Source organism: Engystomops pustulosus, chromosome 2 (assembly GCF_040894005.1).
Source record: "Engystomops pustulosus chromosome 2, aEngPut4.maternal, whole genome shotgun sequence".
NCBI classification, from domain to species: Eukaryota; Metazoa; Chordata; class Amphibia; order Anura; family Leptodactylidae; genus Engystomops; species Engystomops pustulosus.
The window spans coordinates 82781760-83070117 of record NC_092412.1 but is presented as its reverse complement, the minus strand read 5'-3'; the positions used below and the strand labels follow the sequence as shown (position 1 = coordinate 83070117).

Here is a 288358-nt window from a genome sequence, read left to right as displayed (position 1 = left end):
ATTAAAGCAAAAAATGTTTAAACTCCAATTGTCACTGGGGCCAAATTATTTTTTTTGTCTGGATCTACAATTATAAAATATACAGTTTCGACTTACATACAAATTCAACTTAAGAACAAACCTCCGGACCCTATCTTGTACGTAACCCGGGGACTGCCTGTATGTTATTTTGAATAAAGCCTACTTTACTTAATCTTGCTTTTACCATATCTGATAAATGTAAATTGTTCTTTAAACTGAGTGAGGTCCATGTAACATGTAACTCATTTATGTTATTTGTCATATGCAAATATCATGTAGGTTTATTTAGCCATTTCCCTCTTTGTCGCACCACGCAGAAATCATAAACCTGAGCAAAATTGTTAAGTATGCAGTTTAAAAGCACTAATACAATAGGTAATGAATCTTTGACATTTATTGTACATGGTAATTCTATACCACTACAAATGGCAAGTTGCAATGTGACCAAACAAAATTAGACCCATAAATCAGATTAGCCTTTTGCTTTTTTTCTCCCAACAAACCAACCAGTTCAATAAATCACTCGATGTGACCCACGCATTATTCTTAGTGCAATTGTTATGTCTGCATCAGCACAACGCTACACTGTAAAATGTGATTTGATGTATGCAAAGTGAATCAATGGGAGGAAAATGAAAAATGTGTCGCTGTATAAGACAGGGGAGGGTTCGGATCCCTTATATATGTGCTGAGAGGAGACCGGTGCCAGTCATTAGTTTATTAAGGAGAGAATGCATGGCTGTACATCTTATACCATTGTGTGCTGTCCCTTTAAGAGATGTCACCAAAGCAAAAGAACATAATTATAGAAATATATTATTTTTAAATACCAGGACTAGAACGTGTTCTTCATGAGAAGAAGACAAATAGCTTGAGGAGAACAAATGACGAAACATGAATATGTTTGCATAACATATACAATGATAGGTGACAAGGCAGATGTGTAGTTATTTCACAGCTTTTCATTCATATTCATAAAATGACAGTTACTATATATACTCGAGTTTTAGCCGACCTGAGTATAATTCCAGGTACTTAATTTTACCACAAGAAACATATTGGGGCACATTTACTAAGCTCCGTGCACCAGTTTTCAGTTGGACTCTACATGGTCTTTCTAGTGCAAACTGATTGTTGCGCGGCTGCGCTATTCTTCATGCGATACAAATTTCTGCACTGAAGGGGGCGTTCTGGTGCTCATTCTGACCGTCCGCCAGATTTAACATGCAAAGTCTGACAGAATTGTACGGCCCATGTTAAAGTGGTGCACTCTGTCGGAGCAGTGCAGGGGCACCTGATTCATAAAGAATGGGCACCAGAAATCAAGAATCTCTAGCCCTCTACGTAGGAAAACAGCATATAGTGCAGTTTGTAATGTTCTTGTAAATGTGCCCCATTGACTCAAGTACAAGTCTAGTTGGGAAATGCAGAAGCTACATTTTAGTAAAATGTCCAGTAGCTTCCCCTCATCAATGAAATGCCCAGCATCCAGCAATCTCCCCTCATTAATGAAATGTCCAGTAGCAGCCACCACTTATTAATGAAATGTCCAGTAGCAGACTCACCTCATTACTAAAATGTCGACAGCAGCCTCCCCTCTTTAAATGAGTATACGAAGATGAAGACTTCTTATATATACTCAGGATAACAAAATAACACATTCTCTAATTCACTGTTATAAACAAAAAATGCAGCATTTCACGGATATAATTCCAACCTCTCTCTATCAGTCCTGGTGTACACAATTTCAGTTCCCCCTAGACACGACCCTGTAACTTCTGACTTTAGGGTTGGGCCGCCATCTTGAATTTTTGTGTGACAGCCATGCTGCTGAGATTTCTGTCTCTATCTGCTCTTAGCCTGTAGCCCCGCCCCCTGCAGTGCCTGCACAGAACTCACAGACACACACTCACTTCCTGTCACTAAACATAACATCACAAGGAAAGAGAAGATGTAAAATACAAGCTGATAAATTATCCGGGGGAAAGGGGAGGCAGGCACATATCTGTGTGAACAGAGATGTAGCAGAGCTGACAGTGTAAAAGTCTGTCAACCTCTGTGTAATAGGCATCTCATGGATCTCATCATCTCTCTAGCTATGTGTCAGTATGTTAGTACAAAATCATAAGCCAGATGAAAGTGTATATACACCTTGTACCCTGATAATTTAACCATATTGCCACCACAGAACTACAGGGATTATAATGTGTCTGCTTAGAGAGTCCCCACTTACACCCTGGGATTTTGCACTGACCAGCCTAGGGAGTGATGGGAACTAAAACAGCAATAACACTGAGTAATGTCACGGTTACACCCGCCATCCTCGGTACGGATTGAGGGTGTACCCGTGCCTGCTGCCGCGGTCCCCGCTTCCCCAGCTCTCACTTACCTCTCCTGGCTCCGGCCTGCACTCTTGCTCCCAGCTTGTAGGCCGCATGCTTCTTCCATGCAGTCGCATGCTCCTGCCACTAGAGGGGGCGCGCACGGACTTCTCCCAGCCTTAAAGGGCCAGCATCCTCCTTATTGGCTCTGGCATTCCTAGCTCGGCTATATAGCCTGGCCACTCCCAGCATCCCCTGCCGGATCTTTATGTCCTGTTACTGAAGAGAAAGCCCTCTATGTTCCCGAGCATTTCCAGACGCCTCTGTGGATTCTGTGATTCCCGTGTTCCGTGGTGTTTCCGTGTGCTTGGTTTCCTGTGTTCCCTTGTTACGTGGTATCCTATTGTGGTCCTGTTATCCTGTGGCGGTCCTGCATTCCTGTGGCGGTCCTGCATTCCTGTGGCGGTCCTGCATTCCTGTGGTGGTCCTGCATTCCTGTGGCGGTCCTGCAATCCTGTGGCGGTCCTGCAATGCTGTGGTGGTCCTGCCTGCCTTCCCGTGGTCCTGCCTGCCTGCCTTCCCGTGGTCCTGCCTGCCTGCCTTCCCGTGGTCCTGCCTGCCTTCCCGTGGTCCTCATGTCCCTACCTTGGCTGCCACCACGGGCCTAGTCGCACCCGCGGAGCGACCTGGTGACTCCCGCCGCAGCAAGACCATCCCGCTTTGCGGCGGGCTCTGGTGAAGACCAGGAGTTCACTTAGACTCCGCTCCCGGGTGCAGCTAAGGTTGTTATCTCCCGCGGTGGTCCAGGGAGTCCACTTACTTAGTCCCAAGGGACTAATCCCCATAGACTGTGACAAGTAAAATTGTAAAGTAAGTCGTTAAAATGATCTTTATTGTGTAAACATCGCTAGGGGATTGAAATTTTAGTATTTTCTTTTGTGGAAAAAAACCCACCTCCTAGAGGGTGCACAGGCAGGGTCCATGGAGGGGCCTTTGTCAGTACTATAGGGAAGCTGTTGGGGGAACAGGAAGTGGAAGCATGGGTGGTGAGAACAGAGATTTGGGGTTTTTTTTACGAGCTGATGTAATCGGTAATCAGAGTGTGCGTGCTGGCTGGCAGGCTCTGTGCCCTGCTTACTTGAATATAAGCCGAGTGAGGTTTTTTGAACACAAACATTGTGCTCAAAAAATTGGCTTGTGCTTCAGTATATACGGTAATTTTTGAAAATCTGTGTTCAATGGCATTAACATTAACCAGTGATTTAACTTTTTAAACTAAATTCCACTAAAATGTGTGATTTTTATGCCATTCATTCCACTTTTGAAAACTTGATGAGGATATGGTTATGGGTAGCTTGTCTGGTGATGTGTACAACAGATTTATCAAAAGCTAATTCCAGTGAGTAGAAGGATTACGAACAAAAGCACCAATTTTACTAGACATTGGGGCACATTTACTTACCGTCTGGAGGAATTCACAGAAAGCGCATTGTATGACGATAATGCACTGTTCCACGATTCACTAAGATTGTGGTCTGACGAAGTTCACCTTCTTCCTGGTGCATGTAAGTGCTTGGTCTTGCGACACAATTCAAAAGTTAAATCCTGCGCTCAGTCCGAATCCATTGAATCGTCAGTCTGCCAGCCCCCCCCATTTCTGTCGCATGAAAACCAGCACAACTGCGGCACAATCCGATCGCACGTGACACAATCCTCTGTTAAATACCTGTCACAGCCGTGCAAAACCCGTAAACGACGGAAAGTTGGGCGAAAGTGCGTCCATGGACCCTTACTAAATAAGCCCCATTGTGCAACATTTGATAAATTTGGTGCAAATTTGCCACAACAGACTTCAGCAAAACGGAAATTCTCCTAATAATAAATCTTCCTCTGTGAGGCCAACAGTACACTATACCTGACTGCTTATAAGGAACATGGGGGTAGAACATCACAAAAAGACCATGTCATGTACAATTTCATATAAATGCTGAACAAATGAGACAGTGGACGCTAAAATCTGCCAATGAGGTGTCAAGAGGGATAAAAAGGGTTCACTGTGATCATTTGTTTTTCACTCTGGTTCTAGGTGCAGTACAGCACCGCTCAGCTGTGCTTCTACACTTACAGTGCACATCAGCTAAAATCTCTGGCTGTGACCTGTAATAGACTGTAGGAGGCACATGCACATCCAACAGAGGACAGCAGTGATGGGTGGTATACCATGTTTGTTATTTTTACACCCCCTAGGAAACATATTAAAAGAAAAAGATCTTACCAGCCAACCGCCATTTTTGTCACAGAATGTGACACAAGATGAAAAATGGCAAAAGAATCATATTAATGTGTTAGAATTAAAGGGAAAACATACGGGTCCGGAAATTACAGTGAATCTATGTGTGGGATCAGAAATAAGAGGGTTCGAAACCACATTTAGAGGGATGTGGGTTTACATTGAAGACCAAGAATAAGAAGAGGAACCATGCTGGGTACTAGAAATGAGAGCAGTAACTACTGTAGTCGTACAGATTATTCAGATGTGTTACAGTGTTTATATATCTTATTTCGTTTTTTTTTTACAATACTTAAATATTTTAATTTTGCAACTATAATATTATAACTATATCTAATATTACAACTATTATTTAGGTTATATAATTGTGTATAACTATCCTGAATGTTAAAATACAACTATTACAGATTATACACAATTCAAGTTTTGTATGCTTTTGGTATAGTTTTAGTTATTAGAAGGATTCCCTTGATAACAGAGTATCTCAGTGCTAAATTGTGCAGAAGGGTGATGTGGATGTACATTTACCCTGCAGTGCCACCACAGCGGGGAATTATACTAAGTTGTCCAAAAATCATCCAAATATACATACAAGCAACAAAGAGCAATGTTGCGTGATCTGTTTTATAAAGGGTGAAAACTGGGGACAAGTCAGATTTTTGGGACTGAATAATGAATTTACTATTCACAGCTAATGATCACTAACGTAAGTAGACACTTCAAAAGCAATGATGGAATATAGGGATTTAGGAAGAAATAATCCTTCTAAAGTGTATCAGATTGTGTGGGTGAGCTTGTGCAGGTCAACACAGGCAGCTTGAGATTTTAACATTTTTGGATGTCGAACATATAGAATTATATATAGTATTATAAATGCATCAAACTGATTAACTAGTGTAGACATTTTAACTAGTGTAGACATTTTATGAGAGTTTGAACATCTTATTGGAGGAGGCATTATTGGAAAAGGGGTAGAGGTAGCTTAAGATAAAAAAATATGCACCAAAATAGTGTCACGATTTATGTCTTGAAGCTAACTAATGTATGGTATCAAGGTCTAACTGTGCATCAGATTTATTGTACAGCATCGGTCACATGGTAAATCTGGCACCTTTTCTCTAAATCATTGTTAGTCTCCTCCAAGTCCCTCATGCACTTGTATGACTGAAAGTATGTACCCTATATACATGAATATAAGCTGAGGTACCTAATTATACCACAAAAAAACTGAGAAAACATAGTGGAGCACATTTACTTACCTGTCTGATTAAGTTCCCCGAAAGTGCATTGTCCGCCGAGAATGCACTCTGCTCCAATTCTCTAAGGTCCTGCACCCGATATCCTGCATGTGTTGCTTCCCCACTCAGGTCCGCCAGAGTTCACCATCTTCTTCCTGGTCTTCCATTGTCTTGTGACACAATTTGAAAGTTAAATCCCGCGCTCGGTCCTAATTAGTCGGATCTTCCAACGAAACGCCCCCAATTTCTGTCACCTGAAAGCCAGCGCATCTGTGCCAAAATCCGATCATGTGCGACACAATCCCATGTGCGGACCCTTAGTAAATAAGCCCCATTAACTTGAGTATAAGCCTAGGGTGGGAAATTCAGCTGCTATTCTCTAATAATATGTTCAGCAATCTCCCCTCATCAATAAAATTTCAAATAGTTTCCCTTCATCAATAAAATGTCCAATAGTCTCCACTCATCAATAAAATGCCCAGTAGTCTCCCCTCATCATTGAAATTTCCACAGCACCCCCTCCAATTGATAAGTAGTTTCAAGTTTCAAGTAGTTTCAAGTAGTTTCCCTTCATCAATAAAATGTCCAGTAATCTCCCCTCATCAATAAAATTTCAAATAGTTTCCCTTCATCAATAAAATGTCCAATAGTCTCCACTCATCAATAAAATGCCCAGTAGTCTCCCCTCATCATTGAAATTTCCACAGCACCCCCTCCAATTGATAAAATGTCAAGCAGAGTGCCCCCAAGATATAATGTCCAGCAGAGTCCCCCCATAGATATCATGTCCAGCAGACTATGACGTGAGCAGACGTCGTCATCATAGTTTCTGCGCATTTTGCATAGATGTGTATCTGCTGGCCCAGCCAGGAACCCGAAGAGGTGCTGCAGGGAGAAGAGGACGGTCAGTAGTAACTTTATTTTTTATGTACTCGAGTATAAGCCGAGTGGGTCTTTTTCAGCAAAAAAAAATTGCTGAAAAGTATCCTTTACATTACACCATGCATAGGTTCCGGCATACATATTTCTACACATAAAACTAGAGAAGTTACATTTGTCATTTTTATTGTGTCATTTGATATCATGTCCTCACTAAATGAGATCTCACAGTCTATGCACTTTATATTCAGTGGACACAAATGTTGAAAAACACAAATTTCCGAAAGGTTGGATTTATCAATACACAATGCTGACTCTTCAGCCTATAGAAGATGGATATTTCCTTGTCCGTTTTCTTTAAATGTTCTCACATTTCCAATAGAAGTCGAACCCCTTTGAAACTAATGTGCAACCAATACCTGTTGATGGGTGATGGCATAATGCTAGGAGGTAAGGTCACATCCATTTGAGGAGCAATAAAGTGTCTTTTACTCATATGGAGAGACCAGTATCATAAATAATAGATTATAGACTTTGGGACAGTTTTGCACTGCGGCCCCCAGATGTAAATTATACCTCTGAAAAAGGTTATTTCATTGTAGATAATCACATATTCTTTATATGCTGAAGGACAGAGGGGCTATAGAATAATTTTGAATGGTGGGCTCGAGGATAAGTACGCCCATGTGCTATTTAATGCGAACCTGTCAACAGGAATGCCATTTTTATGCTATGCTGATTTTTAAAAAATTTTTAAAATTTGTCAGAATTCAGAATCATCCCAATACTTTATAAAATTTTATTTCACACTACCTTGCTCCTTGTAAGTTCTGAGTGGGGAGGGGATTCAAGGGGCAGGTGCAGCCTGTGTTTCTCAGTGTCTCAGTCTCCTCTCTTCTACACTCATCCAGCTCCCTCCCCTCTCCCCACTTCCTGTCATGTGCATTGGGGGGGATGGTGTGTAGTAAAGGAAGAATGTCCGAGATACAGGCAAACAGGCTGTTGCAATTTTCTAAAGAAGAAAAGCCACATGACAAGATACTGCCAAAATTTACTTGTTGAATATGGTTGTTCTATACTACAGCTTGTATAGTATTAATGTACACAAATAGTATGCTTATATATCAGGGAAAATACATGATTCAACATGATCATTGAGACACAATATAAACCAATCCATAATCTATTAAGGTTATTGAGTCACTTGGGTGTACTGAAAAAAACACATGGAACCCTTTAATATCGGCAGGATGGAATAATTGTATTTGTGTCACTGATCATATACTACATAGACGTCCATTTATTCTGCAGGCAAATGGCAGGTATATGCAGGAATAATGATGTTACATGGCACAAGTAGTTATAGGCAGATAATTGGTCATGATGAAAAATTACCTAAAGTGAAGCACTCTCTATAGGAAAGTGAATAAAATAAATTGGAAGGACTTAGCTGTATTAATATGGCTTAATCATTACTAAAACTGTAACTGCTTGTATCTAGGGAAAGTCATTTATAAATTGTCAGTGTCAAATGAATCAAAACATTTCTCTGACATGCAATTTTACACATAAATAAAAATCAATTGTGAGCAGAAAAGTCAAGATATGACTTATGAATTCTCCCATGAACAGTCAGGATTTGGAAAACTCCAATATATTTAGACTCACATTTGCTTTCTTATTGATTGACAGAATAAAAAAAATCTAAATTGATTTAATCATCCTAATATAGTTAACATAGCATGAAGATGTATTGATGAGAAAGATAATAATTCATAGTATTCACAAGCCGAGATCAGCAGCCATTTAAAGTATGGAGAATAACTAGCTCCTTGTTCTATATAGCTAAGGCTTAAAGGGGTATTCCCATGGAGACAAGATTTTTAATTATACTCAGGGTAACAATATAACAGATTCTCTCATTTACTGTTATTAACAAAAATGCAGCATTTTACAGATATGATTCCAACCTCTCTCTATCAGTACTGGTGTACACAATTTTGGATCCTGGGATCAGAGCGTAAATCTTCTGATTATGGTTGGGCATGAATAGCTTCTCCTGTCTGTGCACTGCAGTGTGCTGTCTGCCCCTCCCCCATCCATTACAAGAGCATACTTACAGACACTCAGACACTTCCTGTGCTAAGACGTACTAAGGTCTAACCTATAGACCTAAGGTCTTTATAGCAGGGGATTAGCATAGCTGACTGTGTGTGTCATAGCTGAGATGTAGCAGAGCTAGTGTATGTCATTTTGTTCCATATCCATCTAATGGATCTCATCATCTCTGATCTGTCTCATTGCTCTTTCAGATACTAGTGAATATTCAGAAGCTAAATAAAAGTGTAGATAAACCCTGTACTCTGATATTCTAAGTACATTGTCAGCACATAGCATCTCATAGCGTTAGATAAATCAAGCAGAGTCTTAGAGAGTCCCTGTCCACACTCTGGAATTTTACACTGACCAGTGTAATATTACACTTAAAGTGATAGGAGCTAAAACGGCAATAAAACTGAATAAAATTGTAAAGGAGTTAAAAATAAGCATTATTGTGCAAATATCAGTAAGGGATTAAAAGTTGAGAACTTTCTTTAATGGGCAAACCCCTTTAATGGGTTTGATGCAGAGATTTTATTTTTGTCATAAACATCACTGAATTTCCTGGCAATTCATGGCAATAAGAGGCAAATAAGGAAAAAAAACAGCGGAGAGTACATAACATGTGATGACGTGCAGTAGCCAATCAGCAGCTAGCCTTCTCCTGTGATGTCACAGTCTCTATAAACAGTCCTGCCAGGCTGTCATGGATCATTTTCAAGTCAATACCCCCTGTTCATAGCTGCTGCTGTTGTCTTTTCTTTGTGTGCAATTATGTTTCTGGGCTGTGTGTTATATATAGAAAAATGTAGCACTTTGGGGTCCATAGCACATACACTTTCCTAGTGCTTTAAAATAGCATTTTTAACGCCCTTTGTGACAAATTACATCAGTTTTTTTTTTAAAACTTCACTGAATCGATAGAATTGACTTTTTGAGAAATTCATGCAACTCTAATGCTAATGTTAAGAGTTCCATGTGATTGCTGCATTCACTTCATTTGAAGACCTTCAGAAAATACCTTTAACGATAATGTCCAAAATTTAATTCTCTAATAGTTTCGAATATGAAGCTGTTTTAGTTGTGTTTTTTTACAGGAACAGCTGAGGTTTTCATTGCTACTATTTGCTTGATTGATTTTTTTACTTCATTTTATTAAAAGTTAGGCAAAAGAACTGTTTTTTCTGTCATGGAATTTACTATATGGGTTCATAATTTTTACATGTTTATAGACAAGGCATTTTGGGACATGGACATGGTTAAGATGTTTTTGTTTAGGTATACAGGCAGGTTACGTACAAGATAGGATCTGTAGGTTTGTTCTTAAGTTGAGTTTGTATGTAAGTCGGAACTGTATATTTTATAATTGTAACGCCAGTCAAAATACTTTTGGTCTCTGTGACAATTGGATTTTAAAAATGTTGGGTTGTCATAAGAACTAGGATTAACAATAAAGCTTCATTGCAGACACATTTAATAACTGTTAGAGCTGTTTATTGTAGTCTAAGGCCAAAGTTAAGTAAATTACCAAAATCCAGAGGTCTGTTTGTAACTAGGGGTCATCTTTAAGTCGGGTGTTCTTAAGTAGGGGAAAGCCTGTATGTGTTTTCTAGAGAAGGGGGGAGGGGGTTACCAAGTTTACTTTATTTAAAAGGGTTATCCTGGTTCTGAAATGATTTGATATATGCCATTATTACATACCTTTTTAAGGGACTCGTGTTCAGCCATTAATGTCAGTATATCACATTGACAGTATGCACTCACACTTCAGGCTGAAACTGCTGCAGTAGCCAGCATGTGTCTGTCAACACCGCATCACCGGTAAGCCTCTGTATACTTAATTACTTTAATATTTTTTTAATTTATTGCTGATCAATATACTGTTATACAATTGAGTTGCAGTATATTTTTAAAGATACTGGTTCACTATAATATCTATTATTATTCTCAGTAAGAATAAGGTTGGTGATGGATGTGGTCCCTCACTCTTGGGGAATCACATATCATACACTCTTTAAAGGAAACCTACCACCACGGATCTACCTATTAAGGTAGATCTGGTGGCAGGTTTCTCTAATGCATAGTAGTATAGCCCTTTTTAGCGCTAATTCTTTCTTGGCTCAGAACTTTTTCTAAATTTTAATTCCCCCCCATATGCAAATTTCCTAAAGAGGCTACTGGGCAATGGAGTAGCCTTTTGCGTTCTGCCTACCAATACATCCTCAGCGCGCATCCTCAGAACCCAGCTTTGCAGACGAGTGTGCGTATATTCTTCTTTTTCTTCTTGTTAGCACTATTTTCCGTTACCATACATGGTACATTTACTGCCTCAATTCCTAGCTCGTTCCATGACGCACTTAGGTCTTCCGGGATCCTGATGATCACCTGTCTGCCATTCTTTGTCACAGAGATGCCAAAGGGATAGAGCCAGAGAAAGAGACAGTTATCTTTTGCTCCGCATTCTGAAACCCCTCCTTCTCTTTTGCTCCTTTTAATCTGTCTGCTGCATCTGTATATTTAAGAAGACCACAAATGACATCCCTCGGGGGGGTCTGGGGAGATTTCCTCTGGTAGTCCTCTATGGGTGGAAGATCAAGAAAATAGTAGTCACAGAAAAAATATGCAGATGTTATTTTCTTGATCTTCCACCCATAGTAATGTTTCATTTAGCTGTGAACCGGTGCTCTCTATATTGTGGCATACCGCATCCTCAAACTCAATCATCTTCCTTAGGGTTCCAGCTCTGACTCTGAAGCCAATATAGCGTCTTAATGTCTGCCAGTTGTTTTACTATTGGATTCAGCGCTTGATTTAGGGTTTTCTTAAGAAAAGAGTTACCTGCTACACTTATCAGTTCATGCGGAGTGGGCGCCGTTTTGTGTGGACTGCTTGGCTGGGTGGAGAGTTTATCCAGGTCCTGCTGTTGAGACCCAGATCAGAAGGTAGCTCTCTGTTCCTTAGGGACACGGTCACTGTATTTCACCATTTCTGCTTTGGTTAGGTGGCTTTGGTGACTGTTTCAGAAGAAGTGCCGGGAGCAAGTGTATCAAGCGGCCATCTCTCATTTTGGCTTGGCTCTGCAACCCCAAATTGACATTTTTTAAAATCATCCATTACACAAAAATTATATTAAACACAATCAAAAGCTTTATGAACCCCAAGTGTGTGGACAAATAAACTACAGGTCTTTATGCAAAAAGCTCATATTAACCCTCATATAGCGGCATTGAAAAAAAAATTATGGCTCCTAGAGGGTGACAATTAGAGATGAGCGAGCACTAAAATGCTCGGGTACTCGTTATTCGAGACGAACTTTTCCCGATGCTCGAGTGCTCGTTTCGAGTAACGAGCCCCATTGAAGTCAATGGGAGACTCGAGCATTTTTCAAGGGGACCAAGGCTCTGCACAGGGAAGCTTGGCCAAACACCTGGGAACCTCAGAAAAGGATGGAAACACCATGGAAATGGACAGGAAACAGCAGCATGCATGGATGCCTCTGAGGCTGCTTAATCGCACCATTATGCCAAAATTATGGGCAACAGCATGGCCATGACAGAGTGACCGAATGAGGCTAGATACTGACACTATAGGGGACGGCATGCAGAGGCAGCGGCAGCAGCGGCAGGCTAGAGAGTGGCATGGCGACATACCCTAAATGGACTCAGGCTTCAAACCAATGGGTGGCAGAGAGGAACCAAAGGAGGTGAGCAAGAAGCGCTCAAATAATATCGGTACATGATAAAAGTTTGCCAGTATATTTTGTGGATTACACAGCAGGGTGGCGACAAAGTTAACATGGAAGCCATGAAAACAATCCAAAATTCTGCCTGACACAGCTCGTTTGATAAGGGGACCATGTATGGAGGCAGTGAACTAGTAGTAGATTAAAGGTGCTGCAGTTAAAACTATGTTAGTTGGATCTTGGCATGGAGCTGGCGCTCCGCTGCCAGGCGAGCTTTCGCCAATCCAAGCCCCTGTCTCTAGGCTACTCCCCAAACAGCACTTCTAAGAACCTTTTGTATAAGATCAAGTGTAGTAGCGTTCTTATAAGTTTGGGATATGGCGGGTGAGGGGAATGTAAACATCTGAGCAAGAAGCGCTGAAATAATATCCGTAAATGAAAAAAGTTTTCCAGTATATTTTGTGGCTTACACAGCACGGTGGCGACAAAGTTAACTAGTTTGATGCGGAATGCCCTGTAATAGCTCTTGGGCGGTGTGCCTTTTATCACCTAGGCTCAGCAGTTTGAGCACCGCCTGCTGTCGCTTAGCGACGGCACTGCTGCTGTGCCTAGAGCTACCGACTGATGGCGCCATGCCCACGGATGGTAATTCGGAGGAGGAGGAGGAGGTGGAGGAGGGGTGGGAGGAGGAGGAGGCATAGTAGGCCTGAAACACCTGGACCGAGGTAGGCCCCGCAATCCTCTGCGTCGGCAGTATATGACCAGCGCCAGGGTCAGACTCGGTCCCAGCCTGCACCAAGTTAAGTGTAGTAGCGTTCTTATAAGTTTGGAATATGGCGGGTGAGGGGAATGTAAACAGATGCGCAAGAAGCGCTGAAATAATATCCGTAAATGGTAAAAGTTTGCCAGTATATTTTGAGGATTACACAGCAGGGTGGCGACAAAGTTAACAAGTTTGTTGTGGAAGCCATGAAAACAACCCAAAATTCTGCCTGACACAGCACGTTTGATAAGGCGGCCATGTATGGAGGCAGTGAACTAGTAGTAGATTAAAGGTGCTGCAGTTAAAACTATGTTAGTTGGTTCTTGGCATGGAGCTGGCGCTCCGCTGCCAGGCGAGCTTTCGCCAATCCAAGCCCCTGTCTCTAGGCTACTCCCCAAACAGCACTTCTAAGAACCTTTTGTATAAGATCAAGTGTAGTAGCGTTCTTATAAGTTTAGGATATGGCGGGTGAGGGGAATGTAAACAGATGCGCAAGAAGCGCTGAAATAATATCTGTAAATGGTAAGAGTTTGCCAGTATATTTTGAGGATTACACAGCAGGGTGGCGACAAAGTTAACAAGTTTGTTGTGGAAGCCATGAAAACAACCCAAAATTCTGCCTGACACAGCACGTTTGATAAGGCGGCCATGTATGGAGGCAGTGAACTAGTAGTAGATTAAAGGTGCTGCAGTTAAAACTATGTTAGTTGGTTCTTGGCATGGAGCTGGCGCTCCGCTGCCAGGCGAGCTTTCGCCAATCCAAGCCCCTGTCTCTAGGCTACTCCCCAAACAGCACTTCTAAGAACCTTTTGTATAAGATCAAGTGTAGTAGCGTTCTTATAAGTTTAGGATATGGCGGGTGAGGGGAATGTAAACAGATGCGCAAGAAGCGCTGAAATAATATCCGTAAATGGTAAAAGTTTGCCAGTGTATTTTGTGGATAACACAGCAACTTTGATGTGGAATACATGAAAACAACCCAAATTTCGGCCTGACACACCTCGTTTGATAAAGGGACGATGTATGGAGGCAGCTATATGGACGACTTTTGGAGGTAGCAATGGAGACAACGTGTGGAGGCTGCTATGGAGACAATTCAATTTGGATAGTGCCTGTATGTGGCAATCCAAAAAAGTTTTCAAACCAGAGGAGCAGGTAGGTGGCCCTCCAGAAAAATGGAATAGATTGAGTGCCTGTATGTGGCAGTCCAAAAAAGTTTTCAAACCAGAGGAGCAGGTAGGTGGCCCTCCATAAAAATGGAATAGATTGAGTGCCTGTATGTGGCAGTCCAAAAAAGTTTTCAAACCAGAGGAGCAGGTAGGTGGCCCTCCATAAAAATGGAATAGATTGAGTGCCTGTATGTGGCAGTCCAAAAAAGTTTTCAAACCAGAGGAGCAGGTAGGTGGCCCTCCATAAAAATGGAATAGATTGAGTGCCTGTATGTGGCAGTCCAAAAAAGTTTTCAAACCAGAGGAGCAGGTAGGTGGCCCTCCATAAAAATGGAATAGATTGAGTGCCTGTATGTGGCAGTCCAAAAAAGTTTTCAAACCAGAGGAGCAGGTAGGTGGCCCTCCAGAAAAATTGAATAGATTGAGTGCCTGTATGTGGCACTCCCAAAAATTGTTTAAAACAGAGGACCGGGTCGGTGGCCCTCCATAAAAATTAAATGCATAAAGTACTATAGCTAGAGCCAGTGGGCCCTGTAAAAAAATAGCCAGTTTCCTCTGCTTTACTGTACAAAGAGGAGGAGAAGGAGGAAAATGAGGAGGAGGAGGAGTGGATAAATTATTCAGGTTGAGCTTCCTTCACCTGGTGGAGATTGGAAATTAGGAGAAATCCAGGCTTTATTCATCTTGATAAGCGTCAGCCTGTCAGCGCTGTCAGTCGACAGGCGTGTACGCTTATCGGTGATGATGCCACCAGCTGCACTGAAAACCCGCTCGGACAAGACGCTAGCGGCAGGGCAGGCAAGAACCTCCAAGGCGTACAGCGCCAGTTCGTGCCACATGTCCAGCTTTGAAACCCAGTAGTTGTAGGGAGCTGTGTGATCATTTAGGACGATGGTATGGTCAGCTACGTACTCCCTCACCATCTTTCTGTAAAGATCAGCCCTACTCTGCCGAGACTGGGGACAGGTGACAGTGTCTTGCTGGGGTGACATAAAGCTGGCAAAAGCCTTGTAAAGCGTACCCTTGCCAGTGCTGGACAAGCTGCCTGCTCGCCTACTCTCCCTCGCTACTTGTCCCGCAGAACTACGCACTCTGCCGCTAGCGCTGTCAGAAGGTAAATACTGTTTCAGCTTGTGCACCAGGGCCTGCTGGTATTCATGCATTCTCACACTCCTTTCCTCTCCAGGGATGAGAGTGGAAAGATTTTGCTTGTACCGTGTGTCCAGGAGAGTGAACACCCAGTAATCGGTGCTGGAATAAATTCTTTGAACGCGAGGGTCACGGGATAGGCAGCCTAGCATGAAATCTGCCATATGTGCCAGAGTACCAACGCGTAAGAATTCACTCCCCTCACTGGCCTAACTGTCCATTTCCTCCTCCTCCAACTCCTCCAACTCCTCTTCTTCTGCCCATACACGCTCAACAGTGAAGGACTCAACAATGGTCCCCTCTTGTGTCTTGCCAACATTCTCCTCCTCTTCCTCCTCATCCTCCTCCACCTCCTCCGATATGCGCTGAGAAACAGACCTAAGGGTGCTTTGGCTATCAACAAGGGAATCTTCTTCCCCCGTCTCTTGTGAGGAGCGCAAAGCTTCCAACTTCATGCTGACCAGAGAGTTTTTCAACAGGCCAAGCAGCGGGATGGTGAGGCTGATGATGGCGGCATCGCCACTGACCATCTGTGTTGACTCCTCAAAGTTACTCAGCACCTGATAGATATCAGACATCCACGTCCACTCCTCATTGTAGACTTGAGGAAGCTGACTGACCTGACTACCAGTTCTGGTGGAAGTTGACATCTGGCAGTCTACAATCGCTCGGCGCTGCTGGTAAACTCTGGATAACATGGTCAGTGTTGAATTCCACCTCGTGGGCACGTCGCACAACAGTCGGTGAGCGGGCAGTCGGAGGCGGCGCTGCGCTGCCCTGAGAGTGGCAGCATCTGTGCTGGACTTCCTGAAATGCGCACAGATGCGGCGCACCTTCGTGAGCAAATCAGACAGATTGGGGTATGTCTTGAGGAAACGCTGAACTATGAGATTTAACACATGGGCCAGGCATGGCACATGTGTCAGTCTGCCGAGTTGCAGAGCCGCCACCAGGTTACGGCCGTTGTCACACACAACCATGCCTGGCTTCAGGTTCAGCGGTGCCAGCCACAGATCAGTCTGCGCCGTGATGCCCTGTAATAGTTCTTGGGCGGTGTGCCTTTTATCGCCTAGGCTCAGCAGTTTCAGCACCGCCTGCTGTCGCTTAGCGACGGCACTGCTGCTGTGCCTAGAGCTACCGACTGATGGCGCCATGCCCACGGATGGTCGTTCGGAGGAGGAGGTGGAGGAGGGGTGGGACTAGGAGGAGGCATAGTAGGCCTGAAACACCTGGACCAAGTTAACCCAATGTGCCGTCAGCGATATATAGTGGCCCTGCCCGGCAGCACTCGTCCACGTGTCCGTGGTCAGGTGGACCTTGTCAGAAACGGCGTTGGTCAGGGCACGGATTATGTTGTCTGACACGTGCTGGTGCAGGGCTGGGACGGCACATCAAGAAAAGTTGTGGCGGCTGGGGACCGAATACCGAGGGGCGGCCGCCGCCATGAGGCTGCGAAAGGCCTCGGTCTCTACTAGCCTATAGGGCAGCATCTCCAGGCTTAGCAATCTGGAGATGTGCACATTAAGGGCTTGGGCGTGCGGGTGGGTTGCACTATATTTGCGTTTCCGCTCCAGCGTCTGGGGTATGGAGAGCTGAACGCTGGTGGATGCTGTGGAGGATCGTGGAGGCGACGATGGGGTTTTTGTGGCAGGGTCCTGGGCAGGGGGCTGACTATCAGCTGACACAGGGGAAGGAGCAGTGGTGTGCACGGCCGGAGGTGAACGCGCTTGTTGCCACTGAGTGGGGTGTTTAGCATTCATATGCCTGCGCATACTGGTGGTAGTTAAGCTAGTAGTGGTGGAACCCCTGCTGATCCTGGTTTGGCAAATGTGGCACACCACAGTCCGTCGGTCATCCGGTGTTTCCTTAAAGAACCTCCAGACTTCTGAAAATCTAGCCCTCGCCGCAGGAGCCCTCGCCACGGGAGCTTCACTAGTTGACACATTTGGCGCTGATGCACCAGGTCTGGCCCTGCCTCTCCGTCTGGCCCCACCACTGCCTCTTCCAACCTGTTCTGGTCGAGGACTCTCCTCCGTCTCAGAAGCACTGTGTTCACCCGGCCTCTCAACCCAGCTTGGGTCTGTCACCTCATCATCCTCCGATCCCTCAGTCTGCTCCCCCCTCGGACTTCCTGCCCTGACAACAACTTCCCCACTGTCTGACAACCGTGTCTCCTCATCGTCGGACACCTCTTTACACACTTCTTCCACTACGTCAACAAGGTCATCATCACCCACAGACTGCAACTGGTGGAAAACCTGGGCATCGGAAAATTGCTCATCAGCAACCGGACAAGTGGTTTGTGACTGTGGGAAGGGTCCAGAAAACAGTTCCTCAGAGTATGTCGGTTCAAATGGCAAATTTTGCTTGGAGGGGGCAGACTGGGGGGGAGGAGGCTAAGGTGCAGGAGCTGGAGGAGTGCCGATTTCGGTGACATGGGTGGACTGCGTGGAAGACTGACTGGTGGACAAATTGCTCGAAGCATTGTCGGCAATCCACGACATCACCTGTTCGCACTGTTCTGGCCTCAACAGTGCTCTACCACGAGTCCCAGTAACTTCAGACATGAACCTAGGGAGTGTAGCTCTGCGGCGTTCCCCTGCTCCCTCATCAGCAGGTGGTGTCTCACCCCGCCCAGGACCACGGCCTCTGACCCCTGCAGTAGTTGGACGCCCACGTCCCCGCCCTCGTCCTCTACCCCTAGCCCTCGGGTTAAACATTTTGAAAATGAGAGTTATAACTTTAATTTTATTTTTTACCTTTTTTTTGTGTTTTTTTTTTGTGTGTGTTTTTTAGTTTTTAAAACCAAACGATGCTATCCTATTGCTATGGCTATTTTCTAGCCAAGTATGAAAGCACACTGCTATGCCAGATGAGATGACGCTGAGTTATGAAAAAAATAAACGTAAAATAAAAAAGGAAATGGCAGACTGTGCCTAATTGAAATCCAACCCCGGGCCCTAATAAATTTTCCCACTTCGGTCTTTGCGATGGATATGTGCGTCACTAAGCGCAAAACACAGTGGTCGCAAGTCTCACTCCAAATTGCTCACAATTTGCTAGTAGATGCACTGCAACAACTACAGCCACCAGCAGATCAACCAGAAATCAAATATATATAACGCTACGGTAGGCGTAAGTAAGCCGTTTGGATTCTCCTATGGCTATTTTCTAGCCAAGTATTAAAGCACACTACTATGCCAGATGAGATGACGCTGAGTTATGAAAAAAATAAACGTAAAATAAAAAAGGAAATGGCAGACTGTGCCTAATTGAAATCCAACCCCGGGCCCTAATAAATTTTCCCACTTCGGTCTTTGCGATGGATATGTGCGTCACTAAGCACAAAACACAGTGGTCGCAAGTCTCACTCCAAATTGCTCACAATTTGCTAGTAGATGCACTGCAACAACTACAGCCACCAGCAGATCAACCAGAAATCAAATATATATAACGCTACTGTAGGCGTAAGTAAGCCGTTTGGATTCTCCTATGGCTATTTTCTAGCCAAGTATTAAAGCACACTACTATGCCAGATGAGATGACGCTGAGTTATGAAAAAAATAAACGTAAAATAAAAAAGGAAATGGCAGACTGTGCCTAATTGAAATCCAACCCCGGGCCCTAATAAATTTTCCCACTTCGGTCTTTGCGATGGATATGTGCGTCACTAAGCGCAAAACATAGTGGTCGCAAGTCTCACTCCAAATTGCTCACAATTTGCTAGTAGATGCACTGCAACAACTACAGCCACCAGCAGATCAACCAGAAATCAAATATATATAACGCTACTGTAGGCGTAAGTAAGCCGTTTGGATTCTCCTATGGCTATTTTCTAGCCAAGTATTAAAGCACACTACTATGCCAGATGAGATGACGCTGAGTTATGAAAAAAATAAACGTAAAATAAAAAAGGAAATGGCAGACTGTGCCTAATTGAAATCCAACCCCGGGCCCTAATAAATTTTCCCACTTCGGTCTTTGCGATGGATATGTGCGTCACTAAGCGCAAAACACAGTGGTCGCAAGTCTTACTCCAAATTGCTCACAATTTGCTAGTAGATGCACTGCAACAACTACAGCCACCAGCAGATCAACCAGAAATCAAATATATATAACGCTACTGTAGGCGTAAGTAAGCCGTTTGGATTCTCCTATGGCTATTTTCTAGCCAAGTATTAAAGCACACTACTATGCCAGATGAGATGACGCTGAGTTATGAAAAAAATAAACGTAAAATAAAAAAGGAAATGGCAGACTGTGCCTAATTGAAATCCAACCCCGGGCCCTAATATATTTTCCCACTTCGGTCTTTGCGATGGATATGTGCGTCACTAAGCGCAAAACACAGTGGTCGCAAGTCTCACTCCAAATTGCTCACAATTTGCTAGTAGATGCACTGCAACAACTACAGCCACCAGCAGATCAACCAGAAATCAAATATATATAACGCTACTGTAGGCGTAAGTAAGCCGTTTGGATTCTCCTATGGCTATTTTCTAGCCAAGTATTAAAGCACACTACTATGCCAGATGAGATGACGCTGAGTTATGAAAAAAATAAACGTAAAATAAAAAAGGAAATGGCAGACTGTGCCTAATTGAAATCCAACCCCGGGCCCTAATAAATTTTCCCACTTCGGTCTTTGCGATGGATATGTGCGTCACTAAGCGCAAAACACAGTGGTCGCAAGTCTCACTCCAAATTGCTCACAATTTGCTAGTAGATGCACTGCAACAACTACAGCCACCAGCAGATCAACCAGAAATCAAATATATATAACGCTACTGTAGGCGTAAGTAAGCCGTTTGGATTCTCCTATGGCTATTCTCTAGCCAAGTATTAAAGCACACTACTATGCAAGATGAGATGACACTGAGTTATTAAAAAAATAAACGTAAAATAAAAAGAAACTGGCAGACTGTGCCTAATTGAAATCAAACCCCTAATAAATTTTCCCACTTTGGTGTTTGAGGTGGATATGTGTGTCACTAAGAGCTAAACACAACGGTAGCAAGTCCCCCTGCTAATTCCTCACAATATGGTACTAGCTGCACTACTAGTGCCAGCAAGCCCAGCCACAAGCAAATAAAAAAAAAAAGGATAACGTTATTGTAGCCCTAAGAAGGGCTGTTGTAGAATCACTCCTGCCTAACAGTAAGCTAATAGAACACCCTAACGCTTTCCCTGACCAGCAGCAGCTCTCTCCCTAGCGGCATCCAGACAGAGAATGATCCGAGCAGCGCGGGCAGTGGCTAGTCTATCCCAGGGTCACCTGATCTGGCCAGCCAACCACTGCTATCGACGTGTAAGGGTACCACGTCATGCTGGGTGGAGTGCAGAGTCTCCTGGCTTGTGATTGGCTCTGTTTCTGGCCGCCAAAAAGCAAAACGGCGGGAGCTGCCATTTTCTCGAGCGGGCGAAATACTCGTCCGAGCAACGAGCAGTTACGAGTACGCTAATGCTCGATCGAGCATCAAGCTCGGACGAGTATGTTCGCTCATCTCTAGTGACAATGCATAATGCCCCACCCCCAAACAGGATTCATCATGGAAATGAAGGTGCTTACAAAAATGTTTAAATATGGTATAATTGCATGAGAATTGTTTTATGTTATTTAGGGTCCACAAAAATATGTTTAAAAAAAATTTATTAGAAAAAACATGTCAGATCGTTCTTTTTAAATTATACTGTACAGAAACCGTAAATAAAAGTTTATCAGTACGACACTTGAAATCCAAAATTGAGCTGATAAAATCGACAAGATATTGACAAGAAAAAAACCAGAGAAATAACCTAGTCATTAGCATGTAAAACAGGTGCAGAGATAAGGCATTAATAACTAATAAAGCTTACGTTGTTACTAACAATTTTCTGCTACACAAAGTTCTTTTCGAGTGTTTTCGAGAATTTTTCCACATCAGTATTTGGAAGCCAAAGTAAGAATTGGATCATTAAAACTGAAATCTTTCAATAATACTTTGGTTTTGGCTTACAAAATCTGAGAAAAAAAACACTGTCTAGCCTATATACCTCTGAAAAGTGACAGTTACCATATACAAGTCTAATTTACTTATGCCCTCGAAAAATGGCTGCAGGAGTGGGAATCAGGTGACCCCAGACCCATGGAGACCGCTTAATGCTTGATACAGTAAGTGGAGTGAAGGACGTGTGCCTCTTTAAAGAGGCACACGTCCACACAGGTGAAGGAGGAGGTCTTACATTATGTGGAGTACAGGTGGTCCCCTACTTAAGGACACCTGACTTACAGACAACCCATAGTTAAAGACGGACCCCTCTGCCCACTGTGACCTCTAATGAAGCTCTCTGGATGCTTTTATTTAGTCCCAGACTGCAACGATCAGCTATAAGGTGTCGTCATGAAGTTTTATTGATAATCCTTGGTCCAACTACAGCAAATAAATTTGAGCCTCCTATTGTCTGGATCTACAATTATAAAATATACAATTTCGAGTTACATACAAATTAGACTTAAGAACAAACCTATATGTAACCCGGGGACTGCCTGTATATAATTGGCTCCCTGATGTCATAGGATACTGTGCGCATGTGCAACGCCAAGGGAAATAAGGACATATTGCAACAAAGTGCAAAAGATAATTCATGCGGATATAACATAGAGATACATTTGTAATATAAGGGAATGTTTTCACTAGGGATTACATTTGGTTAACATTAATTGCAATTTTGATGTAAACATGCACCTAATTTGATCACATGATTATTGATGTTGTCTGTATATATGGAATGATCGATTTATCACATTGTTGAGAAAGGATCCTGAATAGGATCTGAAACGTTGCACTTGGCTTATATAAAGAACATATGTGTCTTGTATTTTGGAATATATTTCACCGGAAAAATATCAACCACAAGGAATTGATAATACAAATAATAAGGGGCTAAATAGAGGACCACTCAACTAATATTTAACCAAAAAAAGCACTGAATAAGTAGAGTAACCAATACTTCATATGGTACACATAATTAATCTTTATTCATCACATCAGTCATACAAAATGACCAGAAAAAAATATTTAAAAACACCCCATTAAAAGAGATACACATAAAAAACCAACAGACCGTGGGATAATATCTGGACTGGGAGTTATCATATATCAAATCTGTAACAAGGTCCTGGTAACACATCATAAATATCCCAGCCGCAATTACACATTTTAGGGGAACACAGAAGGTTAAACACAAATAGTCTAGTCCAATACTCTAAATCACCCCAAATTATTTTGAACCAGCTATGACGCAACCATAATACCAACCAGAGGCCATACTCAACAAGTCCAGTACCACACTGTCCAAACACAGGTCATAGGTCAGGGGTTGCCGAACAATGTGCCACAGAACCATTTAAAAACCATATACAGATGAAGATAATAACCAGAAAGAGCATTTTTGTTGCGGCGCATGTCAGGAAGCGTCCACAACAATCTCAGAATCCGGCCACCATCGTCACAGATCCAGCACTGCCTTCCAAACAATGGAGGAGCCGCTAAACAAGCCCGCCAGAAGTGAGGTAGGGCTCGACTTCCTGTCATGCGCACAAACACCCCAAACATCATGGTTGCCATCTTGGAAGTGAACAAAATTGCCCTATCCTCATAAATCGCCTTTTTAACATATCTTTTATACCAATTATTTTTAACAAGGTAAATCAGGGTGACTCTTTTGTTGATAAAAGACGCTTATAGTTGAAACCATATCATTTCATGTGAAAGTTCATATTATTATATCACCATTTAAGGAATAGATGCTGCAAACAGTAAATAAATGATATACAAGAAAGTGTAAGAATGTGAAAAAAGTGCTTTGAGCCTAAAGTGCATTGTGCAAAGAAAAAAAAATAATTTACAAAAAAAAACTTTTGGAATATATTGCCTGGAGTGTCAAGACTGATTTGGGGCATGCAACCAACAAAAAAGGGTGCTATTGCTATGGTGCTGGTGGACTTAACATTTTTTGTTTGTTTTTTTTTACTTATGGAACTATAGGATCCCTATTTGCATAAACATGAAGCAGCAATGATCTATTAATTTCCTTGGAAAAATAACCTGATGAAATATAGCAGGAAGGAATATATGGACCGATAATGTGATTTGTGTTAATAACTTGTCTATTCTGTTTATTTCATATCATGCAATAAGGAGCTAATTCAGTGCTCAAGTTAATCTATGTTCCTCACATTTCATCAAGTTTTAGGGTATTTTCCTCAATTAGCCGTGCAGTGATTCTTCTTGCTAGCTAAGCACTTCTGGACAAACAGGGGATGGCAGAGTTCTACAATTAGATCAAAAGATCAATCGTAATGTACCATTTCCTCCTCACCCTGCTGCTGTAATAAAGTGGCTACAGTTCTCCAGGGGACAACTCCAAATCCTACTACTGATATTTCTAAATTAGCTGACTCTGTGACCTTGCTGGTAATTGCATTAGTTTATCAATGTTCAACACAATTTATTACTCTCCAATATGTACTAAAGTGTTTATCTCCCTGCTCTAACAATATTAAAACATTGAAACGCAACTCTATCTGTCCTGCTGTAAGCAGCCATGAAGCGGGACAGCGATTTGAGGGAAACCGAACAAATGAAAGGGATATTGCTGTTATTGGTACTTCTGTAATGTGCACAGATCGACTCATAAATGCCAGTTATAACTAACTAGGTTTTTTTTCAGGAATAAAAGTCTTGAATAATATTGATTATTTCGGAAAATATTTTCTGCCCAGAAGACTTAGCAGGAAGTTATATTTTGCGGTTATTAAATTACAAGTCACAATGAAACATTACATTAAATAACTTTTAGGACAAAGTACTCAGATGATATCTCCAATAGCAAATTAACTACTTATATGACATGATGATTAGTGAGGTCTCCTCCCTATATGAAATGTAAAAATGATTTGATTCGATCTGTCCAGATGTGCAGTCCAATGTATATTATGTCAGATGAATAAAGATTTACATATACAGGGGGATTTATCTTACACTGGTGCTGATACGCTGATGCTGTTAACCCCACCCCCTAATGCACCGACCGTTAGTTACGAAATACATTAGGGGAGATTTATCTTTCTTTTTTTATTCTTTTTCTTAGTTTGAAAAAGTCTCAGATTTTTGAGCAGTTGTGCATTTGCACATTTTCCTACGACTTTTCCATATTTGCACCACAACTCGTGTTGCAAAGTTTTTGGATGGATTTGCTTTATTTATCTAATGAATACAGCTGTTAGTTGTATTTGTCATCAGTGACTTTTAAAGGTTGCAAAAGCTCATCTGGTCCAAGGTGGCGTACTTGGCAGGAAGAAGCAAGGGAACCAATTTTTTTTTAAAGTTGCATCCTTCACACTAGGCAGTAATGTTAGAATAGGCACACCCAATTAAACACATGGAAAATCCAACTAAGACAAATTAGACTAAGAAACAAGACAAAAAAGAAACTAGACTGATAGGGAAACTAGAAAGAGAAAAGATGAATTTCCCACATTGTTTTTTAAGGCAAGTGATTTTTTTCTATTTAGACTCAGAGTCCCCACCCATCATCTTATTCCTGTTGCTGGAAGCAACACAGAGAATGACTCTTGAAAAACTGCTAAAGTGAGGTGAGCTGCAGTAACAGGTCAGCCACTACACAGAAGGTCATTTACACACATTTCAATTACATTTCGAAACACAATTGAAAGACTCCATCCATTTTAAAACACAATCAAAGTGTATTTATAATAAATAAAATATAATATAATAAATCCGGATACGGGGCTCAGTTTGTTTGCTTTAGTTTGTGATTTTTATGTTCAAAATAATTTTTGTTAATCCATTCTACGATGTTATAGTTAAGAGCAGTTATTTACTAATGCCGGATACTACAGTTAGTTCATACTAAACTTGCACCACATCTTTGTTAACTCCTTCCTGACGTGGATGCTGAGTGCATAACTACTCTTACTACCAATACAGATACAATAGCTGCGTGGTCCGGAACTCCCATCTGGGTCAGTTCATTCAAGTGTCTGTAAATTGTATTTAACTTCCTTATTCGCGGTAATGTATGGTGGATCAGACATAATTTGTATAAGGCACATATTTTGTATCCCCTGCATTGTGTCTGTTGTTTCTGGTGACTTCAGGATGACATAGGTTTTCCATACATACAGATTATAGCTTCATTATTGATAAGGCCAGAGGTCATGTGATGGCTCGATACAGACTTAACACATCTTCTCTTGAAGAGGCCTGTTTGTAGTGGATATACAGTAAAATGTTATAGGCAATACCTTTATATGAGATAAAGACTTTAGTGCCCTGCCTCAGGAATCCTCAATGTGGTGACAGAAGCTATCCCAGGAGAACATTGCCTAATGAACATGTGAACAGCCATTGTCAGACTAGTAAAATATTAGTAATGATTACAGCATTCGCAGAAATGATGTCAGGTGTGTTTTCTCATTCTCTAGAGATAGTTTTAAATACATTTAATTGATAAAAGGCTTTTCCAGATTGTGGAAATCAAACACTTCAGTGAGGAAAAGCAGTGATGACATTATAATGCCACAAATATGTCTAACTGTGTTTTACAGAGGGAGGTATAGAGAAAACAATGTCATTACTTTGTGTAGGGTGACATATTTGTATGCATGGCAGAGCTCACATATTTTGTACCGTGAAGCGTAAGCTGACAAGTTTCTCACATTAAAAGATTCATTGGAAAGGGAAAAGAGGAGTAAATTAAAGATTCTCTGAAAGAGAGCTGATGGCAGTTCTTCATGAAAATGTATACCAGATAAAATGAGATTTGAGTCAGTTCCAAAGCAATTTGTGAGAATATTGTTAGATATGTACAACAAAGATAGAAAGATCTTGTACTTATCTTTGTCTTCTAAACCATTAGGAAACATTACTAAAAGGGGCAAGTACATCTTCTAAGGCATAACAATATCCCATGAATAAATTCTAGCTGAAATATATAACCGCCTGGAATTACTACAACTGATCTTCCTTATACACTGCTGATTAATTATTTTATGACAATGACACCTGTCACATTTGGCACCAAGACAACCTGTAGTTCTTGAAAATTTATTGTAGGGAAATTGACCTAAATGCTACGGGTGCTCCTGCGATCCCTGTCTCGGATTGTGAGTGCACCCTTGTCTCTCTGTGTGCCCCCAGGGCCCTGCGTTTCTTACCTCCCCTGGCTCCAGCAACAGTCTCCGATAATTGCCACTGGCCTGATAAAAATGATGCCCCTTCCTGTGACCCTTGCCGGATCTTCAAGCCTTCCCCTGAAGAGAAAGCTCCTCCTGCGTTTGTGTGTGCCAGTCCGTTCCTGTGTATCCTGCGTTTGTGTGTGCCAGTCCGTTCCTGTGTTTCCTGCGTTCCTGTGTGCCAGTCCGTTCCTGTGTATCCTGCATTCCTGTGTATCCTGCGTTCCTGTGTGCCAGTCCGTTCCTGTGTATCCTGCATTCCTGTGTGTCAGTCTGTTCCTGTAATTCCTGCATTCCTGTGTGCCAGTCTGTTGCTTGTCTGTTGATTCCTGACGTGAGTCCTTGTGTGTCTGCCTGTGCTATTCTCCTGCCGTCACCCCGGGTACAGACTGTCTCCTGCATTACTCCCTTGGCAGTCACCGCGGGCTAGTGGCACTCATTGGATGGCCTGGTGGTATCCTGCCGCAGCAAGTCCATCCCACTTTGCGGCGGGTTCTGGTGAAGACCGGGTGCCAATTAGACTCTGGTCCCAGGTGTCGGCTAGTGCCATCTCCCATGCTTGTCCAGAGGGTCCACAGACTCCAAGGCCCAAGGTGGTGGAGTCATCCAGCATTGAGGTCAAGTTCTCCCTCCTCAGAAGGCCCTCCTCTGCTGTGATTAATGTCTTTATCCAGACATCAGGAGAGCAGGTAAGTGATGTGCATGAATACAATGTCAATTACAGTTTTATGGGTATTCATAGGTGAGGCGGATTTCACTTTGACTTTTTGCAACTAATTTACATCTCACTTCAAAGTAGATTTTCTGGGTGAGGCCACACTGGGCCATGAAAGAAACATGATCTGGAAGGTGTCAATCCATTTGACAACATACCCAAAACAGTTTATTAAGTTCATTATTGATGACAGTTTCCCTTTAAGTCTAGATGAATCTGACAAGGACCAAATTGCAATGACCATATAGCAGGATAAAGGCCTCTTTAGAATGGCATGTCTTGTGGGGTATTCCTAATATGCAGCTACCATAGATAATCCAATTAAGACCAACTATTGAACCAGTAACATAATCATGGACACCTAAGACTCACTTATACACACGTCAAAGTTAGTCCATATTTTTTACTATTCCCAAACTAATACCATTCATTCTGTAGTGGCAACATTGGTTAAATAGGATAGAGCTGCAGTATGAAGCAATATCATACACAACAACTGATAAACAGTTGTCCATATTTACTGAAGTTCTCAAACTCTTCAAACAGTTTGTTGATGGGATACCTGGAGTTGAACCCCCACCAAACTGCAATTGCTAGCCTCTGCTAATCACAAGCCATTAATATAATTGTCTCACATGAAAGTGAAAAACACAATTGGTGAATCAATCTACATAGGTTTGTTTGTAGTCTGCCTAACTGTTGTAGATGCAAAATAAAGGGAAATATTTGATCATATAAATTGCTTATATTTTTATATTTTGATGCCTTGGTGAAAAAATATTCATTTGTTGTAAAAGTGAACCTAGTCTTACTCAGGTGACATTGTGAAATACTGTATGCAGAGTGGTGAATTTGGCACTTCACTCCTCTTCAGATTGGCTGCAACTCTCCAATACTGACCACTCCATATCTAAAGCCTGGACATTAGGACTTATGATCCAGAGGTGATAATAGTACATTTCTGAAATTAAACGGTTTTGATAGTGAAGATAATTTTTTATTACTTGGATAAAATTGTATTATGTACCATAATATTGACAAGTTTATGTTTACTTTGGAATTGTTTCAAAATGAAATGTATCTTTAAAAGGCAAATAAAATCTCCCTTTGAGTAGATCAACATTCTTTGAGATAAAGCTATTAAGAGGATGTACTGAAGATCACTGAAACTCCATTTATATCAAAGAACCTTGTAGCACACATCAAAAGATCATAATGCCAAAACCACTAACTGGAAGAAACACTGAATATTACCCAGCAAAATGGTTATTAAACTTTCCGCTGGATTCTCCCAGTTTCTTTTCTTGCTGAGTTATGAGATTTCAGACCTTGATAGATGATACTAAATTTAATGTTCGATTTAGTTTTTCTCTTTATGAATATTTTTTAAATATCTTGGGAGCAATAGCGTGGCAGCAATATATTAAATAAAAAGTGCAAACACCGGCTTTCTAAGGCAATATAATATACAGAAAAAAGATGCCATAATGATTGTTGATGCTGTGAAATGTAGAAGCCAATGAAGGATTGAGCATTTCCTGACATTTTATGTTTCTAAGCAGCCTTTATTTGCTTTCTTAGTTATATATCCCTTTCATCTTTCAGTGCATACTTGTCTTGAAATAGACTGCATGTATTTTAACTAGTTTTCTCTAACTTACTATACATATAGTTAGAAGTCTTGTTCAGATTATTCTTATAAAAGGGTTGTCTGATTGGATAAACTGTTTAGAAATTAGTTTAGAAAAAGAATTAGAATTACTAATATTTCATGACTATGACTGTGCCTTCCCTCGTCTTTTGTTGGCCTCAACTTCCAGGACCTTTTTTATACTTAGCCAATCTCTCATGATAGAGAAGTGGGGGGAAGGCTCTAGACTTACCCACAATCCCTGTCACCTACCTAACAAACTATATCGGTTTGGGACTTCTGGTTGACAATCCCTACACTCACTGAGTGCACAGAAAAGGGAAAGAGAAAGGTCAAATAACATAGCAGAGGTCAGATACACAGTATAGCAAAAACAATATTATCAGAAATAGGACAAATGTGTCAGGAGACTAGTAAAACCAACATGGTGTAATGGCACTGGGCAGGTTTAGAAAGGAGTTTCTGGATACCGCTCCCAACAGCTGACTGGATTGGCCATCCATCACTCAAGTCATAAGGGATATATAAAAGTTATAAAATGAGTTATAAAATAAGTGAGTTATAAAATGACAGCACCCAGCTTCACCAAGCAAAAAACTCTACAAGACAGTTGCCAATCAAGGCTTCCAGCCTTAGGTGTGTCTAAAACTCAGAACACTGTAGCAAGCATTGTGGAATTCTGACACAATCACTAGGCACAGAATCCAAGAGGCACCAGAACATAAAGACCAGTAGAGTGTGGGCAGCATTGGCAGAGTGGGGGTTTTATCAAATATTTTTACATGCCAGTCAATTTTTTTAAATACATCAATTTCTTCATGCTGAGTTTGAAACCCACAGCTTACAAAAATTCTGCCTGGAATTGCTGAGAACATCATGATTAATGGTCAAATGAATTGTGGTGCACCAGAGATTAAAATCTCTATACAAAATTTCTCATTTTCTATATAAAATGTACCATGCTTTTATCTATTTCCCTATCATGTTTTTTTCTGCTGCATTTACTGTATAATTCCTGCTAATAAGGGGGAAACCTTAGTTTACACATTACATACTATTACTTAGTTAATAGTTTTGTATCGTTGTCAGTTGCAGCATTGCCCTCATATTTTTGCCATGATATTGGGGGTAAAATTCTGGGCATTTATTTATACTTACTGAGCCTTATTTATTGGACTGAACTCAACATGTACGTTTAGTCCAGTGATACAAGGTTCGCTCGTGGGCAACCAGCCTTAGGCCATACATTCACTCTCCATAGACGGCAATGGGCGCAGTGAGTACCGCTCCGTTCACGGGGAAAAGATAGGACATATGCCGTGCATCTTTATCGAGAAGGGAGGAGTCACCCCCACCTTCTCTCCAGCGTGCTGGACGTATGCACGCCCAGCTTCTTTAGAATGAGCCCCTTACCCTATAACAAATGTAAAATTAATCATAAACATGTTAGGAATCCCTGAACATGAAAATGCCTGATCTATTAAAATATTATAGTTATTGTTTCATATGGTGAACACCATAATGAAAAAATATGTCCAAAGTCACCCATTTTGCCACCCAAAAATATTATCCAAGGTTGCACATTCCCCCCAATAATATCAATAAAAACAAATCTTGTACCACAAAAAGGACTTTTGGTACATCTGACATGGCCTATTTTTTACCAAGCCTTGTCTGTCTAGGCCCGGCATCAGCAGCTTGCATAACATATAGCTAACATGGTGACACAGGAAAATCCCACTCCGCAGCCTGCCGTGACCCAATGCACGCCAACTTGGTGTGAAGGTGACGTTATGAGGGAAATAGCCTGTGCGCCAGGAATTGCGACTTCATCATGGCTTTATCAATTGAACGCTGTTCTATGTTTGACCTATCTATAGTATCTGAATGTCTATCCATCCATCTATTTAGCCATTTTGTTTATTTATTACATATAATGGATTGCATTTCTTCTTTTCTTCATCTAAGTAATAATATATTAGCCCCCTACATTACTTTGTAGCTTATGCAATTACATTTATGAGATAACAATGAATAATTATGAGGCCACTACTGTATGTTTATTGTACTAATGATTTCCTGTGACACAGATCTGTATTAGCTAAAAGAGATTCATTAGTTTGATTTTTTATCCCGGCAGCTTTTTATTATGTCTTTGTGCCTTGCTACACTTCCTTCTTTTAGATAAAAACATGCATATCAGCTTTGCAGTTTGATTGCCTTATGGGCATAAAGCTTTGCATATTTACTGCCCATGAATCATACCAGTATGTGAAATCGAGTGAAGATTCAATTTTTCCTGCTAGATGCACCTCTACCCGTTTAATTAAAATATGTATTATTAATAAAACTATATTTAAGTCATATTTTTCATAGATAGGACTGAAACATTAAGTGCAAATTGTTTCATACATTCATAGTAATTTGCTCTTAACATTTTGAGCCTTAATCATGGTAAAACTGTGCCAAAAAAGCTGGAAGCCTGGTGTGGATTATGAGAGTAGGGCAGGTGTGGAGCCCTCACACCATAAAGGTGGAGTAAAAACCTTCAGCACAAAACTATATGGACAAAAAAGACACTTTTCATTGCAGAAAGGATAAAGCTCCATTGTATACATTTTACCTACATCCTGCCTTATGCAGAATACGCGCTCTTTTTTAAAAAAATTATTATTGTACACTTTGCAGCCCATCTTGACAAAAAGAGAACAGAAATGAAGATAATATTGCTAATTTATTATACAAGAAAAACTGAAACATAACATGGTCATAAGTATTCAGACCCTTTGCTGAGGGTGCATTCACACGTTCAGTTTTTCAGATGAAGTTTCTGATGCCAAAGCACCTTTTGGCATCACCTTTTAATTATTTGTCTCAACCCATTATGATCCACACCTGCTTTTGGCTTCAAATACTGCATCTGAAAAACTGAATGGGGGACATTTACTATGGTGTTTCCGCCAGTTTTGTGGCGCTCTCACCACATGTTCTGCTCTCAGACCTATTTATTAGCTGTCGGGGACAGAAAAAATGACTTTTTCCGTCTGCTCCGACTCTTCTCCGAAAAGGGGCGTGGCTTTGGCGGAGTGGAAACTCAGACAGAATTAATATGTGTCACAGCCATTTTTGGGCGCTGTAAACTGGCGGAAAGTAGACCAAAAGAAAACTGGTCTAGCAGGGACTGTTGGACACATTTCTGGTGCTTGGGACAGATTTTGGTCCCAGGGACAGAAAATGGGCTCGGGGACAGAAAATGGGCTCGGGGACAGAAATGTCTCTGCACAGCTCTGCAATATTAAATGTGTATCTTCTTTCCGAGAGCAGGTCGGTAACAAAGCCAATGCAGACAGCGACACTCTAAGTAAATGTCCCCCAATGTGTGACTGCACCCTCAGTAAAACTTCTTGTTAATTGAACTGACAGGACTTGATTAGGAAAGGCACACACCTGTCTATATAAGACGTCACAGTTCACAGTTCATGTCAGAGCACACGAGAATCATACAATCTAAGGCACTGCTTTGAGACAGAATTCTGGTAAGACACAGATCTGGCAAGGTTACAAAACAACTTTTGCAGCACTCAAAGTTCCAAAGAGCAAAGTACTTTTACTTCTTAAAACATATCACTTTATTAGTAGCAGTTTTTACTGGCTATCTCTTCTATTTTTATTTTGTACATTATTATGGGGGATGCCATCTTGCCTGTGCCCATCCTGGGGGGAGTAGATAAGATGTGATATCATGTATGTCAGTAGTGGATATACAGTGGGTAAGTAAAATATTCACACCCCTTTAAATTTTTCACTCTTTATTTCATTGTGGCCAGTTGGTAAGATCAAAAAAGTTCCTTTTTTCTGCTCATTAATGTACACTCTGCAGCAAATCTTTACATAAAAAACTGAAATAGATATTTTTGAAAGCAGATAATTTAGCTACTTCATTAAACAAGAAACTGAAATATCACATGGTCCAATCTGAGGTCCAGAGCACTCTGGAAGAGGTTTCTATCCAGGATGTCTCTGTACTTAGCTGCATGATACTGCCACCACCATGTGTCACTGTTGGTGTTGAATATGGCAGGGGATGAGCAGTACTTGGTTTTCTCCACACATACCGCTTAGAATTAACACCAAAAAGTTCAATCTTTGTGTTATCAAGCCACTGAATCTTATTTCTCATAGTCTGAGACTCCTTTTGCAAACTATATGCAGCTTTCATATGTCTTGAACTAAGGAGAGGCTGCTGTCGGCACACTGCCATAAAGCCCCGACTTGTGGATGGCTGCAGTGATAGTTAACATCCTGTTTTTTACAATTTTTTTTTCAGTTTCTAGTTTTGTACAGTCTATTAAACTACAATAAAACCCAATAAAAAGCTGTTATCTCCTTGAACATACCAGTCTTAAGAATAAAGATACTAAAAGTTGTAAATGTTGTTTTTTTAGCACATTTGGAATTTTTTTCAGCTTTCCAGTGCACAGCAAGGAACATTAAATCTGACACTAGAAAGAACAACAGCTCTGCACACAGAAAAAAAAAAGGTTTATAATTTTTAAATTTCTGAAAAAAACCACTGAAACCAAAATTGAAAAAAGGGACTTTGGCAGCAGGGGATTAATACTTGAATTTATTTCATACTAACATATTACGACACCAGTAACTTTTTCATACTTCATACTTTCATACAGAACTATGTAAGTTGAGGTAAGTGAACTATGTAAGGTAATATTTTGCTGCATAAGGTGACAATTTCATTGATACCATATTGGGATCTGTACAATTTTTGATCATTTTTTATTGATATGTTATGGAGGACAAAATGCAGAAAAAGTGTTAATTTGGACATTGGAACTTTTTTGTGTTTGACATTCAGTGCAGTGAGAGATTGGGCATTTTGGGATATGGGATATACCTAATGTGGTTATTATTTTTAAATTTATATATTATTCTTACTTTTTTCATCTTGTTTTCTTAGACCGAATATAGTGTTTTATCCTCCATACAATATACTGCAATATATGCTGAAAAATATACATTGAATATTTTGCTCATCTATCACAGCCTGCCTTTGTTGTGCCAATTGAAAGGCCTAGAAGCTTCAAAGAGAGCTCATATAACGAATGTCCATGCCCCGCTTCAGTTTAGGTGCTGTGGTCAGATGTCCACTGTGGTGTCAAGCTGACAGCCGTGATCGCTATCAGTACTGACCACAGTATTTAAAGGCAGGTGTATAATACAACAGACACCTGTACAATATGGAATAAGCTGGGGGCGTGTGCTTTGCTAATCTTTTCTCATACTGTCCAATCAGTTGCAGGCAGTGTGTGACATTTCTATGCTCATCTAGTTGCTGTGTTCATACAATGGGGCACATTTACTTACCCGGTCCAGTCGCGATCCAGCGGCGCGTTCTCTGCACTGGATTCGGGTCCGGCCGGGATTTAATAAGGTAGTTCCTCCGCCGTCCACCAGGTGGCGCTGCTGCACTGAAAAGCATTTTAACGCGCCGGAATTCACCGAGGCCGTCTGAGTGAAGGTAAGCGGGTCCCGAGCGACACATTTTCGGTTCTTAAATGCGGCGGTTTTTCCGAATACGTCGGGTTTTCTTTCGGCCACGCCCCCCGATTTCCGTCGCGCGCATGCCGGCGCCGATGCGCCACAATCCGATCGCGTGCGCCAAAATCCCGGGGCAATTCAGGTACAATCGGCGCAAATCGGAAATATTCGGGTAACACGTCGGGAAAACGCGAATCGGGCCCTTAGTAAATGACCCCCAATGTGTTAACATTCTGCTAATATTCAGTAAACATGGCATTTACACCTTGTTTCCAAAAAGGCTATGTTACAAATTGTGATGTAAAAGAATGCAATTGCAATGGAAGCACAAACACAATGAAAACGTGAATGCAGTGTAAAGGCAAACGCATTGTAAACACACAAGACAATGTTAACGCAATGTGAGAGCAAGCATGACCCAAATGCAATGTATATGTAAATGCAAATGTGGCGCAAATGCAATATGAATGCAAATATAATGTAACCACCATAAAAATGTAAAGGCAACGCAAAAACATTGCATGTAAATGCCAATGCAAATGCCGCAAAAAACCATACAAATGGCACAAAAACGTAAACGCCACAAAAATGTGAACGCAGTGAAAACTCTGCAAAAACAGGAACACAGCGCTTATGCCACAAAAAGCAAATGCCACAAAAGTAGAGATGAGCGAACACACTCGTCTGAGCTTGATGCTCGTTCGAGCATTAGCGTACTCGAAACTGCTTGTTGCTCGGACGAGTATTTTGCCAGCTCGAGAAAATGGCATCTCCCGCCGTTGTGATTTTTGGTGGCCAGAAACAGAGCCAATCACAAGCCAGGAGACTCTGCACTCCCCCCAGCATGACGTGGTACCCTTACACGTTGATAGCAGTGGTTGGCTGGCCTGATCAGGTGACCCTGAAATAGACTAGCCCCTGCCCGCGCTGCTCGGATCATTCTCTGTCTGGATGCCGCTAGGGAGAGAGCTGCTGCTGGTCAGGGAAAGCGTTAGGGTGTTATATTAGAATAGTGTTAGGCAGGAGTGATTCTACAAGAACCCAACAGCCCTTCTTAGGGCTACAATAACATTATATTTTACTTTATTTTGGTTTGCTTGTGGCTGGGCTTGCTGGCACTAGTAGTGCAGCTAGTACCATATTGTGAGGAATTTGCAGGGAGACTTTCGACTGTTGTGTTTAGCTCTTAGTGACACACATATCCACCTCAAACACCGAAGTGGGACAATTTATTAGGGGTTTGATTAGAATTAGGCACAGTCTGCTGATTTATTTATTTTTTACGTTTATTTCTTTTTATAACTCAAAGTAATCTGGCAAAGCAGTGTGCTTTCACTGTAGGCTAGAAAATAGCCATAGGAGAACCCCAACGGCTTACTTAGGCCTACAATAGCATTATATTTTCCTTTTTTTTGGTTTGCTTGTGGCTGGGCTTGCTGCCATTAGTAGTGCAGCTAGTACCATATTGTGAGGAATTTGCAGGGAGACTTGTGACTGTTGTGTTTAGCTCTTAGTGACACACATATCCACCTCAAACACCGAAGTGGAACAATTTATTAGGGGTTTGATTTGAATTAGGCACAGTCTGCTGATTTATTTTTTTTTATGTTTATTTACTTTTATAACTCAAAGTCATCAGGCACAGCACAAAATCCAGTTGTGTGCTGTCAGTGTAGGTTAGAAACTAGCCATAGCAATAGGATAATATAGCATCGTTTTGATTAAAAAAAACACACAAAAAAACAAAAAAAATTTACAGTTTACACTTTAATTTGGAAAATGTTTAACCCGAGGGCTAGGGGTAGAGGACGAGGGCGTGGACGTGGGCATCCAACTACTGCAGGGTTCAGAGGCCGGGGTCCTGGGCGGGGTGAGACACCACCTGCTGATGAGGGAGCAGGGGAACGCCGCAGAGCTACACTCCCTAGGTTCATCATGTCTCAAGTTACTGGGACTCGTGGTAGAGTACTGTTGAGGCCAGAACAGTGCGAAGAGGTGATGTCGTGGATTGCGGACAATGCTTCTAGCCATTTGTCCACCAGTCAGTATTCCACGCAGTCCACCCATGTCACCGAAATCAGCACTCCTCCACCTCAGCCTCCTTCCCCCCAGTCTGCCCTCCCCCCCAGGAAAATTTGGCATTTGAACCGGCATGCTCTGAGGAACTGTTTTCTGGACCCTTCCCACAGTCACAAACCACTTGTCCGGTTGCTTCTGAGCTATTTTCCGATGCCCAGGTTTTCCACAGTCGCAGTCTATGGGTGATGATGACATTATTGACGTAGTGGAAGAAGTTTGTAAAGAGGTGTCGGACGATGAGAAGACACGATTGTCAGACAGTGGTGAAGTTGTTGTCAGGGCAGGAAGTCCGAGGGGGGAGCAGACTGAGGGATCGGAGGATGATGAGGTGACAGACCCAAGCTGGGTTGATAGGCCGGGTGAACACAGTGCTTCTGAGACGGAGGCAAGTCCTATACCAGAACAGGTTGGAAGAGGCAGTGGTTGGGCCAGACAAAGGCAGGGCCAGAGCTGGTGCATCAGCGCCAAATGTTTCACGTATGCAAGCTCCCGTGGCGAGGGCTAGATTTTCAGAAGTCTGGAGGTTCTTTAAAGAAACACCGGATGACTGACGGACTGTGGTGTGCAACTTGTGCCAAACCAGGATCAGCAGGGGTTCCACCACTACTAGCTTAACTACCACCAGTATGCGCAGGCATATGAATGCTAAACACCCCACTCAATGGCACCAAGCCCGTTCACCTCCGGCCGGGCACACCACTGCTCCTTCCCCTGTGTCTTCTGCTAGTCACCCCCTTGCCCAGGACCACGGCCCAAACACCTCCGGTGCGAAAAACCCCATCTTCGCCTCCACAATCCTCCACAGCATCCACCAGCGTTCAGCTCTCCATACCCCAGATGCTGGAGCGCAAACGGAAGTATAGCACAACCCACCCAAACGCCCAAGCCCTCAACGTCCACATCTCCAAACTGCTTAGCCTGGAGATGCTACTCTATAGGCTGGTAGAGACCGAGGCCTTTCGAAACCTCATGGCGGTGGCCGCCCCTCGGTATTCGGTCCCCAGCCGCCACTACTTTTCCCGATGTGCCGTCCCAGCCCTGCACAAGCACGTGTCAGACAACATCATCTGTGCCCTTACCAACGCCGTTTCTGACAAGGTCTACCTGACCACGGACACGTGGACGAGTGCTGCCGGGCAGGGCCACTATATATTGCTGACGGCACATTGGGTTAACTTGGTGGAGGCTGGGACCGAGTCTGACCCTGGGGCTGGTCATATACTGCCGACGCCGAGGATTGCGGGGCCTACCTCGGTCCAGGTCTCAAAGGCCTACTATGCCTCCTCCCACCCCTCCTCCACCTCCTCATCTGAATTACCATCCGTGGGCATGGCGCCATCAGTCGGTAGCTCTAGGCACAGCAGCAGTGCCATTGCTAAGCAACAGCAGGCGATAAAAGGCACACCGCCTAAGAGCTATTACAGGGCATCACGGCGCAGACTGATCTGTGGCTGGCACCGCTGAACCTGAAGCCAGGCATGGTTGTGTGTGACAACGGCCGTAACCTGGTGGCGGCTCTGCAACTCGGCAGACTGACACATGTGCAATGCCTGGCCCATGTGTTAAATCTCATAGTTCAGCGTTTCCTCAAGACATACACCAATCTGTCTGATTTGCTCACGAAGGTGCGCCGCATCTGTGCGCATTTCAGGAAGTCCAGCACAGATGCTGCCACTCTCAGGGCAGCAAAGCTCCGCCTCCAACTGCCCGCTCACCGACTGTTGTGCGAGTGCCCACGAGGTGGAATTCAACATTAACCATGTTATCCAGAGTTTACTAGCAGCGCAGAGCGATTGTAGACTGCCAGATGTCAACTTCCACCAGAGCTGGTAGTCAGGTCAGTCAGCTTCCTCAAGTCTACAATGAGGAGTGGACGTGGATGTCTGATATCTGTCAGGTGCTGAGTAACTTTGAGGAGTCAACACAGATGGTCAGTGGCGATGCCGCCATCATCAGCCTCACCATCCCGCTGCTTGGCCTGTTGAAAAACTTTCTGGTCAGCATGAAGTCGGAAGCTTTGCGCTCGTCACAAGAGACGGGGGAAGAAGATTCCCTTGTTGATAGCCAAAGCACCCTCAGGTCTGTTTCTCAGCGCATATTGGAGGAGGTGGAGGAGGATGAGGAGGAGAATGTTGGCGAGACAGAAGAGGGGACCATTGTTCAGTCCTTCACTGTTCAGCGTGTATGGGCAGAAGAAGAGGAGTTGGAGGAGGAGGAAATGGACAGTCAGGCCAGTGAGGGGAGTGAATTCTTGCGCGTTGGGACTCTGGCGCATAAGGCAGATTTCATGCTAGGCTACCTATCCCGTGACCCTCGCGTTCAAAGAATTTATTCCAGCACCGATTACTGGGTATTCACTCTCCTGGACCCACGGTACAAGCAAAATCTTTCCACTCTCATCCCTGGAGAGGAAAGGAGTGTGAGAATGCATGTATACCAGCAGGCCCTGGTGCACAATCTGAAGCAGTATTTCCCTTCTGACAGCGCTAGCCGCAGAGGGCGTACTTGTGCGGGACAAGTAGCGAGGGAGAGTAGGCGAGCAGGCAGCTTGTCCTGCACTGGCAGGGGTACGCTTTACAAGGCCTTTGCCAGTTTTATGTCACCCCAGCAAGACACTGTCACCTGTCCGCAGTCTCGGCAGAGTAGGGCTGATCTTTACAGAAAGATGGTGAGGGAGTACGTAGCTGACCATACCATCGTCCTAAATGATCACACAGCTCCCTACAACTACTGGGTTTCAAAGCTGGACATGTGGCACGAACTGGCGCTGTACGCCTTGGAGGTTCTTGCCTGCCCTGCCGCTAGCGTGTTGTCCGAGCGGGTTTTCAGTGCAGCTGGTGGCATCATCACCGATAAGCGTACACGCCTGTCGACTGACAGCGCTTACAGGCTGACGCTCATCAAGATGAATAAAGCCTGGATTTCTCGATTTTCCATTCTCCACCAGGTGAAAGAAGCTCAACCTGAATAATGTATGCACTCCTTCTCCTCATTATACTCATTCTCCTCCTCTTTCTACACTAAAGCAGGGCCAACTGGCTCTAGCTATAGTATTCTATGTATTTAATTTTTCTGGAGGACCACCTACCTGCTCCTCTTGTTTGAAAACTTTTTTGGACTGCCACATACAGGCACTATCCAAATTAAATTGTCTCCATAGCAGCCTCCACACATCGACTTTTTAGCTGCCTCCACACGTTGTCTCCATTGCTATCTCCACACGTCATCGCTATAGCTGCCTCCATACATGGTTCCCTTATCAAACGAGCTGTGTCAGGCAGAATTTTGGGTTGTTTTCAAGGCTTCCACATCAAACTTGTTAACTTTGTCGCCACCCTGCTGTGTAATCCACAAAATATACTGGCAAACTTTTATCATTTACCGGTAATATTTCAACGCTTCTTGCGCATCTGTTTACATTCCTCTCACCCGCCATAACCCAAATTTATAAGAACACTACTACACTTGATCTTATACAAAAGGTTCTTAGAAGTGCTGTTTGGGGAGTAGCCGAGAGACAGGGGCTTGGATTGGCGAAAGCTCGTCTGGCAGCGGAGCGCCAGCTCCATCCCAAGATCCAACTAACATAGTTTTAACTGCAGCACCTTTAATCTACTACTAGTTCACTGCCTCCATACATGGTCCCCTTATCAAACGAGCTGTGTCAGGCAGAATTTTCAGGTGTTTCACCAGATACATAGTGGAACTCGGCCCATCTGTCGCCGCCATGCTGGAGACCTGAAGTTGCAATCATAGCAGCGCAATATGGATGCCCCATACTGTCGCTCTTAATCATGGAAGTCGTCTCCATGGCTGCCTCCACATGTTGTCCCCTTATCAAAAGAGCTGTGTCAGGCTCAATTTTCGGGTGTTTCACCAGATACGTTATGGAACTCGGTCACTATGTCGCCACCATGCTGTGTTATCGACTAAATATACCGTCAACCTTTTGTTCACATAGGAAATCATTTCAGCGCTTCTTGCTCACCTCCTTTGGTTCATCTCTGCCACCCATTGGTTTGAAGCCTGAGTCCATTTAGGGTATGTCGCCATGACACTCTCTAGCCTGCCGCTGCTGCCGCTGCCTCTGCATGCAATAGTGTCAGGGTCAATTATTGCATGTTTTAGATGCTATCTAGCCTCATTCGGTCACTCTGTCATGGCCATGCTGTTGCCCATAATTTTGGCATAATGGTGCGTTTAAGCAGCCTCAGAGGCATCCATGCATGCTGCCCCTGCTGTTTCCTGTCCATTTCCGTGGTTTTTCCATCCTTTTCTGAGGTTCCCGGGTGTTTGGCCAAGCTTCCCTGTGCAGAGCCTTGGTCCCCTTGAAAAATGCTCGAGTCTCCCATTGACTGCAATGGGGCTCGTTATTCGAGACGAGCACTCGAGCATCGGGAAAAGTTCGTCTCGAAAAACGAGCACCCGAGCATTTTAGTGCTCTCTCATCTCTACACAAAAGTGAAAATGAGACACAAACTCAATAAAAGCGCAAACAACACTAAAGTGTAAACACAGAGCAAATTTAAAAAAAGCCTAAACACCATAAAAGCGTAAACGCTGTTTAAACACTACAAAGAAGCAAACACCCTAAAAAAAAGATAATGCTTTTGTGGCGTTTGCATTTCCGTGGCATTTGCACCTTTACACTTTTGTGGTGCTTGTGCTATGTTTACCGGTACACAAGATGAAACGCCACAAAAAAGCGCTATGTCAATATACATGTATCACATACACCATGTAAATGTCATATTTGCGTAAATGTAATGTAAACACGTTTAGATTACTTTTACATCTTGTTATCATATTGTATTTACATTGCGTTTGCAGTAACATCACATTTGCTTTCACAAGGTGTTTACGTAACAAGTACATTACCTAAACATCATAATTTTTTACATTATGTTTATGTTAACGTGGTTTAAACACTGTGGCAACAGAATTAGTGGAAACAAACATTACTTACTTTAAATTATATCATTCATTAAAATTGTTGACATCTTACCGGAGTATTTCTTTACTTCTCCAATTTTGACAGGAAGCTTTTGTGTTGGGAGACAGTCACCACTTAGCTGTCTTACACTAATTTACACCTGTAAATATTTCAGGCCTTTTCTATAGTATATAATGTATGTTAGGGAAAGATTGTACTTCTGGTGTGAAAGGCAGCAATATAATGAGGTGAGCCACCAGCTTACTACTACTTACAACAATTTTATTAATCGCCTCTTCCAAAAAAAACATAGTGGGGCTCATTTACTAAGAATCATGGATCGCACTTTCGTCGGACTGTTTGCCTTTTTCGGGGATTGCACGGCTTGGACAAGTATTTAACAAGTGTCTGCGTTCGGACTGTGTCGCACGCTATAGGCTTTTGGCACAGCTGCGCTGGCTTCCATGTGCCATAATTTAGGGGGCGTGTCGTTGGACGATCCGATTAATTCGGACTGAGCGCAGGATTTAACTTTCAAATTGTCTCGCAAACCCAAGCACTTATATGCACCACCATCGGAAGCGATACATGCAGGATATTGGGCGCACGATCTTAGTGAATCGCGGCACAGTGCATTATCGTCGGTCAGTGCACTTTTGGTTAACTCCAGCAGACTGGTAAGTAAATGTGCCCCAATATTCCCAAACTAGTACCAATAGTTCCAAAACGACAGTTCACTTTTCAAAAATTACCCTCAAATAATGAATTGATGAAAACATTTAGAAGTTATAAATCTCAGAATATAGTGACAAAAGTAACATAGTAAATGTCATTAACACTAGAAAAAACACAGTAAATAATAACAGTTTTGTGTTATTTCATGCCATCCCACAGACAATTTCATACTGTTTGCCAGTACATCATATGCAACATTAAATGCCAGTAAAACATGTATCTTGTCCCATAAAAAACAAGCTCTTATGGAGCTACATTGACAGAAAGATAACATAAAGTAGGGAGAAAAAAATGAAATGATATGTGTCCCTAGGTGACTATATAGATGAGAAGAGGGAGTACTAGTAGGAGAAGCAGATACTTGTTGGAGAGAGCAGTAAGAAAGTACATGTCTTGCATATTCTTCATGGATTGGTTTGCATGCACTTTTAGCTGACTCCATAAGCAGGGCACTGCATTTTGCTTCTAGCCCTTTTAAATAACAATTGAGCCCACAGAGTGTATCAATAATATGTAATTTATTTGTTTCTGCTGTTGAGAAAAGCAGGAATTGATTTTATTGGTGTAATTTGTTCAAAATGATTTTTTTGAATGTTAGATTTATTACTGGGGGATTTCATTGTCAGATAATTGAAGTAAATTGTATTTTTAACAAGGAAAATGAAAGACCTCCAGAAAACAGATGTTATTTAACACTGTGTCAATCATTTAGGGAAACAAATCATGAGACGCTGGAAATACTATAGGCACTGTTATTATATAATGTCATTTAAATACAAATTTCTTCATCTCTCATTCATGAAGTGCCAATGGCATTGTACTTTTTTAACCACTTTATTGTAGTTGATTCAGGGAATTCCATATAAATGAGCAAATAACTAATACATATAATTTATTTGTTCTGGTGTATTGTAAGAGTATTTGGCACTCTTTCCATTAGTGCAATGTCTCCTAGATTCATCTACAAACACACAAACTAGATTAAAAACATACTTCCACTATTCAGCTATTCTAAAAATACTCTCCCAGTTCGGAGGGGATGAACTGTCTGAGAGTCTCTTTGGGATGAGTCTGTGGACCCTCTGGACCACCGTGGGAGGTGACGGAGCTAGCTGAAACCCGGGAATGGAGTCTAAGTGGCACCTGGTCTTCACCAGAGCCCGCCGCAAAGCGGGATGGTTTTGCAGTGGCGGGGTGCCACCAGCCCGTTCCACTGGTGCGACTGGACCCATGGTGGCAGCCAAGGTAGTATGGTAGGAAATGCAGGAAACTGTCAAAACCTGAGATGACAGCAGGAAACACAGACGAACACTGGTAAGGCTGGCACACAGAGGAACACTGGTAACGCTGGCACGAACTGAAGATTCTGCTGGACAGGAATCCTGGAAGGCACAGCAGTGCAGGAACCCTAGAAGGCACAGCAGGTCACAGGAATGGCAGGGACATGGAGGAACTCTGGTAACATAGGAACACGAAGGTACACTGGAAACACAGGGAACGCAGGAGGGCTTTCACTTAGCAGGAAATGATGCTGAAGATCCGGCGGGGAGTGAAGGGAGGTGCTGGATATAAAGCAATGAGCTTAGAGAAGAAATTGTTGTTACCTATCAAACTGGAAAGGGTTCTAAAGTCTATTCCAGACAAAGTGAAGTCCATTTTTCTACAGGGAGAAAGTTATTCAAAACATTCAATACATTTGACAATATCCCTAGAACATCTTAACAAATGTACCATCCCAAGGAATTTATACAGAATTAAGTGGTACGGTTTGTTTGTAAGTCCTGCCAGAAGACGTCTTCTTTTTATACAAGAATTTGTACAGTGGAAGGGTGTTTATTAGTGCATATTTTAAAGCTATAGGCCCTGGAAAATTGCAGTTATTGAGATCATGAATTTTAGAGTAGTATGTGAGGCCATATATCCAACTGCTGATAAAGTCATACAGATTACTTAAAGTTATGGCTTGTAAAGGTGGTCTAGAAGCTATTGATTTATGGAATGTTCCACACACATGTGTGCATTCCTAGAACCATATTTTCTGATAAAACATAGCATATAAAGATAGTGTACTTCTCTCATTGTCATGTGTGGATTTCAGTATTACATATATGGCTATAACAAACAACAATTATGATAAAACTTATTTAATAATCTGCTCCAATATCTACTGTTCTCTGCTTTTGCTATGCTAAGTAGAAAGAAGCCCTATTAGTGGTTTAAAGCCTCTTTGTCACTTTGCCCAGCTATCAGCATAGGTTAAGAGATTTAAAGGAAACCTGTCAGGATATCACATTTTACCTAATGACAGATTTCCTTAGCCATTTTAATACTAATTCCCAATCTGCTTTTATAATTAACAGTGAAAGTAGTTATATACTTTAGAACCGTATACCTGGCTCCCTGCCAGCAAACTGGATCCTGTCAGGGGGCGTCTAAGTCCCTGTGTCATCATCATTATCTCCTTACAGTTCTCCCAGCTCTCCATCCTTCCCCTCTCTACTCTTCCTCACTCCTACACCCTACTCCCAACTCTGGCCACTCCCTTCCCCTGGACATATGCAGACATATGCTAACCCCATGTAAGCATATCTTTGTCATTTCATATCAGCAGGAAGAAGGCAGAGGGAGAAGGGAGAGCTATGAGAAGATAATCATGATGCCATAGAGACTTATTGCCATTTGCTGGCAAAAGGCCAGGTACAGGCAGTTACGTACAAGATAGGTTCTGTAGGTTTGTTCTTAAGTTGAATTTGTATGTAAGTCGGAACTGTATATTTTACAATTGTAGCCCCATCCAAAATTTTTTTGGTCTCTGTGACAATTGGATTTTAAAAATGTTGGATTGTCACAAGAACCAGGATTAACAATAAAGCTTCATTGCAGATACATTTCATAACTGTTTCAGCTTTTATTGTAGCCTAAGGCAAAAATACATTAAATTACCAACATCCAGACGTCCGTTTGTAACTTGGGGTTGTATGTAAGTAGGGTGTTCTTAAGTAGGGGACCGCTTGTATACTTTTTAAAGTAAGTGGAAGCAGTAATGCTAATTATAAAAGATGATTTTGAAATAGTGTTAAAAAGGCTACAGGAACCTGTGAAATATACTTTAAATCTAGAAAATATAAGTTATACTAGTCCTTTCCCCTGTAAAATCACCCTGCTTAGCCCCTTTTACTGTACAACATGCTTTCAGCATATTAGATGTTCAGCATGTAAGATGCTGGGGGAGGTAACACAAGAAACGATTCTTTAGTTGCAGAGGTCCAGTAGGTTATATAGCACAGGATCACTAATGCAATGTAAATAAAAGACTATTGAGCAGGATTGATACAGTCGCACTGGAGCAGGAGGTCATTAAAGTGAACCTTGAGCTGCACCTATTTTATATATGTTATAACAATATTTTATTATAATCCTGATCATATTTGTGTATATATATATATATATATATATATATATATATATATATATATCATCCTGCTTTATAACATGCTGTTTTCAGGTCAGACTACATATTAAGAGTGACATGTTCCCTTTAAGGCTGAACCTGCAACATATAAATTATTTCTGTGGATTTTATCCTTTTTAATGCAAAGTAATAGTTGAAAGCTGCAGGTGATTTCTGTAGGTAAAATGAAGCTATAAACTCAGTTACCCAAATATTATATAAACAGTATGTCCTAGAAATGATCTAAAATGTTTAATTTGCTTAATTGTCCTTTATTATCGCATTATCACTAATGACCTCCAGTAGTATTATCTGATGATCTCTCAATATGATGTATTAGAACTACATACCACAAAGTGCAAAGTGTGTAAGGGTATTAGAAAGCCTAAAAAATCGCAATTTTCCAGTACAAATTAGATGGGAAAACCCTTAAGCTTGAATTCTTAGGTTCTGCATGATCATATATGAGATTACATTAAATTAGCATCAATTTAACAATCTGAGGCAGCAGAGGCTGGCAGCCTAGCATAATCAGTAGTAAGCCATAGATCACTCAATGCCAAAAACTTGAGTTTTCAAGTAATGTCATAATGAACCCTTGTGCGGGTGATACATGTGGCGACATACTGGCATTGCACTTTTAACAAACACCATCTGTGATGTCTGGAATGAAAAGACTCTCTCTGGCCAGGTTTGACTGTGACCTATTTTGATGTGGCCGGTTTTATCCACATATACTGGAATCTTCTGTGCTGTGAAGTTAATATTAGACTACTGAATTATTGCAAATAAATGATTAATAATACAAACAAATATCATATAATACAATATAAATTATAGGCTGTCTTTACAAGTGCAACAACTGGTAAGTGTGCATTATATATGTGCAGATTATAGAAGAGCTGCTAATATCATTCAAAACTATGTACTTGTTGGAGATATGAGAGGCAAACGAGTTAAGGGTGGAGTTACAGTTGGCGTGGAAAGTATTCAGACCCCTTTTTTTCACAATTTTTCACTCTTTGTTGCATTGCAGCCAATTGGTAAGATCAAAAAAGTTCTTGTTTTTGCTCATTAAAGTACACTCTGCAGCCCATCTTGACAGCAAAAGAAAAAAGAAATGTGGATATTTTTGCTATTTTTCAGAAAAACTGAAATATCATATGGTCATAAGTAATCAGACCTTTTGCTGTGACACTCATATATAACTCAAATGCTGGCCATTTTCATCTGATCCCACATTGGAGTCCAACTGTGTTTAATTAAATTGATTGGACTTGATTATGAAAGGCACACACCTGTCTATGTAAGATCTCACAGCTCACAACACATGTCAGAGCACATGAGAATCATGATGTCTAAGGAACTGCTCAAGGAGCTCAGAGACAGAATTATGGCAAGGTACAGATCTGGTCAAGGTCACAAAAGAATTTCTGTAGCAACCAAGGTTCTTAAGACCACAGTGACCTCTGTACTCCTTAAATGGAAGATGTTTGGGACAGCCACAACTTTTCCTCGACATGCCGGTCCAGCCAAACTAAGTTATAATGAGCTTCAGTAGGGAGATGGGACAAAGTTCCAGAAAGTCATCGATCCCTGCAGCCCTTCACTAGTCATGGGTTTATGGCAGTGTGTGCCAATGCAAGCCTCTCCTCAGTGCAAGACATATGAAAGCTGCATACAGTTTGCGAAAAGGAAGGACTCCAAGACTATGAGAAATAGGTTTCTCTGGTCTGATGAGCTGAAGATTGAACTTTTTGATGTTAATTCTAAGTGGTATGTGTGGAGAAAACCAGGCACTGCTCATCATTTGCCAAATACAATTCCAACATTGAAACATGGTGGCGGTAGCATCATGCTGTTATTGAGCTGCCGGGACAAGACAACTGTCATGACCAATCGAAGTTTTCCTAAAATTGTAAACAAATTCCGATTCCTGATTCACCCATCTATAATGGTTGCTTCTAAAATGTCTTGAAACTATAATATTGATAAGGGGTAGGCACGATTTTTTTAATCTGCTGAGAACAGTTCCCCAGTTCCCATTTACAGGCGGTCCCCTACTTAAGAAATCCTGACTTGCATACGACCCCTAGTTTCAAACGGACCTCTGGATTTTGGTAATTTACTGTACTTTAGTCCTAGGCTAAAATAATCAGCTTTAACAGTTATCAAAGGTGTCTGTAATTAAGATTTATTGTTAATCCTGGTTCTTATGACAATCCAACATTTTTAATATCCAATTGTCACAGAGACCAAAAAATTTTTGATGGGGTTACAATAATAAAGTATACGGTTCCGACTTACATACAAACTCAACTTAAGAACAAACCTACAGAACCTATCTTGTATGTAACCCGGGGACTGCCTGTACTGTTTATTATGAGAAAGCACTTTATATAAAGAGTTTGTTAAGGGGCCCAAGAGAAAATATAATTTTATATATATGATATATAATTTTATTTAAATATATTAGCTTGTACAGTATAAGTTAGGGGAGCAGAACCTTTATCCCTCAAAGCCTTAAATTGCAGATCCTTAACTGATGGAAGTGCTCATTAGTACAGGATAAGTAGTTTCACAATTCCTGCTCTGGGGCTTGATGCCGGTAGTATGCAACAGTTTCAGGAGCCAGAGCAGAACATGGAGCATAAAAGAAGATCCTCTGCTGTTTTTTTGTCTTCTCTGGGTTCTCACTCATTATTATTCGTCTGCTCTGGGGTATCCAGTGTTATTAGTGTCTGCTATGGGGTCACCATTATTATACTCTGGGGTCTCCAATATTACTGTCTTCTCTATGAGCATCATTATTATAGTATGCTCTGGTGTCTCCATTGTTGTTGTCTTCTCTAAGGTCACCATTATTATTATCTCCTATGGATCTCCATATTATTCTTTTGTCTGCTCTGGAGTCTCCATTATCATTATTTTTTTTGTTTTGGAGGTCTCCATAATATTTTTTGTGAGTTCTGCAGCCTCCATTATTACTATTATTTGTCTACTCTTCATAATTATTATTTTTATCAGCTCATCTCTATTATTATTATTATTATTATTATCATTATCTGTTCTGCACCTGTGTGACCAGATTTCTGTGCATTGCTAGTAAACATAGAAGTTTCCTATAGAATGGCCACAATTAGAGATCTAGAAAACTGTAAGGAATTGCTACAGAAAGTATATTGGAAAATTGTATAACTTTTTATCATAAAAAACAGTAACATTAATTTTCTTAAATGGGAACACCCCTTTAATTGTCTGTTATGGCAATGCAACCCTCAGACTGATAAACGCTATATACCCCACTATGAGTCACATAGTTAATTATGGGGCCAGTAGATATAATTTGGAGAGCACTGATAAGTGGGGCAATGTATATCATGTTGGTCTCTATATATAATATAATTAATTTAGTTAATTTTGTATATGTACATTTTGTACAATTTGGGGTGGGATGCCCAATACAAAATAATTTATTTGGAAGGAGGGTTGTGTATATTGGGGTTGTCATATATATATATATATATATATATATATATATATATATATATGATGCAAGTGACAAATTAATTTCTAACACTTACTTTAATTAATGCAGAGGTGGTGTATATTTGATGAATAGAAGGGCACTGTCTATATTCCAATTAACTCATGTGCACTATACACATTCTCGTTAATTAAGTGGTGAATGTGTATATTAGAATTAATTCAGTGGGTCCGCAAATGTAGATTTATGAATTTAGATTCATTTAGGGAATTTAAATATTCCTGTATAATGGGGTACTGTATAGCATCATAATAAAACTTGGCACAACTTAGGCAAGTAGTAAAAGTATTTTAATAATTTATATGTGTGGTGCAAGGTATTTTAGACATTTTATTAGAGCAAAATTGTCAGATTTGTGTTAGAAACTGATGAATAATTATGTTCTATTATTTTTTTTAAAAAAAGAATGGAAAATACACTTAAAACTCAGCTTCTTCTTAAAGGGATATTCCAAAAAAACTTATAAAATAATCTGCTGCAAGATATTTAATATATTTTTGAAATATTAGAGTAGAGAAAAGAAAGTGTTAAACAGCCTTGATTATCTGCTGACTCCTTCCCATCTCCTTGCCATTATTATTGATTCAAGGAATCTATCAACATGTTGTTATGAATGGGTAAGAAGGGCTGACCTTTCCCTGGAAGGTACAAATAAGTAGTACTTCAGGGGCTAGAACTGCATGACAAGATAATTCTCCCCATTTAATATTGAACTGATGTTGATGGTATCATTCTTCTCATGTCTGAAGCTGAAAAGTACAGAGGGCCTTCTCCCCTTCTTATTTCACTCCGCTCCGTGTCTATGATGGATCTTCCGGCTGACTAATCGCTGTCACATTAACTTCCACTATTTCATTCTTTAGCGCTGTCAAGATAATGGTCATAATCAAAGTGGCTCATTGTAGGTAAAGGAAATTATAACAGCAAAGTAATATCATAAAACAGTGTTTAAATATGTGTAATTTCATTTGTCAGTGGTGCCCCAACACTTCATTACACATATAACCATCTCTCATCAGTAGAATTAGTGCATTATTCATTACTGTTAATTATTTTCACATAATGGCTGCCCTGATATATTTAACCTCCACATTATATCTCAGATAATAGGCCTGTAAAATTGAATTGTGTGTGGAGTACAGTTCTGCAGCTCATTTACTGAGCATCAAAGAACAAAGAATAAAAAAAGATTTCTAAATTGTACATTTGGGCCAGCTGGCGCCAAACATTTATTCCTGCCTGATTTGCATACGGCGTAGTATGAAGTAATGAGGGGCTGGTATCATGTATGCTTCCTGCTTACATTAGAAACCAATTAGAATCCAGTAATAAGTGCAGGCTGCTCCGCTACTCTATGTAATTGACCGAAATAAAAAGGAGAAAATTGCTCAACGCATTGATGTCTAATATGGGTTAATACCCAAAATGTCATTTGCAAAGATTATCAAGAAAATACTGTAGAGTCTGGAGCTCCAGCCAAATAAATTCTGTGGATCTTGGCTCCACTTATGGCGTATCCAGAATGTATATAGAATATAAACATAGGTCATCAGTCAGTGCTTTCAGTGTTGACATGCTTGCTGTAATGTCTACAAAAATGGCGGCATGTAGGACATTTATCATACAGCACTTTATCAACCTTAAGGGGGGGAGATGTAGCCTTTTACTTGTGTCTTGTGGAAATAGTTCAGATAGTAAATATAATATTATAAATTCTATTACATCATAAATATACTAAATAATATAAGAACTATAACAATTAAATCTGTTTGTAAACACAATACACATTTTCAGAACTACATTTGGATTGTACTTGGACTACTCTTAGTGATATAGTATATAAGCACTCTATTCTAAACAATAATCAACATTATTTACACTGAATTAAAATTGTAGAGATATTCATATCTGAGCTAAGCAAATACTCAATAATGCATCATACTGAAATTTTCTAATATTTATAGATTTCAGATATATTTCAGACTATAAGGCGCACCGGAGTATAAGGCGCACCATCAATAATTGCCTGCTAAAATGTTTAGGTTCATATATAAAGCACACTGGATTATAAGGCGCACCTGATTATAAGAATGAATGACCAGCAGGTGGCAGACCTGTGCAGAGTTCAAGGCAGCTGTTGTCTGTAAGTATGGTTCATATATAAGGCGCACTGGACTATAACGCGCATCTTTGATTTCTGAGAAAAGCTAAAGATTTTTTTGTGCGCCTTATAGCCCAAAAAATACGGTAATATGGATAATAATTTCATGTTATATATGTAGTATAATGTGAACATCAGAATAACTGTTGTATAATTACTAAGTTTCTCAAAGTACCAAGGCTAAATGCAGGTAAAATCTAAGAAAAATACAAATTGCATAGATTTAATGTACAAAAAATGTATTAATTGGTGACATTTTACACCACGCAATGTACAAAACATTAAATAGATGTGTGTTGAAGCAAACCTGTGAAAATGAGAATGTGGATATACAGTACAATGTGGAACATACACTCACCGGACACTTTATTAGGTACACCTGTCCAACTGCTCGTTAACACTTAATTTCTAATCAGCCAATCACATGGCGGCAACTCAGTGCATTTAGGCATGTAGACATGGTCAAGACAATCTCCTGCAGTTCAAACCGAGCATCAGTATGGGGAAGAAAGGTGATTTGAGTGCCTTTGAACGTGGCATGGTTGTTGGTGCCAGAAGGGCTGGTCTGAGTATTTCAGAAACTGCTTATTCAACTGGGATTTTCACACACAACCATCTCTAGGGTTTACAGAGAATGGTCCGAAAAAGAAAAAACATCCAGTGAGCGGCAGTTCTGTGGGCGGAAATGCCTTCTTGATGCCAGAGGTCAGAGGAGAATGGGCAGACTGGTTCGAGCTGATAGAAAGGCAACAGTGACTCAAATCGCCACCCGTTACAACCGAGGTAGGCAGAAGAGCATCTCTGAACGCACAGTACGTCGAACTTTGAGGCAGATGGGCTACAGCAGCAGAAGACCCCACCGGGTGCCACTCCTTTCAGCTAAAAACAGAAAACTGAGGCTACAATTTGCACAAGCTCATCGAAATTGGACAGTAAAAGATTGGAAAAACGTTGCCTGGTCTGATGAGTCTCGATTTCTGCTGCGACATTCGGATGGTAGGGTCAGAATATGGCGTCAACAACATGAAAGCATGGGTCCATCCTGCCTTGTATCAACGGTTCAGGCTGGTGGTGGTGGTGTCATGGTGTGGGGAATATTTTCTTGGCACTCTTTGGGCCCCTTTGTACCAATTGAGCATCATTGCAACGCCACAGCCTACCTGAGTATTGTTGCTGACCATGTCCATCCCTTTATGACCACAATGTACCCAACATCTGATGGCTACTTTCAGCAGGATAATGCGCCATGTTATAAAGCTGGAATCATCTCAGACTGGTTTCTTGAACATGACAATGAGTTCACTTTACTCAAATGGCCTCCACAGTCACCAGATCTCAATCCAATAGAGAATCTTTGGGATGTGGTGGAACGGGAGATTCGCATCATGGATGTGCAGCCGACAAATCTGCGGCAACTGTGTGATGCCATCATGTCAATATGGACCAAAATCTCTGAGGAATGCTTCCAGCACCTTGTTGCATCTATGCCACGAAGAATTGAGGCAGTTCTGAAGGCAAAAGGGGGTCCAACCCGTTACTAGCATGGTGTACCTAATAAAGTGGCCAGTGAGTGTATATATTTGCCGATTTGCAAGTTTTCCAACCAAATAAGGTCAAATTGCCCCCCTTTCCCTATAAGTGATAAAAAAATAAATAAAATGTTAAATCATAAACATGTTAGATATGGCATCCCAAAATGCCCAAATATCAAAATATAATAATGGTTATTCCCAGTGGTGAAACCTATACTGGAAAATAGTGACCAAATGTCAGAATTGCCACTTTTGAGAAATTTTACATCACATAAAATTTTGAATAAGAGGTGATCAAAAGGTTAAACAGTCCCCAAAATGGTAGAAATGAAAATGTCATCTCCTTGCACCAAAAAAATGACACCTCAAACAGCTCCATACAACAAAATATAAAGAAGTTATTAGCGTTATTAGTTATTGTTATTGGACAAAAATTTGTATTTTGGTATCGCTGTGATTGTACCGAACCAAAGAGTACAATTGAGTTGTCATTTGGAGAGCATAGTTAAAGTTGTAAAAACAGAGCCCACAAGAAAATGACGGAAATTTCACCACATTTGAAATTTTTTCCAGCTTTCCAGTACACAATGTAATATTTAATACAGTCACTAGGAAACACAATGGGGCTTACTTATGAAGGGTCGTGGATCGCACTTTTGGTTTCGAGTTTTGCGCAGTATTGATGGGTATTTAACAGGGGTTTGCGCTGGGATTGTGGCGCAGCTGCGCTGGCTTCCATGCGACAGAAATCGGGGGGCGTGCCGTGGGACAATCCGACTGATTCGGACTGAGCATGGGATTTAAGATTCAAATTATGTCGCAAGACAATGCACTTACATGCACCAGGAAAATGATGGTGGACTCCGGCAGACCTGAGTGGGAAAGCGACACATGCAGGATATCTAGTGCACGATCTTAGTAAATCGCGGCACATTTGATTATTGTCGGACAATGAACTTTCTGTGAACTCCTCCGGACGGGTAAGTAAATGTGCCCCAATATGTGGCGTAAAAAACAAGGTCTTATACAGCAAAAAATGGAAACACAAAAATGAAAAGGGGCAGCGGCGTTAAGAGGTTATTTATATATATGGCCTCACCAATTTCCACCCTCACCCACCCTAATTTATTACATGACAGCAGCTTCTCAGTAATTTTATAATAAAGAGTAACTATAAAGTTTATTAACTTTTTTCTATAGCTGTAATAGCCAAAAAACTAAAATTATTGCAATAAACATTAATTATTGCAGGCATTTGTCTGTATCGATATACTGATCCGTATCAATTTATTCTGTTTGTCTTTTTGGGTATCAGGTATTATATTTTACCTGTGTCCTATTTTTCTATATGTACAAATTAATCACAGACTACACATAGAGGGAGAATTAATTAAAGAATTCTGTCCATAAAACTTTATTGTTTATATATAATGTTTAGATTCTGTACTTATTTGTCATATTTAGAATTGTATTACTATACTTATCCTTTGCATGAGCTTTTTTATGGACTACTTACCTTGCCTAGCTCAGGAATTTCATTCTTTGTTGCATGCATTGTGATTGCGTCCCTTCATCGGGTGTTTCCATGCACGGATGAGAAGCCACAAGCTGACTCGGGGAGATGTATGACTTCTTTTATACATTTTCTTATATGTACCTGCTAATCATATCTTTCTGCTTTCCTCAGCCCCTCCTCCATCAGCACTGCATTTTGGCTGTCAAAACAGAAGGCAATAGGAGACAACAGGACGGAGTAGAGGGAGAGCTGTGTGTGAAGGGGTTGACTTTGCACTGTACTTGTTCACGATTCTCTGCCCTGTAGCAACAGGAAGCAGCTCCTTCACTTGGCAAAAGCTAAGCTACAAGTCCTATCTACAGTCTGCCCTCATGTTTCCATACAGTCCACCTCCTCAATTTAAAGGGTACCTTTATAAAGCTACACTCAGGCCAGTAAAGAGAAGGGTGGAGGATAAGCAAAGCAGTTTGATACGGATGAAATCTATTTCATTCCCACTTTGTGATGTGTCTTTCCAGTCCTCTTTGATGTCAGCTGCTGCTTTTCCATTACTTTATGTATTCCATATTCCCCTTTTCTGGCTGACATATCCATCTGAGCGGTAAGTGGACACAGTAGTTATGTCTGTATTTTTAAAATAATCTCTTTCTGTGTAAAAGTGCATAGACTACTGGGGCGTGGAGTCATTTAGCCAATCAGCATCTTTCCTAATAAGATCTATCAATGGTTAAGCTAATACAGATTTATTAAAATAAATGTTAAATAATAGTTTTAAAAACACAGTAATCATTGTAGGGCTTTCAGATTAGTGGGATGTTTAAAGTTCTCATTGGCCATGACCTTGATGGGATCCACACAAAAAGACTTAGGAATGATGATGTAACCTAGGAAGGATTCCGGATGTGTGGATTCACTGGACCACTGCAGGAGGTGGTACTAGCCAACACCTGGGACTGGAATCTAAGTGGCACCTGGTCTTCACCAGAGCCCGGGTTGGTCTTGCTGCGGCAGGGTACCAGCGGGTCGGTCCACATGTGCGACTAGCCCACGGTGGCAGCCGAGGTTATGGTACCTTAGCAGGTTGAGGTACCTAAGGTACCTTAGTCTCGTGGTCAGGTTCAGGCACAGGCAGGGCCGCATCTGCGGAGCCCTGTGACAGGCGGCAAAACAGCTGTGGGTGATTTGGGAGGTCGCCCGGATCACCCACTAGCACTACGGACCTGCCACGATTCATATTCTCACTGTAGCGCTGTTCTATGGGTCTGGAGGATGCAGGCAGCGTGACATCATCAAATGCCGCCTGGTTCCTCCAGAGCCATAGAGCAGTGCTGCCTGGCAGGAGCAGACTGTCCCGATGTTCTGTTTGGGAAGGCTTCTCCTTGTTGGCTGAAGGGTCCGGCGGGATGGCTGTGCGGAGGCTTCTCTGACCAGTGGAGCAGCAGTCAGCTGGAGTGTGATCACTATGCTGCTGCTCCACCACAGCCTCGGACAGCCAGGAAGGATCCTCCACTTAGTTGAGCTCTGCTCCTGCTGCAGAAGCTCAGATAAGCAAGCCCCGCCCACTAGCTCGGAGCTTCTGAAGATCAACAGCAGCTATGTGTGCTGCTGTCTGCTGTGCACGTTGCTGTGGTAATCTACAGGTATGCTACATGTATATGCTGTATGTATGCTGGTACCTGCTGTGTGTATATGTTGTGTGTTTGCTGTTGCCTGCTGTGTGTATATGCTGTGTATATGCTGCGTGTATGCTGCATGTATATGCTGCGTGTATGCTGCATGTATATGCTGTGTGTATGCTGCATGTATATGCTGCGTGTATGCTGCATGTATATGCTGTATGTGATGCTGTGTGTATGCTGCATGTTTATGCTATGTATGAAACTGAGTGAATGCTTCTGCCTATTGTGGTTGATGCTGTGTGTGATGCTGCATGTATATGCTGTGTATGATGTGTGTATGCTGCTGCCTGATGTATATGATGATGTGTATGCTGCTGCCTGCTGTATATGATGATGTGTATGCTGCTGCCTACTGTGTGTGATGCTGTGTGTATGCTATGTATGTATGATGCCGCTCTGCCAGTGATAGTTGCTTGTCTTCTAGAGCTACAGGCTCCCCTCCCCCTCCTGCGCTGCTCTCCTAAGGTTGCTGTGTTTTCGGCAGTGAACGGAAGGGATGAGAGAGAAGCAGAGATGGCGCAGGAAGAAGAATATGGCTGTCCGGCCCCACTAATGCCTCTCCTGACCCCTTCTCCACACTCCAGGTGCTCAGCTCTGAGGTTTTCCCACAAACTGCCCACCCATGGGTTTTGGCCTTTCTTCAGCTTCTCTCACCTCACACCTCCATAGCTGCTATTTTCCCTCCTCCTCCTGCTTACTAATTTTAGTCAGTATTTGACCCCTCTCAGTTTTGCCCCCTCCATCTACCACCCGCTGATGTACCAGCAAGATCCTCTGAAGAAGAATGGAGAGTCATGATTCATTATAGGAGTAGTGGTGTATTTCATATATATGGCTGATGTATGTATAGATGAGAAATGTGTATTAATGTGGAATGTTAATGTAGTAAGTGGTATGTATTTGTACAGTATGTATGTATATGTAGTAAGTTGTGTGTGTATATATATTGCAAGACACCGGGTTCTGGTTACCGATCACATGCGTTTCCATAAAAAACGTATACATGATCTGGTCAAGACCCGCCCCTGTACACTACCGCTGCGTTTGTAAACACAGCGCTGAGTTGCGTATGTAAATTCAGTGGGCTGAATATAGAAGGAGATCAGGGCTAGGATTTTTTTTTTTTTGGAGGGAGGGGCAGCATTTCAGTTTTCGCCTCGGGCAGCAAAAAAGGTAGAATCGTCCCTGGGCACAGGGTCAAGTCAAGTCCTATCCGGGGTCAGCAACGGGAGGTCCAGGCAGATGGGATCGGTAACACAGGCACACGGGACACAGGAACGCAGGAAGCAGGAACACAGGAGCAGGAATTCTCTAAGGTTTGGCACACAAAGATCTAGCAGGGAACATAGGGAGGGGCAGGAATTTATTAGGGCAGGCAGCTGGCCAGCGGCAATTAGCAGCCCTTTAAATTTTACAGAGGTGGCGTGTGTGCTCACGGAAGCATGGACATTATCGGGCACACGAAGGTATACGGGTGCACCTGTGACCCGGGATATGGGTCGCAGGGGCACCCATGACAACTAGACAGTTTAGCAAATAAATGATTCAAATGGAGCCTAGATAATACATTTCTGACATGTTTTATATGTGTGGTTCAATCAGAAGAAAAGATAGGATATCATGCAAATAAATAACATATAATACCCAGCAAATCCCATAGAATATTATTAATAATATCATTAATTTTAAACAGTTGGAAGACAGCTGAAGCATTGCACGAGCCAAAAGTCATTGCAAGATATTCAAAATGTCCATTAGGAGTATTGAGGGACAGTCTTCCATTCATCTCCCTCCTTGATAGAAATCAGATTGTAGGCCCTGCGGAGATCAATCTTGAAAAAACAACAGGTACCCACTATCTGAATAAACAAGTTGGGGATCAATGGGAGAGGATATCAGTTTTTTAAAATGTTATCCAGCTCACAATAGTCAATACACAGTACAAGGCCACAATCTTTTTTAACTACGAAAAAGACCTACCCCCATGGGAGAATTAGAAGGGCGAATTTGCCCCTTTTGCAAACTGCCACAAATGTCTCATAGCCTCATACTCAGGAAGAGACAGATTAAAAATGCTACCCTTGGGATACTTAGAACCTGGCAAGTTATCAATTCCATAGTGATAATGTCAATATGGGGGTAAGGTGTCAGCAGAAGCTTTGTTGACCACGTGAACCACATTAGCAAAATCAGAAATAAAGTTACACTCACATAAAATCACATTCACACTCAGTCTAACATCAGAAACAAGTAAAGAGGTGCACCAAGAAAAACATTTGACCCCACTTTACCAGTTCATCAGAGGTCCAATCAAAGGCTGGATCATGCAGGGCTAGCCAGGAAAGCCCTAGGTTGATGTCAACAGACAAATTATTGAAAACATAAAATTCCAGCAACTCAGATGTAATACATCCAACCTGCAGGGTAATAAGACAAGCCTTGAAGCAAATCTTGCCATATTTTAAAGCGGAAGTGTCAGCTCCTGTTCCCAGGAAGAGGGCATCTAGTTTGACTAAATCTACATTTCGAGCCAAAACTAATTTCAGATTGACAAAATTATATGCAGCCCCTGACTCATAATAGGCCTTGCTAGAAATGGATCTGTCAGTGACTGAAATGGATTCTGGCAATAAAACTTTCAAGACTGGTTCAGGACATACCTGTGCACCCAAGCAACCCTCCCAAAGGTCTCTTAGGTGCTTGTAGTTCTCTGGCGCTGGTCTTGTAAGACAAGACTTAATAAGATGACTGGACTGTTCATAGTAGAAGCATAACGAGTTCTTAATGTGATACTCATTGTTCTAACGAGCTGACATAATCACAATTTGCCTGGCTGACGTCATGGTGCATGCGATGGACGGCACGCCAATACAAAGCCAATGCCGGACATCGATGGATAGAAGAGGACCTCCCAGGAGCGCCGGGAGGTGAGTACAAATTTTGTTTTTTTCTTACAGGCTATATACTTGGGGAAGGGGCTACAGGCTATATACTCGGGGGACAGAGGCTGCTGGCTATATACTGGGGGCAGGAGATGCTGGCTATATACCCAGGGGTAGGGGCTACAAGGTATATTTCCTGGGGGACATGAACTGCTGGCTATGATCTTGGGAGGGCAAGGGGCTTCTGGCTATATTCTGGGGTATGAGCTGGCAGGCTATATACTGGGAGCATGAACCGGCAGGCTATATACTCAAGTCAATACATTTTTTCAGGTTGTTTGTGTTAAAATTAGGGGTCTCAGCTTATACTCAGGTCTCCTCATAGTCAAGTATATATGGTATTAGGGTGTGTAGAATATAAATAACTGTATAATGGGGGTGCTGCATATATTAAAAAGTGTTTGCTTTATGCCACATTTTCATTCATAAGTGGGATTCATTATGTATTTTAGTTAGTTATGGGTACGTAGTGAATACATTATGAAGTAGTATATATTTATTCATGGGATATGATATAATGAACATCTATGAATATAAGGTTTAGTGTATACTATATTTTATAATAATTTGAGAGGTCTCAGGGTGGCCAGTTATGGCGTAAGGAGTATGTATTATTTAGGATCACAGTGTTGTTATCCAGGTGACATTATATTGTAAGTGTGTTATTTTTAGTTCCACAGTGAGGATTAAAAGTAGCTGAAAACATCTTGGGGAAATTTCTGCAGGTTGGAACCAATGGAGCAGATTACCATCTGTTTGTTTCTACTTTCTGTCCTGTGATTACTGACTAACCCTTTGGTATGTGAGACAACCCTCATCATGTGTAGTGTGGGTCGCAGAGCGTCAGTCAGTCTTCCTTGTAAATATTACCAGTCGGCACTGTGTTCATAGCCAGTATTTTTTGGTTAGGATTTGAGTCCTTTTTAGGGTTAAACTCATTGGACTTGATTAGAGATGAGCGAACACTAAAATGCTCGGGTACTCGTTATTCGAGACGAACTTTTCCCGATGCTCGAGTGCTCGTCTCGAATAACGAACCCCATTGAAGTCAATGGGAGACTCGAGCATTTTTCAAGGGGACCAAGGCTCTGCACAGGGAAGCTTGGCCAAACACCTGGGAACCTCAGAAAAGGATGGAAACACCACGGAAATGGACAGGAAACAGCAGGGGCAGCATGCATGGATGCCTCTGAGGCTGCATAATCGCACCATTATGCCAAAATTATGGGCAACAGCATGGCCATGACAGAGTGACAGAATGAAGCTAGATAGCATCTAAAACATCCAATAATTGACCCTGACACTATAGGGGACGGCATGCAGAGGCAGCGGCAGCAGGCTAGAGAGTGGCATGGCGACATACCCTAAATGGACTCAGGCTTCAAACCAATGGGTGGCAGAGAGGAACCAAAGGAGGTGAGCAAGAAGCGCTCAAATAATATCGGTACATGATAAAAGTTTGCCAGTATATTTTGTAGATTACACAGCAGGGTGGCGACAAAGTTAACATGGAAGCCATGAAAACAACCCAAAATTCTGCCTGACACAGCTCGTTTGATAAGGGGACCATGTATGGAGGCAGTGAACTAGTAGTAGATTAAAGGTGCTGCAGTTAAAACTATGTTAGTTGGATCTTGGCATGGAGCTGGCGCTCCGCTGCCAGGCGAGCTTTCGCCAATCCAAGCCCCTGTCTCTAGGCTACTCCCCAAACAGCACTTCTAAGAACCTTTTGTATAAGATCAAGTGTAGTAGCGTTCTTATAAGTTTAGGATATGCCGGGTGAGGGGAATGTAAACAGATGCGCAAGAAGCGCTGAAATAATATCCCTAAATGGTAAAAGTTTGCAAGTATATTTTGGGGATTACACAGCAGGGTGGCGACAAAGTTAACAACTTTGATGTGGAATGCCCTGTAATAGCTCTTGGGCGGTGTGCCTTTTATCGCCTAGGCTCAGCAGTTTCAGCACCGCCTGCTGTCGCTTAGCGACGGCACTGCTGCTGTGCCTAGAGCTACCGACTGATGGCGCCATGCCCACGGATGGTAATTCGGAGGAGGAGGAGGTGGAGGAGGGGTGGGAGGAGGTATAGTAGGCCTTTGAGACCTGGACCGAGGTAGGCCCCGCAATTCTCTGCGTCGGCAGTATATGACCAGCCCCAGGGTCAGACTCGGTCCCAGCCTGCACCAAGTTAAGTGTAGTAGCGTTCTTATAAGTTTGGGATATGGCGGGTGAGGGGAATGTAAACAGATGCGCAAGAAGCGCATGATGCGCATGGAGCTGGCGTTCCGCTGCCAGGCGAGCTTTCGCCAATCCAAGCCCCTGTCTCTAGGCTACTCCCCAAACAGCACTTCTAAGAACCTTTTGTATAAGATCAAGTGTAGTAGCGTTCTTATAAGTTTAGGATATGCCGGGTGAGGGGAATGTAAACAGATGCGCAAGAAGCGCTGAAATAATATCCCTAAATGGTAAAAGTTTGCCAGTATATTTTGGGGATTACACAGCAGGGTGGTGACAAAGTTAACAACTTTGATGTGGAATCCATGAAAACAACCCAAATTTCTGCCTGACACACCTCGTTTGATAAAGGGACGATGTATGGAGGCAGCTATATGGACGACTTTTGGAGGTAGCAATGGAGACAACGTGTGGAGGCTGCTATGGAGACAATTTAATTTGGATAGTGCCTGTATGTGGCAGTCCCAAAAATTGTTCAAACCAGAGGAGCAGGTAGGTGGCCCTCCAGTAAAATGGGATAGATTGAGTGCCTGTATGTGGCAGTCCCAAAAATGTTTCAAACCAGAGGAGCAGGTAGGTGGCCCTCCAGTAAAATGGAATAGATTGAGTGCCTGTATGTGGCAGTCCCAAAAATTGTTCAAACCAGAGGAGCAGGTAGGTGGCCCTGCAGTAAAATGGAATAGATTGAGTGCCTGTATGTGGCAGTCCCAAAAATTGTTCAAACCAGAGGAGCAGGTAGGTGGCCCTGCAGTAAAATGGAATAGATTGAGTGCCTGTATGTGGCAGTCCCAAAAATTGTTCAAACCAGAGGAGCAGGTAGGTGGCCCTGCAGTAAAATGGAATAGATTGAGTGCCTGTATGTGGCAGTCCCAAAAATTGTTCAAACCAGAGGAGCAGGTAGGTGGCCCTGCAGTAAAATGGAATAGATTGAGTGCCTGTATGTGGCAGTCCCAAAAATGTTTCAAACCAGAGGAGCAGGTAGGTGGCCCTCCAGTAAAATGGAATAGATTGAGTGCCTGTATGTGGCAGTCCCAAAAATTGTTCAAACCAGAGGAGCAGGTAGGTGGCCCTGCAGTAAAATGGAATAGATTGAGTGCCTGTATGTGGCAGTCCCAAAAATGTTTCAAACCAGAGGAGCAGGTAGGTGGCCCTCCAGTAAAATGGAATAGATTGAGTGCCTGTATGTGGCAGTCCCAAAAATTGTTCAAACCAGAGGAGCAGGTAGGTGGCCCTGCAGTAAAATGGAATAGATTGAGTGCCTGTATGTGGCAGTCCCAAAAATGTTTCAAACCAGAGGAGCAGGTAGGTGGCCCTCCAGTAAAATGGAATAGATTGAGTGCCTGTATGTGGCAGTCCCAAAAATTGTTCAAACCAGAGGAGCAGGTAGGTGGCCCTGAAGTAAAATGGAATAGATTGAGTGCCTGTATGTGGCAGTCCCAAAAATGTTTCAAACCAGAGGAGCAGGTAGGTGGCCCTCCAGTAAAATGGAATAGATTGAGTGCCTGTATGTGGCAGTCCCAAAAATTGTTCAAACCAGAGGAGCAGGTAGGTGGCCCTGCAGTAAAATGGAATAGATTGAGTGCCTGTATGTGGCAGTCCCAAAAATTTTTTAAAACAGAGGACCGGGTAGGTGGCCCTCCAGAAAAATGGAATAGATTGAGTGCCTGTATGTGGCACTCACAAAAATTGTTTCAAACAGAGGACCGGGTAGGTGGCCCTCCAGAAAAATTAAATGCATGAAGTACTATAGCAAGAGCCAGTGGGCCCTGTCAAAAAATAGCCATTTTCCTCTGCTTTACTGTACAAAGAGGAGGAGAAGGAGGAAAATGAGGAGGAGGAGGAGGAGTGGATCAATTATTCAGGTTGAGCTTCCTTCACCTGGTGGAGATTGGAAATTCTGAGAAATCCAGCCTTTATTCATTTTAATAAGCGTCAGCCTGTCAGCGCTGTCAGTCGACAGGCGTGTACGCTTATCGGTGATGATGCCACCAGCTGCACTGAAAACCCGCTCGGACAAGACGCTAGCGGCAGGGCAGGCAAGAACCTCCAAGGCGTACAGCGCCAGTTCGTGCCACATGTCCAGCTTTGAAACCCAGTAGTTGTAGGGAGCTGTGTGATCATTTAGGACGATGGTATGGTCAGCTACGTACTCCCTCACCATCTTTCTGTAAAGATCAGCCCTACTCTGCCGAGACTGGGGACAGGTGACAGTGTCTTGCTGGGGTGACATAAAGCTGGCAAAAGCCTTGTAAAGCGTACCCTTGCCAGTGCTGGACAAGCTGCCTGCTCGCCTACTCTCCCTCGCTACTTGTCCCGCAGAACTACGCACTCTGCCGCTAGCGCTGTCAGAAGGGAAATACTGTTTCAGCTTGTGCACCAGGGCCTGCTGGTATTCATGCATTCTCACACTCCTTTCCTCTCCAGGGATGAGAGTGGGAAGATTTTGCTTGTACCGTGGGTCCAGGAGAGTGAACACCCAGTAATCGGTGCTGGAATAAATTCTTTGAACGCGAGGGTCACGGGATAGGCAGCCTAGCATGAAATCTGCCATATGCGCCAGAGTACCAACGCGTAAGAATTCACTCCCCTCACTGGCCTGACTGTCCATTTCCTCCTCCTCCAACTCCTCCAACTCCTCTTCTTCTGCCCATACACGCTGAACAGTGAAGGACTCAACAATGGTCCCCTCTTGTGTCTCGCCAACATTCTCCTCCTCTTCCTCCTCATCCTCCTCCACCTCCACCTCCTCCGATATGCGCTGAGAAACAGACCTCAGGGTGCTTTGGCTATCAACAAGGGAATATTCTTCCCCCGTCTCTTGTGACGAGCGCAAAGCTTCCGACTTCATGCTGACCAGAGAGTTTTTCAACAGGCCAAGCAGCGGGATGGTGAGGCTGATGATGGCGGCATCGCCACTGACCATCTGTGTTGACTCCTCAAAGTTACTCAGCACCTGACAGATATCAGACATCCACGTCCACTCCTCATTGTAGACTTGAGGAAGCTGACTGACCTGACTACCAGTTCTGGTGGAAGTTGACATCTGGCAGTCTACAATCGCTCTGCGCTGCTGGTAAACTCTGGATAACATGGTCAGTGTTGAATTCCACCTCGTGGGCACGTCGCACAACAGTCGGTGAGCGGGCAGTTGGAGGCGGCGCTGCGCTGCCCTGAGAGTGGCAGCATCTGGGCTGGACTTCCTGAAATGCGCACAGATGCGGCGCACCTTCGTGAGCAAATCAGACAGATTGGGGTATGTCTTGAGGAAACGCTGCACTATCAGATTTAACACATGGGCCAGGCATGGCACATGTGTCAGTCTGCCGAGTTGCAGAGCCGCCACCAGGTTACGGCCGTTGTCACACACAACCATTCCCGGCTTGAGGTTCAGCGGTGCCAGCCACAGATCAGTCTGCGCCGTGATGCCCTGTAATAGCTCTTGGGCGGTGTGCCTTTTGTCGCCTAGGCTCAGCAGTTTGAGCACCGCCTGCTGTCGCTTAGCGACGGCACTGCTGCTGTGCCTAGAGCTACCGACTGATGGCGCCGTGCCCACGGATGGTAGTTCGGAGGAGGAGGTGGAGGAGGGGTGGGAGGAGGAGGAGGCATAGTAGGCCTGAAACACCTGGACCGAGGTAGGCCCCGCAATCCTCGGCGTCGGCAGTATATGAGCAGCCCCAGGGTCAGACTCGGTCCCAGCCTCCACCAAGTTAACCCAATGTGCCGTCAGCGATATATAGTGGCCCTGCCCGGCAGCACTCGTCCACGTGTCCGTGGTCAGGTGGACCTTGTCAGAAACGGCGTTGGTCAGGGCACGGATGATGTTGTCTGACACGTGCTGGTGCAGGGCTGGGACGGCACATCGGGAAAAGTAGTGGCGGCTGGGGACCGAATACCGAGGGGCGGCCGCCGCCATGAGGTTGCGAAAGGCCTCGGTCTCTACTAGCCTATAGGGCAGCATCTCCAGGCTAAGCAATCTGGAGATGTGCACATTAAGGGCTTGGGCGTGCGGGTGGGTTGCACTATATTTGCGTTTCCGCTCCAGCGTCTGGGGTATGGAGAGCTGAACGCTGGTGGATGCTGTGGAGGATCGTGGAGGCGACGATGGGGTTTTTGTGCCAGGGTCCTGGGCAGGGGGCTGACTAGCAGCTGACACAGGGGAAGGAGCAGTGGTGTGCACGGCCGGAGGTGAACGGGCTTGTTGCCACTGAGTGGGGTGCTTAGCATTCATATGCCTGCGCATACTGGTGGTAGTTAAGCTAGTAGTGGTGGAACCCCTGCTGAGCCTGGTTTGGCAAATGTTGCACACCACAGTCCGTCGGTCATCCGGTGTTTCCTTAAAGAACCTCCACACTTCTGAAGATCTAGCCCTCGCCGCAAGAGCCCTCACCACGGGAGCTTCACTAGTTGACAGTGGCGCTGATGCACCAGCTCTGGCCCTGCCTCTCCGTCTGGCCCCACCACTGCCTCTTCCAACCTGTTCAGGTCGAGGACTCTCCTCCGTCTCAGAAGCACTGTGTTCACCCGGCCTCTCAACCCAGCTTGGGTCTGTCACCTCATCATCCTCCGATCCCTCAGTCTGCTCCCCCCTCGGACTTCCTGCCCTGACAACAACTTCCCCACTGTCTGACAACAGTGTCTCCTCATCGTCGGACACCTCTTTACACACTTCCACTACGTCAAGAAGGTCATCATCACCCACAGACTGTGACTGGTGGAAAACCTGGGCATCGGAAAATTGCTCAGCAGCAACCGGACAAGTGGTTTGTGACTGTGGGAAGGGTCCAGAAAACAGTTCCTCAGAGTATGCCGGTTCAAATGCCAAATTTTCCTGGGAGGGGGCAGACTGGGGGGGAGGAGGCTGAGGTGCAGGAGCTGGAGGAGTGGCGATTTCGGTGACATGGGTGGACTGCGTGGAAGACTGACTGGTGGTGGACAAATTGCTCGAAGCATTGTCAGCAATCCACGACATCACCTGTTCGCACTGTTCTGGCCTCAACAGTGCTCTACCACGAGTCCCAGTAACTTCAGACATGAACCTAGGGAGTGTAGCTCTGCGGCGTTCCCCTGCTCCCTCATCAGCAGGTGGTGTCTCACCCCGCCCAGGACCACGGCCTCTGACCCCTGCAGTAGTTGGACGCCCACGTCCCCGCCCTCGTCCTCTACCCCTAGCCCTCGGGTTAAACATTTTTAAAATGAGAGTTATAACTTTATTTTTTTTTTTACTTTTTTTTGTTTTTTTTTGTGTTTTTTTATTTTTTTTTTGTGTTTTTTGTTTTTTTTTGAGTTTTTAAAACCAAACAATGCTATCCTATTGCTATGGCTATTTTCTAGCCAAGTATCAAAGGAAGCACAGTACTATGCCAGATGAGATGACACTGAGTTATTGCCTAATAGAAATCCAACCCCTACTGAATTTTGCCACTTCGGCCTTTGCTATGGATATGTGCGCCACTAAGCGCAGAACACAGCGGTCGCAAGTCCCACTACAAATTGCTCAGAATTGGCAAGTACATGCACTGCAGAAACTACAGCCACCAGCAGATCAACCAGAAATCAAATATATAGAACGCTACTGTAGGCTTCAAGATCAAGAAGCTGTTTGTATTCTCCTATGGCTATTTTCTAGCCAAGTATCAAAGGAAGCACAGTACTATGCCGGATGAGATGACACTGAGTTATTGCCTAATAGAAATCCAACCCCTACTGAATTTTGCCACTTCAGCCTTTGCTATGGATATGTGCGCCACTAAGCGCAGAACACAGCGGTCGCAAGTCTCACTACAAATTGCTCAGAATTGGCAAGTACATGCACTGCAGAAACTACAGCCACCAGCAGATCAACCAGAAATCAAATATATAGAACGCTACTGTAGGCTTCAAGAAGCTGTTTGTATTCTCCTATGGCTATTTTCTAGCCAAGTATCAAAGGAAGCACAGTACTATGCCAGATGAGATGACACTGAGTTATTGCCTAATAGAAATCCAACCCCTACTGAATTTTGCCACTTCAGCCTTTGCTATGGATATGTGCGCCACTAAGCGCAGAACACAGCGGTCGCAAGTCTCACTACAAATTGCTCAGAATTGGCAAGTACATGCACTGCAGAAACTACAGCCACCAGCAGATCAACCAGAAATCAAATATATAGAACGCTACTGTAGGCTTCAAGAAGCTGTTTGTATTCTCCTATGGCTATTTTCTAGCCAAGTATCAAAGGAAGCACAGTACTATGCCAGATGAGATGACACTGAGTTATTGCCTAATAGAAATCCAACCCCTACTGAATTTTGCCACTTCAGCCTTTGCTATGGATATGTGCGCCACTAAGCGCAGAACACAGCGGTCGCAAGTCTCACTACAAATTGCTCAGAATTGGCAAGTACATGCACTGCAGAAACTACAGCCACCAGCAGATCAACCAGAAATCAAATATATAGAACGCTACTGTAGGCTTCAAGAAGCTGTTTGTATTCTCCTATGGCTATTTTCTAGCCAAGTATCAAAGGAAGCACAGTACTATGCCAGATGAGATGACACTGAGTTATTGCCTAATAGAAATCCAACCCCTACTGAATTTTGCCACTTCAGCCTTTGCTATGGATATGTGCGCCACTAAGCGCAGAACACAGCGGTCGCAAGTCTCACTACAAATTGCTCAGAATTGGCAAGTACATGCACTGCAGAAACTACAGCCACCAGCAGATCAACCAGAAATCAAATATATAGAACGCTACTGTAGGCTTCAAGAAGCTGTTTGTATTCTCCTATGGCTATTTTCTAGCCAAGTATCAAAGGAAGCACAGTACTATGCCAGATGAGATGACACTGAGTTATTGCCTAATAGAAATCCAACCCCTACTGAATTTTGCCACTTCAGCCTTTGCTATGGATATGTGCGCCACTAAGCGCAGAACACAGCGGTCGCAAGTCTCACTACAAATTGCTCAGAATTGGCAAGTACATGCACTGCAGAAACTACAGCCACCAGCAGATCAACCAGAAATCAAATATATAGAACGCTACTGTAGGCTTCAAGAAGCTGTTTGTATTCTCCTATGGCTATTTTCTAGCCAAGTATCAAAGGAAGCACAGTACTATGCCAGATGAGATGACACTGAGTTATTGCCTAATAGAAATCCAACCCCTACTGAATTTTGCCACTTCAGCCTTTGCTATGGATATGTGCGCCACTAAGCGCAGAACACAGCGGTCGCAAGTCTCACTACAAATTGCTCAGAATTGGCAAGTACATGCACTGCAGAAACTACAGCCACCAGCAGATCAACCAGAAATCAAATATATAGAACGCTACTGTAGGCTTCAAGAAGCTGTTTGTATTCTCCTATGGCTATTTTCTAGCCAAGTATCAAAGGAAGCACAGTACTATGCCAGATGAGATGACACTGAGTTATTGCCTAATAGAAATCCAACCCCTACTGAATTTTGCCACTTCAGCCTTTGCTATGGATATGTGCGCCACTAAGCGCAGAACACAGCGGTCGCAAGTCTCACTACAAATTGCTCAGAATTGGCAAGTACATGCACTGCAGAAACTACAGCCACCAGCAGATCAACCAGAAATCAAATATATAGAACGCTACTGTAGGCTTCAAGAAGCTGTTTGTATTCTCCTATGGCTATTTTCTAGCCAAGTATCAAAGGAAGCACAGTACTATGCCAGATGAGATGACACTGAGTTATTGCCTAATAGAAATCCAACCCCTACTGAATTTTCCCACTTCGGTCTTTGCTATGGATATGTGTGCCACTAAGAGCTAAACACAACGGTAGCAAGTCCCCCTGCTAATTCCTCACAAAATGGTAAAAGATGCAAATTAAAATAAAAAAAGTAGAACGTTATTGTAGCCCTAAGAAGGGCTGTTGGGTTCTTTGAGAATCACTCCTGCCTAACAGTAAGCTAATAGAACACCCTAACGCTTTCCCTGAGCAGCAGCAGCTCTCTCCCTAGCGGCATCCAGAGACAGAATGATCCGAGCAGCGCGGCCAGCGGCTAGTGTATCCCAGGGTCACCTGATCTGGCCAGCCAACCACTGCTATCGACGTGTAAGGGTACCACGTCATGCTGGGTGGAGTGCAGAGTCTCCTGGCTTGTGATTGGCTCTGTTTCTGGCCGCCAAAAAGCAAAACGGCGGGAGCTGCCATTTTCTCGAGCGGGCGAAGTATTCGTCCGAGTAACGAGCAGTTTCGAGTACCCTAATGCTCGACCGAGCATCAAGCTCGGACGAGCATGTTCGCTCATCTCTAGACTTGATGTAAAAGGTGTGTTAGAGATAGACGGCTGCATCTATTTATTCAAGACTGGTAGGGGTCCTGCAATCTCCATACAGCCCATGGTCCATGTTAGCCTTAATTTTCCACTGTCTTTAGTTAATAAGTTGAGATTTTTATTCAGTATCAGTTTGAGAGCATTTCTGTTTCCTGAAAACTCTGGAGAAGCAATATTATTTCCAAAAATTTGTGGGAAGGGACCACTTGCAGCCAGGGGCCTACTTCACCCATAATCCAGACCTCTTTACTGTAGTGATGCTGAATCTATGCTTTGTTTTTCTAAAAAGTATCCCCATGTGAACTCTATCAGTACCATTTGTAGACAAAGTAACTGGAATAAAGGCAAACAGTTGTCTATCATTTATTGAGCACCTTTGTCCCAGATGATGCATTTATTATTATTGTATTTACTCCTGAACCTTTTAGAGTGTCAATTGTTAGCAGTTCAGACGGACCATTAAGCTTTAATCTAAGCCCCACTACTGTACACAAATCTATTCCACAATCTTTCTGACATTGCAATAAGAAATATCACCATTTTCCTGGCAATTGGCTTTCGAGAAAGAAAGAAATTAGATGTTTTATTGACCAATACTGTAAGTAGAACAGAGAATTCCAGCAAGATGCACTCTGGATTTGACAGAAACAAATGAAATTGTGTCATATGGACTATTTGTATAATGATGCAGTATTACATCCAGGTACACTCGGAAACTGCTGATAAATTAACATTTAGTTAAAATATAACCCCTGGTAGTGAGGAAATCTCCAGTCTGCCCATCTACCTTGTTCACATTAGCATAAGCTTGTACCTGTGAATTCAAGCCTGCTCTTGTACCGAAGGTATGTTAAAATGCATTGGGAAATTGCCATGGGAGGCTTTAATGTGTAATTTATTTATACACATTACATTCCTTTTCATGTAAAATTAAAGTCTTTAACTTGTTTTTGGCCTAGTTACTTCCTCAGCGGCCTCTTTGGACTCTTAACTGGTTTGTTACAAGAGCAGGAGAGTGTAACATGAAGATGCGTAACTAGAGGCGAATACTTTTGGCTTCAGTTTCTTGGTTGGACGGCTTGCCGATTTTAATACTTTGCGATTTCTTCAGTTTTGAAAAGCCTACAAAATATAGAAAATTGTGCTGTTCAGTAATTCTGTATTCTTACAATTTGACTTTACATCTTTGTGTTTCCAGACTAAATATACTCTCACTTAAGGAGTTTCCACTACACGCATTACGTTTATGTACGTGTATTGATCAAGTGTAAGAGGTGTTTGTGAATTGATTATGTTAAACTCTTTCCAGTTGCTGTTTTGACATACAATTTTGCAGACATTTCTTATGACTTTCCGGGAAATAACAAATGAAGACGATTTTTGCCAGTATATACTGAACTGATAATGCCTTGCATTATACATGTGTGATGTTCTGACCTATACTGTGGTTATATGCTGGTCTACATCTATCATTTCAGATTTTTTAGATATTTCATACATATCTAATATGTTTATACAATATGCCAATACTGTCTGATCCAATAGGTACCAGCTCTATGAGAGTAATATTATTACATGATCTTATTAAAAAAACTGTACCCAATAAACTTTTTAAAATACCATATTTTTCAGGCTATGAGAAGCACTCTTTAGAAAGAAAAAAATCTAAAATAAAAAAATCTTAAAAGTGCCTGCGTTTTATAGTCTGAAGGTCAGCCGGATCCAGCACTGCAAGACATTCCTGAGTGCTGTCCATGAGAATGGGTAAAGCTCTGAGGAAGCATTTCACCACATCTCTGCACTGATCTCAAACTGCTGTCCCAACATGTAAGAAAGTAGGACACATACATATATGAGAGATGCAAATTTTGCATATAGTGAATAAGTAGTGTGCTTTATAGATCAAAGTACCACATATAGGCTAATACTCATCACTATTGGGAGCCAGGAGCAGTTTGTTAATAAAGTGACCACAAATGCATCTTCCAGTTAAACATTAGCTGTATGGACTATGGGGCAGTTGAACACACAATTGGCATTGAAATCGTACATACCCATGTACCAACAGAGTACAGGAAAGGTGCTCTAGCATGATCGCGTTCACTAGATACAGGCCAGTGTAATCTGCCAGTCAGCTGGAATCCACGCAGCATTCTGATGGCACCCCATCACGTGTCTCAACGCCGGTCACAGTGTAAGTGCAGATGCCATGTTTGTTAAGAAAAAAATTTGTACAAATACATGGGGGATACCCTAAGTAATATTGGTGTATTCAACACACACAAATTGTCTCTAGAGTGACCATACTGTCCCCCTCCTTCATAGGATGATACCAATATATAATAAGTCCGGTCACCTCAGAACTGGCAATAGTCCAGCAACAAACTATCAACATATAATTGACCATTGTGTTATGCCATAAGAGGTCCACTATGGTAGTAAACACCGGCCTAGATCCCCCACCTGTCGCACCTACCACATAAAAAGGAAAAGGGACTTCACAATAGTCTGTGAAGGAATAATCCATTTACAAAAGAAGGCAACCCAGAAAGGGAAGTGTTTTGTCCATTTCCAATACCTAAAAAAGACAGAATAAAATCAAAGAGGTTAATGTGATTTTAAATCATTGTAACATAAAAGTAAAACAAATAAGATTGTTATAGAAGGTAACTACAGGTGGATAGTTCATGACAGAATGCTCAAATCAAAATTGGTATTAAGACTGAAGGCAGAGGGTAGAGAGTTGACGCTATATATTGTTTATGTGTGTGGATGTTTAGGGTGGAGGGGTAAACTTGGGGGTTGCGGGAGCATGTTTTTGTGTCAACCATCATTTTAAATGGTTTGAAATACAATTTTTTTTCCCCATTTTTATTTTGATGTCCAAATTTTGTGTGTGTATTATTGTAATATATCGGCAATGTATCAGAGAAAAAAACATCTTTCGCCACGTACTAGCTCCTTTCATGACTCAAACCTTCCTGGTAAAAAGACATTCAAAAGTGCTGCTTATGGAGGTGCCAGATTACATAGAAGCTCTATGTGAAGGAAAGGGGGCAGGAGTTAGTCACAGTAGCTTGGTATCCACATTTTGGAGAGGACTCGAAATTGCAGACAGAACCTACCAAGTAAAGGCTTTTTCACATTGCTGTTGATGCTCAGCTTCAGTTGCTCGTCCGTTGTATTTTGTCTCCATTGTGTTTTTTTCTTCAGTTTTTTCTCCGTGTCCGCAAAAAGTAAATTAAAAGTACAACATTGCTTTGAAAGCAATACACCTGGTTTTTCAGCTTCATCAGTGAAAAAAAACAGATGTTTCATCCATTTTTTTTTTGCAGACCCATAGACTTTTATTGCCTTCCATGATCCACATCCATGAAAAAATAGGACATGTGTCATAATTGAAAATACAAGCCAATGTGAAAACACTCTTAGAAATAAATGGATATGTGAGGCATCCGTGGAAATCACTGAACCACAGATGTGAAAGAGCCCTAAGGCTGTTAGAAAATGCATAATGTTGTATAAAGCCCCAGCTACTAGGGCATGGACTAGCCACCTGCCATCGGATATAGATTAATAGGTAGATTTCATAGTATCATAGAATATAAGGCTGTAAAAAGATGCAAGTACATCTAGTCCAACCTTTAAGAATTAAAGGGGTATTCACACAAAGACAAGTTTCTTGTATGTACTCAGGATAACAAAATAACACATTCTCTAATTCACTGTTATTAACAAAAATGCAGCATTTCACAGATATAATTCCATCCTGTCTCTATCAGTCCTGCTGTACAAAATTTCAGTTTCCCCTAGACATGACCTTGTAACTTCTCTTGGGGTTGGGCAGCCATCTTGGATGAGATTGTGGAGCTGAGTTTCTGTCTGTCTATGCTGTGTGCCTGTATTCATGTCCCCTCCCCGGAGCTCAGAGACACTCACTGATTCACATCCTGTCAGCACATGGTGAGCAGAGAGAGAGGCTGCAAAAAACAAGCTACAAGGAGATAAGTGATCTTGGGTTAGGGGAATGCTGGCACATCGCTGTGAGATGTAGCAAAGCCCAGAGTGTAACAGTGTAATGGTTTGTCAGCCTCTGTGTAATCATCTCATGCATCTCTGATCTGTCTCATCTCTCTGTCAGTGTGTTAGTACAATGTCAGAAGCCAGATGAAAGTGTATATACACCTTGTACCCTGATAATCTAACCACATTGTCACCCCACAGAACTAGATGAATAATACAGTAATGTGTTGCTTAGAGAGGCCCCACCCACACCCTGTCAAGTAAGGGGTTAAAATGATCACATCACAAGGGGTTTGCTGAGATGTGAGAATTTTCTTTCGTGGGAAAACCCATTTAAACAAATGTTTTTTTTCCCATAACCCGTGATACTTTTGCTCTCCAAAAAAGCATTTAGGCCTCACTTGAACATATTCATAGAGTCCACCATAACAACCTCATGCGGCAGAGAGTTAAAAAAAAAAAAAAACAATATACCCCTCGGCATATACATGTATAAAAAAAAGAAACTTACATACTCACCTTCCAATGCTTTCCAATGCTCCCTGCATGGCTCCTCTACTTTCTCCTATTCACCCATAACAGAGCGGTATCCATGCACACTGCCCACTGTGCACACTATAATGTCAACAGTGGCGACACTGCCATGCCATTATGTGCGCCGTGGGAAGAGCGCATGGACCCATCTCACCCTGCCCTGTTACAAGTGAAGAGGAGAAGGAAGAGGAGCTTCTTGGAGCATTGGAAAGCATCAGAAGGTGAGAATGTAGGTTTATTATTTTATACACCAAGGTGCTGCACGGTATTTCATTACTAGGGGGGCTGTATTGGGTATTTCATTACTACAGGGGCTGCATCTGGCATTTTAATTACTAAGGGGACTGATGCAGGGAATTTCATTACTAGGGGAGGCTGAATGCTGGGGGGCTGAATGGGGTATTTTATTGTTGGGGGAGGCTGCATTGTGTATTTATGCAGCCACCCAGGGGGAGGCTGAATGGGGTGTTTCATTAGTCAGGGAAGGCCGTCTCAGCATTTCATTAGTCAGTGAAGGTTGCTGGACATTACATTACTGGGGTAGGCTGCTGGGCATTACATTACTAGGGGAGGCTGCTGGGTATTACATCACTGGGGGAGGCTGCTGGGCAATACATTTCCCACCCTAAGCTTATATATGAGTCAACAAGTTTCCTAGTTATTTTTGGTAAAATTAGGGGCCTTGGCTTATACTTGGGTCGGCTCATATTCGAGTATATATGGTAAGTTGCCCCATTGTTTGTACGTGAGATTAGAAAATATTGGAAGAAAAGTGGGTCAACTAAGTTACGGTTCGCTATAATACTAAACATTGGCTCCAAGCCAGCACTGCTCATTGCCATCAAATATTCCACCTTGCAATAATTTTGTAACTTTTGTTCTACGCTCTGCTTACACCAAAAATTATCATAAAAATTTCAAAAATGTCCTCTGTAGAATATGTCCATAAAATATTAAATATTCAATTTTCTTCTATCATGGCTTGAAAAATTCATAATTACATGATGATCCACATAATAAGTCATTCTGAAAAGTCATATATGGCACTCCCCCTGTGACTGAGTTAATAATTTACTGCTGTGTGGGATTTCACTGCACTGTTAGTCTTGGGAACATTTATTAAGCAAATGTTCATTTGCAAAGATCAGAATGTGAATGAAGAGGTAAGAATTTAATGAGAAGTGACAGACAGGTGGACAGATTCCATATTGAACTTTAATACAGCAACAGAGAGATACAGCCTGATATTTCATTGCTATTACAGCTATATAAAATAAAATATAGAAGGCTTATGGCAGCACGTGAAAGGTCTAAAAGAAAGACAAATCATCACAAATCAGGGGGAAGGACACACAATGTCCTTAACCTTACAATACGTTTTTTTCCATATTTGATTCAAATAAAACAAACAATCTTATATTATTGTTGGCTTGCAAGAATCTTCTTCTATTCCATTTTTATTTTTATTTGTATTATGATGAATATAGAGAAGTATATAGCAAGAGGGAGAGCACATATCAGGCCTTTTTTGTACCTCCCCCAGCCTTATCTTGAATAGGTTAATTTACTCTCTGGAAGGGAAAGCTTCAAATTCCTAGAGCAGATGCATCAAAGATCTTCATAGAATTCCCTCAAAGAAAGACAAAGGAAACATGGCCAATAACTTCATATACCAGTTATAGAATTATGGGTCACCCCAGTCAGATGCCGGGTACATTTCTAGGATTGAGGCAGCAGGGAGAAAGCATACCTGGATATCAATTTATTCTGGATGAATTTGATGAGGAGATACACAGAACTCTCAATGGGAGCATTGTAAGAGGTCATGTTTGGACACTGGAGGTCCAGATGGGTCTGATGGTGCCAGAATCATAGTCCTATAGTCTCCTATTGAGAAGTTAGAACTTTGTCAATTTCACATATATTCCCTTATGTGTATTGTATTGTCTAGTTACCCTAAATACAATTTAATATATAAATTTGACCTGCGTTGTTCTTTTATCAAGATCGACATATCCCCATATCCATGTCTTGTTAATATATATACACTGTCTGCGTTGGCTTCTAACCCAATATAATCCCGTTACAGACTGGGCTTATATCTAATGAGAGTTGGGTAGAAACTACTGTGCTTCACAGGGCTCTGTTTCCCTGATGTGAGTGAAAAGGGACTGTCAGCCGTTAAGGGCTGTGGGTGAGTGTTGTGCCATATGAGAGGTTGTGTGGGAAACCCTATCTCCCTTCCTTTGCCTCCTGGAACCCATACCCACACTTGCGTTACAGATCACGTAAGAGTCTGATCAGGGTGCAATAAGGGTTTGGTCAGTGAAAAACTGACATTTTTCATCAGATTTCAATCAGTTTTCAGTCAGAATTTTCACGCACATTTTTTTTGTGTTTTCATTGCATGTGAAAAAGACTCAGGGCTGAGCTCTATCTTTTCTATGGCAATTGATCAGTGAAAAAAGCATTGCTCTTGCATTGCACTTGCATGTGTCTCAGAGAGCATTGCTTTTTTGATGCATCTCCAGACTAGACTTGTATGATGCATTTTTCACACGTGTGACTTACAAAAGTAGAGCATGCTGAGAGCGTAAAATAAAACGTGCGCGTGTGTAAAAAAAATGCTGAAAAAAATATTTGATTACAATGGGTCAGAGTGCAATGCAAGTTCTATGCATCAGAAGCACATGCAGAACACGCACGTGAAAACCGCCAGTGTCAAAGTGCCTTTATAAAAAACAGTAGCTAATTTGTACAGTTCCGGAATGTCACATGTATGTTTTGACATTCTTGATTAGAAAAGGTTTGCCATTTTCAAAAAACAGCTACGTCTGGTATTACAACACCATTCACAAAAGCCATTCTGTTTGTTAGTTTTTTTTTATTAATAACTTATCTACTTGCTTTTATATTTAAAAAAAACACCTGTTTTAAAGTTTATTTTGTAATATTTTAAAATATTGAGGAAAAACAATTTCGGAATCCAGCACTCTGTACCATACACGGAGACGGTCCAATGTCAAATAAATCTTCCTTTATTGAAGTTAAAAGTCATGCGGACACACGTAGCTGTTACATAGATCAACGCGTTTCAGCAGGAGCTGCCTTATTCATGATCTGATATGTACAATAGAACATGATACTTTTAAAACACCCGCTCCATGACCTCACGAGTCAGGTGATCAAAATGGGAGGGGTGACACACACGGAACTAATGAGGAATGTGTCAATCATTTAATCATGTGATCCGCGGTGTCAGCCCTTTTCACCTTGAGCCGTGGGAATGAAGAAATTTGGTAATAAAAACATTATAACATCACAAAAATAGAAAGGGACTCAGGTCAAGGCATGACAAGCAATATATCTATACTATTAGAATCCAAGAAAAATAAATATTGCATACACAGAAGCAGAACAAAACGAACAGTTAAGTCACCATGGTAACCAATGAAAAAATGCACAGTGTGTGGTAGAGTGACATAGGTTCCTGTTCACACCAATGAGTAATGAAGAACATACAGTATGCAACATATATAATAGTGGCGTAAATCGTATCAAATAGCCAGAAGAGGAGGATAAGTGCAAGCTGCTGTCACAATTTCAAATATGTACATATGCAAAAAAGATAATAAAAAATGTGAATTAATTTGAAAAAAGAAAAAGAAAAAAGAGAAATAAGTAGGTTAGTATGATATCGGATCTTTTGTTAAGACCCTCTGGTTGCCGGCTGGCTAAAGTAAACATCCAAAAAGTTTTGCGATTAAGCAGCTTGTGTTTCATATCTCCCCCTCTAATGGGCTGGTAAACTCTCTCGATGCCAGTCCAAGAAAAAACATCAGTATGTTTATTGTGGCAGTCTCTAAAGTGCTTAGAAATGGAGGAAATATTCACAGAGTTGTTACTTATATCGGATAAATGTCTATGTATTCTAATTTTCAATGGACCCGCTGTGTGTCCTACATATTGCTTATTACACTTTAAACAGGAGGCTACATAAATAACATTAGAAGTGTTACAATTAATGTAAGATTTTATATTGTAGCACATACCTGTACTCATGGATGTGACAGTATTCCCTGTTTTAATATAGTCACAGACTTTACATTGTTTGTGTCCGCATCTGTAGTTATCTTTATATATTAACCAAGTTGGTTTTTTACTCTCTTCGCTAAGAAAAAGGCTCGGGTAAAGACTATTGCCCAAGGTAGGAGCTCGTTTAGCAATGTATTTTATACCGGGGGATATAATTTGTCGTAAAATTGGATCCTGAACAAGCATGGGAATAAATTTTTTAATAATGTCAGTTATTTGGGAATACTGGTTACTGTATGATGTGACGAATGGCACCATCTGTCTGCCCATGTTATTAATGTTTTTCTGTTTACTCATGTCTAATAATGTTTTCTGTGTGATATTGTTGATTTTCTTAGCTGCTGTGGCTATGTCATTATTGTATCGTCGAGATTTTAAACGTTGACTTAAATTTTGATTTTCTTTCAAGAAATCCTCATCTTACATACAATTGCGGCGGAGTCTTGTCATTTCCCCATAGGGGATATTTCTAATCACGTGTTTAGGGTGGCATGAGGTAGCTAGAAGAGTAGTGTTCCCAGAAATTTTCTTTCTATATGGTTTCACTGTAACCTTATTCCCCATGCCTTTTAAAAACTAATATTTTAAAATATTAGTCTTAATAGTTTTATTAATTTGTCTTTTTGTTACTAAAGGGCTTATCTCTTATTAACCACATATAGTAGGTTAAAAATGTGGTTTTAAACCAAAGATAACTGGAGTAAGATCTTATGCACACAAGTGATTAATATAGATGGTGAGTTGCCTATTCTTGATACTTGTGTCTTTCAACATTGAGGAGGGAAAAAAAGAATAGGACCTGCCCTATCTTTTGCAGTGTGGGCAGTCGGCCCCCTCACAGCACAGTGCATGCATCGGTCATAGGTATGAGCCTATAGAAAGGGCCATGTGTTAGCCAGAAAAAAATGGCTAGCCTGCTTACACAGGGCCTAAATGTGATAAAATGCCAAATAAGTAATGACTTCTTCTCTACTTAGTCTCCCGTCTAACATGTCATCTGATTTCTTCTACACATCATGGAAACAGTCAATATGACTGGTCAGAGCTCAGAGGCCAATAAACAAGTACCTTTTTGTAGAGCCACAGTCTGATGTGCTATATTATAGATCAAAAGGATTTGTCAGGATTCTTTATAAATGTGTTTTTAAACCGAACCAAGATGATTGGGATTATTTCTTGTGCTCACAAGTAATTTATAGAGATTGTGAGATGCCTATTTTTGGCCAGTGTTTCCAACATTGAAGAGGTTTTTCCAATAAATGACACTGAATATCTGTTCCCAGGGGTTTAACCATTGGGAACCCTAGTGATCTGACCAAAAGACACTTACAGTGTACAGTGGGCATGGAGTCTTGCATACAATTGATCATTATCCAGAAGTCATAAAAATTTGAATAGATTGATGGTCAGACATAGGCACTAAGATGATTGGGGTAATTTCTTGCGCTCACAAGTGATTTATATAGATTGTGAGAGGTGAGTAGCTGTGGAACTGTATGAGAAGGAGAGGGCACTGTTACATAGGCATAAAGAGCAGATGGGGGTCCGTTGAGTTAATATATAGCTTTAGAGCTGATGCTATACAAAGTGTGTGTGTTTGGGAATGGGAGGGGTAAACTGGAGATGGGGAGCTGAGGGTATGTAGGGGGTTCAGTAATTATAATTGGTTGAGAGCTAATTGTGTGTGGAGCGAGGTTTCATGTAGCAGTGCTGTGTGCGCAGGTGTACTAAAACTATCTGTGTGCATGTTACTGAGCCATTTACGCGGGAAATATTGCAGACATATTTGTGTGACGACCAGGGAATTTTAATTGGTGTGAAAAAAAGTGTTAATTTTTTTTAGTCCGACAAATACGGTATATGGCAGTGGTGGCGAACCTATGGCACGGGTGCCAGAGGTGGCCCTCAGAGCCCTTTCTGTGGGCACCCGGGCCATCGCCCCAGCACACCAGACAGGACTTGAAGAATCTTCCTGCAGTTCCAAGCAACTTAGAAGATGCTGCTTTCATTCATATTTTGATACTTGCTTCACTACTTGGGACTGTAGGAAGAGGGAGAAGGAGTAGACAGGGCTGAATTATCTTTGGAGGACCTCCTGCTTGCCCCTACATGTCTACAGAGGGACATTGGAAAGAAGCTAAAATGATGCAAATTTTCCATCTTTCTACTGTGTTGCTGTCCTCAGAAGGCCAATATGATTGTTGAAGAACAGTGAGCAGTATGTTACTTCTTTAGTTTTTGGCACCTCGCCATAAATAAGGGGGGCTTTGGGTGTCTTTTTGGGCACTCGGCTGCTAAAAGGTTTGCCATCACTGGTATATGGGTTATAGATAAAATAGATTAATGGGTATTTTGGCAGTACTTCTCTTATGACATCAGTGTTCAAACAGTCAAGAGAAGAGAAAATAATAAAATTCTATTTTAATGTTAGGATTATTTCTTGAGGGAGAACAAAGGGGTCTATTTATCAAAATCCTTATGTTGTATGGCATGAAAAACTGCCATAATTGTAGCTTTTATTCAGTGTTCAGACTGCGAAATGTTAAATTTTGTTTGCAGACCAAACTACTGTATAACTGCTATTTCTTTGCGGATGTTTAGATTAATTTTAGCTGAACAGATTGAGTTAAATATGAGACATATTAAAATCAGTCTCCTTTTATTAAAACATTCTACTGATTTGCAGATGGGAAGTGAATAAATTGCAAAGTTGGGCAAATGGCAGCGAGCCCTGCATTGAATTGCTTAAGCATTATTTGGTTAAAGGGTAAATACACCTTGTACATAGTAATGAAAATTATATAGGTATGAATGAAGATTAACACTGCAGGCTATCTCCCGAATATTAATAAAATTCAATATATTTTCTAAAAGGTATCATTTATATTTGTGGAAATGAAAGCCATTCTAATAAAAATCCCTCTGTCCTTCATTCTGTTCATATAATTTTGCTATAAATCATCCTGTAAGATTTTTTTTTCTAAATATTCATTCCAAGGAGATCCTATTTAAATAACCCCTTTTAGCAACACATTTCAGAATTAAAATTTCACCTAAAGCAATATTTCTTCCAATAAGCTTGCTTCTATAGAATATTCTTGTGACTAAAACAATATTTTGTTGAAATATATTATGCAAAATGGTTCAAGTAAGGTGAAATCTGAACTATATTAACAAGTCAGGCTAAGCCCTGTGAATTTTAACTAATTTTCTATCTATATCAATTACCTGTTTTCTGTGTTTCGATGAAAAATATTAGATGCGAAAAATATATGTATTGGTTAAATATCATAATATGCCAAAAATATTAATTCAAAATTTAAATATTTTTGTAAGGCATAAAAGCATAAGGTGTTAGCTAACAACATATAGAATGTAAAAAAAATCTACAACAAATAAAGTAAAATATCCCTTAAATCAGATCAGTTCTACATTTTCATCAATTTAAATATATTTGTAAGGATTTACGGTAATTAGTGTATATGCTCAAGTATACTACAATTTTGCTGCTGAAAAAGCCCCACTTGGCTTATACACGAGTATATGAAAAAAATCCCTGATATATATTTACCGTCCAGCGCTCCTTGCAGGTCCTCTTCTCCTTGCGGCTTTCTGCTCATACACAGGAACACGAGAAACCCATGGAATCAAGCCGTATCTAGGTCCGATCCCATGGACTTTACACAGTGCAGTAGATGGGAGTCCATGATTATATAGATATTGTCACGGGTGCTCCTGCAACCCTTGTCTCGGGTAACGGGCTCATCCGAGATTCTCTGTGTGCCCCAGAGCCCCGCTGCTGTATCTTACCTCTCCCTGTTGCTGACTTCCGTCTGGTGGCCTTGCACGGGTGTTCCCATCTCCTAGGGCACGCTCTGGCTTCAGAAGATTTAAAGGGCCAGCATACTGCTGATTGGTGCTGGCTCTTTTCAGGAAATGGATAAAGGCTGGCGTCACCCAGAAATTCCTGCCATATCTTCATGCTCATGCCGTTGAGAAAGCTTTTGTCCCTGCCCTGCCTTAGTGTTTGGATTTCCAGCTGTAACCCCGTTTCTGCATTTGACTCTTATCCTGTTCCACCTGCCCTGACCTTCTGCTCTGCCTGTGACCCTGAACCTCTGCCTCCTGTCTTGACCTCCACTTGTGTCACTGTGGTCCAGTGACCCACTACCCCTGGAGCCTGACAGATGTATATTAAGCACAGACATCCTGTCTGCCAAACAGCGCGCTAGAACTGTATAAACTATTACAGTACTGGCACAGCTGTTTGGCAGACGGGACGTCCATGCAATAAACAGTATATTTCTTTATAGTGGAGGAACTCCCATCCACTGCACTATGTTCCACGGTTTCACATGTTTGTGCGCATTGTGGGTAGAGTAGGGTCTATGACCTCTGCCCGTGCACACACTGATAGCCCCATAGTGTGTACGTGGGCAGAGTGCACCCATCCCTGCCCACTCTGTCACACATGAAGACAAGAGGAAAGAGGAGCACCAAAGGGTAAGTATAAAAGTCTATTTTTTTTTATTTAGGATACCTATAAATGACATGTGCAGATATTAGGGATGCAAAGGGTCCCATCGTCCTTCATATCATCCTTGCATAGTATGCAATAATGAGCAGAAAAAGGACTTGATCTACCTTTTGTGTCTTGTGTCACGGCTATATGTATGAGCTGTCACGTGTACTCCCGTGACCCATATCGCTGGTCGCAGGCTCACCTGTGCCCCTTGCCGCCTGCTGGTGCTGCACCACTCATCATTAATTGGCGCTGGCCATTTTCCCAGAACGCTATTTAAACCTGCCTCTACCATCACAACCTGCCGGATCTTCATGCCTTGCAACTTAGAGAAAGCTGTGTCTGATGCCTTGCGCTGTTACTGAGATTTCCCGTTGTGACCCTGGTTCCATTCCAGACTACCCTCCACTGCCGCCTGCCCTGACCTATTGCTATGTCCCCAACTCTGATCCTATGCTGCCCGTCCTGACCTCCTGCCTGTAACCAACTACGAGATTGTCTGCCCTTCCTGTACCTTGACCTTGGCTGGCACCGCGGACAAACCGTACCTGTGAAATGACCTGGTGGTATCATGCCGCAGCAAGTCCAACCCGCTTTGTGGCTGGCTCTGGTGAAAACCAGGTACCACTTAGACTCTGGTCCAATGTGTCAGCTTGTGTCATTGTCTGCGGTGGTTCAGAGGATCCAGTACCTCTGAGCCTGACAGTAAGATCCGGCCATGGATCCTGCTGAGGTTCCGCTTCCCATTCAGTCCGATCTTGCCTCCATCGTGGTCCAGCAGTCTCGTCAGATTGCAACGTAACGTGAACAGATGGGACAAGTCCCTCCCATGCTGCAACAATTGCTAGCCATTCAGCATCAGGTTCCTGAGACTGCTCCTGCATTGTCTCCTGCTACCCCGGCTTGTCTTCCTGCCACTGAACCTAGGCCATGACAGCCCGATAAATATGATGGAGACCCCAAGCTGTGTATGGGCTTCATTACCCAGTGTTCAGTGCACATTGAACTCATGCCAACTCAGTTTGTCACAGAACGGTCCAAGGTGGTATTTATCATCAGTCTCCTCTCCAGAAAGGCCCTGGCCTGGGCTACCTCTCTTTAGGATAGAAACGATCTGGTCATCGCTACTCAAACGGCATTTCTGGTGGAATTCCAGTCCGTGTTCGAAGAAACTGCACGAGCCTCTTCTACTGAGACTGCGTTGCTGAACCTGCTTTACTCTGTGGGAGAGTATGCAGTTTAGTTCCAGACTCTGGCCCCCGAACTTGCCTGGAACGTTGCAGCCCTGATTGCCACCTTTAAAAAAGGAATTTCTACTCAGGTCAAAGACGCTTTGGTCGCTCGTGACCTGCTGTCTACTGTGAGTGGTCTCATCACATTGGCCACTTGGATTGATGTACGGTTTAAGGAGCGTGCCCAGGAACTACGCTTTGAGCACCCTCAAGCCTGTGTTAGACGTTTTCCTCGCTTGGAACCTGCCTATCAAAAGCCACTCCAGCCTGGGCCTGTATCATCTGCTGAGGAACCTATGCAGGTGGACAGAACCTGACTCTCCCTCCCAGAGCACTTCATTGGGACTTGCCCTGTCCGTCCCCAACGTCTGGGAAACGCCCGCACCTAGGGTTCTTGGGAGAAGCATCCCTAGGTGTGAGCAAAGCTTCTCCATGCCCGACTATTCCTGTACTCCTCAGAGTTGGTACCTGCACCCAGATCCAGGTCTCAGCTTTTTTGGACTCCGGTGCTGCAGGGAACTTTGTGAATACCACTCTGGTCTCCCGGCACCACATCCCTGTGGTCCTTCTCAAAAAGCCTTTGGTCATCTACTCGGGCAGAGGACAAATCCTCTCAGATCCGATCCGATTTCCATGCAAGTGCTCTGCATAGGGAGAGACTGTCTTTCTTTGTGCTGCCACGCTCTACCTCATCCCTACTGTTGGACCTTCCATGGCTGCAGTTCCATGCACCTGTCCTCAACTGGATGACGGAGTAAATTCTTCGTTGGGGTTCAGAGCGCCCGCTCTATGCTGGTGCCTCTACCTGTAGCCGTCTTGGCCTCCTTTGTGTCTCCCAAGCCCTTGGAAGGCCTACCAATGTGTTCTCGCTGACATGTTCTCCAAGAAGCAGGCAGAGCCTGCCCTATTGATATGTTGTCGGCTGGTGCAGGCTTCTGTTTTGAGACCAAGAAGGATGTGTTGCCCTTTGTCCTTGCATTGATTATCGCGGACTTAACAGGATCACGGTTAAGAACCGCTACCCTTTGCCGTTGATCACAGAGCTCTTTGACTGCCTGCGCGGTCCCAAGATTTTCTCCAAGCTGGACTTATGTGGGGCCTACAACCTCATCTCGATCCACGAGGGTGACAAATGGAAGACAGCATTTAACACCCAAGATGGACATTTTGAGTATCTTGTGATGCTATTTGGAATTTGTATTGCTCCAGCTGTCTTCCAGGAATTTGTCAATGACATCTTCCAAGATTTGCTGTACATTTGTGTCGTGGTCTACCTAGACGACATTTTGGTCTTCTCCCCAGATCTTGAGACCCACCAGTCTCACATACAGCAAGTTCTTTGGCTTGTGTCATCGTCTGCGGTGGTTCAGAGGATCCACCAGCTCTAAGCCTGTCATAAGCCCCTAGAAGAGAATGAGGATGTTTAGTAGCTTTAGAAAATATGGCGAGCACAAGTCCTAATTTCCTTGTTGTGTGAAAGTAGCAAGAAGAGGCTTCTTTGTCATGCAAAGCTAAATTTAAGATCCTTTTGCCCCTTAAATGTCTCTTTGGAAAAAAATGAGGACAACAGGAAACAAGGCTGGCTAGGCCAGGCATGAGCCAGCCAAATTTACTATAACATTTGCTTAAACTGGTGTAAGTTATAGCCAGGGGCGTCGCTAGGTCAAAAGATCCGGGGCTCGTGCCAGTGGCCAGTGCCCTGAAACTCCTCGGGTCAGCAGATCATCTGCCCCGCTTCCCGGGAGATTCCTTCCCTCTCGTTCTCATCACGATCTGTGTCCTCAGATCGTGATGAGAACGAGTGCAGGCGCTGCTTTCCCCTGCATGGACCTAGCCTCCGGGAGTTCCAGAGGCTGAAAGACCTGTGATGATGTCATGATCACATGACCTGCAGGGGAAAGCAGCGCACAGAAAGAGAGAGAGCTGCATCTGTGAGGTGAGAAACATGATAGGGACTAGGGAAGGGGGAGAACATTGTGGGGCACATTACTTACTGTGGGGCTGTGTGAGGCACATTATTTCCTGGGGGGCTGTGTGAGGCACATTATTTCCTGGGGGGCTGTGTGAGGCACATTACTTACTGGGGGGCTGTGTGAGGCACATTATTTCCTGGGGGGCTGTGTGAGGCACATTACTTACTGGGGGGCTGTGTGAGGCACATTATTTCCTGGGGAGCTGTGTGAGGCACATTATTTCCTGGGGGGCTATGTGAGCACATTTCTTACTGTGGGGCTGTGTGAGGCACATTATTTACTGGGGGGACTGTGTGAGGCACATTATTTCCTGGGGGGCTGTGTGAGCACATTACTTACTGGGGGGACTGTGTGGGCACATTATTTCCTTGGGGGCTGTGTGAGGCACATTACTTACTGGGGGGACTGTGTGAGGCACATTACTTACTGGGGGGCTGTGTGTGAGGCACATTACTTACTGGGGGACTGTGTGAGGCACATTACTTACTGGGGGGCTGTGTGGGGCACATTATTTCCTGGGGGGCTGTGTGAGGCACATTACTTACTGGGGGGCTGTGTGAGGCACATTATTCCCTGGGGGGCTGTGTGAGGCACATTACTTACTGGGGGGCTGTGTGAGGCACATTACTTAGTGGGGGGCTGTGTGAGGCACATTATTTCCTGGGGGGCTGTGTGAGGCACATTACTTACTGGGGGGCTGTGTGAGGCACATTACTTAGTGGGGGGCTGTGTGAGGCACATTACTTACTGGGGGGCTGTGTGAGGCACATTATTTACTGGGGGGACTGTGTGAGGCATATTATTTCCTGCGGGGCTGTGTGAGCACATTACTTACTGGGGGGACTGTGTGAGGCACATTACTTACTGTGGGACTGTGTTAGGCACATTACTTACTGTGGGGCTGTGTGAGGCACATTATTTACTGGGGGGACTGTGTGAGGCACATTATTTCCTGGGGGGCTGTGTGAGCACATTACTTACTGGGGGGACTGTGTGAGGCACATTACTTACTGGGGGGCTGTGTGGGGCACATTAATTACTGTGGGGCTGTGTGAGGCACATTATTTCCTGGGGGGCTGTGTGAGGCACATTACTTACTGGGGGGCTGTGTGAGGCACATTATTTCCTGGGGGGCTGTGTGAGGCACATTACTTACTGGGGGGCTGTGTGAGGCACATTACTTAGTGGGGGGCTGTGTGAGGCACATTATTTCCTGGGGGGCTGTGTGAGGCACATTACTTACTGGGGGTCTGTGTGAGGCACATTACTTAGTGGGGGGCTGTGTGAGGCACATTACTTACTGGGGGGCTGTGTGAGGCACATTATTTACTGGGGGGACTGTGTGAGGCATATTATTTCCTGGGGGGCTGTGTGAGCACATTACTTACTGGGGGGACTGTGTGAGGCACATTACTTACTGTGGGACTGTGTTAGGCACATTACTTACTGTGGGGCTGTGTGAGGCACATTATTTACTGGGGGGACTGTGTGAGGCACATTATTTCCTGGGGGGCTGTGTGAGCACATTACTTACTGGGGGGACTGTGTGAGGCACATTACTTACTGGGGGGCTGTGTGGGGCACATTAATTACTGTGGGGCTGTGTGAGGCACATTATTTCCTGGGGGGCTGTGTGAGGCACATTACTTACTGGGGGGCTGTGTGAGGCACATTATTTCCTGGGGGGCTGTGTGAGGCACATTACTTACTGGGGGGCTGTGTGAGGCACATTACTTAGTGGGGGGCTGTGTGAGGCACATTATTTCCTGGGGGGCTGTGTGAGGCACATTACTTACTGGGGGGCTGTGTGAGGCACATTACTTAGTGGGGGGCTGTGTGAGGCACATTACTTACTGGGGGGCTGTGTGAGGCACATTATTTACTGGGGGGACTGTGTGAGGCATATTATTTCCTGGGGGGCTGTGTGAGCACATTACTTACTGGGGGGACTGTGTGAGGCACATTACTTACTGTGGGACTGTGTTAGGCACATTACTTACTGTGGGGCTGTGTGAGGCACATTATTTACTGGGGGGACTGTGTGAGGCACATTATTTCCTGGGGGGCTGTGTGAGGCACATTACTTACTGGGGGGACTGTGTGAGGCACATTACTTACTGGGGGGCTGTGTGGGGCACATTACTTACTGTGGGGCTGTGTGAGGCACATTATTTCCTGGGGGGCTGTGTGAGGCACATTACTTACTGGGGGGACTGTGTGAGGCACATTACTTACTGGGGGGCTGTGTGTGAGGCACATTACTTACTGGGGGACTGTGTGAGGCACATTACTTACTGGGGGGCTGTGTGGGGCACACTAATTACTGTGGGGCTGTGTGAGGCACATTATTTCCTGGGGGGCTGTGTGAGGCACATGACTTACTGGGGGGCTGTGTGAGGCACATTATTTCCTGGGGGGCTGTGTGAGGCACATTACTTACTGGGGGGCTGTGTGAGGCACATTACTTAGTGGGGGGCTGTGTGAGGCACATTATTTCCTGGGGGGCTGTGTGAGGCACATTACTTAGTGGGGGGCTGTGTGAGGCACATTACTTACTGGGGGGCTGTGTGAGGCACATTACTTACTGGGGGGCTGTGTGGGGCACATTATTTACTGGGGGGACTGTGTGAGGCATATTATTTCCTGGGGGGCTGTGTGAGCACATTACTTACTGGGGGGACTGTGTGAGGCACATTACTTACTGTGGGACTGTGTTAGGCACATTACTTACTGTGGGGCTGTGTGAGGCACATTATTTACTGGGGGGACTGTGTGAGGCACATTATTTCCTGGGGGGCTGTGTGAGCACATTACTTACTGGGGGGCTGTGTGAGGCACATTATTTACTGGGGGGCTGTGTGAGGCATATTATTTACTGGGGGGCTGTGTGAGGCACATTATTTCCTGGGGGCTGTGTGAGGCACATTATTTACTGGGGGGCTGTGTGAGGCACATTATTTACTGGGGGGCTGTGTGAGGCACATTACTTACTGTGGGGCTGTGTGAGGCACATTTTTTCCTGGGGGGACTGTGTGAGGCACATTATTTCCTGGGTGGCTGTGTGAGGCACATTATTTCCTGGGGGGACTGTGTGAGGCACATTATTTCCTGGGGGGCTGTGTGAGGCACATTACTTACTGGGGGGCTGTGTGAGGCACATTATTTACTGGGGGGCTGTGTGAGGCACATTATTTCCTGGGGGGCTGTGTGAGGCACATTATTTCCTGGGGGGCTGTGTGAGGCACATTACTTACCGGGGGGCTGTGTGAGGCACATTACTTACCGGGGTGCTGTGTGAGACACATTATTTACTGGGGGGCTGTGTGGGGCACATTATTTACTGGGGGGCTGTGTGAGGCACATTATTTCCTGGGGGGCTGTGTGAGGCACATTATTTACTGGGGGGACTGTGTGGGGCACATTACTTAGTGGGGGGCTGTGTGTGAGGCACATTACTTAGTGGGGGGCTGTGTGTGAGGCACATTACTTACTGGGGGGCTGTGTGAGGCACATTACTTACTGGGGGGCTGTGTGATCACATTACTTTCTGGGGGCCTGTGTGTGAGCACATTACTTACTGGGGGGCTGTGTGAGGCACATTACTTAGTGGGGGGCTGTGTGAGGCACATTACTTAGTGGGGGGCTGTGTGAGGCACATTACTTAGTGGGGGTCTGTGTAAGGCACATTACTTACTGGAGGGCTGTGTGAGGCACATTACTTACTGTGGGGCTGTTTGAGGCACATTACTTACTGGGGGGCTGTGTGAGGCACATTATTTACTGGGGGGGCTGTGTGTGGGGCACATTACTTACTGGGGGCTGTGTGAGGCACATTACTTACTGGGGGGCTGTGTGTGGGGCACATTACTTACTGGGGGGCTGTGTGAGGCACATTATTTACTGGGGGGCTGTGTGAGGCACATTATTTACTGGGGGGACTGTGTGGGGCACATTACTTACTGGGGGGCTGTGTGAGGCACATTACTTACTGGGGGGCTGTGTGAGGCACATTACTTACTGGGGGGCTGTGTGAGGCACATTATTTACTGGGGGGCTGTGTGAGGCACATTATTTACTGGGGGGACTGTGTGAGGCACATTACTTACTGGGGGGCTGTGTGAGGCACATTACTTACTGGGGGGCTGTGTGAGGCACATTACTTACTGGGGGGCTGTGTGAGGCACATTACTTAGTGGGGGGCTGTGTGAGGCACATTACTTAGTGGGGGGCTGTGTGAGGCACATTACTTAGTGGGGGGCTGTGTGAGGCACATTATTTCCTGGGGGGCTGTGTGAGGCACATTACTTAGTGGGGGGCTGTGTGAGGCACATTACTTAGTGGGGGGCTGTGTGAGGCACATTATTTCCTGGGGGGCTGTGTGAGGCACATTACTTACTGGGGGGCTGTGTGAGGCACATTACTTAGTGGGGGGCTGTGTGAGGCACATTACTTACTGGGGGGCTGTGTGAGGCACATTATTTACTGGGGGGACTGTGTGAGGCATATTATTTCCTGGGGGGCTGTGTGAGCACATTACTTACTGGGGAGACTGTGTGAGGCACATTACTTACTGGGGGGGCTGTGTGTGAGGCACATTACTTACTGTGGGACTGTGTTAGGCACATTACTTACTGTGGGGCTGTGTGAGGCACATTATTTACTGGGGGGACTGTGTGAGGCACATTATTTCCTGGGGGGCTGTGTGAGCACATTACTTACTGGGGGGACTGTGTGAGGCACATTACTTACTGGGGGGCTGTGTGGGGCACATTACTTACTGTGGGGCTGTGTGAGGCACATTATTTCCTGGGGGGCTGTGTGAGGCACATTACTTACTGGGGGGACTGTGTGAGGCACATTACTTACTGGGGGGGCTGTGTGTGAGGCACATTACTTACTGGGGGACTGTGTGAGGCACATTACTTACTGGGGGGCTGTGTGAGGCACATTACTTAGTGGGGGGCTGTGTGAGGCACATTATTTCCTGGGGGGCTGTGTGAGGCACATTACTTACTGGGGGGCTGTGTGAGGCACATTACTTACTGGGGGGCTGTGTGAGGCACGTTACTTACTAGGGGGCTGTGTGAGGCACATTATTTACTGGGGGGACTGTGTGAGGCACATTATTTCCTGGGGGGCTGTGTGAGCACATTACTTACTGGGGGGACTGTGTGAGGCACATTACTTACTGGGGGGCTATGTGGGGCACATTACTTACTGTGGGGCTGTGTGAGGCACATTATTTCCTGGGGGGCTGTGTGAGGCACATTATTTCCTGGGGGGCTGTGTGAGGCACATTATTTCCTGGGTGGCTGTGTGAGGCACATTATTTCCTGGGGGGCTGTGTGAGGCACATTACTTACTGGGGGGCTGTGTGAGGCACATTACTTACTGGGGGGCTGTGTGAGGCACATTACTTACTGGGGGGCTGTGTGAGGCATATTATCTCCTCGGGGGCTGTGTGAGCACATTACTTACTGGGGGGACTGTGTGAGGCACATTACTTACTGTGGGGCTGTGTGAGGCACATTATTTGCTGGGGGGACTGTGTGAGGCACATTACTTCCTGGGGGTCTGTGTGAGCACATTACTTACTGGGGGGCTGTGTGGGGCACATTAATTACTGTGGGGCTGTGTGAGGCACATTAATTACTGTGGGGCTGTGTGAGGCACATTACTTACTGGGGGGCTGTGTGAGGCACATTATTTCCTGGGGGGCTGTGTGAGGCACATTACTTACTGGGGGGCTGTGTGAGGCACATTACTTAGTGGGGGGCTGTGTGAGGCACATTACTTCCTGGGGGGCTGTGTGAGGCACATTACTTACTGGGGGGCTGTGTGAGGCACATTACTTACTGGGGGGCTGTGTGAGGCACATTACTTACTGGGGGGCTGTGTGAGGCACATTATTTACTGGGGGGACTGTGTGAGGCATATTATTTCCTGGGGGGCTGTGTGAGCACATTACTTACTGGGGGGACTGTGTGAGGCACATTACTTACTGGGGGGCTGTGTGGGGCACATTACTTACTGTGGGGCTGTGTGAGGCACATTATTTACTGGGGGGACTGTGTGAGGCACATTATTTCCTGGGGGGCTGTGTGTGCACATTACTTACTGGGGGGACTGTGTGAGGCACATTACTTACTGGGGGGCTGTGTGGGGCACATTACTTACTGTGGGGCTGTGTGAGGCACATTATTTCCTGGGGGGCTGTGTGAGGCACATTACTTACTGGGGGGACTGTGTGAGGCACATTACTTACTGGGGGGCTGTGTGTGAGGCACATTACTTACTGGGGGACTGTGTGAGGCACATTACTTACTGGGGGGCTGTGTGGGGCACATTAATTACTGTGGGGCTGTGTGAGGCACATTATTTCCTGGGGGGCTGTGTGAGGCACATTACTTACTGGGGGGCTGTGTGAGGCACATTATTTCCTGGGGGGCTGTGTGAGGCACATTACTTACTGGGGGGCTGTGTGAGGCACATTACTTAGTGGGGGGCTGTGTGAGGCACATTATTTCCTGGGGGGCTGTGTGAGGCACATTACTTAGTGGGGGGCTGTGTGAGGCACATTACTTAGTGGGGGGCTGTGTGAGGCACATTACTTACTGGGGGGCTGTGTGAGGCACATTATTTACTGGGGGGACTGTGTGAGGCATATTATTTCCTGGGGGGCTGTGTGAGCACATTACTTACTGGGGGGACTGTGTGAGGCACATTACTTACTGTGGGACTGTGTTAGGCACATTACTTACTGTGGGGCTGTGTGAGGCACATTATTTACTGGGGGGACTGTGTGAGGCACATTATTTCCTGGGGGGCTGTGTGAGCACATTACTTACTGGGGGGACTGTGTGAGGCACATTACTTACTGGGGGGCTGTGTGGGGCACATTACTTACTGTGGGGCTGTGTGAGGCACATTATTTCCTGGGGGGCTGTGTGAGGCACATTATTTCCTGGGTGGCTGTGTGAGGCACATTATTTCCTGGGGGGCTGTGTGAGGCACATTACTTACTGGGGGGCTGTGTGAGGCACATTACTTACTGGGGGGCTGTGTGAGGCACATTATTTCCTGGGGGGCTGTGTGAGGCACATTACTTACTGGGGGGCTGTGTGAGGCACATTATTTACTGGGGGGACTGTGTGAGGCATATTATCTCCTCGGGGGCTGTGTGAGCACATTACTTACTGGGGGGACTGTGTGAGGCACATTACTTACTGTGGGGCTGTGTGAGGCACATTATTTGCTGGGGGGACTGTGTGAGGCACATTATTTCCTGGGGGTCTGTGTGAGCACATTACTTACTGGGGGGACTGTGTGAGGCATATTATTTACTGGGGGGACTGTGTGAGGCACATTATTTATTGGGGGGCTGTGTGAGGCACATTACTTACTGGGGGGCTGTGTGAGGCACATTATTTACTGGGGGGCTGTGTGAGGCACATTATTTACTGGGGGGCTGTGTGAGGCACATTATTTCCTGGGGGCTGTGTGAGGCACATTATTTCCTGGGGGTCTGTGTGAGCACATTACTTACTGGGGGGACTGTGTGAGGCATATTATTTACTGGGGGGACTGTGTGAGGCACATTATTTATTGGGGGGCTGTGTGAGGCACATTACTTACTGGGGGGCTGTGTGAGGCACATTATTTACTGGGGGGCTGTGTGAGGCACATTATTTACTGGGGGGCTGTGTGAGGCACATTATTTCCTGGGGGTCTGTGTGAGCACATTACTTACTGGGGGGACTATGTGAGGCATATTATTTACTGGGGGGACTGTGTGAGGCACATTACTTACTGTGGGGCTGTGTGAGGCACATTTTTTCCTGGGGGGACTGTGTGAGGCACATTATTTCCTGGGGGGCTGTGTGAGGCACATTATTTCCTGGGTGGCTGTGTGAGGCACATTATTTCCTGGGGGGACTGTGTGAGGCACATTATTTCCTGGGGGGCTGTGTGAGGCACATTACTTACTGGGGGGCTGTGTGAGGCACATTATTTACTGGGGGGCTGTGTGAGGCACATTATTTCCTGGGGGGCTGTGTGAGGCACATTATTTCCTGGGGGGCTGTGTGAGGCACATTACTTACTGGGGGGCTGTGTGTGAGGCACATTACTTACCGGGGTGCTGTGTGAGACACATTATTTACTGGGGGGCTGTGTGGGGCACATTATTTACTGGGGGGCTGTGTGAGGCACATTATTTCCTGGGGGGCTGTGTGAGGCACATTACTTACTGGGGGGCTGTGTGATCACATTACTTTCTGGGGGCCTGTGTGTGAGCACATTACTTACTGCGGGGCTGTGTGAGGCACATTACTTAGTGGGGGGCTGTGTGTGAGGCACATTACTTACTGGGGGGCTGTTTGAGGCACATTACTTACTGGGGGGCTGTGTGAGGCACATTACTTACTAGGGGGCTGTGTGAGGCACATTACTTACTGGGGGGGCTGTGTGTGGGGCACATTACTTATTGGGGGGCTGTGTGAGGCACATTACTTACTGGAGGGCTGTGTGAGGCACATTACTTACTGGGGGGACATTTATTGGAGCGTGGACATTTATAGGACAGGCCTTGGTTTGATCACATATATTTTCCAGTAATACACATGTGATGGGTAACACGCACCTGGTTTTGTTTAAATGCAAGACAAAGTGTGAGCGCGGCCTTTCAGTATTTGGGGAGATAGTTAGGGGCGGCAGCAGGATAACACTGCCCGGGAACAAAGATGTAGGGACAATGAGGAACATAAGATGTGGTGATGGGGATTTCTCCTTTGTTCTCTGTAGCTGTATATACCAGAAGTAACCTTGTTATTGGCACAACCACATGTGAGGGGGTTATGTACAGAAGGGGGCATTACTGAAAGTGCAATACACATGCATTGGGGCCCGTGCCCCGAATCTTTTACCACCCTAGCAACGCCCCTGGTTATAGCAGATCTTCAGCTTGTGTCATCGTCTGCGGTGGTTCAGAGGATCCACCAGCTCTAAGCCTGACATAAGCCCCTAGAAGAGAATGAGGATGTTTAGTAGCTTTAGAAAATATGGCGAGCACAAGTCCTAATTTCCTTGTTGTGTGAAAGTAGCAAGAAGAGGCTTCTTTGTCATGCAAAGCTAAATTTTAGATCCTTTTGCCCCTTAAATGTCTCTTTGGAAAAAAATGGGGACAACAGGAAACAAGGCTGGCTAGGCCACAGATGAGCCAGCCAAATTTACTATAACATTTGCTTAAACTGGTGCAAGTTATAGCTGAAATGTAAACCAGTTCAGACCTGTAGATTTCACATTCCAGATTTTGGTTTAAAACAGGCGCACAATGCGCCAAACTGTGAAATGTACAAGTTGCACAATTTGTTACCAAACAAGTTTGCCTTTTGTCCAAAACCAATAGTAATCCATTACAACTTACATTTACCACCAATATGCAGTATTGTAAACCAAGAACACTGACATACTGATGCGTGCCCCCTCTGGCAGGATCTGCTCTTCTGCTCCTCTTCTCCTCTCCTCAGACTCTTTTGCATAATTTTTAAAGCTTTTAATTTTTTAAAATAAGAGCATAAGAAGCCTAAAAAAAAGCAGAAACTACTAAAGGGGACACACACCAGAATGTCAGTGCGCTTGGTTTACAATCCTTCATCATGGTGGTAGATGTCCTTATAAGTAGCCTACATTTTGTGTTTAGTTCAAAAAAACAGGATGGCTTTTGTTTTTTTCCCTCTCCAGTGATAATAAAATGTTATTGGCGACCTCTTTAAAAGAAGATAACAGTCAATCAGAGTAATAAAGCCAGGGAGTCAGGATGGCTATTGCCACCATTAGGCATATATTCAGCCTTTTTGCATAACGGCACGTCTATAACTAAAATGTTCAGTGTTTGCTTTGCTAAATTAAATTCTCCTTGCTCCACAATGACCAAAGCAAATAATATATGACCTACAAACTGGTTATTTGCATTCTCTAAAGAATTGCATGTTTTTCTTCCTTGGGGTCATATATCTCTGAACCTCTCTTCTCATAAGAACCTTCTGTTGCTCATTAGCATGCTGATCACCATTAACGCAGCTATAATGTAGCAATTTTCTTGCTGTATACTGAGAGGAAATGTTCATCTGAATTTTGTCGAGGGAAAAAATTAAGTGCATAAATCTACAACATAAACTGGCTACCATCCAACTTCGGATGAGTCGTTTCTTATTGACGACGTCATAATCTCTCCTTCCTCTAATAGGAACAGTATGGAAGCATCTTAGTTTTATGTAAAAACAGGTTTACAGAAGCTAAAACCGCGAACATGTCTTTGAGCAGCCCCTAGCCCATTACAAACACCGCCCTGTACATTATATATTTCCTCTTTACACACCCTTAATCTGCTCAAGTGCTACATAAGTAAATTACATTTAGAAGCTTTAAATTGTGCAATGGCAAATGAGAGGTGGCATTTATTGGCCAATGTAATATAGAGGCCAGTCATTTCCACAGATGTTTGTAGATGTAATTACATGGAAATAAATGCCACCGTTTATTTGGTTTGGAGAATGTTTATAATAAGAATAGGCTACATTTTAATGATATGAAATTATTACTTCCATTAATGTTCTCCTGCAACATAAGTAAATGTGCTCCAAATTCGCAAAATAGTGGGTTATGTTCCATCATCAACATGTTTTGTTGTATGTAGTATAGAAATACAATCTCTCACCAGGGTCAGTTACCTTTAGATTATAAATAGAGATGAGCGAACACTAAAATGCTCGGGTACTCGTTATTCGAGACGAACTTTTCCCGATGCTCGAGTGCTCGTCTCGAATAACGAACCCCATTGAAGTCAATGGGAGACTCGAGCATTTTTCAAGGGGACCAAGGCTCTGCACAGGGAAGCTTGGCCAAACACCTGGGAACCTCAGAAAAGGATGGAAACACCACGGAAATGGACAGGAAACAGCAGGGGCAGCATGCATGGATGCCTCTGAGGCTGCATAATCGCACCATTATGCCAAAATTATGGGCAACAGCATGGCCATGACAGAGTGACAGAATGAAGCTAGATAGCATCTAAAACATCCAATAATTGACCCTGACACTATAGGGGACGGCATGCAGAGGCAGCGGCAGCAGGCTAGAGAGTGTCATGGCGACATACCCTAAATGGACTCAGGCTTCAAACCAATGGGTGGCAGAGAGGAACCAAAGGAGGTGAGCAAGAAGCGCTCAAATAATATCGGTACATGATAAAAGTTTGCCAGTATATTTTGTGGATTACACAGCAGGGTGGCGACAAAGTTAACATGGAAGCCATGAAAACAACCCAAAATTCTGCCTGACACAGCTCGTTTGATAAGGGGACGATGTATGGAGGCAGTGAACTAGTAGTAGATTAAAGGTGCTGCAGTTAAAACTATGTTAGTTGGATCTTGGCATGGAGCTGGCGCTCCGCTGCCAGGCGAGCTTTCGCCAATCCAAGCCCCTGTCTCTAGGCTACTCCCCAAACAGCACTTCTAAGAACCTTTTGTATAAGATCAAGTGTAGTAGCGTTCTTATAAGTTTAGGATATGCCGGGTGAGGGGAATGTAAACAGATGCGCAAGAAGCGCTGAAATAATATCCCTAAATGGTAAAAGTTTGCAAGTATATTTTGGGGATTACACAGCAGGGTGGCGACAAAGTTAACAACTTTGATGTGGAATGCCCTGTAATAGCTCTTGGGCGGTGTGCCTTTTATCGCCTAGGCTCAGCAGTTTCAGCACCGCCTGCTGTCGCTTAGCGACGGCACTGCTGCTGTGCCTAGAGCTACCGACTGATGGCGCCATGCCCACGGATGGTAATTCGGAGGAGGAGGTGGTGGAGGAGGGGTGGGAGGAGGTATAGTAGGCCTTTGAGACCTGGACCGAGGTAGGCCCCGCAATTCTCTGCGTCGGCAGTATATGACCAGCCCCAGGGTCAGACTCGGTCCCAGCCTGCACCAAGTTAAGTGTAGTAGCGTTCTTATAAGTTTGGGATATGGCGGGTGAGGGGAATGTAAACAGATGCGCAAGAAGCGCATGATGCGCATGGAGCTGGCGTTCCGCTGCCAGGCGAGCTTTCGCCAATCCAAGCCCCTGTCTCTAGGCTACTCCCCAAACAGCACTTCTAAGAACCTTTTGTATAAGATCAAGTGTAGTAGCGTTCTTATAAGTTTAGGATATGCCGGGTGAGGGGAATGTAAACAGATGCGCAAGAAGCGCTGAAATAATATCCCTAAATGGTAAAAGTTTGCAAGTATATTTTGGGGATTACACAGCAGGGTGGCGACAAAGTTAACAACTTTGATGTGGAATGCCCTGTAATAGCTCTTGGGCGGTGTGCCTTTTATCGCCTAGGCTCAGCAGTTTCAGCACCGCCTGCTGTCGCTTAGCGACGGCACTGCTGCTGTGCCTAGAGCTACCGACTGATGGCGCCATGCCCACGGATGGTAATTCGGAGGAGGAGGAGGTGGAGGAGGGGTGGGAGGAGGTATAGTAGGCCTTTGAGACCTGGACCGAGGTAGGCCCCGCAATTCTCTGCGTCGGCAGTATATGACCAGCCCCAGGGTCAGACTCGGTCCCAGCCTGCACCAAGTTAAGTGTAGTAGCGTTCTCATAAGTTTGGGATATGGCGGGTGAGGGGAATGTAAACAGATGCGCAAGAAGCGCATGATGCGCATGGAGCTGGCGTTCCGCTGCCAGGCGAGCTTTCGCCAATCCAAGCCCCTGTCTCTAGGCTACTCCCCAAACAGCACTTCTAAGAACCTTTTGTATAAGATCAAGTGTAGTAGCGTTCTTATAAGTTTAGGATATGCCGGGTGAGGGGAATGTAAACAGATGCGCAAGAAGCGCTGAAATAATATCCCTAAATGGTAAAAGTTTGCCAGTATATTTTGTGGATAACACAGCAGGGTGGCGACAAAGTTAACAACTTTGATGTGGAATCCATGAAAACAACCCAAATTTCTGCCTGACACACCTCGTTTGATAAAGGGACGATGTATGGAGGCAGCTATATGGACGACTTTTGGAGGTAGCAATGGAGACAACGTGTGGAGGCTGCTATGGAGACAATTTAATTTGGATAGTGCCTGTATGTGGCAGTCCCAAACATTTTTCAAACCAGAGGAGCAGGTAGGTGGCCCTCCAGTAAAATGGGATAGATTGAGTGCCTGTATGTGGCAGTCCCAAAAATGTTTCAAACCAGAGGAGCAGGTAGGTGGCCCTCCAGTAAAATGGAATAGATTGAGTGCCTGTATGTGGCAGTCCCAAAAATTGTTCAAACCAGAGGAGCAGGTAGGTGGCCCTGCAGTAAAATGGAATAGATTGAGTGCCTGTATGTGGCAGTCCCAAAAATTGTTCAAACCAGAGGAGCAGGTAGGTGGCCCTGCAGTAAAATGGAATAGATTGAGTGCCTGTATGTGGCAGTCCCAAAAATGTTTCAAACCAGAGGAGCAGGTAGGTGGCCCTCCAGTAAAATGGAATAGATTGAGTGCCTGTATGTGGCAGTCCCAAAAATTGTTCAAACCAGAGGAGCAGGTAGGTGGCCCTCCAGTAAAATGGAATAGATTGAGTGCCTGTATGTGGCAGTCCCAAAAATTGTTCAAACCAGAGGAGCAGGTAGGTGGCCCTGCAGTAAAATGGAATAGATTGAGTGCCTGTATGTGGCAGTCCCAAAAATTGTTCAAACCAGAGGAGCAGGTAGGTGGCCCTGCAGTAAAATGGAATAGATTGAGTGCCTGTATGTGGCAGTCCCAAAAATGTTTCAAACCAGAGGAGCAGGTAGGTGGCCCTGCAGTAAAATGGAATAGATTGAGTGCCTGTATGTGGCAGTCCCAAAAATTGTTCAAACCAGAGGAGCAGGTAGGTGGCCCTGCAGTAAAATGGAATAGATTGAGTGCCTGTATGTGGCAGTCCCAAAAATGTTTCAAACCAGAGGAGCAGGTAGGTGGCCCTCCAGTAAAATGGAATAGATTGAGTGCCTGTATGTGGCAGTCCCAAAAATTGTTCAAACCAGAGGAGCAGGTAGGTGGCCCTGCAGTAAAATGGAATAGATTGAGTGCCTGTATGTGGCACTCACAAAAATTGTTTCAAACAGAGGACCGGGTAGGTGGCCCTCCAGAAAAATTAAATGCATGAAGTACTATAGCAAGAGCCAGTGGGCCCTGTCAAAAAATAGCCAGTTTCCTCTGCTTTACTGTACAAAGAGGAGGAGAAGGAGGAAAATGAGGAGGAGGAGGAGGAGTGGATCAATTATTCAGGTTGAGCTTCCTTCACCTGGTGGAGATTGGAAATTCTGAGAAATCCAGCCTTTATTCATTTTAATAAGCGTCAGCCTGTCAGCGCTGTCAGTCGACAGGCGTGTACGCTTATCGGTGATGATGCCACCAGCTGCACTGAAAACCCGCTCGGACAAGATGCTAGCGGCAGGGCAGGCAAGAACCTCCAAGGCGTACAGCGCCAGTTCGTGCCACATGTCCAGCTTTGAAACCCAGTAGTTGTAGGGAGCTGTGTGATCATTTAGGACGATGGTATGGTCAGCTACGTACTCCCTCACCATCTTTCTGTAAAGATCAGCCCTACTCTGCCGAGACTGGGGACAGGTGACAGTGTCTTGCTGGGGTGACATAAAGCTGGCAAAAGCCTTGTAAAGCGTACCCTTGCCAGTGCTGGACAAGCTGCCTGCTCGCCTACTCTCCCTCGCTACTTGTCCCGCAGAACTACGCACTCTGCCGCTAGCGCTGTCAGAAGGGAAATACTGTTTCAGCTTGTGCACCAGGGCCTGCTGGTATTCATGCATTCTCACACTCCTTTCCTCTCCAGGGATGAGAGTGGGAAGATTTTGCTTGTACCGTGGGTCCAGGAGAGTGAACACCCAGTAATCGGTGCTGGAATAAATTCTTTGAACGCGAGGGTCACGGGATAGGCAGCCTAGCATGAAATCTGCCATATGCGCCAGAGTACCAACGCGTAAGAATTCACTCCCCTCACTGGCCTGACTGTCCATTTCCTCCTCCTCCAACTCCTCCAACTCCTCTTCTTCTGCCCATACACGCTGAACAGTGAAGGACTCAACAATGGTCCCCTCTTGTGTCTCGCCAACATTCTCCTCCTCTTCCTCCTCATCCTCCTCCACCTCCACCTCCTCCGATATGCGCTGAGAAACAGACCTCAGGGTGCTTTGGCTATCAACAAGGGAATATTCTTCCCCCGTCTCTTGTGACGAGCGCAAAGCTTCCGACTTCATGCTGACCAGAGAGTTTTTCAACAGGCCAAGCAGCGGGATGGTGAGGCTGATGATGGCGGCATCGCCACTGACCATCTGTGTTGACTCCTCAAAGTTACTCAGCACCTGACAGATATCAGACATCCACGTCCACTCCTCATTGTAGACTTGAGGAAGCTGACTGACCTGACTACCAGTTCTGGTGGAAGTTGACATCTGGCAGTCTACAATCGCTCTGCGCTGCTGGTAAACTCTGGATAACATGGTCAGTGTTGAATTCCACCTCGTGGGCACGTCGCACAACAGTCGGTGAGCGGGCAGTTGGAGGCGGCGCTGCGCTGCCCTGAGAGTGGCAGCATCTGGGCTGGACTTCCTGAAATGCGCACAGATGCGGCGCACCTTCGTGAGCAAATCAGACAGATTGGGGTATGTCTTGAGGAAACGCTGCACTATCAGATTTAACACATGGGCCAGGCATGGCACATGTGTCAGTCTGCCGAGTTGCAGAGCCGCCACCAGGTTACGGCCGTTGTCACACACAACCATTCCCGGCTTGAGGTTCAGCGGTGCCAGCCACAGATCAGTCTGCGCCGTGATGCCCTGTAATAGCTCTTGGGCGGTGTGCCTTTTGTCGCCTAGGCTCAGCAGTTTGAGCACCGCCTGCTGTCGCTTAGCGACGGCACTGCTGCTGTGCCTAGAGCTACCGACTGATGGCGCCGTGCCCACGGATGGTAGTTCGGAGGAGGAGGTGGAGGAGGGGTGGGAGGAGGAGGAGGCATAGTAGGCCTGAAACACCTGGACCGAGGTAGGCCCCGCAATCCTCGGCGTCGGCAGTATATGAGCAGCCCCAGGGTCAGACTCGGTCCCAGCCTCCACCAAGTTAACCCAATGTGCCGTCAGCGATATATAGTGGCCCTGCCCGGCAGCACTCGTCCACGTGTCCGTGGTCAGGTGGACCTTGTCAGAAACGGCGTTGGTCAGGGCACGGATGATGTTGTCTGACACGTGCTGGTGCAGGGCTGGGACGGCACATCGGGAAAAGTAGTGGCGGCTGGGGACCGAATACCGAGGGGCGGCCGCCGCCATGAGGTTGCGAAAGGCCTCGGTCTCTACTAGCCTATAGGGCAGCATCTCCAGGCTAAGCAATCTGGAGATGTGCACATTAAGGGCTTGGGCGTGCGGGTGGGTTGCACTATATTTGCGTTTCCGCTCCAGCGTCTGGGGTATGGAGAGCTGAACGCTGGTGGATGCTGTGGAGGATCGTGGAGGCGACGATGGGGTTTTTGTGGCAGGGTCCTGGGCAGGGGGCTGACTAGCAGCTGACACAGGGGAAGGAGCAGTGGTGTGCACGGCCGGAGGTGAACGGGCTTGTTGCCACTGAGTGGGGTGCTTAGCATTCATATGCCTGCGCATACTGGTGGTAGTTAAGCTAGTAGTGGTGGAACCCCTGCTGAGCCTGGTTTGGCAAATGTTGCACACCACAGTCCGTCGGTCATCCGGTGTTTCCTTAAAGAACCTCCACACTTCTGAAGATCTAGCCCTCGCCGCAAGAGCCCTCACCACGGGAGCTTCACTAGTTGACAGTGGCGCTGATGCACCAGCTCTGGCCCTGCCTCTCCGTCTGGCCCCACCACTGCCTCTTCCAACCTGTTCAGGTCGAGGACTCTCCTCCGTCTCAGAAGCACTGTGTTCACCCGGCCTCTCAACCCAGCTTGGGTCTGTCACCTCATCATCCTCCGATCCCTCAGTCTGCTCCCCCCTCGGACTTCCTGCCCTGACAACAACTTCCCCACTGTCTGACAACCGTGTCTCCTCATCGTCGGACACCTCTTTACACACTTCCACTACGTCAAGAAGGTCATCATCACCCACAGACTGTGACTGGTGGAAAACCTGGGCATCGGAAAATTGCTCAGCAGCAACCGGACAAGTGGTTTGTGACTGTGGGAAGGGTCCAGAAAACAGTTCCTCAGAGTATGCCGGTTCAAATGCCAAATTTTCCTGGGAGGGGGCAGACTGGGGGGGAGGAGGCTGAGGTGCAGGAGCTGGAGGAGTGGCGATTTCGGTGACATGGGTGGACTGCGTGGAAGACTGACTGGTGGTGGACAAATTGCTCGAAGCATTGTCAGCAATCCACGACATCACCTGTTCGCACTGTTCTGGCCTCAACAGTGCTCTACCACGAGTCCCAGTAACTTCAGACATGAACCTAGGGAGTGTAGCTCTGCGGCGTTCCCCTGCTCCCTCATCAGCAGGTGGTGTCTCACCCCGCCCAGGACCACGGCCTCTGACCCCTGCAGTAGTTGGACGCCCACGTCCCCGCCCTCGTCCTCTACCCCTAGCCCTCGGGTTAAACATTTTTAAAATGAGAGTTATAACTTTATTTTTTTTTTTACTTTTTTTTGTTTTTTTTTGTGTTTTTTTTTTTTTTTTTGTGTTTTTTGTTTTTTTTTGAGTTTTTAAAACCAAACAATGCTATCCTATTGCTATGGCTATTTTCTAGCCAAGTATCAAAGGAAGCACAGTACTATGCCAGATGAGATGACACTGAGTTATTGCCTAATAGAAATCCAACCCCTACTGAATTTTGCCACTTCGGCCTTTGCTATGGATATGTGCGCCACTAAGCGCAGAACACAGCGGTCGCAAGTCCCACTACAAATTGCTCAGAATTGGCAAGTACATGCACTGCAGAAACTACAGCCACCAGCAGATCAACCAGAAATCAAATATATAGAACGCTACTGTAGGCTTCAAGATCAAGAAGCTGTTTGTATTCTCCTATGGCTATTTTCTAGCCAAGTATCAAAGGAAGCACAGTACTATGCCGGATGAGATGACACTGAGTTATTGCCTAATAGAAATCCAACCCCTACTGAATTTTGCCACTTCGGCCTTTGCTATGGATATGTGCGCCACTAAGCGCAGAACACAGCGGTCGCAAGTCCCACTACAAATTGCTCAGAATTGGCAAGTACATGCACTGCAGAAACTACAGCCACCAGCAGATCAACCAGAAATCAAATATATAGAACGCTACTGTAGGCTTCAAGAAGCTGTTTGTATTCTCCTATGGCTATTTTCTAGCCAAGTATCAAAGGAAGCACAGTACTATGCCAGATGAGATGACACTGAGTTATTGCCTAATAGAAATCCAACCCCTACTTAATTTTGCCACTTCAGCCTTTGCTATGGATATGTGCGCCACTAAGCGCAGAACACAGCGGTCGCAAGTCTCACTACAAATTGCTCAGAATTGGCAAGTACATGCACTGCAGAAACTACAGCCACCAGCAGATCAACCAGAAATCAAATATATAGAACGCTACTGTAGGCTTCAAGAAGCTGTTTGTATTCTCCTATGGCTATTTTCTAGCCAAGTATCAAAGGAAGCACACTACTATGCCAGATGAGATGACACTGAGTTATTGCCTAATAGAAATCCAACCCCTACTGAATTTTCCCACTTCGGTCTTTGCTATGGATATGTGTGCCACTAAGAGCTAAACACAACGGTAGCAAGTCCCCCTGCTAATTCCTCACAAAATGGTAAAAGATGCAAATTAAAATAAAAAAAGTAGAACGTTATTGTAGCCCTAAGAAGGGCTGTTGGGTTCTTTGAGAATCACTCCTGCCTAACAGTAAGCTAATAGAACACCCTAACGCTTTCCCTGAGCAGCAGCAGCTCTCTCCCTAGCGGCATCCAGAGACAGAATGATCCGAGCAGCGCGGCCAGCGGCTAGTCTATCCCAGGGTCACCTGATCTGGCCAGCCAACCACTGCTATCGACGTGTAAGGGTACCACGTCATGCTGGGTGGAGTGCAGAGTCTCCTGGCTTGTGATTGGCTCTGTTTCTGGCCGCCAAAAAGCAAAACGGCGGGAGCTGCCATTTTCTCGAGCGGGCGAAGTATTCGTCCGAGTAACGAGCAGTTTCGAGTACCCTAATGCTCGACCGAGCATCAAGCTCGGACGAGCATGTTCGCTCATCTCTAATTATAAACTTAAAACCTATGAAAACTTTGGTGGTCAACCTATGAAAAATTGTGGTCAAAACTCACTAAACAGCCCTCTGGAGCAGGGGGTCTACAGGGGGTCCACAATGTTAAAGGGGAATTTCCATTCTAGAAAAATGGATCTTTGGAGAGCAGCAGGATTTCAGGTGGCCCCCTCCATAGATCCACTCAGAGGTCGCTTCTGTTCTCCATGTGATCATTGGAGAACCCTGCCACAAAATGCTTCTTGATCTACAATAAGAAACGCTTTTTAAAGGGAACATGTCACCGTGAAAATTCAGTGTCACTAGTAGGTGCCATGTTTTAGATAAAAATGAGGTGAGCAGCTCCCTGAAAATTTTGATTTGAAAGGGGAAGTGAAGCTGTTTTTGATTCAATTCTGTCTTCTAGTATTATGTTAATTTGACATTCTACAAGAGTTTTTTTAACCCTTTATTTGTTGACAGAAAGATTTTTTTTGGTGCACCAGGAAAGGATCTCCTTTCTTCTGACATTAAGGACAGCTCTCACACTGTTTCTCAGAAGCCTTGTACTTTACCACAGGCACAAAGTACTGGTATTTGGATGTACAATACAATAGGATACGATTGATTCCCTGGGGTGAAATTCTTTTGCACATAGCATCCTGGCAATTGTCACACACAGTTAGAGATAGGCTTAACGTTACAGTTACATGCATACACTATGAGAGGCACATTCTTACATTTTGAAATACAGCAAAATCCGGGTTAACATTACATTTACATAAGGGAAACCATTGCATTAAATAAACACACAGCAGTCAGACATGCATTGGGGTAACTACAGTAGGGGTGCCAGTGTGGCGCTAACAGTGATTGTGGAAACTGTGGTGTACTGCAGTTGGTTTGACAGAAAGACACTAACCGTAGCTCCAAGTACTGGCACTTAACCCCTTACTGACATGTGACGTAATACTACGTCACATGCCGGGTGCATGGAGAGGCCTCACGGGCTGAGCCTTCTCCATAGGTGGTAAGTCTTTGCTGCATACTGCAGCAAAGGCTTACCGGTAACACCCGCGATCGGTGCCAGCATCGATCTCAGGTGTTTTCCCACTGATCGCCGCCGACGTCATCGGGGAGCGGCGATCCATCGCCATGACAGCCTCGGGTCTTCTGAAGACCTTAGGCTGCTTCAGGTTAACCTATTCATTACAATGTGCTACCAGCACATTGTAATGAATGAGGAGTAGAATCCCCATACTGTCGTATGTCAGTATATGGTAGGATCGTACGGACAACCTAGGGTTAAAATACCCTAGGGAGTCTGAAAAATAGTAAAAATAAAAAAAAAGTTTAAAAAAAATTATAATAAAAAACCCTAAAAACTCGAATCACCCACCCTTTCCCTAGAACTGATAAACAGTAAAAATCATGAGATCCGAAAATGCCCGATCTATCAAAATATAATAACGTTTTTGCACTGCGTTTGACCCCGTAACGGAAAATTGCGCCCCAAAGTCAAACATTTTTTTGCTATTTTTAAAAAAATTTAAAATTATAAAAAAAAGTGATCAAAAGATCGTACAGTCCTAAAAAACATCATCAAAAACCACTAAAAAACGACAACTCTCAAAGCTCCATACACCAAAGTCTGACAAAGTTATTAGTGCCAGAAGATGGCAAAATCTAAAACATTTTTTTTGTACAGGAGGTTTTAATTTTTGTAAATGTATGAAAACATTATAAAACCTATAAAATCTGTAAAATCTAAGCCCACAAGAATACGGCACAAATGCATTTTTTTTACCAATTTCATTGCATTTGGAATTTTTTTCCCACTTCCCAGTACACAGCATGGAATATTAAATACCTCTATTTTGAAGTGTAATTTGTTATGCAGAAAATAAGCCATAACACAGCCCTGTACATGGAAAAATAAAAAAGTTATAGATTTTTGAAGGTGGGGAGTGAAAAATGAAAACGCTAAATGAAAAAGGGCTGCAGCGGGAAAGGGTTACGCTACAACTGGAGCCTTTGTACAGCTTTCCTCCTGACATGAGGTAAGGCACTGGTTATTATCACTTACATTTCAGGTGTTTTGATGAAGTCGTAATTGGTGTTCTTAGCTATATGTAATTCTATAGAGATATATGGAAATTTATTTCAATTCCATAAACCAGCATTGAATACCTGTAATAAAGAAGATACTATGAGGTTTTTTGGCGTGTGGCTCACCAGACTTGCTGCCTCAGATACCAAATGCCCTAAATCCAGATCTCATCTAAGAAATATTATATAAATTGTCAGAGAGTAGCTTCCTGTCTAAAAGAAGAAATGATTAAGGAGCACCTTAAACCACCCCAAACATCCTAAACTGAACATACCAGCATGTAGGCACTTGCATCCTGATTCAGGGTTATCACGACTGGGTTCTGTGTGCTGCACACCCGGCAGTTTTAAATCAAACTTGTTTTTATTGATTTTGTAACATGAACAATTACAAACATTCACATATAGTTACAGTCGTTATATGTACTTTATAAGGAAGCACGTGTACAATCAGCCAAGCATGGCCTGCATTTTCCATCAATCCTGACATACAATAAACCTAAGGACCTTTATCCAAAGCATGGATCTTTTAAATGAACCAGATGCTAAAGACTGATGTTGGCAGTGATATGAAGGCTGCTTTATGCATTGCCAGTGTAACGCTGTTATACTATTACTAATAGAACAAATACTTATAGTTTTCCTATATACTGTAGGATATGTTTCCTTTCTTTATAAAGGACTTTCTTTACATTGGATCTGGGAAAGGAATGGACGACACTTGGGTAGATTTGACTTTTTTATGTGCATATAGTTTTTGCTAATCTTTATACACGTCACTCCTACGGGGATAATGGCGCGAGAAGGGTACCACCCCTTTCAGCATAAATATGTATTAACTCAATTCTTGTGCAAATAGATCACAATTTCTTTGTTGGAACATCAGAAAGCAGTCGACATAAATTTAACGTTTTGGTCTGGCGACCTTCCTCAGGAACAGATTGCTGGAGGGTAAAAAGAGGAAAACAGTAGAGACTGGCCTATGGCCACGGTGTTTAGCGTCATATGGAACCGCAGTATGATGACCGCCATAGAAAACAAAAGCTTGCAGTATATTAATAGATTTTGTATAAAATATTATTTACTACTTAATTAAAAAGAATCTGTCCATTTTTTTTTGTTAAAATCAAGATTTTGCGATTAAATCTTGCATTTCTTTTATGATCTCATTTAGCTTCACTGTAAATGAGTGCCAGGCTTTGATCCGTCATATTCAGCTTAGCTTTGTGTTAATAAGAGGAGACATACTGGTCAGTAGAGGGAACTCTGCTGTTTTATATTTCAAGAAGGCTGAACAGAGACAGAAACAGTGTACATTATGTAAGAAGAATTACCACACATTGCTTAATATATTCATTATATCATCTTATTCGAATGGAAACAACCACTCAAAGACCATTGGTTTTGATTAAAACAAAAAAAACTTCATATAAAAGTGAGCAAATAATGAACATGTTCTTTCCTTGGAAATAACAGGACATCAATAAAATAGGAAGACTTTGTTCTGTTGGTAAAAAGTATTCATGTTATTTAGCTGTTCTTATTAAATATAATGACAATGCTGTAGAGAGATTATAAGTATTCGCCTTCAAAAAGGCTGACAATCTAATGAGAATCAGAATGGACAAGTTACTAACCACCACCAAGAAGTATATGTATGGATGCTACTGGGAGTACACAACGGAACAGTACATGAACCCTAATGTGTTTGCACTGCTGGTTCTTGTAATTCTATAGGGGTCTGCAGCTTATGTAAACCTAATATAACTCTACTACTACTTTCACAACCAGGTGGAACCAGAATTAATATCTCATGGACTCGTGTGGCAAGGGCAGTAGTTCTAGTCTTGGACAGAGGCCTCTTGGGTGGTGAAGATGCACCTCATATATTTTTATGTATAAGTCAATCTGAGTATAACCTGAGGCACCTAAGTTTAACACAAAAACTGGGAAACCTATTGACTCGGGTATAAGCCTAGGGTGGGAAATGCATTGGGCACAACCTCCATCCAATATATAGCTATTCAGCCCCTTGCCCCCTAGTATACAGCCAGCTCATGCCCTCTAGCATATAGCTAGCCAGCCCATCCATCCAGTATATAGCTAGCCCATGCCTCCAGTATACAGCCAGTCTTTCCATGCCACCAGTATATACACAGCCAGCCCATGCCCCCAGTATACAGGCAGTCAACGCCCCCAGTATATAGACTGCCCATGCCCCCTAGTATATAGTCAGTCATTCCATACCCCTAGTATATAGCCAGTCAGCACATGTCCCCCAGTATATTGCCAGCCCATGCCCCCAGTATACAGCCAGCCTTTCCATGCCCCCAGTATATAGCCAGCCAGTCAATGCCCCAGTATATAGCCAGCCCATGCCCCCAGAATATAGCCAGCTCATGTCATCTACTATATAACCAGCCTGCTCATGACCCCAGTATATAGCCAGCCAGCAAATGGCCCCCAGTATATAGCCAGCCAGCCCATGCCCGCAGTATATAGCAAATAGCCCAATCCCCCAGTATATAGTCAGCCTTCCAATGCCCCCTAGTATATAGCCAGCAGCCCCCGCCCCAAGTAGACAGCCAACCGCATTCCCCAAGTATGCCCAGCCTATTAAAAAAAACTGTGTACTCACCTTTCTGACACCTCCTGCAAATCCTATTCTTTCTTCTGTTGCTCTGTCTCCCTGCACGCAGGGAGACTGAGCACTGGGAGAAAGAAGAGAACCTGCTGGGGGAGTTGGAAAGGTGACTCGGTAAAGTGACTCGATTATAAGCCGAGTTGGGCTTTTTCAGCACATTTTTTGTACTGTTATACTAATATTGAGTTTATACTAGAGTATATACGGTATATTAGGCTGTGTTCACATGTGGTGTTTACGTCACGTTCTGTAAAACGATACAACAGCTGAGGAGATTTGCCTTACATTTCTGTTAATATCTGAATGCAAAGTTAATGTAACGCATTAACAGAGTGTAATATTGCGTTAACGATACACAAGTGTTAACATAATGTTAAAACATGCATTAATTGCACATTAACATTGTGTTTTGTACACACAAGTGTTAACAGCAATGTACAGGCTGTCCCCGGGTTACGTACAAGATAGGGTCCGTAGGGTCTATAGGTCGAAACTGTATATTTTATAATTGTAGTTCCAGACTATTTTTTTTTTGCCCCAGTGACAATTGGAGTTTCAAAATTTGCTGTAATTGGACCAAGGATTATCAATAAAGCTTCATTACAGACACTTTTAAGCAGATTATTGCAATCTGGGACTATAGTAATAGCATTCAGAGAGCTTCACTAAAGGTCACAGTGGGCAGAGGGGTCCATCTGTAACTATGGGTCGTCTGTGAGTCGGGTGTCGGGGTAAGTAGGAGTAATTGGGCAAATTTCCTCAGCTGTTTCAAAACCCAATGTAAATGCCACGTGTTATCGTAACCTTAGGGTTTTATAAGCTGCAGACTTCTATAGAACTTCAAGTACCAGCAGTGGATATATATATATATATATATATATATATATATGACAAATATAAATGTATTTAACAGCTTTGTGTGTTACCGATAGAAAGCATACATACGCTCCTAGATGCAGGTGGTACCCCTGTTTTGGTTTTAACAACACTGCTCAAAAAAAATAAAAGGAACACTTAAAGAACACAATATAACACTTTCACATTGTCATGTTTGTTCAGCATCCATTGCATTTTGACCACTGTGTCTTCAATTTGCTTCCGTTTTGTCTTTGCGTCCGCAAAAAAACATCACGCCAAAACATCACACCTGATCATCATTAAAAAAACGGATGTTTCATCAGTTGTTTTTGTGGACCCATAGACTTCTATTGCCTTCTGTGATCTGCATCCGTGAGACAAATAGGACATGTTTTATAATTTTTTCCGCAGACAACGGATCAGTGAAAATATCCAGCCAATGGCTTTGTAAAGCATCCATGGAAATCACTGAACCACAGACGTGAAAAACAAAGCCAATGTAAAAGAGCCCTAAATTAAAGGGGTATTCCAGGAATCAGCATAATTCATATACAAGTGGGCACTCAAAATATAAGCTAATGTGTAATTAGTTGTTATTTAAAATTTTGCTCCCCTTAGCAGAAAATGCTGGTGACATAGACTGTAATTGAAGAATTAAAATGCTACCGGCCCTTTAATCAGTCCGTTAATTTCCTCCGCGCGGTCCGTCGCAGAAAAGAAGATGGCCGCTGGTCACATGTCCACATCACATGTCCTGTACCTGCCTGGGCAGGGTCATGTGATCACCACTACGTTTGGCTGTAGTCAGTTGGTTGCAGTGCATCCAGTATGGTCAGTGTTGTGGTGATGGCAGTTACATATCATTACTATGGTAACAGAGCAAGAAAACCTGTTACATCATCACTGGGAGCAGAGCATAAGAGGGGGGAGGAGTTACTGAGAACTAAAGGATCATGGAACTTGTAGTTTCCAGTGGCGGCCATCTTAGTGATAACTCCACCTACTTTAGAGAGGCCATAAATTTTTTAAATCATAAAATCATATTATTTTAGCTCCGTTTTGTGACTAATGACATTGAGTATTGTTGTATTCATTTATTTATATCATTAAGGGTTTTTGTGTCAGACGTTCATATTCCCGGAATACCCCTTTAAACTTCTGTGAAATAAAACTGTCCACTTAGGAAGCAACACTGATTGACAATCAATTTCACAGGCAATTAGCAAGACACACTCGATAAAGGAGAGGTTTTGCAGGTAGGGAAACAGGAGGTGCACTGCCAGAGCCCTGCTGGCCAACCAATCGGTTAGAAACCGACTCCATGAGGGTGGTATGAAGGCCCAACGTACACAGATGGGAATTTGCTCACAGCCCAACACTGTGTAGGACGCTTGGCATTTGCCAGAGAACACCAGGATTGGCAAACTCCACTAACGCCCTGTGCTGTTCACAGATGAAAGCAGGTTCACACTGAGCACATGTGTCTGGAGATGCCGTGGAGAGTGATCTGCTACCTGCAACATCCTTCACCATGACCCACAGCCAGATGTGAATTGATGAGCAGATCTGAGACATTATGGGGCAGATTTATCAAGTGTCTGAAAGTCAGAATATTTCTAGTTGCCCATGGCAACCAATCACAGCTCCCCTTTAAAATATACATGAGCACTGGTAAAATGAAAGCTGAGCTGTGATTGGTTGCCATGGGCAACTAGAAATATTCTGACTCTCAGACACTTGATAAATCTGCCCCTATGTCTCAGTCCACCCACGTACGTTAGGTTGCACCACAACTGTGCAGGAGTCGGCGGAGACTTTAGCCCAGGTCTGGGAGGAGATCCCTCAGGAGACCATCCATAACTTCATCAGGAGCCATTGTAGGGAGGTCATACAGGCACGTGGAGGCCACACACAATACTGATCTTCATTTTGTTTTGTTTTCGGGCATTACATGAAAGATGGATCAACCTGTAGTGTGTTTTTTTTTACTTTAATTTTGTGTGTGACTACAAATCCAGACCTCCATTGGTTAATAAATTTGATTTCCATTGATGATTTTATTTGTGATTTTGTTGTCAGCACATTCAACTTTGTACAGAATAAGGTATTCAATAATAATATTTTATTCAATCAGATCTAGGATGTGTTATTTGAGTGTTCCATTTAATTCATTTGCATAGTTTACTATTATATCAGTCACAATCAATTGATTTGAGATCGAATGTATCTGTGTCTTGGGTGCTCCTGCGACCTATATCTGGGGGTCCCTCACTGCGGCAGTTGCAGGGTTACTCACCCATCCACGCTCCAGCATCGGCTTCTGTGGTCCGGCGCTCGCGTCCCCTCTCCCTAGTGAGTGTGTGTCGGTTTTGTGAAATTTAAAGGGCCAGTGCATCACTAATTGGCGCTGGTCGATCGCTGCCCTCATATATAGCCTGCCTCTTCCTTTGTCTCCTGCCATATCTTTGTGCCCTGTTACCTGAGAGTAAGCTCTATATTGAGACTATTGTGATCTACCTCTTGTGACTTCTGCTCTGTTTCCTGACTTGAGTGAGTGGCATAAAACTGCAAATGGTGGCGCTTCTAAGCCCAAAAGACCACAAATATTCCATATTGCATTGTTTTCATTTGAGAAATGTGGAATACAGGGTTCAATTTCTCCCCTATTCTGTATTGTAGCATATGATAGTATATAGTATACACATTTATCCAGTAAGTGCTGGTTTGATTCGGTGTCAGGATTTCCTTGGTGTATACTTTTTGTACATAAGATACATAATATTGCGTTATTTTGACATATCAAGCTTAACACTATAACTAACATATGGGTCCAGTTCATAAAATATCTTTCTTCTGATCTGCTGAAGATGTTCATATAGAGGTAGTTTCTTACATTTGGTGGTAAAGTTCTACAGTATTGAAATTCTGGAGAAGCATTGACTCTTTCCATTGGAATGTATAATGGGGGTGCCTATACTTCTCTTCCCCATCTATCCCCCAGGCTCTGTTAAACATAGACTTAGACCTATTCACCTCCTCATATTGGAACCAAAATTCTGCATATGACTAGGTTGTGAATTACCAGAAACTGGGGGACAGAAATTCTTTTGCCAAAATAATTAATTGTCTGCACCTCTGCCACAGGCACAAAATGCAAATTGCCCTTACAAAAAATCTTAGTCAAGAAGTTCCATGCTCTCTGGACTTTATGAAAGACATTGGGGGTCATTTACTAAGGGCCCGATTCGCGTTTTCCCGACGTGTTACCCGAATAATTCCGATTTGCGCCGATTGTACCTGAATTGCCCCGGGATTGTGGCGCACGCGATCGGATTGTGGCGCATCGGCGCCGGGATGCGCGCGCCGGAAATCGGGGGCGTGGCCGAACGAAAACCCGACGTGTCGCTTTGGGAGCGCTTACCTTCACCTGGTCCGAGGTGGTGGATTCCGGCGCGATGAGATGACTTTCAGCGCAGCAGTGCCACCTGGTGGACGGCGGAGGAACTACCTTCTTAAATCCCGGCCGGACCCGAATCCAGAGCAGAGAACGCGCCGCTGGATCGCGAATGGGCCGGGTAAGTAAATTTGCCCCATTTTGTTCTGTTTCTATGTGACCATAAAGCTCTCATCATCCCCATTTCACTCCTCTCCTATCTGTCAGAAAGTATCCCATGATATCAAGTACCTTCTTAGTTTTTGTCATGATGATCACATGGGCCTCTGTTTACTTGTTTGCCTGTTTTAGTCTCTTGATTATTTTATCCTTTACCTGTAAAGCCTTAAAAAGGAGGCACCTCATATTATACTATGCTGTTGGTGACATTGCTATTACCAATGCTATTGCATTCATTGTTGCAATGCTGCATTATATAATGACTTTTGAAACTTTTATAAAAAGTACTGTAATATTAAAAAATCTCACTTTTCTGACTATATGGTGCTAAACGATGTCACAAGGTATTGATCATTTGTAATTCCATACTTATTTCCATAGTCATTTGCATACTTTGTGCACAGTCCCCATTTCTCCATCCAATAGAAGATTCGAATTCTTCCCAATTTAAACATCTGCACAGGAGTCACTATGTGGAAAAGACATGTAATCACTGGCACACAGTGCGGAGCGCTGGAGGCACTGCTATGATGGATGGCTGCCTTTGACTAAGTAAGATTTTCAGGCTAGAAGACTATAGAGAAGAATAAAGTAGTATCTTTGTTATAGTGAATGAAATATAGATCCCTCATTTTTGCAATTCTTCTCTGTTCATTAATATATAACTGCACATTTTCTCCACTCTCAAATTAGATAGTAGAAAGCAGACATAGATATATTCCTGAATGGAGATTATTTGTCAGGTAAGGAGCACTCATTTGTTAGCAACAATTTAACTTATTAACATTTTGTTCCCGGAGAGATTTTACATTAGCAGACCTGCAGCCACAATAAGAATTAGAGCTAGCTGAGAGGGATAGGAACATCTCCAAAATTTCAGATATAAATGTTTTCAATTCCTCCCAGTTACAGGGTGCCATGATAATGCTCAATTAAATCTCCATCCAGTATTATCTTGTGTGAAGCGGTAGAATACAAAGTAATCCTAACAACTCCCCCATCAATACACACGATGATGCTCAATGAGCTACCCCTCACTCCATATCTACATCATTTATATGGAATAGTACACATTGCAGGGAGATGAATGATGTACCATTGTTATCGCTTTTTAGGTTTTAACATGCATTTGTCTTCAAGGTTAAGTTTTCAGTGATGGTCACAGATTCTTTACAAAATAGTTCATTCTTGGGCACAAAACCAAAAGAGCTGTTACATACAGTACAATTCCCAATTCTTAAAGGAAATCTAACATCAAAATACAAAATGATAAACCAGTGACACTTTCCCATCGATCCAGGCACAGTGACTTTCATAATCTTCTTATATTTGTTATCCATGGCCTCCTTCATTCGAAAAATAACCTTTAAAATGATGCTAATGATAAGCTCCCCATGCTCACTCACATAATTTTATGTGGATTTTAGAAAGGAAGGAGGCCATGGATAACAAATATAAGAATATTATCACAGGGCATGGATCTATGGGGAAGTGCCACTGATTCATCATGCTTGATTTTTGTAGATTTCCTTGTATCTATTTTGCTAATTCTATAGGGGATTTCCATACAGCAGTCACCTTATTTATATCAAGACAGACTGGATCACAATAGAAGGTAACAGCAGTATAGAAAACATCATTGTTACATCTATTACTGAAAGTATTGCATCTAATCTTCACCTCCTATCTGCAAAGAGCATGCCTAGAAACAGTTTTTGGTGGGGGGGTTAAGGGTCTGTGTACCCTATTTTGTTTGTATTGTTGTTTTATTTTTTCTCTTATGTGTGAAAAACTTTAATAAAAATAAATATAAGAAAAGAGCATGCCTATAAATCTCTCTGTAGACTTCAATAGGGGATATTTATCAAGACTTGTAGGAACAAGTCCGGAAATAATCCCAATTTCTAGGGAATCGCCAGTATTTGCTATGATTTCCCCCTTCACACCTTCTTCACAGCAAGTTGATGTGGAGGGTCATGAAGCGGATTCCTGTCCTGAGCCAATGCACACGCTATAGCCTGTCTGAAAGTTTGCAGGTTACATCGCAGAATTGTATGCTGCGCAGCCTGGCCACCAGATACATCAGGAGGCCAATTGCACATGTGTTTACACCTAAATGCATGCAACTGGGAACAAGTACTATGTGTTTGCCTGAAAACAATGCAAAACAAGTGACACTTGTAAATGCATCTGCAATCGGGAGTAACTTCTCCCTAGTGCTTTAGAATAGCATTCCCAAACACAATTCACACACCACAAGTGAACAATTTTTTGAGCCTGTTGAGTGCAGATCGGAGATGTTTACTTTATCTGTGCCAGAATATTGAAAATAATTTTTTAAGTAGAAGCACATTTTTTGTCACAAACTGCCAAACTTTATGACATGTCCACCCCCATGTGAACTCATTTTTAAAAGGTTGTAAAAGTGTCTCAAATATTTACACAGTTTCTGGTTCATGTCAACCCAAAGTTCTGGCACATTTTGCTTTGTGAAGAGGATTGGGTGGAATATAGAAAAAAAATGTTTTGTTATCTACATAATTAAAAGAAATCAACAATTTAAAAAAACAAAAAAACATCTAAGGATACTCCCCTGTGCTCCTCCTTTCCAATCCCAGTGCTGTCCTCCACTAAGCCATGATCACCTAAAAAAAGAAAGTTATAAAAAGCTGCACGGAGAGCAAGGACAAGATGTCTGGCGCTCCATACTGCTAATCCTGCACACGCCTGCACCTCTGTCTCCCATGCTGGGAGCATGGGAGAAGGAGGTGGTGTCCCGCGAGAGGAGTGAATTCAGCATGAGAGAGGGAAGTTGACATAATGAAGGGGAAGTGCATAATTAGGGAAGGGCGTCACACATCTTGTCCTCGTGCTCCGTGCTGCTTTTTATAACTTTCTTTTCTAGTTGATCCCGGTGTGTCAAGATTAGTGCCATGGTTCAAGAAAACCATGTTTTCTTAAATGGTTGATTTCCTTTAAAGTTAAAAGGTTGTTGTGCTTTGGGGACAAAACAGTGACCTTCCCCTCTTTGGTGCTTCAGCTGCTTGTGGCCATCTGTGATCATGTCATGTTCATTGCACACTGAACTACTCCTTGTCCTGAGGCCAAGAATAACCCGGGAGCATATGGACAGGGTTGCTCTCTTGAAGCCAGTTTCACCCGAAAAGCAGCCCCTTTTGCAAGAAACTTATTTTTGAAGATGATGTATTGAAAGTGGCAGCATTGATTTGTTATTGCCCCCTAGACTGCAGGACTGCAAGGAAATGTTTCTTTTTATCGACATTACTAACACCAATCCAGTGCAGTTGTACTTTTTAATTCCGATATTAGCTTTGCTTTTAAGCTAGTTAATTGTAAATGGCCCCTAAATGATAAAATGTAACGTTAAATTTGACCATTATACAACCGTAAGTGTATAATGTGTAAATGATCATTTATATATTTATGTGTTAATTTAAAGGCGAAATTCGTATCGTTTTACATGTATAACTCTCCATCTTCTAGACACGGTTGCTCAGGTTTAGTTCATTTTCAGGATATAATAAATATTTGGGAGGCACCAGAATGATCTCATTTTATAATATAATGTGAACTTGTCAAATGCTATATTTCCCTCATTAGTTGTATGTTTAGTAACTCATGTCTTACAGGAGCTCCTAATAAAAAGTTATTTAACTCTGCAGCTTGCCTTGTATCAACTTTATGCTCCAATAAGCAAGACAATAATGACAAATTATCAAATCAAGCCTCAGATGTGACCCTCAATTGGGAGAGCAGCAATTTAATGAAGACAAAAGCTACGTGAAGGCTGCTAATATCATTTACTGATAAACAGGTTTTCTCAGGAGGACCCTAGCTCAATCCCTGGAGGGCCTATAAGCCTGCATAATTCCATTTAAAATATTGTGCAATTCACTAAATTAGTCTTTGAACATCCTTACTATCCAATTACGAGGCCCCAGCAAGGACAGAATAATGACATTTTTCAGATGGTGAAAAGCATGTGGTCTTAACAAACTTATGACAAACACGAAAATTAGGTTTCAATTTTGAAGCCATCGTGACGTCCTTGCAATTCCTCAGTACGGAGGTTACAATATTAAACCAGCACCAGGGCAATAGGCGAGAACCAGAAAAGTAAATCTTAGGTTTGCAAAAAATTCTTCACACAGCTACCTCCAGCAGCAGCAAAAATCTCATCCTGCTGAATGATGTTTTTGCATTTGCAAGCTATTTGGACCACTTAAAATCTAGTGAAAGCTTTTCTGAATAACGGGTACAGAATACCTCTTGGACAGTTTTATCTTCGAGGCAGGCAGAAAAGCCGCGAGTTTTAGGAAGTGAGATTCATCTCTGTTAACGCAGTGCAAGCCACATTATTAAAGTCGTTTGTCATGGTTTGAATATTTCTGCTTGATTCACCATTAAATCGCTGTTCTAATTACCAACTTTGTCATGAAAAGTAGTCTAGCCGCTACATACACAGGAAAACTTAATTTTTTTAATAATGGTTTGGCGAGTACAAGGAAACATTTCAAGCGCTATATGTACTTAATTGATGAGAGAGAGCCTGGCAAAATCATAAGTCAGTAAATGTAAAACAATTATGACAGCAAATGAAAACATCCTATGGTAATTTTCTCACAGGAAATCATTTTCCGATGATGCCGGTGAATTATTTTTGCTATATGTGGTGTGTTACTTCTTTTTACTTGGTAATGATGGAATGGTTCAAATATTTTGTAATAATATCACAGTTGTCGAAATCGTTCTATTCAATGTTTATATCGTCATGGTGTCTTTATCAGTGGTGCATGGGGCAAGCTGTAAAGAGCAAATGCATTCGGATTACATACCACAACTCTTCGATGGGCCTTCTAGTTTTTGTGTTCAACGCTGGTCATTGACATTCCAGGCTTATTCTTGGTGGCCCTGGAAGAGGTACAGAGATATTTAATGGGTAGGTTTGCCATAGTGGAGCTGGTGAAGTCAAAATAGTCAAAAAGAGTTTTCCTGAAATATCTTTTTAAAGGAAATCTATCATCTAATGTTATCTCTATTAACCGCTACTGTTGCCTTGTACATCTTAGAACTGAGATTGTAGCCATATATTTTTTAAATGCTGGCCTCCTTCCCTTATAAATAAAGTTTAATAAAGTGAAGATGAAGCACAAGTTATTATGGAGACATTTCCAGAGATACATATGTTTTTAATGCAAAATCACTCTAACAGAGGAAATGTCTATGAGGAACAAGCAAACATTAATCAGAAGTTACCATTGTCATTTACATACATGGCCTAGTGTCATCATTTGGTCTCATTTACAGGAAAGTATTTTGCTCCTAACTCCGCATTGGTATGTGTAAGACAGAAAAAAGAGAAATTTTTATGTAAGTCAGTACTGTATATTTTATAATTGTAGCTCCAGACAAAAATTTTTTTGTCCCAGTGACAATTGTATTTTCAACAATTTTTGTCATGGGGACAAGGATTATCAATAAAGCTTCATTACAGACACCTTACAGCTAAAAACTGCAGCATAAAACTAAATTAAGTATCCAGAGAGCTTCACCAGAGGTCACAGTGGACAGACAGGTCCTGCTGTAACTTGGGGTCATCTGTAAGTCGGGTGTCCTTAAGTAGAGGACTGCCTATATATGGCATGGGGTTTTTTTTAAAACAATAAGCATCTTATTCTTACTTCTTCCAGCGGAACTGTTTATCCCCGGTAGCGTATGTCACTAATGCTGACACAGATGCGTGTCTGTGGTCAGGACAGCACTGATGACCTCTGTAAACAAACAAAAGACTGTCAGTGTCTGGCAGAATGTGTGAATGGGAGCGCTGCAGGAGGTAAGTATAAGATGTTTATTGTTAATAGGAACCCCAAGATATACCATATATACTCGGGTATAAGCCTAGTTTGTCAGCACAAAAAAAAATGTGCTGAAACCTCAAACTCGGCTTGTACTCGAGTAAAAAATATAGGTTTTACCAGGTTTTTGTGGTAAAATTAGGGGCCTCTGCTTATACTTGGGTCGGCTTATATTTTTTTTTAATTCAGGACAATCCCTTTAAGCATAACTGTACTTGATTGATCTGTTCCAGTTTCCCCCTTCAAAGCTAAAAATAGCCTATAGAATATTTTAGCCATAAAAAAATTTTTACCCTTAAAAAAAAAGTTGTCTCCACAAATCAAATATACATAAAAAAAAAGCAAAGACAAAGAAGGAAGCATTGCTTTAGAAGGGCACAATGTTATGGGGAGGGGAGTTAATATGTAAATGTCACATAGGTTCTGACTTTTTTTCTTAAAGTTCTAGTTGTGCCTCCAGAGCAGATGTCTTGAGATTAAGTCTTGATTTGGTATTAAGCTTGCCACACTCTCTCAATACATAATCCTTTTAATCAAAATAGATTTTTCCATAAAGTCTCATTTCTTTAGTACATCTTAAAGCAACTGGATGAACTGAGTCTTTTTGGATCAATAATAGGTCACCACTAAGGGTCATCTGTGAACTGCAAAGCTTGTGAAGAGTCTCTGTGAGAAATCTGTTGGCGTAAGATTTTGTTGTGGGTTATGAATGCAAAGAGTGAAAAAATGCATTTTTTCATGCAGATAACTGGTCAACTGCTACTAAAAGACTGCTCTCTAGGCACAATAATGCTTATGCATGGGCTTCCATGATGAAAACTATTCTGCTGGCTAAAGTGGTGAACCTACCCTTAGTTAGTTTAATATAGCTGAACTCTGTAGCTTATAAGTGTTTTATATAAAACAGAGCCCTATACTGTATGCCTCCATAAAGAGTACAAAAAATAATACACATTGAATTACAAATCTTCCTATATTCATTCCAGATCTATCCTTAATGACCTCATTTTGTTCTAACAACCATCACCAATGTGACCCTGCGCAAGTGTGAAAATTTTGAGTTGTTTGGCCAACCATGCATCAAGGCTTTCTGACTTTTCCCAATTATCGGAGCAGATAAAGTCAAGTTTATATAAGTTTATAAGTATAACCTTTTATTCATGCATAAAACATTTCAGAGTATCACAATGAGGAGATTTCTACTAATGATCATAGTGCACACAAGAAATTCCTAAATCCTACATTCATCTCTGCTATCTGCCATTTTAAATTAAAATTTCAGATTTCACTCTGGACTAATATCCACTAACCTCCAGAGTGTGACAAAGTTGTAAGAATCCATTGTCTCACAGAAGGAATGAGCTAATAATATCTGCTCCGGCGTTAACCTCCATTCAACAGTTTATCGAGGCTTTTGTTTCTTTTGTGCCCTGTTTAACAAATGCCCTCATCAGTCCTCCCGGGATTCTGTACTCCATCTACTGTTTTGTCAATTTTTGTAATTAGCTACCTAACAAATTGAAGAAAATTAACCTTCTGTTGTTAGATCTATACAGGAAACAAAAGGTAAGCCAAGCGTACGACAGACAAACAAGGCTTTTGATAGAGCTTTAAAAACCACTCTGCTGTGACCTAATATTAAATGACAGTTCAACTACATCAGTCACATGTTACACTATAATCAGAGGCAATGCTATAGCAGGGTCACAAGTTACATGCAGAGGTATAACTAATTTCTCCACCATCTTTCATTTAAAGGGGTTGGCCCAAACTTAAACAGGGTACGTATAAGAGCATAATAGAGCCCCCCACATAGTACTAACCACTTATAAGGAAGTGGTTATGACGGCCCCATCCATTATTCAGAAAAGGACACAAGATGTCACAGGAAGTCCCGAGTCCTGCTTCTGGTAGGTCACGTGACCCCAGCTTGTGGCAGTGAACACTGAACTTTAATAGTGCAAGTACTATATGGGTGACCCTATGTAGCCAAGTAGTATATAGGCTCCTTACGCTGCAGTGACCATGATTATTCTCCCTTACAGCGACATCCTTTTTGTGTCTCAATTAAATTCATGGTTTCATGCTTAGAAACCAAAAGAGAGCAGAAAAATTAAGAACACTCAGGCAAAATATAGACACTGCACAATTCCTAAAGGACTTAGGGCCTTTTCCTTTTGTGTTCTTTGAATTCCTTATACATTCTACTTTCTCTCCTCTTAGGTAGATACCCATTTCATGCATATGTGGGGTCACTGGATGGAGCCCATCAATATTGCAAAAAATGTGGCACTGATCTCTATAATTGAGCAAATGTATAACTTAAGAATTATTACTTTTGTCATGGGCACATCAGCTTTCCAGGATGGGAAAAGGAAAATTCTAATGCTAATGTTAGCGTAAGTATAATGCTAATGTTAGCGTAAGTAAGGCAGCTGAAATGACATGGGATAATAGCCAAACCAGAAATTCTCCAGAAGTAATAGATACCTCAGAATAGACAGTGCTATTTCTGAGTCATTGATCCTCATCAGTGCAGAAAAGGGAACCGATTTGGCAATATGGGAGGTCAAACATGTGGAAAAGGAATGGGGGGAATGGAATTCCTTGTTGTGATTGACTTTCAGACCACCTTTAAAGGTGTAAACAAGCTATAGTCTGTAGAGAAGACCAGCAGAGTTTGATTTTTAAAAATATTGTAGTGTGGACGGTTTTCTCTTACATCCAAGTTCTTGTTTCATAAGTATAAGCATTCTAAGAGGAATTTACATGCAACAAAATTATAGTAAGTAATACTGAATACACCAGACACAGGTTACTTGAATTAGATGCCAGGTTACCTGCTTGAAAGGTGTTTCTGTGACTTATCAGTTATTTTTATGTTCTTCTAAAGTGACTCTGTATCAGCAGTCATCCAAAGTACTTGTTTTCCACATCCACATCACACAATGGGAGCTTTCTCCTAAAATGAACAAAATAGCTTTAGTTAACTATATATTTCTCTACTAGAAGGCGAGTAGATAACCAAGCTAAAAGACTTAGTACCATGAGTACAACTTCTACTTCATTCTTTACCATGTAAATTGTTAAGTAGACAAATTTTTCTAGACAAATTTTTTTCTTTTGTCCCAGTGACAATTGGAGTTTCAAAATTTTTGCTGAAATTGGACCAAGAATTATCAATAAAGCTTCATTACAGACACCGTACAGCTGATCATTGCAGTCTGGGACTATAGTAAAGCATCCAGAGAGCAGGAGGAGTGGGCAGAGGGGTCCATCTGTAACTATGGGTTGTCTGTAAGTCGGGTGTCCTTAAGTAGGGGACCGCCTGTATGTCTTAGACAAATAAGGAGATGACTACAGATATGGTCTGATTATGCACTAGGTCTTGCCACACGAGGACTTCCCCTTCTGCCCTATAAAAGGCCGCCTAATGCTGGCATCTGTGTAGTGTAGCTTTTGATGAGAGATTGTGCAATTCTAGACATTCTATACTATGTAGTCAAATTAATTTTTTTTTTCCATTTCACTGACAGGGGCGCCATATTGGACCAAAGGAACAGGATGGTCATTTCAACAAATTGCCATTCTGACTTAGCGGTCACTGGGTGGGAGGAATGGTGGTCAATGAGTGTAAATGCTTCACAACTGCAATTTATAACCTACAGTTTTACTATATTTTATAAAAAGACACAAGAATTCAATGCTATTTGTGAAAAATTAGCATAATTATATTTTTTCCCCTGTGCATTGTATGACAAAGTGATGGGTGTTTGTGAAAGGCTGCTATAGACGAAATGTTGCATATGACATTGGAATAAAAAGACCAGTTTGGGTGCTGCTTATTTTTTCTACACCATGACCAATGATGATCGGACCTCAACTGCAGAGTTCGGGTCCATAAAACCAAAAATGGACTTCTGTCTCACCCCCAACCAAACCCTTTATATAGGACAATCCTAGAGAAAACGGGTGCCGCTCACATGCTGCTAGTGCCATTTAACCCCTTTCCGCTGCAGCCCTTTTTTGTTTTTGCGTTTACATTTTTCAATCCCCACCTTCAAAAATCTATAACTTGTTCATTTTTCCATGTAGAGAACTTTGTGAGGGCTTGTTTTCTGCATAACAAATGATTGCTCTTCATAGTGATGGTATTTAATATTCCATGCCGTGTACTGGGAAGCGGGAAAAAAAATCCAAATGCATTGAAATTGGTGAAAAAACGCATTTGCGACATTTTCTTGTGGGCTTGGATTTTACGGCTTACACTGTGCGCCTCAAATGACATGTCTACTTTATTCCTTGGGTCGGTGCAATCACAGGAAAACCAAATTTGTATAAGCTTTATAATGTTTTCATACATTTACAAAAATTAAAATCTCCTGCACACAAAAAAATATATATATATTTTGCCATCTTCTAGCGCTAATAACTTTTTCATACTTCGGTATATGGAGCTGTGGATGGTGTCATTTTTTGGGACTTTTTATGATATTTCTAATGCTTATATTTATAGGACTGTACCGCCATTTGATCACTTTTTATTGAACTTTTTATATATTTCAAAATGGCAAAAAAGTGCAATTTTCGACTTTGGGCGCTATTTTCTATTGAGGGGTTAAACACAGCGAAAAAACTTTATTATATTTTGATAGATCAGGCATTTTGGGATGTGGAGATTTTTACTGTTGTTATTTATATAACTTCTAGGGAAAGGGGGGTGATTAGAAATTTTCGATTTTTTTTAATATAATTTTTTATAACTTTTTTATTATTTTGTTTTACTATTTTTCAGACACCCTAGGGTACTTTAACCCTAGGTTGTCTGATTGATCCTACCATTATATGCAGTATATGCAGATTTTTCTCCTCATTCGGGAAGACCCTGAGGCTGTCATGGCAACCGATCAACCCCCCCCCAATGACATCACAGGGAGCGACACTCTTCAGCAAGATGGCTCCGCCCATGCGGCATAATCTCTTTGAAGTTGATGGATGGGTTAACACCCAGGATTGGTGCTAGCAATATGCAGCAAACACTTACCAGTTATGGAGAGGGCGTACAATTATGTCATGCGTCATTAAGTGTTAAAGGGTTAGAACCCGCAATTGGTGCCAGCACCAATCTCGGTTGTTACTGGCAGGTGTTCAGGTTTGGGTTCCGAAAACTAACTTGCTCATAGTCCAGGAGAAGCTGAATGGAACCGCTCATTACTAATTATGACCAATATACTGACAAGGTGCAGAAGTTGGGACTGCTATTTATGTAAATAAACCACCATTTATTTAACCCTTTAAAGACCTGGTCCTTCTCTTGTTTTTTCATTTTTATTTTTTACTCCCCACAATAAAATATCTATTTTTATTTTTACACGTAAAGATCAGAGTGATGGCTTGTTTTCTGTGTAATAAATTGCACTTCATAGTGATGGTATTTATTATTCCATGCCATGTACTGGGAAGTGGGAAAAAATTTCAAATGCAATGAAATTGGTGAAAAAAAGCATTTCCACCATTTTACGGCTTTCCCTGTGCCCCACAAATTATATGTCTGCTTTATTCTTCGGGTCGATGCGATCACGGGAATACCAAATTTGTATAGGTTTTATAATGTTTTCATACATTTACAAAAATTAAAACTTCCTGTGCAAATTTTTTTTTTATTTTGCAATCTTCTGGCGCTAATAACTTTTTCATACTTCGGTGTACGGAGCTGTGAGTGGTGTCATTTTTTGCAACTTTTGATGAAGTTTTCAATGCTACAATTTTTAGGACTACGACCTTTTGATCACTTTTTATTGATTTTTTATGTTTTTCAAAATGGCAAAAAAAGTGCCAATTTTCCGTTATGGGGTTAAACATTGTGAAAAAACTTTATTATATTTTAATAGATCGTACATTTTCGGATGCAGTGTTACCTAATGTGTTTGTGATTTGTACTGTTTATTTATATTTATATCAGTTCTAGGGAAAGCGGGATGATTATAATTTTTGGGTTTTTTTATTATCATTTTTTTTTTTTACTTTTTTTGATTTTTACTTTTACTATTTTTCAGACCCCCTAGGGTACTTTAACCCTAGGTTTTCTGATTGATCCTATCCTACTGTATGGCAGTATATGGGGATTTTCCTCCTCATTCATTACAATGTGCGAATCGTACATTGTAATCAATAGATTAAAACGAGACAGCACTGGGTCTTCGGAAATCTGTTGTCTTCATGACAACAGTTCGCCGCTCCCCGATGACATCACGGGGAGCGACGATCTCCAACAAGTGGCGGCGCCTGTGCGTACTACCTTTTTGAAGCCGCCAGCAGCTTTGCCGGCAGTGATGCGCGGGTTGGCACCCACAATCAGTGCAGCAAAGACTTACCGGCTATGGAGAGGGCTCAGCCTGTGAGCCCTCTCCATGCACCCGCAGCCGACCTGTGACATGCTATTACATCACGGGTCGTTAAAGGGTTAACTAAGAATTAGGTTGTGATTGTGTAACTCTTGCCCCTGTGATATGCTTATTGTCAACATGATATGGGAGGTATTCTCTATAGGGTCTTAGGGGCTATGAGAAGGACAACATTGTGATAGCCAGATGACAGAGTTAGAGTATCTGTGAGTAAGAGCTTAATATGATATCATGTGATGGTGCAGTGTGTAGACATCCTTAAAATTATAATCAAAGTGGTGTGGTGGCACAGTGGAGCTGCCGTCCATCACAGACCCCTATGTTTACAAGCCCCCCTCCCCCATTACGAATTTGCTGAGTTGATTTTGATGTGTATTTCTGCTGCAGTTTAACTAATCTCTATCTGCTTATGTAAATGCTACCTTTAAGTCCCTCTTTAAAGGGCTTCATTATATCCTCTACATCTAAGCACCTCACCCTTAATGATCACCATTGAATAATAAGTCATTCATAGTTTTGGGACCGCTCTTGTTTTTGAATAATACACATGATTTACAAAATATATGAAATACCATTGTACATATATAATAATGTATAATAGGTATACACAGTTATTATTCTATTAAAAGTCTATGCAGATCTTCTTACCGAATCACTATTTGCAACCTTTGTTTTTACATGGACAATTAGTATAAGTAACATCATGAATTAATATTTCTTCCTAACAAGTTAATTTTTCAAGGGTACTAAACTAAATGCATGATAAATGGAAACAAATGAGACATATTACTTTGTACAGGAGACATTATTGACCTATTCTAAAATGCATTATAAGACCAATTTAAAGGTAGAAGATTCACAGTCATTGATCAGCAGGAACACTAATGTTTTCGACATCAATAACCATGTTCATTCCTTCACTGGTAATATTAAAGCCTTTTAGCTTAGTAAAACATGATCACAAACCAGTCAGAATAAAATTACCAAAGAAAATAAATGTGACACAGTTTAAAAGTCAAGGACATTTTTATTGCTAAGGTTTGAGTAAGATATGTTTCATCTTATTTTATAGCCTAATAATACGAGCCGTTATATTTTCCTTCCTGGGTATTTTTGTTCTCAACCTTGATTATAGGGTTTTTTTAGGTACATTTACTGCATAAAATGCTATTTTTGTTATATTGAAGCTGCCAAATGTCAATTATTGGAGCTAAATGTTGGCAGTGGCCATAGAAGACAGATATAGCTTAAATACCCGGTTTGTTGTTTATTAAAATTCATGATGGATGATTTTGCTCAAGCATATTTGTCGCGCAATAATATTGTTTTTCGTACATTTTATTTACGAGGGAGATTTTCCACAGTGGTTTGTTCAATTGAACCTTGTATGTAGAATGTAGTAAAAATTATAAAATGTGAAATTTAATAATACATGGGTTTTGTATATGGGGTCAGGGGATTATAAACATAAATTAAAACAGTTCTCCGGTTCAGGATGGTATCACCTGTTGTCCCCAGTCACTTCCTGCCTAGGTTTGTACACAGCAGCGGTGTCATGTCGATAGGTGTAGCTATAGTGTGAGTGCACTGTCAATGTCCCGTTACTGCTGAACCAGAGCACAGAGTATTATTTCTAGACCTGTTGGAGACCATAGTATGAAATTTATTGTAACTGTAAAACCCCTTTACGGTGACTCAGTGGTTCCCTAATAAATAATAATTAGTGCTGTTTTTCATCATGGGTTCCATTTCTGGAATTTGGAATTTTCATTGTAGTATCACTATATTTTGTAATATACAATGAAACACAATATCAGGTAAACTTCTTACAAACTTCCTTACATAACACAGAATTCTTACACATGGTGTAGTAACAACTACTTCTGTAATACAGGGAAGCCTGGAAATCACTGAGTATAAAAAAGAGAAGGGATGACAATGAATGAGCTACTAGTTATACTGAATCTAATATCAATATATTGTATATATATATATTGTACAATCACGGTCCCCTCCCAACCTCTCACCGTGTTACCCCTTCCTACTCACAAACTGTAAGCACTTGTGAGCGGGGCCCTTTATCCTATTGTTTCATCTGACCATGTAATTACTCGGTGATGTCTTATTTTGTGTGTATATGTACCCGATGTGTAATGTGATGTTGCTATAAAGATGTATTTATTTCACATAATTTTCTTCTGCTCTTCCATCTCTATAAAATGGGACTTGCAGATTAAGCTACACATAGGTGACTGGGTCACTTGAATCATTTTCCTAGCTTACAAAAGGACACAGTTGATACATTTGAAGCTCCGGTAAGAGTATAAAAAGGGTTTTTTTATCTCAATTTTTTGTGCTATTTTGGGATTTTTCTGGATCGGTCCCTGACTGTTTGAAGCTCTCTACATGTTAAGTGTGCTACATGTTATTTGATATTTTATATTCCTAGCTTCTTTCTTTACTATAGTATTTTGGAACTACACTGTTATAATAAAGGAATATACAGTATAAGGCTACATTCACACTACAGTATGGGGGACGTATATACGGCCAACATATATGTCCCCCATACACTTCTATGGGCTCACGGCGCCCTACAAGAGCGGTACGGTGCAGCACACGTGCGGCACCATACCGCTCCGTAGCCCGGGAAAAGATAGGACATGTCCTATCTTTTCCCGTATTACGGTACCGCGGCCATATATCGCTATGGAGAGGGTCGGGGTGAGCTGCGCTCACCTCCTCCTCCTCTCCCCGCGCTACCGTGTGCCGCCGTGCTACAGTGCGGTGGGCACACGGCAGTGTGCATGTAGCCTAAGGTACAGTCCTGTTAATAAATTCCCCTCCTGTCCATAGCACATACTGTAGGTTGTCCTGAGTGTGCTAGTCAGAGGTGTAATCAGTATGTAACATTTGGAATTTACTTATAGTTCTTTTTAGATCCATAAAAGTGTTATTTTACTTAGGGCCTATTCTATTTTGTTGTTTTGTACTGGAATTTCATGCTCACATCTGAACAATACAGTGTTTCAGACATCTCTGTAAGGAGGGACATGTATGAATGTAATTTTACAATTTATGTGTGTGTTTCGGACACTGGAACAGTGTAAACATTGAATGGCCACATCAGCAGTTCTTTGCATCGCTAATGGCACAAGCCCTGCACTAATATTCACTCCTGAACATCTCATTAATTTGCTAAAGCAGTAATGCTGATTTCATTATCTGTTGGTGAAATATTTTCCTTTCTTAATTAAATCTGCTCATGTAACTTTACTGGTGATCATCAGACAAGTTATACAGAACAACAGAAGGTTGATGGTGGAGGAACCATTTTACTGAAAAAATAGCCAAATTTGCTTTATAATGATGACAGTTGTGTAGCTTCTTTTGCCACTTCTTTTGTCATTTGCTTTTGGGCATCTATATTTCCCATGAGCAGCTTCTCCTTCAGGGTCTCTGTACCGTCAAGGGTATAAGAATCATATTTTTATGGAAATGTTGATTTTGCTGTGTCAGTGTGATATTCTTATGTTATTGCTTGACAGTCTCAGAGCTTCCTGGTGCTGATAGAGGAGCTAAGCACTTGGAAACATGCGCCAAAACGCATTGATCTTAAGCGTTTGTCCATGTATATATGCACCTGCAGCGTTCAATAAAAGAGGATTCGTTTTTGCATCAATACCTTGTAGGAATGTTTGAGTGCCGTTCACCGCTACCTTTTCTCTACGATTGGACCAATATAGCCGTGGATCTGGGAGCATGAACCTCCAAGGGGATTGTTTACGAGATGATACTATGGTGATTGGGTGAGTGAACCAGTTATTTTTCTTTTCGTTTTGAATACAGTAAACCACATAGGCTCAAAATGAAAAACAATTCTGATATAAGGAGAAAGCATTTGTATCAGGACATGTTTGATCGTCGAGAACAAAAACACTACTGGACGATCTCTATATATACAATACCAATGAAGATATATAGGACCACAGTATACTCTAACAAGTAATACTCATAACCACTTCAAATTAGAATATATAATGCAGACTTTATTAATCAATATAGCCATCAAAAAAAGACATTAAAAACATAGAATAAAATCCACAGGAACAAGAGTGTGGCGATGGTCAACAGTATCCAGAAAATAACAAGCATAACCAAATGCACATAAATAAATGAGAACACAGTATACTCAATTTTGGTTGTAATCCAGCACATTACCCACCCGGGTGTTGCATAGTACCAAAATTGTCAGCCTATAGGTAAGGACCACCGCCACAGCACCCCGACGCACGTTTCGCCGTCGCTTCCTCCAGGGGGTGTACTGTGGAGCGGTAGCTGCCCGGCATTTATACCCAATATTGAAGGTCAGATGTTAACATAGGGCCAATGAGATTGTGACATACCTAATGAGATTGTGGACGGCATGTGTGTATGTTGGCGCATCGCCTCGGTCAGCAGGCACCCAGACGGGGGCGGGACTGGGTTCCGGAAGACACTCAACGCGCATGGTGTGCGCATCATCGTGATCCGGAAGTCCGGAGCCGCCACCGAACTAGGCGCATGTGCCGGAGCGATGCGCACCACTTCGCCATCTTATCTGTGGGCAGAGTATGGGCAAGTCCAAAAATTGATGGATAAATATACAAATAAGTATTTAAGGCAGGGAATAGACCATGAACAGAAAGGGAAATGGAAATTGATTAATTATCCCTTGGAATGGAGCGCTGTATCCTAAAGATCGGGATGCAAAAGGTTAAGTTATACATGATTATACTCTAAAGAAATGAGGAACATATATTAAAAAGGGAATATATAAGGACATAAAAGAGGCAAAAAGTGCTATAGTGCGTATGGTGCAAAGAAGTTTTGAATGTGAAGTGCACTATTGTAAAGAGTAATAAAGTGCATACAGGAATGAGTGGATCACGATATGAGAATTATGGAAATCGTCTCCTGGGATATAGCACTAAAGAGACTAAAAAGTGCTAAGTGCACAAAGTGCCAGTGAGTGTGCAATCTAATGCATATGTTAAAGTGCAATAGTGCATCCAGGAAATATGAAGAATCGTGATCTTATAAGACCAAATGACTCAGATGGAAGACTCTCAAAGTCAAAACATATTGGGGCACATTTACTTACGTGGAGTTCACCGAAAGTGCGTTGTCAGACGATAATGCACTCTGCTGCGATTCACTAAGATAGTGCGCCCTATATCCTGCATGTGTCGCTTCCCCGCTCAGGTCCGCCCGAGTTCACCTTCTTCTTCCTGGTGTATGTAAGTGCTTGGTTTTGCGACACAATTTGAAACTTAAATCCTGCGCTTAGTCCGAATCAGTCAGATTGTCCGATGGCCCGCCCCCTGATTTCTGTCGCATGAAAGCCAGCACAGCTGCACCAAAATCCTATCAAGTGTGACACAATCGCATGTGCAGACCCCTGTCAAATACCTGTCAAAGCTGCACAAATGCCAAAAACGGCGAGTAGTCCAACGAAAGTGTGATCCGCATCCCTTAGTAAATAAGCCCCAATGTGAACTACAAAAGCATATTCTTTGAACTGATCTTAATAATAACCCTAACCTTTGTAAAAGGTTAAACCCAAAGTGAATCATTTGATGAAAGTCAGGTGAGTATTATATTTTGGCATGTTTAATACATGTGCTATGATATGAAATAAGTGAACCATGTTTAGTGCAGTAATAAAAAAATACATAAAGATAAGTCTCCTCTTACCATAATTATTCACTGCTCCAGCCTTGTCCTGCCCGACATAAGCCGAGAATATGTCATCACTGTGTTGTCCCTGACAGGCAGAAGTAATCAATCACTGCCCCATCCCCCAGCTGCAGTGTATGAGCCATTCAACTGAGGTTGATTAGTCCTGTCTGGACAGTTCAGGAAGCTCCGTGTAATATGTTTATGTACAGCAGCCAGTCTGCACCCTGCTTTCCCAAGGTTCTTAATTTTATGATTTTTTTTTTTTAAACAAAACCAATTGGATCAATGATTAAACACGACATGTTTCTGCATCAGTGTAGCTACAGCATTCTCAAGGTATATTTGGTTCACAATGCATAAAAACAAATGGTAGATTTTCTTTAAGTCTATTAGGATATCATGAAGAAACTGTGGAAGATAAGACAATGAAATCAAGCAGCACCAAACTGAACTGTACATTCCAAATAATAATTTTAGGTGACTATTGGATACAAATGCAGACGAATTCATTAGAGTTGAACTGGATAAATGTTTTATGTAGATGTTCATTATCTGAAACTGTCACAAAGCTTGTCATCAGACACACCACATCTGAACTCCCATAATGCAGTGTATCAGATTGCTGTGGGATAAAGACTAGATTAAAATTTGTACAAAAATTGTGCAAGGCTGGGGACAGACATTGCCGAATCTGCCACATACAAATCCCATCCACATGCTGCAAAATACCTGCAGCAGTGTAAAAGGAATTATCCTACAAGCAGTGGTGTAACTAGAAGCTGATGGGCCCCAGTGCAAAGTCTGTGCCAGGCCCTGACTATAATGTATGGTTTATAGTAAAAGTCTTCTTATATAGGAAAGTGACACCATAAAGACCCCCTAAAACTCTTGGGCCGGGTGCGATCGCAACCTCTGCACCCCCTCAAGTTAAGCCTCTGCCTGCAAGTTTAGAAGCTGCAGCATGTTAGTTATTGCTGTGTATTCTAGTTGTGGAATTCTGGAAATGCAACTTGCAGCAAAAAGCTGTGGTAGATAATAAACAACCGTATTTGAATTATTATCTGAATTGTGGCCGAATCTCAGACCTATGTGTCTCTGGTCTGGTTTTATAAATGTAATAAATGATAACACATTAAAAAACTTCACAATTGAGGAAATATGAGGCGGCACTCACAAATATAAAGTACAAATTCTTTATTTTCGGATTCAGCACTAACAGGACATAGGGTTTCACACCCTCAGGCACTTTGTCAAGCCATTGACGTCACTACACCTTGACGTGGACAATATATGTGATAATCGAGGCAATCCCAGAATATAAGATAAGTGCAAGTGTGTTGTTTTTATTTCTGATTTCCACTTTTCCTTTTTCCCATAGCCTGCCTCCGTTTCTTGTGATATTCCTCAGATAGTGCCAGTGCATTTTATCCTAACAAATCTCTTAAAATACCTCACAGCAAACTTTTTTGTTCTAACATATTCCTCTCAAGTAAACTTGGAATTGTAAATGCAGCTCTGGTCTATATTGGATATATTGTAGATGGTCATTGAGGGTCAGTGTAAGATAAGTAAATCAATCTGTTTTTAAAGTTACTCTTTTCAGAATCTGCAGCATGTCAATTATCGCTGCACATTTCAGCCATTGAAATGCATAAACTGAGCTCCGCCCCCTGCCACAGGCAAATTGGGACTGCAGGCAGCTGCAAAACTAGCTTATTTCTGGATTGCAACTATCATACTATTTTGTAAGGACATGTTTGCATTCTTATCTATGCAAAAAAAAATAAATAAAGATACATTTGACATAGATACAAATAGCAAATATTTTGATACACAACTCAAATCATTACAAGGATTGGACGGTTAAACCTTTTTAGACCAACTGTTAATAGATGAAATGCCAAGCACAAACATTTCCTGCTGTTCCATAAATAATGCTTGAGTCGAGCTGTAAGTAATCACCGGCTATCTGCCAATGGGGCCAAGTCTATTTTACTGTACTCCTTCTGTATAAAGTGCACACAAATATGTTTCATTTGTAACAAGTGCATATAGGTTAATTAACTAGAAGGAGCCTTTTTGTGTTGAAACAAGACTCCCTAATGCTGTTCAGGCAGGTGCTGTTAAGAGCCTATTGAGCTCCGCTGTATAATTATCAAATACCTTTGTGTTCTCAATTTGTTAACAAAGCACTGCCTGCAATTTGCCTAAACCTATAAACCATCATCTGTGATCCACAGCAGCAATTAAGTGACAAGCCCCTTCTCAGTAGAGACTTGGCACCACATAAGAGACAGGATGAGAATTTTAGGAGCCAGATGGATAATTTAAAAAGTCAACTTTGACAGCCCCTTTTCAATAATACTTGAGTAAGATGAGTATACATTAATTACATTAATATCCATATCCCCATACCACTTGACACAAGCTAAACACAGCTCTCCACTAGAGTGAAAGGTTGAACGCTCTTTACGCTATTTGCCCAACTTTACCTTTAATTGTCTGCTAATAACAGCCTTTAAGTGCTGTGTTATATAAACCGGTGTCCTTTGTTGTATAATTTTCTCTAAACATATAAATACATTAATATTTGTTACTGTATGTATTTCATGTATTAGTTTACCTATGTTATTTGCATAGCCTATGTGAATACTGCCCTATAATACAACCTATGTATTGTACGCCAGCATTGTTAATCCCTTTGTTGATGACAAAACGAAAACACAAAAAGTAAGAAAAGCTGTATACATACACATATATAAATGTCAAACCACATTTTTTTTTTCTAAAATTGTTTTACTTTTTGGCTATGGGCGGGACGTTTCACATTGCACATATATAACAACAGTTACGCTGAAGCACATAGAGAGACATGAAAGCCCTTTAAATCTTTTCATTATGCAAATATCATTTATACATACTCTGACACTACTCTCACCACAGTGTATTTTACTATACCGCTAGGACAACAACTCTTAATGTATTAAAACAACCCAGGGCACGATATTCCGACAAGCCTAATAAAATACTCCAGGAGACGCAACAACCTTGTGGATAGCAAGAGCTGATTTGACCCTTCCCTTTGTACTTTGAGGGCTGACTCTATACCTTTGCTACTTTCCTCTGGATTTATGTTTTTTCTTCCATGAATTATTTAAATACTGCAATTTCCAATCTACAATTACTTTTCAAAGAAGCCGAGATGGGGGAAAATAATCACAATTTAAACTACTAAAACTGCATGACACCAGCAGAAAGCAACACTTCAGACCTGTAGTTAATTCTTTCAAATGCTTCATTCGGTGACGACCTCATTAGTTTTCTCTCGGCCTTTTCTCTTAATTTGTGCAGCATATACATTGGTAGAATGTGCCTAACAATAATCAAGTGAGGGCAGCTTACCAAGTGTTCTCGGTTTCATCAATATGTAATATGGAGAAAGGATTACATTGTAATATGGAAGACCATCGCTGTCCATGGATCCAGTAGTGCTGGTAATCTAATATCAATGAGTCAATGTCATCTCTCAGTGGAGGACATGTATCATTTTTTTTTCTTTGTTGTATAATTGAGACATTTGGCAGCTCTTTTTTGCGCCTTATGTATGATCATGTCTTTTTTCTTGTGTAATGCATTTTACTATCCTGGCAGGCGCAAATTTTGGCTTCTTTTCGAGACTTTTTGTTGCAAATGTCTCAAGTCCACATGGACACAAACCACGTGAGGAGGATATATGCAGGAGTGGACACTATTGTAAATTTAGGATTTGAGGCTGTGTCCTGCATTTTTAAGCACTGTAGTCACACCCCAGGGAGATGACAACATATGGGGCTGTGGTCACACGTGGTGTTAAGGGTTCGGTCACATGTTGAGTTTTGATTGTGTTTTGATTGCATTTTAAAAGGCATTACAGCAGCTGAGGAGAGGTGATTTGCCTAATTACATTACTATTAACATTTGCATTTACAAAACACACATGTTAACACATTGTTAACACATGTGTTAATGCAGCGTTAGCCTCACCCTTAGACGTAACCAATAAATTTCTAAAAAAATGTAAATGCAAAAATGTCTAAATTTTAAAAAACAGGTTATTGTGCAAAATTGAATAAACATTTAAAGCATGTGAAATAATTCCAATTTACATGTTAAAACAGGGTCCATGAAAAATCATACTTCCTCTGCACCTGCCGTGGACCAGGTGCAGATTTGCACCTAAAAAGTCACAAAAATAAGCAAAAAAAATTGATACATAAGTGAAAAGTTGCATTGAACATCTAGAAAATAACAATACATAAAGGCACACTGCACAAGGTGCAAAGGTGTACTTGAAAAACGACAGCAAAAGTCGCAATGAAAAGTCGCAAAAACATCAAAATGAGACAATAAACTAGCAGAAATAAAAATACATGTTCCCCCGTGTGTATTTGGAGTATATTAAGAAAGGCAAATGAGCAAAGGTAGAAGAGAATTGAATCTTTAAAAAAGCACTGTTAGTATTTATTTATGACGCCATGACAAATGTTGTAAAGTTGAGCTTTTTGTGATTGAACACCTAATCACTCACTTCAATACGTTAAACTTTACCATTAACACAAGAGTCTGGCCCTATTCATACATTTACAGGAGGACTAACAGAGAAACAAAGCAATTCTGAGTAAATGGCACACAATTGAAAAAATACCGGACTCACAGGTGACATGTTATTTGACTATACTGTATCATTCAGACCACTATGACAACTTTTCCCATATACAAAATATTAAATTTTTGTTGTTTTTTAATTCTTTTTATTTACTTTGGCTTTTTCTACACTACTCATGACGAAAATGTTTTTGTTGATTCATGATTATTTTTATTTATTTACATGGAACTTTCTTTTATTGGATTACACAATAGAAGGTGAAAACAAGGTACTTCATACACTAGCGGGTCTGATGTGTCTTACTCACTGCATGTGCTGGCTGGAACGTCCGTCCCAGATGCTGAGATGCAGGACTGAACTGACATGCTAAGTTCAGTTCCAATTGCTCAGCATCCGGGTCGGATGTTCCAGCCAGCACACGCAGCGAGTGTCATGTGAGTTGGACGCATCACTCTTGCAAGTGTGAAAGAGGCCAATGAGTGTAAGTGCAATTTGAAACTCAAGAGCTTCACCTGTATTACAATATAAGTTGCCAATGTGAACTCACAATATAATTATTTAGGTAATACAGTTTACAATTACAAAAATACTGTAAGGATTAATGTTGTTGCAGTTGCAAGCAACAAGACAACAAATGTTCAAAACAGCTTGTGCTCAAAATTATGGTTTTATTAAAAACTGCATACAAGTAATTATTTTATTTTAACTTTGTTATATATTTATAATGCTACATTAATGGATATAATTTCACAAAAATCTAGGCTTAAAAGTAAAATGTGCGTTAAAAAAGAAGAAGCTATTTAAATGTGATTTTTCAGGTGACATTAAATATCATGATATTATCAATGAAAGACATTACAAAAAAGTGAATAATGCATCTTTTTGTAGAACAAATGTAGTAAAATGTAGTAAATTTAACATGTAAATGAAATATATAGAATATGAAAAAGTAAATAAACATGCTTCAAATGCATCTGTGATCCTTCCCGGTACCTTTCGAAAAGGTTACTTCAATGTGTGAAATTCACAGTGTGTGTACAGCTCTGTTCAGTAAAATGAGCAACCATTAATAATTAATAGTCCTAATGTGTGTATGTGAATAAACCTTTCAGCCATGAAATGGACATTCACATTTGGTTCTTTTCCAACAAACTGTAAAACCTTTAATGAAACCACCAGCATTTAATGGGATTATAATCATATAATACAAAAATACATAAATAACATAAAAACCTGAGTCATTTTTTGAAAAAAATATTTCTTGCATTATTAAAGTCGAACAAACATAATTTTATATTTTTTTAAGTATATAATTTGTAAAAATGTAATTGTATTAAATAATTCATTGTGTGGCTTAAATCTCATAACCTTCATCAGGCCACCCAGTAGCATCAACTGCTATCAGAAATCCAAGCAAGTGTTAAATGGGAAAAGAAAATTACTCCAGCTGTTAGTTAATAGATTATAATTTATGGTCGGGTCCAGAGTCATCAGATATTTCACCTGCACTTGGACACATGGAAGAAATTTAAAGACAATATTTCAGACGAGACCCTTCAGCGTTTCCAGTAAACGTTGCACGTTATATACTTTTATGTGTGATCACAGGCTTCAATGTCATGCTGGAAATTTTTAGTGGTAAAGGCACATTGGAAAATGAATTCTTGTGTCTCCACAATCCCCCGGGAAACAATGCATGGCACAAGTAACAAGTCTGTTATTTCCTTTCCAAACTGTTTATACAGAAAAATGTCATGAATGCCGTCTAGAAGCTATTCAGGTGCCTGTCGGAGGCTGCCTTGCTTTTTACAGAACAGCCAGAAGATGGCATGCTCTCTACATTGATTGAGTTGTTGACATGACATAGAGCACTTATCAAGACAGCATGATAAGCTACAAATCAACAATGATGAAAAGTTAGAAAACCATAAATTACTAGACCTATTATTTGTTAAATCAAAAACAAGTATAGATTACACAATGATCTTTCACAACATAGACATACAAGTACATATTAATGATCACCTTATCTACCACAGGAGAATGGGTGTAGTGAAGGCATAATCTTCATGGTATAGTTGTATTATTTGTGCAGTATGACTGAAAACAAGTACTTTTAAAGGGGTTTGCCCATGAAAGAAAATTCTCAAATTTCAGTCATCTTGTGAAGTTTACACAATCCCCCTTTTTAACCCCTTACTTTACAATGTTACTCAGTTTTATTGTTGTTTTAGCTCCTATCATTCAGTGCTGGTCAGTGCAAGGTTCCAGAGTGTGGGTGGGGACTCTCTAAGCAGACACTTTATATTTCCTCTATTACTTTGTGCTGACAATGTGGTTAGATTATCAGGGTACAGGTTTATATACACTTTCATCTGGCTTCTAGTATCTGAAATATAGAAGGAGAGATGAGACTGATCAGAGATGATGAGATCCATGACGTGCATATTACAGATTACATTCTCCCCACTGCTATCACAGCTATTACATACTATCAGATCTGTTATATATGTGCCTCACTCTTCGCTGGATAAAGATCTTATCTGCATGTAGCTTGTAGCTATACTTTCCTCATGTACTGGAATGAAGTCAGTGGGGGACATGTATCTAAGTTTTTTTCTGTGGTGTATAATTGAGACATTTGGATTGTCCCTTTTGCACCTTATGTATAATCATGTCTTTTTTTTGTGATACATGTTTAGTTTTACCTGTCCTGGCAGGTGCAACTTTTTGAGATTTTTTGTTGCAAATGTCTTAAATCCACATGGACAAGTGCCATGTGATTGGATTATATACAGGAGTGGACACCATTGTAAATTTTGGATTTGAGGCTGTTTGCCTGCATTTGTAAGTACTCTAGTCACACCCCAGGTAGATGACGACAAATGAGGCTGCGGTCTCACATGGTGTTAACACATGCATTTCAAAGCATCACAACAGCTGAGAAGAGGAGATTTGCCTAATTACATTGGTGTCAACATGGTGTTTATAAAATGCATATGTTAACTAAATGTTAACAGTAACAATAACCCGGTGCTAACAAGTATGTGTTAACACAATATTAACATATGTTAATGCCATATGGACAATGTAATTAGGCAAATTACTGCTCCAATTAAGCAAATAAGGCAAATCTGCTCTTCCCAACTGTTGTGATGCATTTTAAAGCCAATGTGTTAACACCACATGTGAATGCAAACATTTTATGCATTTAAAAATAAAAGCAGCCCAAACTTTCAATGTCCAACTGGTTTATGTGAAAAATTTCGAGCATTTAAAGCATGTGAAATAATTCTAAATTAATGTTAAAACAGGGTCCATGAAAAAATTCCTTCCTCTGTACCTGCCCTGGACCAGGTGCAGATTTGAGCCTAAAAAGTCACAAAAATAAGCAATACAAAGTGATACTTAAGTGAAAAGTTGCACAGAACATCTGGAAAATAAAGATACATAAGGCGCACTGCACAAGGTGCAGACCAAGGTGTATTTTAAAAACGACAGCAAAAGTTGCAGTGAAAAGTTGCAAAAACGACAAAAGTTGCAAAAATTACTGTTAAAAGCTTGTCCTGAAATGCCAGGGTGGGGGCTAGAGGCAGAAAGCAGAACGCAGCGTCAGACAGAAGAACAATGGGGCACATTTACTAAGAACAGGGCAAACTAAATACAGATAGCCTGTGTAACTAGTCACTCGTCACCTGGGAGTGGCTGGATAGGAACAGCCCCCCCCCACCCTTAGGAAACTGCTCCTACATGTGTCCTTTTCAAATAAATGAATAATTCCCATCAATCGGGATTGGCTGTAGAGGAGCAGGGGGCGTCGTAAGCCAAGTGATGGGTGTTTTCATATATTTGAAAAGGACACATGGAGGAGCAGTTTCCCAATGGTGGGGGGGGACTGCTCCTTTACAGCCACTCCCAGGTTACAAGTGCCTAGTCACACAGCACATGGTATTGAAAGGTACAATATAACATATCTTTTTTTCTGTAAAACCTATTTTTTATACAAAAACACTTTGGCAGTGTATGTACTATGCTCTGTGGGGACTAGGGGAGTGCTAAAAATGGGTCTCCTGGTGACAGGTTCCCTTTAAATATCAGAAACAAATGTGTTAATAAAATAGGATCTTATAACTTAGGTTACTAAATGTTAAACATCACGGACATGCTACAAAGCATCATTTCATGTGGAGGACTCTGCACTTCCATATCTTACATGGACAGTCCAATGATTTCATGTTCAACCCTGTAACTATGTAATACATCATTGTTCATACAGTGGCGCTGCAGGAGAATTTAACAGTTACTGCAAAGGTCCAACTTACATTATAGCTCATTGCAGGAGGTCATCCTAACATCATAAACTAAGCAGGTTACCATACTGCATCAAACCTCTAGCCTTCTGACCTCTAAGGCATTGTTTCCCAACTGCTAGTTTCCTTGAGCCTAAGCAGGGGTCTTCCAGAACACAGAGGCATGTTGCAATAGAGATGACAAAATGATTTCAGACATGCTTTGCCAGTCAGTAAATATATCTGAGATACATTTTTTTTTAACACGAATCATACCATGCTTTACCCATCCCTATGCCAAAAAGTGTAAAAATAAAATGAAAAGGAAAAAAGAACAGCATCCTTAATGCAAACCATTGCTTTTAGCCCTGCACCGACAAAAAAGCCCAATGGGGCTAATTTACTAAGAGTCGCGCACTGCACTTTGGTCAGACTTTGCACCTTTTTGGGGGTTTGTGCGGCTTGGACAGGTATTTAACAGGTGTCTGCGCTGGGATTGTGTTACGCGTGATCATTTTATGTCACCGCGGCAATGGCTTCCATGTGACACAAATGGAGGGGTGTGCCGTCGTACAAACCAACTGATTTGGACAGAGCGCAAGAACGTGTCAGGTTGGGTAAGTAAATGTGCCCCACTGTATCTTCCACACTAAAACACAAAGAGAAAACATATTCAAAGTATTTTATTGGTATTGTGAAAAGATGGTTTTATTCCAGGATAGTAAAGAAAAGAAAAATAACAAAAAATAGGTCTGCCCCCCCCCCACTAAAAAGAATAAAATTGCTATAACTAAACAAAAACGCATTAGTTTTAGAACCTGATGTTTGGTCATCAGCTTGGAAAAGTGGCCTGGCATTGAACTGGTTAATAAAACTAAACATTGGTCTCTATTTTGGGTAGTTTGTATTCTGCCTATAAATTAGCCAACTTAAAACTTATTGGGGGGGAATTAATTAAGACTGGCGGTTTAAATATTTCCCCCTGCCAGCAGAAGCCTATGGCCTCTCAGAATATCAGGGTGCAATCTCTGCAAGGTAAGACCAGTTTAGACCATGTCTGACTTGGGGGGTCAGACCAGTTTAGACCATGTCTGACTTGGGGGAGATTTTCACTATAGCATTCGCTGGTTTTCCGGCAGAGTCTATAATACAGGCGGCCCCCTACTTAAGAACACTCGACTTACATACAACCCCTGGTTACAAACGTACCCCTGGATATTGGTAATTTATTGTACTTTAGTCCTAGGCTACAATGATCAGCTATAACAGTTATCACAGGTGTCTGTAATGAAGCTTTTGTGTTAATCCTGATTCTTATGACAATCCAACATTTTTAAAATCCAATTGTCACAGAGACCAAAAGAGTTCTGTCTGGGATTACAATGATAAAATATACAGTTCCGACTTACATACAAATTCAACTTAAGAACAAAACTACAGACCCTATTTTGTATGTAACCCGGGTACTGCCTGTAAATATGTTAAGTATAGTATACTAAGTATAGTAAATATATAGTTGTGCTAGGGAATTCTCTGCCAAACGAACTGAGCGAAAAAAAAAAAAAAAAAAAAGAGAGACAGTATCCCCTCCCCCCCCCCCCCCGAGAATCGCGATCACCTTAAATAGCTTAAATAGAGCGTAGAGATACTCCAAAACCTGCCCCCAAAAAGAACTGAGTGAAATGGGTCTTGTTATGTACCTTCTCTGCCAGAAAACCAATGGAGTAGACATAATATATATGCTCCACTCTGCCCGATAAAGGAATATTGCAGGCAAAAATGTATCAGTCCTTCTTTCCCTTCAGAAGGTGAATAATAGAACCAACAGATCATTTTAAATTATTTTGTTTGCTAGGTGCACTTCATTGGGCTTTGCGTTTTATATCTATGAACAAAAAATTGACCATTATCAAATGGTTAATTTTAAAAAAAGTTAAACAATTTTTATTTAGTTTGTATTAATATGCTAATTATTTATTTAAGTCTAGAAAACCCTCGGTGCATCTAAACTTGCTGTCCAAGATTTTTTTAAAAGTGTGTAAGTACCCCAAATGGGCAGAAATTAATGAATAAAACTAAGCTACCTTATTTTACCCCAGGCAAACCAATGCTGCCGTTCTCACAATGTGCAAGACAATCGTTAGTCACTGGTATAATGGGCCGTGGAGTAGCCGGGTGCCGGGCACTAAGGCTTCTCCACGCCCCTGTAGCCCCTGAAGTCTTACCTCCATGCACAGCCCACATGTGCAGTAATTCGGCTCACTGCCAAAAAGAGGAATAAGTTACTTTGCATATGTAGGGACATCTGAATAGCCAAAGAGTGCCGTGTGGCTGCACACGAAACTAAGACTTGAGAGACTACAAGGGCGTGGAGTAGCCTTAGCGCCCGCTGCACAGCCAGGCTACCTCAAGCCCCAGTAGCCTCTGAAGTTCATCTGCATAAAGGATAGATAAAGTTTTTAGTTAGTTAAGTATGGGTAAAAGTTCAGGTAAATATCCCATCAGACAGGTTTGGAATTTTCCATTGAATAGTGCATTGGATTTGCAATATTAAGAGCTTACAAAGAGCTTACAAATATGTCATCTGTTACATGTATTTCACCACTAATACCCAGGACAGGGCTCATAATATATGGTATCAATTTTATCGAATACTGGATAATCTGCCCTATAATATAGCTACTCTGAAGCTTTAGAGTTAAGAAAACATTATTTGTTATTCTTTATTTTATGCAGTAACCATCCAGAATATCATTAAAAGATAAAATTGCAAGCGATTAACCTCTACTTCCCCAATCTATAATATATGAAAATATGGCTTTATATATGGTGTAGCAAAAATCAATAAGACAATGACTTCAGAGTCCTTATTGTGATGTCTTCTGCACAGTAAGGTTAAAGCAGTGATACAAAGGGTAAACTTCAAAGTCTTAAAAAGAAGCTTGAATTAAGTAGCAGGTCATATATATCTTCATGGAATGCACTGTATGGTAGTCTGTTATCTAAATGCCAAAACCGCTCTCAAAATGTCACCACTGAAAATACCAAGAAAAGACTGTAAATGATTTCCATTTCAGGGAAGCTGGCTCATATAGATGTTAAATTATCTAGATTTACATATTGCCAAAAAATGTTAAAAAATAAAATAGAAATATAGATCATAATAATCTACTAGCAGAAGAATGTAGCATGTAATAATAAAAAGCTACAGTAGTAGATACAAAATACGTACAGACAAGCAAACTTTGGAAAAGTAACATAAAACTAAAATTGAATATACTTCATATCTTTGAATTTATTTATTTCCATATTAAAAATTTAAGACATTTTTTCATTGAAGAATAGGACAAATATATAAACACTGGGTATGAGCACCAAAACCTCTTATGTCACAAAACAATCCAGATATGTGGCACTCAGTAAACAAAACATTAAAAAACAAAAACTAAAGGGGTAGATAATCCCAATCCGGTCTGCAAGAGGTTCCCATCAGGACCCTTACACAGGCATTTCAACAATTGGGACAGTGTCAGATCTTCCACTGAAGAGGTGAAAGTGGGTCAGTAGAATCATGTTTTCTGGAGGTGTGGTACCTCTTGGGAAAGGCATTCAGTGGGCTCCCCATACGGTACAACTCATTAACATACAAAGATGGAGGATCAGAGAATTGTCAGTGCCCAGGTATGCATTCAGTAGATGCAAATGAAGAACTTTTTAAAAAAGTTAAAATATTTAATATTAAATAAGTCTTCAGAGAGTATCACCTATATTTCGGCATCCTGCCCACAAGGTAATTTGATGCAGCACTTGTGTGCTGGATGGAATGTCCAACCTGAACGCTCAGCAACTGGAACTGAACTCAGCATGTCAGTTACATTCTGGTTGCTGAGCTTCTGGGCTGCACTAGCAGAACTACAATAAGGTGCAAAATTTCCCAAGGGAAGTGACAGAGGAGCTTAGAGAACTGTTTTACAAAATTTTAGATTATAGTAAATGCTGGACTGCTTGTTTGATACATACATGTACAGTGCCCTGACATCAGATTGTAGGTAGACCACATCTCTGTCTGTCCCTTGGTGCTTTTTGACCTGCCTAGATCAGCTTCCATGACTACTGTCATAAGTAGCAGGTTTTGGAACTTGTTACATCAATATCTAGATAACTGTATAAGGGTTAAAAGGTGAAGAACAAGAGCGTCACTTGGTTACCACGAAATAAGCTCCAAGCCAAAGGTGGGCTAGTGGGCTATGATGTATGGGTGTTTTTGTGATTTTATTAATTTGAGATAAGCCTTTTTAATATTTAGACAGTGAAAATGAAAATGCTTAAAATTTATACACATCATATGATAAATTTGGTCTATTTTACTTAACAGACTCTTTCCCCAAAATTTACAGCACCTACTTGATGCTTTACTCTTCACCAAAAGATTGTTTCCCCCAAATCCCATGTAGGGAATGACACGATCCACTGTAACAAAGGCATGTGTGTCAGTTTAGTAGAACATTACAGTTAAATCTTATTAGCTCATTGACTGATATATTAGGGTTTGGTTCACATGACGTTGTAATGCACCAAGAATCATTTTGCCATGGTTTTGGGACACTAATTGATACTGTGGTTTTACAGGTTAGTTTTAATCCGATTAAATAAATAATAATTTATAGACTCATTTTAACAGATAATTTAAGATTAATTAATGAAATATGCATCTTAAAAACATGATACAAAACCCCAGCAATGTGTAATAATATTTGGGCTGTGTAGCCATACTATAACACATGCGGCCACAGTCTAAATGAATTTCCAGTATCCGTTCACCAGCTGAGGCTTCTGGAATTTGCCACCCTCTGTTCCATCACTCACACGACTGAACACTGCTTGGATCTCACTGAAGCATGAACACTATGTTGTAGTCAAACAGGAACCAACTGCTTGTTAGAGACCGTTATCTTCATCTTTTATGGCACTAAGAACTATACTTTGCAGCTAATTGAGGTTACAGATTCATGGTAGGTACACACATCCATAGACAAGTCAGTTTTATATGAGAATAGATAGAAATATGGTTGATGATGCAGATTGTAATTGTACATTTGTTACTTATATGTTTACCACTACAACAGATGCAGAAACATTAACAAGTCATTTTTTCAATTTTTTTTTCAGTCTATGAAGCAAGAGCTATCCTACAAGGATTAATGTGAGAAAAAAGGCTTTCTCTAAAATGCAGAAATATGTATTTTTCTTGGCAGTATATGAATATTGCAGAATGCTAATGGACTCCTATGTAAAGGGAAAGATGTGAGAGGCTAAAATATGTGGAGTGGTGAGGCCATCTGTACTAGAAAAACTGAAACTTGCAGTTAAGGAACAAGGTCCACTTGCTATAACAGTCTTTGGGAATTGCTGGAGGCCAGATGGGTCAAAGAGAGAGTGGATAGCTTTTTAGATGCTTAGAATCCTATGCTAGTAAAGTCAATGTAAACCAGGAGTGACATATTCTTAAAGGGGTTTGCCCATGAAAGAAAGTTCTCAAATTTTAATCCCCTAGTGATGTTTACACATTTTAACACCCATAATTTACAATTGTACACAGTTTTACTACTGTTTTAGCTCCAGTAACTCAGTGATGGTCAGTGTAAAATTTCAGTGTGTGTGGGGATTCTGTAAACAGACACTTCATGATTCCTCTGTGCTATGAGATGCTGTGTGCTTATAATGTGGTTATATTATCAGGCTACAGGTTTATCTTCCCTTTATTTACCTTCTGAACATTGTACTAGTATCGGCCACATAGAAAAAGAGAGATGAGACAGATCAGAGATGAGAGATGATGAGATCTATGAGATGGATATAAAAAACAATGACACTTTCAGCTTTGTAAACACACTCTGCTATAAAGATCTTATGTCGCCTGTAGCTAGTAGCTTGTTGCCAGGAAGTGCCTGTGTCTAAGCTGGTCTTGTAATGCAGGAGCGAGGGGCAGGAGGCAAAGAATATTGCAAGGTGCAGACATAAGGCCCCTTCTACACCCATGAGTGTGATGCAATGAACTTGCATCACACTCGCCACACATGCTGCTCGGATCGCACGGCCCGAATGCTGCAAACCGGGACTGAACTGACATGCTGAGTTCACTCCCAGTGTGCAGCGTTTAGGCCATGCGATCCGAGCTTTGTGAGTGTGATGCGAGTTCATCGCATCACACTCACGAGTGTAGAAGGGGCCTAAGAAGCTGTTCATGATAAGATTGTAGCCAGATTCAGAAGATTTACGGTCATATCCGGAGACAACCAAAATTGTAAACACCAGGACAGGTTGGAATTATATCTGTGAAATGCTGTATTTTTGTTAATAACGGTAAATGAGACAGAAACACCTACAAATAACAACTGAAAACCTGCCCTAAAGGCCTAGCAGAGCATTAGAAAGAAGGAAACACAGCGTCTGGTGATGTTCATGAGTTAAAAACTTCATGCAGTCATTGCCAACAAAGGGTTTACAACCAAGTATTAACATTTTATTTGCAATTATTAAATTTGTCCAATTACTTTTTTAGCCTCTGAAATGAAGGGATTGTGTTAAAAATACTTTAGTTCCTCACAATTTTATGGCATAATGTTGTTCAACCCACTGAATTACAGCTGAAAGTCTTAACTCAACTTCATCTGAATTGTATGTTCAAAATTCATTGGGTACATGTACATGTACAGAATCTAAAATCGAAAAATGTTGTTGTTGTCCAAATATTTATGTACCTTCCCTTTATAGATTGCTCAGCAACAGAAATCAGGATGGAAAGACACAGCTGGCTAAATCTTTCCATACTGTGTTTCTTGAAGCATATGACGTATACTGGTCAGATGACGGCAAACGGCATTTGTCTATGGAAATATTCAGTAGGTAGACCGGGTGCTTTCCTGGTGTTTATGCTGAACACATAATAAAATCAAGATTTAAATATAGCCTAATTCTGCATATTAAATATTTGATGATGTATACAACCACATGTATATGACATATATCTAATTATCAGGTATCAACTAGCACATATTATTTAATAGGTTTTCCTATGAGTACAAATGAATGTGACAATGTGAGACATCCACACATAATGGTTGTAAAGACTATGAAGCATGAGGTAGTCATGGCGCTCATCCAAGTTCTTTACAAATATCAATGTATGTTCATAGAAAGAAACAAATAAAGTAATGAAGTGCAGAACTATTTTACAGATCAATCAAGTCAGGCCTCGTAATAACAGAAATCAGCTCCGCCACCGGTTCATCAGCATTTACAGCAAACTACTAATCCCAGTCAGTTGTAGAAGCTGCAGTATGTTGGCAGCAGAACCATCTTTTTTTAATTTCTGGACATTAGTTCAGGAGCGGCTCAGTACTGACTCAGCGGTGCCTCGCTTTCTCTTGGGGTCCAGGTCTCCACAGCTGCTGTTGCTCTACATTTGCCTAAAGCAATGTGCCAGCTGTCTCCGACTGTATTATAGCACAGTGATATGAACAACTGGAAGCAATAATGTGTCTCCCCATTTGCCTAACAATACCAACATGAACAATAATTCAGGAGACTGAAGATTTGTGCTGTAATTTAATAAACCCCATGCACAGTTCTACAATTGAGCATCACATCTGTGCAATGGATCCTAGATGTACAATATTCTTTTATAAGGGGCTATTAACCAATCTTAAGTTTATAGGTTTCCTTAAATCTTTTTCATCAGCTGTTAAACTACGGTAAAGACAAAATTACCTCTTATGAGACGAGGGACAGTAAAACACAAAGACTGTGATTAAACGTCAATCAATTAAGGATTACTTCACAATAAAGCACGGGCTGATGATTAAAAAAAAATCACACAAAATTACACTAACAAATTTATGAATTGTTTTCCAGGTTAATAAAATATGCAGTATTTTGGTTAGATGTGGATATAGTTCATTAAGCTGCTGTAATGATGGCAGGATATTATCTCACAGAAGCACTCATTGACACCAGCGGTGGCACCCACCTCATGTCACTCTGCCTGGCACTGTGAACTCTAAATGAATTGCGACCAATACGTTTTGGAAACCAGGGTGGCAAATACTTAGAATTCAAACATATTGATTGATCTGTTGTTTATTTGAAGAGACATTATTGTGTTATAAAAACTATTAGATACTTTATGGATTTGACTTGGTTCATGACATATGTAGAAATCAAACTAATACAGAATATCAAGGTATATTATACAAAGCATTACACTAAAAGTATGTAGATATACAATACATGCTGAATTTCAAACACCCAAAGTTATAATTTTGGGGGAGTCGTTTAAGTTATTCAGCAACTTCTGCTTACAGTTCTGCTTCTGCCTACAAATAACAGGTATAAACTGATGTCTTACCGTGCTCCCCAATTCTAATCGATTTTCTTAGCCATATTCAGCCTCATAGACTGTAAAGAAAATGCAGAATTTTCCATTTCCCTAGAAAGTGCTTACTTTTTTCCTATACAGACCCAGGTAGTATCAGGTCAATGTACAAAGAGGCTTTTTATATCCTGTTTTTGATCAAAGTCCAGAGCAGACAGTTCTGCATACAATTTCCTACTTGAGTTCGGGAGAACAAGTCTTCTCTGGAACCCCATATTTTCCTTTATACAGTGAATAACGATGCTTATAAAGACACACATTATGCACAAGTTAAAGATAGCAGTTTAGCTGTCCATTCTATTGTTTTGCAAGAATATTACTGCATGTTCCACAGTCTATGAAAAGTTTGCGTGAACATGAAAAGTCACGTCCAACTGAATATATTGTTTTTAAGAAAATAAAAACACACAAGGAAACTTTGCTTTGTTATAGCCCTAAGCTCTCTGACTGTAATGCTTGAAATTATACTTGTCCCCAGGCTCTATCTGCCATGGGTTAGATATGTATTCAGGAAGCCAGAGGCAGAACCCTCATTAAAAAGTATAAGGATTCATTATAAGAAGGTATGTTAACACTATTATTATTAAGTCTAAAGACTTACACACATAATCACAAGTGTACTGCTTCTATACAGAGTATAGCACTTACGTAGCCCTCGGAGCCTGGCACCTGACTGGCACCATAATACAATATCCAATATAACAATATAGCAAACAATGATGTTATAGACTTACGAGAGATTGACATAGCACAGAATGTTTTTCACTTTCTATAGATGTTGAGTGCCCTTTTATCAGGCCAAATGGGGAGCTGCTTACAGAGAACAAAGGTTTCTCTGGCAAACTCGGCCCTTTGTTACCAACATGGCCACCATTGAAGAGACTCCCATGTAAGGTTTACTTGTTAAATTCCATCAGATTTATTAAATACGCCTTACAGAACATTACAAAAGCAGTCAACTTTGCATATGTGACTGCAGTCTATGGAGCATAGTTCTTTTTGTGCTGATGTACATTGATTGTGGTTGTTTAATTTAAGGGGAATAACTCAATGCCCTGTGGATGCAAGTGGTTGCCATCCTACTTATGGGTAATGATCCTGACATGTATGTAACACAACATTTTAAATTCAAGTCCTTACAGAGGGGAGTAAGGAGTCATCAAGAACATTAAATACATTTTAGCTATGCAGAAAAACAACAGGAACCTTAACCTAAAGAATATTTATTCCATACATTTTGTTGGCCTATCCAAGAGGAATTTTATCAAAATACATTCAGCAGGACAGACTCAGAATGCTATGTGACCTGGACTGGATGAATATAGCCCCTACAAGTCTGGAATTCACTTTCTATATATAGTACTATAATCAAGCTTCTTGGAGATTCAAAGTAGGCAGAAGAGACACATAACTCACTCCAATCTGTGGTTTCAGGACATTTGGAGGTTCTGAAATGGCTCTTGTGTATATGTGCATTGAGAGTATGAGCTAGATATACAAGGATTTTATGGTTGAAGGTCCTCATCAGTATACAATTTGAAGAGGTGGTTGGGTGGCCACAGGCTTACGAGTAGGTTTGAGCCCTGGGATACTGCTCAGACCACCTATATTGTAATCCAGTACTGATTCTTAGAACAAATATTCTCTCTTACCATTTGTTTCAGAACTGCAGTATCATATAGCCATCACCTTATCCTCCTCTTATAACCTCCTCTTATAAATCTACTCTTATGATAGTGCCTTGTCCAATGTAACACTGCGCCAGCCACAACAAACCAATAGTTTTTCATACATTTCTGAATGAATTAACAAATATCATAAATAAGTACATATATACATATAGTATAAATGATCAGTTTTCTGATGTACAAGGCATGACCCAAATATATGTGCACCTGCCACTCTTTAAGCTATAGTGACAAGATATGTCAGGACTGTAGATCACCCCAGGACAATATCACTTTAAAAAATACTAGAGTCAGTTGTATGTATTGTGGATAAGTAAGGAGGAGCATTTTAGTTTATTCTGATTACATCCTCTGCTGTTTATTACTTTGATGGAGTTTCTGTCAAATCAGGTTTTATTTTAAGAACGACTGTGTCAAATCAGTGATATGTGAGGATTGGAGATCATCAAGTTTTTCCTTTTCCGTAAGCAACCATGTCAAAGATATGAAATTTGTCAATCACACTTGTTAGATCATGCAGAACCTAAAGATTTTGAATGTGACATGTACAGTTAAAAGGACTGGGAAAAGATGACAAGAGATATTGAGACTGGACTCTTACATTGATCATATCTGCTCGGATAGTATTTCTCCCCTTCATACTTCCCAGTGCTGAATTTAGAACAGGAAAAGAGATTATAAAGCTAGAAATATATTGCATTTTTTACCTACCAATTTGATTGTTTCTGGCAAAGCAATTGATTCTAGGAGAATTTTCTAATAAGCCAAATTCTAAAAAAAAGGAAATAGCGTAGGTGGATTAAAAAGTCAGGTCATTTAATGTGTACTAATCCACTGTCTGCTTTGCTGATCCAAGCCATGTCCCTTCCAGCTATCAGTGCCTCTTCTTTCTTTGATTGATAATTATTCATGCTGCGTCAATGACCATCCATCACAAGTGTCTCAGCGTGACCATGGCTTGCTCTATGATCCAATACTTGAAGCAATTACGTTTGGAATAAAGCCAGCTTCATAGGTTTATTGTCTATTTTACATGGTAACGGTAAACTCAAAGTCTATCCTATTCTCATTAGAAGTCCCTGACAGTCACTCAATACCCTGACATGTCTCTGCCCTTAAGTCTTATATGGAAAGGTCTTATCCCACTCCAGGTTGTGTCTATCGGCTGTAACAATAATTACATATTGGCATGCACATATGGTTATGTGTCAGCGATTTATAGAAATATTACCCATTGAAGAGTATTAACAGAGTATTTTGTTCATGACAATTGCTACTATATAGTTTTTTGAAAATAAAAAGCTCCAAATCATTGACATAGACCTACTATAGTTATAATTCTCTCACATAGATCTACTGTTGACACAATCCTGCTTACCTAGACCCTTTATGGACATTGTGCTTTCAACAAACAAATATGACCAAATCCTCCAATTTTAATTCTAGCCACTAAACCAGCAATAGACTTATTCTGTAGATGTATTCTATACAGAAGTGATCCTATTTACAACACAAGCAGGATGACAATAGAAGATAAGCTCTTGCGAGCAAGGCCCTCACTCCTATTGCTCCTTATGATGGTTTGTACTCTGAAATGTATTATATTATTTATATGTGTCCCCTATGATTTGTAAAGCACTACAGAATTTTATGGTACTATATAGATAAAGATTATTATTATTATCACCTCTATAGGAATAAAACAATACAATACAATCCATGTCACAGTTCATGGTCATGACACTGCTGTAAAGCATATGACTAAATACTGTTACTAGCATACAGGCAAAATGGAAATCTACAATCTGAAAATGAAAGCAATTAGAAAATAACGATTTATTCCACCTAAAGTGACAATCTCTGTGCACCAAAGAATAAAAAAATAAATGGTGTTAGAGATAATTTAAAAAAAATTATTTAAAGCATAACTCCGATTTCTTAGTGATTGTTACCAAACTGTCATATGTAATTTAAAAACAACTTTCAAAACTTTCAAAACAAACAGAACAGTGCCCACATTGTACTGCTCACATTTCTCTTTCCAGACTTATACCATTTCCTGTTCTGAAGCTACTTGTCAGAAATCTTCCTCAGAGGCAGTGAAGTGGGTGGAGACCAGCCTCTTCCTGTCTTTGTCCTAAATTTGAATGGTGATTTATGTTCTCTCATAAAATAACTAAGCAGGAATTCAAGTGAGATTCCTGCAAGTAAATCTAGTGAGCTCAGCTTTGTGTACACAGGCTCAGGACTGGTGACCAGTGGGCCCTGACACCTTGTGCTCTGGCAGGAACCTTTATCCCCATCAGAGGCCTCTGCTAGTAATATTACTCGATGGGGCCAGAACCGGCCACTCAAGTACTGTTTTTGAAGTTAAAACATCTGCCAGTCCCTGCCCGACACACACTCTGTGCCTGGAAGTGATCCATGAATTTCTCCATGAATGGATACAACCTTTTTTTTCAATATGGGCAAACATAATTGATTAGTAGGGATACAATATAAATGATAAGAGGCAGCATTATATCTATAGTATAAATTATATATATATATTGTGGCAGGGTGGCTGCCACTAGAGAAGCTTTTGGGCATAAAATGTGCATTTTGCCTTATGAAAAGCTGAGTAGAAGACAGACCTGGAAAAGTTGGGTCTGTCTAATTAAGTTGATTAGTTTTCAGCTGGAGGGGCTGCACTAATACATGGGGCAGACTTCACACTGGGCTCCACCCTGGGGAAGAGACAGGCTACGGCAAAGGCCTGTGGAGCGGTGGCAGTGAACTGTTACTGTGTTTTTGGGGTGGCTGGCAGTAGGCCAGCACCTGGTGAGGTAGGGAACCTCGATGTTTAGTTAGTGCCGGAGAGGCTTAGGTATTATTTTTATGTTTTGAGTTTGTGTACTGCCAAATAAAGCTGGCTGAGGCCAGTTTTAACCTTACTCACATTGTGTGTATTCCCTGTGTGTGCTGGTCGTCTGCTTAGGAGACGACGATCCCCGGAGCTAATCTCCTACATATGGTGGCGGTATGCTGTGGCATGGAAATCAGCACACACAGCGAGATTTAAAGGGCCAGTAACCCTCATGTGAGAGACTGTTGTTCCTGCTGCTGGAGGCACTGTGGTCACGGGAAGATTTGTCTTGGTGTGAGAGATATACAGAGACTGCTTGTTTGCTGTGGGAGTAATCACCATGGGTCCGATGGATGAGTTCCAGAGGAGACGCTGGCGGCAGATGATGTGGGAGGACCTTGGAATGCCAGAAGCCATTCGGGTTATGGAGACCCCAACTGCCAAGGCGAGCGGATCCCAGCCGATGGTTCGAGATGTCTGTGATCGGTCTGCAGTTCCTGAGGAGAGGTTGCTATGTGCCGTTGCCGTGGGCAACCGACGGGAGCAGCTTTGCAGATGTCTACGGATGAACCGGTGTGTGGCGGAATGTCCGGCGGCCAAGTGGCCACGTGTTGCAGCGTGTATGCAGCAGCGCAAAGATGTGGTTGCTAGGGGCAACCAAAGGCGACAGCATGCGGCTGTGCCATGTGAGGTCAGTGCACCTCATTGTCCTCTGGTCAGGAGACCAGAGAAGTTGCCAGTCAAGACCTGTGAGATGATAGTGGGTGGAATCCCGCTGTTGGTGGAACTGGACTGTTCTCAGGATGTCTCCAGAGTTAAAGCGGACATCTTATTGTTCCTGAAGTACCAGCCAGGGAAGGGTAAGACTGTCTGGATTGACTTTGAAAGTGATATTGCGATTGTGACACATAAGCTGGAGATTTGTGCAGATCTGGAGGTGGAGTTCATCCTGGGGAAAAACCTCCCTTTTTTCTGGGACTTGTGGGAAAGTATTCCAATTAGTGGGAATAGCTGCTTTTCCTGGGAGACCCCTCTGACATCGGGTACAGTCCCAATCTCCCCAAAGGACGATCTGGAGAAGTCTCAGCGACCTGAGGTGATGGTGGGTGGAGTCTCAACAGGTTGCAGTCTGAACTGTGACCAAGGGGTCTTGATCCCACAGAAGGAGACTCTGCCACTGAAACTGATAAAGTCTGATGGACTATGTGATGATGATAATATTTGTGATGCCTTAATTTCTGAAGTTAAACCAGAAAAGTGTAATGTTGTCCATAATCTGCCTCTAACTTGTGATTATAGTGTTAACTGTGATTATATGACACTACCTGTAACATGTGACAATTCTGCAATGCCGATAACATCTGATAGCGTTACAATGTCTGTTCAGAATTATGCAGAGTGTGAACTAGGTGCAGCCCTAGATACTGAGAGAGTTAGCTCAGAGGTGCCCCTAGAGGTTGTAAGTTGTAATGACACAGGTAGCGAGCCTGAGATGTGTAATGTAGCTAATGGCAGTTCAGATAGGGATACCGCCATAGCAAGGGCAGGTGAAGATAATGAGATCCTGATTGTTAGTGGTTTCCCTTCAGCCCAGAGTTACACAAACAGTGAGTGTGAACAGAGCCCTAGAGAAGCAGCTACTCGCTCAGAACCTGCAGGAGGTGGGGATAGCCTGTGTCAGTCACCTGTGGAGGAGTCTCACATCAGTGTTCAGGAAATGTCAGGGGGAAACCAGACATCTGATACACCTGAGGCTTCTGAGGAGATTGATGTACTGAGTTCGTGTGTGAACAAGGCCAGAATAAGCATCAATAAACTGAAGCGTCATGTGAATACTGGTTTGCGGAATAACTGGTATAAATGCTACAATTGTCACGTGTCTTATAGAAGAAAAGATGACCTAAAGAGACATATATTACAGAAACATGAGTTGAAGATTGATATCTCGTACTGTCCTTTCTGTGATACAGTGTTTGCAAAGAAAAGTGAATGGGAGGTTCACATGTGTACGTGTTCGGGGAACAAAAGAAAGTGCCAAAATGGTGATGCCGACCTCCAGGTGTGTTCTGTCGTGATGTGGCACCAGAAGTGTCCTAGGAAGGAGACCAGGCGTAAACCAGACCCCTGTACACCTGCTGATGAACCGCAGAATACGCATGATGGCGTGCTGACTGAAATTGTGTGTGAACAGGGTGGAAGCGCCACTCTAAATCATACACCTACGGATGAGGGGACCCCAGATCCCCAGAAGGTGGTGGAACATGTGATGCACCAGCCCTTTGGTAGTTCTGCCTGCAGTGTGGTGAGTGCAGTCTACAACTCTGTGAGGGAAGGTCGCCCATGCATCCGCAGTGATCGTGATGTTGCTGAGAAGGAGGAGAAGCCCTTGACTGACGTTACAGTGACTGGATCAAGGCCTCTCATAGGCATTCTGGAGCCACCGGTTGCCACAAGTAATGACTTTGCTTGCAAAGGTTTGGGGAAACAGGAGTCCAACCTGGCTTTTCTTCAGCAGCCAACTGGAAAAGCTGTATTGAAGACAAATACAGTGACTGGTGCCCGAGACACTGTTACAGGTGCGACGTCCGATATATTGGGCTGGGAAGCTGGTGCAGTACAAGGCGGTGTGGGTGTGACTAAGTCTGTAGTCTCAACCGTGATGGCCACCCAAGTGGGATCGCTTATAACCAGTAGTCTGAATACAGTCTTGGGAAAATCCGAAGAATGGGTTAATGGTTACCCCCCGAAGACAGGTGAAGAGCTGTCTCAGCCTGCTGAACCTGTGGAGAAGGTTGAAGTGGCGCCAAGTCTACAACAAAGGGACCAGCCGAGTTGCTGCGTACGTGTGGAAGCTCTGTCGTCTCGTCTCTGTCATAGTGCATGCCAGCATTCTCTGGGCAAGTGGAGGAATACCCAGATGGGCCCTACAGAGACTCCAGCACAGCTGCACCCAACGGTAGATCTGCCTGATCATCTGAAGAGCGAAAGTGAAGATGGTCTGGATGGTGAGAAGTGCCTTGAAGATATACCGGGTGATGACTGCAGTGGATGTGAGGAGACGGTGTCTGATATAATGTCAACAGAGCCCTCGAAATTCCTACACAGGAAAGTCTCGGTGAAGACTGAGGTGTTGGCCAGCAAGGTGTATGAAGGACTGACCGAGGAAGAGGTCAGCCAGGAACCTAGTGCAAGCCATGAAGAGCTTAAGGCTGCCATTGTGGAAAGTCCATGCCAGGACTTGGGTCCGAAGTCCGAAGTGTTAGCTGGAGGTGATGAGGATGATGCTGATGTTGAGATGAGTTTCACCTACACCGAGAGCGGAGGTTGTGACCTCAGAGGTAGCAAGCGCACAGCTTTGCAGACATGTGACCAGAAGCTCACCAATGTGAATCGTGCCCTGGTTCTGAACGGTAATGCCCCCTTCAATGACAAAGAAGGTGCCGAAGCTGAAGACTGGAAAACGGGCAAACCTGTGCGTGTCGTGTGCAATGCTAAGGGGAAAAAGCACAGTGCATATGCCTCAGTGGATGGTAACCGGTGTGACGGCATCCACAAGGTGATGAAGAGATGGGGCCTAACCATGCCAAGCCCTGAGGGGTATGTGGAGTCTCCAGTAAAATGCAAGAGAAAGAGGAGAAGAAAATCTATCATTGTTAATAGAGACATGATTGAAGATGATCAGTTGTGTGAAGGAAGAGATGCTGGGACTAATTTTGAGCTGTCTGTGTCTCCTGCAGTTAAGGAAAAAAGCTGTCATTTTCCAGGTATAGAAGATGTAGTAGATAGTAGGGTCTCTACAGTGCTTCTAGGAACCGTAGGGATTAGACCCCAATATAGGAGCTTTGACCCCGGAGGGAGAATTAAGCTTATTGATCAGGCCTACGGCCTTGATCACAGGGGGAGGATATGTGGCAGGGTGGCTGCCACTAGAGAAGCTTTTGGGCATAAAATGTGCATTTTGCCTTATGAAAAGCTGAGTAGAAGACAGACCTGGAAAAGTTGGGTCTGTCTAATTAAGTTGATTAGTTTTCAGCTGGAGGGGCTGCACTAATACATGGGGCAGACTTCACACTGGGCTCCACCCTGGGGAAGAGACAGGCTACGGCAAAGGCCTGTGGAGCGGTGGCAGTGAACTGTTACTGTGTTTTTGGGGTGGCTGGCAGTAGGCCAGCACCTGGTGAGGTAGGGAACCTCGATGTTTAGTTAGTGCCGGAGAGGCTTAGGTATTATTTTTATGTTTTGAGTTTGTGTACTGCCAAATAAAGCTGGCTGAGGCCAGTTTTAACCTTACTCACATTGTGTGTATTCCCTGTGTGTGCTGGTCGTCTGCTTAGGAGACGACGATCCCCGGAGCTAATCTCCTACAATATATATATATATATATATATATATATATATATATATATATATATATATATATATATATATATATATTTATAGGTTACTGTGAAGTAATCAATTAGAGGGGTTATACATAAAAAAATTGATAGGTTAACCATGTATTATGTCATTATTGGGGGTACAACATATAATTTTGTACAGGAACATTATTATTTATTCAATAACTAGCGGAAGCCCCTGTCTCTGTCTCTCTCTCTTTCTGTCTCTCTCTTTGTCTGTCTCTCTCTCTGTCTCCGACCTATGGCAAATAGAGGCTGAGCTGTGATTGGTTGCTTACTGTCACAGCAGCCAGCAGACAATGCCTCCTGTAGATAGCAGTTAATAAGTGTATTTTGGAACAACATGGGGTAAAAATTAAAAAAACTCAAAACCTTGTCTATGGAGTTCCCAGGGAGTGGCTTTGCTTTAGGGGGAAACGAGTGGTCAGTTGTGGTGCAAGGGATAAAGAGCTAGCAACAGTTAACTCCCCACCATCTGAGACTTTGGATGAAATAAACCACACTTAAATGATTTTACAAGAGATATGCCAACATCATTACAGTGACACAAACCACTATGAGAAGATGATCCTAGTCCAGACCAGATTTTCAGTATTATCATATACAATGCATAAGATTCATCATCTTTAAGAAAATCGTTGCTGGTTTCATTCATGGTGTCATTGTGCCTGTACCCATGTAATTATGTTTCTAGCATGCCTAACCTTACAATAACCATAATTTCTAGTTAAAATAACTTTCTTAAAATTGTCCAAGTATGCTTAGCCACACCGCTATCAACAAAGCCTTCATCTAAAATACAAAGCAAAACGGAAAGTGTAAATCTTAGATGTTCAAAAAACCCAGTGATCTCCTAGAGTATGGAAATGTAATGTAAATATGGAGACTATGTGCGCTTTTATCACTAACAAAAACAACTGTCTTGTCTGGAACACATATACTTTATATGCAGTATAAATAATCGCTCGAGACGGCTGACCTGCAAAAAAAGGTATATTTTTCCTTACTTTCACTCTTACCTGACAGCCTTTCAGGTCAAATCAAGCAATAATGAAGTACTTTCTGGTGACTCCAGCACAGCTCAAAGGAAAAACAAAATGAAGGAAAATGTCAAGCACATTCTTTTTAAACCCTCAAAATCTTGCCGCAGATTCATTGTGTCTCCAAACAACTGTACATAACACTTGGCTGCAGTAGAATAAGGGTGTTTAATAAAACATCAAAGGTCTTTAAAAACACAAAGCCGAGAAAACAAATACAGTCAAGGCTATTAGGGATCAATATTATGCACGTAGTGGAAAAAAAAAATGAGCATTGTTTAAGAAAGACTTAGTCAATTTAAATTCTGCGTCGTAAATTACATTGTTGTAAAACGGCCACGGATGGAAGCCTTTAAGTGTGGTCGACACGCGCTAGGTGAGTGTTTGTATTGACTTACAAGCTAGACGCATGTGTCAAAATGCAGTCCGGTATTTTGGTAATAATAGCTAGCAGTCATAGCTGTAAATTATTTATGGGGACTATTCAGTGTGAACAGGTTAGTGTACACATCGTCTTCAGCTTGACTGGCCTGATTTCTGATCACTCGTACATTCAACTCCTTGGAGACTTGCTCTTATCACTGCAAACCCTAAAAAGTAACAAAAGTACAGTCATTCTGACAACTCGCTATGTCCTGGCAATTTGTTCACTTTTATTTCAAGCTTCATTGGATATAATGTTATCCACTTTTTCAGCTTTACTTAATAAGAGGACAGAGTTGGATGATTCTGTTCCATTGCAGTTACAACATTATTTAATGTTCTAATCCCGAGCAGACAGCAGATGTCATTGTTGTTGATCCTAATTGAGAATGACATCTGGTTAATGGTGACAATAGGACGGGTTTTCATTAGATTGATTGGACACTTCTGTTTCTAATGAAGTATATAAACAGAAGAAATGTAGCTATTAACCATTATTTATCAAAAAATAACTGTTTGGAATTACTGTTAATTGGATAATTTTGCTATACAATGGTTTGTAATCTACAATCTAATCTTACATTAAGGGAACCCAGATAAAAAATATTAGTTATAATTCTAAAAAATATAGCATTTTCTTTTTAAGAGGATGGTATATTGTATATGCTGCCCTGCTTTTATAGAGCGATCAGAAATTCTTTATAGTTTAAATTTTATTAAGTTACAACCACTGAATCTGGTAGGTGGCCTAACTCCTAGCAGAATCATTAATGGGTTATATAGGAAGTCAGTTAGCCAATATATAACGCCACAACGGAAACATTCACCATATTTGCACATATAAAGCCAGTGACAGGTTCCTACAGAGCCCTGTTAACTGACTGACACCCTTCTTTTAAGTAAACATTTTTTTGCTTAAATCCCCATAAATCCCCTTTTATCTTATATTACCTGGCATCAGAGGGGGTCTGTCTTGCTTGACTAGTCACAGGTTCCTATAGAGCCATATTAACTGACTGACACCCTTCCACATGAAGTCATAGCAGCCTCCATGGTTTTCTACTCTTCTCCACCCTCCATGGAGGATGCTGTGATTTCATGCAATCACATCCATGGTGTACAGTTTACTATTCTTAGAAGTCTAAAGGACCTGCGATGATGACACTGGTCACATGTCATAAATGTAACACAAGGCACTATGTAAAAAAAATTTACACAATATTTCCCATCTGTACATAAAGCTTTATATGTCTGTAGTTGATTATTAGCAGACGGTCCCTACGTACAAGGAGGCAGAGCAGTGATTTGAAGAGACACAGACATGTCAGTCACAATAATGGGGCATGGTTCACTGCCAGCCTGAAAGAGGAGAAACACCAGACATAAGTCATAACAGCTATTTTGCATATCAGAAAAACATCTGTAATTAAGGTACAGTGCCCCATTGGCAGCCAATTTTAGGTGATATGGGGAGGACTTGCAACCCTTTATCAGTAGGCATTGTTACTCAGGGTGGTCAAAATCTGGTGACAGGTCCTCTTTAAGAGAGTCTAACACCTCCCCAAATGTTTATAATTTACTGGCAGCATGCTATAGAGCAATGGACCGTGATTCCCACCACTTCTGTCCAGGTTGATATTATGAAAATATTCCTAGCTTATTCAGTAAGCTAATGAGGCTGATGGTGTACCCAGGTTATGTCCTCAGCACCTGGAGCACTGCTACTTGATGTTAAGGGGACTGCCTTTCAAGGTAGCAAAAGGAGGCATTGTTTTCCATTTAACACCTTGGAAAACATATTTGCATACTTCCCTTTGCTCTAGGGAAATGCCATGGCTGCACCAACTGCCTCATCAGCTTTTAGACTAAATTTGTAACTTTGCAGAAAGGACAGAAATAATTAAGACACTTTGGAGCTCATGGTGCTCTTCTCTACAACATGTTGCCAATAGGTTACAATGTTTTAGGGAGGTGGCAGACTCACTTTGAGTAAAATCAGTTCAGTCAAAAGTCCCAGTAATTATGCTGTGGCAAGGCTTGAAGTAGCCATAGATGTGAAGGCAAAAACGGACAGGTAGGTGCCAAGAAGGTGAAGTACATCAAGGTGCCTAGGCTGCACATCCTGCATAATTCATCATGTCTTCCTTAGTCACTTCTAGCTATAAAGCAGAGCAACTATTAAGCAGACAGAAGCTCTTAGATTCAACAACTGAAGTTTGTCTCTCTGCCAGCTATCACAGGCTACACCTCTCCCTCGGCTCCTGCAGAAGATAGACAGTAGTATACAGGGCCAGTTTAAGACAAAATGGGGCCATGGGCAAAACTAAAAGTGGGGTCCAAATATAAAACTATTTTATGAACAGTCACATTTAGTAAGAGGCTCCTTTAGCCCTGCACAATAAAAACACTTTGGTGTAGTTTAGTGTAGCTTACAAACAGTAGTATGGTAAGGCAATCTGTAATATAAGAATGTAGGAGATTTTTTTCAGATGATAGGTAGATTGATGATACAAGATAAATATGAAAGATTATCTAAATTTATAGATAGATTTATAGATGCATAAGTACCATGTATACTCAAGTATAAGCCGAGGCCCCTAATTTTACCATCAAAAACTGAGAAAACCTATTGACTCGAGTATAAGCCAGCCCCCTTTAGTAGCCAGCCAGTCCATTTTAGTAGCCAGCCCGCCAGCCAGCCCTTTTTAGTAACCAGCCAGCCCCCTTTAGTAGCCAGCAAGCCCCCAGTTTTCCCAGCACATAAAAAAAAATAAACACACATACTCACCTTCCGGCAGTTCCAATGCTCGGCATGGCTCCCAGATGCTCCCGTCCCTGCAGCTCCTCTTCTGTCTTCTCTCTGCTGTAACAGCCGGTAGAAGAAAGAAGAGGAACCGCGGGGATGGGAGCATCGCCAAGAAGACAGAAGATGAGCCATGACTGGAGCATCGGGGAGCCGCGTTGAGCATCGGGGGTGCCAAAAGGTGAGTATGTTAGTTTATTTTTTAATGACACGTGTATAAGCCAAGGTGAGGGATAGATAAAACAGATAGGAGATGGATATGTAGATAGAAGACATATAGATAACTAGATAGACAAAAAGCTAGATTTATAAATGGTTCGATAGACAGGAATGTATATAGGAAATAGACAAATTATAATAGACAAATTAAAATAGACAAAGACAGCTAATATCTGATGATAAGCATCTTCACCTGGGCATTCAAACAAGGTGTATTAAAAGAGTAATACTTCCTCTGTCCACAAAAGTCCAGATGCAAAGGATCCTTTTAGGACAGGGGGCCCTGGGCAAATGCCCAGTTTGCCGCCCCATAACACCGGCCCTGGTAGTATACACAGGATGGAGGGAGGGGAAGGCGATGTACAGGAAAGCTGAGCTTCTCTGGACTTTGTGCCTCCAGATGCTCATTTTTGTCAGGATCAGAGGATCCTCTGGACCACCGCGGGAGATGGAACTAGCCGACACTAGGGACCGGAATCCAAGTGGCACCTGGTTTTCACCAGAGCCCGCCGCAAAGCAGGTTGGACTTGCTGTGGCAGGATACCACCAGGTCGTTCCCAGGCACGTCCAGCCCGCGGTGGCAGCCGTAGTCGAGGTGGCAGTCTCGTAGTCAGGTCCAGGCTCGGGGTCAGGGCAGGCGGCAGAGATGCGAGGTCAAGTCCAAATCCGGGGTCAGCAACGGGAGGTCCAGGCAGGTGGGAACAGGAACACAGGCACACGTAACACGGCTACACAGGACTCGGGAGCAGAGACACACAGGAAAGCAGGAATACACAGTAACGGAGGAATACACAGGAACGCAGGAATACACAGGAACGCAGGAATACACAGGAACATAGGAATAATCACCAGGAAGCTTTCTCTTAGGCTGTGAGGCACAAAGATCCAACAGAGAACACAGGAAGAGGCAGGATTCTTAAAGGTGAGGTGTTCAGCCAGTGAACCAAATAACGCGTGCACGGCAGTCTGGGGAAGAGCAGGAGCCGGGAGAGTTAAGTGAGACCGAGCAGCATCGGGGGCACACGGAGGAGCATGGATGCGACCGTGATCCGAGACAGGGATCGCGGGAGCACCCGTGACAGTACCACGGGTAACGGCAACAGAAGACCAGCAGGTTTTAGTCGCGAGGGCTTGTTGCGGGCACAAGAGGCACAGGAACCCACAAAATCCCGAACGTCCTTGACCAAATCAGGCCACCAGTAGAATTGGGAAATTAAGGCCACAGAGCGCTGCACCCCAGGGTGCCCAGCCACACGAGAAGAATGTCCCCAGGTTAGGATCCTCTTTCGGAGACCAGGTCGCACATAAGTCTTGCCGGGAGGCAGCTGCCGGAGGTCCACCGGCGCGGCAAGCACAAGTCTCTCTGGAGGAACAATATACCTCGGAGCAGAGTCCTCCCCCATAACATCAGAAGCACGGGACAAGGCGTCAGCCTTGATGTTTTTCTCTGCAAGACGAAAATGGATTCGGAAGTCAAAGCGAGAAAAGAAGAGGGCCACCGGGCTTGACGTGGAATTAAAACGCTGAGCCGTCTGTAGATACTGAAGGTTTTTGTGGTCCGTGAATATGCTGACTGGAAATCGGGCTCCCTCCAGCAGATGACGCCACTCTTCCAAAGCCAGCTTGATGGCTAGAAGCTCCCAATGGAATAATTTCTCTCCGCAGAGGAGAAGGTTTTGGAGGAGAAATCACAAGTGAGTGTTCGTCCCCTGGGACCCTTCTGGGTAAGGACTGCCCCAGTGCCCACGGAGGAGGCATCAACCTCCACCAGGAACGTCTTTTCAGTATCCGGTCGGGTAAGGACTGAAGCGGAGGAAAAAGCAGTTTTTAATTTCGTGAAGGCTTCGTCTGCCGCTGGTGGCAAGACACGGGGATTAGCACCCTTTTTCGTAGGCGCCACCATCAGCCCCACCAGAGATGAGAAATGTGGGATAAATTGTCTATAATAATTAGCAAAGCCCAAAAATCTTTGTATAGCTCGCAGTCCCACTGGGCCTGGCCACTGAAGAACCGCAGATAACTTGGCAGGATCCATCTGCAAACCTTTATCAAAAAATATGTAGCTCTTCTGATGAAACTGGCACTTCTCCAGCTTGTCATCGAGGTGGTTCATCCTGAGGCGGCTGAGAACTTGCCGTACATGAGACTGGTGGGACTCCAGATCGGCAGAATACACAAGGATGTCATCCAGGTAAACCACAACACAACTGTACAATAAGTCCCGGAAAATATCATTCACAAATTCCTGGAAAACGGCTGGTGCATTACAAAGTCCGAAGGGCATAACTAGATATTCAAAATGCCCATCACGGGTGTTAAAGGCGTTCTTCCACTCGTCACCCTTCCTGATGCGGATGAGGTTGTAGGCCCCACGAAGATCCAATTTGGAAAAAATTCTTGCACCCCGCAGACGATCAAATAGCTACGTGATAAGCGGCAGAGGATAGCGATTCTTAACGGTGACCTTGTTAAGACCGCGATAGTCTATACAGGGGCAGAGAGAGACATCCTTTTTAGTGACAAATAAGAAACCAGTGCCAGCTGGTGAGGAGGATTTGCGGATGAAACCTCTTTGCAGATTTTCCTTAACATATTCCGACATAGCGGCAGTCTCAGGAACCGAGAGCAGATACACCCGACCCCGTGGTGGAGAAGATCCAGGCAGCAGGTCTATGGGGCAATCATAGGGACGATGTGGAGGAAGGGTCTCGGCTTGTTTTTTAGAAAACACATCTGCAAAGTCCTGGTACGGAGCTGTAAGTCCCTCCAGAAGCTTTGGAGACGAGGTAGCAGTCCTGACAGGGAGCGGATGTGGAACCGTCATGCAGCGTCAGGAACAATCCGGACCCCAATGGAGAATCTCCCCAGAAGACCAGTCCAGAACAGGGGCATGATGCTGCAACCAGGGGAGACCCAGCAGGAGAGTGGAAGTGCTGGCAGCACAAAAAGGAGAGTCTCTCTTTATGTAATGCACCAACTTGAAGGAGCAGGGGTTCAGTGCGAAACCAAATGGGCACGGAGAATCTGGCCACTAACTGAGGCAATAGACAAGGGCTTCTCAAGACGAACCACCGGGAAGTGATGCAGGGTGACCAGTGCAGCATCTACAAAGTTCGCTGTGGAGCCCGAATCCAGGAAAGCGGAAACCTGGACCGGAGTACCGGTGCCAATGCTGAGGAGCACAGGGAGAATCAGGCGTGGAGAAGCTTTATTCCCACCTAGGGACACTTCTCCTGAGAAGCCTAGGTGCTGGCATTTCCCGGGCATTGGGGACATACAGGACAAGTCCCGACGAAGTGCTTTGGGCTGGGACAATACATGCACAAGTTCTCCTGACGTCGTCTGGAACGCTCTTGTAGAGTGAGCCGGGTTCGGTCAACCTGCATGGGTTCCTCAGCAGAAGATTCTGGCGGGGGCTGGAGCGGCCTTTGGAAGACTGGTGCCAGACGAGGAAGGCGTCTAATACGGCCTTGGGGATACTCGGAGCGTAGTTCCTCAGCGCGCTCCTTAAACCGAACGACGAGTGGCCAAGGTGATGAGGCCACTCAAGGTAGATGGAAGGTCCCAAGCTGCCAGTGCGTCCTTGACCTGTTCAGAGAGCCCTTTCTTAAATGTAGCAATGAGGGTTGCATCGTTCCAAGCAAGTTCAGAAGCCAGGGTGCGGAGTTGAACTGCGTACTCTCCCACAGATGAGTTGCCCTGACGCAGGTTCAACAATGCAGACTCCGCAGAGGAGGCTCGTGCTGGTTCCTCGAAAACTGACCGGAACTCTGACAGAAACGCGGTGAGGCTAGACATAACCGGGTCATCTCTGTCCCAAAGCGGAGTAGCCCAGGACAGGGCTTTCCCGGAAAGAAGGCTGAGGACAAATGCCACCTTGGACTGCTCTGTGGCAAATTGCGACAGCATGAGTTCTATGTGCAAGGACCACTGGGTTATGAAGCCCCTGCACATCTTGGGATCTCCATCATACCTGGATGCCACCAGGTCGTTCCCAGGTGCGACCAGCCCGCGGTGGCAGCCGAGGTCGAGCTACCTTAGCAGAAGACAGTCTCGTAGTCAGGTCCAGGCTCGGGGTCAGGGCAGGCGGCAGAGATGTGAGGTCAAGTCCAAATCCGAGGTCCAGGCAGGTGGGAACGGGAACACAGGCACACGTAACACGGCTACACAGGACTCGGGAGCGGAGACACAAAGGAACTCAGGAATACACAGGAACGCAGGAATAATCACCAGGAAGCTTTCTCTTAGGCTGTGAGGCACAAAGATCCGGCAGGGAACAGAGGAAGAGGCAGGATTCTTAAAGGTGAGGTGTTCAGCCGGTGCACCAATTAGCGGTGCGCTGGCCCTTTAAATTCTCGGCAGGAGCCATGCGCGCGCCCTAGTGGGCGGGGACACGCGCGCACGGCAGTCTGGGGGAGAGGTAAGTGATACCGGGCAGCAGCGGAGGCACACGGAGGAGCACGGATGCGCCCGCGATCCGAGACAGGGATCGCGGGAGCACCCGTGACAATTTTGCTGTGAAGCAGTCCCATTATTCTGCAGTCCTGCATGACATGTAAGGTACAGATAAATAGTTTCATATATTTAGTATGATATTGTGTTGTTGGGGGGTTTTGTATATTAAAATATAGGATCAGGCCATTTTTTAACAGCGAGCAGTCAGGAGTTGATAACAGGAGCGCTGATTAGGTGACTGTATGCATGTAAATTCACTATGGGGGTTCTCCCATGGATCTCTGAAATTCTGGAACTCTCAAAACACTGTCCCCCACCTTCCAAACCATCAACCCCTGCAAACCCACATGTTTAGAATTGCCTACAATACACCCATCTTCTGTTTCCATCTACACTTTCATACTCTCATGTTGTGAGACCTCATGGGCAGTGGATCCTGTATTCCACTTGAATTTTGTCTTTTCTACTTATTTGTATGTATGCAACATATGGAATTTATAAGTAACTGTGTTTAAAAAATAATAGCAATAATACTACGCACCAATGAGGAACATCTAAAATCCCAGTAAACCATTACCCCCCAATACCCCCTTTAATTATACAACAAATCATAAATGTTCACCAAAGTTTTGTTGCAGATGCATATTTATAGTTATGAGATGTAACATATTATTGGCATGGAACTTTTATCAGTGCATTTCTTTAGCATAGGCCAAAATTGATACTAAGTAGATTGTTAACTGCAAGTTCATAGAACTCCTTACCTTACACATTGTGAAGTGCTGCCAACTGGAGCAACAATCTCTCTTGCAGCTATCACCTGTGGCTATCACTCCTTCTAGTGCCAAGTCCCTACTAATTTATATCTGCCACTGAATAGCAAAGTCTAATTGCAAGATCAAACTAAGCTGTAAATCGTACTGTGAAGAGACTGGTGAAAAGACCATGGCTCATTTAGTAAGGGTCGCGCTGCTCACTTTCGTCGGACTCTGCACCTTTTTCGGGGATTACACGGCTTGCACAGGTATTTAAGAATTGTCTGCTCTGGGATTTTGCCGCACACAATCCTTTTGTGAAGCAGTTGCACTGCCTTCCATGCAACACAATTTAGGGGGTGTGATTTGGGTTGAGCGCGGGTCTTAACTTTCAAATTGCGTTGCAAGCACTAACCCTAACATGCATCACTAAAAAGATGGTGTAGGACCTGAGCGGGGAAACGACACATGCAGGATATCAGACAATGCACTTTCGGTGAACTCCATTGTCTAATATAAACACACTTTAGGGCCGTTGAAATTATTAGTTCAGTTATTTTTGAACCCTCATTGATATGTATATTGTGTATAGGCTCCTGCAGCAGGTTAGATATTGCATACACGTGATGTATATAAGTATTTCCCATACTATTCATTTGTAAACATAACAGAAATGCACTATTGAAAGCAACTGTAAGTACATAATTTGGCTTGACAGACAGGGGCAAGCATGGCTTGCCAAAATGGCATATTTATCGGGTGTGTATCGAGTAGGAGTTGGAAAGTTTGTTAGTCTCATAATGCAACATTTGTTTCATCCATCATTTGAAACTGTGATAAATCTGCTGACATCAAAGACTGCTTAGTCTGATTTTGCACTTGTATTTGTTTTCTTCAAATAGGCTACAAATAGGGAAAAATTTGGCCCATTATGGCCCTGCGGAGATTGGGGGGGGCACTCCATTGGATTGGGAAATTGCAGGAATAGAACCTGCTCTATTATTTGCAGCTGTCCGGCTCTGTAATGATGCTGTGAGAAACTGAATGCTCATTGCGTTGTGATTGTGCATAATAGAATTCAATGACGGCCTTGAACTAGCTCCCATTATCGTGGCTAGATCATGGCCGAAATTTATGGACATGTGCATGACGCCTTAGAATGTTTTAATAAATCTGTCTTATGATATTAGTTTATGGATTATATACAGATGCACATGCGCAGTGCATGTCTAGGAAAAGTAATTCAAAGCTCCAACATTCCTCCTCTCCCCAGTTCAACCAGTGCAAATAAATTTGCTGCAGCCAACCACAGAGTCAGATGATCACTAGTTCAAGTCAACACAAAAATGTAAAGAGAAAGTTTTGAAACTTTTTTAAATAAGTGAATTGGTATATGGTTAATGTGAAGTTAACATTTATCTTGAATGATACACATGACAAATTTTGCCAATTTGTTTTCCCCGGAAGGATTATGCTCACTCCAACAACGCAGCATCTCAGCTGGAACCTGTACTTAAGTCCAACATTTGAAACCCCCTTCCCGAATCCTCTTCAGTCTGTTTAACACTCTCACTTATTCTTCTCTCACTCTTTCCTTATATTTGGAACAGCTCTAGTTCACCTATTGGGAACAGTCACAAAATTCTGTTTTGGGAACAACAAAGCCATTAATTTTGAAGGAAGAATTTTTTTTTCTCAAAAAGAAGAATTAAGGGTAAATGCCCATGACCAATCTGCTTCTCAGATGTGAAAAAATCCATTTCAGATTATGGACTTTTTAATGATTTTTTTTTTAAAGAATTGTATTCTGCCAACTCATTCTACCAAGAGAAACATTTGCCCCAGGTTCTGTAAGTATTCCCAAATTAAGCTTTCAAAGCATGCTTACCCTTTCACTCTTACTTCCAATGCAAATGTTTAGTGCCACATACAGAGCGTTTTATAAAAATTGGAAACACAGCATAACTTAAATATAAGATGTCGTATTCATAGAAAAATTGCAATTTTCACAGAGCATCAGTGCACATTAGTTTTTAAAAGACACTTGTGGTGTCAAAATGCTCACAGTAGTCCTTGATACCTTAAGGATTGTAATTTCCATAGTTCTGGTGAGGGGTGAGTTAGTTCTGGTCTCTGCTCAGTAATTATAGGAAGCAGCTTCATCATGTCTGCCCTGGCTACACTCTGCTCTATTTTCCCACACACAGTCCATCTATTGTCATCCATATGCCACTCCTGCTCACAACCCACTTCTCAATAAGCTTTGACAAGGCTATAGTGGGGTCAGTGAAGAGAAGGGGGGTAAAATCAGCACACTAATCTGCACATAGGATGAAGGCTACTGTGTATGATATGTCTCCTCCATTTTCTGTATTCCCCAATCCCCAATGTCCTGGGATGAGGGGAGAGTCATAGAATCTGCTGGACAGCCTGGCTGACACATATATAAGATTATATATAGTCTATCTTTGCAACAGTGCATAGGTGTACATGTGTGTGTAATAATCTGTGTGCAAGAACTGCTAGTGGTAAAGAGGAGAGCTCAGCTTTATGGGAAGTGAGGGAAGTTGCTCTGGCCTCAGTGCTCTTAGCCAATGTCACAATCAGGAAGTTTCCCCCTACTGCAGGAGAAGCTGAAGATGATTTAATAAGAAAGGCTTATAGATACAAGAGTGGATACCATTCTAAGAAAAAGCCAGCAGCATGATTTTTGTTAAAGGTACGTTGCAGTCTTGCTAAATTTATTTTTGCCTAAGTAAGTTTAGAGTTACGCTTTTTAAGGGTTTAGGTTCCAAATATTTATATGTTATCTTTCCAAAATGGAGCATCTTATCTTTCCACTGTCTACTAACCGACCTATTCCTCTCCATTTCCATCTGTGATATTGTGAAGGTCAAAAGTATCTTAATAAAGTAAATCCTAAAGTCCCCTGAATGACATTCAGCTTCTTCTTTTCTACGCATCTACGTTGTTTTCTGTTTGTCTATGGGGAATATTTATCAGGGCCTCTGCGCCATGTCAGTGGCGTAGAGGCCTTGAAATAATCACAAATACTAGCTTATTGCTATTTCTTGAGATTATTTGCCCTAATCCGCCACCTTCATGCCAGTGGGAAAGTAAAGGGGGGACGCGGCTGGCCGGAGTGGGTCGATGCGGGATGGTACTGCCGTTACTGCGGGGCGCTGCTGTCACATGTGAAAAGTCACCATCTGTGTTTATTTTTACGCCAGGCCCTGCTGCGCAGCACCATGCCTGATACATCAAGTGGCTTTAGCCTCCAGATGTATTGCGCTGTGAAAATTCAGTGGCAGGCCTACCATACACTAACACACAAGCGCCATCGTATAATAAATATCCACCTATGTGTCTATATATAGGAAGTAACTGCGCTCTTCAGGCTCAGAATTCATTGCTGCATTCAGTATGAAGGAATAGCTATAGACTGACTCTCCTGTCTGTGTATAAATCTTACCACTGTGCACACATGTTTGGTAATTGATTTGGAGCAACTAACTCATGAGCAATTGATGACCTCTTGACTTAACCCTAACAATATGACCATAACACGAGGCAACGGGCCGCTGTCTTGGGGTTGTGCTGAACTCCAACCCCTCCTTTACACCACATACAGTATTTAATATCTTGTTCGCTCTTGCTGGATGGACCTTAAAAATATACCTTAAAAATAATTCTAAAATCCAATCATTTCTTACAATTGAAACCTCTAAAGCACTAATTGTCACTCTGATTCATTCTCAGACTACTGTAACTCCCTACTAATCGGTCTTACACTTACTAAACTCTCCTCTACAATCCATTCTTAACACAGCAGCCAGGCTTTCAGACCAGTCTGTGCAAGTCACTGCACTGGTAGCCTGTCTCCTTCTGAATAAGTTTAATTAAATCACCCTCATTCACAAAGCTCTGCATAATGTTGCACCTCCCTAACTCTCCTCTCTTATCTCAGTCTATACCCCAACCGATGCTCTTCGATTTACCTGTGAGTTTAGATTAATATTTTCATAATTCAAACCTCCTATTCACATCTCCAGGACTTCTCCCAAGCTGCATCAATTCTCTGGAATGTTCCACCTCGGTCCAGCAGACTGATATCCAACCTCCAAAGCTTTAAACGTTCTCTTAAAACTAATTTATTTAGGCAGGCCTATCACACTTGCTAACTGCATGCAACTTTAACTCTCACTTTATTATTCTGGATACCCCATCTGTTATCCGGAAAATGCCAGTTACTAAGCTACAGGCTTCCCTGCAGTTCCATTGACCTTCTACTCTGTACAAAAGATGGCGGCACTTTTATCTATTAAATTATCTTTATTCCATTCCCTTATTTTAAAAAATGGCTGGATCATTATACAAACTCTCATACCTCATGTGTCACCCCCTCATCCTCATAGATTATAAGCTCTTGCGAGCAGGGCCCTTACTCCTATTGTGTAATATGATGGTAATTACGCTATAATTTATTGTACTCTTATTTTATTTGTATATGTATCCCAGAATTGTAAAACACTACAGAATTTGATGGTGCTATATAAAAAAGACTATTATCAACATTTATATATTAATTAATACATAAATGTATTATTATTAATTAATACAATCTCACAATGCTGGTGTTCTCATTCCACAGTTTAGTACTTCTACTGCTCATGGCAAAAAGTAAGGTTGGGTAAAAGTTCACAACACAGCTAGGACATGTTCACATTTATTTTTCAGATGATATCTAAAGTTTATATCTCTTATGTTTAATGCTTACTATGATGCTGCAAACATACACGTTATTAAAAAGTATATTTCCTTTTGTCTGTCTAAAAGACAATGCTTCACCTAGAATGCTCTGTATGTATTATCAGCAAGAATACAGCTAATGCGCTTGGGGGAAAAAAACAAAATTGTTACTTAATAAAATAAACTGCCTAAAATGTTAGTCAATATCTCACTCCAGAAGAAGTCTAAGTATATAACTTGTGTACTAGCTACCAGATATGTGCACTATTTGACAGTTTGGTATTTTGAATGTCAAGGCAGAGATTTGGCATGTAGGGCACCGTATGTACTGAATTACGAGAGTACATGATTATGTACTCTCATAAGTATATTTGTACTCTAAAGTATTTATAAAAAACCTGATGCAGTAGCTGGGAGTGTTGTATATTCTCCACGGAAATCCGGGATTATCTATTATTCAGATTAATAAACTATTGTCCATCTATGGTGTAGTAAGTATAGGCATCAATAAAAATGGTGCTAAACATCCACAAACATTGACAAGTAGAACATAAATAAATGCATATAATTTGTTATTTTCATGAGCAGAAAGTCTGCAGATGCCAAACTATATCATGAAAAGGAGTTAGCGCAAGTTTAATTGTGATCCTTTATTCACAGGATACGGGATAACAATCTGATCAAGGGAGGTCCCAGATGAGCTCATCATCCTAGATGAGCTCTGTCCATGATCGCATTAAAAAACTAGCCTTTATGCCACTTGGCAACTTCACAATTCTGCAAGTGTTCACCCCGGCTTCACTGAGCAATCGCTGTAGATACTGTGCATGTGCAGTAAAGTAGGGGCGATATACCAACAGGGGCGAAGCATTGCAAGAGGCGGTGTCGGCGCTGAGTGCTCCAGAAAGAAATCCAATGTACTTCATCGGACTCACATCCAGGTGGATTTAAATGTTTATTTTTTTATTATGCATATAGAGCTCATATAAAGGGATTTGGAACACAAAATCACAGGTCCATGGGACCTGTAGTTGGTCAAGTGTCCCGAACTGACCTGAAAGGTCCTTTTTAAAGAAAAACCTACCACTGCTCGTATGATGAAATTATGCGAGCACATCATCCTGTAGGTTATTTAATCCTGATGCTGGCAGATACTTGGTTAGGCACAGCAATCTTTAGTTCAGCTCAAAAAAACGATTTACTCACATGTGTAAATTAGCCCTTCAGTGCTACCACTACGTCATCAGCCATCTGCCCATACCCTAAGATTGTTAATTATTCACTCCTCCGTCTTGCTACCTGCCCTCCTTCAGGTGCCGAGAGCCGTGATGTCACCGAGCTCTCGGCACTTATCGCGCATGCTCAGACAATATCTCTTGCACAGCCGGCGATAAGTGCTGAGAGCTTGGTGACATCATGGCTCTCGGCAGCTGAAGGGGAGTGGGTAGCAAGACGGAGGTGTGAATAATTAACAATCGTCATTATTTCAATTGTCATTATTTCAGGGCCACCCATTTTGGTGGCAAATTATATACAAAAACTGTTAAAAAACTAACTGCACAATAGTTAGAATTTTGACACAGTTTCTTCACTTACATATTTATATTTACATTTGCTTTAGAAATTAAATTAAATATCTAATAAGACAATATTTGGAAGTTTGGGTTTTTATGTAGCCTGGCTGTTTCAATATAAAATGTACAACAAAATGTTGTAGCAACCATTACACTTCCAGGTTCCATGCTGTTCAGTAATGTAACAGTTTGGCAGTCTGCTTTCTTCAAGGTGTTCATTACAATAGTATATGATGTACAGCTTTTTTTTTCAAATTATAAGATTTTGTATGTAAAGTTACATTACTGGATTACAAAAATAATTATATGCATTGCCCAAGTCTTTTAGAAGAACAAACCTATAGATAGTGTGTTAAACCTCTATTTCATTTTATCAATTGCATTTATATGTGTGTTAGAGAGCTTAGCTCACAGATGGTCTTATAGTCATGTGTTATTAGACAGCTAACCTTTGCCTTATGTGCATTAATGAACCTTGGGTTCTTTTGACCCTGTGACTGATTTTCTACTTGTCATTCCCTGCTTCATTTTTGGTAGATATTAATCTCCAGGAACACCCCACTAAACACCCTGACCTAATCATATAACTATTAAATTTTTTACATTATACCGTATATACTCGTGTATAAGCCGAGTTTTTCAGCACAAAAAATGTGCTGAAAAACATCACCTCGGCTTATGCACAAGTCAATTAAAAAAAATGGTAGGCGTGGCTCCCGATGTTCAGTAAGGTTTCTAGCGGCTCCTCTTCTGTCTTCCCTACGGCTCCTCTTCTCTCTTTTGTAGCAGCCGGCAGATAGGCGTCCATGCGATCTGCTGGCCGGACCACAATACGATGCGGTGGTGTTGCCGCTGATGATGTCATCATTGTCACATTATAGTGTGCTCCAGCCGGCAGATGTAATGTAATAGGCAGTAAAAAAAAATTATTTTTTTTCCTCCTCTTTATTTGGCTGTGGCCAAAGTAACACAATTTTTATTTTTTTTTTCTTTCCTCTCTCCTTTGTTTGGCTCTTGCATATAAACCCGGGAAGTCCCCCACGCTGCTGCTATACTCTGGCGTGCAGCGAGACTCACACCCCATACTCCACCAGCGGTAAGTTTCAGCCTCCCTGGTTCATGCCTCTTTCATACACCACCCTCAAAGCCCCCCGTCTATTACCTTATTTATGTATCCCTACCCTCCCTACAGATCGGCCTCTCTCCTGCCTCACTACAGTGCCATAGCCCTTCTAACCGGCTCACCCACTACTTAAGGTAACTGCTTCCCTCATTCACCCCCCCTAAGGTCTTTCCTTAGATCCATTCTTCTATCTATTTACTAACTGTGATGCCATCCTCCCCACTCAGGCATTTTTTCCAAGACCACAGGACTAGGTCTATTAGATCCCACCCCAGCCGAGCATATGTGAGTCTCTACATTGCATCCAGGTAAGACTGCTCTCCACATCTCTTTTAACCCCCCCCCCCCTTTCTTCCCTTATATGACTACCCCTCCCACCACCATCATATCATATATAGTAATTTTTTCCCCTCATATCACAGTATACCCATTACGCATATATTTATTCTATTACTTATATTCTTACATATATATTTATATATATATACTTTTTTTTTTTACTGCCTATTACATTCATTACATTGTATCCAGTCTATATCATAATTTTATGTATCATTTAATATTGCATATGCTCAAGTCCTTTTATTTATCAGTTCCAATATTTATGCATTCGATCTGACTGTATACTCGCTGTATCCAGTATTGTTCTAATTTCATGTATCGTCAAATATTGCATACATTCACGTTCTTTTTTATCTGTTCTACTGTTTATAGATTTTATCTAAGTTAATTTTTATATATTGGAGTGATTTTTTATATCCCGTATGTATTTCTGATTTGGTTTCACCTTTCTATTAGCCACCACAATTTTACGCCTTTCTTTGTACCCATTTATTTAGGATACCATTTTATTTTGTCTGATGTTTTTTAGTGTATGTTGCCTTTTGGACCTGAGGAAGGGGACAATTCGTCCTCGAAACGCGTCGTCCATAAAAATAAAGACTTTAACACACATCTTGGACTTTACTGTTACATTTTAGCTCTAGGGGCAGTGCGCACCTATATACCTGTGTTTTTTGCACTTACTTTTCTATTGTTCCTTACACCGCCGTTGTCCCACTGCGGATCACGGGAGACGCTGCAGCCCGCCAGATTTACCACTAACCTATTCCACCAGTTCATCTGAACACCATCAATCTTCCCATCATCTTTAGCATCAGGCGCCACATGTTCACTCCTTTAAACTACTGTATACTAAGGGAGCTAGCTGGCTATATACTACTGGGGGCTGGCTGGCTATGTACTACTGGTGTCTGGCTATATACTACTGGGGGCTTGCTGGCTATATACTGGGAGGCTGAGACCAGTGAATTTTCCACCCTCGACTTATACTCGGGTCGGCTTATACTTAAGTAGGATTTTTCCTAATTCCAACACAACTTCATGAACTGACTTTTCATTTGCCAATATACAGCCTATATTCACCAATCACATGCTGTTTTACTGTTTTGGGTACTGTTTTATATATATATATATATATATATATATATATATATATATATATGTGTTTGCTTATAGGCATAAAGCAATACTTAGTTTATGAAATGCTTGTTCTGATTTACATTTCTTAATATAATTAGATCCAATAGCAAAAGATCAGATTTGGGGGAGGGGGAAAAAGGAAAGGGAAACAGGGAACAAATAACGGCCCAGTGGCTTAAGTCCCTCTAATTCTGGCCAAAAGTGGCCCCCCACTTGTTGTAGTGTACGCATAAAGTTACACACCTCAAATCATGAGAGAACCTAATAGTATCCCCCCAAGGAAAACCCGGAGGGAAAAGAGGAGTAACCAAGACAAATTATGTAAATTTAAAAATAAAATACTTTTATTTTAAACAACAAAAATGAAAAGACAGATCATATAAACAAAATTGGATACAGTGTGGTGATGACACAGAGAGAATAGCGGTCAGAACCAAAGGCAGTGGGGGAAAAAATGTGAAACATGACGGACTGTAAACAAAAAAGAGAAGGGGGGAGGGAACCCACTGAGGTACTGGCTGGTAATGTCTACCGTGCCCGGTACTAGACCAATGGTGTGGGAACCTACCCAGTAATGAAAAAAGTCCTTACCAATTTAGGGTGGTAGCGATATGTTCCACTGCCTGGACTGAACCGCTCGCCCCGACGCGCGTTTCGGCTCAGAAATGAGCCTTCGTCTGGGGGTGGCGTCATAACGTTAGAGGGCCGTAAGATAAATAATCTATCGGCCAATGGGAGCTTGCAATATTGTACACGTGGGTCAGAAGGTGCCTCCCCTAGTAATACCGGAACAACGCGAGGTCGCGCCACGTGATCGCGCGTCACGTGATGTACGTCACGTGACCGCGAGATCACGCGCCCGCGAGATCGCGATGCCCGGAGACAACACAGAGTTGTTAGAGAGAGTTTTAATCGGGGATATTTGGCCGGCGCATGCGCTTAGTCACCATGCGTGATTGTGCTGGAAATGGGTGCATAAGGTATATCTTTTTGGCAACATCAATGCATATAGAAAAAATCAATAACCCAATAAAGTTGGATACAGTTAAATGATGTATAATAAGTTAAATTCAATATAGGACACATATTTGTGTAGCTAGTCAGCTACATATGTTATGGGTGCCAATGTAAAGTGCAATTGATCGGAGAAAGTGCTAAGTGCATAGAAATATAAATATGAATCGCATAATTAATAACATATAAACAGTGTACAAAGGTGACTGCTGAATTACAGTCATTTAAAGTGCAATATCAACTGTTTTGAAGTGCTGTGTGCATAGTTCCATTTTGACACATCAATTACTTGAGTTAATATGCAAAACTCATAAACAAATATATACATATTGTAAAAATTATTGAAATTATTATAAACAATGGTTAAACTAGTACCTATAAATTCATATCCACTTAATAAAAGAAAGATTCAGGTTTGAACCTCTATATATGTTTGACATTTCTATTGATGTTAATTGGTGCAAGTGCAACCAAGTGAGAAAAGTGAAAAAAGTGAAAAAAACACACGTGAAGGGAAGGGAGAGAGGTGAGGAAGGGGATGTGAGGGAAGGGGAAGGAAAGGGTTGGATGTGATAAAAAACGTGAAATAAAGCGTGAGTAATAGCTAAAATGATAATTATATTGTTATTAATGGTTACATTTTGGAACCTAAGACCACATATTACATCTGGCTTGATACATCAGATAATAATAACGCAGTTTTTAACTGGGGCTTCTTATATAAGTAACAGTGCGCTTGTTTTAGTCGCAAATCCAACAGGTTGAATGGTCCTATAAGGGATATTCCACTCTTGTCCAGCTTAATAAAAGGGAATTTTGTAAAGATGAATAAACCATTTCCTGAGAAATTATGGGAGCCCATTTAGTGCAAATATTGCAGTTTCTGAAAATACAAAAGAAAATAATCAAAAGTAAGATAAAATGAAATAAAATCACTTTAAAAACTGGTGCAAAAATGACGCCAGTAAATGAGGGCATTTGACATTATGCAGAGATATATTTGGGGTAGAACAACGTGGAACGGAAGCAGTCTACTGGAGGTAGGGAGCGAAACTTAGTGTTTCATTCAAGCCCTTTGGTTTGAGTGTATTTAGGGTCCAGATCCAGCGTGTTTCACACTGTGCAAGACGTTGTTGGATTGGTCCACCTCTAATGCCTAAATCAATTTTATCAATACCTCGCACTTTCAAGGCATTTGGATCAGAGTGGTGTTTATCCCTGAAGTGTTGTGCTACCGGTTTCCCTTCCAGGAGTACATTCGTGTCTGCCCCAGCCCTAATGTCTCGCATATGTTCTCTAATCCGTGTTTTTAGAGGGCGAGATGTTAGGCCTATGTAGATTAGATCACATGGGCAGGTTGCGTAGTAGACTACTGCCTTAGTACTACAAGTAATATTTTGAGTAATATTGTAAGTTCTAGTGCCTGTGGAATCTGTGAACGTGTTGGTTCGCTCCACATTAGGGCAAGCAATACATTTTCCACATGGCTTACATCCCCAGGGGGGTCTATCTGCCCCAAAGATGGTTCCTGATCTACCTGATGTGTAATGGCTCCTTACTAATAGATCTCTCAAATTTTTGGCTCTCCGTGCCGTGACAGAGGGGTGTGGTGTAATATATTTTGAAACTATGGGATCGCCTTGTAGTATGGGCCAATACCTTTCCAATGCTCGACGCATTTCCTGCCATTGAGAATGATACCCAGTAATGAATCTTACCTGGTCAGGTGCTGTCTTTTTGGGCTTTGGTGTCAACAGTGCTTGGCGTGGAGTTTTCTTAGCTCGCTGGTATGCTAGCTTAAGTGACTTATTGCTATAGCCCCGTTGTAGAAATCTGGCTCGCAGATCCGCTGCCTGAGCTTCAAAGTCGTCCTCTGTAGAGCAGATTCTTCTAATTCGCAAGAATTGGCCGGTAGGTATGGCTCTAATCGTTTGACTGGGGTGCGATGATGTAGCATGGAGTAGTGAATTTACAGCTGTATCTTTTCTGTATACATTTGTTTGTAGACATCCATTATCATCTCTTCTGATGGTGACATCCAGAAAGGAGACACAAAACTTGTCTGCCGTGTAAGTCAATTTGATGTTATAAACATTATTATTCAAGGCATCGAAAAATTGCTGCAATTCAATCAGATTGCCCTTCCAAATGATCAGGATGTCGTCTATGTAACGGGCCCAAAATAGGACCCGCTCCATGACGACACCCCGATCTCCGTCCAGTAGGTCCCTCTCCCACAGCCCCAGGAATAAATTGGCGTATGAGGGCGCACATGACGCCCCCATCGCCGTGCCCTGGAGCTGCAGGTAGAAGGACCCACAGAACACGAAAAAATTGTGGAATAGGATAAATTCCAACAATTCTAAAATGAAGGAGCAAAATTCCTGTGTCAGATTTTCCATTGATAGAAACAATTGTACTGCTTTGAGGCCATCGTGATGTCTGATGCATGTATATAGTGACTCCACATCGCAGGTTACTAAGTGGAGTCACTAAGAAGAACATAACACGGACACACAAATTCCTGTGTGTGTAAGGAAGAAATCAAAGAAGTTCCCCAATTTATCCTCCTGCCCAGCTGTAGACCAGTTTGTGAAAGCTGTAACCCAGGAATTTTCCAAGCTGAGTCAACACGTAAGCTATGACAATCTATCAAACAAACAACGTCAGTGTATTAACGGGCTGAAAAATGATAAAACCATTGTCATAAAGCAATCAGACAAAGGGGGTAATGTTGTGATATGGCCACGAGAGATGTACGAGGCAGAGGCATATCGTCAACTTGATAACCCCCAATGTTATAAACGTCTAACCTTCAATCCAATGACAAAATTCATGAGTGAATTAAAAATTATACTTTCGCAGGCAGTCAAGAACAAAGTCATCAGCCAAGATCTTTGTGAATGCCTACAGACATCAGACCCGGTTATTCCAACCTTATATTTACTGCCCAAGGTCCACAAACATCCCAAGACCCCACCAGGACGTCCCATCATATCTGGAAATGGGAGCCTCACAGAAAAAGTGAGTAAGTTTGTGGACCATTACTTAAAGAAAATGGTAGAAACATTACCATCTTATACCCGCGACACGATGGATATTTTGCGTAAAATAGATGGACTCCACATCGAGGAAGATACATACTTAGTAACCTGCGATGTGGAGTCACTATATACATGCATCAGACATCACGATGGCCTCAAAGCAGTACAATTGTTTCTATCAATGGAAAATCTGACACAGGAATTTTGCTCCTTCATTTTAGAATTGTTGGAATTTATCCTATTCCACAATTTTTTCGTGTTCTGTGGGTCCTTCTACCTGCAGCTCCAGGGCACGGCGATGGGGGCGTCATGTCCGCCCTCATACGCCAATTTATTCCTGGGGCTGTGGGAGAGGGACCTACTGGACGGAGATCGGGGTGTCGTCATGGAGCGGGTCCTATTTTGGGCCCGTTACATAGACGACATCCTGATCATTTGGAAGGGCAATCTGATTGAATTGCAGCAATTTTTCGATGCCTTGAATAATAATGTTTATAACATCAAATTGACTTACACGGCAGACAAATTTTGTGTCTCCTTTCTGGATGTCACCATCAGAAGAGATGATAATGGATGTCTACAAACAAATGTATACAGAAAAGATACAGCTGTAAATTCACTACTCCATGCTACATCATCGCACCCCAGTCAAACGATTAGAGCCATACCTACCGGCCAATTCTTGCGAATTAGAAGAATCTGCTCTACAGAGGACGACTTTGAAGCTCAGGCAGCAGATCTGTGAGCCAGATTTCTACAACGGGGCTATAGCAATAAGTCACTTAAGCTAGCATACCAGCGAGCTAAGAAAACTCCACGCCAAGCACTGTTGACACCAAAGCCCAAAAAGACAGCACCTGACCAGGTAAGATTCATTACTGGGTATTATTGGGTATCATTCTCAATGGCAGGAAATGCGTCGAGCATTGGAAAGGTATTGGCCCATACTACAAGGCGATCCCATAGTTTCAAAATATATTACACCACACCCCTCTGTCACGGCACGGAGAGCCAAAAAATTTGAGAGATCTATTAGTAAGGAGCCATTACACATCAGGTAGATCAGGAACCATCTTTGGGGCAGATAGACCCCCCTGGGGATGTAAGCCATGTGGAAAATGTATTGCTTGCCCTAATGTGGAGCGAACCAACACGTTCACAGATTCCACAGGCACTAGAACTTACAATATTACTCAAAATATTACTTGTAGTACTAAGGCAGTAGTCTACTACGCAACCTGCCCATGTGATCTAATCTACATAGGCCTAACATCTCGCCCTCTAAAAACACGGATTAGAGAACATATGCGAGACATTAGGGCTGGGGCAGACACGAATGTACTCCTGGAAGGGAAACCGGTAGCACAACACTTCAGGGATAAACACCACTCTGATCCAAATGCCTTTAAAGTGCGAGGTATTGATAAAATTGATTTAGGCATTAGAGGTGGACCAATCCAACAACGTCTTGCACAGTGTGAAACACGCTGGATCTGGACCCTAAATACACTCAAACCAAAGGGCTTGAATGAAACACTAAGTTTCGCTCCCTACCTCCAGTAGACTGCTTCCGTTCCACATTGTTCTACCCCAAATATATCTCTGCATAATGTCAAATGCCCTCATTTACTGGCGTCATTTTTGCACCAGTTTTTAAAGTGATTTTATTTCATTTTATCTTACTTTTGATTATTTTCTTTTGTATTTTCAGAAACTGCAATATTTGCACTATATGGGCTCCCATAATTTCTCAGCAAATGGTTTATTCATCTTTACAAAATTCCCTTTTATTAAGCTGGACAAGAGTGGAATATCCCTTATAGGACCATTCAACCTGTTGGATTTGCGACTAAAACAAGCGCACTGTTACTTTTATTAGAAGCCCCAGTTAAAAACTGCGTTATTATTATCTGATGTATCAAGCCAGATGTAATATGTGGTCTTAGGTTCCAAAATGTAACCATTAATAACAATATAATTATCATTTTAGCTATTACTCACGCTTTATTTCACGTTTTTTATCACATCCAACCCTTTCCTTCCCCTTCCCTCACATCCCCTTCCTCACCTCTCTCCCTTCCCTTCACGTGTGTTTTTTTCACTTTTCTCACTTAGTTGCACTTGCACCAATTAACATCAATAGAAATGTCAAACATATATAGAGGTTCAAACATGAATCTTTCTTTTATTAAGTGGATATGAATTTATAGGTACTAGTTTAACCATTGTTTATAATAATTTCAATAATTTTTACAATATGTATATATTTGTTTATGAGTTTTGCATATTAACTCAAGTAATTGATGTGTCAAAATGGAACTATGCACACAGCACTTCAAAACAGTTGATATTGCACTTTAAATGACTGTAATTCAGCAGTCACCTTTGTACACTGTTTATATGTTATTAATTATGCGATTCATATTTATATTTCTATGCACTTAGCACTTTCTCCGATCAATTGCACTTTACATTGGCACCCATAACATATGTAGCTGACTAGCTACACAAATATGTGTCCTATATTGAATTTAACTTATTATACATCATTTAACTGTATCCAACTTTATTGGGTTATTGATTTTTTCTATATGCATTGATGTTGCCAAAAAGATATACCTTATGCACCCATTTCCAGCACAATCACGCATGGTGACTAAGCGCATGCGCCGGCCAAATATCCCCGATTAAAACTCTCTCTAACAACTCTGTGTTGTCTCCGGGCATCGCGATCTCGCGGGCGCGTGATCTCGCGGTCTCGTGACGTACATCACGTGACGCGCGATCACGTGGCGCGACCTCGCGTTGTTCCGGTATTACTAGGGGAGGCACCTTCTGACCCACGTGTACAATATTGCAAGCTCCTATTGGCCGATAGATTATTTATCTTACGGCCCTCTAACGTTATGACGCCACCCCCAGACGAAGGCTCATTTCTGAGCCGCAACGCGCGTCGGGGCGAGCGGTTCAGTCCAGGCAGTGGAACATATCGCTACCACCCTAAATTGGTAAGGACTTTTTTCATTACTGGGTAGGTTCCCACACCATTGGTCTAGTACCGGGCACGGTAGACATTACCAGCCAGTACCTCAGTGGGTTCCCTCCCCCCTTCTCTTTTTTGTTTACAGTCCGTCATGTTTCACATTTTTTTCCCCCACTGCCTTTGGTTCTGACCGCTATTCTCTCTGTGTCATCACCACACTGTATCCAATTTTGTTTATATGATCTGTCTTTTCATTTTTGTTGCTTAAAATAAAAGTATTTTATTTTTAAATTTACATAATTTGTCTTGGTTACTCCTCTTTTCCCTCCGGGTTTTCCTTGGGGGGATACTATTAGGTTATTTCTTAATATAACTATAACTTATTGTAAAGCTGCATTACTACCAGTTTCAAATTGGTTATTATATTTTCCCTACAGAAGCTAACTCACTGCGCAAATTCATGAGTCTTCAATAAAGGTATAAGCTTCTGTTTTATTGACAAGATCAGAATTCTTCATTGTTCCTCTGCTAGGTGATTACTGTGGCCAATGATAGAATTGTAATGCATCCAGAGGGTTAAGAATTCTGGCAGGGGCTATATTTCTGTCAATTAAGAAGGATGCTCCATGACCCTGCTACTGAGTGATCTCAGCAAATCAATTAAATCAGTGAAGTAAACAGATCTGTCCCTTTGGCTGTGTTGTAACTTGATATTTCTTCCTGTTCTTACTGACACAGTGAATGGAGAAATCATATCTCCTGCCATCGACTTGACAGTGGAATAAGTATTTGTTAAAAAGAACATTCAGAATTAAATCTGTCTGATATGAAGAGAATATAAATAAATATAGAACACATGGTGTAGTAAGCATACAAACTAGTGGTATAACCAAAAATGTCCTGAGCATTAATGCCATAACATGGCTCTTTTTTGGATTACTGTCAAAAAAAGCACAGCCTCTTTGAATTCTATATATCTTGATATGTAAAACCACCTAATCCTTAGAATGTTGTAAACTTGTAAATGTTGCAAAATACAACCTCTAATGAACAGCATATTACAGTTTTATTAATTTATCCAAAAATAGAACAAAATGGAAAAGCCATTGAGTAATCAATAGCTGGTAGAACAACCTTTGTCAGAAATAATTTGATGTAAATGACTTCTTTATGACTTCATCTGTCTTATACATTGTTCTGGAGGAATGATGGCCCACTGTAATGCTGCTCTTTGAGAATGGGTAATAAGATGGAAAAGAAAAAGACAGAAACAGACAGCGAGTCCTCTAGCTTAAATCCATCAAGCTTTCTCTACCTACTTGCCTATCCTACCTTAGGCAGAATAATACAACTGGTCAACATTCCCTTTCTCCAACCAAGTGAACATACAAAGACAAAATTAGGATGAGGCATTATGATTATGATTCGGATTAGGCACAGAAGAATAGTAATACAAATATGGTTAAAAACCAAAAGGACAATGCAGTACAAAATCAAGAGACAAAAAATGGTCAGAGCACAAGCACGGGTCCGAAGATAAAAAATACGGAAGTACAGAAAGTAATATCAAGCTCCAAAGAAGACTTATAGCAAACAATGGAAAGTGGGCAGATAAATTAATTATGAGATATATGCGAGGCCCAGGAGACAGACGGGTGTGGTGGAAATTAAATAAGATAGCCAGGAGTAAATAATAAGACAGAATGCAACCTAAATACAAAATCCTAATGGGCAGTGCATCTTCTGAAGCCCAATGGGCAAAGGTGTCATGCACAAATTTCTTTACAACATTGCTTCAGTTCATTGAGATTTGATCCAGCGACCTTAAGTCATTGTTTACAAGGTTATCAGGAAGAAGAGTTCTTTGAACTAAATATGAAAAATACATCATTGTACTGCGGCAGTTTTCTTGGAAAACAATACTTCTGTCTATAGCTTCTGCACTCATTGGGGAACTAAATCAATGTGTAATGCTTCAACATAAACTTTCATGTTAAACTCTGGGACATATATGCTTTATACCTTTTGTTAGCCAATACATGTATTAATGTTTAAAATGAATGAAATCCATAAAACTATGTATAAATATACAAGTATGGCCTCCACAGTTTATATATGCACACTATACACACACACATATATATATATATATATATATATACATACACAATTATAGCGGTCCCCTACTTAAGGACATCTGATTTACAGAAGACTAGTTACAGACGGACCTCCTTGTCCACTGTGACCTCTGGTGAAGCTCTTTGGGTGGTTTACTTTAGTTGCAGGCTGTAATGATCAGCTGTAAGGTGTCTGTAATGAAGTTTTATTGATAATCCTTGTTCCCATTACAGCAAAAAGTTTTGAAAATCCAATTGTCACTAGAGAAAAAAAATTTGTCTAAAGCTACAATTATAAAACATACAGATCAGACTTAGATAAAAATTCAACTTAAGAACAAACCTAAAGAACCTATCTTGTACAGAACCTGGGGGACTACCTGTACAAAATTAATATTTCTACATGCCTCATTGTTTAGGGCAATGTATGTTTTTGCTCCTAAAAGAAGTGCCTACACTGGAGGACATCTTGGGACTTAAAATTCGGTTTAATGACAAGCATGTTGACTATTAGTAACAGCATCCAACATTAATGTGATTACATTAACATTACAATTACATTTGTACATAGACCAGATTGTGTTTATATCCACATGCGGGACCTGACAGCCCACTTGACATGTCAGTTTCGGTACTTATGTTCTACTCACGAAATAAAAATTTTGCAGGATCTTGCTCATTAGTTTGTGTTAGAAATGAATTTAGCAACTGGGTGTTACCAGTTAGAGGTTCGTCCCCGCATACTATCACGCTGCCCAACGTTTTCCGACAGTGCCACACTATGTAGGGTAAGGGATTAGGTCCGGAATCATCGGCTCCTGGGTAGTCGGACACAGAGATCGCATTAACGCCTCACCAAGTGTCATAGAGGCATGATGAGGCGCCATTACTCCCCAGAATAATTGCCAAGCGTACTTTTACGCGGGTGCTGAGGTGGCAGGTGTGTGTGACGTAGGACTGCATGTCTGGCGGGTGCTGAGGTGGCAGTTGTGTGTGACGTAGGACTGCGTGTCTGGCGGGTGCTGAGGTGGCAGGTGTGTGTTACATAGAACTGCGTGTCTGGCAGGTGCTGAGGTGGCAGGTGTATGTTACGTGGGACTGCATGTCTGGTGCTGAGGTGGCATGAGGTTTATGTTACATAGGACTGTGTGTCTGGCGGGTGCTGAGGTGGCATGAGGTATATGTTAAGTGGGACTGCGTGTCTGGTCGGTGCTGAGGTGGCAGGTGTATGTTACGTGGGACTGCATGTCTGGTGCTGAGGTGGCATGAGGTATATGTTACGTTGGACTGCGTGTCTGGCGAGTGCTGAGGTGGCATGAGGTATATGTTAAGTGAGACTGCGTGTCTGGCGGGTGATGAGGTGGCATGAGGTATATGTTACGTAGGACTGCATGTCTGGTGCTGAGGTGGCATGAGGTATATGTTACGTTGGACTGCGTGTCTGGCGAGTGCTGAGGTGGCATGAGGTATATGTTAAGTGAGACTGCGTGTCTGGCGGGTGATGAGGTGGCAGGTGTATGTTACATGGGACTGCATGTCTGGTGCTGAGGTGGCATGAGGTATATGTTACGTGGGACTGCGTGTCTGGCGGGTGCGGAGGTGGCATGAGGTATATGTTACGTGGGACTGCGTGTCTGGCGGGTGCTGAGGTGGCATGAGGTATATGTTACGTAGGACTGCATGTCTGGTGCTGAGGTGGCATGAGGCATATGTTACGTAGGACTGCGTGTCTGGCGGGTGCTGAGGTGGCAGGTGTGTGTTACGTGGGACTGCATGTCTGGTGCTGAGGTGGCATGAGGTATATGTGGGACTGCGTGTCTGGCGGGTGCTGAGGTGGCAGGTGTGTGTTACGTGGGACTGCATGTCTGGTGCTGAGGTGGCATGAGGTATATGTGGGACTGCGTGTCTGGCGGGTGCTGAGGTGGCAGGTGTGTGTTACGTGGGACTGCATGTCTGGTGCTGAGGTGGCATGAGGTGTTATGTGGGACTGCGTGTCTGGCGGGTGCTGAGGTGGCATGAGGTGTATGTGAAACAGGACTGCATAAACAGTAAAAACACGTAAAAAATGACAAAGACACAAATTCAATTAATAAAAAAACGCCTCCTCCCAACACAGACACCAAAAAAAAAAAAATAAACCAAAATTTCTTTTAAAAAAAAACATTTTACAAAGCAACTATCATGGATTTGCAGTGTTGGCTGCAGTCTGGACACTGGGGCTCATCGGCGGCTGCCACAGTCTGGTCACATGGGGAGAGGGATACAGTGTGTGTTAGTCGCAGTCTGGACGTTTGGTGTCAGCGGCGTTAGCCACAGTGTGGTGGTGGGAGGTTTCGGCGACTGTGGTTGGGGGTTGGTGGCGTCGGCTCCAGTCTGGGCAATGCATGATGTAACATCACTACAACTGCCTCCATTTGCTATTTAAACACAGAAGATACTGACACATGATTTTCTTATATAATTAGCGTCTATCAACATTATATACAGCTATAAGTTATATACTTGTATTACTGAAAATTTCATACTCCTTCCCGGCTAAAAAATACTCCACAAAAATAGTAAGAGGAGTATGATTACCCTTCTAGAAATATGTTAGCGCAACCTCTGGTCGGACACACTTTCGTAGGCACACCAGCAATTCACAGTCTACACTGTAAGTTTATCCAATTTTTTTAGCAGGATTGTAAAATAAAACTAAAATAAACTTTAAACCTATCCAGCATCAACTAAACACAGAGGTTCCTACCTTATCAGGTGTTGGCCTGCAGCTTGGCACCACTAAAACACAAAAGTTCTGCAAACAGTCTGAGAAAGAGACCCGGCTTTCACAAGACTTCTGCTCAGCTTTCCCTTTGGCTACAATCTGCTTTAGTAGCAGCTACTCTGCTATAGTAGGGAACACTACAAATAGTAAATGCCATAATTCTCAATTTATTAACATTAAATGTGTCCCATCATGTCATCTTCTTGGTGTGCTGAATATAGTGCACTCATCATATAATACATCAATAAATCAGGGATGATTGGTACAAATTGTAGGGTAACAACTGAACAACTGAATATTTTATGATACTCTACAAACAAATCTTTCAAAATGGTGGCTGTTATTCCTAAAATATGAATGCAACTAGATTAATAGAGTATTTGAATTTAAAAAGCTGTGTGTTAGGGGACTAGAGGGGTTATATACCAATTTCCAGGACAATTAGAGCAACATTGGCTCTGACTGACTCAGACCAATAATAATAATAATTATAATAAATCTTTATATAGCATATTCATATTCATATTCTGCAACGCGTTATAGATCATGGGGTACATATACAAACAAAATAACATTGTCATATGAAACAATAGGGATCAGGACCCCGCTCGCAAGAGCTTACAATCTAGGAGACATATGAAATCAATATTTTATATGTAGGTCACATGGATATATCCCAACTTTATCAAAGAAATAACCTTAAAGGAAACCTACCATTTAGAATGGTAGGGGTGAGCTGTAAGTACCGAGCACAAGCTCAGGGTGAGCTGGTGCCGGTACATACTTTCGTTAGTGTTATAAACTGCGGTATCGCGGTTTTAACACTTTTTAAACTTTAGCGCAGAAGGGGCTTCGGCGCTGCGTGCGCCTACATAGAAAATAGTGGAGATGTTGCGCGCGCACGTCCCAAGCGACACTTTTATTGCTTTAAATGCGGCGGTTTTTCCAAATCTGTCGGGTTTTCGCTCGGCCGCGACCCCCCCCCCCCCCCCGATTTCCGTGGCGTGCAAGCCGGCGCCGATGCACCACAATCCGATCGCGTGCGTCAAAATCCCGGGGCAATACAGGGAAAATCAGCGCAAATCGGAAATATTCGGGTAACACGTCGGGAAAACGCGAATTGGGCCCTTAGTAAATGACCCCCAGTATCTTTAAAAGTATGCATTGTGTTTTTTTCATAGCTAATGAGAATATTCACAATATAATTGGTATTTTTCATATATTCCTATTTTATTAGAAAACTATGGTAGTGACAGCATATTATAGCACTTGTAGATGCAGTGTATAGGACATCACAGAGCAGACTGGTAAACTACAAGTCAGTAATATATTTGGATTGGAGCATGTTCTGTGTGTACTAAAATATAAAAGGATAGAAAGAGAAAAATCAATTTCTCTGGTGATCTAATGCCCAAGACCATACAGCAATTGTTTTTCACTCTGATGTAACTGGGGATGAAGAAAAAACTACAGAAAAGTGGGACCATTCAAGTTGATATTTTGGTAGAAGCAACAAAAATATAATTTATTTGTCCATTTCTCTTGCATGTAACACATGTCTTGCACATGAGTCTAGGAGCACTGTATTAACAACATAGATCTGCTCTCTATATCGTATCAGATCGCAATATGTTGGCCACAAAGCTATTTGCTTCATTTTGGTTCTATGGTAACAATTACTAGGTAATATATCAACATACATAAGTATATGTAATTGAATATATCGTATAATGTAATCTAAGAGCTTCATGGTTTCTATGGCACATGCAGTAATAATTCAATGAATCATATTATACTCACGTCCAGCAAATGTTCCCGTTATCAAGTGATATAAATTACATACCTTGTAAAAACAACATATGTGTATATAACATATATATATATATATATATATATATATATCCTTTTCATGATCTAGTGTAAATTAAATCTTGACTTTACACACACAGACCTCTATCCTTGACAAAAGCTTTTATTGATTATATATTCTTACAATTAAAAAAATACAATACAATATCTAACAATATATTTTACAATCTAACTTTTATCATGCTGTTTTGGTGTCCTTTAAAGTATTATCTAATAAATATTTTTCATATATAGAGAATGGAGCTGTGTTTCTTGTGGGATGTAAATGATATTTGGGTTTGCCAATATGACCTGGATTGAGAGAATACAGACGGTCCCCTACTTAAAGGGGTATTCTCGTCTGGGCATTCACATTCAGTTTCATTAATCTGCCATACATAAAATTTTTTCAATTAGATGTTATTAAAAAAATGTACCTGTGTGAAGATAATTTCTCATAAATGTAGTCATATGTTCCCTTAGAAACAGGACTGTGTCCTTGGATACGACCGCCTCTGCTGGAGGGATTGCACAAAGACACAAAGGGTGTTTGTATATGAAATGTCCGGAAGTTATGGCAGGTCCCACAGCCGTCCTGTGGTAATGAACGCTGAATCCATGTGGTCAAGCAGGACTCAATAGCGCATGTCTGGCCACTGCTGCCAAAATGTGAGGTGGACGTATCCGAGGAAGCTATCTCGCTTCTAAGGGACAACATGGCAACATTTATGAGAAATTATCTTCACACAGGAACATTTTTTTTAATAACATCCAATTGAAGAAATGTTTACATAAGGCAAATTAATTTAATTAAATGTAAATGCCCAAATGGGAATACCCCTTTAACTTACAGACGACCCCTAGTTACAAACAGACCTCTGGATGTTGGCAATTTACTGTACTTTAGTCCCAGGTTACAATAAACAGCTATAGCAGTTATTAAAGGTGTCTGAAGTTACGCTTTGTTACTAATGCTGGTTCTTATGACAACCCAACATTTTTAAAATCCAATTGTCACAGAGACCAAAAAACATGTGGCTGGGGTTACAATTATAAAATATACAGTTCCGACTTACATACAAATTCAACTTAAGAACAAACCAAAGGATCCTGTATGTAACCTGGGGACTGCCTTTAACCAGGTCAAAAAATATATATATATTGTAAGCAACTGGGCTTTGGGCCTCTATCAATCTGATACTGATCTCCGATTGTGCAGAATGTTTACACCTTGATTAACACCCAGGTTTCTTCATTTTTCTCTCCCCTCCACAAGCCATATCTTTTAGATTTTTGTATACAGAGCTATACGATTATCCTCAGGACAAATGTAACTTTCTAGTGGCAACGTTGTACAGGGAAGCTGGAAAAAAATGGCAAATGCAGTGAAATTGGCAGAAAAATACAGGTTTCACTGCAGAAATTTTACAGGTTTCACTGTGCAATCCATCTCCTTTATTTTTTGGCCCAGATTGAATATGTAAATACAAAATTTGTAGTGTTTATATGTTTTGATTTCTTTAAAAACTTAGCAAACTTGTGCTGCAATATTCTGACACCCATAGTTTTTTCATATTTGTATACAGAGCTGGTTAAGATGTCATTCTTTGCGGCATGGGATGATGTTTCTACAGTAAACCATATGGGCAAATATCCTACCTTTTGATCACTTTTTATTTTAAATTTTATGTAAGACAGAATGGTGAAAAGGTGTCAATTTGAACATTTGGATCATTTTTTCCATTATGGTAATCACAGAGGCAAATATTTTTTTTTACATTTTGATAGATCTGACATTTTGGGATGTGGCAATACCTAACATTTAGATTTTTCATCCATTTTTACATGCGTTCTAGGAAAGGAGGGGAGATTTGGGATTTCAATTTTTTAAATATTTTTTTTTTAATTTTTTATTTACCCTTTTTTTTACTACAATTTTAGGCCCCCTAGGAAACTTTAACCCTGGGGGATCTGATCACTCATGCAATATACTTAAATACAACTGTATTGCAGTATACTGTCAATATACTGCTTCTATAATACAGTCTTCCTTCACAGGTTCCACTGTGGCAGTAACCACGGTAGTTACCTGTGTAATACAGCTGACAGACACCGTGTATGTAAAGGATTCATTCAATACTCTCCATACTCCCTTAACAGCAACTGGCCTGTTTATTTATGTGGGATGATGATCAAGGGCTTAAAAAATTTGGGCCTTAATGTAGAGATTTTCCTTAAACCAACTTGAACATGGTAGGCAAGTTTGTAGAGGGGACTGATCATGCCTTGAACAACAGTTTTCTGGCATACAAGGCAGGAAGAACTCAAAATTCTTGGCACACTGCAATGAAATTGCCACTTTTCCCTTCTCACAGGTGCCTCATGGAGCACCTCATAAGGAGGCGCCTGTGAGACTAAACTGGGGTGTACCTGCCACACACAACCTGGTCCTAGTTGGTTGAGCTGCCGGCACTTACAGCTTTAACCACCAAGCATATCCCATAAAGCTTCGGCGGGGGCATCGTGCCACAGCGTCCTATGTCGGCACGAACATGCTCCTCCTCTCCCCAGCAAAAACACTACTTTTTTCCCTTATTTGCCTGCTAAACACAAATTGTTTGCAACTGCACGTGGAGGGTTGAGGGCCAGAGTAAGCTAAAGCGGGGACACCCTTGCCTTGTGAATTTACAATAGCTGTGTCAGGTGCAGTTTATAACTGCAAAACCTGGTCTAGAATTCAACTGGCCACATTATCATGTGTCAATATAATAAGAGGCCAGAATCCCCTAGTATATCCAGTGCATTGTGCAATGATGGGGAATATTAAGAATTCCGAACCATCCTTAAGAAATTTTCCCCAATGCCCCATTAAATGATTCAAAATGCAAGGACCAATGTGGACAACCACTCAATAATCCTGGAAAGGCAATAGATTTTTCTTAAAGCTAAAAGCAGAATTTTCTTTACATTGACGGGTCACTGAGAACCAGGAAACTGTGAGATGGGCATACATCAGTGACATACATTGTTTTTTGTAGGATGAGAACATGTTTTCCTATATTTAACACTAACCAAAAAAATGATTATTATTAGTATTATTGTAACACTCTAAATGTTGGTATTAAATATGTAGACTGACATTTACTCTATATAAATATTTGCTGCATTAGATTCATTATATATTATATATTAGGTACATTATATATTATATATTAGGTACATATTATATATATGTGTGTGTGTGTGTGTGTGTGTGTAAGTGTGTGTGAAAGGACACATATGTATATATGAAGTCTGATAACAATACACTTACTACATACGCACAGGCTATATGATCGCGCCTTCATGCCTCCCTTTAAGCTTTTGTCAGGCTGACCATGCCCTTTATTTATCTGCAGCACAACATGCTTATTCTACTCCTATTCACTCTGCAAATTTATGATGCCCTATTAATCTTCGGCCCTGCTGACTATCTCTGTTACAAAGTGTCAGCAGACTTTTGTACCTTGCTAATGTACAAAGGGCTTCCTATGAGTAATATCAGCATTTTGCCTTTTAATTGCACATATAATTTTTAGGTCTTACAGCTAATAAGGGAATTGAGACCATAGTTCATCACTGTCTTCAATGGTACTCCAGGGGTGTAGGGACTGTTGAAGCTCATACAAGAATATAGCTGCGCTTGTTTCCCTTGCATAGACTACAATGCCAGATGAAGTGAGCTGTTTTTTGTACATTAACTTCCTATGGAATTTCACAGCATAAATAATCTCTATGAATTTACCAACCCTTTTAGAGGACATTGCGGGGGTAGATCGACTAAATTACTTCCTCATATAAATAGTGCATGAATTTAAAAAAAAAGGTGACATTAAAATTACGATGCCATTTTTATTCTTCAATGTCAAAATTGTTTATGAAACGAAAGTTCATCCTGGGTAGCACTTTGGAATTCGTTTGATCAAGGTGAATTGCAATACTGTATCTCCATTAGATAATGAGGGGAAAAACACATTCACACTTCTGTTTCTTTTTGTGCAATTAACTGAAACACATGGGGGAATTTAACAAACTGTATAAACTACAGTTTTACCCTCAAACAAAAAATATGTTTTTGCAGCATTTTGGGCTTAAAAAGTGGCCATGTTACATTGTTACACTGCCTACTGTAGCATGGTTAGCCTTGGGAGCCCATCTTTACTACATTACTCAAGGTGACTTTTTTACTACCAATCTGGGACAATCTTCTACACTTTCTTATATGAGTATCACCACAATACATAATTGTTAAAATTACAGATGTGATAAATCATCAAACATTATATGATGTTTTATAAATCTGAATAAAATGATGGCACCTTCAATCTTTCAAAAATGCGAAACATGCACAGAGGTGCTGGACAGTGTGAGCCATGGCTTGTGGTGGGTAAATTGTTGTTTGGACTTGATAGAATTTGTATTGTTACTGGTAATGATTATGTTTGTATTGTGTATCACTCTGCATTGAATTTTGTACCACATCATTCTTGTTATTGAGGTTTCTCCCTCCCATACTATTCACACCTCTTTTGTGTGTGTTTTAAATGGGGTATTTTTAATTTGTCTGTCATATAAGATTATTGAGACAATAATAAATATATATTGATTATTAGGATTTCATGTGAACTACTGATATAACTGAGGAAGAAAGATCCCTCTTTGGAAAGCATGCCCTCACAGGTAGGTTCACACAGCTACCAATGTTATATACAGAGAGCAAGGTATAACACAATAGAGGGAATTAATAACATATAACAGGGAATCATCTTAAAAGGGCCATGAGGACACCAAAATGCATGTTAATACTAGTGATGCAAACTTTTGTTTTAAGTTGTTGTGTTGATTCAGTCTGCTTTTTATGTGTAGACATAGGAGGATATATATATTTTTCTTTCTAGTTTTACAGTCAGTCTAGTTCCATTTTTGCTTTGTTTTGTCAGTTAGTTAGATTTTTCTTGTGTTAAATTACAAACATGGAAACATCTGCAATGTGTTCTTCACACATATATATTGTTCTTCACATGCTATTTTGTTCGCACCGTTCCTTGCGTATCTCCCGACAAGTAAGCAGATGTGCCGAACATCTGTAATCTATTCTTCACTGTGTTCTTTACTGTGTTTTTCACTTAAATGATCCTGTGTTCACTGTTTTTATTCTATTCTTCACTGTTCTTCACTGTGTTTTTTTAATTAAATGCTCGATCTCGAGCAGGGGAATTATTCATGTCACCTAGCAACCCATCCATTTAAAACGCATTGCACTCGCATTGCACTTGCAATGCTTGCGAGTGCAATGCATTTTTGATGCGTCTCCATAGACTTGAATGGGGCGGGAAAAACGCGCGTGAAACGCAAAAGTAAAGCATGCTGCGATTTTGACGCGCGTCAAAACAAACGCAAGCACACGCTTGAAAAACAGCGCAAATGAGGAAAGACCCATTGGAAACAATGGGACAGAGTGCAATGCAAGTTCTGCGCGTCAAAAGCATGCGCGTGAAAAACGCTAGTGTGGAAGGGGCCTTAGTCTAACATTGCTACCTGGTGTGCAGGATGAAACTTTTTTTAAAAAGACAAATTTTTGAGCAAAAAGTTACAAAGATGGTAGTCCGGCTTCTTCCTGCCAGGTTCGCTACTTGAGAAAACTACCTGTACTTTTTTGAGACTTTCAAAAGTCACAGATGGCCAACACAAAGAATCCATCCAAAAGCCGTGCACCATGAGCAGTGGTGATATAATATTTAAAAGACGAAGAGTGTGTCACAAATACTCAAATATATGAGGCTTTTTTGTACTAAGAAAAAGAAGAAAGAACATAACTCTCCCCATTAGTTCTCAGCAACTGGGACAGAATTGTTAGTCTGTGATTATTAATTGGTGACACAGTAGAAAACTGTGCAATTTACATTAAATAGATCCAATCTATGGTGAGAATGCTAACTATATATAACACACTGCAGTATGGCTCACTAGAATATTACAGAATGTGCACAAGAACATAAAGAATAATATGTGCGGAAATTCTTTATGATGTATTTCTACAATATTTATGCCTTTCCACACACTGTCCAGGACTTATTACAAAGGAGATTGATTATGAATAGGGAATCTTATTTCACTGGTACTCACAATCCTCTATAATAATGAGAAGAAATACAGCTGGACCATCGCCTCCACTGACCACACCAGTGCTCCGGTTTTCTGGAACGTATTATCAGAAAACAGTACTCTACGTAAAAAGAAATCATATGGGAGCTGAATTGTGTTTTCTAAATTTCCTAATAGTTTGCCTTATTTGAAAATGCAAGGTAATCTATGTAAAGGCCAAGAGGCTAAGACATAACTGCTAATGTACATGGAACCATATTGTTTCACTGTATTTTTATGATTTATGGAAACAATACTTAAGTAGCAGAGAGGTGACTACCACTGCTATTTAGAGACAATTTAAAGACATAAACCTGTAGTTTTGCTTGTGTTTGCTGTCCCATGTGGTCTCCCTACAACATATTCTAATCCTAGTGTGACTTGATTGTATCACTTTAAACTGCTCCATGGAGGCTTGTAATTGGTACAGCAGCTTCAAATTAGAAAGCTATGTGTTGAGGAGAAAATCAGGGGTCATTTCCCATCAGAAACTCTAATTACGAATGAAGGTTCTATAGAGGGAAAATGCATTTTCTGTGTGTTCTGGAAATATTCAAATATACACATATTTGTGATTGTATATGAGATGCTGAAGCTGTATATATAAAAGTACACAAAATATAAAAGTACAAAATTATGTGGAAGAAGAATGTAATTTGTTTATTCCAGATTGAACAAAAAAAAGGAAATACATTTATTGAAGTGCTTGCGCTGGTTTTCTATCTGACTTTGTGTCTATTCCAGTATAGTATTATGTCCACCCAAAATTCTGCTCCCAAAGGTGCGTTCTGGTGCAGTTTCGGACCATGTGCCACATTTATTACATCAACTCAAGAGAATTGTTTCACATGTTCTATGTTACAGATGCACCAAAAAAAAGTTGTTGCACACTTCCCGAGCAGTGCAGGGTGCTCCATATTCATGAAGACCTTGAACCAGCATTTAATAAAATGGCACTCTGCACAGTGGTGAGGCAAACGGCAGATTTGATCAATCTGGGCCATTGAGTGATCCCCATGAAATCAATAATCCAGATAATAAAGTCTAATATTTTGGTACTTTGTTGACTTTTGTCAAGGGATATCTGAAAGAAAAGTAAGGCTACAGATCCACATAACTGTCAATGGATACTTCGTCCGTTATCTTTTGCCAATGGATATCTCAAAGGAAAGTATGCTTGTGTAGGATGCAATAAACAACCATGACATAGTCCAACATTTTGGTAATTTACGGACTGTTGTCTAGCGATATCTGTAGGGTAAGAGGGTGCAGAAAGTGGTAAAGCATGAGTTCAGATACAGTCCTTACGGTTCAGTCTGAAGAATCCTACTCCTGAGACATCACACAGCTCCGTACACCAAAGTATGAAAGAGTTAATAGCGCCAGAGAATAGCGAAACAAATAATTTTTTTTTTGTACAGAAGGTTTTATTTTTTTTAAATGTAACACAATAAAACCTATATAAATTTAGTATCACCATGATTGTACCAACCCAAAGAATAAAGCAGATGTGTCATTTGGGGCGCACAGTGATAGCTGAAAAAATCAAGCGCACAAGAAAATGGAGAAAAATGCTTTTTTCCACCAATTGTACAGTATTTGGATTTTTTGTTCCCACTTCGCAGTACTTAACACGAAACATTAAAGGAAACCTACCATTTCAAATGGTAGGTTTAAGCTGTAAACACCGAGCACCAGCTCAGGGTGAGCTGGTGCCGGTGCTTAGTTTCGTTAGTGTTAAAACCGCGGTATCGCGGTTTTAACACTTTTTAAACTTTATAGCATAAACTGTTTCGGCGCTGCGTTTCGGCGCTGCGTGCGCACGATCGTCGCGCGCAGCGCCGAAGCGGCTTCTGCTATAAAGTTTAAAAAGTGTTAAAACCGCAATATCGTGGTTTTAACACTAACGAAACTAAGCACCGGCACCAGCTCACCCTGAGCTGGTGCTCGGTGTTTACAGCTTAAACCTACCATTTGAAATGGTAGGTTTCCTTTAACTACTGTCACTGTGAAGTGCAATTTGTTACGCAGAAATTCCCCATTCAGCTCTTTACATGGAAAAATAAAAAGAAGTTATAGATTTTTGAAGGTGGGGAGTGCAAAATGTAAACAAAAAGGGCCTGTTAGTTGAGGGGTTAAGAGAAAATTATATGTAAAATGAAATATTATCATCTGATTTGCTATTTTATAGTGCTTTACAACCAGCCACCAGGAGTTTAGGCTATGTACTGTATACAGTCAATAACTTAAGATACCAAAGATAAACTGTTAAGGAATTACATTCTGTGCAAATCCCTAATCTACCAACATTAGCATGCAGCAATAGAACCTTAATCATAGATCATAGGAGACTGAGAATACAGATTACATCACTGTTTTGCAATACTTGTAAAATGCATTAAATTTATATTAAGTGCAAAGAGTACTACTGCTTCTAAGACACTGTTCCACTCCATCAACAAAGGGAGAGGTGGGAACTTTTTACATTGAAAATGCAACAACATCTGATTCAATTCAAACTCCTCTAAACTAGACCAAATCAACCCAGTATTGTGCAGAGCAAAATGGGATTTAAAGGGCATCTACCACCAGGATAAAGGACTGTATGAAAATGAGCCCGAGGGGCTCCAGGTTCCAAAAGTGTTAATGGAGCCCATCAGGCTCATTTGCATACAGTCTTTCATCCTCGCAATACATGTCCATTAAAGGAAAACTACGAACTTTCATGGTAGTGAATAAAGCTTACTATATGTACTTGTCGACGTCTTCTCCACAATCTCGAAACACACATTCTTGAACCTGGACACGCCGATGTTCCTGTGAAAAAAAAATATACTAATTATCACAGAGTAATAATTGTACAGAGTGCTCAGGGTTAATAATTATGTGTGCTTCCAGCATCCATACTTACCTCTTCTCCCTTGCCGGATCATTTACTCAATTCATGGCTCTTAGGCCCCTCCTACACTCACGAGGGTAATGCAATTAACTCGCATCACACTCGCAACTCGTGCTGCCTAGATCTCACGGACCGAACGCTGCAAACCGGAACTGAACTGACATGCTGAGTTCAGTTCCACTTTGCATTATTCGGCCCGTGCTATCCAGGCAGCATGCGTTGCAAGTGTGATGCGAGTTCATCACACTCGCAAGTGTAGAAGGGGCCTAAATGACATGGATAGACAATGGGGGACTTTATTCATTTGGAGTGCTAGGTGTATGTTCTGGCTCATGACTATTCTTGCACTGTGATTTTGAATGGTGGCAAATGGCCTTAATGTATTTGGCACATCTTGAGAAGAAAAGATGAGCATGAGAAATGACACCCCACATTCAGGAAGGGTTTAAGAGTTGACTTGATTTATGATCAAATGTGCACCATAACTAAAGGTGCAGGAAAGGTGTCTAAAACAAAAACCCATATTGAGAACCAAAAAAAGGTGTGAGAGTCGGAAAACTGAGGTTTTTATGGCAACAACATTTGGAACAAGAGCAAAATAAAAAACCCTGGAAGTGCCCGACAAAAAAACTGCAGAAAAGCATCAATAAAATCCCTCTAATTGGACTTCCAGTCCACACATAAGTTGCTGTCTCAGTTGTATAGTCTGATTGTTAGTCATGAGATACAACTGAGGACCAGAAAGCTAAGGATAACCCACAAGCGCAGCTATAATAATCCAGTACATGACAGTCTTGAAGATCGTTTTTAATTTAGGCTTGTTAAAAACATAGATTATAAATCAGACATTTTGTGATGGGGGTATGTGGTGTTTGTCCTATATGAGTGTTATATGAAAGGAAAAAAAATCCATAGTGCCTCTATTCCTACATGTATGCCCTTATTGAATAGCTGTGCTGTCCATGTGTCCTAGTTTTGTGATATTCATTCTCAGCAGTTTTACTATACTTTTTAGAGATTTATATAAAGTTTATGATTCTAACAAGAATTGCGATTATATTCTACTTTACGGCACCTCAGCACCAAGTGGGCATGAAGGGGTGTGCCTGGTGGTGGAGTGGGCTGGTGTAGGGTGTTTTTGCCCCACACCTTTGCACTAACTATAGTCTGCCTATATCCGTTCAGGCATGAGGGCAGGGCCTGGCATAGAATTGTACACCGTCGCAGGCCAGCCGCCAGATACATAAGAAGGCACAATGAGCTACCATATGATACATATCCACCAAAAAGTCTAAAGTTTGACACAATATTTATTGGCACCAGCCACTATGATAAATTTGTTGGGTTTTAAAAAATCAGCTTTGATGGTTCTGGATGTTTATATGTCATTGTTGGTAATGTTGCCCATTGTTGATGTGGCTTTTTTATATGCATTTTATACCATTTTATGCTGTTAAATGCTATAGAATATTGTTGTATATACCACATTTATAGACCAATGGAAAACAGAATAGAAAAAAAACTAAGTGGACAATGCACTAGTCAAAGTAAAGGTTAATGGTTAATAAGAAAATGTGATTGATGTGCACTCCAAATGTAGCTTTGCGTGGAATCTAACATGCAATACAAATGGCATCTGCATTTTAACATATATTCAATGACCAAAAGAGAAAGCCTTCTGAAGAATGGTGGGTCATCGAAAGTTCATGCACGACTGCACAAAATATAAATCAACATCATTGGGATTGCCTCCATAAAATAGCATCTATTGCTTCAATAACACCATTTTCACTACATAATTATTATTAGCTCTGTAATAGTCATAATGAGCCAGATCCTTTCTCTGATTTAATAAAGTTTGAGCTCAAAAAAATAGGGTCACATAAACACAAATCACATGGTGTCCCATTCGGTGTCCTATAATAGAGATCCTCTTAACGTATTGTTACAGCTAATGATTAAAAGAGGCACAAGGTCACACTCAAGCCTGGCTCTGTAATTCTCACAGTCATATAGAAGATTTAACAAGTCTCTTAATGTGGTGTAAAGCTGCACAATATGTGCTGCCATATTAATAGCTGGAACTTACAGCTGTAGATATGAATGAAGAAGACTAAAGTTATTTTCTACCCATAACAGGAGCATTGAGATTTTTGTAGTACATACAATGTCCTATAAACCTAAATGAGCAAAATATTTCACATACTGTATTGTTAGATAATTTGCTCCAGGGAGGCATTATACACACATTATATACTGGACAGATATATACTACGATATTATATAAATTACTGTTATTAGAGTTTTTGTTGTTACTATTGTTGATGTTATTACTTATTACAATTATTTTATTACAATTGTATTATTATTACTATTGCTATTTTTACATGATAACCCGTACTTCCTTTTAAACCCTGTGTTCTGGAATTCAAGTGTTCAGGAACAATGTGGATTCTTTTGGTTCACAGATATGGTTTCCTTTAATGGAACGTCTGCTTGGTCCCAAGTAACTCTCCCTGTTAGTAATATTGGGGCTTATGTATAATGCACTGCTCCCCAGTTTTCTAGCAATTTCTAGTGCACACCTTTGATCTTGGGACTTGTTTGGCCTTTGGCAAGGCAGGGACCAAGGTGGCCCAGAGTGGGGGTGCTCTGGCCTGTCGGATTTACTATAAATTGTGCCAGTTCTGGCTTGGTTAGATTTAATTTTGGTGCAAGTGAAGAGATCAGAACTTCTGAACCATTCTGGTAAATATGGTACAAATTAAGACTACTGCACAAAACACAGGTCTCAGTCCATCTGTCCGATTTATGAAAAGCTGCTGATAATTTTGTGGAAATTTACTACAACACTGTAATGCAATTGTGGGGGAGGTCATGAAAGAGCTGTAGAGTATCTTTTCCTCTTGCCGCTCTGAGAGGAACAGTCCTTTAAATAGATTCATGCAATATCACTGGGGTAATCTTCTTATATTAGTTATCCATGGCCTCCTGCCTTTTACAATCAATGTTTATGCTAATGAGGCATAGGGGCTATGGACATGGTATCAGAAGCTCCTCCATGCTGTACCTTCACAATCCGTTACATTCAGAATGAGAACTTTCCCCCTCACATTATGGGGCACATTTACTAAGGGCTTTGTGCCGCAATTTTGTCCGACTGTTCACTATCTTCTAGGCTAAAAAGGCTTGCACAGGTATTTAAGAAGTGTCTGCAACGCTATTGTGTCGCATGTGACCCTTTTGTGGCACAGCTGCGCATGATTCCATGCAATACAAATTAGGGGCTGTGCCATCGGTCGGTCCCACTGATTTGGACCAAGCATCATATTTAACTTGCAAACTGTGTTGCACTCAGTATGATAAAGGTGCACCACAAAAAAGATGGTGAACTCTGTCAGGCCAGTGAGGGAAATCGACAGATTCATGATTTGTGGCGCACAATAGTGAATCGCCGCATGCTGCATTATACACGGAAATAGCACATTTAGCATTTTCCAAATTTCTGAGTAAATGTGCCCCTATGTGTTTATTGATCACTACTGCAGAAACTACACAAAGTGCCAAGAGAGCATGGGGGAAGGTGAGTCAGAGAGATGCTGTTGAAGTGTAACACCCTCCTGTGAATCCAGAGCACAGAGGGCTTCTGTAACATGTTCATAGCCCTTCTCGCTTGTAAACATAAGTTTAACAGCTGATTTTAAGAAGAAGGAGGCTATGGAATAGAAGTCTATGACAATAGACAATAGAATTCTATGGCTTCCGGACATGGTACAGTGAGCACACGTTGTGTCCCTGCACTTTGACCAAGTCAGGTGGCCGTCCTGCAAAATATAGCGAAATATAGAAGATGTCTTATGTTTTGACAGATTGCCGCTCGTCTGCCTAGGATGGGAGAAGGGGCGAGGAGCGCTTATCCCTCCCCACTTCTCCTCCCGGCCCAGTGCTTTACTGTGGTGCGTTCTACTGCGGCACTGCCAATCACTGCCATCTCCACCAATTCTATGTACCTTCTACCACCTGCTGTAGAAGCCACATGTCAGTGGATGGGCCGATTGCTGGTCTTTGTAAACAAACAGAGGCTGACAGTGACAGGCAGCGCTGCAGGAGAAGGGGAATTCCTGGTGGAGGTAAGTGTAATTTCTGCCTGAAAAGTAGAACATTTAAAAATGCTGCTTTATTTATGAGTCATTAAAATCTGGCCAATCTATAGCAAAAATCTGGACAAAATCAGTCTTCCAACATTGAGAGATGACCAAATAAATGTTCAATCACCTAGACTCTCCTTTTTTATATTTTTATGTGTAATGCAGGACTAATAAGGTATATAGTCAACGTAGTACTATGGTATTAGTCTTCTGCAGCACCTATAATATGGAACACCAGTAACATGGGCTAAAAACTCCTGGAGTAGTTATTGCATTGGCAACAGGCTACCTAAATATCCTAAAGCTCATCTGCCTGATACGTTTCTGCATTGACTCTTATGACCAATGTGTCAGAGGCATATTATCACAATGGTAGGATAAATCAACAAACCGATACATAAATTATACTTGTTTTATTGCACATGAATCTGCCTATAAAGCATTGGCCACACCTTCGGGAGGCAGCACTGCAATGCAAGCACCCAATAGAGGGGGAGTAACATTCCCGAAGGCTCGCCAAAAGGCAGCCAATTGCACCGCTCCAATTGTGTGTGACTATATGATGTAATTTAATAATACAACACATTTCTTTTTATCCCTGCACAATCCATTTATAGCAAAAGAACCTAACACATGTCCTTGAGTAGCATCAATCATACACAGTGAGGAAGAGGATATATAGAATTTATTCCTTAGTGTAATGGGAAAAAATTACATTATAAATGAATTTTAAAAATGCTAAATATTAATTGTACCCATTAGAACGTGTCAGATAGCTTTGTATAAAGCTAGTATAAAGATCCAATACATGAATTTTCCACAATTTTCATCTAAAAAGTTTATTAGTTCACAAATTTCACAAATAAAGGGAAATACATGCAGTCACAGAGGTTTGCAGTATTCATATTTTGATAGAACAAGCATTTTACTTTTTTTGAAAGCTAGTTTATTGGAAAAAGATGATACAGCATTTTTAAGCAATGTAGGCAAGCACATAGCACTCTAAGGCAGACAAACCTTAAAACTTCAAATATACTCAGGTCATTGGGTTTAAATTGTGGTATTACTATTCTTTGATGTCTACAACAGAGCAGCACAGATATGGTCTCCAGGCACATATTGTGTACAAAGAGACTCAAAATCTTTGTCTTTTGGGCTACAAATGCTATGGCTTCATTGATTTTTCTTTAACTTAAGACATATGCAAAAATGTGTAAAAGTGCACAATCTCCCTTGAGCACAAGGTGTGAGGGGTTTAAGTATAGCTTTAAAGGAAAAACTTGTGATCAAACAGAAAAGAAAGTGTAAGCTGGGTGGAAACTGAAACAGCAAAAAAATAAGATATCTTTTGTAATTTATATGTGTATTTATCCTTTTTTCATGCACGCAAGGTATAAGTTCACATACACACATATTCACAAACCGAAATAAAAGCTGAAAACCTATAGAAGATTTTAACTAATGTTATCAGCCCATGATACAGTCCAAAAAGGAAACCCCAGTATCCAGGCCAAAATATAATATATAAAATCCAGTACTTATTGTAGGCAAGAAAAATTAAACTATGTCAATAAAGTCACATGCGTTTCAGACCTCCTGTGGTCCTTAGTCGTAGTTCATGCATCATACAGAAATGTGATGCAGGGGCCTAATGGGAGTTTTTGCATTTTACAGAGATATAATGGAAGGCCAGGGAGGAAGTCCTTGCATTATACAGAAATATAATGGCAAGCCAAGACAGGAGTCCTTGCATTATACAGAAATATAATGGAAAGACAGGACGGGAGCCCTTGCATTATACAGAAATATAATGGAAGGACAGGACGGGAGCCCTTGCATTATACAGAAATATAATCAAAGGACAGGACGGGAGTCCTTGCATTACACAGAAATATACTCAAAGGACTGGACGGGAGTTTGTGCATTATACAGAAATATACCGTATATAGTCGAGTATAAGCCGACCTGAGTATAAGCCGAGGCCACTAATTTTACCACCAAAAACTGGGAAAACCTGTTGACACAAGTATAAGCCGAGGGTGAAAAATGCATTGGTCACAGCCTCCCTGTATATAGCCAGCAAGCCCCCAGTAGTATACAGCCAGCTCCGTGTAGTATACAGCCAGCCAGTCCTCTTTAATAGCCAGCGAGCCAGCCCCCTTTAGTAGCCAGCAAGCCCCAAGTATGCCCAACACATAAAAAAATAAACTTACGTACTCACGTAAGCTCGGCGTGGTTCCCCAATGCTCCAGTCACCGCGGCTCCTCTTCTTTCTTCTCTCTGCTGTCACAGTCGTCAGAGATGCAGCCATGTGCTCTGCCAGCCAACATACACTATGACATCATCAGCGGCGACCCCACCGCATCAGAATGCATTGCTGTGGCTCTGCTGGCTGTTATAGCAGAGAGAAGAAAGAAGTGGAGCCGCGCTGACATGAGCATCGCAGAGAAGACAGAAGAGGAGCTGCGCCAAGCATCGGGGAATGCCGGAAGGTAAGTATGTAAGTTTATTTTTTTATTGACTCGTGTATAAGCCGAGGTGAGGTTTTTCAGCACATTTTTATACAGTACCTGCACTGCAGTAGCTGCTACAGCCAAATACAAGTTAAATGTGCAGGCAGTAGCGGGTGAACACTGTAGACATGGCATCAACGCCGAGCCTCTTTATACCAACACAAACTAGCAGTACTACAGCAGGAGGTACTATGCCGGACGGAATGCCAGAGGTTATTTTCACACCCCCTGGGGCCCATATGAAGAGAAGCCCCATCCAGGGCAAGCTCTTTAAGAAGGGTAATGGGTAATCCGGTTATGAGTTTATTTATACATTTGCAGTAGGAGTAATAATGGAAGAGAACAATGGGGCAGATTTACTTACCCGGTCCGTTCGCGATCCAGCGGCGCGTTCTCTGGGCTGGATTCGGGTCCGGATGGGATTCATTAAGGTAGTTCCTCTGACGTCCACCAGGTGGTGCTGCTGCGCTGAAGAGCATCAGAACGCACTCAAATACACCGGCCTATCCTGGATGAAGGTAAGTGCAAGCTCCGCGACACTTTCGGTTTTTTAAATGCGGCGGTTTTTCAGAATCCGTCGGGTTTTCGTTCGGCCACGCCCCCCGATTTCCGTCGCGTGCATGCCAGCGCCGATGCGCCAAAATCCGATCGCGTGCGCCAAAAACCCGGGGCAATACAGGGAAAATCGCCGCAAATCGGAAATATTTGGGTAACACGTCGGGAAAACGCGAATCGGGCCCTTAGTAAATGACCCCCAATGTGATTTCATGGCAGGACTAACTCATAGGATTGTAAAGCCTTTATACAGATCCCATCCACATGTTGCCTTAGAAAGCAAAGCGCTTCTTTCTCCACTTACTTTGGCTCTTATCCTCTCTCTTTACCTCCTTATCGGCCTTTCATTCAAAAATTATTCTGAATTCTGACTGAGCTCACTGAGGTATCACATTATAATGTGATACCTGTCACAGTTAAGTGTGAGTCCAATACGCTGACGGATTGCATTGGACTTGCAAGACAAAATTGCTTGTGGGCAAGAGGCCTAAAGCAAAGTCTCCTCTGAAAACTGAAAAATCACAATCAAGGTTGCAGAGATCAGAGCTGCAGAAATCAGAGCTAGTTTCTTAGTCTAATTAGTCTTAGGCGGCAGTCACATGTTCCGCAGGTGGATTCTCCTTGTGTTAAATTGAAACTGTGCCTGTTAGGCCTCTTTCACACTTGCGTTGCAGATCATGTCAGAGTTTGGTCAGTGAAAAACTGACATTTTTCATCAGAGTTAAATCAGTTTACCATCAGAGTTTGTTTAGTGTCTCACACTCGTTTTTTGGTTGTTTCCAATGCATGTGTTTTTCACGTGCAGATAACATGGGTGATAACACACGTGAAAAAGACTCATGACTACTCAGGTCTATCTTCTCTATGGCAATTGATCAGTAAAAAACACAATGCACTTGCATGTGTCTCAGTGAAATGCGTTTTTGATGCGTCTCCATTGACTTGTAGTGTGCGTTTTTCACGAGTGTGACTCGTGGAGAGCATGTTGAGATTTAAACGTGTGTTAAAAAAACGTGCATGTCTGCGTGAAAAAATGCAAGTCTCATAGATTGCTGTATGATAAATCTCCTTTATTTATATAATGTTTTTAGTTATATTGTCTGCATATAACCAATATAGTTCAGCAGTTTTGTGCGTTTGTCCAACTTTTGCACAACTTTTGATGTTTCTAAATAAAGTGTTTTAAATCCAAAATTGTTTTTACTGCATTTTCCCATTGCTGTCTAAAATTAATTTTTTGACCTGTAATTTCTTTCAAGGTGGTGAAATTAGATAGGTCAGTGCTGTTTAGCATTTGCAACTTTTTTGTGATTTTTTTAAAAAGTCCCAGTTATCGAAAACATCTAAGTGTAGCCTAAACAGATGGATTTGTAAGAGAAATACAACAAATCAATTAAGCTAAGAGTTGTGGTGGAAATGTGGAAAATTCGCAAAAAAAGTATGCAAAAACGGTAATGCGCAAAAATCTGTGACTTTTTGGTTTTAGCATTTTTAAGAAAGGTAGTGAGAAATCTCCATAAGGGTGATGGTACACGTGGCATTTTGAACGTGTTTATGGCCGTTTTTAAGCATGCGTTTTTGCCCAGTTTTAATTAAGATAATTGGTCAAATCTGTCAAAAACGGATGCATTTTCAAATAACGTATGTGTTTTTAATGCATGTGTTTTTGACGGACTGTTTAAAAACGGGCCAAAAACGCATCTAAAACGCCACGTGTGCCATCACCCTTATTGTCTTCGCCTTTGTTAGGTCAAAACTGCTGACAGATTTCCTTTATGGATTCGCCACATATTGTTATAATATCACTGACAGAGCAATAGGCATTTCTTCATATTCACAATGGTCACATAAATTAGTATAGGCTTGTTTTCTATCGGTAACAGGCTATATGTTCCTCTTACTCTAACTATCTAGGGTCTTGGCCTTATGACTCAACTAAGAATAAAGGCAATACAAAGTGTATGTTGGGTCTAACATTCACACATGAGCATAACAAGATGAGCTGAGGAACATAGTTATTACACTGTGTAGTATGCTCTCACCAGGCTATTAATGACAAGATGGAAGCATATGAAGCGCCCCGTCCTCTTTTCTACAGACAAATTCACATTTTTATCTCCTGCATAAGAACAATTTGATGGTGTAGGCAAACTGTCGATATCTTTTTCATCCGCCACTGATCCATGCATGAAAAATTGACCCTGGAGGCAGCTTTGTATAGGTCTGCAGGGTTTAACTTCAGAGAAATTAATAAAGAGATGCTAACAGTGCCCTCACTCCACCTGGCAATGTAAGATGACAGTCATTGCCCCGAGGCGCACTAATTACAAGCATTTAGCACACGCTATTTAGCATACACCTGCCTTGAACTGGGATAAGATCAAATGAAATACAGCTGCTTGATAACACTCAGCAAATTATTTTTCACTTCACAAATCCAGATTCCTGTAGTGGTCATAAAAAATTGGATTACATAAGGGATCACTATCTAGTAAACAGCTGGGAAATGGAGGAGCTAAGCACATGCTCTATATTGTGTCAAATCATCTCAGCTTGTAGATACACTGACTATATATTAATATTACTGTAGCCTGGCATACCTAACAGATTAGCAAATGTTCTGGATTATCAGTCTCCAGGAATACGGCACATATTCTGGTGTAGCCTTCTGTTTGTACATCTTGGATTTCTTATAGTACATGTATAATAACAAAGGGAATAGCCATTACAAATAAGTAATATATTTACGTGGCATAAAGGGAATTGTGCAGCCAGGATATAGGCTCATACACATTAGACATTTTTTAGCTCAATCCTTCCGACTATCTCCCCTGTCATCCGGAATTTGCTCAGTTGGGTGTGTATGTATTCTAAGCAGAAAGAGTGAGCTTCATTGTGAATTATACAATGTGCCCTATTATATTGTACAATTAAGAAGTTTCTATGTGGAAAACACTATCATTGCCCCATATGTGATAAACTCTTAAAACGTCAAATTAAAGAACATCTATTTTGCAGACAAAGACCCCTTGTCGTTGCAGGAACGGCAGCTAGTATACCGCCAGTATAGGAGAGCGTTGTACACATTTCGGTAAGGTGAGCACATATGTGCTCTATCTTTTGCCATAAGAATGGCCTGGCGACACACCCTGTGGAGTGGGGAGGGGTGAGGAACGTTCACCCCTCTACCTCTCCAGCTGAACGTATGCTATACCCGGGTCCCAGCAAAAATGTATCATATGTTCGTGTGTAAGGGGTGATAAACCTTAAATAGTTGGACAGCAAATGAACAAGCAATCCTATCTCCGTTCCCCCCAGACACCTATGGGGGAATTTATCAACACTTCTATGCAAGAATTTGCAATTATAATAGCGACTACACATCCACGGCATGTGGGTATGGAGACCCAAACAACAAAAACAAGGACAAGGACACAATTTTATCATGTTATCATGGACCATGGCCAGAATCTTTTTTAATTGGGTGGGCACGGGGTGTTTCTGCCCAATGCCTGCACACTTTTTAAAAATTCCGGAATCCAACTCAGTTCATTGGCTTGTTCTTCCTCCAGAACAGTAGCAGAAACACATATTATTAGATAGACATAGAAATAGATGGGTTGTTTAGGAACAACTTTACAAAAAAAACAAATAATTTAGATACATTTTTAGATGAATTAAAAGAAACTGATTTGCCTGACCACAATGTCATTTAGTTGTCCAGTTTACACTTAATAATTCATACATTTTTTAATATGTTACTACTATGATGAATACATACAATTATATTAGCTTATGTTATAATTACTAGGTAATACCAACACGAAAAATCTGCATCAGAAATCCAGAATAGTCTCATATCATGTTACTGAATTTGTATATTTTAATAGCTGATCTTCTCCTGCAAGATCAATTTAAAATAACTGAATAGAGGTTCACCATGGAAGTTCATTCTTATGCTTATAAAAAAAATAAAAAATAGTTAAAAAGGACAATATGAGACATATAAAAAAACATTAATAAACAGACATTTCATTAATACATTACAATTGCATGAATGGTTAAAATGAATTAAATAAAACCTATATAGATCACTACTGTCATAGCATTGTTGGAAATTAGAATCAGATTAAATGGAAAGATACTTTTTCTAACACATTTTATATTTTTGAACTTTAGCATTTGCTCTAAAAACTAATGTTTGTAAAGTAAGACAAATTTATACCATCAATCCATTATCTCTCTGTATTTATTTAAACCAAGTTCCTGAAGAACTAAAGACACTGTAGAGAAGGTCACCATTTTTGAAGTGATTTCCTAGTCCTCAGTGGAAGCACATTTTCTCTAGATCCATCGAGGTCAAATAGCTCATAGATTTGTCTGACCGACAGGACTGGCATTTGGGAAGGCAGAGTAATTGCCAAAAGTCTCCAGGGAGCCCCTCAGCAAAACAACTATGAAGTCCTCTTGTACTGTGCTTTAGGATGAGAAAGAGTAAGGCAGAAGCCAAATTTTGCACTGATGTAGCTGGTATATATTGTTCATTGTATACCACTATGTAGTCTTGTGTTTTACATCAAAAACTTTATGTACACATACTAGAAATAGTACAGCGTCAACCTTAAGTGACCATTAAACATTTATATCACCTATTTAAAGGCTGGCAATAATTTGACAATAAGTAAATACATATTTATGGCAATAGATAATATACAATAACTACATAAGTTTAAGGTCACATTACCGTTCAAACCTCCAGTCCTTACCGCTGTTAAAAAGGTAAATAAAGGAGGTTAAATGTATCTATAAAAAATCCCACTGACACCAAGATACATTTTAAATCATCCGTTAAGTTCAGTTTAGGCTGATATCTGTTGTGGATGCGTTCTTTGGATGGAAAAAATTACGGTGTACTTTTTTCTCTGTTTGAATGACATAAAATTACATAGATGTCAATTGTTTTTTTAACTGGTATGTAAAGAACCCTTGTAGGGAATGGAGGTTTGAAAGGTAGTGTGAACTTAACCTTAACAGCCAATATTGGGCCTGGTACTTTTACAGCAATTACTGTATACAACTATTTCATTATTGTTCAAGTTTTACTACAACAACTTACACTGATTTATTTACATCACTTAACAGTAATGGCCATAAAATATCAGTGTCACCTACAGACCAGTGCATAGTAAAGTTTTAGTAGCCACATTAGTATGTGTAACCATGTTATACACTTAAAGGGTTTATTTGCTAATGGTTCTATACTGACCTACAATAGCACCGAGTAACAACAATAGCTACTGTGTTTCCAATCAGCTAAAATGTCAAATATGTATACAAAAAATGGATATTACAGCACTCTCCAATTATTCTATATTCATTGTACAGATTTATGGTGCTAAACAATACAAGTTCATGTTCTAATCTGTTTTTTATAGGCTAAAAATATTGACATATAATACCCTTATAATTGGTCATCAATATCATATTCGAGAGGGTTCAACACCTTGTTTCACCCCAGATCACCTATACTCAGCAGCTGATAAACAGAGAAACAACAGGAAGTAAAACGCTCTGTTGTAAGTGTAGTGTCTGTACTGAGTCGCTTAAAGGGGTGTTCCAATTTCAGCAAAGAAATGTTATTGTTGGTATAATGAAAAGCTATATAATTTTCCAATATACTTTCTGCATCATTTCCTCATGGTTTTCCAGATCGCTGCTTGCTGTCATTCCATTGAATGTTTAATTGTTTACTTCCTGTGGATAAATACTAGTCCATGGTCATGTGATGTCAAACAGGTGCATTGCTCGTTAGTATCACAGAGAGTAATCACAGCTGTGTGTTACAACATGCCGTGCATCTGTGTAACATCACATGACCTTGGACTGGCTTTTATCCATAGGAAGTAAACAAAGAGGCATTCTATAAAATGTCAGTAAGCCGAGATCTAGAAAACCATGAGGAATTGATATAGAAAGTTTATTTTATTTCATCATACAACCAATAATATTTAGTAGCTAATAGGGGAACACCCCTTTAACTACTGAAATTTAACATTCATTCACAGCTTTAACTGGCTGAAATTCACAACCCAAGACCTAACTATGTGAAATAATATTGGAAAACGCACATACCCACATTTATTAAAGCCCCTGCACCAGTTTTTTGCCTGACTTTGCACGTCGTGGATGCACCGTGGCACAAGATTCTGCACTGAAAGAGGCGTTCCAGTGCAGATTTGGACCATTCGCTACATTTATCATTCAGTGTCCGACGCATGCGCTATGTTACAGCTGCACAAAAAAAAGTTGGTGCACTCTGTCAGAGCTGTGCAGGGGGCACCAGATTCATGAAGAATGTGCGCCACAATTAATGAATCTGGCGCACTCAGCACACTCCACCTGGTGCAGTTTGCACTGTTTTTGATAAATGTGATCCACTGTCTTGGAAAGTTTTAACATCTTAAGACACACATACATGTCTAGCCAAGAGGAAATATGAATTATGTGGTCTTCTAAAGAGAATTGTATTTAATGGATAACCCCTTTAATTTCAGCATGTCTATGATAAGAAACAAAAGTATCCATGCATGAACAAACAAAGTATACAACTAAAAAGCTGGCTATTCTCTGACAGCATTCTAACAGCATTCAGAAGAAGTTTACTTGAATACCACATGTTTGGTTAAAATGAATATCTCTAAATAGTCACTTTATCCAATTAAAAGTTACACTGAGGAAACTTAAAGTGTGCACTGAACATAGTCTTATTTCAGCTAAAATGTGACACTTTATTGTATTTGCGTAGTAATGTTATTACATTTATATGGATACATATATTTTATGTTTAGATTAAGAATCAGATATAAAAAATGCAAGTCCTATGTGGAAAGTGTATTAGCTTGCCCATAAAACAGAAATCTGAGCACTTTGGTAGAGTTTCTAAAAATTACCACTAAAAACGATGGAAATGCTTCCACCAGGCACAAATATTCTCATAAGTCAGAAGCAATCTCATTTGCAGCCTTGGTATCATGAGATGTATAAACATAACACTACATTTTAAATGTGATGGTGTAATTAAAACTTTATTAAAGCACATGCTACTGGTACCAGTGCAACACTTCAGTAAATAACAACATCTATCTCAGAAGACTGCCTCTTAAGTAAAGAGGTTTACTATAGATCAGCGTTGTATAATTGGATAACTGAACTGCATCAGTTACTCTGATGTCAAAACACACACTGACAGGAGACCCAGAGAAGGACCGTATATAAAAGTAAAGTATATTCTAGCGCTTGGTTACATTTGGATTACATTCCCTTTAAATTGAGACCTAACTACTTATTATAAATTAAAATTTTGACTAAATAGATTTTTGATTACCATCCATAATATACTGTATTTAATTCTAATAATAATAATTCCTTTAATTATATAGCGCAAACAGATTATGCTGCACAGAGCTTGCCAAATCGGTCTTTTTCCCCAATGGGACTCACAATCTAATCAACCTACCAGTATGTTTTGGAGTGTGGGAGGAAACCAGTGGACCTGGAGGAAAGCCACGCAAACATGGAGAGAATATACAAACTCTTTGCAGATGTTGACTCTGGGACTTGAACCCAGTTCCCCATTGCTGCAAGGCTGTAGAGCAAACCACTGAGCCACTGTGCCGCCCTATTTATCTATTACTCCACAGGCATGAAACAGCCATGAAAAGAGAACGAACCCCTTCTTCTATTGTGGCTCAGTATGGGTAATGCTTTCCATTGACCAGTGGAGATGGTTAGTTTGATCTCACATTTTGTAAGCCTTGCATCATGGATAACAGCATACATCTATAAAAACGACTTTGGGTACTACTCCGGCTTCACTGAATCACTGCACAAGAATGGGGAGCACCAAAGATGTGTCTGTTGTGCCTTATCAGACTCATAGTATAAAGGTTCATTTTTTTAATTGCAGCCTCAGAGAGAGCTCTAACAGGGTGATTTGGGACACTAAACCACAGGTCCACAAGGACATGCAACTGTATAAATGTCCTACATCGCCCTAACAGCAGTTTAGATTGTAGCCTTTTTCCTCATATGCCACAATTCTACTAATAATTATAATATAAATCTTTATTTATATTCCACCATATTCCACAGCTCTTTAAAGACCATGGTGTACATATACAAACAAAAAAGGCATTACCGAATAATAACATGAAAAAAGAGGGCCCGATCGCAAAAGCTCACAATCCATGAGGAGTAAGGGGTGACACAGGAGGTGACAGTGCTTCTAGAATGGTCCAGACAATCTTTAAAAGGGATAAATAATTAAATTAATAAATAATGCTAAATGAACCAGTCACCAGACGATTTCTGACACAATAACTTAAAAAATGGGCTATAGTGACTTTGCTAAATTGTTGCGTTTTACATGACAAGCTACACTTTTGAGTGGGGATGCACATGCCAGTTAAAAGGCTGGTGTAGACACTTTTCAAAGCAAATGTATCAAATTGTGTGCACCATTTGGTGCAAATTACGTCAACACTCACTCCAGTAGTTCTAATTTAAAAAATTGCCTTCATAATAATTTTGTCCCATTTTCCTAAAATGTATATATTGGAGATTATTTACCAGGGCTTGTATGGCAGTTTTCTGGCGTGCAAGCCCTAAAATAATTGCAATCTGAAATTTCCCCCTTTATACCCACCTCCACGCCAAAGGGACCTAAAGGGGTGTTAAGATGGTATGGCTGCCGTCAGAGTAGCCAGGCACAGGGCGTTTCTGCCCTGCACCTGTCTATTCACTGTACCCTGTGCCCGTTTTAATTGCAGATGGCCACCATCTCGAATGCAGCTATATTCAGGATTTATCAGGAGGCTCAGTCATTACAGCAATGAAACGGGCGTAGGGTGTCAGCAATTACAAAATACACTTGGTGCACCAGCATATGATAAATAACCCTAATGTGTACAAGCCTTTATTAGTTTATTTATATATAATAAATTGTACAATGATCAGGGAAAAAAATTGTAGATTATATATTATATAGATTATTATAAAATTACAGCCAAGAAATTCCAGGCCAAAATAAAACCCCAGTTTTCTTGTCAACTTCTTAAGACTTTGGTGAGAATTCGGGCTATTAAGGGGCATATCGAAGCTAGATAAAATCTGCATCTTCCTTGGCCAAATCGATCATTAATATTTTAATATAAGAAAATGCTGCGGAAAATTATTACTGCCTGTGTTTGCGACTAGAGCAGGTTTTTTTCTACTGACGTTCCACAGATCCAGTGTTTGCGCCCACTAAAGATAGGGTAAGACCACTGTGGATTCAAATGGTGCTGGAGAGGTGAACTTTTAATATATTTATAGCAAAACTACACTCACATTTGATGGTTAGTCCATAGACAAAACAAAACATCAATTAATATATATAGTGTAATAAAGAATCTTTGCATTTCCATAGGCAGCTCCGAACATTGCCCTAATAATAAATGATTGGGATGTCAACTGCCTAATGTGAGCTGTACATGATGATCAGTTCTTATACAATCAATCAGACTGCAGCAATTTGCCGACCCAATGGTGACATCTTACAAGAAAATCTGCCCCTTGTTTCCCTCGTTTTTACTTTAAAACTGTTTTGTTTATTGTATTTAGGATTTATCCAAAGTATTATTGATGTATGTCATATAGTACAGCTATCTGGTAATAGTAGCTTAAGGGGAACTACTGTATTATAGTCTTAATGCTGAGATTAAGAAACACATTTGGTGAAGAGCTAGTCCTTTTAGTCAAGGATGGATTATCATTTGATCCTTCTTTAAGCATTTTTATACAAGAGTGCATTATCCTTGGAACCACCCTGGGCTCCATGCCTCATCATTAACCCGGGCGTTAGATAAATCAAAGGCAGACTAAGAGACAAAGATAAGCAAACTGCAGGCCAGCAAGACGATGATGTATAGATCCAGGAGGCTAATAGGAAAGTATTGACAGGAAAATGGTGTGCTTATCCAGCAATCACTGCATATTGCAGCGAGAGCTCCCAAAAGCAGATGGGATACACTTTGGGGAATGCATAACCGTGAGATACAGTAGTTAGGCAGAAATGGATACTTGCCTCTTAAATTCTCAAAACTTTTTTTTTACGCAAATGCACATTTTGAAAGACATGATCTATGTTTTATACATGTCAGATAATGCTGTGGAGAAAATTATCTCATATATTAGTTTTACAACAATGCCCTTCAATGATCTCTTTGGTTGTGCATTTTTCGGCTTAAAGATTGGAAGAGTTCATTTTTAACAAGGCAATGGATGATCTGTATATTATAATGAAGACAACATGGCTCTAATAATGAAGCATATGGCATGCAAGCCATTTAGTAAAGAAGTCAATTATGAGTTTAATTCTTAGTTAAAATCAGAAAAATATTTATTGTTTTGGAAGCAGTGACCTTCCCATTTCCTCCAGTTCATTCTTACTTGAAGATAACCCAGGGTAGTAGGATAAGTACTCTTTTCAGCAGTTTCATAGTACTGCTTCCATAATAGAGGTTGAGCTATTGAGTATTAGCTTTATTACCAGGGTAAGCTCCTAAACCATGCAGAATGTCCATGAGGAGTGCTGGCCACTTTTTCCAATGCCACCTTGCTCTGCTTCTTAGGTCATATCTCTATGTCATAATTGAAGGAGTCCCTAACCAAATACATTCATAATTTTTTTACAGAATATGTTTCAAATTTCTTTGACAACTGATTTATTACACCATCCATATGTACACTGAGTTATACGCTAAATAGAAGTGCACACTGTGTTATATGCATATCCTATTTTCCGGGTTTTGGACTTGATTGATTTATCTTAGAGGTTTTAAAAATATATTTGGAGCAAAACTGAAAAATTCTTTGCGGCTAAGTTTGCTTGGCAAGTGGAAAAGTTAGGTGCAAATCTATAAACGTGCCAAAAGTTGCAAATATAAGAGAAAAAAGAGAAAATCCTAAGATAAATGACCACCATTGTTCTAAACAGTCTTTCTGTAAAATAACTGTGATAAAATAAACAGGTTTCAGCCCTTAAAGAGGACCTGTCACCCTTAAAAAACACACTAAAGTAAACAGTTCCTCTCACTTCCCCACATTTTTCTCAGTGTTAAACTGCTAGCTTTATCAAAACCCTCTGATAAAGCTGGCAGACAATGCAATGCCGTAGCCTTGGAACGCTGGACCGAGGTCACAGCAGTCCAGCGTATTCATGAGAAGGCGGTGCGTGGAGGTGGTAACTACTGCATGAAGCCCGGTAGTCACTGTCAGCCTAAGGCGTGGGAGGGGCAGTCCGGGAAAGAAGCAGTACCTAGGACAGCCCCTCATTTATACGCTTGACTGGCTTGGTCCGGCATTCTCAGGCTATAGCACTGCAGTGTCTGCTAGCTTTATCGGAAGGTTCCGATAAAGCTAGCAGTTTAACAGTGCTAAAAATTAAGTAGGGCTAGTAGCTGCCTACTAGTGCGTTATTTTAGGGTGATGTTGGGGAACATCATGGTGAGCTTGTATTTTAACAGCCATAACGTTCCACAACTTCATGGGGATTGCACAGGCTAAGCCGAGCCTCTGCACTGACAGCCAGAATCACAATAGTCGCGATCCCGGCTGTTTAACCCTTGAGGTGCCGCAGTCAAACATGACCGCACCACCTATAGGACTCACCCACCTCTCCTGGTGGTCTATGAAGGACCCCAGAGCTGCCTTACCTGACCACCTGGTGGATCTGACTGTTCTAATACACTCAATACAACAGTACGGTCGTGTATTAATTTGAACAAGTGATTACATGATCAGTTTTCAAGTCCTAAGACAAAAAAATAAGTGAAAAAAAAAGTAAAAAAAAAATTAATAAAAATAAAATTTAATTCATAATAAAATTTCCCTAAATGTATCATATAGTGTAAAAACCCGAAACACAATAAAAAGTGAAAATCACCATACAAATAACACATATTGTGTATCACCACGTCTGTAACAACCAATACAATAAAATAAAATTATTACTAAACTTTTATGGGAAACGCCATAAAAAAAAATAAATGGAAAAAATTATGATTTTTGAGCATCCAACCAAACAAAAAAACACCAGGAAAAGTTATAAAAAGTAAAATTTACAGCTGCTTGATATCAATCAAAAGTATAAGTCAAATAAGCCCTAAAACAGCTCAATTAACAAAATAATAACATTACGCCGCTTAGCAGACGGCAATGCAAAATCAAGGTATTTTCTCTCTAGAAGTTTTTATTCTATAGAACAAGTCAAGCATAAAAAAGCTATATAAATGGAATATCGCCGTAAACGTACTGACCCATAGATCATTTAACATTTTACCTATGCTATTTGGTGTTTTAGACCAAAAAAACATAAAAATCTATTACAGAACAGGGTAACCCATAAGGTATAGCATTACTGCAATCATTGAGGAGGCTTAGTTTTTAAATAGGTCCGTTCTTTGGAGGTTTTTACTGTCTTACTATCTTAAGGGTTCAGCAAATGGCACCTAAAAGCTGTTCCAGCAAAATCCAACAATAGACGCTCCTTACCTAACAGAGCCACATTGTGCACCCATACAGCAGCTTGTGTGGGATATTACTGCATTCTAGAGAAACTGGGCAACAATTTTTCTTCTTTAACCGCTTCTAAAAATATAAAAGTTATGGGCCCAAAGCAAGGTGTTTTTGGGAAAAGATTTTTCACTTACACGACCCACTGTAAATACTTTCCATAAACATTTGTGGCATTAAAATGCTCAATATAAACTTTGATAAATTCTCTGGGTGGTGTAATAGGATAGGGGTTCACTGTTCTGGTACCAAAGGAAGTTTTCATATGTGTAATGGCACCTGAAAACAACATTATCAAAATATGCCCACTAAAAGTTCAGAGGTGCTCCTTCTGTTCAGTTCTTTGCTGTGTCCCCTAAAGTAGTTTACATTCACATGTGAGGTATTGCTGAGGTGAAACTGCACAAAAAAAAACTAAATGGGGCAGATTTACTTACCCGGTCCGTTCGCGATCCAGCGGCGCGTTCTCTGCGGTGGATTCGGGTCTGGCCGGGATTCATTAAGGTAGTTCCTCCGCTGAAGAGCATCGGAACGCACTCAAATACACTGGCCTATCCTGGATGAAGGTAAGTGCAAGCTCTGCGACACTTTCGGTTTTTTAAATGCGGCGGTTTTTCCGAATCCGTCGGGTTTTCGTTCTGCCACGCCCCCCGATTTCCGTTGCATGCATGCCAGCGCCGATGCGCCAAAATCCGATCGCGTGCGCCAAAAACCCGGGGCAATACAGGGAAAATCGGCGCAAATTGGAAATATTCAGGTAACACGTCAGGAAAACGCGAATCGGGCCCTTAGTAAATGACCCCCAATGTGTTTTTCATTTTTTCCTGCATGAACGTGTACATTTAAGAGCTAAATAATAATTTTGTCAAAATTAAAAAATTCCAAATGGAACTTATATTTTGTCTTAATTCTTGGAGATAGATTAACAAGCTTACCAAATTCTGATACCCTTATGAAGATAAATTGTCCTCTAAATAAATTGAATCTAGAATTTACTTAAAAGTTTAGAAAACTGCTGTTTGAATTGTAAGCCTCCTAATGTCCTAATAAAATAAATAAAATCTAAAAACTTATGTCAGCATAAAGCAGACATATGGTTAAAGGAAACCTACCACTGCTCGCATAGCACTCTGTAGGTTATTTAATCCTGATGCCGGCAGATTCTTTGGTTAGGCACCGCAATCTTTAGTTTAGCTTAAAAAAAAAAATTTACTCACATATGCAAATTAGCAACTCCTTCTTCATTAGCTGTCTGTCAATGCCTTCCGATTGTTAATTATTCAGGTCTCTATCTGCTATCCGCCCCACTTCAGGTACCAATAGCCATGATGTCACCAAGCTGTCAGAGCTTACCAACAAACTTGGTAAGATAAAAGTGTTCCGCGTGACACAGGCAGATTTAAAAAATTGTGCTGTGTCCTAAAGGTGAAAAGGAGCTGTGTCCTTAAGGGGTTAATAAAAGGACTGCCCATCTCATGGTCCTTTTATTTTTTTATTTTATTTAAAAGAACAAGCAATAGCACACAGAGTAAGGCTACATTCACATGAACGTATGGGGGCGTTTATACAGCCGACATGTCCTATCTTACTACGGAATACGGTGCTGTGTGCTGTGTATTCCTATGGAGAGGGGCGGGGGTGAGCAGAGTTCATCCCTTGCTCCTCTCCCCGGCGCCGATGTATGCCCACTGTACTACGGTACGGCGGGGCATACATCGTGTGAATGTAGCCTAAAAGCTGAGTGTCAACAGAAAATACCTGTTGAGAGAGGGGGAGAAAAAAATACCAAGAAAATAAAAAGAGAGAAGCTGTGCCTTATGGTACATGTGTTAGAATGATTAGCCCTAGCAAGGGAAAACTCTATAATAAAAAGTCAGGACAGTAAGAGAGATAAAGGGAAGCATCAAAGATGAAATAGTAAAGGACAGTCTTCCCTTTAGTGATCCACCTAGGATGAGATTCCTTAGGGGAAATAGAAGTATCCATTAGACCAGAAATCACATGCAATTTGAGGGAAAGCCAGTCACACACATCCATACATCCCATGGCACCAATACAATCGCTATGTGTCTACAACAGTGGTATTTCACCCAAACACTGCTTTCTCAATTGGAAGCCCCAGGAAGCTCCCTTATTGGTCCAGTGGGTGACATTGATAACCATAGACCTTCCACTTCATAGGCCTTGCATGATCCTTGACAGCTTTCTCCCCAGATCTTTGCATAGGAAGAAATCTGTCAATCAGCAGCTGGGATGGGGGCAACTGGCATATTGTAATGCATTCTTCCTCACAGCACTGCCAACTAACTGCAAATATTAAACTATAAGTTTGTCCAAGTGACACCATAATGATACATAGTAGAACCAGTGTTAATTTCAGAATGCCGTTTACTATTGCATATTGTTCTCAGACAGGGCAGTGATTCAAGTGGTAGGTTCCCATTAAATGTAATATCAACGCATTTAATTCGGTTTTTCTTCACAAAAAAAATTAATATATTTCCTGTTTTTGGTAATCTGTTTTATCTACAAAAAGAGGTTCTCTATATAGACAGGCTATGAGTGCTTTATAGTAGTTGAAGGAAAGATTCATCAGAGAAATGTCATAAACTGTTACAGACTGTAGAAAGTAAAAGACAAGTAAGTTACCATATATAAGTTTACCATCTTGCCCTATCCAGGACAATAAAGCTTTTCTATGACTTCGCTATCAGTTCTAGTACAAAAGTAAGGAATTGGCAAGCATCATGCAGCAACTAAAAGAAAACTGTAATATCTCCTTAACTGTTACAATTACACTGTCCAGCTCCATATCTTGTTAGATAGAATAATTGAGGTTTGTAAAGAAACAGCCAGTTGACATACTACTTTTTTATTGAACAGGAAAGGGGATCATGGAGAGAAATACAAGCACATTGTGCCACAGAAATACTAGCAAACTGTGCCATCATATGCCCTGCATATCCTTTGTATGTAGATGATGTAAGGGTAATAAAGAGATACAGATATAGCAGGAGAGGCAGTATTCCAGCAGCCAACAGAAGTTATATAGAACAGCGATAGCCACCAAGACCCAGAACTTGCGGACTACAAACCTGGGAATAAGACTACCAGTTGAATACTTAATTCCGTATTACAAGATACATCAAGAGCACAGAATACAATCTCAGCGCTATGAAGGAAACAACTTCTGCTCCATTAAAACAAAATTAAAAATTCTTGTTTGTTAGGCTATTTTATGCAGCTTCTGTGCCCAAACCAGCCCAATATGTCACCGTGTACATTACACAGAACAATCTCATATTGTTGCTCCTTTGCAAATTAACCCAAGTAATGAAAACATTTCCATTTTTATTTGTAATTTGCATCACTTTCTGTCAAAAGATTTAATGTCTTTAAAATGTCTTTTAAATGAGAGAAATTCATTATTTTCCCTAAACCACACTGTATGTATGGCAGAACAAAAATGCTCAATTTTCTCAAAATCCCCCTATGCTTATTAATTAGTTTCTGCAGAACATTTCTCATGTGAGACACACTAACTTTTCCTCCCATCGCTACTTGCCTTGATGTTTTATCACAATACCTTCAATGACACACTGAATACTTTGATAAATGGGCTTTTTAACTAGTACAAGTAACATTTACAGGCCAGTAGTAATTCAGTGAGTCTATTCAGTCACTGGTGGTCTTGTAACTTCAGCACATTACTCTTTATCTGTCTGCCCTGGTGGCCCACAGCTGTGCCTCCTGATGGCCTGATGGACTGGATCTTTCAGGCTGGGAGGTAGACAGGGTGCATCCATTACTCACTGGTGACAATAAATGATCAAGTAAGATGTAGAACTCAATTTCAGCAGAAAGACCTATAATGTTGGAGTCAGAAGGTTATCGCTGAGGGACCTGCACCTTGCTCTCTACCCCCTCTTATCGAAAGCTTCACAGCCTCTGCTTGTAAAGCTGAGAGCTGCAGATTTAGGAGCCAGATTAGCATACATCTTACTATGTGTGGCTCATTTTAATTAAAAAGTAAAAGTACATAAAGCTCATAAGAAATAATTAGAAGCCAGTATCTTGCTTAAAAGAAAAGCAGCGTAGCAGAACAGCAAAGTCCTACATGGAGTGGGATACTGATGATGAAAGGAGATTTTCAGTTTTACCTTGATGTGATTTCACTTTACATGTAGAGAAGAGCTCGGAGCCTGAGGGGGTCGGTGTTAACATATCGGAATTGAAAAAAAAAACTGTTTCAGACTTTTTTTTTATTTGAAAAAAAGAAACATTTATCATATTTTAGTATAGTGCAGCATGCAAAAGCCGAAAAATATAACCAATACGTGGATATCTGAATTCATAAGGTATGATTTGGAGGGATTATAGTAAATTATACATTTTGGTTAAATTTACGAGGTGTTTCTAATCCTTTCTAAATTTCACTACAGAAGACCAATTTTCTGTACACCAGAAACATAACTGTGGGAAGTATAACCCCCAAAGTCTTTAATGATGAACTGTTCTGGGAAGCCTCTGGCTCCAGAACCAGGAGCAAAAGGCTGTATAGAAGTTTTTTCTCTTCTCCCATTTAAGTAAATGGGAGCAAAGTTGTAACTCCAACATCCACTTTATACCATGGATGGAATAGTCAGATTACTGGGTCCCTCTGATCTGAAGACCTGGGGAAAGGAAAAAGAGTCCCCTTTGTGTACAAATAAATGTGATTATAAATGAGATAATTATTATTAATAATAATTTCTTTATTTATATAGCACACACAGATTACGCAGTGCTACACAGAGATGACCAAATCAGTCCCTTTCCCTAATAGGCCTCACAATCTAATCAATCTACCAGTATGTTTTTGCAGTGTTGGAAGAAACTAGAGAACCCAGAGGAAACCCATGCAAATACGGAGAGAACATACAAACTCTTTGCAGATGTTGACCTGGATGGGACTTGAACCCAGGTCCATAGCGCTGCAAGGCTGTAATGCTAAACACTAAGCCACCATGCCGCCCAACCCGATAACATCTGCCCACTGTCTTCAGATGGCAGAAAGCATTAAAGAGGATTGGCAATCGTTCATGTCAATTTCCTTGTAACCTTCCTAACCCGTTAAACTATACTTTTGTCTTCTGAATTTCTACCTCTCTTTACTACCTGTTCTTGGTGGTCCATATCTCCTTCTAGTTTACATAAAACCCTGGGAGAAGACAAAGAATGCTGAGTAATTTTTTTCTGGTCTTCCACCAAGAGCCCATGGCCTTTATCAGAAATGTCATGGCATTGTTAGTTGCTGTAACACATAGCGACTAATTAAGAGTCCAGAGGTTTCAACTTTATAATTTTGAGTCTGGCCTTAATATCATCCGAGCGCCAGAATCCGTCTTAGCATTGCATCTTTTGCATGAACTCATGGTGTTATATCTCTATTTACAATGTGCAAATCCATTGTCATCTCTCATCATTCTATTGCACTTTAAGTGAACTTATTACACTAGGGTTGCACCCATTCTACAGTCTCTGTGACCTGGGAAACCATCATTTTCGCCCTACATACCAGGTCCCCTTCCCAGTATATCATCTTTAAATGAGTATATTTTTACATGTATAATTTGACATGAGTATGTTTTTTCAAGGTTGGGGAAATAAGAGTGTCTTGTAGACATAAAGGAGACTTACAGCCACTAATGCTCCAGTGGGGGATTCAGATAAATGAACAAATGTTTTCCCAGGATGGGATAAGGAAAACTTTCCCTCTCAGTTACCTTGTAAACAGCCCTCTTTACATCAAACATGACATTTTAACCTCTTCCCAATATGTGACGTAATAGTACATCATATGTCGGGTGCGGGTGCATGGAGAGGGCTCACAGGCTGAGCCCTCTCCATAGCCAGTAAGTCTTTGCTGAATATTGCAGCAAAGGCTTACCAGTAACACCTGTGATTGGTGCCAGCACCGATCGTGGGTGTTAACCCGTCCATTGCCTCCATCTTGGCAAAGATCGACTCTCCCTGTGATATCATCGGGGACAGTGATCGGTCGCCAAGACAGCATCGGATCGTCTGAAGACCCGGGGCTGTCTTGTTTTAACCCACTCATTGCAAAAGTTTTAAAAAATTATAATTAAAAAACCTAAAAATCAAATAACCCCCCACCCCCGTTCTCTAGAAGTCATATAACTATAAATAAACATTAAAACCTAAACATATTAGGTATCACCGTGTCTAAATATGCCCAATCTATGAAAATATAATAACTTTTTTCACTGCGTTTAACTCCAAAAAGGAAAATAGCTCCCAAAGTTTTTTGACATTTGGAAAATATAAAGAATTCAATAAAAAGTGATCAAAAGGTTGTACAGTCCTAAAAATAATAGCATTTAAAACATCAACAAAAGTTGCAAAAAATGACATCATGCACAGCTGCATACACCAAAGTATGAAAAAGATATTAGCACTACAAGCAAAATATATATTTTTTTGTACAGGTTTTTGTAAATGTATGAAAACATTATAAAACCTAAGCAAATTTTTAGGTGCAGTGAGCCCTCTCCATGCACCCGCACCCAGCATGTGCCATACTATTACAGCGAGTGTCGAGAAGGGGTTGAATTAATGATGTAAAGGTCTATATTTTTTAAAATTGGATAACCCAAAATATTTTTTGAAAAATGTTTGCAGTATGGAGCATGTATGTAGACATAATATAAAGGGTCACTTGTCACATAGCATTTCAAGAGTAGACATACAGTATGGTTGTTTAATATTTGCAGGTTCATGTATAATGCACATATTATCTAAAGGGTTTTCCATTTAGTATCTTACTCTAATTCCTTAAAGACTTTTCAAATTAGAAGAATTTATACTTCTAAATGTAGGTTAATGATGAGCAAGACAGCAACTCATTTACATAACTCTAACAAGCCTAGCGGCTATATATATATATACAGTAAGTGTACAACACTGGAGCATTTCTATGACTATAGAAGGAAATGTTACATGAGGATGAAGGGGTGACACGAGGTATAAGAACTTGTATAATGGTCCATTCATTCTTTACAAAGAAACGGAATGGATTACTAAGGCTCCTTCCACACTTGCATTGCAGATCATGTCAGAGTTTGATCAGGGTGCGATCAGGGTTTGGTCAGTGAAAAACTGACATTTTCCATCAGAGTTTAATCAGTTTTCAGTCGGAGTTTGTTCAGTGTCTCAGTTTTTCATTGTATTTTCAATGCAATTTCAATGCGTTTTTCACACGCAGGTAATGCCTGTGAAAAGGACTCAGGACTGAGCTCTATCTTTTCTATGGCAAATGACACGTAAAAAAACGCTGTGCACTTGCATGTGTCTCAGAGTGCAATGCGTTTTTGATGCATCTCCATAGACTTGTATGGTGCTCCATAGACCTGTATGTTGCGACTTGTATGGTGCGACTTGCAAAAGTAGAGCATGCTGAGGTTTAGAGGCGCATGAAAAAAAATGCAAGTCTGAATAAGCCCATTGATTACAATGGGTCAGAGTTAAATGTAGGTTATGCACGCCAAAAGCACACACAGAGCACGCGCGTGAAAAACGCAAGTGTAGAAGGGGCTTCATAGATGTGGGTCCCAGTTCTACATATATTATAAAAATCAAAAAATCATCACCACCATCTTGAGTCTGCAAGGAGAGATTGCCACTCTTTACTTCCATGGGACTTTTGGACCTTTCTGTGAGGCTTTTTTTTAAACTTCCACATAGAATGTCCTAAGTAAATAAATAAATACTTTGTCACTTACTACTGAAATCCATTTTCATCATGGAAACACACTAAAGCTATCACTTATTTATTTGACCATTTCCAAAGATTTATGAGGGCTTGTTTTCTGCAGGACTATTTGCACTTTCTACCATTTCATATTCTATGAAATGTGCTGTAAAGCTGTAGTTGAATTCACAATAAATGGTTGCTCCATTTGCTTGCAGGCTTGTTTTTATATGGATTTCGCTGTGCAGTCAAAATAACATGTCCCTTTTGTTGTTTGGTCAGTACAATTACAGAAATAACAACTTAATATATGTTGTACTTTGTTATTCAACAAAAACAAATTTATACAAATCCTCATATTCTGATTCTCAAAACTTCTCTATACTTATACAGTTCTGTGTAAGGTGTAATTTTTTTTTCAGACAAGCTGATATTTTGGGTGATACTATTTTGGGACCTTTACAACCTTTTGATGTTTTTTTAATCAAAATTTTTATGGGTGACATAATGGCGAAAAAGTGTAGGCACGGACATTTTCGAGGTAGCGGCTGCAAGGGGAAAAAAAATATAAGTAGTGTAATACCTCATGTGCAGGAAGATGGCAGTGTATCTTGAAAATTAATTTTACAGTTTCAAAATAGTCATCAATAAAAAAAATGAAAGTTGCACGAAGCTGACTGAATGCTAAGAACATGGGTTACAGTAACATAAAGGGCCATTTACTGTTCAGAAAGAAATATGGAGGGTTGGCTGGTCACTAGGCCATGATAGTGGTGGTAGTAATTGGGCTGCTACTAACCTAATGCAGTACATGCTTTACTGAGAACTTGTGAGCAGAAATTACACCATCATGTTGTAGCATCACTTCTTGACAAGATCATTGTGTGCATCTTTAGATAGCCTTTATGTAGTGGTTTACACAATTGAGTTTATTAGGTGGGAGACATCTGTCTAGAATAAATAAACTTGTATTATACATACAATACATGCGGTCCCCTACTTAACGACACCCGACTTACAGACGACCCCTAGTTACAGACGGACCCCTCTGCCCACTGTGACCTCTGGTGAAGCTCTCTGGATGCTTTACTTTACTCCCAGGCTGCAATGTTTAGCTGTAAAGTGTCTGTAATGAAGCTTTATTGATAATCCTTGGTCCCATTACAGCAAAATTTTTTGAAATTACAATTGTCAACAGGGCAAAAAAAGAATTTTGTCGGGAACTACAATTATAAAATATACAGTTCCGACTCGCATACAAATTCAACTTAAGTACAAACCTATGAAACCTATCTTGTATGTAGCCCGGGAACTGCCTGTACATATTAAATATGGTATGTATAAACATATTTTATGTATAATTATGTATAAACAATATTATTGACTGGATTCTTCTAGACGGAAAGGGAAACACTGATAACGTAGATCCCATGTCCATGTTTTACTATAAAAGTATATAATTATTATAATTATATACCAAAGGTAACCCTATATTATCTAGTAACGTTTCTAAATGAACCTTCCTAATATTATTATTGTTATGCTGGATAACAGCTTGATCCTCACAGTGAAGCAGCAGAAATCTTTTATAAGCTTCCTCTCACACGAGGTTCTAATTGCAGATAAACAAAACCACCCATGCAAAAAGAAAGAATTTTACGATACAAGAATTTCATTATTTATTTTTCCTCCTCCCAACCAAAATCTCCCGGCCTAAAATTTATGAATGAATATTCACAACGTTGATACCCTGTCTCCCGTATTTTGGATATATATTTTTAATTAGATTAATCCTCCATTTAAATTCAGACTGCTTGGATCAGCTACATGCCCTTTCTTCTCTTTAAACAAAGGATTATCCTCCCTCAAAGGGGGATGTCTACTTCTTTTATTGTTTTATGACACACAAGGGAAAGATGCTTTTGAGGCATTACCTCTGAATTTAGCAGGGAGGAGAGTTTACTGCTATATAATCATTAGTCAATGCAGTAGCTGAAACCTTAAACAAAAGAAAACAAACTACAAACAGCCAAGCATCCCCTAAAGGCACATCAAAACACTAGAGAGGGGAGACATGGATTTCAAACACGACTGTCCAAGCATGTGCTAAATATTGCTGCTCCTGACTTTGAACAACACACTGAGGAATACAACATCACCTCCTGTACTTTGAAATAATACTGTGAAGCAGGAAAAAAAGAAGGAACAACTAATGCACTCGACTTCTTCTCTCTGTTGATATGGCGACAATTATGGTTTTCATCTGAAACAGTTCCTTGTTAAATGTATGCTAATAGCTGCGCTGGTTTCTTACGATACAAGTACACTGGTTTTTTATGCTTTGTACAATGTTCTAACAGTGTTTTCTAAAGTTCTTCTTATAACTATAACAGTAAAAGACACATTAGAACATTAGAACTGACTAATTACATATGTAAATATTATTGAAATTACTAATATCATCAAGACATGCAATCTGTTTTCATTTTGTCTTTCAAGCTTATTGTTATTTCCAGTTTCTATGCTGTATGTCATAGCAGCAGAAAACTCAACATGTCTACAAGCGGGATCTGTCAGATCAATGGCACTTAACAGGTTCCATTGACTTACAACACAGCTTATTGGGTTTTGACTTTATGTTCTGCATTTTGAAGATGGTTTTCTTTATCTCAAGATGGTTTTGCAAATATTGGGCTGAGCCCTCTTCATACATGGAGGGTGTTTTCTTAATTATGCCGATATAAAAATAAAAGCACAAATAAAATCATAAAATCACCTAATAATGTCAGGTATCAACATATAAACTTTGTTGATCAACATATAACAATGCAAAAGAGAAAATCAGCAGCACTCCAGATAAACTTCATAGAAACTATCCTCTATTTTGCATTTCGCATTGACGTTTCGGCTCTGAACAAAGCCTTTCTCAAGCATTGTAACAAGTGAACATAGCTCGTATAAATACAAAAAAAAGTAATGTGACCATTTCCAGTTCCGCCCCCTTACAATTATAAACAAACATGATATACATCAGTCAATTGGAGTGATACATAAAAGCAAAGCATACAAAATAACAATGATGTCTAGCAATATTATAAAAAGATTATGCATTATTTATCAATAAAGTGCCATGAATATTAAGTGCAATTGTAAGGGACAAGTGCCTAAAACTATTAAAATCATGACCTGAAAGATTTTTTAAAAATGCATTTTTTATGCCATTTTTTAACACAGTGGGGGTCATTTACTAAGGGCCCGATTCGCGTTTTCCCGACGTGTTACCCGAATATTTCCGATTTGCGCCGCTTGTACATGAATTGCCCCGGGTTTTTGGCGCACGCGATCGGATTGTGGCGCATCGGGGCCGGTATGCGCGCGACAGAAATCGGGGGGCGTGGCCAAAGGAAAACCCGACGTATTCGGAAAAACCGCCGCATTTAAAAACCGAAAATGTGTCGCTTGGGGAGCGCTTACCTTCACCTTCTATGGGATGGTGCATTCCGGGGCGTTAAGATTATTTTCGGCGCTGCAGCGCCACCTGGTGGACGGCGGAGGAACTACCATCTTAAATCCCAGCCGGACCCGAATCCTGTGCAGAGAACGCGCCGCTGGATCGCGAATGGGCCGGGTAAGTAAATGTGCCCCAGTGGGGCAGATTTATCAAGCTGTCTGAAAGTCAGAATATTTCTTGTTGCCCATGGCAACCAATCACAGCTCAGCTTTCATTTTACCAGTGCTCATGAATATTTTAAAGGGGAGCTGTGATTGGTTGCCATGGGCAACTAGAAATATTCTGACTTTCAGACAGCTTGATAAATCTGCCCCAGTGTAAACGTCGTCACGTCCCAGGGTTTAAAAAATGGAAATGCAAAAAACTTAAATGACTTTGTCCTTAATCCCTTACCGACACATGATGTAGTAGTACGTCACATGGCGCCTACTGGTGAATAAAGTGCATATTGCAGCAAACACTTACCGGTAAAACCCAAGTGTTAAACCCTCCATCGGCGCCGACAAAGCTGCCAGCGGCTTCATAAACTTGGTGAAGATCTTCGCTCCCCGTGACGCCATTGGGGTGTGCGGCAATCAGTTGCCATGACAGCCTTAAGTTTTCCAATGACACAGCCTCCAGATATATCTGGCGGACGGCTTTGCTACAGGGTATTTCTATGCCAAGTCCTGCAAGGCCTAGAAATGCGTTACAGCTTGCAGTAGTTCCTGGAGCAAGCTATAAGTAGTGCACAGACAGGAATGCCCTAAGCTGGCCCACTCAGCTGCCTGGCATAGCCCCTGTCACACTAACTTGGCATGAAGATGGTATATGGGGATAAATAATTGCAATTACTGGCCATCTGCCAGAAAACTAACATAAAAGTCCTAATAAATCTGCCACACTTTGTATTGTTATAACTGAGTTTTTTTCTTAGCACTTCTCTTTGCTGGACGTGTTCAAATATTTTTATTACAAGATTCTCATATCATTTTGCAATAATACATCAAAAAGTGGTATCCTACATCCAGATGCATCTACATGTAGTCACCGAGGCCCAAATATTCTGGGTTTACCATCCAACATTAGCCACTTGTTTAGCACTGAAAAATCTGTTTCAAACTGACTAACTTTTAGGCAGATAAAGTTTATCTCCCCCATTGACCCCCATCTTTTGTAGTTACTTACATCAAAATAGTGCTAATTTTGTTGTATACTCAATTAACTGCACGCCATTTGAGCAAATGTATATATCTGCACACTGAGACTATGATATACACAGATCACCATATATCACTATATATACATATTTCGGAGGCTCCATTGCTTTCTTTGGGTGGAGTCTCCAAAATGTCGTAGACATGATGAGCCGATATATCTATGTGTCTGGTAGTGTGGAACGCCGAACAACTAGAGCAGTGATGGCAAACCTTTTAGAGACCGAGTGCTCAAACTACAACAAAGACCCGCTTATTTATGGCAAAGTGCCAACACAGAAATTTAATTTGTGATTTATACTCCCTTTTCTGTCACAGTTTTCATTGATACCAGCACCCTGAGGACACCAATAAAGCAGAAAATAGTCCCAGGTAGAGCTGTCACTTTAAAATACCTCTGTGCACAGCAAGTCCTGGGCTGTCTGGGACTGCAGGAAGATACTTGGAGTCATCTCTGGTGATGGCCTGAGTGCCCACAGAAAGGGCTCTGAGTGCCACCTCCGGCACCAGTGCCATAGGTTCGCCATCACTGAACTAGAGGAATCACTATACGTGACTGCTCACCAATCTTCTTTTCTGATATCCTAATGCAAATATTATGGATATGATGCGGAAAAAAGATTGATAAAATAAAAGTTTTTGCAAGTTGAAGCTATAGTTGTCAGTTGAGATATATTCACATAATACTTTTACTTTACCGCATCTTGTATGGAGAACTTTATGACAATTTGTGTCCCTACAACAAACATATTCTGGATTGAAAAGGTTTAGTATATTAAAATCAGGAAAGACAGTCATGTGGTCATAGTATGATGTGCTTTTGTTACAATGTAACCAACATAGGCAGAAAATACACATGCAGCCCTAACAAGTTCCATCCAATTTACAGGGCACCACAGGCTTCACTTTCATGCTTATTGTAGAGTAGAATAAAGATCATACATTTTTAATGGAAAACTCTGAGCAAAACTGAAAATTTTCTTCAACCTACCAAAATTAGACTTCATATTCTACAATGCCTGAGATCATGACACCTTAAGATCTACACAGAGAACCTTCGCAATCTGACCTCTCCAGTACACCAAAACATATATCATTTGCCCCTCTGGTGTGTAAGTCTAGTGTAATATTTAATTATTTATGCACAATACTCCTGATCTAATGTAACTATGTTTGAGAAGAAACAACAATTTTTTTTGTCCAGAGTAACATTAAATCATATCTCCCTTAAAGGAATGTTGAAGGCCTTATTAGAAAAACTAGGCTGTGCTTTGCAGTTTTCAAGGGTTGTATGGAATGTGAATGAAGTGGAGTCAAAAGGTAAAATATTTTCAAATAACAATGGATGTAGAACAAAATAAATGGATTTTCTAGATTCTAAAATTAGATAACCGATACCTAGGAAGAAACCATCAATATCACATTTTGTGTTGGGTTCATTTTAGGTTTTGACTTTCGGCATCACCTCTAATGAGATATCTGAAAGGGCTGTTGTGCTCATCAAAACCTTTTTGATTCATCAATATAAATAGGTAATTCCTTATTGTAAACCTAAGGTTGGCTGTGATTTCATACAACATATGGGTCATTTGATGACATAATAGATGACAGTGATGTCATTGATCTCCATTTGAATATTAATACATTTTGTTTCACCATGAATTGATGTGACAAAGCTCATGCATGATATATCAATGTAAACCCATAAGGGCCTTGATACAGTTGCAAAAAAATATATAAATGTTAACCACTTAAGGACCAGGAATTTTTATCTTTGCATTTCCATTTTTACTCCCCGTCTTTGAAAATCCATAACTTTTTGGCTTTTCCGTTTGTACAAAAATTTTATATGTTAATAAATTGGGACATTTGGGACGCAGAGATACCTAACATGTTTGTTATTTTATGTGTTTATTTTTATATCAGTTCTAGGGCTGAGTTGAAGTTTTAGATCTTTTAAAATTTATATTTATTTTTTAACTTTTTAATGTATTCTTTTGCTACTTTTTAAACCCCTAAGGGCACTTTAACCCTTGGGGTCTGTCCATTCCTACCATATACTGCAATACTATAGTATATAGTAAACACACTGCTATAGATACTGCTGAATAACAGGTTGTTGAGTCTCCGGGTTGCCGTGGAAACGGATTATCGCTCCCAGATGAAGTCACAGGGAATGACAACCCCATCCATGATGGTGGCGCCCACACGCGCCTGGAATTTACCTAGCAAAAAAGTGGCATTAACACTCACTGGTGTGAGCACTGGGTGTTGGCTACATAATGCAGCCAACACTCACAATGTATGAAGAGGGCTCAACCATTACATCCTTAACAGCATTATGCCGTACATGACATTCATTATACTAATGTTTGTGTACGGATCCAGTCACATAACATATCCACGTTTAATACCTGTACATGACATTCAGATGTACAACAAAAAAACACAAGCTGTTTGTCTACATAAAAAAGTTATACAGATACAATAACAAATGACTGATTCAACTCTATTCTACATAATCGATAGCAACAATACATGTTAAAGGAAAACTGTCAAAATCATTAATGATAAACCAGGGGCACTTACTCATAGATCTATGCACCATAACTGTGGTAATTATCTTATATTTGTTATCTATGGTCTCGTTCCTTCTAAAATCAGCTTTTAAAATTATGCTAATGAACCCAAAGTGCTCCCGGGATGTTACCAGAGCCCATCGGTTCCATCTTCCCACTGTGTGACATTAAATAAGGCAGAGAGAGGGGGATGTGTCAAGGAAGCATGAGGGGGGTGCGTGAGAGCATCTAATAGCACATGAAGCTTACGTCGGTCACTAATGGGCCTTAGGCTAGGCCAACGAGTTTCTCTGTCAACCCTAAGTTCTGCATGGGTCTGCTGTGCAGCGAAGAGCAGTGACCCGGATGTCAAAAGATAGCTGGGTCCCTGCTCTAACAGTCTGAATCCGAATGAGTTCTGATCCAACTGTTAACCCATTAGATCCAACGGTCACAGCTCCCTCACTCATCCTCCCGGAACTTCACGTTCTCAACGCATAGTGCCGTCTTCTTCCAGGGACAGCTGGGGACCAAATGAAGGTCCCAGAGTCTGTCCTGTGCATTCCCTACTCGATCTAGCCCCTGGATGGCTGGCTGGCTGCCATGTCGGCCTGTCAGCCTATGTACGTGCATAACCCTGTATTGTATTGCAGATAAAGCAATATGTAATAGAAAAAAAGTGTAAAACAATGTGCTATGATTTTTTACTAAGTATCAAAGCATCCCAAAATAGCCAGTCTATAAATATATATATATATATATATATGGTTATTCCCAGCGGTTAACCCCGTAACGGTAAAATGCACCAAAATGTCAGAATTGCCACTATTTTGCCATTTTGCAACACCAGTATACGGCATGGAATATAAAATATTGTCACTAGGAAGTACAATTTGTTACACAGGAAATAAACCCTTATTCAGCTCTGTACTGAAAAAAATAAAAAAGTTATGGATTTTTGCAAGTGGAGACCAAAATTAGAAATGTAAAAAGTCCAATGGCAGCAACTGATTAAAATGCCCCTATACTTCTTGATAAAAAGTTTACAAAATTGAGTTTTTGGGTATCTCAGAAGCTCTGCAAACACCTCAAGGCACCTGAAAGCGGAAATCAAAATCTACCCTATAGTACAAAAGCTCAATAGCGCTCCTCCCCTTCTGTGCCCCGCCATGTGCCCAGACAGTGGGTTATATCCACATGTGTGGTGTCCTCGTACTCAAATGAAACTGCACAATATATTTATTCAGCTTAAGTGGGCAAATTTTAAGGCTAAATTAACTTATTAATAAGGAAATAATTCTGTAAAATACTTAAATGGTTAACACGCTTGCTATGTGCTGTTTTGAATAGTTTGAGGAGTAACGTTATTTGAATGAGAGGGGGTTTTATTAGGACGACTTCAAAAACCCCTATAGAAATAAAATGGTCCCTAACATAATTAATTCTTTCTAGCATCATAATAAATCAAAAGGACCCCAACACAGAGATGAAATATGGTAAATGTTAACTAGTACCTAATTTGGGTAGTAAGAAAAAAATCAGTTTGAAAAAATTGAACATTTTGAATTTTTAAAATAGCGATTTTTTTTTCCAAATTTTTGGCAAATTCACCTTTTTATATAAATAAATTTAAAATGTATCAACCAAAATTTCACACTAACTTGAAGTACAACATGTCACGAAAAAAACTAACTCAAAACCAATTGGGTAAGTTAAAGTGTGCTAAAAATATTACCGGATAAAGTGACATTTGGCAGCTTTGAAAAATAGGGCTTGGTCATAACAGCACAAATGAGCTTGGTCACTAAGGTGTTAAAGATAGGTTAGGATCAGTTAGGATGTGGCTAAATCATCCAGTGCTTTATCTAACTTAAGAAGATCTCCCAACGGAGTCGATCCATTTGAAATGCATAAACAATTGATTATAGATTTCGATTTGAGATTGTAGTTTCTAACCAGTGATATTTTAGTATAAATGAAGAATTTTAAATACATAATAATAAAATATTGAGAACTATTTTGAACTCTTTATAATAAGGGAAACTTACTTTTGCCCATATACATGACACCACAACATTGGGGCATATTTACTAAGGCCCTTTGCATGTTCTTTCTAGTTCAAACTGATAACACAGGTATTTAAGAAGTGCCTGCAGCACAATTGCAATCCTTTTGTGGCGCAGCTGCACTAGGCATCATGCGACACAAATTAGGGGCATTCCAGGGCTCAGTCAGACCGTGCGCCAGATTTATCATGCAAAGTCAGACATAAGTGTGTTGCACGCTCTGTGATAAAGGTGCAGCACAAAAAAGTTGGTGAACTTCGTCGGGCCAGTGCAGGGAAGCACCAGATTCATGATTTCTGGCACACGTTTTTAATGAATCTGGCGCACCCAGTATTATACAAGGGCAAAACGCATTTAGTGCAGTTTACACTACTCTTAGTAAATGTGCCCCATTGTGTAGGAACTGTAACATCCGGAATTCAATGGGGCAGATTTATAAAAACTGTTGTAAGGTTAGACAGTGAAGAGTTATACTAGATAGTCTCATGCTGCACAAGAGTCATATAAGAGTCTGATACTGAATGATAAATCTGTCATAGTGTAAGACTGTCTAGTCATCTTATTAGTTGACTTATTTTATGGCAGAAAACTGTGACAAAATTCTGTCAGGTTAGCATTATTTTTGGCTCACAGACTTTTTGATCTGAAACCATGCTCCCTTACATAGGTGACTCCCCTTTGTCATACTAGTTGTAGAAGTACCTTAAAACTGTTTAAACCCCTTTGTAAAAGTGGTGGGTTTTTAGTGGAAATTAGGATAGAACTCTTAATAGCGAAACAAAACCAAAATTGACCCTATATAAAATATTATATCAACTCTCAAAATTTAGAAGCCAACAGTACCGAAAGAAAAGAGCTGGAATCATTAATACCGGAATACTTTAATACCATTAAATTATCGGTTTTACTGCACTATTGTCACTTTACCCTTATTTTTCCTATTGATGGACGCATTATCTTTGATAACTAAATTTGGCATACTTTGACTCTGGGGCATATGGAAGGGGGGTTGCAGGTACTCTGGGGTGGTCCCATGTTTCATCTGGGACGACCTGTTTCCCCCATATACTGAACTTTCCCATTTACGGGATTTATATGTGCATTAATTTGTATGGAATGTCAATAAAGGATACATATTTTTTCTAAATATTTTGCAGCTCTTTTCTTCGGTACTGCAGAATTCTTAATAGATTAACCCTTTAGGACGCAGGGTTTTTTCGCTCATTTCTCGCTCTCCACCTTCAAAAATCCATAACTTTTTCATTTTTACGTGTACAGACCTGTGTGAGGGCTTATTTTGTGCGTAACAAATTTTACTTTCCCGTAATGTTATTTATTTTAACATGCCATGTACTGCGAAGCTGAAAAAAAATCCAAATGTGGAAAAATTAAAAAAAAAATGTCACATTCTTGTGGGCTCAGTTTTTACGACTTTCACTCTTCCCTCCAAATAACACGCCTACTTTACTCTTTGGTTCGCTGCGACCGCGGTGATACCAAATTTATATCGGTTTTATTGTGTTTTAATACATTTTCAAAAATTAAACGAATGTGTACAAAAAAGAAAAAAAAATGTTGCCATCTTCTGAAGCTAATAACTTTTTCATACTTTGGTGCACAGAGCTGTGTGAGGTGTAATTTTTTGTGAAATGAGCCGAAGTTTGCATTGCTACCAATTTGAGGTCTGTGCGACATTTTGATCATTTTCTATTCCATTTTTTATGTGATGTAAAAAGGTGTAAAAGTCGCATTTCGGACATTTGGTCGCCATTTCCCGTCTCGGAGGTCACCGCCGGCCATAACCGTTTTTATATTTTGATAGATCGGGCATTTTGGGACGCGGCGATACCTAATGTGTCTGTGATTTTTACGGTTTATTATGTTTTATATCAGTTCTAGCGAAAGGGGGGTGATTTGAATTTTTAATAATTTATTAATTTTATTTATTTTTTTAACTTTTTTTTTCTTTTTTTTTTCACTATTTCTTAGACCATCTAGAGAACATTAACCCTAGATGGTCAGATCGTTCCTACTGTATACTGCAATACTTCTGTATTACAATATATGGCATTTTTGCAGCTCATTCATTACAATGAGCCAGTGGCTCATTGTAACGAATCTGCAGCAACCAGATAGCCTTGGGTCAAATGAAGACCTGAGGCTACCATGGCAACCGATCGCCGACGTGCGCCACCATCTTTTAAATGTCGCCACGATTGGTGCAAGCGGTTTATTAGCGGTGGGGGTTTGCTGCAATATGCAACAACCCCCACCTTTGTATGAAGAGGACTCAGCCCGTGAGCCCTCTTCATACATTCCCTGTAGCGTTAAGGGGTTAATGAATATCCCCTAATATTTTGTCAACACAATGGGGAGTATTTATCATGCATTGTACTTAAGTTTTCTTATGTACGAGCCAAGAAAAAGTCACAATTCCTAGCCCCCCCTACACCACCTCCATGTCAGGTGGGTGGGAACTAGGCAGGGTAGAGTTAAAGCGGTATTCCCATCTGACCATTCAGATTTAATTTTATTCATTTGCCATATGTAAACATTTCTTCAATTGGATGTTATTAAAAAAATGTTCCTGTGTGAAAATAATTTCTCATAAATGCAGCCATGTTTCCCCTTAGAAACGAGATGGCTTCCTTGGATACGACGACCCCACACTCTGGCAGCAGTGGCCAGACATGTGCTATTGAGTCCTGCCTGACCACCTGGCAGTGGGACATGCAGCAACTCCCGGACATTTCATATACAAAAACCTTTTTGTTACTTTGTAAAATCACTCCAGCAGAGGTGGCCATATCCAAGGACACAGTCTTTTTTCTAAGGGACTATATAACTACATTTATGAGAAATTATCATCACACAAGTAAATTTATTCAATAAGATCTAATTGAAGAAATGTTTATATATGGCAGATTAATGAAACTGAATGTGACTGTCCAGATGAGAATATCCCTTTAAGCCACGTGCATAAAACTCTTAGTATATCTGGTGCAACATTCGCCAGCTATTGATAAAATTCCCCCAATATGTGTAAATGATATGTAAAGATTGCAGAATACAACCTTTGAAACTTATGAGTATATGAAAAATGATTTATATCTTTCTTTACATTTCAAGGTTATGTTTTCTCAAATGCTTACTACAGTAATTTTCCAAGGAAATAACACTGTCAACTGATTTTCCATTTTTCATCAACTAATGCCTATCATGGTATAAGACTGTGCTAGAGGCCTAGAGACACTAACTTATGTACGTATGTATCTGTGCTCATGACTAGGAAATGTATACACACACTTAATATAAACACGCAGCATTTCATATGATGCCTAAAGCAAGGCATTAGTTGAAGAAGACATATAATTTCAAACGTCCAATCATTGGACTTCGATTCTAGCTCTCCAAGGATTATTGTAGACCTACAATGCTTGACAAATAGACTATATTACATTCAGTCTCAAAGTCCAGCACTTCGGCTCATTTAAATATGTAAAATTGAGTGGAAAGATTATAATCCTGTTTGAAGGTCCTAACATTTACACTTGTAATACTCAGTATTAGTACTGACTATGTACCGTATATACTCAAGTATTAGCCGAGTTTTTCAGCACAAAAAATGTGCTGAAAAAACCTAACTTGGCTTATACTCGAGTCAAGAAAAAAACACAAAAAGTGTACTCACCTTCTGATGCCCCCCCTCCCCACCAGGCCCTCTTCTACCCAACGATGCTCTGGCATTGGCTCCATGTCCCCGCACAGTCCGTCGCAAGCACCATAACGTCAGCCACTCGCTGATATTCTACTGTGTGGGCCAGCATCGGCACACACTATGATGTCAGCGAGCAACTGCCTGGGGACACGGAGCCAATGCCAGAGCATCAATGAATAGGAGAGGACCTGCCGGCGGGGCATTGGAGGGTGAGTACACTTTATTTTTTCCTACAGGCATTATATTGGTGGCAAGGCTGCAAGATGTATACTGGGTGGACAGGGCTTCAGGCTATATACTAGGGGGGGCAGGTGCATCAAACAATATACTGGGGGGCAGGGGCTTCAGGCTATATACTGGGGGGCAGGGGCAGGCAGGCTATTTACTACAGGGGCTGGCTGGCTATATACTACAGCAGCTGCCAGGCTATATACTACAGGGGCTGGCAGGCTATATACAAGGGCTGGCAGGTTATATACTGGGGGGGCTGTGACCAATACATTTCCCACCCTTGACTTATACTCAAGTCAATTGGTTTTCCTAGTTTTTTGTGTTAAAATTAGGAGTCTAGCCTTATACTCGGGTAGGCTTATACTATATATGGTAATTAGACCTTGAGCTCTGTGGCTCATTTTAGTCGCATAAACTGTACATCCTTAGTTGTGTTACTATCCTCTAATGCCAAAAAGAGTTTAGACCAGATGTTGAATAAGTCAAATGTGACCAGAACCATGATTTATTTCTACTAATACCAAACTCAAACTTTGTGAAAATTATTCTTACAATTTCCTGTCCATTATCTGATGTGTGTGACGTCCAATCTTTGTATACATTCTCTTTTAGGAAATTCTCTATTAATAAACTTCTACTTTTCAGTTTCTGATGTCAGTCGTCAGTAAGACCTAAAGTGCCAGAACTTCTGCATCAGTTAGCTCGCAAGTTTATTTTTCCTGGCTGAGCAGCACAACAAGTTAATATTCTGTGGAGGTTTGGATTTACAGCTCTGAAGCCTCTCTCTCTCAGCAGGGAATGTACTTGTGCACACAGGAGGACTATTCCTTTCAGCTTTCGGGGCAGTTTCAGTCACTACATTTATACCTTCTGGTTCATATTATCATTGCCTGCTATTGACTTTGTCTTACTGGCTCCTTTGGTATTTTCTTGATATATTTAGTGTGATTTGTTGTGATCTGACCTGACCTTTTGCCTGAGCATTAACTATTCTTCTGTTTCACGATTTTGTAACTCACTGCCATCCTGGTTTATACCTGGGTTATTAGATTTTGCTTGTTATCTGTTTAGCTGTACTGTGTACTTATCCATAGTAGGGACTGCCACTAAGTTGTTGCCTGTGATTTAGCATAGGGCCATCAAGTTGGCAGAAACGTGCAAGGCTTGCATTTATTTCCTGTCTTGACAAGAGGTTTTCCAGAATAATGACAGCCTGTTGTTAGGATGTGTCATTGATATAACATCGGGGGGTAAGACTAACTCTCAGCATCTTCACCCATAATCTGGTTAAGAGATGCCTGTTTTTACAGCTAACTTGATTCTGTATGATACACAAAGTGGTGTGAGCAGTAGTTAGGGAACTGGTACTGTTTTCCCCACAGTAATTTTACGAAATAAAACTTGCCTTGGTTACAATGTTTAAATTAACTCCTTAACCCTCACTGACAGATATATCCGTCAGCGAGCTATTAAGGATGTATGAAGAGGGCTCACATGGTGAGCCCTCTTCATACAGACATGGGGTTTGCTGCATATTGCAGCAAATACCCATCGCTAACACCCGCAGTCGGTGCTAGCACCGATCGCAGGTGTTAACCCCTTGAGTACTGCTGGAAGAGACGCCATATGTAGCAGCTTTCTTGGTTGAGATCGAAACTCCCCAAAATGTTATTGGGGATCGGTGATTGTTTGCCATGACAGCCTCTGGTCTACATGACTTCTGAAGATTCATTGTAATGAATTCTAGGTAAAAACGCCACATTATAGCAGTATATGGTAGGAGTGATCAGACCATCTAAGCTTAAAGTACCCCAGAGGGTCTAAAAAATCCTTTTTTTTTTAAAGTGAAAAGGCATAAGAGAAAATAGCACCAAAATGTCCAAAATTCGACACCATTGTAAATAACATTAAACATTTTATAAAAAGTGACCAAAAGGTCTCCTAGTCCTGAAAATGGTAGCAATGAAAACGTTAGCAAAATGACACCTCGCACAGACCCACACACCATTGTGGTAGGTTATTAGCGTCAGAAGATGCCGAAACAATTTTTCTTTTGTACACATTGGGGGACATGTATCATAGTTTTTTCTTTCTGTGGTGAATTTTTGAGACATTTGGAAGCTCTTTTTTTTTTACGCCTTATGTATGATCATGTCTTTTTACTTGTGATACATGTTTAGTTATTCCTTTCCCGGCAGGCGCAAATTTTAGTTTCTATTTGAGACTTTTTGTTGCAAATGTCTCAAATCCACATTGACACAAGCCATGTGAGGGGGTTATATGCAGGAGTGGACACTACTGTACATTTAGGGTTTGAGGCTGTGTCCTGCATTTTTAAGTACTCTAGTCACACCCCAGGGAGATGACGACATATGAGGCTGTGGTCACACATGATGTTAAGGGTGAGGTCACATGTTGCGTTTTGATACGTATTACAACAGTTGAGGAGAGGTGATTTTCCTAATTACATTACTGTTAACATTTGCATTTGCCAACGTATAGTAAACGTGATCTGAACACATGCGTTAATATTTCATTAATGCATGTGTTTGTTAATGCAATGTTAACACATGTGTTAACAGCTGTTTAATTAGGCAAATCTCAGCTGTTGCAATGTGTTTTTAAGCGCATGTGTTTAACTCAACATGTGACTGCACCCTCAGAAGTAACTAATAAATTTAAAAAATTTTTTTAGAATTTTCCAAAAACAGGTTGCTGTGCAAAATATTAAACATTGAAAGCATGTGAAATAATTCCAATTTACATGTTAAAATAGGGTCTATGAAAAAAATACTTCCTTTGCACCTGCCCTGGACCAGAACATCTGAAAAACAAAGATACATAAGGCACACTGCACAAGGTGCAGACCAAGGCGTACTTGAAAAACTACAAAGTAAAAGGTCGCAAAAACGACAAAAGACAACTGAGACAATTTCACTAGCAGAAATAATGATGCATGTCCCCCATTGTTTTAATTAGCGAAAATGTATTAAAACACAATAAAATCTACTGAAATTTTGTATCACCCTGACTGTACAGAACCAAAGAATAAAGAAAATGCATCATTTAAAACGCACAGTGATAGTTGTAAAAACTGAGCCCACAAGAAAGTGAAGCAAATTAGTTTTTTTCACCAATTTCACCACATTTGAAATTTTTTTCCAGCTTCCCTGTACATGGCATTGGAATAATAAATAATGTCACTGAGAATTAAAATTTATTACGCAGAAAATAAGCTCTCACACAGCTCTGTACATGAAAAATAAAAAAGTTATAGATGAAACGATAAAAGGCTGCGTCCTTAAGGTGTTAAAAAGAACCTGTGAAAATCTGTCTTTTTGGCATAGCTGGTCATTGACATCAAGATTTTTTTTAATGCGGAGCTCTGTGGAAATTAGATAAATTTTACTTTAAATAAAGTTAAGCTAAACTGAAGGTATAGGATTAGAAAACATTTCAGAATGTTTCGTAAACATCATTTGAAGATTTGAGATTTGAGATTTGAAGCTGAGCTACATTACAAATTGCAGGATATATACTAGACTGGTGCTGTTATAGAAACCTCTTTTCATAATCATATGCAACTGCTTTAAGAGTTAGGGAATTTTCATTGAATAAATTGAGTTCTTCTTTTCCAAATCCTAATTTCCATTGGCAGTAACATCGCAGTATCTCACTCTGGAGAACCAAGTAGGTTTACATATGACTTGGACATCCCACTGATTTCAGTGGACACAAAGCGTAATTTCCATTGTGGTTATGGTACAGAAAACTTTTTTAAAAAACTATCATCCAAACCAAGTTGTCACGCTGGAGCCTTGCAGGACAACTAACACTACATATGCATAATTGCAAACAGTCCGATTGTGGAGCAGCACAGCGAGTATAATGGATCAAGTCCAATGGTGGGTGCACGCCTCCAACAAACCCGATACACCGTTTGTAAAGTCAGATATCCACAAAAATGCAATGAGACAGCACTCCAGTAAGTATAAAGGTGATCTTTATTCACCCATGGCAAAATAAGGTGCAACATTTCAGCTCATCCAGAGCCATTATCAAGCATTGTAAGACCATTGTAAGCAATGCTTGATAATGGCTCTATGGATGAGCTGAAACGTTGCACCTTATTTTGCCATGGTTGAATAAAGATCACCTTTATACTTACTGGAGTGCTGCCTCATTGCATTTTTTTTGACATATGCATAATTTGTGTTGTTTCATGGGCAACAATAAACCAATTCTGTTATGTTATTAACTGCCACTTATTTTATTCTATAACGCAATCTCACCGAGAATCTCTCTATGATCAAATCCCGAGTATATTCTTTATGTGCTATCAAGCTAAAATCCCCATTCTCGCCAGGTTAATAAGACACCTGTCCTGGAACTCACAGACATATTGGTTTTTGAATCCTGACACAATATTCAAACTCTTGATGACGTTCTTACAATGCCAGAGGAACTTACTAACTAAGCCACAGAGTCAATTCAACCTAGTGAAACTGGACCCAGTAGACAGGGTTATCAGAGTTTTGTGTAGAGATAATTACAGCACTAAAGAGAGCATATGGGCTGTCAAGTCTGGCACATGGCCTGCACCAGCTGTTACCTGGGTGCCTTGGAAAGACTATTGAACAGCATTTTGGGCACAGTACAGCTACATGCAGGCATTTCAAGATTTCTATTGGGACCTCTTCATAATAAATTTATTTTCTATATTGGGGAGCTTTAAACTCTGTCATATCATTGAGTAAACTCTGTGTTTTTCTGCTATGTAATTAGGATCATGTTCTTTAGAAGTGCAGAATACTAATGTTTTATGTAAGTTTCCCTAACTGCACACAGAGACATTCTACTGGAGTGGTCTATTTGCCAAAAATAAATTGGAAATAGAGCTATGTGATGGTCTTAAGCACCAAGATGTTAAGTAATGTAGATGAAACTTAATATTTTAACATGTGCAGAAGGACTAGAGGAAACAGCAAATGTCAATGACTGATGTATAGTATCTGTGCTCGGAAGGCAGATGTTCTGGAAAATAGACATTCCTATTCTGCAGCGGCTCTAGTGTTTGGCATAAGTTACTTCTAGTATTTCACTGCACTATACACAGAAAACAACAGCAGGGTCAAAAGCAAAAGACAATGGCAAGATGAAGCGCATCATAATTTATATGTACTTTAGCAATAACACTAGGCGCAAATTGTTTGGGGTTTTATAAATTATAAAAAAATAGTATGTCCAAAAATTGGGTCAAACAAACTGATTAAAGAGCTTTGGACAACTCTAACCAATATCGATGTTAGTAGTGCAATCTTAAAATTATTTATATACTGAATTGCAGAGCCACAAAGATAATTTAGTAATTTTCTTCACTATGACAATCCTGTAACCACATTTCTTCTTGTACGAAATAAGTATGATTTCAATGTTCCAAAAAATAAAGAGTACATGTAACTAAGTCATGAGCCAGGCAATTTCTCAGAACCTGAACCATGAAATGTCCCATAATTAAAGCCTTCCATTACATTATAATGATTGAGTTTAAAATATTTAAACTGTGGTTAAATGCTTTACTATTCGAGCCTAAAATAATATGAAATGAGTAATCAATTACATGCCAGTATATTAGTGCAATATATTCTACAAGCTTTAGAAAATAAAATAATCCCCCAGAAGAACCTTAATTCTTATCCATGGAAAACATTAAACTGTTAAGCGCTAACAACTAGAATTAGTCCTTAAATCTCTAATGAGAATAATAAAACATGAATGCTGTAACTCGATAAGGCCTGAATTTACTTGCTGTTAGTAAAAGTTCCTGATCCAGCACTATGGCTTTTTACTCCCTGAGGTCCAGGAAACAATATCTGTCCTTTAGGAACATCCTCTGTGGTAAGCAGTTCTCCTCTCTGGCCTCATTGGACAGAGATAGCTGTGTAATATCTTGTAACAGAAGCTTTATGAGAATATCCATTACTGATTTCAATCAATCTAAAGTAACCAATTTGATTTAACCCTTTCCGAAAACCATGGAAAGGCTTTTCTGTCCTTGTCGGCAACTTTGCAATTACTGCTGTGAATTGTAAAGGAATCCAGCTTTTTAAAATAAATGTAACACTGAAAAGCCAATTCTCTAGAAAATAATGACAATCCTCCTAAGTGTGTGCATTAATGTTTGCAACTACTGTGTGCACATAAAAGACCCATTCTCTAAAATTGTTCTCTGCATGTTATTATGAATAATAGACATGTATGTGGATTTGTGTAAGTGTATGTAAATGTCTATATGTACAGAAAAATTAACCCACATTCCCATCAAATTAGCAACAAATTTGGTGGAAAAATAAAGTTATGGTCACATTTTATGTGTATTTATATTTGTGTGCGTCTCTCCCTTTGCAGTGAAATCGATACATAATTGTAAACGTTGACAATTGATTTGTAATTACCTTATCTGGAAAAATAAATAAAAGAAATGAGAAAAAAAATATGTTGGACAATATAAGCTTTAAAGTCTATTTTTCAAGATCACCTCTGTACAATGCATATATACCTGCTGGCAAGGCACAAGGCATATGTTACCATTCAAAGATCCAGTGCAGTATATGATTGATCCTCATTATGTCCATAGAGGCAATATTTATGTATTATTAATCAGATTCTGTAGTTCTATGGGCATTGTAATGTTTAATTTAGTGTTACACCACTGTTCTAAAGACATCCAATAGAATGCTACACAACTAGTTTACCTAGATCAAACATGACATTCAACAAATTGTTTACTCAAAATAAGCAGAAAAGGGGCAGCACATGGACTCCATAAATACTGCCAAACCGGCCAATGAGAAGTCAGTACAATTACACGCAGATCTATCCAACACCAAACTGAACTGAAAACTTCAGCACATCCAATACATAGCATCATTTAAAGGGAATATTAATGTAAATTCAGAGGACCACATGGATAATCCCAAATTTCAATGCATTAAGCTATACAGATTGGATGCAAAGGGGACAGAATTATTTTGTAATATGTATTATTTTATAGCTAAACACACTAACACCTTCAATTATTACAGATCACATGACAGAGCTGGAATTACTTGAAGTGGCCCCAAGAAATGCTCTAGATGCATTGCTAAATATACATAAAATGAAGTTTTACTTCACTATTGAAGAATACATGTTGGTTGGTCCCATTAGACTAAAGAAGATCCTATTGCCTTCAGGGTCATTAATTAAAGTGCATTGTGGCCTATAATAACGCAGAATAAAAAGAAGCGTAAACAAGACACAATTAAAAACTCTTTTACTATATTTATGATATTTTACATTATGTCCAAAGTCATGAGTGTCATCACATATAAAAAAACCTTGTGAGAACAGGCCTGGGGGATTATCCTATAAGGCCGTTTCTTTATTGACTCTCTAATATATACACGAAGTAGGTGATTATATCTGCTCCTACAATTGTGTATCTTCTACATATCAGATTGTTGGTTTATATAAAGTGTACACCAATCTCTCTAGGTATACAGAACAATAACCATGCCAGTTTACATTACAATATTCTCATACAAGGCAGATTATAACAACATAACACATTTTTCTGTGGCATCGCATCCAAGATTCCTATGAACTGGCTCAGTTAAGTAAAACAGGATGGGCTAGGAGTCATAATGATTTTCTTTCTCATTATTAGCTGAACGTATCATAAACATTCATCTTTGACCAGATATTAAAAAAGTAATTTAGTGAGGCCCTGAAAACATAATGAAAGACACTATTTTATGCAAATAATCATACAACATAGCAGAAATTTCGGCACCCCATGTGCAGTATTCTCAGCGGAGTCAAGGAAAGAAAATGGAATAAAAGCATATGCAAAATGAAAATTAAAAAAATCTTATTGCATGGAGAAACATTAGAAGTCTACATAGGCACATGGAAAATGTGCTGCAACAGAAAACATTCTAGACAGTAGCTGGCGACATCATGAAACGACTAGTCCTAAAGCAAATAATTACATTTTTTTTTTGTATTCATCAAATGTCTGAGAAATCCCCTTAATGAAACAAAGAGCGTCCTGTCCTGTACAGCAGACTTCATACTTAGTCTATGCACAGAGTGATAATGATGTCATTAACCCCGTTAACCGGGTGCCAGTGGAGCAGCACTCAAGCAGCTGAAGACATAAATCTGAAAGAAGTTTTGCAAGATTCTCAGTCTTACCTTTGAAGTACAGTTTGAAGGTCCGGTGGACTGGAATCAGGAAAGTACACAGAACAGAAGCAGCCTGGCAGCTTGTAGACATGTGTATTGCTAGGCCCCATGGGCTCTTTCGTGCACCATACAAGCATGAAAAAAACACCATGTTACACAATAAATCTGATAAAATGTGTCAGAAAAAGAACAAAAAGAAAACAAGCAAACCCTCAGACCAGTACAAATAAATGAGAGAAAAGCAATTGTGGGGCTGCTCAAAGCCTTTTTGCCTTGCTGAATGAAAGCAATCCCTAAGACTGAATGGGTAATGAGATCCTGGCTCCTGAGATTTTAGCTTTCTTAATCATGTTCATAATTAATTCAAGAACATTGATAATTTCATTACATTCTTTTTGTCTTATCAATAAATGATGTGCCTGCACTTTTGGTCCTGTGTACAGGGAGAGAGGAGATGCTTTGGGTAATACAGCACCAGGAATAGTGGCTGAAGCAGAGCTAAAAGGTGAAGGAGTAATTATTATTCTTGACCAGGCCTCTATTATCAGAAGAAGATGACAAGCAGCTAGAAATAATTGATAAGCTTTAATGCACAAATGCAAACCCTTGAAAGAATATCTGCTGTGTCTGCTGCTGCTGCTGCGGGAACTTTTTTTTATACACTTAGATAATACCACATTTGAAGAAAATTGGCAAATGTTGATACGCCTGGTATGGCCACTCTGTAAGTCATTCCTGAGATCGATAAGCCTTCAAGTGTACAGTTTTAAGATGTATTTATCTATATCTAGCAGATCTATATTTTCTTGCTTGCTTTACAAAAAGCATCTTTATGAGCTTTTGGATGATAAACAGCAAACGTTCAGGAAACAGTGGATCAAGTCGGAAAAAAGAATCCCATCAACCTGTTTTTCATACTGCTAGGTTATCCTTTATAACTGCGCTGTCCTCCAGCGGAATCGTGGCAGCCAATTTATTTCTTCTGTCATCGTTTAGGTTGGTCGGTTGCAGGCAAACGCTCATTAATAATAGTAATGCAGATTAATATTACCTGTTTGTATGTCACGGTTACAAAGACAAATTTTTGACTCGGAAGCTTACGAGCTGTAGTCGATGTCTGTCTAGGTCAGTGGAGTGACAAATTTTTCACATCTGCTGAAACATTTTTAAAAATATTTAACTTGACAGGTTGATCTGATAACTAACAAACTAGTCTTTGAGTAAAATAGCCTCATCACTTAGGGTGCCGTGCTGATGGTTCTGATGCGACATTGATGCATGTGACACCGGTGATATATACATTGGGTGGTTTTATCAGTAGTTTATTGAATTGTTTATTTCCCTTGAGGAGAAAGACCTGTCCCTAAATGTATGTTCTTTGTTTAGACTCACCAGATTGTGGATTAATATTGACATAACATTCAATTGGGATAAGCCCATGCTCGATTCTCTAAAAAGAATAGGTATATAAGCAAAAAGTGACTTTACGGAAAAATTACTGCATTTGGAACTATAAAATGCTGACTGGTGGTAGAAAGTATGTCTCTTTTTTATATAAAATTTTATTATTTTATATCCATGTAAGTTTCCTTCAGGAGCACTGATGATAAAAAAAATAAATAATTTCAAATGTATTTGGATACCTAGTTTAACCACTTGCTAACTAAGTGGGTCGGCAAAAAACTCTACAGTATTTATGTAAAACACTGCTGCAGGAGAGTGGGAATTTTTTTTTAATACCACCCCTGACTTCCTTACCGTGGATACACAGGTATGCCCATGATTTCAGAGAATGATTAAACCAATAAGTTCCCTACTTCCAACCTTGTGATCACATGATTAATAAGAGGCACAAAACATGAATTTCAGGATTTTGCAGTACCAGGTGAGCTCTGCAATTTAGTCCCCAAGTAAATGGAGTTAATGGGGGATATTTATATGGGCCTCCCTTGTAGATACGACCAATAAGGTCAGTAATTGGCTGCAGCAATCACAGGATTCCCTCCTCTTCCCGTCCTGCATAAGTAATGGAGGGCTAACCATTCATATGTTGCTTAAAACCTCTTTAATATGAGAATTTATGCTGTAGATTTTCCTTTGGAATTACAATATTCACAAAGCAGAAAAAAGGAACAAAACAAAACTTTGTGTTTGTTATAACTTTTTCATACTTTTTAATAACTTTTTCATACTCTTAAAAGAGTTAGCTAAAGTGTAATTTTTAAAAAGTGCAGTTTTTATTACATTTTTTATGTGTTGTGAAACAGCAAAAAACATTTAAGCACATTTTTTATATTTTTATAGATTGGGAATTTTGGCACATGGTGATACCTAATATGTTTTTTTACTTTTTTTCAACTTTTTATTATTTGTTTTATATGTGAATGAATTTTATTTAAAATTTTTATTTAATTTTTATTGCATCATGGGGTGCCGGGAGGAGAGGGGGAGCCCCCTCCCTCTGTAGGTACACAGATCCCATGGTCACAGCATTGACCGCAGGATCTAACGGGTTAACAGCCATTTCGTATCTCATTCAGATCCAGACTGTAAGAGCAGGGTCCCGGCTTTCTTATCACTGCTCTTCCCTGCACGGGCGACACATTGAATACAGTAATGCACACTCTATGTTAATGGAGACCGTGTGTCAGTATTCAATAATCTGGTGCACACTCCAAAGGCAAACTGTGCATACTGCACATACTGCTTTTGATAAATCAAGCCCAATGTCTTTTGACTATGGCTATGGTGATGCTGCAGTGGTAGGGGTTTGCCACATATACCAAACTTTAACAGGGTAAGTATAAGACCGTAATAGGGTCCCCCAAATTATACTTACCCTGTTAAAGTTTGCATCCAATAATGCTCCTTAATAATGATCGTCACTCTTTGACAATTTTAACACTGCCTAAAGAAGCATGGGAGAAAGAAGGAAGGCTTTAGGGAGTGCAAGTAGGTGAGTATTCATTTTTTATTTTTTTTCCTGTACTGTGTTAACCTATATACTGGGAGGCATGTGCTGTGGCTACCTATCTATTGTGGGGCATGTGCTAGGGCTGCCTATCTACTGAGGGTTATGTGGTTTAGCTACCTATATACTGGGGGGCTTGTGCTCAGCTATGTACAGTATATATGATGTATGTATCAGTTCAGGTGGTGCAGTATATGTAATAAATAAAGGGTGCACTATAATCCATTCAAAACAACTAAGTATAGAAAAATGAATTTATTAAGTACAGGCAGTTCCCTACTTAAGAACACTCGACTTACATACGACCCCTAGTTACAAACGGACCTCTGGATATTGGTAATTTATTGTACTTTAGTCCTAGGCTACAATAAACAGCTATAACAGTTATAAAATGTGTCTGTAATGAAGCTTTAGTGTTAATATTCTTATGACAATCCAACATTTTTAAAATCCAATTGTCACAGAGACCAAAAAAGTTCTGTCTGGGATTACAATGATAAAATATACAGTTACGACTTACATACAAATTCAACTTAAGAACAAACCTACAGACCCTATCTTGTATGTAACCCGGGGACTGCCTGTACTTATATGTGATGTGATGTGGAATAATAAGATGGGAAGTAAAGTGGGGGGGGGGGGGGGCAAAAATCTTGTCAGTCAGGGGCCCCAAAATTCCAAGTGGCAGATATTCCCCCAGGCATTAGAACCTGGAACCTGTTCATAGAGGATTATACTGCAATACTACACTGAATATAATCCATAAAAGAAAAAAAGCAAAGACTTAAAACATCAACATTTTCAGGGAAACTGTAATGAATGATGCATGTTATCTGTAACTGCCGCTGACCCCTCAGTGATGGAATCACCAACTAAAACCTGGCCTTTCCTTTCCCCTCAAATGGCTTATTAGCATGATTTTAAAACTTGGTTTTAGAAGGAAGGAGGTCATGGATAACACCGTATAATACCACATATACAAAAGTATAAGCCAACTCGAGTATAAACTGAGGCACCTAATATTACCACAAAAAACTGGGAAAACATATTAACTCGCGTATAAGCCTAGCATGGGAATTGCAGTCGATACTCTCTAATAAAATGTCCAGTAGTCTTCCCTCATCAATAAAATGTCTAGTAGTTTTGAGTCATCAATAAAATCTCCAGTAGTCTCAGTATGTCCACAACAGCCCCTCCAATGAATATTATGTCCAGCAGAATGCCCCCATTAGTATAATATCCAGCAGAGTGCTCCATTAGTATAATGTCCAGCAGAGTACCCCGTTAGTATAATGTCCAGTAGAGTACCCCATTAGTATAATGTCCAGCAGAGTACTCCCATAAGTATAATCCCAAGCAGAGTGCCCCCATTAGTATAATGTCCAGCAGAGTTCCCCCATTAGTATAATGTCCAGCAGAGTGCCCCCCATTAGTATAAGGACCCGCTGAGTGTCCCCATTAGTAGAGTGTCCTACAGATTGCCCCCATTAGTACAGTGTCCAGTAGATTGCCAGTACAATATACATAAAAGGGTCAAGAAACAGGCAACAAGGTTCGGTTAGAAGTGATGATAAAAGTTTTTGTTACTCTGGAATGATTCTTTAAAGTGACAGATTTGACCTACATATGTTAACAATGATACTTTGTAACAATTCCAAATAAGAATTTACACATGTCTAGTCATAAGCTACATTTTAGTATTTAAGAGAAAAATCCTCAGCAGCCAGGCTTCCATAGTCATGTAATAGACTTTTTACCACACTAAAGAATTTACATTTCGATACATCAAATTGCACTCCATTCATGCAGTCATTCAAGTTATCTTTTTATGTTACATGACAAGTTAGGAGCTAAATGATTTTAGCCGTGGGCCAACAACAAAGTAACATCAGATGAGGAAAAGTGCACTTTAACTTTGTGGATCCGCACAGCGTATTGTAAAATGTTTTCAATTTTTTTTCTTAAAACTTCACAGGAAGTCTAGTGTAACATACTTGTTTAAAGAGACTTCTCTATATATGCTTTATCATATACTAATAGTCTACATTTTTTGTTTATGTGATATTTTTTAACCTTTCCCAATGGGTGCTACAATCTGCAATGTTAAATACAACCAACATTTCTCTTTTTAAGACTGGCATATAAATCCAAAGTACATCTGTAATTTGTAGGTCTCCACAATTTTTGCTTTTATTTCTGTGCTTATTGTTTTTACATTACATATATTAGTGCAGGGGTCCCCAAACTTTTTACATAGGGGGCCGTTCACGGTCCCCCTCAGACCGTTGGAGGGCTGGACTAAAGTTTAAAAATAAATAGCGGTACATGTGACCGCATCCGCAATACACTGATACCCCCCTCAATTAATTATTTAATATACTGCACCCCCTTGTGAACTATTTTATATATTAGCCCAATTAATTAATTAATTGGGCCAATTATTAAATATACTGGGACCCCTCTCCATTAATTATTGAATATGCCTCCCCCCCCATTAATTACTAGACTGCCCCTCATAATTAATTATTTCCTATACCCCCACCATTAACTATTTCCTATGCTGCCCCTCCCCCATTAATTATTTCCTATGCTGCCCCCACCATTAATTATTTCCTATGCTGCCGCACCATTAATTATTTCCTATGCTTCCCCCACCATTAATTATTTCCTATACTGCCCCTCATAATTATTTCCTATGTTGGCCCCAACATTAATTATTTCCTATACTGCCCTTCATAATTTATTTCCTATGCTGCCCCTCATAATTAATTATTTCCTATACTGTCCTTTATAATTAATTATTTCCTATGCTGCCCCTCATAATTAATTATTTCTTATACTGCCCTTTATAATTAATTATTTCCTATACTGCCCCTCATAATTAATTAATTTCCTATGCTCCCCTCATAATTAATTATTTCCTATGCTTCCCCTCATAATTAATTATTTCCTATACTGCCCCTCCTAACTAACTATTGGCCCCCAGTCCGCACAATCTTTTTACTGCCCTTTTTGATAAAAAATAAAAACCCTGTACTTACCTAAGTCTTCTATCTTCTTGCCGCGTCCGGGCAGGAAGGGGTGCGCGGCCCGGGTTGTCTTCCGGCCACATCGCTGCAGTAATGGTGCTCGAGCGGCTGTTTCTGGGCGCACCGAGCACTATACAGTGACGGGCAGGAGCTTCCTGTCCGGACGGAGGCTCCTGCCCAACTGTCGAAGGCCGTGGGGGCCCGTCGGGGGTCGGATCTAAACGGTCCGCGGGCTGCATGTGGCCTGCGGGCCGTAGTTTGGGGACCCCTGTATTAGTGTATATACTTGTGTATAAGCCGAGTAAACCCCCAACGCGGCTTATGCATGAGCGTATAAAAAACCTGATATACTCAACTTCCGACACTCCCCGATGCTCCATGCAGCTTCTATTTGCGCGTAATAGAGTGTCTTGTTTCTGCCCATCGGCTCACACTATTATGTGGTGGTGTCGCTGCTGATGGCATCATATAGTGCACTGGCTGGCAGAGCGCCTGAACGTTTGGGTTGCAGTTTGGGCACTCGGCCGCTAAAAGGTTCGCCATCACTGGCATAGGGGCTGGCTGAATGGCATATATTCATTAGGGAGGCTAAATTACATTTAATTTCTGGAGGGGGGGGGCTGCATTGGCATTTCATTACAAGGGGGTTGGGCTCCATCAGGAATTTCCTAACTAGAGGGACTAGAGGGACTGCTGCATTGCATTTCATTACTGGGGGGGGGGCTCCATCAGTAATTTCATTGCTAGGGGGTCTTCTACAGGGCATTTTATTACAGGGGCCTGATTGGGGCACATTTATTACTCGGGTAGGTTGTAACCAATGAATTTGCCATGTAAGCTTATAATTAAGGTCCTCGGCTTATACTTAGATTGACTTATACACAAGTATATATTGTATATATATAGCCATTAAAAAATGGCTGAACATATATATCTTCTACACTATGAAAAACACATATGTCTCAGTGGCATTATAGAGAAGGAAGGTTTCTACTTGTTAAACCCCATGATAAGTGAGAAAACCAAAGGCTACAGTGGATGTGGTTTGTCATTAATGAAAATTGGTAAAGCAGCTATGTTCTGCTGAGTGATAACAATTATTGTACAATAAAAAATGTATGTGAGAGGGTCATGAGCTTATCCCTCTCCATACAAGGAAGTGTCAGCCGTATTAGCAGGGACCTGTTGCTAAGAGCCGTGACTGGTGCTAGCACTAATGGTGGGTGGTTAACTGGACACTAATTCAGATGCAGTACTGAATATTCACAATACTCTACAATAAAGAAGTATTGCAGTGTATGAGTAAGCAGACTCCATCAAATGACAACCCTGTCCCTAAAACGGAAATATAAATAAATATAGATAAATAAACATAATAATAAGCATGTTAGGCATCCCCACACCCCAAAATCATCAATTTATCCAATCATCAATTTATCCAAAAATTGCTTATTTTTTATCAAACAAAAATTTTAATAAAAAGTTTTCAATGGGTTGCACAGTCCCCAAAATAGTATTGATAAAAATATCAGGTGGTCCTGCAAAAATGACACTCTAACCAGCTCCATATACTAGAGAAAATATCAAATATAAAAAGTTATGGATGTCAGGATATGACAAACGATTTTCAATATTTAAAATGTATTAAAACAAAGTACAAAAAGTATATAGATTAGGTATCTCCTTATTCATATACTGATCCAAAGAATACAGAGGATTTGTCTGTGAAGTTAAAGCAGTATAAAAAGCCCATACGAAAATTGAGCAAATATGTTTTTTTCGTCTTTTTCATCACAATAGAATTTTTTTCAGCTTCACTGTACATTCTATAGAATATTACATGGTGCCACTAAAAAGTATAATTTGTCCCACAGAAAACAAGCCCTCATTCATCATGTAAATGGAAATTTTAAAAGTTCTGGCGTTTGGTAGGAAGGGAGGAAATACTGAAAAATAGAAAAGGGCTGCAGCATGGGGCTAATAAAATGTACAATTGCTGAGGTCTTGTTTTATGTCTCCTCCAAATAGCAGAACAGGGAAGCAAATTAGAACTTGGGATCCCCAGTTCTCCTGATTGCAGAGGGTCCAACTGTGAAGACCCCTGTAATCATATATTTATTCTTTATCATACAGTTAACATATATACCCCTTTCGCTATATGTTTTTAAGCTGATGTATGTGTTGCCTGAAATAATGACTAAAATCTCTATCTTGTCCTGAAAACAAAAACAATGCTCCCAGTTATGACCTTTGGAATGCCATTGACAATTTCTTGCTATATATAGTATATAGTATAGTATATAGCATACTCCAGTATATAGTACAACATATACTGTACATCCAAAGCTTGAATGGCAATTGTAGAAAATAAGACCATAGAGAAAAATGCAAATTCACATCTATTAAAGTTCTTTAATTCTTCAGAAGGGGTTTTAATGAATGCTAAGCCAGTCATTACTGCAACATAAAATATTAACTTGCTACACATAGGAGTTTTGTTCTACTTGCTATGACCTCCTCAAGTGACATTTGCTTGAAGTATTTTTAACAGGAAAGACAATCAATAATTCTAAGGCTACAAAAGCCAAATACATCAAATGTATCTAAGAAGGTATCTATAAGAAGGACGCTATACACTAAATCCTCAATTAAGTCCTAGAAACCATTTATACTTTGTATTAAAATGATTTGGATAAATGCAAAAAAAAACATCTCATGATATATGGCTGTGAGTAATAATACAAAAAGAATAATCCAAAGAACATGGTCAATAACGGTTAATGACCCGTGATCACTTATATTCCTTGTGAGTAATAATAACAATGTTTATATAGCGCCATCATATTTTGTAGCGCTTAGCAAATTATGGGGAGCATATACAAGTGAAATAAGACATTAAAGAGTACAAGCATAGGCATATGGAACAATATGAGTGAGTGCCCTGCTCAGAAGAGTGTACGGTCTATGAGGATGAAGGGGTTGACCCAGGAGGTATAAGAGCTTGTATAATGGTCCAGCCATTCTTTATAAGGGAACAAAATAAAATAATTTACTAAATAAAAAGAAATTCTGCTGTTTGAACCAGTCATCAGCGGCCGTCTTATATACCAAGTGCAAAGTCTATGGGGCAGCAGAGGAACCTGTGGCTTGGTAGGTGTTTGCCAGATAACAGATGGGAGGAGGACACAGGATGCCTTAAATAAAGAGAGAGTTGAAGTTTCATGCAGTTAGGGAATATAATAGGCTTGCCTAAAGAGACGTCTGCAGCTTTAAAGGCTGGGTATTAATCTGAGAGTCCGGGGTAGAGCATTCCAGATAATTGGAGCAGCTCAGGAGATGTCTTGGAGACGTGAGTGAGAGGTAGTGCCGGGAGGAAGTGCAGAACAAGCCAGGACTACTTTTTAGTTTCAGATGTGTAATGTGTATGTATTTTAGACATGTTTGTCTTATTCTATTGGTACGTTTTATTTCTGTACATGCTTTATCTGTTTTTGTCTTGTTTTTTATGGTCTTTACATTGCGGATGTGACACTTTAAGTTCCCTTTGAGATAATAAAGTTTGTTTATTTAATTATTTAGGCACGAATTAAGGAAGATAATAATTAAACATCATTTGCGGATCGAAGAGCATGGGTTGGGTGAGATAATAGAGAAGAGGTAGGGAAATGCAGTACTATGCAGAGCTTTGTGGATGAGGGTGATCATTTTGAACTGTATTTGAAAGGAGACAGGTAACCAGTGCATTGACTGGCACAGACTGGAGGCATCTGTGTATTGTTTGGTCTGAAAGACAAGCCTGGCTGCTGCATTAAGAAGAGATTGGAGAGGAGAGATTTAGTGAGTGGAAGACCGATGAGTAGGGAGCTACAGTAGTCTAGGCGAGAGTGAATCAGAGCAAAAATTAGTGTTCTGAGAGGCATGTGGCAAGAGCTAGCAAGAGATTAAATATACAGTGCAAAGGAAAGGTCAGTGTTGGTCTGTGCTGCCTCAGTGTTCCCACATTACCGAGATGGAGAGATCAGGGTTGGGTTGGTTAGTAGATGGTGGAAAGACAAGAAGTTCAGTCTTGGAAAGATTAAAGGGGTTGGCCACTTTTCAATAAATCTCAGTCCCTCTCACTGACAGACACAGGGAGAGGGGGAGAGGGGGAGCAGGATGAGTCATAATCGGGATGAGCCTAATAACGCCTTCATTGAGAAGGTTAAACATTGTCTGATCACTGGTGGAATAAAAAACACATTGCTTCAGGAGTGCTGCTTAATCATATTCTATTGATCTGGATAAGCATAGAGATAATACTGAAAAGCAAATCTACTGATTGTTTGTCCAAAGAGAGTATATGCAAACATTTAGTGGCTAGCCAGTTTAACCCTAGATGAGGTGATCAATCAATGATTGTAATGACTTCTCCTTTTCTCCTCTAGCTTCTCCTTTTATTTAGGTTTTCTATTTGATTGTGTATAGATCTTAAGTACATATTCTATTTTGAGGTAGCAAATTTTTTGTATATTTTTAGCTGGTGTATTTTGTACTATTTTCTCCGCATGACACTAGCCAATAAGCACATTTAGATACCTGCATCCTGGCGTATAGATGTCAGAGTCTAGTTAACAATGAAATTCAAAAGACAGTAACCGATATTAAAAATAAGAAATTTAAATATCACTCCAATCTTACCCCGCTAGAACGCCGAGCCATAACCTCTTTACAACAAAACAAAAAATTTATCATAAAACCAGCAGACAAGGGAGGAGCGATAGTAGTGATGGACAAAATCGATAATCGATTACATTAATGAAATTCAGTCTCAATTGAACAATACTTCAACATATAAAAAATTGATAAAAGCTCCTACCTCGCATATAACATCAGTTATCCAGAATCTTATTTCAAAATATCTTGCTCTTGATGTTATTGATAACAAAACTGCACAGTTCTTAACCAACCATCATCCCATTACTCCTGTCTTCTATATTCTCCTTAACATTCATAAAAGACTAGATAAACCTCCAGGCAGACCAATTGTGGCTTCAACTGAATCCATTTTAACAACTCTTTCAATTTTTCTGGAGAAAATATTGACTCCCATGGTGAAAAGAACACCCTCTTTTCTGTTGGATACAACTCATTTTTTAGATACCATTAAAGCCTTATCTCCACTACCACAACCTTCCATTTTGGTCACGTGGGATGTCTGCAGCCTTTATACGTCTATTATACATAGCAAAGGGATCGATTCTGTCAAGAGACTGTTGGAACGCAATCAGTTTACGGGGCATGAGAAAGAACTCATATTAGAGTTCTTACATACAATTCTCCATAACAATTTTTTCTTATTTGGAGATCAATTTTTCCTAAAAATGTCCAATGTGCCCGCCCCCTTACGTGAACACGTATATGGCTTTTTTTGAAGAAAACTATATCTATCAGAATACCCTATTCAAACAAAACTCAAGATATTGGCGTTGTTACATTGATGACGTGTTCTGTCTGTGGGGGGGCACATTGGACTCCCTCCTGCTATTCCATCAGTAATTGAATTCTATTACACAGAACTCCAGTTCACCCTGCATTTTAATAATCACAAAATGAACTTTTTGGATACCTTAGTGATGCAAGAAATGGCAGCATTTCTATTGATCTCTACGTCAAACCTACGGATCGCAATACACTTCTACACTACAGTAGTTCTCATCCTCCACAAACTAAAAGATTGCTTCCTATATCCCAAAATAACAGGATCAATAGAATTGTAAGTGATTCTATAAAAAAGACTGAAAGACTTTCTGAAATGACAACTAAATTTAAAAAACGTGGGTACTACAAGAATCTAGCAGTTCTTGTAGATCACAGACGACCTCAACTACTGAAGAAAAAACTAAACGTATACCATTTTTCACCATTATCATCATACTTAACCAGATCAATAGAAAAATACTGACCCCTACTGAAACAAGCTTATCCATAGATACAGGAATTCAAATCTCCACCTATGATTTGTTACAAAAGAACTAAAATATACGGGATATGCTAGTGAAGGCTGATGTAGGTAGCCTCTCTAAAAAATCTAAGCAAACATTCCTTGCTACCTCAAGAAAAGTAGTAACTTTTCCATGTTTGAACTGTAGCCAATGCTCATCGATAATTCGAGGTGAATTTTTCAGCCATCCCAGGACTAGACAGCAATATGCCATTCATAACTATTTCACTTGTAATTCTCCTTTTGTCATTTATTTATTGAAATGCTCTTGTGACTTACTTTATGTAGGAGAGACTACCACTCCTATAAAAGAAAGAGTAAGCAAACATACATCTACAATAAGGACTAACCAAAATTTTGTTCCATCCCTCACAACTAAGGTACCAGGTAATTGAGGCAGTTGAGACACCAAGAAGAGGTGGCAACAGAACATTTGCACAATAGAGAATCATATTGGATTCATACTTTACAAACTATTGAGTCATTAGGATTGAATCGTGCCTATTACCAGACTTTCACATGATGTTTTTCACCAATTTGGATGTTATATCTAACATATACATCTAATATTTTTTCGCCTCTTTTCAAGAAAAAATAGAAATATAAAATTAGGGCATGTCCTTACAGTTCCATGCCGGATGGTAAAATATTACTTTTTTTATTCTCTTTTCATGTATACTAACTAATGTCTGTTTAGATGCTGATATTTCAGTTTTTGTTAGCAAGTTCTGTATTTTTTATATGTAAGATATTCTTGTCCATGGGAAACATTTTTGCCAATTTAATAGATATATGCAGTTGCTTTTCTCAGATATATATCCTTTACTCTTAGAAGTGCTTACATTGGTCCAGGACCCAAAATAGAAATGTATCCACTTTGTTTTATTACATTCTAATTCAGATACATTGTTGCATATTAGCGCTAGCAGTATCCAAGTGTTTCCGCTCGCTTCCGATCCAACATGCACTCTCCTGCCTCCCTTTACTAATAAAAAAAAACCCTAGCTTCCTTCCTTATACAAATAATAACATTATATACTTACCCTTGATGTCTTCTTCCGGGTAACTTCTCTCCTAATGGCGATCCGCCCATCTTCTGTAGCTCCTGTATCACGCGGGCCATGTCACGTGACTTACGTGACCTGACGCCAGGTCGCGTCAGTCACGTGACATGGGCCGCGCGGTGCAGGAGCTATGGAAGATGGACGGACCGCCGACGCGGGGCCTGTTGGTAAGTATGGGGGCCAAAACACAGGGGCACGGCGGCAGCGATACACAGGGGCTCCCCGCGGCATGCCTATATGTAACTACATCTAATAGAGGACCTTAACATTGCAGGTGAGGTATAGGATTTCGAAATCTATCAAAAATTCGAAATTAATAATATAAAAATCTTGAGTAAATTTTTATATATATGGGGTAGCTAGACTCTCAATGGTAAGTCTTTGTGGCAATTTACATACTATTACCACTGCAAAAACAAAGGAACATTGTAAGCACCCGTCCAGCAAACGCGCAACCACAACCAGACTTGGCGCACGCTGTCAGACTAAGTAAGTGATGGCGAACTCCCCCTGCGACGTCCCTGCGGGCTAAGGCCCTGCCTAAAGCAGGTAAACCGCCCTGATAAGGAACCTAACTGACGATCCCTGAGTGACCCTACAACAGGACAGGGGACACTAACCTTGTCTGGCAGCTGCTGGATGGTGGAGCGGACAGGTAACGGAAATACAGGTATAGACCAGTGTTCACACTGGCGCACAGAAACAAACACAAGACTGAACAGGTAACCGGAATACAGGAATAGACCAGTGTTCACACTGGTACACAGAATACAAACACAGGACTGAGACAGGGACAGATATATACAGGTCTTCAGGCAGATAATCACAGGTCAGGTACAGGTACAGGCAGGATATACAAAGGTCAGGTCAAGATCAAACGGGTAATATACAGGTCAGGTACAGATCAAGGTCAAGCGGGTAATATTCAGATCAGGTACAGATACAGGCAGACAAACAGAGACAGGTAAAACTGGACTAGATGCACAAGTAAGACAAGACTCAAAATAACCAGCAAGCCTGATGGATACAGGTACAGGCGGGCTATACACAGGTCAGACTAAAAATAACCAGCAAGGTCTCATGGGAGCAGGCAGGTATATATGCAGTTCCCAGACACGCCTCCAGCAGTACATTGGGGGAACTGTCCATCAGCCTAATAACCCTTGCTGGGAAGGACTAAAATGCATGGAGCCGGGTGTGGCTCAGTTAATCCAAACATAAGAATTAAGCCACAGTTCACACACAAATAAACGCCATGTATTCCGCCAACTGTGGATAGAGCGACGTTCAGGCACGGACAATACAAAAATTTTGGTGTATTCAGGCAATCAGTTAAAACACATTCCTTAACCCCTTAAGGACGCAGGGTTTTTCAGGCTCATTTCTCGCTCTCCAACTTCAAAAATACATAACTTTTTCATTTTTACGTGTACAGACCTGTGTGAGGGCTTATTTTGTGCGTAAAAAATTTTAATTTCCCGTAATGTTATTTATTTTAACATGCCGTGTACCGCGAAGCTGGAAAAAAATTCCAAATGTGGAAAAATTGAAAAAAAAACGCACGTGCGTCACGTTCTTGTGGGCTCAGTTTTTACGACTTTCACTCTTCGCTCCAAATAACATGCCTACTTTATTCTTTGGTTCGGTGCGATCGCGGTGATACCAAATTTATATAGGTTTTATTGTGTTTTAATACTTTTTCAAAAATTAAACGAATGTGTACAAAAAAGAAAAAACATTTTTTGCCATCTTCTGACGCTAATAACTTTTTCATACTTTGGCGCACGGAGATGTGTGAGGGGTCATTTTTTGCGAAATGAGGCGACGTTTTCATTGCTACCATTTTGAGGTCTGTGCGACATTTTGATCATTTTTTATTTCATTTTTTATGTTATGTAAAAAGGTGTAAAAGTCGCATTTTGGACGTTTGGGCGCCATTTCCTGTCTCGGAGGTCACCTCCGCCCGTAACCGTTTTTATATTTTGATAGATCGTGCATTTTGGGACGCGGCTATACCTAATATGTTTGTGATTTTTACTGTTTATTATGTTTTATATCCGTTCTAGGGAAAGGGGGGTGATTTGAACTTTTAATATTTTATTAATTTTTTTTCTTTTTTAAACTTTTTTTTTTCTTTTTTTTTTCACTATCTTTTAGACCATCTAGGGTACATTAACCCTAGATGGTCAGATCGCTGCTACCATATACTGCAATACTTCTGTATTGCAATATATGGCATTTTTGCAGCACATTCATTACAATGAGCCACTGGCTCATTGTAACGAATCTGCAGCTGCCAGATAGCCTCGTGTCAAAAGAAGACACGAGGCTACGATGGCAACCGATCGCCGCCCCCCGATGACGTTCGGGGGCGTGGCGATCGAAAAAAAGATGGCAGCACCAGCGCGCCGCCGTCTTTTAAATGCCGCCAGCGACTTTGCCGGCGGCAACGGGGGGGTTAATAGCCGCGATCGGTGCTAGCACCGACCGCGGTTATTAGCGGTGGGGGTTTTATGCATTATGCAAAAACCCCCACCTTTGTATGAAGAGGACTCAGCCCGTGAGCCCTCTTCATACATCCCTTATACCTCTGCGCCGTAGAGCTACGGCGCAGAGCGTTAAGGGGTTAAAACCGACTGGTTTAGCTGTCTTCCTTTTGCACACAGACATGGTTTATTAAATTTTCATATTCAAGGTGCAAAAAGGTTACAGTGCTAATGCAGAAAAAGGTTAGGACACACAGAAACTGTGCATAAAGTTACAAAAATGAAAGCGTGGAAACATAATAGACATATTTATGATAGTAGAGATAAGACCGAACTCTGTCTCTCCCGAGAAAAGGTGAAAATATGGAAGATATATACAAACAGATACTTGTACTTAGGAGCACAGAAAACATAAACTAGAACAGAGCAATCACTATAATATCACTATAATATAAGCGTTATGACAAGGGAGATGAAACAAAGTGGAAAAGAAAAACTTTTATTTCTTACTACATTTTGTTACTAACACACATAAGTATAATATGGGTACAACTACAGGCGGTCCCCTACTTAAGAACACTCGACTTACATACAACCCCTAGTTACAAATGGACCTCTGGATATTGGTAATTTATTGTACTTCAGTCCTAGGTTATAATGATCAGCTGTAACAGTTATCACAGGTGTCTGTAATGAAGCTTTATTGATAATCCTGGTTCTTATGACAATCCAACATTTTTAAAATCCAATTGTCACAGAGACCAAAAAAGTTCTGGCTGGGATTACAATGATAAAATATACAGTTCCGACTTACATACAAACTCAACTTAAGAACAAACCTAAAGACCCTATCTTGTATGTAACCCGGGGACTGCCTGTAGTTGTATGGGCTGGTGAGCGTAAGTGGGTGATGACAGCATATGTAGCTGGTCGCCTTTTAAGGTACTAAAAGGTGTGTTGTTGAGATGTAAAATAAAAATGAGGTTGTAGGAATGTCACTAAGAATTAGCCATTTAAAGAAATATAAGACATAACTTCTTTATTGCAAAATATTAAAACCCATATAAGAATGCATTCTAACAAGTTTCAGGCTTTACAGAGATCCTTATTCATAGCCGATATATATATATATATATATATATATATATATATATATATATATATATATATATATATATATATATATACATATATATACATATATACATATATATATATACATATATACATATATAGTGAAATAAAACCAAAGTTTATATATGTATTACAAGAATTGCTACCACAACAACATGTAGAAAAGTGTTTCAAGCTACAGTCTGGTTCCATCCTGCTTGGTGAGGTCTAAATTCCAAACTGAGCTGCATTACTATGAAACGCTAAAGCATGGATAGGTAAGGTCACCTTGCTTCAATATGTAGCACAGGCCTTTCTTATAAATTGGTGGTCCAAATGATCAGACCATTACTGATCACATGAGGGGCGACCTGAATTATATAAAGTGAAGCTGATATCCAAACACAGTTTCTTTGACAATATTATTAAATATTAATGCCAAGTGTTGTGAAGGACAAAGTCTTGGGTATTTGCTGTACAATCCCGTGCTAATAGGCTGTTGACCCATGAGATTCTACAGTCAAATGGTGTTATACAGAAAAGATAGTGTGGTAGAATTGGGCACCTACAATCAAGGTCCCTACCATAAAAACATACCAGGACTCAAACTCGAAATGGGAAAGAGTATAAACCCCAGTATAAATACTCCACTTGAGATCACATCAAAAATAAAGGAGTAAATAAGCTTTATTTCAAATATTCGTAAAAATCACATAAAATGAAAGCTTCATGAAATCAACAAACACAATACTGCATACATCCAATGTAAATAAGATAACCAGATACAATGCATATCATCCTATAAGCCTCTCAGTATTGTAACAATAAGGATAACTAGTATACCAAATGCAGGAAAATCTACTACAGGGAGGCACAGGTGTATATATGAACATAACACCAAACAATACAGACCGGGGGGTATGATTATACGCAACACGTGTTTCATCACCACTTCTTCTGGGGGTTGGTGAAACACACGTCAGACCTTTATTGATGAAAACATACACTTGACCAATGAAAGCAGTCATACTTTGTTTAGACCTATTTTATGGATGAATCTGCAGCCCAAATTATGTATATTTTTTTCTTTTTAACATACTATAACTGAATGCCTAAACGGACCCATTTTCTAAATTTTACTTCATTTTCATATTCATATCTTAAGAGTGATATATGTTTACAATTATTCAGATGTAGCCATTTTCCCTCCCTCTATGCGTAGACCCAACCACCCATGTTTATTATTGCATTGTGAATATATGCTGTACATTCACCTTGATTCCAAAAATAGAAAATTTACAAAAGAAACATGATTTCCATGCATTAAGATACTATGGAAGGCATAATAGTATAATAGTATTTTACACATCATATATAAAATGTCATTTTTCTGCACGCTCATCCATCCCAATTTCTCTATTTTTTTGACGACATGTAGAAGTCAACATTATTTAATGATCAGTAAACAGTACAGGAGGAGGGAAAGAAAAGCTCATTTATCTCCAAAAACCAGTCTACCATGTTTTCATTAAGATTAGGTATAATGTTAAACCATTTCTCCTGATATAAATAAACTGCACATAACATTATGCACTAGTGAAGAAAATCGACTTGCTGTTTCTTGGTACACTCTTTATTTTTAACTGCCAAGTGTGTATTGATCTTCTTGTTTTCATCTGTTCTATAATGTTATCAGGGACAATTTTACTTTAAATAGGCAGAAACTAAATTTGGGTCTAATTTTTAGACAAATATATTACAAGTATTTATTTCAATAACGTTTAAAATGGTCCTCTGTGAATAAGGGCATTCTCTAGAAAAAAAAGTACACTTGATAAAAATAATAATAATAATTCCTTTATTTATATAGCGCACACAGATTACGCAGCGCTACACATTTGGGGGAAGCCCAGTGGAAGCCCATTGTGCGAAACACGTGTCGAGGTTGTGCACACGTTCACGGTCTGTACTGATGACAGGTTATCCCTCATTTTATCCATATTGTTAGGGTTGCAGTGGTTACCCCCATCTATTATGGGGGTCTCTGCAAATGTGTTGTGTACCTTTCTGTGGGTCATTCTGTTGTTGCTTATGTAGGCGGGTGTGGCATCTTTACAGTCCACACTTATACGTAGTGGCTCTCTTGTGCCAGGGATCGCCCTATTTGTATAATTGTTTTTTAGTCTGTTTGTTTCTCCTTCTATGTCCGCCTTTCTTTTATGTCCCCTTTGGGAGAAATTATATTTTGAGTGTACATTAACTAATAAAATATTTTCTTGCATTTATGTACATGTGTCCTTTATAGTGTATTTCATACACCGAGTAGGTGACTTTGCAATGATCAGCTGTAAGATATCTGTTATAAAGTTTTATTAATAATCTATGTTCCCATGACAGAACCAAAAAAATTGTCTGGAGCTACAATTATAAAATATACCTGTTCCGACATACAAATTTAACTTAAGTATGAAACTAAAGAACCTATCTCGTATGTAGCACAGTGACTGCCTGGAGTGGGGCAGGATGAGAGGCTGTGTTTAGGGGAGGGGCTGTATAGTGGGATGATCCTGCTAAGTGAGACAGAGGTGCTGTATGGCCAGGGGGCACTTTATTCAAGAGTTCCCCATAGAGAGGGTTGCTGCATAGTACAGAGGGAGTGTTGTATAGCAGAATGGGACTTTATAGCAAGATGAAGATGCTGTAATTAAACTTATGGGGGGTGCTGTATAGCATGGGGTACTGTATATAAAGTAGGGGGGCTGTATATAAAGTAGGGGGGGCTGTATATAACTTAGTTGTTATATATAACAAGGGGTCACAGTGTATGTTTCATATACAGGGGGAACAGTGGGGTCAGTTGTATGAAGGGCCCCCATCAGGCCAGTACCAATGCTATTGAAAGGGGGCCCAGCAAAGATAGAGGTGATTTGAAGATCAGTGCAGCAAAGATAAATAACTCTGCATGCACTTGCTCAAAAGATAAACAACAACAGAAGACTGAGAGTAGAGACGGAGCTGGTGGACAATAGGCATGTAAATAACTATTTCATATTTCTACTTGAGACATGGATTGGAGGGAACAGTATAGGAATTAAACAGGCATGTATTAGATATGACAAAAATCCAGCAGCCAGGCATATGTTACATAAAGGGTTATCCGAGTTTAAGAAATAACTTAGGGCCGGATTGGGGAGGGCTGTTTAAAAAAAAATTAATGTGTACTGTCTCCTCTGGCGCTGCTGATGTCCCATGTCATGATCAGTCTGATCCATGCCCCTGTTTGTTTACAGGGGCACAGAGGCCACGCACAGGGAGCTTCCGGCTGGCCGATGTGGCCGGCTACTCCCACCCGTCCCATTCTCTCAGCATTGTAGGGCGCTGGGAGATGGTATCGGATGAAAACTTACGGCCAGATTGGGAGGACCACAGCGTGGGACATCAGCAGTGCCAAGGAGGGGTTAAGTACACATTTATTTATTTTTTTATTATTTAAAATAATTATTTCTTAAACTCGGATAACCCGAGGGACAGCCACCATCTTGCTCCGCTCTTAGCATCTTGCTCCAATAGCTCTTAGGTTGTAAAACAACTTTGCCTATTATCTTTGTTACCTATATGCAGCAGTTTCCTTGTTATCCCCCTCAGATTACATCATTGCTGCAATGGCTGCTTCCTCTCCAAGTGCTGATAAGCCCTATGAGTCCATAGCTTGTTTACACTTTGTTTCTCTGTCGGTTTTATGGGAGGGGAGGCGCTGTTGCTCCCTGCTCACAGAAGAGCGACATTGTATGTAGCAGAGCTGGATGTGTACAGAACAGTGGGTACAGATGTCTCCTGCACAAAATAGTGAGGTATAGGATCTCACCTGCTCCCTATAAGTCCCTCCATTCCAGTCTGTGATTCTACAGAACTTTCTCTGTCTCTTTCCTCTCCCTATGCTGCTCTCCCTCACCTTGTTATTGGCAGTATCAGCTCTGGGCAGATAATCTATTAACCCTTAGTGCTCGCACAGCACAGGCTATAGACTTCATGTACTAATGATGTCTACCACTTATTACATGTGATGGAAGCTGCCAGGCTGTCACCATATACATCCTGTATGTGCACTGTGCAGTGGATTTACTTGTCGGAAACTAAATGGATTTTTAATGCTAAATTACTTTGAGAGAGAACACAAGGCATCATGGGATATGTATGCCGATTAACTGACCTCAGTTTGAGGCAGTAGACAGACAGATAGGAATCTCGGTAAATAATTTGGTAAAATCAATATAGCTTTTCAGTTATGCTTTATCTCACTTCCCGGCGCTGTACTATTACGGCACGCTTCAGGAAGGTGTTAAGTGGGAGAACTTGCACAATTGGTGACTGACTAAATACTTTTTTCCACACTAAGCCTTATTATTTATATTAAATCCCCCATATTCATTAATTTACATAAAAATATACTTTATCCAGTAAATTAATATAAATATATACAGTGCACCACTAAAATACATTTCCGGCCATGGTGTGGTCTGTTGGGCAGTGAGAGGTATATATTTCCTAGGAGGATGGTTGTTCACACTGGACTGTAAGTGACCGTTATATTTTTGGGGCCGCACTGTGGAGATGGAAGGACCTGATGACATCTTGGTGACAAATTCTTAAATGATAAGTTACAGCTGTGAGGGAGTACCATGAAGTTCTGCACCCAATTGTTACTTGTGAGTTACTCAATGCCACTTATGCTTATGTTTGATCAGTACTGTAGTCATAACATACAATTATGTGGATATGAAAACTTAATAGACCGAGTATAGCTAAGGGGTGTCTTTCTGTATGTATGGGATATAGTTTAGCATGATAAACTTTATTGTGCACAGGGGAACAGGTGCTCACAAAATTTGCCTATATGGGGGCCTGAAATTCATGATGGCAGCTATGGTTGTAAGGGGTATATACTGTTTTAGGAGTACAGTGTGGGACCTAGTTGTTATCCAGAGGACATTATACCGTTAATGGCTATGATATTTTTAGGGGTGCTGTGTGTAAATGTGCTACAAAAACCAGACACCTGCTAATTTTGCATAGATATTTTATAGCAAGAAAGTCGTTTGCAGCCGATATATCGTTCCCATTGACATCTATGGAGCCTGGTCACGGTGCGGCTAGCACATGGTGCCTCAGTGCACTGTGAACGTGCACAGAGAAATATTGGGCATGTCCTATATTTTGCCATGTCATGGGACTGGCACTGCGCTCATTCCTCCTCCTCTCCAGTGTGGGAATATAGCCCTAGAGATAGAATCCTGATAGAGAAGGATCATCACTACACTTTAAGATGTTCAATACTACAGGGTTGGCTATTATATTTTATAACATATAATAAGAATAATTATACTAAAGTATTTCTGATTTTAAAACATTGAAAATGAAAAGCCTAAAGGTCTTATCATTATAAAACATTTGTATCTGCACAAAACTGTGTACAAATAAAATAAAACTCACATTAAAATATAACGATTTTCCACAATCAAAGTGCACATGCTGCAGTCAGTATTTGTGAGCATATACAATGTTGCTATCTAATTTCCTCTGTATTATATTCCTCTATACATTTCACAATACTCCAGACACTGTGCGTTATGGTTTTGTCTTCTTCAACATACGAACTTCATTTAATTAAAAAAAGTCCTAATTTATTTTGATCATTGAAGGAAAACTATATTGGATGCAATATTTTCCTATGTTACTGTTTTCCCCTTTATTTTACTGAGTCCCTGATGTTCACAACACATAATTTGCAAAACATATTGCTTCAATACTTACAATAAGAGAGGTAGCCCAGCTGTGGGAGGGAAAGGACAGCAGTATCTGATATTACCATAATAATCTGCCTAAGGTCCCAGGAGCCCTCTGGTGTATACTATTCTCTATACTGCAGGCCGCAGCTGGAGAACATTCTCTTGACATGTATGCCAACCTTTGCCTGCAGGCAAAAAGGAAAAAATGGCAGAAAAGTAATCATGAAAATAAAAAATCTTGTCAACTGTGTTCAGCTGTAGCATTCATATTTCTTTTTTTTTCCATTCACACGAGCATACACTCTGCTGACAATACCAAATTTCAGTGTCGATGCACTTTGTGTATATTTAAGTAGGATCATGTATGATATCAGGAGGCTTAAAAATCTGAAATTGATAAATGTACGGTGATATAAGCCAGTTGTCAGTGTTATGACAGGTTTATTTGCCTTCATTTTCACCTCTCCGATTCTTTTCGGGAGATAGCAGGATAGAAAAATGCAAATAAAAGGAATAGTAAGAAAGGGTACAGGGCAATGTAAAAATAACTCCAGCCTGCCACATTGTCAGACAGGAGATGCGTTCTCCATCGGTAAAATGTGCACACACAGAACACACGTTTCCACTAAACAATCTTATGATGTTTTAGCAGAGGAGGTGTGTTTAAAGGCATGGGTAAAAGAATACAACTATATATGACCTAATATGGAGTTAAGGGAAGTATGTTAAAGTATGGTAGGTGGTAAAGATGTCATGTAAAAATGCCATTGAAGAGGCAATTTAATTCAGCACATTTCTGAGACCTATAGATAAATTTAACAGCACCCTGACAATAAGCATTGGCTTGTGTATGGCTTCACCGAATATGAATATAATAATGTATTTAATACTCAGTATAAATCTTTAGCTGTGTATTGAATTCACCTCAGAGCTTCAGCTGGGCATATTAGACTAGAATTGAGCCCACGCACTTTATACACAGAAGACATGGTAGACCAGCATGAACAAAACTGATTATTTTTACATCCAAACTCTTCCTAGTTAGCTTGGAACCTGATTCATTAACCTCTTCCCATAAAGCCCATGTGAACTAATGGAGAAAAACAAAAGGGGTTTCGCAAACAGAGCTAACGTGGAGCGCTAATAGTAATATTTACCCAAAAGTTAAAATATACCAGTTCTTAAGCCATATGTTTAAGTCATAAAGATAATTTATTAGGACTAAAAGTAAAAATACCTACAAACATGGTCCAAATGTTATTTTTTTATTTTTAGTTTATTTTTAATTTTACTCCTAATAAATTATCTTTATGACTTAAACATATTTTGGGTAAATATTACTATTAGCGCTCCACGTTAACTCTGTTTGCGAAACCCCTTTTGTTTTTCTCCTTGAATTTCCGGACCCATTCGGGACCCTGGCACTTTGAGTTGTGAGAGCTGCATATATAGTATATAAACCCTAGAAGTATACCATATATAAAAACTAGAAACTAGCCTCGCATCCTGATATATCACCGCCCTGACCTTGGGATCCTATTTATATGCCTACGAACCAAGAATCTACCAGGTGATCACCCTCTATTCTCTACTGAATCATCACCCATCACCAAACATTATCACCCGAGGTATATATTGTAACACAGGGAACAGAAGAAAATTGCAGGCAACTACGTCTTTTCCACTTGTATGATACACCTATACAAATGCTGGGTCTGCATATTCACTGGGTGGTGCACTCCGGGTAAGATATGACAATCAAAGTACGAAGGACAAATCCAAATAACGAAGAAGAGACGGGTCACTCACCACAACGTGAAGATTTATTTCAGCTGGTTGGAGCAGGTAGAGAGCCAACTGTCTGCACAGTATTTCTCTATAGTGTGCCAGGTTGTTCCTCCCTCTTGGCAGCTGGAAAAAAGGCACCCATTTTGGACCAGTAGCGAGGGTCCAAGAGGGTGGAAAGCCAAAAGTCATCCCTATGCCGGATGTTGACTATTCGGCTGTCACTATTTAGGCAAAGCAGCATGCTGCGGGCCATCTGCACAAGTGACTCTGAGGGACTCCCAGCCTCCATCTCCACTGTATACTGCCACGGTGCATCTGAGTCATCTGCCTCGTCTTCTACCTTCTCCGAATGCTCCTACAAACTTCTCCTCTCCTGTCACCTGAGTAGATAAACCACTAATTTCACCAGACTCTACTTGTGCTCAAATGTCGTCCTCCTCCAGTTCAGCCAACACTGGACTCATGTGGCCATGAGATGTAGTCGCTACTTCTCCAGTGCCCTGACCAGACAGATTTTGCAGCAACTGTTCCAGGACTTGAAGCAGTGGAATGACGTCATTCATCCCATAGTCCTGGCGACTGACAAATAACGTGGCCTCTTCAGGGGGCCTGAGCAAATGGCAGGTGTCACCTGGGAGCTGCCAGTGGTGGACATCAAAGTTACACAGGGGAGTACTCTTGTCCGCTTGCATCAACAAAAAATCATTAATGGCTTTTCTCTGTTCATACAGGCAGTCTAACATATTGAGGCTGCAATTCCAACTGGTGGAAACATCGGATATCAGCCTTTGTTGGTGGAGGCCGTTCTGCCGCTGTAACTCGAGGAGGGTGTGCTAGGCTTTGTAAGAATGGATGAAGTGCATGCACAGTTTTCGGGGCATTTTTATAATGTCTTGCAGATTGGTGAAAGACTTCAGGAACCTTTTGACAACCAGATTGAACACGTGCGCCATGCAGGGCGCATGGACCATCCCATGTGCCTCCCATTGTCTGTCAACATGGTTCCGATTTGCAGTTGTCCATAAAGGACATGTACTGGCCCTGACCGTAGTTACAGCTCCACACGTCCGCGCTGCCGTGCACCTTGGAAGAAGGACTGGCCCAACTTCTGTTCCATATTTGTGAAGGGCTGGTACTGCCTTTATGGAAAAGAAATTTTGGCTTGGAACTCTCCACCTCGGTTCAGCACAAGCCATTAGTTCTCTGAAGGGTGCAGAGTCCAAGACTTGGAAAGGGAGAGACTGCAGTACCAACTACTTAGACAGTAGCACTGTCAGCTTCTGCACCTTGGGCGACTGCTGGCGCCATTCATAGCGAGGAGCAGGAATATCTGGACCGGGAGATGATGACAACGACAAACAGCTCCCTTCGGCAGAGGTGCTGGTGCCTTGACTGGCTGAAATGGCATGTGTGCCACTAAGTGCTGCTGTTGCTGCAGCGGCAGGATGGAACACCACATCTGAGATGCGTTTCTCCAGGGCCATTGGATGGTGTCGCTGCATGTGTTGACGCAGGGCCGTGGTGCCAACGTTAGCTCCCTGGCCAAGCTTCACATTCCGCCTGCAGATTCTACATCTACACACACTCTGCTCCTCTGGCATCTTACCACAAAACTGCCACACCACCGAGTTGGTGATTTTACCCCCAACACTCTGCACTAACGCCACTGCCTTGCTGAGCCCCTGTGCCACTGGTTTTGTACCCCGCAGCTGTTTGGCTCCCGTCCTCGCACTGCTGCCACCCTGCTGTCTCACAGCCACAGTAGCGACTTGCAGCCTGCTTTGCTGCCTGACGCGCAAGCTGACACCCTCTTCTCCCGATGATGATGATTAAGCCCTAGCTTCACCCAACTCCCAAGTGCAATCGGCTATATCATCATTGATTTGTGTTTCCCTGTCACTGCTATTCTCCTCAACGGTCTCAGTATGCACAGCGTGACTACTTGCAAGTGCAACATAACCTCCCGTGCCACTCTCCACATCTCTACTTTCCTGCCTACTGCACGAAGCAGTGGATGTCTGCCCCAACTCTTCACTGCCAAGCAGCTTCTGACTGTCCTCAAGGAGTTCGTCCTTGTTGTATAGTGGCGCTGAGCCCAGGCCACCTAGTAGATCTCTGGCTGAGGGAAATGAATATGACAGAGGCTTGTTGAGGACAGGTGAGGGCCGCTGACCTGCTCCTGGGCCATGCCAACTAAGGGTTGTATCTGACGAATCCACAGACTCTTGGCTGGGGTTGTCAGATGTCATTTGGGAGGAAATGGATGACCTAGTCAACCAATCGAGAACCTTTGGGTTGTTCATCCACACTGCTGCTAGATGACACCGACAGTTCTGGCCTCACAGAGTCACCCCTGCTGCGACGTCCCCTTACTGTACTGCGACCTGTGCCTGCTCCACCTACCACCTCTCTGTCTGACATATTGGTGTTGATTTGACACAGATTTCTTGATATCTACTTTAGCAACAAAAAAGATTTGAAATTTGGCGAATACAGAACCCCAAAAACTGACACCCTGGACTTTGAGAAAAAATCACTCAGCTACTGAGTACAAGCAGCTAGACGCTAGAGACAGCCCATGCAGTGTGAAATGACGGGATTGCAAATGCCGTCTGTTTTTATAGGGCTGTGACATCACATAAGGCTGCTGGTCTCTGATTGGCTTAAAAGACTGCACATGTGATCGAGGGTGTTCCTTTCTTCTTCCCAGATTTCTCTGCCCTATGTAACAGGTTGTGCTCATGGCCATTTTGCTAATAAAGGGGGGAAAAAAATTTGTTCCCAAAAATCACCGTAAACTTTGGATTTGTGCAGAACCGATGTTTTCCTGAAATTCTAAACAAATTCAACTTCGTTAGAATCGATTTGCTCATTTCTAATAGCAACCCATTACAATATATATTATAATATGTAAGAACCGAATATTGAATTAATTTCAGCACTATAACCCAGCATTGTGCTAGGGTACTCTGGGTCTTCCCAAGGTGATGACACTGTGGGTCTAACTTTAATTAACAAAGAACCTGTAGATCTTAATGTAGTGTCAGAACACACACATTTCTCCTAATGGGATCAGGTTCAGGCTTCTGTGCTTTTAACCAAACCCAGAGCTGCCTGTGATTGACATTTCCTTCTCAGGATCTTTCCTTGGGAAAGTGAGTTTGAGCTTGTTCTGTCTACAGCTGTGGTTTAACGGCTGAACCAGTCAGTGCTGGAGGCAGTGTCCATTGCTCCCCTTATATTGTGCCCAATTCCTTCAGAGGGTGCTGGTTATTCAGTCTCCTGTGTTCTCTAGTGTTTTTGCTATTCTGTTGTTTGCTATTCTGTGCACTTGATTGCTATGCTTACCGACCATTCTATTGCTATACTATTCTGTACCTTTGCTGCCTGAACCGGTTTTGACCCGGTTCCGTCCAGCTCTGCTTGTCTGTCTGTGTCTAGTGTTTGTTCATCAGTGTTGTGTATCTCCCGCTGCTTCCCTGCCTCCTCTGTCCGTTTCTTGCTTCTGGCTTGGCACTTTTCTGCAGACTAGTGTGAACGCTGGTCTAGCTCAGTATTCCGGTTACCAGTCCGCTCCACCATCCAGCAGCTGCCGGAGAAAGTAAGTCTTCCCTGTCACTTTGTAGGGTCACCCAGGAGCTGTTAGGTTCCTGTTAGCAGGTTCGCCCTTCTTAGGGGGTCTTATCTGCTGCAGGTAGGGCCATAGCCCGCAGGGATGTCACAGTGTGAGTTTGCCACCACTTACCAAGACTGACAGCTAGCGCCAAGTCTGGTCATGGTTGCGCGAGTCCATTACATGTCCATTACATGTAGGCTATATAAATTATAAGATCTTAGAAAACATCATATTTGTGATTTAGATACTTCAAGGTGCTTTAATATCCTCTAATTTATTTTTCTTTAGCTGGACCTTGGGGGATATTATTATGTGTCATAATACATAATAATATCCCATATATCCCATTATATCCCATAATAATATCTCATTTTATTATTATGAGCTTTCAACAACTTTATTCCTAAAATTCCAGTCTTAGAATATCGGGTGCCATATGGAACCTTATGGAATACAGATGATAAATAACACTCAATACCACTTGGCAAATTACTACATTTGGAAAATGTAAAGACCCATAATGATGTTTACTGATTTATAGTAGACCATGCACAATGTCATTACAATCTTTAAAACCTTATAGCTACAAAATATGCAAACCATGGCAACACTATATTCTCTACGGGCAACTAGCAATAAAATTAATATATTGTTGGAATATTAGCCAGCTGTTTTTCACAGATATTTGCTTCCGTTTTTTTATTGCATTCAGAGATAATATAATGTATACAAATATTTGTATTTGTCTTTCTGTACTTGATTTGTTATCATTTGCTTTTCATTTAACTTGATCAATAAGTCATTTATAAAAACATAATACAAAGTTCAGTTTTTTTCTATATTCATAACACGCATTACTTCCATTATCACCATAGTTCAGCTATCAAACAGGGAAATTTCCCAATAAACCAGTAATTTCAGACCTACCTGTCCTTTCAGGCTTATCCACTGCACAGAACATGTTGCAGACTTTGTCTTTGAGAAACTCAAAAAAAGATTTGTAGAGAAATAAAATGTCCTGTTATCTTTTGTCAGATCTGCTCTAAACAACCAGAAAAGTTTTAGTAAGTAAAAATGTAGTGAAAAATTGTATTGGATACTTCTGTTTTGTACATTCTCCCCAGGCATTACAATGAAAGACACAATGTTCCAGTTCCATTGATTTTCCCACTGACAGGCTCCCGGTTGTCCTTACATGCAATACAAAAACCACAGGGTCACTATCCACATTCATCTTGATCAACGCCTCTTGCTTACATATGAATAAACTAAGGACATGGTTCTCATTACATTAAAAAAACATCTATTCCTAAAAGTAAAGAATAATTTCATGAAATAAACTTGCTACATGTAAAATATCAGGAAACTAACACATTTCTAACATTTTTACGCAAATAATGGTGTTCCACCAATGTTGTGTATCACTCACAGTTCTTAGAATGGGAAGAGATGACTAGAATAGCAGGGCCACTCATTTAACAATTAGTTTAACTTTTTTTTCACTTTTTGAAACATTAATCCCAAATAAAAATTAAAAAATGCTATCAACAATATTAATAAAGTTGCACACTAAAAAATGAAGTTTTGATATTGAGGGAAATTTATCAGAAGCGTCTGAGAGCAGAATCGTTAAAGTTCACCGTGGCAACCAATCAGAGCTCAGGTTAAATTTTATTAACAGTACTGGGAAAATGAAAGCTGAGCTCTGATTGAGCAACTAGCACAATTCTGCTCTCACTTCTGATAAATCTCCCCCCAATAGACTTTACACCACTACATTCACAAATTAACTGTCACAAAAGCCTACAAGAAAATTACAAGAAATGTCTTCTTGGACTGCTTCTTCCTCCAAGTATCTTCTAAATTTTATGTATAAAGTTTTAGGGTATACTCACATGAATGTCACGCGTCAGAATGCTGGAGTGGAGGAAGGATGACCGTTGCTCATCCGTCCCCTCTCCATAGAGCAGCACAGGGACAGCGCCATAACAGAGCAAGACATGACCGGGCGCCGTAGGCGTCAATGGGGACTGATATCAGTCCCTTTTACATTTGTCTGAATGTATCCTTAGTTAATATGGATTATTTTTATTCAGCGCTTGAGCCAATAGCAAACAGCAGTGAAAAGAACTTGCTACCACTGAAAATGAAAACAGGCATAATGTGTTTTAATAGTAATAATAGTAATTCCTTTATATAATGCACACAGATTACGCAGCACTACACAGAGCTTGCCAAATCCGTCCCAAATCTAATCAACCTACCAGTATGTTTTGAAGTGTGGGAGGAAACCAGAGGACCCAGAGGAAACGCATGCAAACATGGAGAGAACATACAAACTCTTTGCAGATGTTGACCCTGGGACTTGAACCCAGGTGCCCAGTGCTGCAAGTCTATAATGCTAACCACCAAGCCACCATGCACGTTTTGAATGTTTTGCAGTCACTATACATGGGTGACTACAAATTTCCCAGCGTAATAAGAAAAACATTACATTTGCAGCAGAAGGTAAGCCAAAAGATGAACAAAATTACAAAAATGCTGAACTATTGTATCTGGTTAAGGCTGCATGCATACTGCCGTGAGCCTGCCGCACCGTAGCACGGCGGGCACAGGGCAGAGCGGGGAGAGGAGGATATAGTGATATATGGCCGCGGCGCCGTAATACGGGAAAAGATAGGACATGTCCGTGTGCTGCACCATACCACTCCCGTAGGGCGCCGCGAGCCCATAGAAGTGTATGGGGGACGTATATCGAACGCATATACGTCGGCCGTATATACGTCCCCCATTCTGTAGTGTGAATGCAGCCTAAGGGACAAGCTCCCCCTGGAAAGATGCAACCCAGGGATAGCTCAAGTAAATCTACCATATAGGTGTGGTATAAATTGTCAGATATAAGCAAGGTGTAAAACCTATATACTTCTAGCAGTGTGAAAAAAGTATGTGGCAAACCAATGTAAGAGCTATCATGGTTGGAATATTGGGGGTCATTTACCAAGGGCCCGATTCGCGTTTTCCCAACGTGTTACCCAAATATTTCTGATTTGCGCCGATTTTCCCTGTATTGCCCCGGGATTTTGGCGCACGCAATCGAATTGTGGCGCATCTGCGCCGGCATGCACGTGATGGAAATCGGGGGCGTGGCCGAACGAAAACCCATCGGATTCGGAAAAACCGCCGCATTTAAAAAAAAAAAAGTGTTGCAAGACTTGCACTTACCTGCACCACAAATAGTGAACTTCAGGCCATTCCAGCGGGCCTTGGGGAACTTCAGCCCAGCAGTGCCACCTGATGGACGTCGGAGGCACTACCTTAGTGAATCCAGGCCGGACCAGAATCCACCGAAGAGAACGCGCCGCTGGATCGCGAATGGACCGGGTAAGTAAATCTGCCGCATCGTCTTTTTCCATCATTATAAACAGTGAAAAGTAAGATGTCTATCAAATAGAGTAAATCATAGAGATGGACATTGACAATTGTTTATTTTCAAGCAGAACCACTTGATCTCTAGCCATTAAAGGAAGTAACCATCAAAATCCATCATGATAAACCAGGGGCACTTATCATAGATCCAGCCACTGTGACTGTGGTAATCGTCTTATATTTGTTATCTATGGCCTTCTTCCTTCTAAAATCAACTATAAAAATGATTCTGTTAACTAGTGTAACCCTTACATTGGTTTGCCATATACTTTTTACAGACTCTCTGGTTATACACCTTTTATATATATGACAATTTATACCACACATATATTTCTGCCCTTCTAGTTATATTTACTACTCCATAGCCTTGCAAAAAGAGAAGAACATCATGGAGAACAGGCCCCTCTATATTCGTCAGAAAGAAGATCTCCTAACACACAGCAGCATATGGATGTCACAGAGGTCAGCCCCCTCTTTGTAAGAGCTGAAGGCCACTAACAAAGAGCATAGTTCATTCTGGCCGACTCTGCCCATTATTCTGCAAATGCAGGAAGACTATACAGAAAGCTGCAACTGCTTGACCATATCTGTATTCTACTGCATTAGTGATAACATGTAGTTAGCAGGCCTTCCACAGGATAGCCAGAGATAGCGAGGAGTTGTATTAGGTCATGTCTGGCAGTCCTGCAGCAGCTTTCGAGCATGTGTACTGGCACATTCATTTTTATGGGACAATGAAGTGAAATTTTGTAAATCAGTGGTCCCCAACTTTCTGTATTAGGGGACCGGCTCGATGCAAATTTGTCCCCTGCCCAACCCCCATAGAAATGTCCCCTACCCAGCCATGACTACGTGCAGCGCATATAGAAGTGCCTCTGGCCGTCTGCCGGGAAGCCGAGGGGCAAAAAAGAACCTGTAGCCGCAGGGAGAAGAGGCTCTGAGGTAAGTATAAGGTTTTTCATTGTAAGTTCTTTTGGCCGTGGCCCTAGACCAGGTGTTCTATGGCCTGGTCTTGGGCCGTGTCCCAATGGTTGGGGACCACTGTTGTAAATGACTACCCGCTACAGTTTTCCGGGAATGAACAGCAAAAGTGTACATGTTCAGTGTACAAGGTCAGTCAGTCCAAAAAATTGGGAAAACTTTGAAAGTGTCCCCAAGTGCAGTTGCAAAAACCATCAAGCGCTGCAAAGAAACTGGCTCACAAGAGTACTGTCCAAGGAAAGGAAGCCCAAGACTCACTCCTTCTGTGGAGGATAAGTTCATCCGTCTCAGAAATCGCAGGTTAACAGCAGCTCAGATCAAGGTCAATGTCACAGGTCAATGCCACAGAGAGGTCTAGCAGCATACACATCTCTACAACAACTGGTAAGAAGAGACTGTGTGCAGCAGCCTTAATGGTAAAATAGCTGCTAGGAAACCACTGCTAAGGACAGGAAACAAACAAGAGACTTGTTTGGGCTAAAGAATACAAGGAATGGACATTAGACCAGTGGAAATCTGTACTTTGATCTGATTTGTCCAAATTTGAGATCTTTGGTTCCAACCACAGTGTCGGACTGGCTCCCATCGTGAAGCATGGAGGAGGAGGTGTGATGCTTTGGGGGTGCTTTGCTGGTGACACTGTTGGGGATTAATGCGAAATTGAAAATATACTGAAACATCATGGTTAACGCAGCATCTTGCAGCAGCATGCTATACCATACGGTTTGCATTTAGTTGGACCATCATTTATTTTTCAAAAGGACAATGACCCCAAACACACCTCCAGGCTGTGTAAGGGCTAATTGACCAAGAAGGAGAGTGATGGGGTGGTAGGCCATATTTCCTGGCCTCCACAGTGACCATACCTGAACCCAAATGAGATGGTTCCGGGTGAGCTGGACCAGAGAGTAAAGGAAAAAAGGCCAACAAGTGCTAAGCATCTCTGGGAACTCCTTCAAGGCTGTTGGAAAGCATTTCAGGTGACTACCTCTTGAAGCTCATCAAGAGAATGTCAAGAGTGTGCAATACAGTAACCAAAGCAAAAGGTGACTGCTTTGAAGAACCTAGAATATAAGACATATAAAAGTGTGAAACAATTGAAAATATAAGTATATTTATAATTCCACATGTGTTCATTCATAGTTTTGATGCATTCAGTGTGTATCTACAATTTTTATAGTCATGAAAATACAGAAAACTCTTTGAATGAGAAGGTGTGTCCAAATTTTAATATATATATACAGTACATACCAAAAATATATTTTAAATGGTGTTTACTTCATTCCTCTAAGAAATTTGAACTATAGGGCTATTGTACAGGGCTATCTACAGTTATTGTACAATAACATTATTGTATATACACATTATATACATTATTGTATAGTTATTGTACAGATTATTACGGATATGTAATCCGTAATATGTGGACTTTTTTGGTTATTTTGTGTATTTTTTTACTTTATTAGGTATGTATAGGGAATTTTTTGTGTTTAGGGGACTTTAACTTTAATAAGAGCCAGTGCCAGAAGCTTGACGTAATAGTAATGCATGATGCAGGAATGCACCTCCCGCCATGAAGTAATATTTTGTCAAATGTTGGTAAGGGGTTAAAGTAGTGCCCCCACCATATACAGTAATACTACTAGCAGAAGCTTATAGATCAGGCTGAATGAAAAGCCTGGAAGTCTTGCAGAGACCCTCGGCTGTCATAACAACCGATTGCCGCCCCCCCCCCAATAAGCTGACAGAGGGCAATGATCGAATCCCAAGGCGGCCATTGTCATTTAAATAGTTAAACTCCGTGACAAGTAATAATAATTAAACCTAAATAATTGAGCCGACACCTTTAAGACCAAAGTTTTGCAGATGAGTTTTCTATATCAGACAATCCTTTAATTTCTGCATAAACTTAGCTGAATTGTTATTATCTTTGTGCAACTCTGCATACTTTCCTCAGCGCTTTCTTACAGCTGTGACTACTCTCATACCTAACTAGATAAAAACAACCTGTCAATTTTATTTTTCATATTTACTTTGCCTATATTTTAACTCGAAGGAGAAAAATCACCAATTATTTGCCTATAGGTTGTAACTGCTAGAAACACGATCCCCTGCAGTAGCGGAGAGACTGTTGTCATCTCCAGAAATTTCAAAGGTGATTACAAAGTGTATTTATTAGAAAACTAAAATAAAATTAAAAGGAAAGAAAAACAACATTTTTGATACTGTAGTTTTGGATTAGTAATTGAATTTAAAAACTTAAACTTTTTTTTTTTTCAAAAGGAGATATAAGCTTTAACAAAAATTGCTGCCCATTGTGACAAACTGTAAACAACCGCATGGAATCATTGAGTCATGACAAGGCAGATGCTTGGCACATCGCGAGTCTATTAAATGGCACTTGGTGGTGTATTGTATCAGACATCACTGACAGATCTATGAAAAGTCACCTACATCCACTGTAATTGTATCACAATGTATAAAACACCACTGATATACCCTGTGTAGGAATTATGAAAGAATGTTCTGAGGCCATCCTAATGGAAGTGCTATTTATAATCTTTCAAAATATTTTCCTTGCACTGAATTTCCAGGTGGTATTTCACGCTGTGCCGTTCCAAAATGCATTCTGTGCTATGAAAGTAGCAATATACAGCAGAGAATATATCCAGCACAGCTGTACAATGATGTTTCAGAAGGGAGAAAGTACAACTAAACACTTATTATCATACAATTCTGGCCAAGGACTATCTGTAAATTTTCTATTCCCTGCTACCCAGTTATATTTGTGGTACAGAACTATATCAATTGTACTAAAATTTAAAGAGACCATGTCACCTCTACTAATATGGCTACTTCTTCTTAAAATAATCATTCTAGAGAATAGGGATTTGTGGAAACTAGAAAATAGTGGAAAAATTATTTAAATCCATGTGAAATACTGGGTAAAACGTCAGCTGAAAAAGTCCTGGTGGTATACTTATACTAAGTAAACTTGATCACCCTGGTAGGCAAGGGTAATTATATAAGAAATACCATATTTGTTATAAAAGAGCTACCTAATTTTTAGACATATTTGTTAGTTTGTAAAATTGGGCGGCTCTTTTTTTCTTAAAACAAATATGGTCTTATGTATCCAGAATGAAGTCACTTATGCTCATGATAAAGACAGTTTTTTCATACATTTCTCTAGTCAGTGTCAGACTGGGGGGCCTAGGGCCCGCCAGTGAAATAGAATTTGGGGACTCTCCTACTGCTACATGGAAATATTTCCTGTATATCCTGAGCCCACATTTATAGAATGCGTTTTCATTACGTTTTTAAAAGGCATAGAAAATGCATCAGGCAACATGCATCCCAAAACAAATCAGTATGAATGATGTAAAAACACGGATGTATTTTGAGATGTGTTTGCAATGTATTTTAAAACCATAATGCAAACACATTGGAGGAGATTTATCATCAAGTCTCTGAGGTAAAACTGTTCTAGTTGCCCATAGAAACCAATCAGTGCTCAGCTTTAATTTTATAAACAACTGTGGGAAAATGAGCTCTGATTGGTTGCCATGGGCAACTAGAACAGTTCTGCTCTAAGAGACGTATGATAAATCTCCCCAATTATGTTAATGCATAAAACCATGTGCACAAGATGCAATTGAATTGTGTTTTAAAATGCATTTTAGGTGCATTTGGAGAATCTCCTCCCAGAACGCCTGCATTCAGATGTAAGACATGAACACGGATATAAGGTCCAGCATTACATAGGGCCTATTGAAAGCAATCATTACCTCTGCCAGCTGCTATTGTGGCCCCTTACCTCCCCCTTATATTGTGGACCCGCATCTCCCCCTCCTATTGTGACCTTTCACCTCCTCCTCATACTGTGGACTTCCCTCATCTCCCCCTCGTATTGTGGCCCCACATATCCCCCTCATATTGTGGCCCCTCATCTCCCCCTCAGATTGTGGATCCTCTCATCTCCCCCTCAAGTTGTGACCTCTCACCTCCAGCTCATATTGTTGCTCCTCATACTATAATCCCTCACCCCCCCCCCTGATATTGTGGCCTCTTCTCATCTTCCTCTCATATTGTGGCCTCTCCTGATCATATGATCCCTCATCTCCCCCTCATATTGTGGCCTCTTCTCATCTTCCTCTCATATTGTGGCCTCTCATCTCCCACTCATATTGTGATCTCCTCTCATCTTCCCCTCATGATGTGGCCCCTCATCTCCCCCTCATATTGTGGACCCTCATATTGTGACCTCTCACTTGCCCCTCATATTGTGGCCCCTCATCCCCTCCTCATATAGTGTCCTCTCATCTCCCCCTCATATTGTAAACCTCTCATCTTCCCCTCAAAGTGTGTCCCCTCATATTGTGAACCCTCTGATCATCTCCTCATATTGTGTTCCCTCTCAAACGCCCCAAATTGTGAGCCCACTCTTATACCCACCATAATGTAAACCCGCATTCATACCCACCTTAACGTGGACCATAACGTAAACACCACATACTCACATGTTCCCCAGCAGCTCTACTCTTCTTGTAATTAGTGGGATGGGTGGATAAGAGTACAAAGACAGGTTAGAAAATTTCGATTTATTTAATTTGGAAAAAGGGTAAGTGGCTATGTTGAGAGTAGAAATGGTATCTTTATTGCATTCTATTTGGTAAGATCAGTGAGACTATAGAACACTTGATTTTGCTAATGGAATGTTGATCCAGGAATGTATGGTGACTGCCATAGGGCAGTACAGTAAGATTTTTTTCACTGCCATGTGTTAATTGGCATTTCCCTTTTTTTTTCTTTTGCCTTTTGTTGGATCAACATTATGGGGGTTATTTATCATACACCAGTGCTCTTGATATATCCAGCGAGGGCCTGCGCAGGGAGGCTCCTGCCTCTTGATGCATCTGGCAGGGGTCTACGCGTAGAAATAAATGCAGCAAGCAAATGTTCACATATGAGGGCACAGGAACTATGCATGTGAGGGTACAGGAACGCCCCACTCTCCGCTGGCTGCACCCAGCCCCTGGCCATCTGGGCCCCCCCCCCTCCCTGCACACCACTTCACCCCTACATAATCCATAAATGGAAGAAATTTGGGATGACCACAATTTTACTTAACCTCGCTGTCCAGCCAAAATAAACAATCGTGGGAGAAGAGCCTTGGTGAGAGAGGTAAAGAAGAACCCCAAGATCACTGTGGCTGAGCTCCAGAGATGCAGTAGGTTCCACAAAGTCAAGAATCACTCATTCTCAGTACATGACATATCAAAGCCTGCATATGAAGGACTCCCAGGATTCTCTGGTCTGATGAGACGAAGATTGAACTTTTTGGTGTTAATTGTAAGCGGTATGTGTGTAAAACACAAGGTACTGCTCATCACCTGCCAAATACAATCCCAACAGTGACACATCGTAGTGGCAGCATCGTGCCAAGAGTGTTTTTCAGCTGCATGGATAGGATGACTGGTTGCAATTGAAGAAAAGATGAATGCATCCAAGTACAGACTTATCCTGGATGATAACCTCTTCCAGAGTGCTCTGGACCTCAGAGTGGGTGAAGTTTCACCTTCCAACAAGGAAATGACCTTAAGCACACGGCTAAAAAAGAAACAAAGCAGTGGCTTAAGTACAATTCTGTGACCATTTTTGACTGACCAGAGACCTGACCTGAAGGAAGGGAAGGAAGGGAAGGAAGGGAAGGAAGGAAGGAAAGGAAGGAAGGAAAGGAAGGGAGGGAAGGAAGTCCCCAAATCCAGGTGTATAAAACTTGTTGCATCATTCCCAAGAAGACTCATGGCTGTACTAGCTCAAAAGGTGCTTCTACTCAATACTGAGCAAAGGGTCTGAATACATATGACCATGTGATATTTCTTTTTCATTTGAGGTTTGGAACTTTTTCAGCTTTATTGTCTAAAATATTTATAACTTTTTGCAATTAAAATCACTTTTTGCAATTTGAAAAGGGTTGGGAAATTGGAAACAGTTAACCTTCTTTGTAGAAATATTAATCCAGTAAATGGATGATGTAGGGCATTCATCAAACACCATAAGCAACTTCACAGATATTCAAGTAATGCAGACTATATGTCCCCTGATAACCCTTGAGTTGTAAGAAAAGAACCAACATTCTTACTTAATGGGGGATACAAAGATTTAGTAATACAGATCATACAGTGTCAGGCTTGCGGGATGTGGATCCGCTGGACCACTGCAGACGATGACTCAAGCCACTACCTGGGACCGGAGTCTAAGTGGTACCCGGTTTTCACCAGAGCCCGCCGCTAAGCGGGTTAGACAAGCTGCGGCGTGGTACCACCAGGTCGTTCCTCAGGCGTGACTTGTCTGCAGTGGTGGCCAAGGTTGAGGTACAGAAACAGCAGTCAAGCTCGGGGTCACAGTCCAGGCACAGGGTCAGGGCAGGCGGCACAGATGCAACGTCAGAATCCAAACCGGGGTCAGCAACAGGAGGTCCAAGCAGAAGGGTACGGGAACACAGAACTTACGACAGCAATACGGAGGGACACTGGAACATGGGAACACGGAGGTAGTCA

At 41.1% G+C, this 288358-nt stretch overlaps 1 long non-coding RNA gene across 4 annotated transcripts; it reads right to left on the bottom strand.

Annotated features, from left to right (window-relative positions):
• Positions 1-69871: 69871 nt before the first annotated feature.
• On the bottom strand, positions 69872-249836 carry LOC140116550 (uncharacterized). 4 transcript variants are annotated; one of them, XR_011852811.1, is made up of 7 exons: positions 249565-249836; positions 200316-200386; positions 123408-123529; positions 119548-119623; positions 107554-107657; positions 72346-72447; positions 69872-70991 (listed from the first exon to the last, which is right to left on the bottom strand). It is a non-coding gene; the product is annotated as an uncharacterized lncRNA (long non-coding RNA). The 4 variants fall into 4 exon arrangements; XR_011852808.1 differs by lacking the exon at positions 107554-107657; XR_011852810.1 differs by lacking the exons at positions 107554-107657; positions 249565-249836 and adding an exon at positions 206838-206917.
• Positions 249837-288358: the final 38522 nt, after the last annotated feature.